At 45.7% G+C, this 288358-nt stretch overlaps 1 protein-coding gene across 1 annotated transcript; it reads right to left on the reverse strand.

Moving 5' to 3' along the window:
• Positions 1–86797: 86797 nt before the first annotated feature.
• Positions 86798–214853, reverse strand: Svil (supervillin). Its single transcript, XM_051205737.1, has 36 exons — positions 214736–214853; positions 161716–161773; positions 159491–159582; positions 153149–153206; positions 152883–153034; positions 150476–151073; positions 142662–142696; positions 142100–142161; positions 141327–141466; positions 139960–140055; positions 138097–138334; positions 137130–137706; positions 136128–136353; positions 129103–129223; positions 124995–125042; positions 118729–118876; positions 115384–115473; positions 115213–115299; positions 113953–114130; positions 112051–112223; positions 110297–110452; positions 108640–108776; positions 107953–108100; positions 107693–107838; positions 106159–106334; positions 104309–104453; positions 103496–103772; positions 100016–100167; positions 97710–97815; positions 96693–96900; positions 95096–95229; positions 92888–93043; positions 91427–91570; positions 90314–90438; positions 87851–88006; positions 86798–87757 (listed from the first exon to the last, which is right to left on the reverse strand). The coding sequence occupies exons 1-36, from the start codon at positions 214758–214760 to the stop codon at positions 87671–87673; spliced, it is 5655 nt and encodes a 1884-aa protein (XP_051061694.1). The 5' UTR covers positions 214761–214853; the 3' UTR covers positions 86798–87670.
• Between the last annotated feature and the right edge of the window lie 73505 nt (positions 214854–288358).

The following is a 288358-nucleotide window of genomic DNA, read 5'->3' on the forward strand; positions in this document are numbered from 1 at the left end:
TTGAACATCCAGGCCCTGCCCTGCTAGGAGTTTATTCTACAGCATCTGCTCCTTTTTTCCTCATATGGTTCAGCCGCAAATGAATAACTCCTTGAGCCCAAATCTTTCTAGATTTTTCTCTTGAAGTTCAGTAAATAGCATTCTTGAATGCTGTCTGAGTAATTAATAGTCAGCTGGGATTTTGTTGTTGTTTTTGGTTTGTTTTTTCTCATGAATCTGTCTTGTCAGGAGCCAGGCGGAATGCATTAGCACATCCTTTGTAGGTACTTTTGATGCTGTCCTCTGTCTCAGCGCAACCTGATGTTTGCCAGCAGGTGATTCAAACCAGAACACTACTTCTGTAGGACCCAGAGCTCCTCCAGACAATGGCCAGACTGGGGTCTTGACGGGATGCGCTATCTCACCATGCCTAAGCTGTGGTCTAATAACTTTCTAGAGTAACCTTTGACCCCAGCAATGTGTTCCCAACATAACCAGATATCGGAACGCCTAAGGCCTAAGCAGGAGGAAGCATGACAAGTCACCCACTCTAGAAAAGGGCAGGAGTCCAGAGAAGGAAGTCTTAGAGATTGAGAGTGCCAGGCCATACAGGACTCCTGACCCCTCCTGGCTGTGCTCTGGCTTAACATCTCCAGACTGCAGCATCTTGAAATAAGGGCTATCTCCAGCCCCCTGCTGCTGAAGGGCTCAGGTTGACCTCTTTAAGCCAGACACTGGTAATATGTCCCCAGCAGAGGTGGACAGAGGAGAAGAGGACTGAGTGTGGAAAGGAAGAAACAAAAGTACAGAGAGATCATGGGCCATGAGAGGGGCCGTTCTCCTCCGGAGGAGTTGATCCAGACAGGCCCCAGAGCCTGGTCCTACCCCTCCTTTGTCCAGGAAGAATCACAAAAGCAACTCTGCTGCCTCAGCAGCACTGGCTCCCACAATGAATGATGCTTGACCTAGCCCACATTCTCCATCTTGGTGTTTCAGAGAAATTTCCCATTACAACTTGTGAAGCCTGGTGGGATTTATGGCCGGCGAGGACTGTGTATGTGGGAATTGAGCTGTTTGGTATGCTGGCCTTGCCTCACTCCCCTACCCATCACCCAGCGACCAATGGCGGGGTTACTCTTAAAACCCCTGAGCTAGACTGAAATGTACTTTGCTCCAGACTAGGAGATAAAATGGGATTTAGAGGCGATGCATTTTCTGGCTGGTCCTTATCTAGATTGACTGCTCCATTTTTTTCAGCTGAGTGTGAATGCAAAGGATAATTACCATCATGTGTTACCTGAGATTACAGGGTTGTGTTCCAACTAATGACACCACAAGAACCAAGCAGTGGTTAATATTTAATCAGTCTCTTGCCTTAACAATTGGATAAATGAGGTGTGTAATTACACAATTATAAAAAGACATTTGAGATAGAAATGGTACTGTTATTAATACTGATGGCAAAAAGCTGATGGAAATACAGCACTAGGTCATTTCACAGATGTTGCCACAGAGGACTCTTGGTGAGGGCTCTGCTTCATGAAGTTTTAAGTGTGGGTTTCAGTATGAACACCAACTGTCTGACCAGATATCTCATTAGCGTTCTGGATTTTTCTGGGATCTTTTTTTTTCAGTTTTTTTTTTTTTTTTTTTTTTTTTGATATTTTTTGTTTGTTTAAATTTGAAACAAGCTTGTTTTACATGTCAATCCCAGCTCCCTCACCCTCCTGTCCTTCCCCTCCCTCCATGGCATCCCCCTTCCCATCCCCTTTCTGCTCTCCAGGGAGGGTGAGACCTTCCATGGGGAGTCTTCAAAGTCTGTCATATCATTTGGAACAAGACCTAGGCCCTCCCCCATGTGTCTAGGCTGAGAAAGTATCCCACTATGTGGAATGGGCTCCCAAAGTCCATTCGTATACTAGAGATAAATACTGATCCATTACCAGAGGACCCATAGATTGCCTAGTCCTCCTAGCTAATACCCACATTCACAGGGTCTGGGTCAGTCCTCAACTTTATATGGAAAAACAAAAGGCCCAGGATATCCAAAACAACCTGTACAATAAAGGAACTTCCAGGGGCATCACCATCCCTGACTTCAAACTCTATTATAGAACTGTAGTCCTGAAAACTGCTTGATATTGGCATAAAAATAGACAGGTAGACCAATGGAATTGAATTAAAAACCCTGATATTAATTCACACACCTACAAACACCTGATTTTTGACAAAGAAGCTAAATTTATACAATAGAAAAAAAAGAAACTATCTTCAACAAATGGTACTGGCATAACTGGATGTTGGTGGGTAGAAAATTGCAGATCCATATCTATCACCATGCACAAATGGATCTAAGACCTCAACATAAACCCAGCCACATTGAACCTCTTAGAAGAGAAAGTGGGAGGTACGCTTGAATGAATTGGTACAGGAGACCACTTCCTGAACATAACACCAGTAGCACAGACACTGAGAGTAACAATTAATGAATGGGACCTCCTGAAAATGAGAAGCTTCTGTAAGACAAAGGACACAGTCAACAAGATAAAATGGCAGCCCAAAGACTAGGAAAAGATATTCACCAACCCCATATCTGACAGAGGGCTGATTTCCAAAATATACAAAGAACTCAAGAAGCTAGTTACCAAAACACCAAATAATCCAATTAAAAAGTGAGGTACAAAACTAAATAGAGAATTCTCAATGGGGGACTCTAAAATGGCTAAAAGACACAAGAAAATGCTCAGCATCCTTAGCCATCAGGGAAATGTAAATCAAAACAACTCTGAGATACCATCTCTGGAGTCTTTAAATGAGGCAAGCTCCAGACTTTTCTTGCTTGTATGCTAAGGGTGAGTCATAGTTAGAAACACTCTGTGCTGGTAGATATTCAAAGAGTCATTTTTATTTCATTAGTTTTAGTACTGTCATTCCCTGTTGGCATTGGAGAGAGACTGAGCCACTGCCCAAGGCCCACTTTCTATAATTGGATCAGTACTTGTCACCACCCACCCATCCTCACCCCCTTGGACTGCTTGGATAGAACCACTGCTTGCACCCCTGGGTGGCATTTGCCTTCCAAGGGAACAGCACTGGTGGTCCCTTAAGCAGGATGCTCTTGGCCTTAATCCTGTGTTCTTCCATAGGTGTTCCTGCTTGTAGGTATGGAGAACTGAGCTCAGGTCCTCTGGAAGAGCAGCCAGTCAGCTAGTGTTCCTCTGTGACTCTACTTGGAAAACACACCCAAGAGCACATTCATTTCATTTATGTGTGTATGTACATGTATATTCAGGTGTGCTCACCTATGTGTATGCTGGTGGAGGCCAAAGGTCAACATGGGGTGTCTTTCTGTATTGTTTTCCACATTACTTTTTGAGACAGAGCCTCTCAATGAATCTGTATCTTGCTATTGAGGATAGGTTAACTGACTAGCAAGATCAACACCTCACACACTGGGGTTATGGTCTCATGCCATCACACCCAGCTTTTGCAAGGTTACTGGGGATCTACACTCAGTCCTCATGCTTTCTCGGTAAGCATTTTACCCACTGAGGCCCCTGAGAGCACATTAAAGCACTTGAATGTTTTCAAACTACACCTAGCAGTCATTGGCCAGGATCATGGCAGCTCTATGATTCCATCCAAGTGACATGTATAGAAATTTAGTTTTTTTTTTTAACGTGTGTGTGTGTGTGTGTGTGTGTGTGTGCGCGTGTGCGTGCGCGCGCACACGCGCGCGCGCATATACACGCAATCCACATGTATACAGGTGCCCTGGGGAACCAGAAGACAGTGCCCTGGAGCTGGAGTCACAGGAGACTGTGATGTCTCAGCCAGTCTAAGTGACTGATGGACCTATGGAAGAGCCTAAATCATGATAATGAGTGAAGGAGGCTCAAAGATAATACACATTGCAAGCATGTCTGTCCAGCACAGCAGGCCACACCAAAAAGTTCATGGCAACCATCACCTTGTTCCTTATGGTTTGCCTTCACTTCTGAAAAGAAGGACCTTAAAGGCTCTTTAGAAAACCAGGGCTCTTACCACATGTGCATTTGTAGATGAGATGCACTCAATCCTAGGAACCACTGTTTAACTGTTTGGGGAAATCCAGCAAAGAGAAGCTGCTACCACTGCTGCTGCTGGTGTCTCTCAGTGACGTCTGCTAATTATAAGGTGATTGCATCAAGTTCTTAAACCCAAAGCAAACCCAAGCTCACCCTGCCTCAATGAGAAACAGCACAAAGGCCTTTTTAATGTGTCCCTGCTGTCCTCAGTCTCAGCCTGGTCTTTCTCATTGGACAGTGTTGAAAAGCGGTTCTCAGCTAACTGGGATGTTGGTTTGAAGCTGGGACAGATCCTTTCTCTACCCAAATCCCTGCCAACACCCTGGGTTTGGCTAACCATTTGAAAGTGATGCGTCAGTGCTTTTCCGTGCCTGTAAAGGAATCATCCACTTAGGCAATGGCTGTCACCACCTGCAGACAGCTTCTCTACTTTTGGTGGACGGTCCCATCACACCTCTGAGTGGAAGAGGGTAGCCTCCACAGAGCCGCAGAGGTACAACGGCAGCTCTAGCTAGTGCCTAGCCTGGTGACGTGCTGATCGTATCGCCTGCTCTTTGCTCCCACTTTCCACCCAATGCTGCTTCCCAGAACACCAGTGAGTGGCAGGGCCCTCCTACCCAGCACCTGCACAACCTCGAGTGGACCCTGTTGCTCCCCTGGGAAGTGACCAACAGATCAAAGCAAGCCAAACACAGAAGTGTCAAATCTATATGAAGGTAAAAGTATGAATTGTGGTGGGGCATTTAAATCTCAACACTCAGGAGGCTTTGGCAGGCAGATATCTGTGAGCGTGAAGCCAGATACTCTATAGAGTGAGTTCCAGGACAGTCAGGGCACAAAGTGAAACTCTGTCAAAATAAAAGAAGAAGAAGAGGAGGAGGAGAAGAAGAAAGAAGAAACAAAACCTCTGGGCCGCAGGTGATGTATAGCTTAGGGGCAGAGGACGTGCCTAGTATCTAAGGCCCTTAGTTTATTTTGTCATTGAAATTTAAAAGAAGGGACCTCAGTCCCTGCTCCATGGCATCATTGGGAGGTGGAAGAGTGATGCATAGTGGGGGAGTCCTGGGTCACTGGAATAACCCCAAAGGGGACTATGGGACTTCAGCTTCATCTTCTTCCAACAGCCTCATTCTATCATGGCATGAGTGGCTTTTGCTGTGGTCCGCACTTGTCACCATGATGTGCTGCTCACCACGGGCTCCAAAGCCCACAAGTCTTCCCAAGCATGGACTGGTACCTCCAAAGCTGTGAGCCCACAAAAACCTTCCTACTTTATAAGTTTGTTTTTCTACAATACCAGGAAACTCACTAATACAATGTAGGAGCCCCATCTCAGGTAGAGTCCAGTTCATCTGCCTCACCCTATCTCCAGCCACACAGCTGGCCAAGCTTGTCACATGGCGTGCCAGACTGTAACCCTGCTTCTGGGTTTACCTCAGCTAGAAGAATCAAGGGGCATCTCCTGTCCCCTGTCTAGTCATTCACTGTGGGCATCACTGTTCCCTTTCCCTGGGAGAAAGTGGGTGAGTTGTACCTTCAGAGGAACGGGTGTCAACAAAACATGGGCAGGCTTCCCATGAGAGCCAGCGAGCCTCACTGAATTAGACCTAGGTCTTTTGCTTCCAAAACATAGACGGCTTCCAAAGAAGAGACCATGAGGATGAGGATTCCCTCCGAGGAGGCCCAGAACTTGACTAGCACTAAAACAGCTATGGGAGTGGGGGGGGGGGTACCATTAGTCACATGTGTTACTCAGTTGGATATTTCCCCTATGGCCTATTGGAGCTTGTTCTGAAAAAACAAACAAGCAAACAAACAAAAAACAAAACAAAACAAACAAACAAAAACCTACCCTATAATATATTTAGAGAGGCAAGTCCCTGAATCAAAAAGTTGACCCCCAAATTGCCTCTGCTGTTGAGAGGTGAAGGCCTGGCCAAGGCAGGAAGAAACATGGACTAAATTAGTAAAAATAAACCATTACTAACCCCATCTTATTTTAGGAAAAGCAGGAAGGAGAGCCCAAGCAGGCTTTAAAATGGCATTCTCCCAACATGACTCAGGGGTTGAGTTTCTCCTGCCAGCTTCTAATTTGTTTTTATAGATGGGAAGGTAGGCTCACACCATCAAGCTTATCTCAAAATGAGGGGCAAGCATATGTCTACAGCACATAAGCACGAAGCTCATGGGAGCGTGCTCCAGCATCAAGGGAAGGGAAATGCAGTCCAGTGGCCTCTCTGCAGTGTGTTTGGAGAAGTGTGGGGAGGGCATGCTGTGTAAATAGAGCCAGTTGGTCGGGAGACAGGGTCTAGAAGCCTGGGCTTCTCCTTAGGACCCTCTGATGTTGGAAGGTATGAGTTGCACGTGCTTAGCCGAACTTTTCATGTTGAACTCAGAGGAAAATTAGAAGCTGTGCGAATGATCCAACCAGGCCACAACTGGCCAGCAGATGTTGCAGCCTTGTGGCTGTGAGATTACATGCTCTGAAATGGCAACGTCCTATGTAACAAGCTTATTATCGAATGCAGAGCATCCGCAGCCGTGGAAGAGGGTGTGTGCAAATCAAAGCCAGGTCTTCTCTGAAAGCAGCACTTCCTACCAACCTGCTATTTCAGAGATCTGGATTTTTTTTTTCTTTCCTCAAGAATGAGGAGTTAATTTTACCCAAGTTCACAAAGCCAGAACCTGATGTTTTAAATAGCAACAAAGACCAATTCCATCTAGCCTCTTTACAACTTGGCAATTTTCTAGAGATACACGAGTTAGCTGGCTATCAAGCCAAGCAGAGCTGGGAGCCACTGGGAGTCTCTGGGATTCCAAGCTGGACACCATCCTCCTTGTGCCAAGACTGGAGAGGAGAATCTGATGAACCAGAAAGGGTGTCCCAGGCTGAGAAGAACCCTGGGCAGCACAGTTTTGGTCACCAGCAAAGGCCCAAGCCATGCCCTGGCTTCAGGTGTTAGCACTGAAGCCCCCGACACACACACACAGACACAGACACACACAAACACACACACAGACAGACAGACACACACACACACACAGACCCACACACCACACACAAACACAGACACACAGACAGACACACACACACACAGACCCACACACCACATACACAGACACACATAGACACACACACAAACAGACCCACACACCACATACACAGACACACATAGACAGACACACACACATACAGACACACACACACACAGACATACACACACACACAGACACACACACATACCACACACACACAGACACACAGATACACCACACACACACAGACAGACACACACAGACACACACTGAGACACACACACACACTGAGACACACACAGACCCCCACACACACCACACACACACACACACACACACACACACACACACACACACACACACACCTGCAGCTAGCAGGAGAAAGGAGACAAGAACCAAGCTAGGTGTTCCCCTGTCCGGGAGAGGAATTGGGTTCTCTTATGCAAGACTGAGCAGAGGAAAGGGGGACAAACCTGCTTTACATTGTTGACCCATACCAGTGCAGGGGGCTTGCTGGGATCCTGCATTTTTCTATTCATTCATTCATTCATTTATAGTGGGGACTGAGGGTGGTAGATTCCCCAGCACCTGTCGAGGTCAGAAAGCAACTCACGGGAGTTGGTTCACTCCTTCCCCCATGTGGTTCCCAGAGAGGGCACCTACAGCTCTCTCCCAAGCACCTGCAGGCTGCGGTTCTAACCCTAAAGTATGTCCGGGGGCTATTGCCGCGTTCAGCTAGCGGGCATGTAAGGAATGCTGCTGCAAGCCACAGTCTGAGTGGGACACTGACACTGAAGATGATGGTCAGGTCTGGCTCCGCCCTCAGGCTCACAGTGCACCTGGGAGGCCTCACATTGTGGGGTGCCTGTTTTGCCCTCTGCTTCTTGTCTACCCATCTGAGGGTGGCAAGTTCCAAACCTCTCCCTTCCCTGGACTCTTGGGGAAAGTGCCCCTTCCTGGGTGCTCCTGGCTTCCCAGGGTTGGCTAAGCCCCCAGTGAGAGGTGTCCCAGCTCAGACGTCCACAGTTGACGTCCTTCCCACTATGTGCAGCAGTGCTCAGCTGTGATTCCATGCTACCTGCAGAGGGGAGGACTCATCTGTGACAGTCCTAAGTGGAAGGTTGTTGAGAAGGAGTATTATGAAAAGGAAGAGGCGGGGCCATGGGCTAAGGTGTCATTTCCATCTGCAGCAAGAAGGCCTCACCTGGAACAGAAGGTAACTAGAATTTAGAGGTAAAGAAGCGAGCCCTGCAGCTCTCCTGGGGAAACACTGGTCCAGCACAGATACAGGGGTTCTGCAGCGGGAGCCTGCTGGGCCCACGCCTGTGAAATTGGCATAAAAACTGAAGTCAGCGTGACGGAACAGGTCTCCCAGTGAGAGGCAGAGTGGATGAGAGTGGTTAAGGGACCGGCCAGCAGCAGGGAGGGTGACAAGACACCCCCAAGTCACACCATCTTTCCATTGGCCTGGAACATCCTGGGCTGGTCCTCTTTCTTGCCCCTAACCCTAGGAACAAAGCTCTTGCTCCCCACCCCAGCTTCCTAGTCTTTCGTGGTTCTTACCTAAAACCATCCCTGCAGAACCCCCAGACTCCCACCTTATTCTAGAGGAGATACGTGGAACCCCATATACCTGGTGTTTCCCTTTTGAGCATAGGATCAGAGAGGATAGAGGCCCTGGACCTTAACCCTGGGGAGGTGGCACAATAATAGTTAAACACATCCCGTCTCTGCAAGTTAATGACTCTGTGATATTGAGCATAATCTAACCTCTCTGTGCCTTGCTCTTGTCATCTATAAAATGGGCATAAATAGCAGGCCTTGGTCCCCAGGATTCAGTGAGTTAACAGGCCCTAAGTTCTTAGAACAGTGCTTGACATGTCACAAGTCTCACTCACTTCCAGGAACTATTATTATCCCTTGGAGGAGAGTGACAAATGGATAAGCATCTGACTTGCACCAGTCTGGGAGCCATTGTCAGGAAATGGAGAGTGATACATTATTTAAGCCCAGCTACTCCCTTGTCACATTCACCTGCAGGGTGGAACAGGGTCCTATTTTGAGCTAAAGGAAGGAGCTGTCACCTGCATTTTAGTTTAAAAGTGTGATAATCCAATACAGCAGATGAAGTCCAATTCTTGAAACCCAAAGGGACAAGAAGCAGATGAATAAGCAGACATCCGAACATGTTCTGTTGTTACCACCTCACACCCAGACTTCCTTACAGGTCCTCGGTTCTGTCAGTCGGAGGACAGCCAGCCACATGTGCCTAGCTCCCTCCTGTGCCCACAGCCAACATTTCCAAGGCATCTCACTCTTCTCTGAGTCCACACTGTACCTGCAACCATTCTTACCAATTTGACTGTGTCCTGTGGATGGTTGGGAGCCAGGTCTGTGAGGAAAGAGCTGTCTTTCCCTGCATCTGCCTCCACAAGGCATGATGGGATGTGTCTATCCACACACTACTTTAAAGAAAAAATGCTCAAGGAAATACATAACAATTAAAAAAAATGTTTCCTCCAAGCCACTTCAAGCAGCTCCCACTAGAGTGATGGCATCGCATTTAGGACTAGCCATGCTACAGGCTGTGGCTGCCAGATGCAAAAGATCCCAAGGACATGGAGCTGCATCCCTGTTTGGGAACTCAGTAGACTGCTGCTCACACTCATGATGTCTGAGGAGAAAGGCCAGCTAGGCCTTGCACTAAGGACAGCTCCTACCAGGGCTTTTCCAGCCAACCTCCTTCTTTCTCTCCCAGGAACTCAAGACTTGCTCAGCCCCTCCCTGGTCTGAGAGCTCGTCCCTTTCTCCAAAGGGGTCATCTTCCTGCTTGTCCTCTCACATCTGTAGATGACTCTCCATAAATCCAAGAGTGTCACAGGGCTATAGAGAAGGTCCCTGTACATGGCCATCAAGCTAGATTTCTAGACCAGCCTATCTGGTTCATGGTGTTAACAGAAAGCTTTCTGGAACCTCAATTCCAAGGATAGAAGATCTTAGCATCTGCTCATTTTGGAGAACCAGCCCATATGTAAGGACGATATTTTCCCAAGTTTAAGGACGTAATTAGTTGTTTCACATCAGCCTATAAAGCTCCCAAGAATTGGGTTTCCTAAAGTTGAAGCGGCCTTTGAAATGTCCCGTGCAAAGCAAGTTCTGTTTGACCTTGGGAAGTCTGGGAAACATTGTCAACCATCATTGCCTTGTGGAGAGCTAGAGCCAAAATATAACAAACTCAAGGAAACGTCGTACGGGACTGGGAATGTAGCTCAGGGGTAGAACACTTGCCTGGCATGTGCAAGGCCCCAATCCCCTCCTCAGCAGCAAGGATAATAGTAACAGTCACAGTAATAATAATATTAATAGCAACGACAATGAAGAAAGAAGGAGAAAGTATCACACAGAGCAAGCAGACTTGCTGAGCACAGCAGTCCCCTCACATGTGACCACAGAGTCCCTTATAAACCACAGGGTTCAGGTCCTTCCCATCCAAGCTGCACTACTGTCTATGCTCTGGTCTGTGGTAAGCTCTCATTCAATGTCTGAGACAAATGTACTGATTTCCTGTGATGGTGACAATATTGTGATTGCCATCTTGTAAGCCCCTCACCACCCAGACTAAAACACAGAAGAGGAAAAATATGTTTCTGGCTTCAAGTGGAAGTAAACAGCTGGTGTTGATGAATTCCAGAATTCAGTGTCCTTTTTTCCCTCAGGGAGGGAGGGAGGGATGGGGGGAGAAGGAGAGGGAGGGAGGAGAGAGGGAGAGAGAGGAACGAACAGGGGCTGTGTAAATATAATTATTCTAAGTAGAGTTCCCTCAACATTTTTCCATTAGGTAGCAGGGAGGTCAGCCTGAGGCCAGCTGTCCAAATATGGCTGTCAGTTCTCTTGAGTCAGCAGAGTACACGAAGGAATTTCTCTTTGGGGACAGGAATTTCTTGCCACACAAGTAAACCTCTCCGTTTTATTTAGTGCTGTGGTTGTCTCAGAGCAGAAGGAAAATAGAGAAATCCTAGTCAAACCCTTTCTCACAGCTCCCAGGCCTGCCCCAAGGCATCTTGGGAACCTGACAGCATTTCTGAACAGGGTGGCCTGGGCCTATGGTTCAGTCCATGTGCTACAGCAGACCAGGGCTAGCCGGGGCAGACTCTGTGAGCCCAGCCCGCACTGGCAGCCCAGCCCCAGGGATTTGTAAACACATTAACATCAAAGAGGCATGGCTGGGAGCCCTGAGCTTGCTCCTGGGTCTGCTTTCCTCTCTTGGCTCATCCTAAATCCCTAGAGGCGATATCTTGAAAATCATTCTGGACATTTCAAGCTCCATCCCAGCTATGGCTCTTAGCAGGATATTGCAGCCAGTGGTGCCTGTGCTCAGACTCTCCTGTAAAATCCAGTCCCTGCCTGGTTTCTACCAGACCCAGCAGCAGGAGAAGTAAGGAATGCTGGGAAGGAGGCAGGATGCCATGTGACTGAAGTAGATATATGTGATCACACCACAGGGCTTGTGCCTAAATAGTACTTGCTCCCCTTTGGGTTACCCCAAGCAAGTGAGCTGTCTGCTCCTCCCCTTGCATCTGTAGTCATAGGGATAACTGTGACTGGGAGCTGAGAACCACATGGGTCAGTAGTAAGGGTACATACACTCGGGGCTCCTGTTGAAAGGACACAAGAAAACGTGTGTCTGTCAGACATACAACATGGAGGGAACCTAGGAGAGGCTGTGGCCTTCCTTCATTGGTCCAGCATGAGGGATTCAGTTCAGTGTAGACAGCATGAAGTGGAAGGCCCTGAGTTCCATCCCTAACAGCACGAGAATCCAATAACTCCATCCCTTATAGTTAGAGGGAAAGACCCAATGTAATATGTTTATGAACCTAGGAGTTACCTAGACCTCGGGTCAGCAAAATCTTTGTTTCTGTCATCTTCCTCCACTCAGCATGGAGGCCATCGGCTAGGTGAGCATAGCCTTTATCCCATTTCCATCCTAAGGGTATGGGGTGGCGTGTCAGTCCACAGGAAAAGTGGGGGCTTGTGGTGGGACTAGACACCTGCTCAAGGTCTACCCTGGACTTCCATCAGAGTGACAAGTGACCTCTGATCACAGCAGGGACTTACGTTGGAAGCAGAGTGCAAATCTAGACTGAATGGGGCAGGCAAAGAAAAGCAAGGTGAGCCTCAGGGTGTTGCTCAGTGCTAGAACCTGTGCATGGTGCACAGGTGTCAAGGTGGCGCAAAGCCAGGAAACTCCACCCTCCAGCTGTGCTCTGTCTCAGACATGGACAGCTGTAGGGCCTGGGGAATGGTGATTCAGATCTTTGAGAATGACAAGGACTCTTTCTCGGGCCAGGTGACTTGACCCAAAGGCTAAAGGCTAAGGTACTGGATAACCAGTAATCACCGAAAGTCAACCTGAGACACTGGCTCTCAGGTTCCTTGTCGTGCATCAATGATGGTGAAGGTTGTAGACAGCAGAGGTGGCAAAGTAAAAGCAGGCATTGTTAGAGAGAGAGAGAGAGAGAGAGAGAGAGAGAGAGAGAGAGAGAGAGAGAGAGAGAGAGAGAGCCATGAGACTCATGTGCTGGAGCAGACTGAACAACTTGTCTGGGGTTTGACTCTGTCTCTGTGTGCATTGTAGCCCAGGCTGATGGGAGCCCCATGCTCAGTGCATGTGCTTTTGTCCAACCAGAGAGATGATCACATGCTGCTCCCCCGATTAGGGAAGAGGTCAACCTGTTATAGCCACACTATTCACTCCTTCTTGACCTTGTCTTGATTTATCAACTCGGCCTTGGCTGGGTCTGTTAGCAGTTGGCCTTGGCAGGAACCACTAGCCCTAACCTTGCTTGAATAAGCTAGCCATTAATTTAACCACACTCATTTGTTTTCACCTTTGCATGGCTAGCTTGTAGTCATCATAGATCCTTCTTCTTATGCCTGCCAGGGAATTAACACCAAGCCCTGCTACCAGGATGTAGCCACTGCTTTCTCGGTTGCCCCATATCTGTATCCTTGTCTATAGGACTGTCAGCGCTGGTCTCATTCTGGGAATAGGTGGAGGCCATTTAGAACCGTCTTTCTTGGGGTTTCCTCTGTTGTGGTAGTTGTAAGAATACATGAAAGGGTGGTGTTGTCTTACTCCTACCTCAATGGGGGGCTTTGCTGGAGCAGCCAAAGCCTGGCTTTGTGTCTGCCCAGAGCTCTGACTTCTCTTGCTTGCTTGGCTTGGCTATCTCATAGGTAGCTGAGAGAGCCCGCTTCTACACCTCTTCAGTGGTACCAACCTTCCTATTATGCCCCTTACATTCCTTTCACTGCAGTCCCATTGAGGACATTCTTTGGATCAGAGAGGTCCTTGTTGAAGCTGGCTGGTCCCTTCACAGTTTAGCTTCCAGGTTTCTGGTCTACCAAAAGCTAGGTGTTTGCATGTCAACATACCACCTCACCTCTGTGAACGTCACTGGACTTCCGGTTCTTTGATCTTGATGCCAGCATCTATAAAGAGGAAGAATCAATCATTAAAATTTGTCTTGCTGACACAAGGAAATGGAGCCAGTGAGATGGCTCAGAGGGAACAGGTCCTTGTCACTGAGTTTGATCCATGGGACCCACATGGTAGAAGGAAAGAATTGACTCCTGTAAGTTGTATTCTGATATTCACATGTTCACACATGCATGCACAGCACACGCACGCGCACACGCATACACACACACACAAACTACATACATAATCAAAATACAATAAAAGTAAGAACAAAACGAGAGAGAGAGAGAGAAATCCACGGCAGCATTCCAGGTGTTTTGCAGAGCCTTTTTCTTCCCAGTCCATCTCTCAGTAAACAACTGTGCACCAAGGGAATACATTTGTACCTTGGAGCAGTGGGACACAGTTCACAGCATCAGTGAGAGTCAGGAAAAGAACAAGAGGAAAAGGCTCACTCATTGGCTATGGCCTCTTGCCCTGTGGGCAATGAGTCCAGAAGGGTGGCAGGAGAAGGAAGCATCCAGGCATCTGGGAACACAAGGCCTTTGGGTGAGACTGGATTTAATTGAAAGGGAAACAAAGGGGAAAAAACCCAAGGCTGTGAAATGAGCATTGTTCTGGGGTTAGCTTGAGGTCAGCCATTTAGCCTGTTTCCTCTCTGTAAAATGGGTGTAATTACATTTATCTATAATATGACAATAAAATGAGCATATTTTAGACCCATGAACTGTAGTGTTACCATGTAACATTTAGGCCTACAGTGGCCTGCACATATGCCAGTGGTCCAGTAGAACAATGGGAAGCAAAGTTCCTGCTGCCCATGGATGTAGCCTAGAGATGCTGATGCAGGCAACCCCCAGACCTTCCTTACCAATCCTATTATACTAGTATAGTGTACAACTGTGTGCAGTCTATGGTGTTTAATGGTACTGAACAAAGTACTGGGTTCTGTGTGTGTGTGTGTGTGTGTGTGTGTGTGTGTGTGTGTGTGCGTGCGCGCGCACACTTGCACTATATCTTTTATCACCTTGTGGTAGTGGTTTGGAATGGGGTTTTACTACTTAGCCCAGATTGGCCATGAGCTTGTAGTCTGCTTGTGTCAGGCCTCCAGGAGCTGACCTGATGGGTAGGCTCCACCATGCCTGGTTTAGCATCATTTGAGAGTGCTGTGTTCTTACACATCCACTGGTCTGCCAGGCTGCACTGGCAGTGGTCTTATATACCTCGTGCCATGTAACTTTCCAAACTGAGGCACTGCCTCCCGGAGGAAGGAGAGATGCTCACAAGCATCTCTTGGAATATCCAAGACTGAGGAAGCCATAAAATTTACAGAAAATTACAGGATTCACCAGGCCTCTCCCCAAAGTCATACAGCCAGTAAGCAATTGCTAGGAGAGAAGAAACAGTCTTCAGTAGAGCTTCCTGCAAGGTGAGAGCGAGGGGGGGCGGGGGGGAATGCTAGTGATGCATTTTACGATTTATCACACTAGGGTGAGATTTTCAATGATACAGTAGTCTTGGAGTCACCCCTGCTTCTGTAAATAAACGTGTCCCATGCTACTCTAAGTAACCCCAGTGAACCAAGCTGGTCTTGGGTGCTATTTTAGGTTCCGTCTCCTCAACGGCCTGTCTGGGGTGAACTGGCTCTTTGTCCACATAATACTCTTCAAAGTCAGCCTTTTGTCCTGCACTGGCAATGATAAGCCTGAGCTTCAGAAGTCTTTCCTGCTTCCAAAAACATCTTTCGATTTGATCAGCATATAGGTGGCACCAGACACTCCAAGTGACATTGATAAGACATGTGCAGTCCCTGCCTTGGTCCCCCTGTGTCCAAAGAGGAGACTGAAGACTCCCCCACGTCTGCGCTTAGCTTAGGGGGCAAGTTCCCCTGGGCCAGGTGACATTTCTTCAGTCATCCCTGAAGTGTTCACTGGGAGATTATTTCTTCCTAAGGTATTTTCCAAAGAAGCTCTTGTTCCTGTTTCTGGACATGGGAACCAGGAAGCCTCTTTTACCTACTCTTCTTCCCTCTGAGAAAGAAACTCCCTCACTTTTTGTCTGCTTGCCACCCTAAGTTCTCAGGATAGGATCTTCAGTGCACTCCAAGGGCTGGCTAATGCATCCAGGCCCCACCCCCCCCCCCCCCCCCAGGGCCCCCCCCCCCCCCCCCCCCGCCTCCTCACCCCCACCACCCCACCTCACAGGCCCCCACCCCCATGCACCTCCTCCCAAGGGCTCCGGCCTCCTCACCCCATCCACCTCCACCCCAGGCCCCCCCCCCCCCACCCCCAGCCGCCTCCTCACCCCATCCACCTCCATCCTCACAGGCCTCCTCACCCCATCCACCTCCATCCTCACAGGCCTCCTCACCCCCATCCACCTCCATCCTCACAGGCCTCCTCACCCCATCCACCTCCATCCTCACAGGCCTCCTCACCCCATCCACCTCCATCCTCACAGGCCTCCTCACCCCATCCACCTCCATCCTCACAGGCCTCCTCACCCCATCCACCTCCATCCTCACAGGTATCAGGAGTTGGGAGAAACTGCCTGGGCTGCAAGGGGAGGGCAATCACCTGAGATGGGAAACGGGCAGTTGGGGATGATGCAGGCAGTGTTCCCAGGTCCCAGAAAGAAGCTGGTATTTCTGTAACTGTCCATGTGACAGTACCAACTCTTCCTCTGCCTATAAGCCCAAGGTCCCAGGAAGTCTGGAAACAGAGCATCCAATGTGGGGAGTCCGTAGTCCTCTCATCTGAGTGTCAGTGACAGTGGAAGAGCGTGTCGCAGCTGCACCCATGGCTGTGTGCAGTGAAAGGTGACTTCAGATTTATTAAGGATCTTCTGAGTACGGGAGCATCATGGAGGGGGTGTTGTTTCCTCTGGAACATAAATAAGCTAGAAATCAAATGCCAGCCAACCCCAGAAGCCCAATGACACCAGCTCCTTGGGGGCAGTGCAATCTGGCAGCATCAGACACTCAGCATTTTATCCTGAGGCCGAGTGTAAATCTCTGTAAGTCTCCTGGGCATGTCTTATTTTCTTCAGAGGTGAAGATAGCCCCAGAGGACTGCTCTATGTCACCCCGTGTTTGCGTGTTTCTGCCCGTTCAGTCTTTTCTCAGATCTGCTACTGCTGCTCACGTGAATAGCACCTGAGTCTGAACTATGGCCTTGTGTCCCCACACTGATAGCAACAATTCTCATTTCTCACCTGTTGCTCATTTCACTGGACAGCCATATGCAGCCCAGGGGCTGCAGTTGAGAGTGGCCCAGCTACCAGGTTGCCACAATGACTGACACCAAGGGACCGGGACCAGCATTGTATCTCTTCACATTGCTGATTTTGTCCCATGATCCATACCAGCTGCCCACACCCCAAGAACTTGTATAAATCAAATGTGCAGCTTTGAATGAGGGTTCAAGACAGCTGGACATGCTCCACAATGATTTTGCTGTCCTCATGACAATCTCTGAGAGCCAGGGAAGTCAGGTAGTCCCCAGTCCTGTAACCCTAGCCTCAGCACCCTCCTCCTGGGAACTTTGGCCAGACTTCACTCACTGTCACCACCCTTGTCCCGTTTTTTCCCAACCCACTCACACAATCTTAACGATTGTTCAGGACCATGATCACCAGCATCTTGTTAGGATAGACAACCTTTTACTTCAAATTGACTTGAATTTTACTTAGATGACCATGCTAAACGGGAAAAGACACCCATTCGTCAGACCATAAAAAGGGCAAGATTGGAGCTGGGTAAAATGTTTGCTGCATGAGCCTGAGAACCTGAGTTTGGATCCCAACATCTATGTAAATTCTCAGTATATGCGGCATCCCACCAAAATCCCAACACATTGGGAGGCAGAGACAGGAGATCCCCGATGAAAGCTGGCTAGCTGGACCAGCTGAATGAGTGGCCTGTGGGGTCAAGTGAAAGACCCTGCCTCAGTACACTCAAGGACACCTGATGACAACTTCTGACCTCCACATTCAGATTCACACATGTACCTCACACAATATGAACATACACGTGCACCACACACATGTACACATGCAACAAAGGTGCAGGGAGAGTAAGTCTAGTGGTCTGCTGTATAGCACAGTCCCTGAACTCTGTACGTTGTGAACATAACTTGTCATGTGAAGTTCGTGTTAATGCTCTTGTTACAAAACCCCTTAAAATCCTGAACAATATACAGGAGCCTGGGTAGCACAGCAGTCATAAGGGCTACAGTTAATTACACTGAGCTATAGATTAGTTTTTTTGTTTTGTTTTGTTTTTGAGAGTAGATCTTTGGATCTTTTAACACAAGTGTACATATAAGAGCTATGTGCAGTGACTACTCTGATCATGAGCTTGGCAATAGAAATAGTTTGATTGTATATGTAATAAAACATCATGTATACTTTAAAATGTATAGCACAAAACTTTGTGAAAATAAAGAAAGGCATGGGAGACTATGGGGCATGATGGTTGCTTATTGCCTGTCATGGGATACTTCTAGGCTGGCATGGTCCAAGCTTGTCCCGTGGTATATACAACAAATATGTGCAGTTTGTGTGTATGTCAATTCTATTTCAATGAATCTTTAAAGTTATAAGGCAATGATGGGGCTTCAACAGTGGTGTGTGAGCCCTGTGTGCAAGTGTGACAAAACTAGGCTGTTAGAATGCCTGTAGCCCTCCATGGCCTTGCACTGCCACAATACCATGTAGTCTGGTAAAATTCAGTTCTAGAGCCTGATCTCTGCTGATCACATGAGTGGTGGGACACATTAGCCTGACACAGAGCCTTGACGTCACCAGTGGACTGGAAAAGAATTGCAGAGAAGGAAGCTTTTCATCAAGGACTTAGGATCCCTAGAGGGACATAGAACGGTGGAGACCCAGTCTGTCCTGGGACTTTGGTCCTCCCTGTTTTCCCAGGTCAGTGTGGCGCGGTTCCCACCCTCATGTGCCAGCATCTCCTGCTTTGCCCTTCTACCTCCTCCCAGCTACAGCCTCTCTCCCCTCAGAACGTCTCTTCAGTGGTTGCAAGCACTGATGGGTGGGTCAGAATCCGGAGGGCACCTGCAGAGATTTCCAGGTGCTTTTGTACTAGAACAAAGATCAGACCAGGAACAAACTACTAATGGCAGAATTAGAAACAGTTCATTAGAAGCTGATGGGTGCTCGGGTCGCATGTAGAGTTCTTAGACAGGGGAACAGCCAATCCCAGAACTGTCTGCTTAGCTTGGGAAATCATGCAGAGTTTCGAGGTGCTGCAGGATGCTCCTCTTGGTACTTTCCCAGCCTTGCAGCCAGCCCAACTCTGGGACCATGCAGCCCCTACGAGCAAGAAGCTGGATGGCAGGACACAGTCTCCAGGACCCTCAGAACAAATTGTGTCAGCTGGAACGTGGAGACTTGGGGAATGCCCAGCTCCAGCTGGCCCGACTTAGAGTCACAGAACTTCAACAAAGCAACCCTTTGACACAAAGCACACTAGAGCTTCCTTGGATCCGTTTCAATCCATCATGTTACCCTTTGGCCTTGGAGGTGTCACAGAGCTGCGATGGATGAGGTCCAGAGCCAGGTTTACAAGTGTCTTGCTTAGAAGTACAACTGTGTGTTGGCCCAGCCAATGCCTGAATCTTTGGGGGAAAGAAAAAGATTAAAGTGACTATAAAACCACAAAGTATGTACAAAATGTATTTAGGGCTTTAAGCCCCCCCCCCCTCCAACAGCTGCAGGCAGTGACTTCTAGGAGACTCTTTTGTTTGCATTTAAAGCCGCTCAGTGGAAATGCTTCCTTTCCTTTCAAAGGTTCAGGGGCTTCTGAAGCAGCTGGGAGTCCTGTGAGCCTTGAGAGGCAGTCATCCAGGTGACCCCAAGTAAACTTGGCTGAGGGTAGGGGGTCCCATCTGTGGAGAAAAGTCCTCCCCAGTGAGAGATGGCTGGTGGGCATATTAGGACAGCCAGAATTCGAATAGAGCAGCACACCCCTACCTCCTGGATTTCGCCTTAAGGAAATGGAGTCTGAAGTTCTTGCTTTTTCTTGAGTGGGTTTATCCTCAAAGCATTAGTGTGATTACTGTGCCCTTAAGTTCTGACTAAATCAAATGAACACTTCTGACCTTCCGAGTCTGCAGTTACTTAGAAGGTAGCTGTGAACACAGAACAGCTTGTCACAGGTTGCCTGTGGGTGGGAGAGTTTTCTATTGATGGTGCCCACCCCTCTGGTGCTGAATGGGTTTTTCTTCCCCTCTGTGGGAGGTGAAAGTCTCTATTGCTGTATGGTTGCTGCGCATTCTGGGATGTCTTTTCTCACCCAGGGAAGGGAAGCCCTGCAGCATCTTCTCTGTCTTTGTGTCATTCTAAATTCTAAGCAGACTCAGCATGCCATCTGGAGTGAGTTAAAAGTTCAAGACCCAACTTTCCTGCCTCAGACCTCTGGGCCTGGAGGAGGAATGCAGGAAGATAGGCCAAGGGCTTGGGCTAAAGGTGCTGGCCCCCAAGCCCACCATCTACTCTTCAATAAAAACTGTCCAAGTAGGATGCTCAAGTGCAACAAACAGGTCATTTTCCTTTTTGAGATAAAATCTCATGATATAACATGGGCTGGGCTTGAGTTCACAGTCTTCTTGCCCCTGTCTCCTGAATACTGGAATTACAGGCTGCACCACTACCATGACCATCATGGATCCTTTAATCCACAGTGTGTGGCCCCAGGTCCTGCCCTCACCAGGTCCATGCTCAGTCAGGACTCTCAGGACTTACTTCCACTCCTCTGTAGCCTAGAGATCAAGCCCCTTCCCTGCCAGTCCAAGCACCCAACACAACTCTACTGGGAGCTTGATTCTCCTCCAAACATGAAGATCATGAAGACATCCTTCAGAGGCCTGTGGGTTCACTCTCCCAAGGCTTTTCCGGAATACCGCTGAATTGCTCAGGCTGGGGATGGTTGGCCTAGAGCTAGCTTATGTGCTACCAGCTCTAGCTGGTACTCATATACCCTTGACGGTGCACATAAACCCAGGCCCAGCCAGCACACATTCATTGCTTCATAGTCCTAATTTCCCGGCATTGGGCTTCAACCGGGGTCTCAATAGAGCACTGGCTCCAAGTTTTCTCCCAGCTTTGGTGGCTGTGTCCATTTGGGGCTCATAAATACATCTTCCTGCCTCTGCCTTCTGTTTGCATGGTATACTCTCTGTGTGCACATCTGTGTTCCAACATAACCTTCTTAGAGGGAAACCAGTCACACCCGGCCAGTCATTTGGATTAGGCACATCCTAATGACCTCAGCTTAGCTCATTACATCTACAGGGACACTTTCCAAATAAGGTCATGTTTGAAGACCCAGAGCCTAGGACTGCAGCATATGAAGCCACATCCAGCCTATGATACCAGCATATCCCTGGGCCTTGGGTAAGTCTGAGCCTTGTTTTTCCACCTGTAACATCTCAGATCTTTATGACTCTCTCTGGTCTTGCGCATGTGATTCAACGTCTCTAGAGTATGCTGGTCTCTTTCCTTCACAAACAGTCTCTAAGCAACTCAATGACTACTCAACAATATTCAATGGATATTGTTTTTAAAGCACTCCATCTGGACTCTTAGCACAGGTCATTGTCTGCCTTTGACCAGAGTCACTTGCATGCCTTCTGGTCAGTACACCCAGATTCTAAACCTATAAGATGCCTCTGCTGTCCACAGTGGGGAGTGCATGGGATGGCTCTGGCTCATTCTCAGCCCTGGTTCCTCTGTGTTTGCCTTAGCAAATTCACTCTGAGTAAATTTTCTTTTTTACAAAAGAATGATTTCTCTAGATTTATTTATTTATGTATTAGTGCTGGAAACCAAGTCCAGGGCCTTGCCCACACTAAACTCAGAGCATATGCTCTACCCCCAGCTGTCCCCCAGCAATTTTGTTTTTCAACATTTAAAGGAAATATGTAGAAGGATAAGTCAGAGCAAACTACAATGCCATATGTATATGAAAGTGCCAGAGTGAAATCTATGGTTCTGTGTTTTAACCTGATAAATTAATTTAAAAGTTTAAAACTTACTCGGGGCTTGGGAAGTGGCTCAACCACAGAGCACTTACCTTGTGTGCATGTGGGCCTAGGGTTAAGATCCAGTGTTGTACAAATAAATAAATGAGTATTCGTTGTTGGAGAAGTTAAGGATAACTGTAAATGACCTGAAATCACTTCTGGGTGTTGGAAGTAGAGTGGATTGTATATGTTCTCCTGGAACTGTGAGTTTGCGGAGCCAGACTTCTGTGTCATGAAGAAATTGGTAAACATGTGGTTTTTATTTTTGTAGTAAATGCTAGTCTAAGAATGTGCCATTTCTATCTGTCTGTCTTCTGTCTGTTTTAACATTACAAACCCCATCTCTAATGTCATTACACTTGACCTTTGAGCACATTGCTTGCTTTCGAAGGTGATGCTCTTGTGTGTGAGGTTGTTGAGTGAACATCTCTAATGTATTTCTAATGTGTTCTAGTAACTCTTCCCCTAAAAAGCTGGGCATGGCCATTCACCAGCAGCATGAGAATCTCCTGTGCTCTCTGAGGGAGACTGGAGACAGTTTTCGATAGGCTGGGGTAATAATCTCTTTTTACCTCCCATCTTAAAAATAAGAACTTCAAACTTCTTAAAGCAAGGAGCTGTGCCTTGTTAACGTCTCTCACAACAGCGTGTTCTGTGGGCCCTGAGTAGTAAAATCCAACAGTTATCCAAAGGATGCAGAGAGATGACTTCAGCAATTCAGAGCTGCACTTTTGGTTAAAAGGATGTGAATAAATACCATAAAAGGGAGGAAAGTGAAGAGGGAAGGAAGGATATAGGGAGGGAGGGAAGGAGAGATGGAGGGAGGGAACAAGAAAAGGAAGGATGGAAGTGGGAAAGAAAATGGGGGGTTGGAGGGAGGAAGAAAGGAAAGGAAAGAACAATGAAGAAAGGAAAGACTAGAAGGAGAGCAAGAGGAAGAATGGGTGTTGTGTAGCAGCGTCCTCTGAGTTGAAGCATACCATCCTGGAGGGATGCTCATTGAAACCCAGGAAGTGACAAACAGAAGTTTGTTAAGACTTGGGAAATAAACAACTCATAAGTCTTAGGAAGTCCCTGAAATCAACCAGATATACAAGGCCCTTTTGTCCTCAGAGAAGTAACGACAGCGGAGGAGCCTGAAACTAGCAGAGCTACTGCAAGTATGTGAAGAGCTCCAGGGTTACAGCTTTCCTGAGCCATCATCCATATTAGGGTGGCTTCTGGTGATTCGACTACCTTGTAGTCATTCCTGCTTTTGTAAGTGACCTCCCACCCATACTATAAACTCTTTGGTCCACCAAGTTGGACTTCAGTAGCATCTTCACTTTGGTCTGCTGTAAGTCCCTATCTAGGGTGAATAGATGCTTCCTTGAATGTGCTCAGGAATAGTGTCATACTACAGAGGAAAGAAAAGGAAGGGATAGAGGGAAGAAGGAGGACTAGACATCATACAGGTACTGATGATGAGTGAACAGAGTGTAACTAGGTGCCACACAAGGGTCACTAAAGTCACTGTCATGGTGGTGTGTGTGTATGGGGGGGGTGATTTCACTGAGCTTTCAGGCGTGATTTGATTTTGTTTTAACCAGAGAAGGCCTTCTAGGCCCATATTAGAGAATGGGCATGTCACTAGGTTTAGACATGCCTAGAAAGCAGGCAGTCATTGCCACTTCATGCTAATGGGACTTTGCAGGCTGCACTGTTCCCAGGAGACTGCAGGGCTCCCAACAGACCAAGGGAGCTAGAAGTTAGGTAGCAGAGGCAGTTGTGTGGAGGGCAAAGAGAGCAACTGTTTACTTGTTCCTCAAGAAGGCTTCTGATGTCAGGGGTTCCATGATGGTGTCACCCTCAAAGGCTGCTCTGCAAACTGAGGGAGCTCAGCACATTCTAGCAGTATTGCCTCTGGCTGAACACCTAGTCATGGCTTTGTGGAAAGAGCCAGAAAGCCTCTTGTGGATACCTAACATCCAAGGCCCGTCCTGTCTCAAACATCATCCCCTTTTTTCTTACATAAAAAATAATTTGGGGCCAGTGAGATGACTCAGCAGATAAAGGTGCCTGATGACCTGAGTTCTATTCCTTAGAACCCACAAGATGGAAGGAGAGAACCAGCTCCCACAAGTTGTCCTCTGATCTCCACACTCGTGCATGCCATGTACACATGCCATGGGATGCATGCACTGCCCATCACATACAAGTTAAAATATGGTCATTTTTTAAATTCAATGTCTGATAGTTTCCTCTTGAGATAGTTTAAATGTCTGTACTCGAGAAATTAGAGTGAGCCTTGTTGCAGGTTTCCCTGTTTGATTTCTCCACATTCCAGGAGGAGAAAAGATAGTTATTTAAATGGAAATGATTGCCACCCAGCATACAGTAACCACTATGTTAAAGGAATGGGTAATGCCGCTTGGCCGGCTGTGGGAGGGCTTGGCACACCATGGAGTGAGCAGGAGTTATGCTGCTCCTAAGGACTCAGAACTCTGAGACATGCTGCTTTGGGGACATAATCAAACGTTTAATGAAGAGAGTTTTATATTTAAGCTTCAAAGAAAACTCTCTTTTTAGACGAGTGATTACAATGAGTGAATTGTGAATTAGACATTTTAAGCAACAGTGCATTGACCTTGGCCTCTGATGAATACTTCTAAAAGATTGTTAGGTCCGGAAAAAGAAAACCTGTTTTTATAGGAATCTTTAAAGTTTTCATTAGTCACCTTTCCCTCCAGCCCTCAGTGGCACAGCCCTCATGCTTGGCTCCCTTCCTCACCCCCAAGGGGGCTGAGAGATATTGACTATGTCCTGTGAGTGACTTTGATATGTGGCCACCGTGATCCTGCCTTGTTACAGGGCCCTCATACCTTGCCAGAAGGAAGGCCTTCACTGTAGTGTCTTAGGTCCCTTGCTTCTGAGCCCATCTTTCTTCCTATATCTTTTACGAGCTTTGTCTCAACTTTAAAAGTATTCACCCTGTCCTCTATGTCCCTAGCAGCAGCAGCATGGATGAAGAACAGGAAAGAGAGAGCAGGAGCCAAGGACTGTGTTTGGGTCAGTGGTTCTCCAGCCATGAAAACCTGCTCAAAATGATGCCTCTTGGTGACCTTCCAGCCCCATAAGGGGAAAAATGAGGAGGATGGGAAGAAGAGAAGAAGGGGGGGGTGGGGAGGAAGGAAAGAAAGAGGGGGATGAGGAAGGAGAGTGTTCTTATTAGAGCATGTTCAACTTATGGGGACATCAAGGGCACCCCTTCTTTTTATTTCTGAAGGACAGATAATTAGTCACTTTGTGTTCCCAGTTTCTAGGGACATAACACTTGTACTGTTGACTGTGGTCCCCGAGGGCAGGCACCCAACCTGTTCTGACTTCATGCTTCAAGCTCCTAGCAAAAACCTTAGACCCTGTGGCTATACAGAGAACTGCCAGGCAAGTCACAGAGGTCTTTCCTTCTGTGTCCCAGGGAGAGGCATGTGTGCTTGATATCACACATGAGCAGGGCATTCTGAACTGTGTCTCTCCTACTGTCCTCTATTAGCCCTCTACTAGCCAGGTGAGGAAACTCCAATCATCTGCATGCCATCACAATGCTGGGAATGCAAATGTCAAACATGCTGGTTCTCAGGGATGGGGGGAGGGGCTGGGGAGCTGGGGGGGGAGGGTGCGAGGGTGGGGGGGATCGAATAGTTCTTGGAAAGCCACAGTAAGAGAGGTGGTGTGCAGTATAGACTTTCCCCTCTGCACTATCGGAGTATTTGGCATTTGTCCCACTGATACATACATTAAAGAAATGCCCCTCACCTCCACCTGTCCCAGGCTTTGACTGAGGCCCTGTATGGGGCTTCTCGGGCTGGTCTGATGCCCAGGAGAGCAAGGAATGAGCAAGCACACCCCAAACCTAGTCCACATTCAGCCCTGCCTAGAAGGAAATGGAGCTTATTGGAACCTTAATAATAACAACACTAATGATATGAAGTAGAAATGAAAACTAAGTCAAGAGCCAGGTTCTCCATGGGTGACCGGGAAGTCACGGGTACTCTGTTTAAGCAGACCATCCATCCACTAGGTATACACGCTCACCAAGGTTAGATGGGACTCCCCGGATGCTGTGTGTGTTGGCTTAGTCCTCTCCATCTTCTGCCACTGTGAACCCAGTAGCAGTTTCTGGTTGGGGTCCTTCCATGAGATCGGCATCTGCTTTGCTATATGACCACCAGCACCAGAAAAGACAACCGTAGCCCGGCAGCTCATAGTCTGTTCAGAACCCTCTCCTTGGGCCTCCTGACTGCATGGGATTTGGCTGTCCTCTTGCCTGAAGCATCCAAGGACATAAGGACTCACTCTAAGCAATGATATCTTTGATGTCTTTGGATGAAGGTCCAGAACCCTCCATGTCTTATGCTGCACCCTCCACTTGTCACAGACTATGCAATCAGCTCTACCCATTAAATTGTCCCCTGATCTTTGTAAGCAAGGGTATGGTGAAACCACCACATTAGGCCACTCGGTTGGTGGAAAAAGGAAAAGTTTGTTAAAACTGCTAAGGTTATAGGCAGAGAAGCAAAACTGCAGAAGTCTCTCCAGGTGTATGGGACTCTGTTGTGGGGGAGATAGATGAGTTAGCTGGGATTAGCTTTGATCTGTTTGTCATTTCTGGAGAGTTGGGGTGGGGGCAGATAAGGGAAGTAAAGTTTTTCATGACAAACATGAGAAACCCACTTTCCAAGGTTTCTGATGAATGTTGACTTTAAGTAGCAATCCTGTTTACCTGTCATTTAGGTCATTGTCAGTAGCACTGCCATTTTGGGGGGTTGGAGGAACCTAACAGTCTTCCAGAGACACCGGGCCTATTGGGTCTCTTCAGAGAGTTGGGATGGGTCTATAATAATAGATAATGAATATATATCTGGGATTCACTAGAGTGGCTTATAGGCAGTGGTTCAACTATTCTAACAATGGTAGTCTCATGACAGAAAGTCCAAAAATCCAGTAGTTGTTTGTTCTGTGAGGCCAGATCTTCAGTGTGTGTCAGAATCCAGAAGTAGGCTCTGATACAGGGAAGGAATGGACTTGCCAGTGAGAGTGATGACAAGCAGACAAAGAGAGCAAGCTTCCTTCTTCCATGTCCTTTACAGAACTGGCCAGAAGAAGGAGCATCCTGAATTTGAGATGTGTCTTCCCACCTCAGATGATCCAATCCAGTAATATTCCTCCCAAGTGCACCTAGCAGCTTGGGTTTTAATTAATTGAGACGTGGTCAGGTCTCAAGAACAGCTATCACAGTCTGTGAGCCAACTCAGAGCAGAGATTTTGCAAGGGACTGTGACATTCCATTGCAGTTTCTGATCACATATTGCATGTCACCCCAGCTATCCACATAGCTGACTTTTCAGATCACCAAGATCTACCTGCCTGCCACTGTGGTCTCCTTGACCACCATTGTATCTACATTCACACTGTATTTACATCCATATTTTTAGAATCCTAGCAAGCCTGTTATCAGTAGGAATTCCAGATCCACAGGAATTTACAGCCCTCCGAGGAGCTCTATCAGAGGACTTCTCAAAAATGTCCATGTTTAAAGCTACCCAGATACTTCCTCGTTGCTCACATGTATGGGGTACTCACAGGGCCTTCCCTGAGCACACGAGCAAGTGAACAGTTCACTGACATTGCCTAGTAAACCCATTCTAATACTCCCACACCCCTGACCCTTCCAGCTTCTTCCTCAGTACCAAGAAAAGACCATTTAGGCAACTCTACCTCAATTACTGAAGTCCGCCATTACAAACTTCAGGCCCTGTCCTGGCACTGTGAGGGCTGGATCCACGTGTTACTAAGAATTGAATGTCAGACATGAACAGGACCTTTAATCCAATTAATTTGCCTCTCCTAAGGCATTTGCTCCGCCCATTCAGTCTATCTTCACCACAAGCTCCCTCAGCACCATTTGCCCCAGTTCCTCTGAGATTTTTCAAAATTTCTATGCTAAATAAGCTCTTTTTTTCATGATGCACAGGCAGCTGTCCCATTTGGGTGAAGCTGAGATATAGCCATAAGTAGTACCGAGAAAGAAAAGAAGGATTTTGAGGTGAATCTTTAAAAGGAAATGAAAGCTGTCCCCTTGCTAGTTACATTCCCCAGGTAAAGGCTTTGCAAGGTTTCCAGGTATCTAGAGGCTAGTCCACTCTAGTAAATGGGAACGTGAGAGAGTCAGAGTGGGTAATCAAGGTTTAAGACTTTGGGTCATTGTCCTAATCCCAGACCTTAAGGTCCTAGAATTTCCTTATCAAGACTCTGAATTTGGTGAGGGGTATCTTTCCAAGCTGTACATTCAATGTCCTGTGTGGTTTGACCAATCTCACAATTAGATCATGGGTCTAACTTTCAGCACATTCTGCTCTTTGCTATTTGCCAAGAGACAAAAGGGAAAAGGCTTTTATTCACTAATTTCTGTCCACATTTATTGCGAGTAGACCCAAAGTAATTAAGCATTCACATTTACAAGCAATAGAAAGTTACAGGCTGTACAGAGGACTGGCCAATGGCACAGAGCTGAGGTAGTTGTGTGTGTGTGTATGTGTGTGTGTGTGTGTGTGTGTGTGTGTGTGTGTGTGTGTGTGTGTATTTGAAAGCATGAGAAGTGACACACACAAAAATGGCCAAGATGGCCAAGATGCTGGCATGGAACTAAGTAAGCAGATCATCATGAAAGAGCATGAGAGAGAGAGAGATTGTGTTTGACTTGAGGCTACTTTGGCACTTCTCTTTTGTAAGTCCTGACCTGGCCTTTAAAATTATTTTTGGTTCAGAATAACATTAAATGGATGCTTGAGAGATAACAGTTAAGAGCATTTTCTGCTCTTTCAGAAGACCTTTGTTTGGTTCCTAGTACCCACATGGAGGCTCACAAGCATCCTTACCTCCAGTTACAAGGAACCTAATACCCTTTTCTGGCCTCTGTAGGCACATGTATGCATATGGTACAAAAAGCCACACACACACATACACATAAAATAAGCAATAAAAATAAATTTAAAAAAGAGTAACTAAATAAAATTCATTCTCTAATCGCAACCAGACAACCAAATTGGGGTTTAAGGAAACTTTAACCTGCCTGTGCATGTGTGTGTGTGCAGGCTAAAGGTCAATGTTGGGTAACATTTCTTAGGGACCAAACACATATTTTCTTGAAACTAGGTCTCTCACTGTGATCTGGGTCTCACTGATTAGATAGGGTTTGGCTAGCCAGTAAGTCCCAGGGATCTACCTACCTCCACCTCCCCAGTGCTGGGATTAAAAGCATAGCCACCATGCCAAGTTTTTTATACAAGGGCTAGGGACTGAGCTGTGGTCCTCAACCTTACATGGTAAACACCTTTCTTACTGAACTGCCTCCCCAGACCTATGACCTGCATTTTTACATGTCATGTGTGGAAAATTCATATATAATTCACCCATTAAACAGGTAAGAGGTAGTCTGCACCTAGATTACAGCAGTGTCTTATTTCCTTCTATTGAAACATGGGGAGGAAATGGTTTATTCAAGCTTACAAGTTACAGTCCATCATCAGAGGAGACCAAAGCAGGAACTCAGAGCAGAAACCTAGAGGCAGGAACTGAACGGAGGCTGTGGAGAAACACTGCTTGCTAGCTTGTTTCTTGTGGCTTTATACAACTCAGGACCACCTGCCCAAGCATAGCACCAACCACAGGGGGCTGAGCCTACTCACACCAATCATCAATGAAGAAAATGCCCAGTATGCTTGCTTACAAGCAAATCTGGTGGAGGCCTTTCCTCAGCTGAAGTTCCCTCTTTCCAGATAGATCTAAGTGTATGTCTAGATTGACAGAAACTAGCCAGAACAAGCAGTGGGAATAAAAAGAAAGACAAATTTTACCTAGTGGGTATTAAAGATGATTAAAAAAAAATGGAGCTGGGCCATGGCGGTACATGCCTTTAATCCTAGCACTTGGGAGGCAGAGGCAGACAGATCTATGTGAGTTCAAGGCCAGCCTGGACTACAAAGTGAGATCAAAACTGGAATGATGACTTAAAGTGGAAGACTAGGAAATGAGAGGTGCTGTAGAGGAATATGCGGGGATAAGAAGGCATGGAGGTGGCATAGGGAGGAGGGGCTGAATTGTGAGCATGACCTCAGGGGGCCTCCTGGGAAGGGGGTGTCAAGGAAAGACTGGGAAGGGAGACATGTACATGTCCAGATCCAGTGCCCAGGCACAGCGTGGAGTCCTAGAGAGGAGTACAGCTGCTTGGTAAAGTGGGGTCACCACCTGTATGGCACAGGAGAGTGGTCAAGGGCTGAAAAGGGCCACACTATGGAATATCTAAGAGGTATAGGGCTGTCTTTGATAGGACTGGGGAGGCAGGGGGCCACTAGCTTTGAACAGAGCTGAAGATGATGTTGGGGTGCAGTATGAATGCTCCTGGGTCCGGTGGATACAGCAGCTAACCTTAGGAGTCAGGGATGCAGTGCAGTGAGGCAATTTTGGTCTCCAGAGACGGGGCTGATTGTGGGGAAGTCAAGATGCGGGTGAGTTTCCAGACTGCAGATGGCCTAGGTGGAAAGAGCCAGGTGCTCTGGTGGGTACCCAGGGCAGCCATGGATGCCCTGGGTGTTAGGCTCACACATGGAGTCTGTCACCCATTCAGTGGCTCTGCTCTTTCTAGCAGAAGACACTTCCCATGTCCTGCAGTATGTCTCCAGGCTTCTTAACATGTGAACTCTACAGCATTGACAAGCAGGCCAATAAAATCTTATTGTTCCTGATGGCAGTGGTCTGTTTTTGTAACCTTTGGCTTCTGTCTTCCCTGGTACTTTTATACATCTGGTTCTGGTAAAGTAAAAAAAAAAAAAAGCACTGAGTTTATTGCTGTGCTTCTTGTCCAGCCCTGAGATCCCCCCTCAGGCCTGCTCTCTGCAGCTGAGGAGGAAGGGATACCGGCCTTTTTGCAGTCTCCTCCCCACAGGATGGGATGGTGCCTCATCATTGGCAGAAGGTCATCTAAGGTCACCTTCTTGAGCCTGGGCTAATAAATCTCCCAGAGGTCTCCATCCAAAAAAGGACCATTTAGGTTCCTAAGTTGTTTATGGACCCCTCCTTCAGGCTTTTGAGGACCTCGGACAGCATTAGTGATGCTAGAGTATCATCCTGGAGACACATATGTTCTGTGCTGTGTGGCTCTTGCCAGGTGTTCTTTGGCCTCCTCCACCCTTGCTGAAGCTCAGGCATACAGCGTGTTCATGGGCAAAGATACCTGCATATGCACCTTGAGGACACCAACGGGCAGAGAGCTGGAAGGGATCGGCACCCCTCCAGGACCATTGTGAGCACAACTCAATGAGAGAGGGAGCCTGTCTCTGGCAAGACCCCTAACTGTGAGGAAGACATTTGTCCCCTTGTCCTCTGAGAGTGCCCTATAAAGCAGAGGAACTTGTTCCATGGAAGCCAGACCCCAGCAGGAAGTGGGACTTAGCTGTCCAAAGGGCTCTAAGCCCCAGGTCACAGGAGCTGCAAATGTCCTGGGCATCAGGCTAGACACATGTCTCCTGGCCCCTATTGGCTTCTAGAACCCAAAGAGATTTGGTTGCCACAGTTCACAGAGGGAGAAACTCCCTAAGAAATAAAGCAATTTTCCTAAATTCCCATTGAGTTTCTTCACATACTCATGTACACACACACACACACACACACACACACACACACACACACACGCACGCACGCACGCACACGTGCACATGCGCAACCCCTAGTCCTCACATCTACATGGATAGCACACATACATTACATAGACAGAGCATAGATATTTACATTACATATACACATGTAGACTCCCTACAGGCATGTATAGAATCTCTCACATACATGCACACATGTACTATTCATACCACACATCTATATATACACTCAAACATATGAATTATACATATGTGTCAATATATTTCTTACATATATATGTACAAATACATCTCAGCAAGTACCACAGACACTTCATCACATGTGCACAGCATGCATTCCCCAAAGTATAACAGAAGAGAAAAAAAATGATTTTTAAAAATGTGTTCATATTTGCTGGAAGGACAGCTCCTTTGGCAAAGTGTTTGCCTTACATGCATGAAGTCCTACATTCAATCTCCTGAAGATGTGTAAAAACAATGGGTACATGTATGTAATCTCAGACCTGGGGAGGCAGAGACAAGAGGATCCCTGAGGCTTGCTGGTCAGCAAATCTAGCCAAATTGGTGAGTTTCGTGCCAATGGAAGACTGTCTCAAGAGGAAGATGGCTCTCATGAAGATGACATCTGAGAAATGTGCTCCATCCTCCTCGTGCATAGATGCACATGCACCCACATGCACACATTCACGTGTACACATTCATGCATGCACATGAAAGTGTAGTCAGACTTACAGGAGTCAGTACAATGGAAGTGGAATGTAAACTGAATTAGTCACGTGAATACAGTTGAGCAGCAGGGTGGATGGAAGCACGCGTGCTGGAGCGGGGCAACAGGCTGGGCTCTGTCCAGAGACGCGATGACAGTGCCTACCGGATAGAGGTGGCTGTGAGAATTCCATAGACTTAGAGCAACGCTTGTTGGGTGAACCAAGTCCATCCCAGTCACTCTTACCACCACCATTACATCGCTCTTATAACCGAAGTGTCACAGGAGGAGCAGGGGCCAGCTCACATGCTGTGGGTGGAGCGCTTCTTGGGAAGGAAACATGGAAGTATTTATATTAAAAAGTCCTTTGGTCTTTCCCTGACCCAGCAATCCTTTCCCCTGAGGACATGTACACATCCGGGTCTGTGCAGAAGGACACTTGCTACAACATTCTGATTAGCACAAAGAGGGAGAAAGATGGGGAAGGAAGCATTGAGTTCTAACCCAGAAACTTGGCACCAGACTGTCTGCCTGGCCTCTCAGCCTTGAAGCTTTCCCATGGCCCTTCTCTGACATCCCATAAACATGCAAATAGGCAAGCCCTGTGGTTTTCACCTTTCTCAGAAGCAGACCACTCTCTCCAATGAGGCTGGGGCACTGGCTGGCTGTCTTGTCTGTTGTCATGTCCTCAAAGCCATGACAGTGCCTGGCACACACCAGGTTCCCTTGCAAAGAAATGAACACAGAAAGGAGTATGCCATGTGTTTCTATGTACAACACACATGCACATGTGTGAGACCCTGGAACTGCACTTAGAGGTGATTGTGAGTTGCCTAATGTGGGTGCTGGGAACCTGGTGCAGGTCTCCAGAAGAACAGTAAGTGCTCTTAACCACTGAGCCATCTCTCCAGCCCCAGGATCCAGTCTTCAACAGTACTGTCCAAGAACCCATGTGGTGAAATGCTCACAACACAGTCTTAAATGAGAAAAGAGTCTGCAAAATTACAGGCACAGCATGACAGCAATATTCTTCCCCATCAGCACATGTGAAAAAGCCCAGATGAGAGGCACTAAATTGCTTGTGGGCTTAGTCATGGCTGCTTTTATTTTTTTCTTCCATGTATGAATATATTTTCCAAATATTTAAAAATAACCACCCATTTCCTTTATAATTGTGGAAAGTGAGTATGATAGATGCAGACAGCATGGGATCTGGCCTTCTGTAAGGAAATGTAACGTGAACCAAGGGTCCAGCTGGTTGAAGCATCCTGAGAAATAGCCCATTTGTACTTGGCCATGATGCATGTCTATTACAACCATTTCTTCCAGACCATCTCTGCGCAATCATCAGTGACCTAGCAATGGCTCTTCCCTCCTTTTAAGGACCCATTAGACTGAGTGCAGCTGAGATGACAGGTAGTAGTATCGAGGAGGAAAAAAAATCTACTACTTAACAGAAAAACAGAATAGATGAGTCCTCCCCACTCCCACCCCATACTCCCATATCCCAGGTAACATCTTGGAAGGTCTTTATAGGATGCTTGTCTCTGTCTCCTCTGGTATCTTTTATTTCCAGTAACAGTTGCAGTTCCTGCACTCGAGATCTGTGTGGCCCTGAAACTTGCACACAGGGAGGGGCCCTTGGATGGGCCTGGGGGCCTCATGGAAGCAGCACCCACAGCTCACAGGGTGTGTAGTCTTTGGTGTGTACTTTGGGTTTCTTTTATTGCCGGCTTCCTGAGTACCTCAGTTTTACCATCTGTCTTGGTGGAATGCTGCCAGACCCATCCGGATATTTTCAAGGGGCAGTGAAACCTACAGCCCTACCATTGGGGACATGCTATGGTGTGAATCTTGTGTTAAACCTCCCTTGGTGCCTTGCTTGAGGCTCTGAGGAGGTGGTAGAAAGAAACCTTGAGAGTTGGGATGGAGGGGTTGAGGTCATTTGGGGTGTGCCTTTTTACGGGGATATTAAGACCTTTATTTCTTCCTGTCTCCTTTGCTTTCTAGCCACCATGACCCACCACATTCTCCCTGCTGGGATATGCTGCCTGCCATTTAGTTCATAGCAACAACACCAACTGATCATGGGCTGGAGCCTCTGAAAATGAACTAAAACAAACCATTTCCATTTTCAAAGGGATTGTCTTGGGTATTTTGTTATAGCAACAGAAAGCTGACTAATATAGTACACACCCTTCTCCCTTGGGTTTGCTGGTCATTCAAGGGTGGAAAGAACCAGGGAAGACGGGATGAGGACAGATCAGTTGAATGTAAACATTGTCATGCACACAAAGGACAGATTTGTCTCAGTGTGTGTGTGTGTGTGTGTGTGTGTGTGTGTGTGTGTGTGTGTGATAGTCAAAGAATGAAAAAGTCAGCCAAAGGAAGGCTGCTTTATAAGGTCACTATTCTATGTGAGAATTGCAAGATGGCTGGCAGATCACAGCAGTGTTGGGCATTTGTTTTGTTGCGTTTGCAGTGCTGGAGTAGAACCCAGGCCTTGTGCATGCTAGATAGATAGATAGACACATGCTCTCCCCCAGAGTTACATCCCTAACCTGTTGTGTAACACAAATCATATAAACACAGAGACAGATATTGGGGTTCAAGCTGAAGATCAGAAAAGCAAAGCAGCCAAACCAGTAGCTCTTACCTCTGCCTCAGATTGAAATGGGTGATCCTGTCTGCAGGAATCCTCAGAATGCAATGCTCTCCCTGTCTGGAAACTAAATCTCAGATTGCAATCCTTTGCCTCTTCCTTTTATACCTCCCTAGTGCTGTGATTAAAGGCGTGAGCTCGGTTATTCTTTTTGGCTGATTCACTCACAGAGATCCATCTACCTCTGTCTCTTGAGTCCCAGGATTAAAGGTGTATATCACCACCGCCTGGTCTCTATGGCTAGCTAGTATGGCTGCTGGGATTAAAGGTGTGTCTGGCTTTGCTGATCCCCAGTGGCTTTATGAAATCACCACACCTCTAGGCAGCATTGGTAGGGGCACTGGTGTTAGGTTGGAGACAAAACCTCAGGGTCCCACCTGACAGTTTTTCCCACATACTTGACTCTTTTGGGTCTGTTTGTGATCCTTCCCCGTGACAGTTTATAGAGGTCCCAGCAGGGATGCTCGCCTCCAGGAATGGACACTGTCCATGCTTAGAGGTGCCGACTAGCCCCTTGTCATAGGAAAGGCTTGCAGTGTCAGCCCTCACACAGTAAAACCCAGAGCTCAGATGCCCAGCACTCATTAATTCCTGCACTTTGGGCATTTGCCAGGGAGCAGGTCTGGGGAACCTGGTGCCCAAGGCTGCTTCAGTTTGTAGGCAGGATTCCCAATGAGGCTTAAGGAGCACCCCTGGAAACAGAACCTCCACTCCACCACATGTGCTGTGACGCTCTGAGCTTCCTAAGGTCGCCTGAACCCACATAGAGCTGTTTTTCTTTTCTGCCTTGAGCATCCCCCAGCAAGAAGGCCTGTCTTGGGGCGGGGCACACATCTTTAATCCCAGCACTTTGGAGGCAGAGGCAAGTGGATCTCTGAGAACAGAGCAAGTTCCAGGACAGCTAGGGTGACAGAAAAACTGTGTCTTGTAAAAGGAATTAGGAGAGGAGGAGGAGTTTTTAGGTATGGCCCTGTGATTGCTTTCTAAGAGCAGGTGGTGAGAGTTGACACACAGGCTTCCAGGCTTGCTCCTTTAACTCTGGAGCAATCTTCTATGTTCTATGTTCCATCCGGTGTAGAGGACACAATGGAAGGCAGCCAGATCCCTGAAAGGAAGGCCCTAGGGGACAAAAACAGGAACTAAATGTCCCACTGTCCCAGGTGGCCCCACCTTTGTGATACCCTTGGGACATGCTGACTGGTGCACAATGACTGTCCCTTCTGGTCTATAACCAAGAGTGACTGCACTTTTGGAGACTCTGAAATCAGTATGTTATTCTCCTATGCAATTTATCACCCACAGGTGTGACATAGGCCATGGTTCCCTCAGGATTGGAGGCACAGGCCTTAATTTATCTCCCCTCCAAATGGAGAAGTAGGAGCGAGCCAGTGGCCCGTGTAGACAAGCCAGACTTCTCTAAACCGGGTGTTTCTGAAGCCCGAGAAACAGCTCTCTGCTGATTCTTGGTGCTCTGGTCACCCAGCAGGCCTCTGCTCCTCATTTTGTTTCCCTGTTTAACCTCCCCCTCCAACCATGAACCAGTCATGTGATCCCTGCCCTTCAGGACAATGTGAATTCAGCTGCAGATCAGGAGTTGAAAATGCCCCTGGATGTTGAAAGGCAGGCTTAGGACAGCAAGTTTGCACCATGTGATCAAACCTCCGGTTTCTGAGGGGCATTTTTAGGTGCTGATAACGTGGTGCATGAGGGTAGGTCTGGTAGCACATACTCATAGTGTAGCTCATGCCCGCTGGGAAACAGGCCTGTGAAGGGGGGAAGACAGCCTGTGAAGAAGGAAAGCAACATCCCTGAAGGTAAGAAAGGGTGAAGGCTGCCACGGGGACCCAGTTCTGGGGACCGAGTAGACCCTCCAGGTGCAAACGCATTTTCTCTAGCTCACTGAAGATCCGTTCAGTTTGCTTGTAAAACCTAGGGTGCGAAGACCTTAACTGATTACAGAAGAAGTAGGTATACTTCAGCACCCCTGGGAACTTCAGCACTGTTCAAGCTGTAGGGAACTGGAAACCTAAAAACACCGAGAACTCCTGAGATGGTGGAGGCTGGGCAGTCTGCTCCTGTGGTGTCTACAAGTGAAGGGGTTGAGAGCCTCTCTAACCCAACAGCTCACATTGTGTCAGAGCTAAGGTTTTGAGGGCAGAGAGGTGGGGCGACTTTCTCAGCATCATGCAGCCTGAGGGGCTGGGGTCTAGAACACTGATCTCCCAGAACCTCCCAGCTGCGAGGCTGAGCAAAACCTCTTTCGCTTAGTCAACCAAGCGCAGAAGTCAGGCGCAGCGATCAGGCTAAGTAAGCACGTGTTGCTAGGCTGGCAACAAATAACGCAGCTAATTCTTCTCGCCCGGCTGGTCCCTGCGCACAGGAACAGCCGCGGATCTGTGGCCCAGAAGCAGCTGCAGAGGCCAGGGCCGCCCGGGAAGACAAGGCGGGCCCCGGGCTAGGGGTCCCCGCCCGCCGCGCCTTTCAGAGTTAATTAGCCTTCATGAATATGGATGCCACCGCCGATTTAATACGGTTGAGAGGTCATAACCTGACCTCGGCGAGGCGTGCAGAAAGAAAAGAGGACTTTTCTCAGCTCGCCTTCTAATTGAAAGGCTGAGTTGTAGACTGCGCGCGGTGGGTGTGATCGCGCCACCGCCCAGGCTCTGCGCGTCTAGGGAACAGTGGCTGGGACCGCTACCCGCGGCCACCAGGCCGCCCAGGAGCAGGGCCTAAATTACCTACAGGTACGTGCAGGACGGCCCACCTAGCCTCCCACCTAAATGTCGCTGCGATGCTATTGCTCTGGGAATGGGTTCTGGACCCTTCCTTCTTCCACGATGGTTTTCATTTCCTGTAATTTGGAGCTGGAAGCGTTTATGGAACATCACATGGTCTTCGTTTACACAGGAAATCATCTGCAGTTGTGAGAAGATACTGACTCACTTTTTTGGTTTGTTTTTTAAAAAAAAAAACCCTTCCCTTCTGCCACCCCACCACACCCCCGAAAAAGAAGAAAAAAAGAGAAAAGATCGTCTTGGGGCATTTGCTTTTGAAATAGCTTTCTGTTTTGATCCCAAGTCACTGTTCTCCAAAGTGGGCTGTGATTACAAGGGAAACGTGGCTTATTTCTGACACGTGGTAATCTCTCCATGTGAAGCAAGCCCGGTGCCAATAGATACTTTTGCTTTTCTCGAGCAAAGGAGCCAACCTAGAAGGGCGGGGGGCGGTCCCGGCACGCAGCTGCTCCTTCTGGGGTGGGAACCATTTCCCGAGGCACGCAGGGGAAAGAGGCAGAAATACCCTGCCAGACTGAGTGCGAACCTTGGGAATTACTGCCAGCGTTGAGCCTTAAGATCGCTGCCCACACCCCGACTGTAGCAAAAGTCTTAGCCACTCAGTCACACGCCCCAAATCTGTTCTCAGCCTAGCCCCGAAACATCACCCCAGCAATCATCAGAGAACAGCCGGGCACTAACAAAGATTGAGAATGACGTGGAAGGAATTACGATATGGTTTTCGATTTGTGCCTTAGGGCTGCCACGAACTAGAAACGCTCCCCAACCCCCTGCCGGCTCCCAAGCTTTTCCTGGGGCTGTTGCAGCCCTCACCCTCCACCCCAGGGCTGTGGATAACCAGTGCGCCCTGTGCAACAGCGCCACCTTGTGGCCAGCACCCCTCCCCCAGCTCCTACTCAGAGCCCTTTTCTGGGACCTGGAGAAGCAAGGTAACCTTGACACATTAGTGGTGTCCACATCTGAATTCACCGCAGCAAAGGAGCCCCTTTCTTCCTGGAATGATCCGAAAACACGAAGAACTGTGGCTCTCCCTTCATTTCCTTCCCTAAAACACCCCACAATTACATATCTATTCCTTTTAGTTAGGGTTTGGCTCCCAGTTAAATGATTCGGGCACCTATTTTACAGTGAACTGGTTAATTATCTTTTCCCTAGTGTGACTGGGACTCCAGAGAGGGGAAAGAACAGAGATGGAGGGGACAGGAACACAGACAGGCAGTTTTAGTCTTTGAAGGGCAGTGCTACTCACTTCCGGGACCACAATGATCCTGCGGGGAAGGGTGGGGGAGTAGGGAGAGGTGTTCAGCAGGGAGGGCAGGACACGACTATAGAGTCCTGCACTCATTTCAGGGTTGGAGAAAAATGCCCAGTTTTCATTGGGTCTCCAGGACCTGTGTGGATCCTGATGGCCACTGTGTCCCCAGCAGCTAAGACCCATTTCCCTACAACTCAGGTTACTCTAGTCATCTTTCACCTTCTCCCCCAACCCATAAAATCAACAGCCATTTGCATGAACATGAATCTAGTTGGTGGTGGGCTCTCTACTAGGCCTGTGGACAAGTGGAGGACAAAGGCTCACTCCTGCGATCCTCTCAGCCCCGGAATAGCAAGTCTTGTAACAAGACCCAATCTTTGAAACCACATATTTGCAAGCTGCCCAGCTGGCCCCTGGCTACGGAATCTCTCCATCTAGCCAGTCAGTCATCTCTGCTGTGGAGGTTTTCTGGGCTTCTTGTGGGTCTGCAGGCAACAGTCCCCTCCAGGCACAGGCGGCTGCTCCTGTATTCACAGGAAGCTGAGTAAAGAATCTATCCCTTCCTGCAGATGGACTCTCTGGTCACTGTTCCCAGCCGTGGCGGGGCCAGTTTTCCTCCCAAGAAACTGCACGTGCCTTATTACTTAACTGATGGACTATATGAGTGGGCAGAGGGCTACTTGGCACTTCCTCAGCTTGGTGTCCGGGCATGAGAGTTTGTGGGGAATGTTTGGCTCCCTTGTGCCCACTGTGAGATGGGATGTTATGAAGGGCATGGTCTTGCTGCCACAGCCTCAGCCAGAAGCCCCCCTATTCTGCCTACCTTTCAGGAAATGCAAACTTTATTAGTCTCTGTGGAGTGGGGTGGGGGCATCATAGACTTAATGACAGTGTGGCCCACCTCTAGAACCTTTGATTTTGAGAAGGTAGGGCAGTTCCCAGGGAGCATGGGCACAGGCCCTCTCAGTCCTGTTCAGGGTCCTGGATCACCTGGAGAATGGGAGAGTTTTGTTTTGTTTTTTTTCAGAGAGTAGGAGTTCCAGGAAGAAAAGCACATGCTGAAGGATCTCTCCCCTGGAATGCACAGGCATCAGTGAAGGTCTGTGGCCAGGACATCCCTTAAGGGCCTGAGCTGGCAGCTGCCTGGGGCCTCACCCAGATGGCCTTTCCTTCTGCCACAGTGTGCTTTCTGGAAAAGGAGGCAATCCTGAGTTCCTGAACCGACAGTTTTACATCCTGGGCACAACTGTGCATAAATCCACCTTTTGATATGTATTTATTCCTGTTGCATTCACAGTAGGGGAAAAAAAGCATCGCTGGAAACAAGCCAGAACGAGATATATAATGATGTTGTTTAGCGGCAACTGTGTCTTTCAGTGTTGTTGACAGTAAAATAAATTAGCATAATAAACATAATTTGTTCAAAAAAAGGGCTTAGGAAAAGCAGATGGTTAGCACATTCCTGCAGGACCTGTTGGTCCAAGTTTGCACGGATGTTTAGCGGTTTATGCTGCCTGCGACAGATGCTCACCCGGGTTCCAGGTGCCTCCACGTGACCGGGTGGAAGTAGGCCCATCTCAGCAGGCTGTAGCTGCTCTGGGATCTGATGCCTAGAGAGCTCCCCCTTTCCACCCCCTACCCCTTATCCCCAGCACATAGGGTGAATGATAGGGCCGGCCCAGCCTGGGGAGAGTCAGGCAGCAGGCTGGCCTCCCTGCCGAGCAGAGCCAGGGCCTGCAAGCGCCCGTGGCCATTAGCATTCAGGGCCTGTCGCCTGCCCAGAGTCCATCTTTTGTGCACTGGGAACAAGGGAGCTTTCTTCCGGGGAGGATGGCGCCAAAACGCCCCAGCTTCTCCAGGCCAGCATCCAGAGGCTTCCGGGGCCAGTGGGCTTCAGCTCTCCTTCAAGGAGAAGAAAAAGTTGTTTTTGCCAAGGGCTGTGTTGCCTGGAGGCTTCCTTTTCCTCCTCCTGTTGGAAGAGAAAGGACCTAAGGGTCACTGCCATTGCAGGTCCCCTCATACCCTATTTGCACTGGGCAGAAGCTCATTAGCAATCTCCCATGAGGCTGCACGGCTCCTGAGAACAGAGAGGAAAGCTAAGCAGATAAGAGGCACTGGGGAACTGCTGAGAAATCCTCACTGTAAGAGGCGGCTGTGGGAGGCGGGGTGGGGGGATGGGGGCCTGCTGAGGGCTCACTGCTGGGATCTGCAGACTCCTGGTTGAAAGCGAGAACTAACTAGTCCCAGCTGCTGGGCACTCTGCTACCATCTAGGCTCTTCTGTGTCAAAGTCTAGTTGATGGAGAGTCTGAAGATGGGTTGAGAAGCTGTTTGGGGTGGGAAGGGATTAGAATAGAAGTGCTGGTGAGATTGAAAATAACTGGAAAGAGAACACCCTGTCCAAGCGCAGCTTTGCATTACACCAGAGCTAGCCAGAGTCGGGAAGCCCAGATGTAGGTGAGTTTTCCCCTGCAAAGCTGCTAGCTCAAGGCAGTGCAGCTTTGTTTCTTTGAAAGTGACATTCAAGAGGGTTTGTAGGACAGACGGTTTATTTCCATCCATGCATCCCAAAGGCTTTTCAAACAGAACATGGGGATCTGTCCCCAGATGTATCCCTCTCTGTGTCCTCTCTGTTCCCATCCACTTCTGAGGCTTAGGTAAAAGTTGGACGTCGGTTTTGGTTTTCTCTCCCCACCCTCACATCAAATCCTTCAAACACTTTATCAGCTGTACTTCCAGAGCCCACACCAAATCCATCTGCTCTCCTTTGTGGCTCTCGCCATTCTAGCCAAGTCCTCTCAGCAACTCTCCTCTCTGCAGACCGAGTTAGAACATGGTGCTCTTCCTCCTTAAAACCCGCTCTTGGGGGCCGGTTCTCTGGGAAGTAGGAGGCAAGGTGGCATTAAAGATGGAGTGCTGGGGTGAGTAAAGGAGAACGGAACAGCCAGGAGAGAAAGTGCAGGCCAGAATGCAAATGATGCCTCTTAGGGGAAGGCAGGAGCAAGATGGTAATGAGAGCCTTGCTCTGCAGTGCAGCCAAGAAACTATGGCCAGCCTGGGGCCATAGCTTTTCCAACCCTGCACAGTCCGCCTGGAGTCAAACGTTAGGGGTGAATTGCATTGGCACTGGGGCTGGAGACTGATGGCTCTTGTTGGGTTCTCTTTAGAAAGGAGGGCTGAGCAATGTACCTCATGGATCCACACTCACCAGGGGCCTGCCCTTACACTCCGGCTGCCACACCCTGGCTCACTAAGCTCTGCCTACCTTATTGTAATCACCGGACACCCAGTCACAGTGCTCCAATCCCTGGACCCTAACCAAGCTGAGCTTTTCCCAATGCTAGGACTTTTTGTCTCTCTAGAAAGTCTCTCCTCAACTTCCGAAGCCCTCTGCTTCTTGCAGTTCAGGTTGGTGCAGATGCCCAGAGTCGGGCCTTCGGATCCCGACCCTTACTACTCTCTTTCCGGACATTTCTCTTCAGTTTTGCACTCACATGTCCCTCCCCGTCACTGTTAGTTGTGCTTGTTTTCCCATGCCTTTTCCTGGCACCTTGCCCTCTCCCACATTCTTGCACCTAATGCAGCTGACCGCAAGAGAGCAAATGGCGAGGAAACCTGGCTTCTAAGAAAGCCGGCTTCTACCTGTTCCAGGAAGGAGACCACCCTGAGACAGCCCCACAGACAGGAAATTAGATGATGTAACCAAGGGAACTGCAGGTGCACCTCAGTAGTCGTGTCTCCAGACAGCTGGTTCGATGCCTCTTTACAGCTAGACACATTTGCCCACTCATGACTGAAGTAGAGGCTGCATCCTCAAAGACCTGGCATCATTCATTATACTATTAGTTTTGATAGCCCCACCCTTTTGTGGAGCTTGTGAAAGGAACTACCCCAGAGGGAAGGTCTGATCCACCATGATTTGGGAGAGAAAATAGGTCATTTTACTTCAAGAATATGCTACCCACCTCATAAATATTCCTAACTCTTCTTTAAAATCCACAACCTAGAACCCAGCATGCTGCTTGCTTACCACCTTGCCATAGCCTGCTGCCTGCTCTTGTGGAGTGCTACTTTTCCTTAAACTGCCTGAATTCCTTTGCTCAAGAAGAGGAGAGCCATGAGACCTTAACACCATCACACCTGCCACACTAGGCCCAGTCCACATAAGCTGCAGCCATGAATACAGGATCGGTAACAGCTCCAGCACAGTGGATGGAGTGTTCCGGGCATGCTCTGGCCACTTATCAGAACATAGATCATGAAGGACTAAGTCATGGTGCCTTAAGGAAGACTGACAGTCAAACTATTGTGGAAAGCTGAGGGGTCAAACAGATAGGTTGCTTATCCAAGCCACCTGGAGCTTTAAACATAACAGCTAGTGTGGTGAACTAGCCTGCTGATGGATTAGAGCCTCTCTCCCAAGTAGCTGTTGGGAGTCCTGTCCCAGTGTGGTGATGCACACCTGTAATCCCAGCTGCAAAATGCTCCCTCCTGAGCAAGACAGCCACTGCAATCATGAACTCATAGCAGCTGCAGATGTTAGCGCTGGTTCTGCACAAAGTGAGCCCAGCAATAGCCAGGCATGGATGGAAGAGGGGCTCATGGGACCCAGCCTTCATTCCTGAGCTCCTACTACTGACTGAAAGACTCAAGAAACTGGAGGGATTGCCTTCAAGTGTGAATTCCTATGAGCAGTCCTAATCCAATGGTCACACCAATGGCTCTGGTTAAATTAAATGGGTCACAGAACAGAACAAAAAGATGTGACTGATAGGGGAGACAGGGAGATGATAGGTATGGGAGGGAAATAAAGAAAGACAAGAAAAAAACTGAATTTTTAAAAATTGAAGCACAGAATGAGCCTTCTCCAGCTGCCAGTCTGCAGACCCTTAATCTTGGGCTTCCTTCCCTCTAGACATGCACAGTGAACTTTTCCATTGTTTATAACTGCTCAGTCCTCAGTATTTAGTCATAGCAACCCAACTGGATTAAGGCAACTGGTTTGTTCTGTGTCCTTGAGCAAGTCCTGAGTACTCCTGAGTTTCTTCTCCAGCAACAAATGTGGAGATATTTTTTATTCTATGTCCACAAGGGAAAGGCGGAATGTGTATGTAAATTTTAAGGGGTGAAGAGGTATCTTTTTTTTGTGGGGATTTTATTATGTAGTATTCTTCCTTTCTCAATGCCCCACAGCTGTGGCTGCCATTCTGCCACCCCCTCTAAACCCAGGGCAGTAACATTTATGGAGTGGATGGTGGAGATAAGGAACAACCCCTTCCGATACCCAGCTGAAGGGACCACAAGAAGGCACACTTTTCTAGAATGACGCTTAGGTGGTTTTGTGGGGGCAGCAGGAGGGGGAACCTATGCCCAGATCTTTGTGACATTTACAAATGTTTCCAGTTGATCCGCACATACCCCTAAACAAGAAATACTTCTCTCCTGGACCCACACCCAACAACTGCCTTAAACAGCCTGAAATTTCCAATTATCTCAAATCCTCTTGAGTAGCGGAACATGTACTGTATGTGCTGTGCTCACGAATCATCCCCAAACGATTGCAAAAATCTCAGCTGGGGCCCAGCAGCTGTCGCACAGATGTTCTGCATAGCAGCTGGGGCATTGTTTGGTATCCATAAACACCATCTCCGAGGCAGAAGAAGTAAGGGCCAAACTGGAAGCGGTGATAGGACAGCCACAAAGACCATTTGCAGGGAAGACAATAGGACCAGAGACTGGGAGTGGACCCTCCCTCCCAGCAGGTACTGATTGCTCTCACAGCCCTGCTATGACCAAGGCGCTGAGCATTAGCAGGACCCAGGCTCAGGTGTCTGTGCCATACGGCCAGTTTGCTACTGGAGAAGGCTGTTCAGGGGTCTGTGCTGAACCCCACCTCCCAGTCTGTGGTTCCCAAGGCCTGCATGCACCCCTTTGGCACATCCCTCAGAGGCATGAAAAGATTGATGAGCATGCTCACAAGGTGCTGTGCACAACTTCAGATGTGAGCTGTCTGCAGCTGGTTTTAAAAGAACTAGATCTGCCTCTCCAGGACATCCTGTTAGTGTTCTGTTTTCATTTCTGCCAGACAATAAAAACTGTCCCATTAACCAGCCATTGTTTGGAAGATGGACAAGCAGCTCATGTGCCCACCAGCAGGGAGCGTCGAAGGCAGTGCTATTGTGTTAGTGCTCCGTGGGACATACGCCTAGTTTAGCTCTAGTTTAGCTGGTGTGGAAGCAAGGATCTAAATAGTAACATATTCTGTGATGTCACTTGGCCAGGTAATTGGTAGCTAAAACAGGATTCCTAACACCAACATCTACTTCCTTAGTCTGCCTATAGTTTATGCCCATAGTCTAAATGAAAATCATTGTTTGCTGGTTAGAACATCAGTAATAAAGGACAAATTTTCAACCAATATCTGATATTAAGAATGAATCAGCCCGGCAGTGGTTACACACTTTTTTTTTTTAATCTCAGTACTCAGGAGGCAGAGGCAGGCAGATCTCTATGAGTTTGAGGCCAGCCTGGGCTGTTATACAGAGAAACCCTGTCTTGAAAAAGAAAACAAAAGGGGGAGTGGACCCACGCCTTGAGGGCTGTCGGAAGATGTGAGATGTGTGGCTACAGACCAAGCTCCAAAGCCATGTGTCCCTGGGAGGGACAAGTCCTCTCTAAAGGCTGAGGGTCCAGGTAGCTTTTGGATCTATGCTAATATACACCCAGATAAGCTGAGGCCATGTGTGAGTCTGGTTATCTTGTGTGTCTCTGAATGTTGGGGCTGTCTAAGGACCACCTGCTCAGAGGTCATCTGAGTAAGGGGTCAGGAATGGACTCGGGTCACCATGATAGTCTTCTTTGAGCCTGTTCTCCAGGAAAATAAGGAGATACACATGATGTTCCACCTTCTAACCTGGCACACAGATTGTCCCCTTACCTCAGGTACCAGTCACAGCACTGACCACAGCCTTGAAATGTGCTTGTCCCAGCCTGTCCTCATCTCATGTGGGAGCTTCTTTCTAAAGGCCATAACCAACATTTCACCTTCATCAAGCCCTTTGCCGGAGGACATTTTAGGCCCACACTGAAGAGACCAACATGGCCTCTTGCAGCTTCAGGTATCTCCCTCCAGGTGACCAGGGATAAGCAAAGCCTGCCTCTCAAGCTTCCGCTCACACCGAGGCAAGTTGCAGGAGCTTCACTTTGACACAATTCCATACCATTTTATGTGGAGACTCAACACATCTTTTAAGAATTACCTAGTTGGGGGGGGCGTCCTCTCCCACACTGAAGCTGAGTAGGACAGTAATCTCAACCTGCAAAGGCAGCTGGGGCACATGCGGATCATGGGTCAGTAGTCTCAGGATGAGGTGGTGGGCTTGGGGCCTGAAACACCATAGCTGGTTGGGCTGAGATGAGGCACATGGCAGGTGGGGCTGGGAGCATCTGTCGTCATTAACCTAACACTTATTGAGCACCTGCCAGATGCCACGCTGAGCTGAGTGCAAGGACCATAGGAACTGGGAGGCAGGCCATGGTGCTTGCCCTTGGCATGTGGAAGATGGAGGCTATTCCTGAGAGAAGCACAGTGCATCAGAAAATGCCTTATGCAGAGGAGGCATGCTGTGCTTTCTAAAGAACATGAGGGTCAGAGGAATAACTCAGCTAAGCAAAGTAAGAGCTGAGAAAGCTGGCCCCTCCTCTCCATCACCAGGAAGGTATGGGGGGATCAGGGGTGATGGTCTGTGCTCCTTCCCATATGGATGTTCCACCAAGTTATCATGTGTGCAATCTGCTTGTTCTTGTAGCACTAACTGAAATGCCCGTAGGCCAGAGAGGCCCAGGTTGTTGCCATCTGAGGTTTCAGATGACAGATTGGCACCAGGAGCCTTGTCTACTCCCTGGGCTGGTGTACCGAGGCAGGTACTCTAGAACATGTTCTAAAGAAGGTGTGTTGGGTCAAGTTAACCTCAGAAGGAATCCTGTGGCAGGTATTCTAGAACAAGTATGCTAGGGCAGGGATTCCTGGGCGGTGGTGCTAGGGCAGGTACGTGTGTTAGGGCAGATGGGGATCTGGGGCAGGTAAGCGGCACAGATGTGTTGAGAAATAATACTGGGACAGGTGTGCTGGGACAGGTGGTGTGCTGGGACAGCTGTGGCCTGGAAGTGGCCAAGTCCTCACTCTGTTTCCTTCTGGCTTGCCTCTCTGTAGCTGGTTGTAACAAGGACTAGCCTACACAGGTGAAGCACGTGTGGGCCAGGCCAAACTTTTCAGGTGTGCTGGAATAGATGCGGTGCAATCAGACCCAGAACCAAGGCTAAGCCAGAAGAGAAACAGTCTAGGTCTGGGTTTGTCGGGCATGGCTTTGCAGTCTGGGTCTGGGTTTGTCAGGCATGGCTTTGTGGTCTGGGTCTGGGTTTGTCGGGCATGGCTTTGCGGTCTGGGTCTGGCTTTGCTGTGGGGCCTTCTTCCAGTTCCTGTATGGTTCTTTGATGCCACATATGGGCTGGATCACAAGCAGGAGATGCAGAGCTCCCTTCTTTGTTCTTTGGGAAATGCCAGTCAGCCTTGGGCAGAACCTACCTGCTCCTCAGTGTGGGTCTTGAGGACAGTGGAGATACCATTCCCCAACAGTAGCTCCAAAGCCTTGTAGATTAATAACTCCATTCAGAAATAACTGGATCCTAGACTAACAAATGTCCTAGACTAACAAAAGCAGAAATAACCAGAAGTAATTTAGAATTCATATCAGAAATAACCCCTGCCAGATAATTCCTTTAATGGGGTCTGCCTGGTGTCTGCATAGCTTAGCATCAGATGCTAAGTTTGAGAAAATTCCCACCCAGGATCTTGTCCCTCTCAAGGCCATTTTTCTGATTTGTGGGTCAGTGGATGTGATGGCTGAGTATCCCACAAGCAGCTTCATGGAGCTGGAGACAGGGTACACTCTGGTTTTTCCCTCCTGCAGAAGCAAGGCTGAGTCTCATTTCTGTACTTTTTCTTCCTTTGTTGCTGATTATGGGACAAAATATGTGGGAACACAAATTCAAGCAACCTGGACACCGATCTCACCCCTAAGCCCAGAGATAAAGTCATCTGAAGGTTTTCGGGGCTATGGATGGGTCAGCAAGCTGGAATCTGGGTCCTGTCCTTTGGAAGTTTGTGAGAGAGTGGTTTAGGGGACTGGGAGAACTGGGAAGTCTAGTAAGTTGAGCAGCAAAGGGCCTGCCATGAAGGCAGGTGTGCCACAAAGGACTAGGAGAGGTAGCTGGTGGGCTGTGGCATGCCACAGAAGTGCATAAAAGCTGTGCAAATGTGGTTGACAGGCTGGGGGGGGTAGGAGTGGGCATGGCCCAGTTTTCAGGGAAAGCCCAGCTGCTGGAGGGTCTGTGACCTAATACTTTATAATCCTGAAAATCTGTCACAGAGCCATTGAGATTTGAGCTTTGTTCATGGAAGAATTTGAAAGGTGTGTGTGTGTGTGTGTGTGTGTGTGTGTTATGAAGTAAGGGCACGCATTCCATGGCAAAGCAGCCCCAAGGCTCTGGATTGACCTGCAAACAGTGTACAGAGAGGTGGAGAGAACACGGCCTTCAGAGATGGGTCAGGGCCTGGGTAGCTGCCCTAATCTGACAGAAGCTTTGGTTTGGTGATGACAGTGTGCATCTAGGCTTCTCACAGTGGAAGGCCTTCTATCATATGTAGGGCTTCAGGAATTCTGACTATGGGGCACAGGATGATGTAGAAGTTTAGAATGGCCCATCAATTCCCAGCTCTATGATAGCAGAAGTTACAGTGCCCTAAAGCTACTGTGAGGTATTAGGATGCAAGTGCCTTCAAATGTTTCCCTCTCATGCACTAAATTTTAGGGACTACCCAATGTCTCATAGTTGGAGATTTGTGACTTCTAACTTGTTCTTCTGCAGTGTATCTTTTATAGTCAACATGTTCTCATGACCCAAGACAGCTTGCAATTCCAGGCTTCATGCTGTCCCTTCAGGCAGGAAGAAGGAGGAGCTGGAATGGGAATGTGAACGACTAAAAATGTGTAAGTTTTCCCACTGAGAAACATGGCTCATGCCCCTTCCCTGAGTCTGTGACTATTCTGCTCTCTGGAAGATGACAGAAGGGATGTTATACAAGTTTCTAGACCAACTCTTGAGAAAATGCCAGCTTCCGCACTTGTTCAGAACAGACATTGAACCACGAGGGGTTCCTGCCTGTGCTGCCATACCAGAGGGGGCCATGTCAGGGACACTGGGTACCTTAGTTGATCCACGTCTTCCTGCCATTCCCCTAAGTGCTGTGTGTGTAAATGAAGCTACCACCTGAGAATCACCTGGTGCCACAGGAGAGGGAGCATGGTGTCACCCACTTGAACTCTCTGCCTTTCTTTTTCATCACTGTGATCAAAATACCCAACAGAAACCACTTCATGAGGCATTTGGCTCCCAGTTTCAGAGGATTTCAGTTCAGCATGGTGGTAGGCACGGCAGAATAACTTTGTCCTTGGCGGCTGGATGTAGTGGCAGGGACTCTGTGTGGTGGCAGACTAGGAAGGGGAAGTTAGACTGAAACCAGGGGCAGGTACATCTGTCAACCCCGCTGCCCAGTAGCCCACTTCCACCAGCCAGACCCCTCCTTCTGCACGTTCCTCAACCTTGAAGTAGTGCCACAAGCTGAGAGCCCAGAGTTTAAAACATTAGCCTGACACCAACATTTCAGACCCAGACCATAATGAGCTCTCTCCAAGTTTCTAGTTCACAATGTTGGAAAAGCAAGAAAAAATCGTTTTAGGCCACAATGTTCTGGAGCTCTAAACATGGTTTTCCAGCAGCAGGTGACCAGAGCAGAAGTCAGTGCTTGCTAGTGGCCAGCTGCCATGACACATCATACGTTAGCCTTGGCTTTGCACTGATGAATGGGCAATGCTAAAAGAACCTCAAGAGACTTTTTCATGGAAGCTGAAATGATCTACCAAGATACTATTGGCAGGAGCTACAGTGGGGCAGAAGGTACGACTGGGCTGTAGCAATGTGTCTGTCACATTTTCACCATTTAGCATCTTGGAAATTAGAAAGGTGGCTAGTGATCACACGAATTGGGCTGAGGATATCCAGGCAGGAGGCAAGGGGCACCATGATCTTCTCTAGGAGAGGGGAACACGGAGAGGATCTATGAGGGTCAGAGCCCTAAGGAATGAAGGGACTGGGTCTTTCCAGCAGCAGTAATGGATGCTTCTCATGCCCTCTGCCTGCAAAGGCAACACAGTAAGAAATGGCTGACAACAAAGGATGAACGTCTTATGGGTATGGCTATAAGACTTTCCCCACCTTTATGAGTACTAAATGCTGTGGACATGTTGGGGGCTTCTAGAGACTTAACAAGACATCTCATAGATCTGTTTGCCCAGACAGTAGGGCCGTTAATAATTTTGCACTAAGAGAGCTCAGTGAGCTAAGGTACTCTTCACTAAGCATGACAACCTGAATTTGATCTCTGAGACTCATGCTGGCTGTCCTCTGACCTGCACGCATGTCATGACATGCATGTCCACACACATACATAAACATACACACAACAAATAAATAAAAAGTATAATCAAAATATTGAAAAAATAAGCTGAGTGTTTAATTCCAGGACTTTGGAAGCTGAGACAGGAGGGATGTTGTATATTTGAGGCTAGTCTGAGCTACATAGTGAGTTCTTGTCAAGATTGAGGTACAATATGAAACCATGTTGAATAAAATAAGAACTTTAGGGCACTGAGTGTAACCCCTCACCAGTTTTCTAATAAGGAGAGAAATAAGATCCTAGGACAATTGACTTGACCATCCATTCATGGGTTCATGTATAACCTATTTATTTATTTATTTATTTATTTATTTATTTATTTATTATTTTTAGGTTCAGGTTTTTTGTTTTTTTTTATATATTTTTTAATTGAAAGTAGAACTTTTTTCATACAGTATATTTTGGTAACCATTTTTCCTTCCCCAACTCCTCCCAGATCCTCCCCACCTCTCCACCCACCCCAATCCATACCCTTTCTTTCTTTCTCTCATTAGAAAATAAGCAGGCATCTAAACAAAAAATAATAATAAAAACAAACAAATTAAAATAGGACAAAACAAAGGAATCATATCAGTTTGAACTAGGAAGGCAAATACATACATTGCAAAATGAAAGAAATTGGGTTTCTATATAATGGGATTGTTTGTGGGTGTTTTTATTTTAATGTGGTACATCATAATTTCACACACACATGCACACACACACACACACACACATCATCATCATCATCATCATCATCATCATCACCTCCACTACCAAACTCTAGTGGCAGATTCCTAAAGAAACCTGAAGAGAAGCTGGTAACAGCTAGGAAAAGAGATTCCTGTTATGACTATAGTAGTTGCTCCTAGGGGAAGGAGAGCATTGTGATGGAATCCACTGTGACCCTTGGGTAAGGAGGACATGCATGAGCAAGGACACACATGGTGATGGGGCTACACATTGGTAACAGGAAGCCAGAGATCTTGTGGTTTCCTGTTTCTTCCCTGAGTGGTTCCATGGGCTCCTGGGACAAACTCTACACGCTGGTTAGAAAGAGTGGCAGTTCCGCCTCCACTGGGCTTGTCTCGGAAATTACATATCCATAGGAGGAGGAACCATCATGTGAAGGTGTCCTCGGATGAGGAGGCCCTACTGCAGGCCCAGTGGACCAGCCCTATTGTTCCTCAGCATCACTTTGTATTTCTCTCGTAGCTCTCTGATTGTACCCAGACTAACCTGTGCATTTGTTCTAAAGATACACTGACCTCTTTCTCCAAAGGACAGCTTAGAACCGATGGTTAAACTAAGAACTGAAGACTGACCTAGGTCCTCTGCACATAAGTTACAGTTGTGTAGTTGGTCTTCTTGGGGGACTACTAATAGTGGGAGCCGTTTCTGACCCTGTGGTCTGCTTTTGGGACCCTGTTCCTAATACTGAGTTGCCTTGTCTAGTCTTAATAGAAGAGGAGGTGCCTAGTCTCACTGTAGCTTGTTATACCGTGTTATACCGTAGCTGGTTTATATCCATGGGAGGCCTGTGCTTTTCTGAAGAGAAACTGAGAAGTGGTGGATGGGGGATGGTGGGAGGGACTTGGAGGAGAGAAGGGAGGGGAAACTGTAGTTGGGATATAAAAATAAAGAAACAAGCCGGAAAACGAAATAACTAAAACCCTACAGTCAGGTTCTATGTGAATTTACTGTGTAGAAAGATGGTCACATGTGGACAAGAGTCCCTAAATGTGGTTTCACTTGACTTGGGGCATTCTGTGTCCCTGCTCTCACCCTCTGCCAGTTGGTGTCTCTTCTCCAACTCTTCCTTTAAGTAACTGCATTAAAATTATTATGTGTCACAATCATAACTGCTTTGAAGTAAATATGGAGGAGCTCTGCTCTTGTGCATTTCACCTACTGCAAAGTAAAGTAAAACACCAGGACCAGGAACTGAGGCTCCATTTTGGGAGCTATCAATCATGGCTGTGTGTCTCTATAACAGCAGAAACCTTCAGGGGCATACAGCGGAAGAAAGGGGGGGTGCCCTAGTGGGGGCCACAGGCACTAGGAGCTGGCCCGCGGTCTCGTTTTTACTTTCTCTTCATAACTTTTTCCTAAGTGAGCAAATGTCTTTCTATAGAAATTTCAAGTTTTTTCCAAGTGGTGTTCCAGACGGAGCCAGGCCTGTGTTTCTGAGAACACACTTACCCCAGTCTACAAGGGTAGATATCAGCACTGGGGAGTTTCCTGACATTAGTGAAGATGCAGGTGCCAAGTAGAACTATAGAGGGGATAGGATATAATCTACTACAGCCAGGAGACAACATTGTTTTCCTAAAGCAACCATCTTAGCTGATGAAGGAAGCCTGGGATGAAAGGTTAATATCCAAAACCGAGTATTTTTGCTTAAAATGAAGAGTGAACTCATATGAAGAGAGGGGCATTGATAACCCTGGGTAGCTGGTTCAGGACATTCTATACACAGAGCACTTGCTATTCTCACAAACCAGCATGGCCTCTTGCTTTTAGGGTCAGACAGTGTGTCTAGCAGTGGCTCATCTTCCAGGGCTAGAGCAGAGCGAGACTGCACCTGGACCCATGTGGGCTCTGGACCCGTGTGGGCTCTGGAACCATGGCTTCATTCAAGGGCTGACAGGTCACTGTAACAATGCATCGGCCAGAAAGTGTGTCCTACCTGCAGCAAGGGCAAATGGCGGGTCTCTAGGGAAGACATGCCTCTCCTCTCTCTATCTGTGGAACAGAAGCAGGGAAGCAGCATCACACATTTTGTTCATCAACAGAAAGGGCACAGCTTTGTCCTCCCCAGCTGCACTTCAGAAAAGGCTACAAAAGGTATAGTCTGTCACCCCAGTGCTCAGAATGTAGAGGCAAAAGTGACAGGGAGTTCACAGTTATCCTCAGCTGCACAGAGCATTATTCAAGCTAGACTGGGCTATAGGAGATCTTATCCTAAAAGAAAAAATAAAATAAAGGTACTTATAATAACGATTATGAATATTCATTTTTGGACTGGAGAAATGGCTCAGAGGTTAAGAGCACTGACTGCTCTTCCAGAGGTCTTGAGTTCAATTCCCAACAACCACCTGGTGGCTCACAACCATCTGTAATGATGGTGCCCTCTTCCAGCATGCATATATGCAAGTGGAACACTATATACATAATAAATAAATAAATCTTTAAAAATAAAGAAGAATATTTGGTTTCAAATTAAAGTGAGCTTCCTCTTGGCCATCAGGCCAAGTTTTGATGCCTTCATGTGTTCTGGATGTTTTCTCAGCATTCTCTGCAACTCTGTCCCAACGGTGTCCGTTTGTCTCTCTGGCTCGGTTGAGAGGATGTCTCCAGAAGACTTCAGCAGCAATGTGCTTTAACCACAGAGCGCATGAGCCCAGGCAGGCTGTCCTGTCTCTACACCATGCAGAACATCACAAGGAAGCCCCTCTCTGTGCCTTCCCCCCCACCTACAGGTGCACCAGGAGGGACTGTGGGATTGTACTTCTCTCTTCGGAAGCCAGACAACACTGTGGGGCAGCTTCTGTGAGGGGAAGCCCCAGTCTCATCCAGCTCTGGGGTGTCCCTCACCCTGTCCAGGCTGCCCACTTTGTCTAGCCTCGTCTTCTGAACATTGCCCTGGACCCAACTTTTGAATACACTGCATATTCAAGACCAGAGTACTTTACAATCTTTAAGGTCTCTCTGGTTGCATATTATATATTTTATATAATAGTTTTTTTTCCTGAAAAGTGATTTTCCAAGAAGGGTATTTGTAGTTGGAATGTTAGGAATCTTCAGATTCCATACTGCGGTGGTTTGAAAGGAAATGGCCCCCAAAGAGAGTAGCACTATTAGGAGGCATTGCCTTGTTGGAGGAAGTGTGTCACTGTGGGGCCAGGCTTTGGGGTCTCTTTTGCTCAAGCTTCCCTCAGTGTGACAGTCAACTTCTATTGCCTCTGAGTGAAGATGTAGGACTCTCAGCTCCAGAACCATGTCTCCCTGCAAGCCACCATGCTCTCCACCATGATGAAGATGGACTGAACCTCTGAAACTGCAAGTGAGCCACCCCAATTAAGTGTTTCCTTTATAAGAGTTGTCATGGTCATGGTGTCTCTTCACAGAAATAAAGACCCAAACTAAGACACATATACATGTGCACAGGCACACACATCATGTACTTTTACAATAATAGATTAAGAAATCTTTTTAAAGTTTTTAGTGATTCCCCTACCTGTGTTGTCCCTGGCTCATGAGCAATGATCATTACAGGTCGTACTGTATGGCCTTGGAACAACTTGCCAATACCATAATCATGTAGGTAACACTGAATAGTGAATCTGAAACTGCCCATTAGCATCTATGTGTTTAATACCAAGACCTTATTTGTGAGAGAGTTCATTCACAGGTTTGGGGAGTAAGTGGAGGGGAAAGTGTCCACCTGGCTTTGCCCTTAGCTGAGCACACCATGGCTCCCAGAAAACTCTGTGGTCACATCACTACACATTGTGTGTATGTAAGTATGTATGTGTGTCTGTGTATATAATTTGTGAATATGTGCATGTGTTTGTGTGTGTATGTATGTGTTTGTGTGTACTATACAATATGTGCATGTGTCTGTGTGTATGTATGTGTTTGTGTGTGTGTATATAATATGTGCATGTGTCTGTGTGTGCATGAATGTGCAAGTGTTTGTGTATATACAACGTGTATGTGTGTATATGTACATGTGTCTGTGTGTACATATGTGTGTGTGCATGCATTGTGTGAGGTTAGAGAACACCAGAGAACATGAGAGTCTGCTTTCACTCAAGTTGGTTTATGTTTCTTTTCCTTAGTAACCATTAAGAAACAAAGTAAAATCTCCTGTAGGCTTTTTGGACTCCTGGAAAACCCTTTGCTGAGGCTTGCTGAATCTGAGAAAGGTTTGAATAATCTGGAAACCACATTTCCAGAACTCTTTCTTTCCTAGGATGTGTTCAGGTGCTCATGTCTCCCCAAGATGCCTTGATCTAGCGGGATACCACCCCTGGGTAGTCAGCCAAATAAAATAACCCAGACTGGGTTTGTGTTGGCTGGCAGCTCAGTGAAACCCACAGATGGCACAGAAAAGGCTGTGTCACCCTGGAAAGGAATTCTCCTCATCTCTAATTACGAAGAAGGAAAAGTCACTGGGGAAAAAAATAACGAAACGCTTGAAATGTCTTAAAGTGAGGGTCACACAAAGACCAAAGCCATGGCCTCACCCTGAAGGCATTTCCAGCTGTAGCCCCATTCTGAGATTTCACATGCTTTCCTTGTGTACCATGCTCAGTGTCCTGCAGAGATGGAAGGAGCTTGATTCACACAGGTGAGGTGCTCTGGAAAGCAAGGCAGAGAGTCTACAAGTGTTGGTTTGATCAGGGCAGAAAAGTTCCCAGTGTTCCTGGATCTGCGCCCATTATTCATAGCAACTATAGAAGCCACCCAGCCACCCTTTTGGAGCTCCAATTCCAATGCCTTGGCTGATGCGTACAGAGCTAGACCGTCATGTAGGAGTCTTTCCCTCAGTTCTCTAGCTGTTTTTGGCTTCTGAGAAACATAAGAAAAGCTGTGACAATAGGACTATCATGGCCTCAAACTCCCCAGATGTTAGCTCCATACAGTCCCAGGCACGAAGGAGCTGAGCTCCACAGTCCTCTGTCTATGGTTGTCTCTACATTAATGAGGTTACATAGCCCTTAGAGGGCAGCAGGTAGTGCTGCCTGACAGCTGTGTGCATGACAGCAAGACCTTAGAGTCAATAAGAGTCAACTGTTACCACTGACCAGAGAGCCCAGGAATTCTCCTTCTCTGCCTCTCCAGCACTGGAATTACAAGTTCATGCCATTATAGCTGGCTTTTTCTTTCTTTCTTTTTTTTAAACATGGATTCTGGAACTAAACTCAGGTCTTTATACTTATAAGATGAACACTTCACAAGCAGAGCAATCTCCCAGGCCCAGGTGATTCAAATGGTCCTTTCTGCATCTTACCATGTCTATGACATCACAACAACCCTCTCCCCAACACTGCTCCTTCTGCTGTATCTCTTGTTTATTGTCCTGGCCACCTGCCAGCATCTGCCAGGGTTACTTATGTGCAAGAGGGATTTATTCCTCACAGTTATGGAGCTTGAAAAGTCCTAACAAAGGTTCTGGCAGATCTAATGTCCAGCAAAGGCCCATTCCCTGAGTTGTAGAGATGGCTAACATCTTCTTACCTGGTTCCCTCTCTGAGGTCTCTCTTACAAGGGCATCACATTTGGGGAATGATTGTCACCTGTGTTAGCCTCTGTCACCAAAACAAACACCTGAGGGTAAATGGTAAATATTGACTTTGCCTTGAAGTTTGGATGCTCCAGACATGATGGCTGGAGCGTATGGTTGGGTGAAACTGCTCACCTCATGTCCAAGGAACAGAAAAAAGAAAGGACTGAACACCCCATTCTGGGAGCCCCATCCCATAATCTAAAAACCTTTTAGGATTTGCCTCTGCAAAGCTCCACCAATAGCACTGCCGTATGGACCTTGAAGGTAGTGTTTGGTTCAAACAATCAGAGCCTATCTCCCAAATGCCCCACCTGCCAATTCAATCACCTTGGGAATTAGAATTTCTACATAAGACTTTGTGGTGGGGAAGTACAACCATTGCGCTATTTGGGGACAATGTCTTGTCCACATCTGTCATCCTGTTCCCAACTACCTCAGACCTGTGCTGCCTCTACAGTTTGAGAACAAGTGACAAATACACAATGAATTACACCCACCAGCCTCCAGAAAGTGGTCAAGGAGACTCCTAAGATATATAAAATATAGCCAGATGAGGGCAATTGTTTTCTGACTAAATGAATTCTGGTCCCTTAAGATCCAATGACCTAAGTGTTGATATGCCAGCAATCCCTTCCACATAAAAATCTATTCATAAAAAAACAGTCTTGAAAATTTACTCCCTGGGCTAGAAAATCTACAACCTGGCACTTTGTATTTAGTCACATGGAGACTCATGTGCATTTCGTTTTACACCCTGAGGTATTTGGCTGTTGGAGCGCGGTCCCCAGCAGTGTTTTCATTCACCAAAAGGCATGCATTACTAAACCAAGCCCACAGAAAATATGCAATATGGTATTGGCCTGCTCCACACCCAGCCCTGGAGATGGAAGTTACCCATGAAGGCTATGGAGTGGCATGAGGTCCTTGTGTTTCATTCCCATGGTGGGGACCAGTTGTCACATCCTCCCTTGCAAAGTCCTTTTGTATAGTGTTTAATTGTATACCCACTTTCTGTACCATGTAGGGATCGGATTTCAAGCTATTCTATGCTGGGTGAGCAGAGGAGGGATCCTGTGGGAAGATGTGAGGTAGTTCACTGAATCTATAAGAAGCACTGGGAACCAGACCCTCAAAATGGGCAGATGCAGGTGACTGAGCAGCAGTGTGACCCCCGTGGCGACAGTCCCAGGCACTGCTGCTGATGTCCCATCCATTCCTTGAGGAGCCAAGTTAGTGATTCCCTGGAAGCTTTCCTGCTGTGTTCTGCAGGGCTCCGTGAACTTAGACTGACTCCAGTGGTGAGGAAATGAAGGAGAGACAACACAGACACAGAGAAAAGCTGTGATCAGATGGACTGGGGTCTCTCATGGGACTGCAACCTCAGCCTCCTGGAAGCTCAGTGTGTGTTACATACAGTTCAACAGACAGATAGGTTATTGAAGAGCTGAACAAGGAGGCACGGTCATTACATACAGATAAACAGGGTGTCAGAGTGTCTGGCAGCTGGGCCAAGGAGATGGACTTACTAACCTCAATAGAAGTCTCTGTCGGAGAACATCAGGTCATTATCCAAGGGGATAATCTGTGGTGGACACTTTCTGTGCACACTCATACTCATACTTGTATTGGTGCAAAGTCACTGGCTGGTCGTTGTTGGGCAAGCAGTCTGCTGAGTATGTCAGATAAGTGTGTGAATGAATGATTTCAACACTGCTTGCTTAGTACAAGACTGTACTTAGGAATCTTTGCTGGTACTCTAAAACTCTCAAGGGCTAGAGAGATGGCTTCATGGATCCAGGCAATTGTTTTGCCAAGTCAGATATTCTGGGTCCAATCCCTGGGACCCACATGGTAGAAGAGATCTGAGTTCCTCAAGTTGCCCTCTGACCTTGACATGTGAACTGTGTCATGTGTAGATGCATGCTCTTATCAGGCTGGAACTCCCTGACATGGCCAGGCTGACTGGCCTGTGAGGCCAAGGGAGGGATCTTCCTGTCTCCACCTCCCAAACACATCTTACCACCTTTGGTTTACTTTTATGTGGCTGCTAGGAATTGAACCAGGCCCTCATACATGCAAGGTAAGCACTTTGCCTCCTGAGCTATGACCTAGCCCTAAGAAGAAAGCAAGACCTGGAGGAAGATGGATGGTTACCCTGACTCACTTCTTAGATTCGAAGAGTCTTGATACTAGTTGTGGCCCAGGGGGTTGAAAAGTTAGCCAGAGCCTCCTTGAAGCCTCCTTGAAGCTCGAGACAGGGCTAAGCACCTTCTGCTCCTGGATTCTCTCTTTCTGAGGAGATGCTTGATCTGGCAATATCTGCCTTCTGCAATGTGTTCATGCTGCCCCATAGGCTCCCTAGGCTCGCCTGGGCCCCTGGCCTGAAGTCAGATCTTCACATCTGGCCCTGATCCACCTGTTCTCTGGGCATGTTTTCCAAATGCCTGGGTGTGCAGAGGAGAGGCATTCTCCCACAGAGGGCAAGGGACAATCCTAGGCCTTAGGCAGCACAGCTGGAATCCATCGAGTGAGAGCCTGGGGCAAGTAGGAGTGGAAAGTTGTTCTCTGTCAAACTCCAGCCATCTGCCCCACACCTTTTTCACAGGAAGCATTCTCCTTGCTCCTTGGGAAAGTAACTTGATACTAGCCCATCCAACCCAAGGTGAGGAGTTGAAACTTTAGCAGAGGCCCATGGGGGAAGCTGGAACAAAAATTAAACAGCTCAAGATGCTATCCTGCTTGCCACTGCAGCCCCTAGCGTGCAAGCCACAGCTGGAATGTGGTGCACACCCTGCCACAGCTGGGATCTATATAGCGACCTCAGGTTAACCCATTGCCTCCACAAGCTGGGATTTCCTGAGCCCAAACTGCTTCTTTTTTCTTCTTCTTCTTCTTCACCTCTCCTCTCTGTCTTTTAAGGAAAGGCGGATTGGTGTAGACAGAAAGGCCAATTTGGTTAGCAGCCTTCCCAGAGCTCAGAAAAGCAAACACAGGACAGCACATGTGCTTATTGTTCCTGGCAGGTACACCAAGGCCTCTGTGTTCCAGTCCAGCACAGTGCCTTGGCCTCCAGCCTCTGGAAAGCAAACCCTGAATAGCCCTGACCCTCATCATTCCTCTCTGAATGGATGAAATAAACAAGGCAACCTTGGCCGGCAGAGATGAGGTTCGCCATCTCCCAGGAGGGGTGCTGGCTAGTCCTGGAGAAGGAAGCTTCCTTTGCAGCTGGGCCCAGCCAGGCTGAAGCAGAGGGGCCAGAGGCTGTGTGTACAGGCTGTGGTGGATCTCACATGGCAGTGGCCTCTGAGGCTGAGCATAGCAGCCAAACTTTAACCAGTGGTTGTGTGACTCTTGTCCCCCTCTCAGGAGTATGGGACCACATCCAAAAGCCAGCTGCTGGGAAGACTAAATGAGTCTATGGGAAAGTTTCACAATTAGGGGCCAGCAAGTGAAAGAGCTTGATCCCTGAACCCACATTGTGGAACCCACGTTGGGGAACCTACATGTTGTCCTCTGAACTCCAGATGCGGGTGCATATGCACATATGTGTATGTGCAACTGTAATAAAAAATATGTTTGTTGAGTTGTAAGTCAAATTTTCACCCTATCCAATTAACCCATTTCTCCATTTGCAAAATAGCTGCAGCATGCATAGCTCACAGGGACTGAGAGGGTTAAGTGCCAACACAGAGGAAAACTCCTAGCTGGATTAGGCACATGGGGGGGTTGGGGGATTACTAATCATAGTAGTAGTAGCTCCTGCTGCCTTCGTGGGTTCTTCTGCACCCACCAGAGGAAACTCCCCACTGTCAATCACCAGAAGGCATTTGCGTGCCTGTACTGGTGAGTGAGTGTTTCCAGTATTTTCCAATGAGTAGCACATGTTCAGAGCTCACAGGGCCCAGCCCTGTGTGACTTGCCCTGGTTTTACTATGTTGCCTTTTTTTTTTTTTTCTGCTGCTTCCTGCAGAACCTTGCTATATATCCCAGGCTGGCCTCAAACACATGATCCTCTTGCCTCAGTCCCCTGAAAGTTGGTATTTCAGCCTGTGCCACTACACCCAGATTTTCTGCCCATTTCTTCACCCTCTAACTCTTCTCTTGTGGAGCTTGGGGGCTATTCTCAGTAGGTCTGCTAGTGTATGTGTGTGTGTGTGTGTGGGGTTCCACTAGAGTACTAGGCACGTTCCTTCCCTTGCCCAAGAGGGTGGGGCGGGGGGCTGCCAGGACTAGAGAGAAGACAGCAGAGGCCGTGACCCTCACCTGTCACACAGGAGTTGGGATAAATTCTTGTGGGGAGGGGGTTCTCTGTGCAAACTGGCATCAGTGAGGAGGGAAGGCTGAGCAGAGGGAGCTGGGCAAGAGTAAAGAAGGAGGACTTCCAGCCAGGAGAAGCAGAGGAAGAAACTCAAGGGAAGGTGTGGATGCTCTCCCAGGTCCAGAGCAGGGAGGCCTCAGACACACTCCAAATGGTGTGACTGAAGGACCCAGGAAATGATCACAGATTGCTGCCCTGAATTCTAAGATACCTTTGTGCTAAAGCAGGTGGTCTTTCTTTCTGGCAAGGGCAGACTGTTTCAGTCTGAGACCTTATACAGGCCCCTTTGCTCTAGAACAGGGACTACTAGGGTGTTGATGAGTTAAGAAGGGGCTTGGGGAGTCTGTTGCCATATTGTACTTCATCTTGAGGCTTAGCAGAGTAACTAGCAAGGGAGCAGGGACTGACTGTAAGACAGAAATGGAGAGAGAGAGAGAGAGAGAGAGAGAGAGAGAGAGAACAGACATTTTCACTTAGCCCTGGCCTCCACTTGCCTGTAAGTGCACTAACAGCCTGGATTTATGGAGAGGCCTTGGGTACAAGAAGGGCAGGAGGCAGGTGGGGGGAAGGCAATATAGGAAGCTTATAAACGCTATGGAGAATTCTAGGCCAAAGGCAGCCTTAGACCTTGGGGAAGTTGAAGAGTGGGCTCTATGGAGCCTGAGATAACAGAAGAGATGCAAACATGCCAAATGCTAGCCACCCCAATGCCCAAATGCCTCAGATTAGACACCAGGCTTGCATTTCTCATAGTGGGTGCAGTACTAGGCTCCAGGAAGTCTCTGAACAGAGCCCCCAGGCTGCTACAAGAACTTCTCTGAGCCTTAGTAGAAAGAAGGAAGGGGAGAATACTGGATTCAAAATCCAGACTGTTCTGGGTGCTCCTCAGCCCAGCTTTTATCATCCATGGGCCATAGGCCATGTTATAACTAGCAAATACATGATTATATTTTTATATAATATTGTTTTAGTCAGAAAAGATACAGCCTCAGTAAGGTCCACCTTATGCCATGGTGGGAGGAGAAGCTATTTTGGGCTCAGCAATACTGTAGAGCTGACAAAGTCATAGCTTGGGTGTTTGTGAGCGGAGGCAGTCAGGGCCTGGGGGGGGGGGTGGCTTGGGTTTGGAAGATGGCCAAGGGGCAATGCTGCCCTGTGTGAAGAGGGGAGACTCTGCCTGTGTTTCCCACATTTGCCAAGGAGGATACAACTCCAGCTTGTTCTAAGGGAGAATGTACCAGAAGTGCTGCTTTGTCCTCAGAAGTCACCTGTTTGTCCTAAAGAAGGCAGGCCTCACTGATGGAATATATCCTTAGGACCGCCTGAAGGCCCAGGGCCACACTGTGCTGAGCTAGAATGATAGGGCTGCTTTTCTGTATGGTGGAGAGATGGGCAGGTGTCTTCCTACATGGCGGCTGTCAGAGTATATTCCTGTCCTTATATTCTTGGAAGCTTTGTCACTAGATCTCAGGGCAGAAGCTGCAGGCTGCCTGCTGGGGCCAGATAACACAGACTCCCTGTCACAGTCAGATGTAATTGTCTCCAGTTGTCACATCCCCCAAGCTCTGGAAGACTCTGAGCCAGTAGTTGTCAACCTTCCACACTACGACCCTTTAATACAGTTCCTCATGCTGTGGTGACCCCAGCCACCATAAAATTATTTTGTTACTACTTCATAACTGTAATTTTGCTATTGTTATGAATCGTAATGTAAATATCTGATTGTGACCACTACCCCCTAGGGGGGTGTGACCCACTGGTTGAGACGATAAGTCTGAGCCCTAATGAAAACCTCAGGCTTGCCCTTCATCTGCCCCTCTCAGTGTGGCAAATAGCTCCTGCCCTGGAACAGAACCGCCGAAGAGTTCAGGCTAAGGCTGCTTACCCCTACCTATTCAGTATGTGCTTTCATTCAGATTGCCAATGGGGCAGCCAGATAGAAAAAAGGCGGGGGCTTCCTGAGGCCCCTTGCGTACTCTGTCAACCTTGGCAGGCTTCAGCTTGGCTTGGACTATTAGGGAAAGGACTGCCCACTTGCCAGCCTGTGCTTGCTTCTTTTTGGTTGCTCTCTGTGGACATTGCCAGCAAGTTCCATCAGCTGTTAACAGGTGGTTCCTGGGGTTGAGTAGGGCTCAGGCCAAGGGCTTTCTGATCACCCCATCTAGAGTGCTGAGGCCTGGTGTGCGCTCTCTCTCTCTCTCTCTCTCTCTCTCTCTCTCTCTGTCTCTCTCTGTCTCTCTGTCTCTCTCTCTCTCTCTGTCTCTCTCTCTCTCTCTCTCTCTCTCTCTCTCTCTCTCTCTCTCTCTCTCTCTCTCTCAAGTTTCTTTTCTCCAGCTGGTGGCCTAGCTTCCTGACTGGGCCTGAAGCCCCCTCTGCTGGTAGCCTGCCTCTACTGCATCCTAGAAAGGCCCCCAATTGTGGTCACTGAACACTGCACCCATAGAAGGTTTTCTAGTTTTTTTTTCTGTAGTGCTCTAAAATGATGGCGATAGAAATTAAAAAAAAAAAAAAAAAAGCAAACAAACAAAAACAGTGAATTTACCAACCCAGCCTTTCTTACACTGATTTAAAAGAAAAACATCTTTTAAAGATAGATTGTCTCTAAATGGCCCAGGCTGGGCTTCTTCAGTCTCCTGAGCTCTGCCTTATAGACAAGGCCCACCTATATGAATTTGAATCAATTTAGCCATCTGGGTTTAGGAGGTGTTGTGGGATGGAGTGTGGTTATACAGTTCAGAAGCCAGTTAGCAATGCAGGACCCCCTGCTGTGTTCTGCTCAGTTCTGCTCCTGGGTTGGCTTTTTTTCTGTTTTTATCTTTCTGGGATCCAACGGGAGCCTAAGCTTAGGGTGCAGCCACTGCCCAGTGTTCCTGGGGGGAAATGGGATCACCTCAGCAAGTTCTTTCCCATCACCAAATAAAAGACCTGTCTGCTGTACTCTTGGAAAGCAGAAAGGGACACCCTCTCGCAGCCCCTGGGGAAAGGCAGCAGCTTCTTTCTACATCTGCTTAGCCTTGTTCCTTGTGACACTGCTAACCACCCATCAGAACTTCCAGGTTGGAGTCTGGCACACCCTCCCACACACAGGTGCTGCTGACATTCTCAGCAGGTAGGCTGTGGGGCAGGCATGTGACCACAGGGACACATTGTATCAAATAAGAATAACCAGTGACTTGTACATTGCAGTTTTTGGTTGTCTCTGGAGCCAGTTTTCCTGTGGCGTGGGAGTGTGAAAGCTCTGTGCAATTTTCCACTTGGCTGGGTGAGAACAGTGGCCTGTGCGGTAATTAGCCATCTTCAGGACACATTGTTACCTCAACTTCTAAGTGGAGGACTTAGAGCCTAGCCAGGGCTCCCTCCTTGGGGGGGGGGGTTTGCAGCTGTCCCTGTTCTCTTCATTCCAACTGGCTTTGTGTCCCTAGGACTACTCTTTGTGGACAGGCCTGACCCATTGTGACAGCTTTTTTTGCAGGCCAGTTGTCGGAAGTGCCTGTGGGAAGTCGGAGGGCCTTCCTTCCTGTTTCAGTTGAGTCCTGTTAGGGAGGTTCCTTTCCATCTCTGTGGGTGTGGCCCAGCCCTGATCAGCCCTCTGAGCCTGACTTTAGTGCCAGGTTCAAATCTACCCAGGGGCTCCCAGGGGCTGTGTGTCTCTCCCAGGTCTACAGAGTTACCCCACGAGGCATAGCCTGTGTCCCATCTTCCCTTTATGCTGTCCCCACCTCTCATACAGCTGCTCTGTTGTCCTTGCCTGTCCTGAAGCCCCCCACAAACACTGGTTTTTTATTGTCCTTGGTGTTTGTACATCAGGCAGAAGTTATAGGGTTTTCTGTCTCTGCATCTCTGGGTTACACCCTTTGAGGAGGAGGGGGATGAGGTAGGCTAGGGCACAAGACTGCTGCAGGTTTGGGGGCAGGGCCCTAATGACCTGGGCCTGGGCTCCCTGCTCCTACTGCTCTGGAAACAAGTCATTCCACCTTAGTGATTCTTTGCTGGGGACAGGGTTGCTGCTGAATATCCTGCAGTGACAGAGTGGCCCCATAACAAAGGGTCTCCTGACTCTAATGACACTATGAGAACCCTACTTTTTAAATTATCTTTTCTTTTATGTTTTATGTGTGTGGATATTTTGTCTGCATGTATGTCTCTGCACTACGTGCATGCAGGCTCGGTGAGAGCATTGGATCCCTTGGGGCTGAAATTAAAAACAAAATGAGCTGTCATGCTGGTGCTGGGAATTGAACTCTGGTCCTCTGGGAGAGAAACCAGTGTTCTTGAACAGTAAGCCATCTCTCCAGCCCTTCTGTCCTATTCCTTAAGCTTGTCTTCTATTAAAGAATGACTGTGAAACACCTAACGTGTTGAAAGGTAGGGGCTGTGAGTAGAAGCTGCCCTCACCCGAGCTATGTATGCTGCCCTGTGCTCTCTTACTCTGTTCCCAGTTGTCTGTGTCTGCCAGCCGCTTGGGTAACAGAAGGTGAAAGGTCTCTTTGCACCTTTCTCTGGATCCTAAAAGCTCAGCTGTGGTAGCCTGAGGAGACTCCTTCCTTCCAGAGGCTGAGTGTCAGCTAGGAGGAGGGAGCAGCATGGTCACTGTTCACTGAGAGATGCTTGAGTCTGGGGTGGCTCACCTCATATTTGAGTTGCTGGTCATTACCTTGAGATGATGTCTGGAACAGGTTTGGGCGTGTTGAAGCACGGCAGGAAGAGATGCAGCTCCTCCACTCTGTCTCTGTGGATCATCTGTGGTTCTACCACACAGTGCGGAGCTGGACATTCTGATGAGACTCAGTAAATTCCTGCACACTAACTAACAGTGAGTCACGAAGAGAGTCGAGGGGGACTGAAAATTCAAAGGCCGGGTGGCCTGAAAGCTGAAGCACCAGATTCTAGTTCTTGGAAAGCAGTAGGAAGAGGAAAGAGTCTTAGGGTTGCAAAGAAGCCTGGGACCTAGTGAGTAAGGGAGGCGTGGTGGCCTTTCCCAAACACTCGGATTGCTGGGATTGCTACCCTGTGCTTTACATGCAGGCCACCATGCACCCCCACAAGCAGCTGGCCAGGGAAGTCAGATTTAGGGCCTGGGCTAACCTGTGGCAGCAAGGCTTATGCCCAAGATGAGGGGTGAGGGGTGAGACTATGGGAGATGTCCCCAATGAAACCTTTTGCAGTAGGGCTGTGTCCTCTATGGAGGAAGTTGCTGCCCTCTGAGGAGAGGTTACCAAGTTCCCTGCTGGGGCCTGGGTCCACAGGGGGTCAGGCTCCTCTGTATTCTTTCTCCTGGTCTGTGTTCACCATCATCTCTGTTTCTCTGTACTCAAGTTATTGCAGCTTCTCTTTCCTCTTAAAACAATTTTATTGTTTTCTGTGTGTGCATACCCCCCCCCAGGGTGCACACACGTTTATGTGCCATAGCTTGCACTGAGGGTCAGAAGACAACTGGGAGTAGGGGTAGTTGGTTCTTTTCCTCTACCGTATGGATCCCAGGGATCAAACTCGGGTGTCAGTCTTTCATCTTTACCCTCTGAGTCATCTTGCTGACTCTGCAGCTGGCTTCTCTTGAATAGGCTTGCATTGTTGAACAAAGTCACCCACAACCCTGCATCATTTCCAGTTTGGTTTTCCCTGTGGGATAAAGATTAGATTGCACCTGAGAGGAGCTTGTTTTTCAAAGTGCTCCTCAAAAACAATCCTGGACTTGGGACAGGGGATTCCTACCCTTGGGACTTAGTTAAAGCCTTTGACCCACAAGCTTTGCACCATTCCCGGAGTGAGGAGTGAGGAGAAACAGACTCCTGATAGCATGAACCAGGTAGGAAAACCAGCATGCAATAAGGGAACACACTGGTGGTTCCCTGTCATAAAGCCCTATCAATTCCCTTCCTGCCTGTGAATGGCGACCAGTTCATCAAGTCCACACTGAATAATGGCTTTGCATGGGACAGCGGCTCTGTGGTAAAGTGCTTTTAGCTCTAGCTGTGTTATTTTAAACAGCATCATCTAATTTATGGAGTAAAGAAGCAGTAATGGGTCACCATGATCCAGATAGAGCCATACGATAGGTGTTCACGTAGTGCCTGGCTGCAAAAGTTAATTACCATCCCTGGAATGTGGTGCTGCTTGCAGGCCCAAGTTTGTAATTAGTTGTTCAATATGGTGGTTAGATTCTGAATCTGGTCCTTGCAGTAGCCAAGTGCTATAAATCCCATGGAGCTTTTCAGATGGAAGGAACTATTGGACATACTGAGGATTTGGGTGAATTCCAAATGAGACACTTCCCTGGCTCCCTAGAGGTCGATGAATCCCAGGGGTTTTCATGCATCTGCAGCCCAGGCTGTGTCTCAGCCTTGTTACTGAGGCAGAAGACACTTGGTACACCACAGATCCACAGTATTGCTCTCCCCTGCAGGTCTCCCACGGTACCCTTCTGCCTGCCCGTCTTGGGAAGCCGCACAGAGCATTGATTCTGGGACCTTAGATGAGAACAAGGAGACAAGAAACTGTGGTAAAGTTTGGAGTACTCCTGACAACATGACACTGCAGTGTGGAGCTGAAGGCTGATGGGGGATGTTCTTCTGTATGCGCTGCTTTTACTGGTTGATGAATAAAGCCATTTCTGTCAGTGGCCAGGCAGAGTAAAGCCAGGTGGGAAATCCAAACAAAGATAGAGAGGGAAAGAAGGCAGAGTAGAAGGAATGCCATGTATCCGCCAGGGAAGCAAGATGTGAGGTAACAAGCCACAAGCCTCATGGTAAAATATAAACTAATAGAAATGGCTTAATATAGAGTTAGAGCTAGCCAGTGAGAAACCTGAGCCATTGACCAAACAACTGTAATTGATAGTAAGCTTCTGGAACAGGCGGGCAGAGAAAAACTGGTACAGTGGGACCAGGCGGGAAGGAGAAAAGTCTCCATTTACAGAAGGCACCAGAAACTGTGAAAGTACTGATGACATCATCCTCAACAGCTTTTGAGCAGGACCACACTAGACACGGTCATTGACAAGGCGTCAAAACCTGACTCCCCCTTCAGTTTGTACTGAAATCTGTCTACTTGTCTCTTTGGTTATTTCAGAAACACTGCCCTTGTGTCTCTGCTAGCTCCTCAGATGGGCAATTGGCTTTCACTCTATGAGCTCTTTGCAGGCTGGAAGAGGAGAGCTGGATCTGGTAGTGTACGCCTGTGAACTCGGTTACTTAGGAATCTGAAACACGAGAATCAGAAGCTTAAGGCTTAGCCAGCCTGGACAACAAAGCCCTCCTGGTGTTAGTCAGGGTTCTGTAGAAGAAGAGAACCAGGAGAATGAATAAATATTACGAAGGGACATGTGGGTTGGGCTACATGAAATGGGCTGGGTAGGGCAACAATGGCCATCTGCATTGTAGAGAAAAGAACCCAGTAGTTGTTCAGTCCATGCGGCCACATGGCCCCAGCAGTCCCAATCTGGCACTGAAGGCCTTAGCAATTTATAGGAGCCACTTTAGGCCATATTGAAAGACCAAAGACTGGGTTTCCTGAGGACTTCCTCCCACACTTAATTCTTCCTGGAAATACTCAGAAGCAAGTCACTTAGGTGATTCAGGATATAATCAAGGTTGACTATCATGCTTACCTTAAAATAAGAAAGAAAAATAATTTAAAAGGGTCTGGGTGCATAGTTCTGATGGTAGAGTACTTGCCTAGTGTGTACAAGGCTTTGACTATTTACACTCCCACAATTCACTCATTGTTAAGGATCCAGGAGAGAAATGCTAAGTGTCTTAGGAAATTGACACTAGTCCAAGACTTTTATGAAGGGCACTTTTGATGAAACTTTGTCTATTTACAGAGACTTCAGCGGATTCTATAATTTGTAAATTCATCTGGACACAGTTCTGGAGGTCCGGGAGCACAGTGCCAACACCTGGTGAGGCCTTAGTGATGCGGACAGCATAGCCCAAGGAGAAAGCAGCATCAGAAATGGGGAGATAAGGCAAGAGTCAGCCTTCCATTAGGAACTCACTCTCCTGATAACCCCCTTCCTTGGCAATTAACCGACTCTGGCAATATGGTGATAATGGTACAAGGATCTTGTTGGGACATCCATGAAATGTAATGAGACACAGCTATCAAATAGCACCATGGGGCATGTCATAGATCTATGGCTCCAAGAGAAAGTCACTTAGAAAGCAAAATGAATCAGCGACCTGGAAGGAGCCCACAGTCCAGGCTGTCACAGATATCTGACTGCAAGCATGAAGCTGTTGTTACTCTTGTAAAGCAGTTATGATCTCAGGGCCAAGATTAAAACTAGTAGCTCAAGACAATGATTGCATTTCAGGACTCTCTCTCTCTCTCTCTCTCTCTCTCTCTCTCTCTCTCTCTCCCTCCCTCTCTCTCTCCCCACGTGGTGATACAGCAAGTTTCCCTTTTTCTCCTTTATGCTTTTCTAAACATCGTATAACAAGCTTATGCCTATTATGTTTGTTGTCAGAGGGAAAGAAGCAATACGATTATTCAAGAGTTTACCTAGTAAAGTTACCAGAATTATTTTAAAAAAGTAATTAGTTAGTTAATTTGCCAGGAGAGGGGTCATATAAATGCCACAGTGTGTCTGTGGAGGTCAGAGGACATCTTGCAGGAGTTGGTTCTCTCCCACTACCATGTGGGGCCCAGCTTCGAACTCAAGTCATTAGACTTGGTAGCACTGAGCCCAGAATTCTTAAACAAACAAACAAACAAACAAAACCTACAAAAAAAACACACATAGCCTGTTATACTATATTGTACTCCACAAGTGTATGATCAGGAGGGGTTGGGTAGTGAGTGGTATTTTGGATATCTGTATTTGCTTTGTGTTATATGGCAGATGAAGCCTTATTTATGGCTGAGTATAAATGGAATTGAGGAGAAGCAGTTAGAGTCCCACAATTCCCTCTAAGGGCATGTTCCCAATGATTAAAGATTTCCCATTAGTCACCCCCCCCATCTTGTCCACTATCTCCCAATGGTGCTGGCAGCTAAGCTCTGACTATGAAGACCTCTGGGAGATACTGCCATAATTAGTGTGGGTTGCTAACTTGACATGCCTGAGAAGAGAGAACCTCAATTGAGGAATTGCTTCCATTGGGTTGGCCTCCAGGCATGCCTGGGAGGAATTTTCTTAATTACTAACTAATATAGAAAGGCCCAGACCATGGGTGGTGCCATCCTCTGACAAGTGGCCCTGGGCTGTATGAGAAAGCTAGCTTACAGTGAGCCTGGAGGTGTACCAATAAGCAGTGATCTTCCATGGTCCTGGCTTCAGTTCCCACCTCCAGGTTCTTGCCCTAACTTTCCTCAGTGATTGAATGTAATCTGTAAGCCAAATAAACTCTTTGCTCTCCAAGTTGCTTTTTATAGGTGTTGAGTCACAATGTTTTAATCTCAGCAACCTAGGACTCACACAAACAGTAGCATTCCAGGAAAGCTAATCTTATACCTCAGATGGAAGCTATGGTAGAATTTGTATCTAGGTGCACCTGTGCATTCTAGCCATGACCTATTGTGTATATGCACATACACTTGCATACACATGATCCATCCATGTGTGGGAGGGGTACAAAGCCATGGTCTATCTGTGTATGGATACCAGTGCATACTAATTATTGTCTAGGTGTGTGTGTGTGTGTATGTGTGTGTGCGTGTGTGTGTACACATCAGTGCATGACAGTCATGGTATAGCTATGTGACTCCTGTTCATGTATCTATGTGTACTAGTGCATGCCAACCATGGTATATCCATGTGTGTACACCTGTATTTGGTCTGTGTACCATTTTGTCAGCCATTGTCTATGTGTCAGTCATATCCAGTCTGTGAGTGACTTGCTATATAGCAGGCTAGACAACTGTTTGTACTGTTTTGTCTTGTTCCCTGTCTTTCAAACAGTTACTTCTCTTCTTTATGTTGCCGATTCTCCAGTTCCTTAGGATCCTGGTGATTGTTTCTGGGCTCTGCAATGCATTATGCCTTCCTCTCACAAATTCTCACTGGAGGTAAGACTGGCATCAGAGCAGAGACAGTTCTTGCTACATGATGTTATTCTGGAACCTGAAATGTAGCCACATGTGTGTGTTTGGAATGCTCCATCCTCCATGGGTATATTTGGGTGCTCTAGAACCTTCTGGATGTGGGCCCCGATGGCCTTTGAAGGTTACATCTACCCCTGATTCTGTTTTAGTGTGCTCAGATTGCTGTCTATCACTTTAATGTCAACAACCCTGTGTGATTCTCCCACTACGGTGACCTTTGCCACCCTTTTCCTGCCATGATGGATGAAACTGCTGAAACTGGGAGGCCAAAGAATCCTTTCCTCCCCTGAGCTGATTTTGTCATAGTGGGAAGGGAAATAGTTGACACAGACTTGATCACCTAACACTGAAGTATTTGGTTTCGTTGAGCCTCTGGGTGAAGGTCAGAAAGAACCTTTTGATCCTGTGATAACCAACTGCCTCTCCCATTCTTCTGAAAAGGTCCGACCCCCACAGCCCAGGGCTGACTCTCAGCCTTTGTACTTCCCCCTGACAGTCACAGCATCTCCAGCTGTCCTGCCTGACTCCTCACGTCTGCGGGACAGCTTTCCCGTGTGCGTACTTCTAACACTCCGGCTCCCTGACAATTTGTCTTCCTCAATGTTTCCAACCTGTGCTCTTTACCAAGACTGTGATGTCATAAACCACAAAATATCAAAAGAAGAATCAAGGCCACAGTGTATTAACTTACTCATTTACTCATTCATTTACAGAATCAACATTTGTTAAGAAAGTCCTACTAATTGGGCAATGCGCTGGATGCTACAGTAGAATAATGAGCAGAGAAATCAATCAAGCAGTCTTGTTTGTATAATGCATCTTTGCAAAGCTGGATGCATGGTCCTGGGAAGGAACAGGTTAAACGTGTATGTTGTAAAGGAGCAGTCTAGACCGAGCTATCAAAAAAGGCTTTTAGCGAGATGACTCTAGAGCCAAGATCCAAGCACTGAATATCCTGGCTAGATAAAGGCATTTGTGGTGGCTTTTGATCATCTAGATGAAGAAACAGCAAAGTCCACTTAGGAGCCTCTAGAGTGTGCACGACTGAAAGGAGCCAGCATGGCAAAATACAGAGAACAAGGGCCATCCTGCCAGGGGCCTTGGGGGATGATTGGATAACTCGTATTTATTTTAGGCAATAAGCAGCCCTTGGAGAGCTTTAAATGGCACTGTGGGGATGAGATACTTACTCAGGAATGACCATCGCAGAGAGCATGTGAGGACCTCTTTGGAAGAGAATCCAACCCAGTCTAGGAGGACACTGCTGTAGGCCATCAAGAGGCAAGGAAAGCCTAGCTAAGACAGATGCAGTGGATGGTGAATGATGGCTGGATTTATGAACCTTTTAGGAGCTACTGTGGTTAATGCTTTGGTAATGAGTTGGTTGGGGTGGTGTGAATAAAGGCAGTGGTAATGATTATTCAGTTTTCCTACTTGACTGACCTCAAAAGACACATGTTGATGTAGAGACCCAGAGGCAGGCTGGCAGTGAGGGGTGGGGAAAAGCACACATTAACTGTTGGATACAGTGGCATCGAGGTTGGAATTGTCTGGGTGGGACAAGGGTTCAGATGGAGGAGACCAGAGAACACATTGCAATATCAGGCTGGCAAGTCTTTGAGAGCATCTGTGATCTGTCATGTTTTCATTTTTGTGATGGCTTTACCAGATGCTGGGGTGGTCTCCCAGTAAGGCAGCAGCAAGGGAGACAGAGTCACCCTGGCATGAGTAGAACACGAAGCAGGAAAAGCCCCTGTTTAAATACAGCCTCAAGGCTGGGGATGGAGGGAAGTTGGTAGAGTTGCTTGTCTAGAGTGACCGAAGCCAAAGCTGAGCATGGTGGCTCATGCCTTTAACCCCAGTCCTCTGGAAATAGAGGCAGGGGAGTCAGCAGTTCAATGTTACCCTCTGCTACAAAGAAAACTTGAGGCTAGCCACTCAATCTCAAAAATAAATGAATTTAAAAATAAATATATCCTCAAAATATGGTAAGAGTATGCTCTTTAGAAACCCCAGACAAAGGGCTGGAGAGATGGCTCAGAGGTTAAAAGCACTGGTTGCCCTTCCAGAGGTCCTGAGTTCAAATCCCAACAACCATATGGTGGCTCACAACCATCTGTAACGAGATTTGGTGCCCTCTTCCGGTCTATAAACAGACATGCAGGCAGAATACTGTATACATAATAAATAAGAAGTAGGAGGAGGAAAACAAACCCCAGACAATACATGCAACCCTATAGTGTTAGATAGTCTAGGGTTACTTAATGAACTAGTAATAAATGTTGGTGAACTGGGAATTAAATTCTTAAACCAAATACAGTGATACAAACCTATAGTCTCAGCTACTTGAGAGGCAGAAGCAGTAGTAGGGTTGCTTGGGCAACATAGTGAGATCTCCTCTAAAAAGCGAACAGAAGTTTTAGAGAAGGGATGAGGTACCAGCTGCCCTGTCTGTGAAGCAATGTTGAGCCTGGGACTACCTAATAGCAGGAAGAATGCCTGTGTGGTCTTCAGAGAGGTTCTAAAGAGCCTGTCCCTACAGCTTTTTGTGTCTTGCCTGGGGCCTTTTAGGAATCAGAATGGAATCATCCTAGAAGCCTGAAAAGTTGCTCTAGGTCTTAGAGGCATGACTTTAAGTTATTGTGACTTTCCCCCCTTCCCCACCCCTCCACCATGCTCTTACAGTGCTGGGATAGAACTTGGAGCCTGGCTTATGCTGGCCAGTACTCTATTACCGAGCAACACCCCTCCCCTCAAGTCCTCCTTGCTGCCTCCATGCTGTCTTCCATGTCTTTAGCTAATGATTGCTAAGGGAGGGGGACACAAATGGTCTCACTGGAACAACTGCCCCCTTATTCAAACCCACACGTGCTTCTCCCATTTGCTTAGGTACCATGATCTCTGCAAGCTGCCCTCCGCTCTCCACCGCCCCCCACTCCCCCATCTCTTCCCTGACTTCTTGGTTGCACCTTTTGCTTTTCTAAACACTTGCTGCTGAAGCCACTTGTGCCACCAACTTCTCAGCTCCTCTCTGCCCCTCCCCCCACTGCCTTTCTCAGAGTTTGTGGGCAGCGAGCGTCACAGATATTTACACATCTTAGGAAATAATGTGCACATGCCACTTTATGATCTCCCTTTAAAAACTTGTATTTCAGAGACACGTTTCCATCTATGGACATGGACAGCATGCCCGCCTGTTCCAACAGCTCTGCAGTGGTCTGGCATGGGAACAGCTCCGGACTTGCTTAGTCATTACAGGACTGCTGTGTTTGGGTGGCGTCCAGCACCTGCCTATCATAAATAGCACCACTGCCTCCTCTTGATGGCTTTTACATTCATCAGCAAGTCGCTTTGCTGGTCCGCAGTTTCCTCCTCTCCTCCCCAAAGGTAGGGATGGGATGCAGTTGGAGATTTTGTTTCCTTCTCACTTCCCCCGGGGGTGCTGAGTCCAATAAAGAGCTTTATAATGAAAACAGTCAGACGCTGACAGGGCAAGCTCTTCTATGAGGCAGGCACGAGGTAAGCACTCTGTCATCTCATGGCTGTACTGAGCCCAGCTGTCCAGTGCCAGCAGGGCCACAGTGCCTCAAGTAGGGAGGCTGAGGCTGGCCAGCTTCTGGAATGTAGCATGGTCAGAAACTCTCTTCTGAGGAGTCTGTTGCAAGATGGCATGCCTAAACTTTGTTTAGGTGCCCTCACTGCTATTTCGAGGTAGAAGGCCAGCTGCAGGAGCCTACACATCTTTCCTGAACTCGGTGTGCCTGAGACAGCCTGTCTGTTGCACTCGGCTCCCATGATCATACATTTCCCTCCAGGCTCCTGGGGTCCCAGATGGAATATTCAAAATAGGAGACAGGGTCTCCTTCTGACTCATGCCCAGTGAAGGGAGAGGGGAGGCAGGAAGGATGTGGAATTCTGCTCATGCGGCCCTCTACACTTGAAGCATTTTAGTGGAAGGGGCTGCAGATGTGACCCCACTAAAGGAGCTTTGAGAGGCAGCATCAAATGTCTCTGTGGTGACAAGAGCTGGCAGTGTGACAGCCGGAAAGAAGAAAGGACAAAGCTGGGGCTGGCTCTCTCCAGAGTTCCCACTGAGAGCTGGCTGGGCAGGCCTGCCTGGGCCCTGGGCAGCTGCAGCAGCTGAATTGGTCCTCTGTCATCACCTGCTCAGTTCCAGAGTAGAGAGCACACAGCCTCTATGCCTCCCACTCCCTCATCCAGCCGGGTTGAGCCCTAATCACCAATTTCCACACTGGCTGGGGAAGGAGACTGGGAGACGCCAGAGCTGAAAAGGCATTTCATGTGGCACCTGGTTCGACCACCTGGCTCCAGATGGTCCAGACCAGTGTAGCCATTTCCCAGGTGAGGGCTGCTGAGGTCACAGACGCTGCAAAGCAGCTTAGCGGTGAGCAAAAGGCCACACTTCTCATGAGTTGCTTGTCAGACATTCCCAGACACATAAACTGGGTGAGCTCTGCAAGAAAACCTACCCACTATCAATTGACTTGTAATACAGTGTCATTTTTCTTTCTGGGAAAGCAGTACATTCTCATTTTACACAAGAGTAAAAGGGCTATAGGAAGAATATGCGGGGAGGGAAATGAAAACATCTGTTATCTCCTCCTGGAAAGAACACAGAATCAACACTTTGGTTGATAATGTAATCTTCTTATGCACATACTTTTTACATAATTATGATCATTTACATAACATTTTGGTAGCCTACTTTTCTCACTAAACACAGCCAACAACACTTGCTCTAGTCATGCAGAGAGGTTTATAACTGTGTGTTTACATATAATTACATATATTTTGTTTATACCATACCCAACTTAGGAAAAAACTCATCTTTGGACCAAGGAGATTGCTCAGTCAGCAGACTGCCAGTTGTACAAGCATAAGAACCCTGAATCCCTAGCACCCACAGAAAAGCTGGGCTCAGTCATACACATCAGCAGCCGCAGCAATGGAGAAAACAGAGACCTAAGGATCACTGTACCTCACTGGCCAAACGGTCTAGTCAAATCCATGGAGAAAACCTTAAAAAATAAGGTGGAGAGTGATCAATTGTTGGCCTCTGACCTTCACACACATGTGAACACATATGCAAGGGCACCCGCATGGTACCTGTGCATATATCCACATGAACATACATCAACAGAACACACAGACACACACAGATACACACACACACACTATATATACATATATGTGCATATATATGTATAAATGTATGCATATATATAATTTTTATTTAAATTTGAAACAGGTTTGTTTTACAAGTCAATCCCAGTTCCCAAACCCTCCCATCCTCCCCTGTTCCCAATAGCAACCCCCATTCCATCCCCTTTCTGCTCCCAGGGAGGAGTCTTCCATGGGGAGTCTTCAAAGTCGGTCATATCATTTGGAGCAGGGCCTAGGCCCTCCCCCATGTGTGTAGGCTGAGGGAGTATCCCTGTATGTAGAATGGGCTCCCAAAGTCCATTCATATACTAGGGATAAATACTGATCCATTACCAGAGGCCCCATAGACTGCCCAGTCCTCCTAACTAACACCCACATTCAGGGAGTCTGGGTCAGTCCAATGCTGGTTTCTCAGCTATCAAGAACTCCCCCTTGTTCAGGTCAACAGTTTCTGTGGATTTCTACACCCTGGTCTTGACCCCTTTGCTCATCACTCCTCCTCCTCTGCAACTGGATTCCAGGAGTTCGGCTCAGTGCTTAGCTGCTTCCATCAGCTACTAGATGAAGGCTCTAGGATGGCACATAAGGTAATCATCTATCTCATTATCGGAAGGACATTAAAGGTAGACTCTTCCCTATTGCTTAGGTTGTTAGTTGGGGTCATCCTTGTAGATCTCTGGACATTTCCCTAGTGCCAGATTTCTCTTCAAACCTATAATGGCTCCCTCTATTATGGTATCTTTTTTCTTGCTCTCCTCTATTTCTTTCTCTGACTCAGTCTTCCTGCTCCCTTATGCCCACTTCTCCCCTCCTGTTCCTCCTAACTCCCTTTCCCCTCCCCCCATGCTCCCAATTTGCTCAGGAGATCCTGTCACTTTCCCCTTCTCAGGGAGACCTTGTATGTCTCTCTTAGTGTCCTCCTTGTTTCCTGGCTTTTCTGGCAGTGTGGATTGTAGGCTAGTAATCCTTTGCTCTGTGTCTAAACTCCATATATGAGTGAGTACATACTGTGTTTGTTTTTTTTTTTTTGTGACTGGGTTACCTCACTCAGGATGGTTTCTTCTAGTTCCACCCATTTCCCTGTGAATTTCAAGACATCCACCCCCCACCCCCGCTGCCCTGCTGAGTAGCACTTCATTGTGTAAATGTACCACATTTTCTCCATCCATTCTTCAGTTGAGGGGCATCTAGGTTGCTACCAGCTTCTGGCTATTACAAATAATGCTGCTATGAACACAGTTGTACAGATGCCCTTGTTGTATGAATGTGCATCTTTTGGGTATATGCCTAACAGTGGAATTACTGGATCTTGAGGTAGACTGATTCCTGTTTTCCTGAAGAACCTCCATACTGATTTCCAAAATGGCTGTATGAGTTTGCACTCCCACCAGCAGTGGAGGAGTGTGCCCTTTCTTCACATCCTCTCCAGCATAAACTGTCTTTGGTGTTTTTGATTTTAGCCATTCTTACTGGCAAGGCTACAATTACTCTCTGGTACTCAAGCCACACAAAGACCATGAATGAATGCAGAGACTTCTCTTTGCAGTTCCTTTTTTATTCTGATCCTCTGAAGTAGGTTCTGCTTATGTAATGGAGGCTGGTCAGGAGTTTGGGATCCTCCTGCTTCTGTCTCCTGATCACTGGGGTGAAAGGCATGAACCCCAAACTAGGCTTACCTCTGCAGTTGGTTAAAACCCTGCATGCCTTCACTCCTGGCCTTTTCCCAACATTCCCTTCTCCCCTTACGTCTCTTTCCCCCATGCTGTGGCTGCATAAACCTTTTATCAGTTTCAAGAAACTGTACCCTGTATCTACTGCCTACATTGCTCCTCCAGAGCCTCATGTGCTGGCTCATCTCCTATTTTCCTGCCATTTCCCTCCTCACTGGAGTGTAAGCTCCTTGAGAACCTCTGTGTGGTTCATCTGCAGCCTTGGGGTTACAGGAAAAGTGTGGCATGTAGTAGGTGCCCAGCACTTATTTACTGAATGAATGCAGGAGCTGAGTTTGCCCTGGTGCCAACTGACCTAGTAACAGCAGATGTGTGTCTGTGCCCCAGACTTTGACACCTGCTTTCTTCCTTGGTCTGAAACTGTTCTTTGTGTAACTGACCTATGATAATCCCAGTGAGCAGGAGGTAGATGGCCTTAGTGGAGAAACAGTCAGGGCATGTGACCTGTGGCCTGCTAGATTGCTCTCAGTCACCACACCAGTTTGACCTCCTACCTAGATTCCAACAAACTCATGATCTTTCTGTTTCACTCTAAGCTTGGATTCTTCTAGTTCATTTCTCATCTTTTCAGTTACAGAGGCCTTTACGTGTGTGTGTGTGTGTGTGTGTGTGTGTGTGTGTGTGTGTGTGTTACTTTTCCATTGTTGTGAGAAACTATCACCAAACCAACTTAAAGAAGAAAGAGTTTATGATTCCAGAGCATTGGAGATGGATGGCAGAACAAAGGCACGGTGGCAAGAGCAGGAAGCTGAGGGCTCACGTCTTAAACTATAAGCATGAAACAGAGTAAGTGAACATGCAATGGTGTGAGGCTCTGAAATCTCAAAGCCCAGTGACATACTTCCTCCAGCAACTGGGGAAAAGTGTTCAAATGCCAGAGTCTGTGGGAGACATCCATATTCAAACCACCACAGTGTGTGTGCATACATATTTGTTCTTTTGGCATATGATTTAGCCATGTTGCCCAGCCTGTTCTTGAAATCCCAGACTCACAGGGCTGGTGAGATGGCTCAGCAGGCAAATGCATATGCTGTTAAACCTGATGATCAGAGTTAAATCCCCAGGACCCACTGGGTGGAAAGAAGCAACTATTACAAATTGTCCTCTGACCTCCACTCCAGTGATGTGGCATGAGTGAATGTGTGTGAGTACATACACACATAAATAATAATAATAATAATAATAATAATAATAATAAGTCCCTGGATTGATGGATCTTTTCAACTCTGGGTTGGTTCACAAAAATTTTGATCTTATTTTTTTCATATCAAACATTAATAATTCCTTATTATGTCTTGTGTAAAAATCCAAATACTTGAGCATGGCTCTCTAGAGGGTTCAATCTTTCATCTGTTGTCCTTGGTAGGAAGCCCAGAGTTATTCCAGTCCCAAATCTGATCCTCTCTGTCCCCCTGCAATCAGCACTCCTCCAGGGGTCTAGGGAGACAGATACCTTTGTCCTGCTCACTTCTGCCCATTCTGCTCCTGGGATCCTTAGGGCAGCATTTGTCATACACTATTTTAAATAGTTATTTCCTATGTCTTTATCCCATAGAACATAAGCTTCCAAGAGGAGGGTTAGTTATCCAAAACTTGGAAATGTGGTCCAAAGATGACTAGGTCCCTGCTACCACAGCACACACACCGAGTAACTCATGTTCTAGGAAATATGGCCATGTCTGACTTACAGTTTACTAATGATTAGGCCCGGACTCTAAAATTATATCTGCCTCAGTGTGCTGTGCTCCATAGGCTCATGGATTTGGACATCCAATCCCTAGTTGGTGACACTGTTTGGGAGAGGCTTAAGAAGTGTGGCCTTGTTGGAGGAAGTATGTCTCTAGAGGCAGGCTTGGAGCATTAAAAAAACCTCTACGTCTTAGTTAGAGCTTCTATTGCTGTAAAGAGACAGCATGACCACAGCAACTTTTATAAAGGAAAACATTTCAATGAGGTGGTAGCACAGTTCAGAGGTTTAGTCCATTATCATCACAGTGGGAAACATGGTGGCATGTAGGCAGAAATGGTGCTGGAAAGGTAGCTGTGAGTGAGCTTTACATCTAGATCACAGGCAGTGAACAGAGAGAGAGAGGGAGAGAGAGAGAGGAAGGGAAGGAGGGGGAGGGAGGGAGGAAGGGAGCGAGGGAGACTGGGCCTGCCTTGAGCATTTGAAACCTCAAAGCCTACCCCTAGTGACACACTTCCTCCAACAGGGTCACACCTCCAATAATGCCATTCCCTATGAGCCTCTGGGGTCCATCTTCATTCAAACCACACAGGTTCATGCTGTGGCTCAAGGTGTGAGCTCTCGGCTTGCTGTTGCTCAGCCACCATGTCTGCCTGCTGCCATGCCTCCCGGGCTGTGGTGGTACTGAATTCTTAAGCCCCCTTAAGCCTAAATCAACACTTCCTTCCAGAAGTTGCCTTGGTCATGATGTTTTGTCACAGCAACAGGAAAGTAACTAATACATGTGAGGCAGGGCCTCACATGCCATGGCTTTATGACCTTGTAGGATGTTAATCAGTTTGAATGTAATTTTGCAATTTCAGTCTATCATCCTTTTTTCTCCCATTCTCTTTCCCCATATTTATCTATCTACATACATCCCCCCATGTGGTCTCTTCTAACTAACATTTTTATCCCTACAATTCCATCTTCAGCAATTCAATATCTAAGTTAAATTGTCATGAGGCAGGCATGGAAGCTAGCTGCTCGGCAACCCTGAGAGAGAGCCAGTCTGGGGCCTGGAGCCACCTAGCAGCTTCTGTGATGCTTTCTGGTCTTAAAAGAGTTACTGCTAAGATCTAGTATGTGGCCACTGCTCTCAGGCTCCCAGTGGGCAAGGCAGGCCTCCTGCGGCTCTTGGGCTGTCTCCAGTTAGCACTCCTCTTAATGGATGTCTTGCAGGCCCAGTCTCTGGTGCTGCTTGCCAAATGAGCAGAATGGCACAGATCTGTCTGTAGAAGAGCTAGCTCTTAACTTTTTGAATATTTTACTTTGCCAGCAAATCAAAGATAACAGTCTGTGCCAGTTTGGCATGCATATCTACCGTAGCATCTATGTCAATATGCTCAAAAATTATTCCAGAACTGATGGGTGGTGATGGACACACCCACTCTTCTGCTTGGAGGCCCACGTGCAGGTGCAACACTACCCTCCTGGTGTGAGGCAGCTGATGTGACTGACGTTTAGTGGCCACACTCGATGACTGTGCTTCTGACCAACTGGAAATGAGTCACCTCCAACTCTGAGCTGGTACGATTTTTGGTTGCAAAATGCCCATATTTCCCATTTTCTCCATGGAAGGTTTCAGAGTTGGGGCTCATGGGGGATACTGAGGGAGCTGGCTACTTGGGTAAAAGATTTATTAAAAGGATTATTAATGTCAGAGACAGATAGACAGACAGAAGCAGTGTGGGATCGTTTGTAACTTTCACAGGAAAATGTGTGGGAAGGATATTATGTGGGTCTGTGTTCATTGTTGTTAGGAGTCACCAGATACTGCTCAGTTAACGAATGCTAGGCAGTAGATAAATATCATTCCTGGTCAGCCGTGAAAGAGGTTTCTGGGGCAAGAAGACAAGAATGTAGAGAAACAAGTCACTGGACTTCTGGAGACCAAATTATTGCAGTATAACCAGAATGAAGGAATTGTGCAAAATGGTGGGGCCCAGGCTAACACCCAGTTCTTTGTCACTATCAGAGCAGGAGGAGTAGGAGTGAAGGCCACAGGAAGTTAGGGGAGCAGCTCAAGCCGGAGGGGGTCTGTGGGTTAGGAGGAAGTTTAGGCTGGGAAGCCTCTTCCTGTGATCCCACTTCCTGGAAGCTGCTGCTCTTTCTGCTGATCCCTAGGTCAGGCTGGGAGCTTGCAGTGAGCAGCAGAGGTTGGAAGCAACAGCTGGCTGGGAAGGGAACCTGTTCTGCAAAAACTTGCTGATAGTCTTGGCAGCTACACCATGCTGGAAAACGTGCATTTAAAATAGTTTATCTGATCCTGCCATGTCTTTTGCTTTGTTATTTTGAGTTAAATAGATGGTTTTGAATCATTATCATGGGAGGCTAATTAAATAGGTGATAAATAGAACTTGGGGATTTCATGCATGAAGCTTCCCCAACATTAACTAATTGAGTCTGGCAAGAGTATCACCTTCATCTTACGGATGCAAACTCGCTGAAGGGAAGCATGCTTGTGCATGCATGTGTGTCCATCAGAGCTGTGCTGCTATGGTTTTGGAGATGTTCCCCAGAGTCCCAGCAAGGAGGAATCCAAGGGGAGGCTGCAAGATTTGTTCAGTTTTGAATCTCCTTAGCGAGATTCAAGTTCCCTGTACTAGAAACAAATCATCTAGAGACACTGATGACAAGGGTCTTAGGAGGAAGGCCTTACCCCACCCTATTGCATAAGAGCTGGCATTTTCTTTGGAAACTGTGACTCAGGTTTGCACTGCAGGGACGCCTGGGCTTTTGCTGGCCAGCCACAGCGCCACCTGCTGGTCCTTAGCGCTGCTGACCCCAGGCTAAAAAGCCAACATTTTTCTCTGGTCTCTTCAGTATTTTTCACTTGCTGGCCCCAGCTGGGAACCCTCACTTCTCCAGAAGAACCACAGCTGATAGTGTGTGTGCACAAATCTGTTAGAGGGCTATTTCCACAAATATCTCATCCTATCCCCCCAACACACCCGGATTAAAATGAGGACTAATGAAATTTAAGCCTTGACTGATTGGCTGAGGGAGTGATAGGTCCACACCAGAATAAGCAGAGTCATTTCTATCTCAAAAGGCCTGGGTAGCTCTCTTCCTTGGGGAGAGAGGTATGTATCTGGAGGCTGCTTGCACAAACAGGCATTCAAGGCTCTTTCTTAGAGCCAGTGCTTTCTGGGGGTGGTTGAAGAAAAGAAGGGCTAGTAGAGATCTCAGGACAGGCACAGCCTCAGTGTTTATTATTATTGTTGTTGTTTCTGTGACAAAATTCCCGAGACAACAAGGTGGGAAAGAGTCACTCTGGCACATGCTTTCAGAGGTCCATAATCACGTGGCCCCATGGCTTGTGTGCCCATGGGTGGTGAGGAGGAATATCACGATAGAAAAGCATGGCTGAGGGAAACTGCTCACCCCACCCCACAGCAGCCAGGAAGCAGAAAGAGGGGAGAAGCGACAGGCAGGAACAAGACATCGAAAGTTTACTCCTTGTGACCCATTTTCTCCAATCAGACCCCACCTCCTAATGGCCTATTCAGTGAGAATGCCATGTTTTAACACGTTGATGATCCAATTACACTCAAGAGTGCTACTAGCTGGGGACAGCCTCAATGTATGAGCCTCTTTGGGAGATACTTCATATTTAAGCTGTAGCAGGGCTATGGGTTGGATGCCTTTTCAACCTTGTACTTCCTCCTAAGAACAGAGAGAGTTCTCTCGAATGGAAGAACTGAATTCCAATCCCCGCTGACAATTTCCAGCCAGGTCTGGGCAACAGGACTCAGCTCATCATGCTGTCCTTCTGCCCACTGAGAAGTCAAACAAGTGTCACTGGCAATGGATACTCTAAATGGCCCCTCTACAAGAAGGCAAGAACCCTTCTGCAGCTGGATGTCAGCTGAGTGCAGCATGCTCAGGGAATAGGTCTCAGGGAAGATTGATTCTGCGGCAGTTGGATGTCTGCAGTCCTGTAGAAGGGTCCCCCTGCCTCCCTCCACCTCACACATGGCAGGGCATCCTCTAGCAGAGCCAAGCTGTGACAGTGTCAGTGAAGTGCAGGGACAGTCCTGCAGGTGAGGCCAGTGGCAGACATCTGTGGAGAAACACACACAATGCCAGGTCACCAGCTGAGTTCCTACCAGCCAACTACTGCAAATTTCCTGCTGATGGAGTCCAGCGCCCAGCCTGAGTTCTTGGGAAAGTTGAATATGTGGGATGCTGAAGCATTAGTGGGCTCTTCACCTTCTCTTGTGACTAAATGGTCCAGTTTAAGTGGGCAAAGTATTTCCAAGATTATGTCCTCCTTACATTACTCAACAGCTACTGCATGCCAGTGCAGGTAAGGGTGGTTGCCATATGTGGTTTCACATCTGTATGTAGTGCAGGGACTAGTTTTTATGACCTTGTTGTAGATGTGAGTGACACAGAGGAGCAGAGGTGAATACTAGGATGACTACTCAGATGACAAAGCTGGATTTACTAATTCCATGACATTTAGTAGCATAATTGCAGATCATACAAGCCAGTCTACTACAGTCCACAAGAGACTTCCAGAAGCCTGTGATATCCAGTTTCAAGAATGCTTTATGCAACTCTGATGAGACTATGAGGGAATATCAAGGCTAGGGTGTGTTGGACACTGCCTTCCATGACTTGATATTGCATCCATTTTGGGTCCCCCAAATCAGGGTCTTACTATGTATCTTAGGTTGGCCTTGAACTCAAGATCATCCTGGCTCTGCTTCCTACACCACCAAATCTGGCTTTGGAAATTCCTTTTTAATCCTAGCAGTGTGCAGCTCAGGAGAACACCTTGGTTGATTATTAGATGTGAGGATGCTGGTCAGTTAGCCCTTCTTCTCAGTCATCCCCCAACAATGAGGCCGTGAGGTGAGTGGTGGCTCTTTCGAAGTCCAACAGGCACAGCACATCCATGGTGTGGTTATAGGAATACAGTGTTTCCAGTGATTTCCATCTCATTCTGACCTAATCCTCAGGCATATCTGAGACATGTAGTGTGACTGGCTGATAGCCAGCCTCTGATGGAGCAAGGATAAGCATGTGTGAAGCTGTGTGTTTACTTTTTACAAGTAGGAGGTTGGTATGGGGAGATGCCTCAGCCAGTAAGATGAGGCATCAGATCCCCAGCACCCATGTAAAAATAAGTGTTAAGAAGCACATGCCTGTGACCCCAGATCTGGGGAAGCAGACAAGAGGATCCCCAGAATTCACTAGCCTGCTAACCTGGTCTCCTTGGTGAACTCCTAAGCTGAGGGAGAGAACCAGTCTCAAAAATAAAGTGGAGAGTGACTGAGGAAGACACCTGATAGCCACCTCTCGCATATGCACGCGCACACGCACACACACACACACACACACACACGTAAAAGTAGGGTTTCTTTGGGTCAAATAGCAAAAAAAAAAAAAAAAAAAAAAAAAAAAAAGGCCCTCGGTATCCCCATTTCAAGCACAGGTCAAACAGATTCTGACACTTGGTTGAGCTCAGTGTGTACAAGTGCCTTAGGAGTTGTTATTCCCTAGATGATACAGGGCAATAGCTACTTACACAGCTCTTTCGTATCAGCCTTTGGTATCATAGCCATCTTGAGATGAAATAAAGTCAGTGGCAGCTATGAGAGGATCTGAAAGACACAGAGGCTCTCATTCTGGGAAGAGACAAACTGAGCTGGGATCCAGAGTGGAGCCCATTCAGAGGCCAGCATCAGGTTGACGGTGCATGACGGGGGGACGGTGTTCAATACAAGTGCAGACATAGAGTTTAGAGCCCTTTGGAACGACTTGGCTTTGAGGGATGTGCTGATGACAGAGACCTGTCGTCAGTAACCAGGTGGAGTGATATTAGCCTGGCTGAGCCTAACTTTGGATATGCATGTTTATAAAGGTGCTTTGTGAGCCTGAGCCCTGGATAGAGATGGCCCGGAGGAGAAGCAGTTAAATCAACTACACAAAGGTGAGTTCCTGCTCCTTTTCCAGCAGCAGGGATACTGTTCTTGTGCTCGGTGGACACCAGAATTCCAGGTCTGTGCCCTCTGGTGTCTAGGACTCACATGCAGTTCCCAGGATCTCAGGCCTTAGCCTTGAGCTGAGAGGGACATGCACTGGTTCCCCAAGTTTCTCAGGCTTGAACAGCTAAGTACTAGTTTCCCAGGGGCTCCACGTTGTACCATGGTCACATGGGTCTACTCCCCCAGTTTCCATCCACACATGCATGTATCATCTAGTTACTCTCAACACATAGATAGCGGGTTCTCTCTGGAGAAGCCCGACTGCAGCCCTGTGTCTATGATCCCAGCTGACTTCCTGAGCTGGCTGCAGATGGTGGCAAATCTGTCTATCCCTCTATGACACACTTCAGGTTGCTTTACTGGCTGCAGGAACCGCCCTCCTTTGCTGTTATCTGACCCCCACCCCACCCCACCCCTTTCCATCATGTCTGGGTACATGACGCCATCCTTTCACTTTAACTCTTGTGCTCTCCCATTTCAGCTCCCATCACGACAGCATCAACACCAGAAGGTCCACAGCACTGGACAATTTTCAAAGCCCGTTTCCTTCATTCCTGCCGAAAGCCTCAAGATGCTGGAGAAGGCCAGCGAGTGTGTCCTTTCTTAAGAAAAAGAAGGCAGGGATGTTTGGTGACTGGACAATATCACACAACCACAAAGCTGTGGTTCCAGCAGTACCTTACAGGCCTAGCCCTGGCACAGCCCTGGCACGGCAGAGGGCTCGGACGGTTAAGACAGACACGTGACCTACACTAAGCAGTGGTGAGGGAAAGAGCTGTAATAACTCATAGCCCATCTGTAGAACACACTCACAGTCATGGCTTTGTCATTTTTCAGTTTGTGGCAGCACTGGGCATTGAACCCAGGGCCTCACACATGCTAGGCAAGAACTCCACCATATCTTATATATATTTTAATGCCTTACATATCCATTTATATCTTAAGAAAAGGCACTCAGATCAGATCTTAAAAGTGAGTATAGACGTAACTGTAGAGTTAAGAATGTCTGCAACACTTAGAGCAAATTTATGGGTCAAATGTCTGCTCTGTCTATTTAATCTTACTCTTACACCCTAGTCTAAAATCCTTGCCCTTCGTGAAATCCAGAGTTGGTACCTAATGCATCATATTGGGAGCAGGTTTGGAATTCAATGTAAACTGATCAGTGATTGTGATTACTTTATTTTGGGGTCCTGTGTCACAGAATGGCATGTGTAATGTTCACAATGGGCATGAGAAATTGAGATGTTTTTATTTCTACTGTTTGAAAATAAAACCATAGATAATGTTCCAAACCAGCATCAAAAAAAGCAGAGCAAACTTTTCTGTATATAAACTGTACATAAAACAAGGCACTATACATTTCTGGGGGAGATATTAAGGTAGAAAGGTTGATTCACATAGATTTCTTCAGAGTCCACACTGGGAAGGAAGTTTTTTTCGCTTTAGCACCGGAAGCAGAACTCAACACAAGCCAAACCTAAGGCTGAAGGAGGCACTCCTGAGCATGGGGGAGGGGGAATATAGGGGTTGGGGGTGGGGGATGGGACGGATAACACACCAGACAACAGACTGGTAGCCGGCATAACTCAACAGAAGCGACTCTGTCTACCTTGTAATAATGTTTTGACACCAAAGGAAAAAACTTGAAAGTGAATGAATGCATATTGCTTTGTTAAATACATATTTGATTTATATGGTGTTTATATAAATATATATATATATTTAGAATCCACAAACTATCAAAATAACACTTTATAAAGAGAATTGCTTTAAAAAAGGTAATGCTGAGCTAGAACAGGAGGGCAGGGTTGCAGTGGCTGCTGAGGCAGCACTCGGCTGAGTGAACGGAAGAGATGCATTTCTCAGTTTACCTGAACCATGGAAAAGAACGACTCCTACACATTTACAAAATGCTCAACTCCTGGACAAACTGCAGAGTTAATAAGGTCAGGTTTGGAAAAAGTCTGATTCGAAAATACTTTCTTCTTTGACAGAAAAAAATACCAGTCCAAAAAAAAAAAAATAAAATAAAATAAAATAAATCCGTTTTCTGGTCTAGGGACATCAGAAGTGACCTCTTGGTGGCAACCTGCCATTTCACCCTCAGAATAGCCCCTTTGCTTTCTTCAGGTTCACTTGCTTCCAGGTGGGCAGTGCGTTGAATTCATCTCTGGTCATGTCGAGTGCAAACTGGAGGAAATGAAAGGGATGCCCAGTGAGTGGCTGAAAGAAAGGCTTCTCACACCAATGTGTCATCACCATCCCACCCAGGGGGCCACTCACCTCAAAGTCTTCATCTGTGAGATAAATCTCAAGCTTCAGAGGGTCTACCCCCTCTGGGAGTGGCCTGGCAAGCAGATCTGCCAGTGGATAGATGGTTTTACAGAGCTTGGCTAAGACATCTTCCACCAGGGTGATCTGGTTGGAAACTTCAGTATCCTGGAGAGTGTGCAGAGAACATGTGAGCAGATCATGTTACCTATGGAGAACTTGCAGACCCCACTCTGTCCCATACATGCATAGCCTGGTCAGGAGCATGGTGCCATTCCACTATGGAGAGGAGGCTCTGAATGTCCAGGAATTACCTCCTGACCTTCAGAGCTTTTGTCCTCCTGCCAAGCTCCAAATCAACTCGGTGTCTGAACTGTTTCTGAATGAATGATTGAATGAATGAATGAATGTTTAGGGACCCAGCTTACCTATGAGTGAACAGTGGAGAAAGATTACTGGATCTGAAATCAAAACATTAGATGCTTCCACAAAGTGGAATTTGTATTTTTAAAATAATTAACCTATAAAGAAATCATGCCCTCTCTCCTTCCCACAGGTTCCATTTCCTAATCCACAAAGAGATACTAATGTAAAGGTATAGTTCAGTGGTAGAGTACTGCCTAGAATGCACAAGACCCTGGGTTACGTGCATACACACACATGCACACACACAAAAATGCACACACACACACATGCACACACGGGTGGGTATTTAGGGAAAATCATCTTTATCTCCTATACTTGGTCTGAGAAGCGCTGCCCTCCCTTTGGACAGTTGGATGGTGAATGAATGAGTTCAGGTTACCACCAACTTCGACAATCTATGGTGCAGAATCTTGGGAGAGGTGGGTGCTATGCTTAGCCCACCTGCTTGTACCTATGGACCACTACTCAGTTGGTGACTCAGAGGTTTGAGGTAAGTGTTTTACGCCTCAGCTCTTACACTGGTAAAGTGGGGACAATAGTAAGATGAACACTAATATAGTGTCCTGGTAATTAAATGAGACATCAAATGTAACACGCTTAGTGTTGGGCCTCACCAGAGCAGCACAGGGTGAATCTTAATTACAAGCTGGCTCAACACTATGCAGCACCTCCCATCCCCCAAGCCTGATGAGCTGCAGTGAGTGCAGAAATACAAGGGCACCCCCTGCTTGGGCTTAGACATGAGGCAGCTGCAATACCCATAAGATGGACCTGTGGTAGGAAACAGAGTTTTTTTGGTAGATGCCCAGGAGTGGTATAGCTGGATCATGTAGTATGTCTATTTTATTTTATTTATTTATTTGAGAAACTTCCTACTGATTTCCATCATGTTATATTAATCTTCACTCCTACTAGCAGTGAATAAGGGTACCCCTTCTCCCTTGCCAACATTTGTGGTCAGATTCATTTCTCTCTCTCTCCATCTTTTCTTTCAAGAAGCTAAATAAGGGTTTTATTTATTCACTTAATTTAAAAATGGTTTTAGTTTTTTTCAGACTTTCATACAGTATATTTTGATCGTATTCTTTCTTGATGGTAGCCATTTTTGACTGGGGTTGGGTGGTATCTCAAAGTAGATTTAGTTTTCATCTCTCTGATGACTAAGATGCTGAACACTTTAAAAAATTGGTCATCTTTTAAAAAGTTACTGTCTGTTCATCCAGTAACCCAATTTGTTGATTGATAGTTTTGCTTCTTTAATATTTAATTTTCAAAGTTCTTTGTAAATTCTGGATATCATGCCTGCCCCCTACAAAGGCAGCTTCCTCTTACAAAGTAACAAAATTAAAAAGGAAAATTCCTACTTCCCACTAAACTAAAACAACCCTTGGAATTTCTATCCCTAGCAAAGTTAACTCTTAAATTAAGAAATTCTACACAGTCACACTAAGCCTCTGGATGGGGAACAAATGTATGTTTGCTAGGCAAACAGATGAGGACTGCCTCCTACAATGCTAAGTGATACTATGTAGTTGAGTGAACACCATGGGAGGGTCACAATGTGCAGTTTCCTGAGCACATTCCTGTATTGCAGTCTGTGTCTCTCCTACACGCACTTAACATGGGAGGACTTGGCTATGCATTGCACACACCTTGAGAAGCAGTGGGCTTGGTGCTAATAGAAAGAAGCTATAGCAGCTTTTATTTGTAGCCTTTGCTCATATTTAAAAATCTGAAAATCCTGTAGAAAATGATCAAAGTACTTCAATCGATTTCCTATTAGGGTTTTCCTTCTAAGCCAAGTCTATGCAGCAGAGGTAGCACGTTGCAACAGGAAAAAGTGTGTTCTCACTTTATTTGTAGGGTCTTGGAATATAGAGCAGGCTAGCCCAGAGCTTGCTATAAAACACAGGTTAGCCATAAAGTGCTAGGAGTGTAGGTGTGTGTAATCACACCCCAGAGTCTGTTCCCGCGGTCAGAGTCCAGTCCGAAGCGTCTCCCTCTGATGGTGCTGCCCAGTGCTGAGGGGAGTGGGGGTGGGGAACTCACCATTTCTGTGATCTCAGCGATGTCCTCTCTGTGCTCCCAGCTGGGAAACATGTTGGTGAACGTCAGGGGCTCTAGCCCAGCATGGATAAGGTAAGACTTGGGGGGTGGCCTTTTGAGATTCTTTCCTGTAGGGAGACAGAATGCACATGTCAGGGACCCAAGGAGCCTGTCCCCTCATCCCCTCACCCCCCTTTTCCTCAGGCTCATCCCATTTCCTTTAGAACTCTTGACTTTCACGTTTCAAATGTGGACTGAGAGTCACTCACAATCATGCGTGGGTGCAGCTTTGCCTGAAAGGTGACTCCTAGGCTTATCTCTTTAACACAGATGTGACATCAGCCTGACCCCCCCAGTTCCTGAACCTGACAGTGTTTCTGGATCCCCTAGGGGGACTGAAGGCTGTCCTGGGAACTCCCACCAGACATGTCTGCTTCCCTTTCATTTGCCTGTAAAGGTTTTCCCTGAAGCAGGACAAGCTTCAATAGCGCATGACAGCCAATGGCAGCATCTTCCAGGCGCAGGTGAGCATTTGGTGGTCTGTGAAAGGCTGTTCACAAAGGGCTTTCTGTGGAAGGAGTCGACTGCACACACTCAAGTGTGTTAAGCGAGCCAGTAAACTGTCGACATGCAGACAGGACATTGATTATTGGCCTCCTTTACATAAAAGGCCACTGATTTCATGTGGATGCTAGCTGAGAAACCAGGGATTTACTATGGATTTTTTCCCCTTTGTTCTGTGTTTATCATTGGAAACAATACCAAAAGAAAGGCTGTCATTGGCTTTTAACTGGTTTGAGCACATTCCTGTTCTCTAATGCAGGTGCTACCTGAAGAGAAAGGTAAGCTGTGAAGGCCACTCAGCTACTCACATCTACATACAGAGGGGGTGTCAATGCAGGCACCCCATGATACACCATGTGGGCAGCCTCATCTTGTGAAAGAGAAATATGGACTCTCCTTTGTTCTGGTAGCAGAGAGTGCATTGACCTTAATATTGACAAACTTCTATTGGTTAAAAGGGAGAGAGGTGGAGCCTTCTCAAGGCTGGGGGCATCTCAGAAGGGACATAGCTGGGCTTGTGATGGCTCTCCACCCCCTCCCTCTTGCCCTCACCTCGGCAATACTGCAGGACGGTCTCCATGGCGCTCTTCCGGTCTGAGGCCCAGCGAATGCGGGCAGAGCCAGTTATCTTGTTCTCAGTGGGCCACCAGCCTTGCCAGAGGTACACCTCATGGTGATTGTCAACAAGGAAGAGTGCTGGGAGGAAGGGCAGAACCAGACCATGAGGTATACTCCTTCACAGACCTTCTGGTACACACTGTCCCAGGAGGAGCCGTGCTGCTCTACCAGCTGCCCCACACCCCTCTCCCCGAAGTTCAGAGTGACGAGTCCACGGAGGTTCCTGTACACTCTGTCCTCCAACTCTGAAGGAGCCTAGCAGGACAAGGAGGTGACCCAAGAAAGGTCTCTTTGTGTCCTTCCTTCCCCAGCTCAACCACAGATTGCGGGTAGTGCTTTCAGATGTTGCGAGGGCTTTGCCCTTAGCTACTTCTGTTCTCTAATGAGCTCACATCCCACTTGCCCTCAACTCCCATGATGCTCTGAGCAGTGATGGTTCTTTTACAGGGAAGTGAATTTTAGACAGAATCTGCCTGCCTCTCCCTTCTTGTCTTCAAGCCTCTACCCGATTCTAACTCTATGTGGCAAGTGCCCTCCAACTACGGCACCAAAGTCCCTCCTGATGTACATTTTGTGATTGCTTTGAAAGCCAGTAGGTGTTGATGATCCATCCAGACCCCAGGAATACAAGGGCAGGAAGTAGCTTTCTCTTTTAGATATTCATGGCTGCTGCCTATAATATGACATATGTGTCTGCCAAGCTCTGAGCTACTGTAAAAAAGAGTCCCTGGGCTGCAGCTCCAGGCTATGGGCAAACTGTGAGCTCAGGGGTTGATTGGCAGGAAGTGGGAGGGTCTATAGAGCCCATTTCCTTTGTATAGGTGTGGGCATTAGGGCATGGGGGGAACTGGGAGATCCAGTCTGCAGTCTTGATTCTGCTGAGGGCTTTCCCATGTCCTTTTCCTTAGCCACTTGCTTTCCCAGACTCCTTGGAAGCTAGAGTGGCCACATGATATCCTCTGGCCAAGGGGATGGGATGAAGCAGAAATATTGGAGCTGGAGGGACATAATGAACTGCCCCTTTCCTGTTCCCCAGTTTCAAATACAAACATGAATGCTGGAACAAGGGAGCTCACAAGGAACCATGAAGCAGAAAGTTGAAGAGGAAGGCTGGGAGAATCGCGGGGATGACATGTGGTACTGTCAACTGGCTCTTTGAATGCAGGAAGTAACCTTAGCCCTAACCCTAACCTTAACCTTAACCCTGACCCTAAACTTAACCCATATACAATACTAAGTGGCTGACTTTATTTTCTTTTGCGGTGGGTGGATAAAAGGAGGTGTAGCAAGAAGGCTAGCACTGTACTTGACAGATAGGAACTGCTTAAAAGGAAAGGGAAAGAAAGGCTTCAAGGAGGGCACTTCACAAGCCACCATGCCCCCTGCAGGCCTCACCTGGCTGGGGCGCGCTGTATAGATCCTCTTGCAGGAAAGGCATGGAGCTGACGGCAGAGGGCGCTCGCGCAGGGTACACGAACTCTGTCGCCGAGAAGTCTCCAGAGGAGCTGCTGAGGATGAACAGGCGGGGCGCGAAGTTAAAACTCCCAGGATCTTCCAAAGAAAAGAGAACACAGCTAAGGACACCATATGAACCAGCTTCCAGGTGGACTGAAGGCATAACATGAAACAGCTCAAAGTACTGGTGGAAAATAAGCAGGATTTGGTTTCTATTGGCTTTCTGATTTTTTGTGGTCCCCCGACCCCCCTTCCTTTCGTTAATTTCTATTAGGAAAGAAAGTTGGCCCGATGTCTTGGAGGACACTGATTGATACAGGAGTCACCTGTCAATTTTCTTTAAGGATAAATTTAAATAATTATTTTAGGTGTATGCCAACTACACTACACTATTGTACAATAAAGAAAATATTGGACGTTACTCCCTAGATATGGAGGATTGCTAAGTAGAATGGAATGTATTACAATGCCCTAGCATCACTGAGGTCTCAGTGGCAGCAAGGTGGACACTGAGACAATAAAGGGAGAGGGTGGTTTACAGTCATCCAGATTGTCTCTTTATTGAGGAATGCATAGGAAGTACAGGAACACATGACTTCTGGTTATCTGTGACACGCGAGTTGCTGAACACTGGCTGCTCAGCAGAGATGATTAATAGAAGGAAGTTTGTTTTATAATTTGTATATTATAATAATGTATACTTTAGGGAAATTCGGGAAGGCATGTGTTCACACCCCTTAACTTCACTCTGGTGAACAGGGACAGCTATTCTGAAGTCAATGCATGAAACACAGGAATCTTGTATTTAGATTTGGGTCACATCCCAAACATATCACAAACTTACAAAGGTCAGAAAATCTTCCATCTTCTGGACTGGGTTTTCTCCCACCTTGCACTCACACACTCTGCCAGCCACTCTGACCTCTAGTGCACTCCAAGTCTCCCCGTATTTGCCGCCTTCTCCCCTCTTGATCTCTGACAGCCCACTGCTCTAGCCCTGTGTCTTGTGTGTTCTCTCTTTGCCTACTGCCTTGGAAATGACAAGAAATGCTTATGAACTAGTTCCTAGGCCAGGCACATCAAATCCCTAAATCATGACTACATTGTACACACATATTTTACGCTGTCCCTTACAAGGGCTGTGTCCCTAAAAGGCTAAAATCTACTGAATGAAGGACGTGGACCCCACAACTCTTCCTCCTTCTGCCTGTCTCCTTTGGGCAGACTTAAGGTCATGGCATTCAACGATGGCCTCTCCTAGCCATCCTTGAATTTCAGGTTCCAAGTTCATAAGCTTCTGGTAATCATCACATGCTCATGTCTCATAAAACATCTCCCAGTAGGCATTGGGCATCACCATTGCCTGTGAAGCAATGACTGCTGAGAACTCACTGTCTCTATATGGCCTAAGGCTTGCTGGTCAAGACTCTCCTGATCTGGTGGAGACGATTGTCTCATTGGGTTCTCACTGCTTGCTTCAGCATGGGTTCAGGCCAAACCCAACAGCTTGTCTTGTTACTGTGCATCTAGCTCCTCAGCCTTTCCTTCTCTTCTGGTTGGGTCATACCAGCCTCGGAGGCACTGTGCAAACACCATCTTCCCATGGGGCTGTGTACCACTTTCCCTGGTGGGAAAAATCCTGTGTCTTTCTCATGCTCACACTCTTTTAAGACACATAACTTTGTTTGCATGAAAATGAGTCACATACAATGTGTGGCTTAGCTTTCTTTATGAGTGTTGTTCACAGCATATTCACAGTAGATTTTTATAGATGTGTGTGTGGTGTACATGTATATGTGAATGCATGTATGTGGAATCTAAGCACTATCGTGTCTCATCCCGAGGAAAGACATCCACTGCTTTTGAGACAAGGCCTGTCCTTGGCTGAGAGCTCATCAATTATGCTGGCTATCAAGGCCCAGGGCCCTTCTGTTTTTCTCCCCTAGCTGTAGGATTTTAAGGGCACACCACTGTATCCTACAATTTTACATGTGTTTTGGTGATAAAACTTGGGTCTTTATGCTTGTTGGGCAAGTGCTTTGCTGGTGGAGCCATCCCTCTAGACCTTAATAAGTCTCTAGTGAGAAAAATCAGTGAGTGAATTGAGGAAAAGAAAGATGCTGTGGATGCTACGGACCGTGCCATTACCTTGAAGCATGCAGTCATATGCCTTTCTGTCCCTCCTTCCCAAAGCGTCCCAGAATCCCAGGGGCTCGGATCCTTCGTCACACTCATGTATTGTCACATTGCTGCTGCTGTGCAATCCTGCTTCCAGGGGACATCTGTATGGGAGACATGCCGGGAGGCTCATATAGGTCTGGGAAGTGCCCGCTGTACGAAATTACCCAAGATCAAATCCACACATCTCTTTGCTCATTCTAACTAAGAGCAATTCTCACTGATAAATGAAAAAAAAAATTCTATAAAAATTCCATCAGTGTCTGTGCCGGAAGAAGTTTGCTCTGGGAAGAATGTACAGATATACATAATATGTCATGATGACAATGCAAATGTTTATATCTAACACAACATTTTTCTGTTTATTGTCCTCTTCTGCTAGAACACAAACTTCATTAAGAGAAAGAGGAGTTTATTCACTGCCGACTGCCTGGTGCCTTGTTTAGCACCAAGTAAGTGCTCAGTAAGCATTTGCCAAATGAATAAGTGAACAAATTTGTCATCATTTTGCATTGTTCTTAGTGGTCCCAGTGAAAAGCCTCTTGGGGTGTGGATGCTATCGGACCCCTCATGCAACATCTTCCAACTCCCCCACTTCCACTAGCCATGGAAGGATGTTCTGAGAGTCCAGTTTCGCCTGTCTGTCTGCTAGAAGGTTGTCTTCCTTTTCTCTGCCCTTACTTCCTAGCACTGACCTTCAGAGAAGCCTGGAGGAAGGCAAACAGGTCTCATTGTCCATGTCAGTGCCCACAGAACGGGCTGTCAGCATGTGGTGGAACACTCCAGTTTTAGGAAAGAACCCAATTGTTCTCAAGGAATTGAGACTGCCCAGGATGTCAGTTAGAGCAGAGACACAGTGACCGGTCTCCTCTGGCTATGGTGATCCTCCTGAGGACATTAACCATCAAGAAACCCCCAGAAGAGAACCCCAGCAGTGCTATGCCCCAGGGCTGCTGGCCTGGGGGTCTGAGACCTCACTGCCAGCTGCTGCCGCACAGCTGGAGCCCCCTGCTTTCTAAAGAAGGGCCATGTTATAGCCCCCCCTCCCCAATTCTTCTTTAGCTTTGCCAAGTCTGCTATTCCAGTAAAGCACATACTCAGACCCCTGCAAGGCACCAGCAGAGGCTGCAAGCTGAATGTTCCAGAGGGAGTGGCACCTATGGGAAGAAGTCTTAAGTGTGACTGTGCTTGCTGGGGACATCTGCCTTGCTGTCTTTTGTTTGTTTGTTTCCGATGATATCTCACTATATAACCCAGGCTGGCCCTAAAGTCTTGGGCTAGCCTGCCTCTCCTACCCCAGCCTTCAAGGAACACAGTACGTGGCTCATGGTTGCCTTTTATGGAAGTAGGCATGTCCTTAGAAAGCAGGAGAAGCCTGCAGATTGGGGGGTTTCTGTGGAGATGTGTGTCCCTGGACTTATGTCAGATCCCTGGCTGTAGTTCCAAAGATTCCTTGCTGGAGTCACTTTAAGCACATGGGACATCCCTTATGTCCCTTATGCCTTAGCCTGCCTGCATCTCTCCAGGAGTCCCCTCAGTGCAGAGCCGGTCAGATGACAATACTCACTGTTCCTTGATTTTGTTCGCAGCGGTTCTTCCAACCTCCTTCGTGTGGCCCTGAGCTTTGCATCCATGCCACAAGTAAATGAGGGCCTTGTTTATGTTCAGAACTACCATGGAAGTCCTGGACCTCAGGCTGCTGCAATGACAGGCCACCTCCAGCAAGTTCCCTTCCATGGGCACCTCTCCTCGAACACAATACAGCCTCCATTCACCTGCAGGGGGCAGCAGTGGCATGGGGTTATGAGGAGCTGGTGCTGGAAGAGTGGCCCTTCAGGCTCCCTGTGTGCTGTCAAAGACATGCATTGTAGAGACTGCAGGACCTGTGGCTGAGGACATGCCAAGCAAGGACAGCTGCAGGTCTTCCAGAATTAGATAGGTTGCCCAAAGTTCACAAAGCAGAAAAACAAATCCAAGATTTACATAAAATGCTAAAACTCTAAAGATGGAAATATTAAGGATTTAGTGGTAGGGTGCTGGCCAATGAAAAGATTACAAGAGAAAATCTACTGGTTTTTAATCTCCATTAAAAGTAGGGATGGTTACTGAGAATGAAGTTCAAGACAACTCTTCCTAGCCTCCTGCGCAAAAATGCAGATGGAAGGAAAGTTCTATGCAGAGTAGCATCCCCACAATGCAGTACTAGGCCAGGGTTAGGCATCTTTCAGTGGGAAAGACACAGCTGTATGAGGTCAGACTTACTTTAAGATTTTAATTTTAAAAAAAAAGAACAAACCGTTGTGTTTTTGTGTGTGTACATGCACACACGCATGAGTGCAGTGCTCATGAATGCCAGAAGGGGGCATCAGATCACCGATCACCCTGGAACTAAAGTTATGAGTGGTTGTGAACTGCCTGATTACTGTGGGTATTGGGAAGTGAATGTGGGTCCTTGGCAAGAGTACTGTGCATTCTTAACCACTGAGCCATCTCTCCAGCCCCTAGACTTCCCTTAAAGCCATCCTATCAAAATACCTTCAGGGAGAAAGACAAAAACTGAATTCTAACATTGAAAGTGACTTACTTTGCACATTTTCTTCTTCCTCTTCCCTTCGTCCAGAGTGCACCACCATACCTCCCTGGAAACACTGAAGGAAACAGGGAGGCTCCTTTCCCTGCAGGACCTGGACCTTCAAATTCAAACATGGGAAAATAGGTCAGAGGAAGAGGCCATTAGGGTTGTGGAAACAACAATTTTCTCTTTCAGGGAGTCTGGACAACACTATCAGGACACACAGAAGTCAACATCCCCATGGCCATCTGAAGGCAGGCAGTATTAAAAGTGTACTACATAGCCTTTCTTTCAAATTATTTTCAAGTATGGTGTTTTCCTGTAATATGAAAACAGGAATGCTATTCCCTGCTGCCTATATACTTTCTTTCATCCCTCACTGTTTTTTCTGTCATGGACTATTCTTTACAGATATGATCACTGGCATTTTCATGGTACTTTTATGTAGGGCTGATTTAAATGTTTTTGACAAGGTCTACCTCTCAGTAATGAGGAGGGTGAGTTTCTGCCCTAGTGAGTCTGGAGGATGCCCCTCCTGTAGTACTGGTCATAGTTCAGGTCTTAAAAGCCCCTCAGGGCCACGTCTTCAAGGTTCAGCTCCCCAGGACATACACTGGGAGGCTGAGGTACCTAAAAGGTAGGCGAGGTCTAGTGCCAAGTCGTTAGGTCACTGGGGGTATACAATTGAAGGGGGTTTTGGGACCCTGGCTCCTTCCCCTTCATCGCTTTTACTTTTAAAAATGAGCCATGTGGTTTCACGCTAACCTATGTTTCTGCCCTGCCATGGTGCCTCCTCACAAGCCCCGAAAACAGCATGGCCAACCAACTGTGGCACTGAAATAAAGGAAACATGTATCTTTTGAAGTTAAATACCTGGGGAGTTTACCATAATGATGGGAAGTTCACAATGTATCCTAGTGGTCTCTTCTGGGGTGACCTGGCCCTCCCTGACTTCTCTGGTCCTATCAGGACATGGTAGCACACCACTTGCTGTCACTTGGGCAGACTCTGTCACTTACAGGAGAAGAGTTCTTTGAGCCCGGGAATCCTGGGCATCCGGATACCCAGAAAGGTAGATGCATTTTGCACCATAAGTTGCCTCACCAAGCTCAGGTCTGCTCAGCACAGGCAAGGGCCACTTTGTGGCAGCAGTTCACTTGCCTGTGATGATTTTCTATGTGTCGGATTGGAAAGTGAAATGCTCAGACTCTAGGTGTGCACTGAACACAGGGTTAAAACATAATCCTTTAGAAAACGGGCTGCTGAAACCACCTACTGTTCAGAATAAGTCACAATGGCATTGTCGCTGAGGTCCCACTTCTGAAATATGATCTTTAGTGGGAAATATTCATTCTGCCTTAAAATTATTTTTAGGGAATGTAATTAGTTCCGAGAACTGCAGAAAGCTGACTGAGCATGGCTCTATTTCTAGAGAAAATTTCTCTTTTCTCATTCTTCATGCTCTTGCCAATTGATCATTCATCCAAGATGGCAAAAATGGCCTATAGTGTCACGCTTTCCCCAAACTCCAGAGCCAGCTCTCAAGTAGTGGCATTAATGGATGCAACACAGTGCACAGATCATTCAAACTTTAAAAAGACATGTTTGGAGCCAGGCTAGAGGTGCAGCTCTGTAGGCTTAAAGCACCTGCCTAACTACACATAGTGCCCTGAGTTTGATCCCCAGTGCCAGAAGACCCCACACCCGAAAACAAAACAAATCGCTTCTAAGTCGTAAAGTCCTTGTATTGGGGTAGTAGCACCTGCCGGGCACCATACAGGCTCTGAGGCCACACAACTGACAATTTAGGTGTCTTTCTTGGTCACTGGGAAAAATAATAATAAAAATTGGCTGTGTGATTTTTTTTTTTTTTTTTTTTTTAGCTGTGGAAACACAGAAGGCATAGTAATAGTAAAATGGCCGAGTAAAGGGAGAAGGGAGTGAGGCTTGCATAACAGAAGGTGACATCTGAGCAGAAACTTGGTTGCTGGGTTTTCAGGCCCACACTGTTCCCCAGCCTGGCTGCACCCCACCCCCACACCAAGGGAGCATAGGAATGCTAGCCAGTGTTGGACCTGCTCCCTTTGCTTTGGGGGAACTCCTGTTTTAGGGTCAGGAGGAGGCCTTTCAGCATACCAGCCCTTACTCTTGCACCAGGTTCAGCATCCTTTCATTGCAGAGGGGGCTGCAGAGGGGTAGGATGAAGGGTGGGGTTTGGAGTCTGCAGAAGAACCAGGGCACCAGGGCTTTGGAGGATCCTGGCCTCAGGGGCCAGGTGTGCATCATGGCAGGCCTTGAGCAATGCCCCCCCAGCTTACCTGGGCCCCCCTTTCTTCATCCAGCTCCACCGTCATCAGAGCAGATGTTCCCTTCTCACTCACAGTTGAGTGGCGGCCTTGCCAGAAGAAATACACGCATTTCTCTTTGCCAGCCACTCGCGCCGGGTGCTCTCCCTTCTGTCGGCTTCCCACTGCGGACACAATGGCAGGGGGTGAGGTGAGCTGGGACACCAGAGGGGCAGCAAACGAGCCTGGCCCTCTTCCCCACAGTCTGTGGTCAAGTCAAACGGGTACCATCTTTTTCTCAGCTGGCGGAAGGATCTTCTGGAACCCCAAAGAGAACTGTGTGTCATCCCAGGCGGAGGCAGATTCCCTCTGACACCTAGTGTGTGACGGGAGACTTGGTGATGGAGAGCAGGAACAAGCTCACACAGACACTTTTCCTACCACCCTGAGCAGATCAGCTGATGGGGGAATAATGACAGCAACAGCTGTAGGAGCTTCAAGCGCAAAGGAGACAACAGACTGCTAAGTGGAATGGTGGGGCCTGGCCTCCCTCTTTGATGTCCCAGTTATGAGGCTTGGTGAGCAGAGTGCATATCTGGGACTGCAAGGCTGGGAGCATTCTCTGCCCTGAAGCACTGTGTAGTCACAGCTCAGAGCAGCACAGCTGGAGGTCAAGAACTAGAACCTCCTAAAATAAACCCTTTGTCTTTGCGGGGAACTGACTTACAAAGGGTCAACAATGAGAGAATGCAGTTGCAGGTAACACAAATGTATTTAGAATTTACTGCTAAAGCGGGGAGGGAGTGGAATGCGCATCTGTAATGCCAGGGCTGGTGTGTGGGGAACAGGCAGATCCTTGGATGCTCCTTGGCCAGTGAGTGCAGCTGGATTTATGAGCTCAGGGTCAGTCAGGGACTTTGTCTCAAAAAAACAGGGTGGAGAGTGATCAAGAGTGATGGAGTGATTAATATACACTCTCACACAGGCACAAATGTGTATGGCCACCGGCATAGACACATCTCACCGGAACACATAAACACATTACCCCCAATGTGTACAATGCACACATGTAATAGTTGAAATAAAAATAATTATTGATAACTAGGGGGTTTTCAATGAAGTATGGTGGTATTCATAAATCACACCATTAAAGAACTGTCAAGAACAAGTTTGTTCTTGGGCTGTGGAGATAGCCCTGAACTCCATTCTTAGAACTAAGGAAAAAAAAATGTCATGTACAGTGATGTGCTCTGATCTGGAGAGATGGAGACAGGTGGATCCTTGGAGCTTGCTGACTGGCCAGCCTCCCCTTAGGTGAGTGAGGGACCCTGTCCTAAAAACCAAAATGGTAGATGGTACTGAGGACAAGGTGAGGTTGCGCTCTGGCTCACAGGGCTATACACACAGACACACAGACACACAGACACACAGACACACAGACACACAGACACACACACACACACACACACACACACACACACACACACACACACACACACCACCTGGAAGCCTGGAAAAGCCTGGAAGGAAAGGCCAGTGCTATCAGGCCCTGGAGATCCATTTCTGCTTATTCTTGTTTAGAAGGCCCCAGAAGTGTAGAGGGCATTGGGGTCCAACCCCGAATCAGCCCTGCTGTACCCTATATCCCATCCCATCCCAGGGTCAGGTCCAACCCTGTCCTCAGGGTGAATGGCACAGTGGGATCATGCCACAGTTGGTTCTAAAGAGCCCAGGTCAAACTTCAGTCTGTGGCTTTGCTCTGTTCTGGCTGGGGGACTCCAGGTGGTCCTGGTCCTGTTCTTCGTCTCTTTAATAGCTGCTGTGAGGGGCAGGGGGAAAAACCCAGCATCTTGCCTGGGGAGGTATCTGTGGGAAGTTCCACAGAATGAAATCTAGCATTGCCCACCACACAATCAGTCCTCACAGCCACCCTACCCAACAATCATGTGTTGGCTGCCCAGGTTTGACTTCTCTTTGATGGCAGGTCCAAGGTCATGGGAATCAGCTTCCCATACACCAAGACACCCTGTTGCTTTCCCTGCACTTGCTTTACTCATTCTTGCCACACACTTCCTGGAGGAGCTGTTAAAGAGCCCTTCAAAAAGTAGCCTTCACGGGGCAGGTGGTCATGAAGAATCACCATTGGTAGCAGACTGTCTCTCATGCATGAGGGAAGGAATCAAAAGTCCACAAGATCTGTGCTCACCATAGTCCTGTGGTCAAGCCATATCTAGGTCCCAGGGAGTTGGAAGAACCCAGAAAACTGTCTTGGGAAGTGAATCTTAAAGTCAGAGCTGTGATGCAAGCCTTCTAATTGAAGGGCAGAGCACTGTGGACAATGATTACTGCTTTGCAAAGAATTAGAATTAACCTCCGAGCTCACAGCTCGCCCTGCTCAGTCTCTAGTATGAGGCGTTCAGTTGAACACTTTGCTGCAGAGTGTTTCACCAGTTGGAGCCCAAAAGGCTCTAGTGGAGTTTGCTGTCACACACCTGGAACCTCAGTATCTAGGAGGCTGAGCAGGGAGATTGAGCTAGCCTGGGCACAGAGTGAGAGCCTGTCTTCAAAACCAATCCAAACCAAAAATAAATAAATAAAACAATAAAATCTCATAAATAGAAAATTTAAAGATGAGTCCAGATAATAGTTATTATTCCAGATCCACAGAATAGTTAGTACCCCTACCTTTGCGGGGGGTGGGGGGGAGGAGAGACATAGAGAGACAGAGACAGAGAGTGATACAGACAGACAGAGAATAAGTATGCCAAGAGGTCAGAAGCAGAGAGAGTCTGGTGTGTTTGTCATTCTCTACCTTACTTAGCTCATGTCTCTCACTGAACCCAGAGCTCACAGAATAGATGTACTGAGTGACCAGTGAGATCTGCCCATTTCTGACTCCCTGGTGCGAGGATACAGTCACCATGCCCAGCTTTATTGTGGATGCTGGGGATTCTCACACTTGTGTGGTGGGAACTTTACCCACTGAGCTATCTCTGCAGTCCCAGGAGCTTAGTTTTACCTAAACCAGAACCTTGAGTAAGCTAAGGAAAATGTTCTACCACTGAGCTCCATCCCAGCGCCTCTACTTAAAAAGAAAACAACGAGCACACATCTTTTGCTGTGCACTTATTACCAAGCTGAAGCCCCCTTTCCCTTCAGTTCAAACCACTCTCATGCTGCACTCAATGCCGTCTTCAAACAGCACACAGGCTGGCCACGTGTCAATACCACGTGGAAGACAATCATGACTTTTCCAGAAACCTTTTAAAGACAGCGCAAGAGTGAGGGACAGGCGTGCTCAGCATGTGTTTGTAACTGAAAGTGAACGTTCATGTCCTGGCCATCCAGGCTGCCAGGAATTCACTGTCCTTCTTTCTGTGTCATTACCCGCTCATGGTTAGATTGTCTCAGGGCTCTGAAGTAGCTCAGGGCATCCAACGTGGTGCAGGGCACCCCGCTCCAGGCTTTGCATTCCAGCCCTTCTGAACTGAGAAAACACCCATGCTCACTCACCTGCTGTGCTCGCCATGTACTTCCATTTGACTACATAGGCATCCCCCTCGTGAAACTGCCCAATGCTCTGCCTGGGGAGCCGGCTGTAGTCGAATTCCAGAATGTGCCACACATCTACAGAGACGGTGGCGATCTCAATCTGTCTCCTGTCATCTCCTTCCACCAGGCCATAGCCACGGCCAACGTTCACCCCATCTAGGATGGTGCTGGCTGTCACCTGGGGCGTTGCCACCATTCGTGTTACATCATAGGGTTTGATGTCAGCCCTAGGATCATCCTACAGTGGAACAGAGTTGTTCAGCTGTCTCTTTGCCACAGATACCTTTTGCCACACCCCATGCAGCTAGGATTGCTTTTCTTTCTTTTCGTCTTTCTTTCTTCATTCCTTTCTTTCTTTCTTTCTCCCTCCCTCCCTTCCTTCCTTCCTTCCTTCCTTCCTTCCTTCCTTCCTTCCTTCCTTCCTTTCTTCCTTTCTTAATCTTTTTGTGGTGCTGCAGGTGGAGCCCAGGGCTTGGTTGCCAGGCAGCCAATTGCTCACAACAGAACTATATCCCCAGCCCCATTTTAGCTGTTAAGGGGACAGGGCAGAAATACATCTTTCATGGTGTCTCAGGGTGTCTGACTGCACATAGGAGAAGGTTATGTTTAGGGGAAGGAATGGGGGTCCTGCATACCCACTGCCACACAGTGAAGGTGAGAACGGAATTAGAAATCACTTTGTGGTATCACTAATGTACCCCAGAGGGCTTTTTGCCATCAGTCATTTTTGCTGGTCTCCCCATTGGGCCTGAACACAGGGATTGACTATTGTACCTTCTGCTGGACAACTTCCCCAGAATTCTTCTCGGTAGGTCTCTTCAGTTCTGTCCAGTCGAGGAATTTCTCTTTGAACAGAATAGTCTCATTGTGCTCCGTAACTCTCCCAAATATGGCCCAGTCAGGTCGTCCTTGCCCTTTCCTGCAGGGTGAGAGCAGATAAGAAAAGGGCCCACATCCAGCCATGGCAATTGTTGGAACAACAACCACAATATGGCAGGTGTCTGTATCCTAGGTTCACACCCCTCACTAAGCTTCAGAGAAAAACTGAGTGTCTGTTGTAAACCTTCCTCTGCAGGCTCGCTGTGACTACTGTAGAAGCAGACTCTTTGTCTCAGCTGTGAAAATCTTACATGTTGTGAGATGAAGTAGAGATGGTAGCTTTGTGGTGAAGGGTGTGGCCCTGGGAGCTGGGTCATGGCCTCTTTATCTACTTCCCCTTATAATTGGCATGCTGGTCAGAGCCCAATCATTTTAACTCAGTGGTGTCAGCTGCTTATGTGTTAAAAGGGGCTGCACGCACAATCTTAGCTGTATCTTAGAGACCCCAGGGAGATTTTAAGACAGTTGTTTTTAACCTGTGGGTGTCGACCTTTTGGGGGTTGAACAACCCTATCATAGGGGTCAGCTAAGACCATTGGAAAACAGATATTTATATTATGATTCATAACAGTTGCAAAATTACAGTTATGAAGTAGCAACAAAATTAGTTTTATGGTTGAGGGTCACTACAACTTGAGGAACTGTATTAAAGGGTCACAGCATTAGGAAGGTTGAGCACCACTGTTTTAAGACATGCTGCTACATAAGCCATCCTGTTCCAGCTGCAGTCCCCGAGACTGGACCTGGCAGGCACATGTTTTCAGAGCTCCCCCAATGATTCTGTGGCACAGATGTGAAGCCGTGGGCCAGGTGCTCTCTCTCCCACCCATGCAGGCCATGGCATCGTGTCTATGCTCCAGCATTATTCTATTCTACTAAATAAGTGCTCCAGGCTTTGTTTCAGCCCTTCAAAATCCCAGCTCTTATAGTACTATGAGTACTTGCTTGAAGATTTAATGTTTTTCAATACATAGATATAATACTTAATTTTTGTTGTTTTCTTGCTTCCCCCCTCCCCCACACAGGGTCTTTCTCACTCTGTAACTCAAGCTGGCCTAGGACTCATGTAGCCCAGGATAGCCTCAATCTCATGAGTGATCCTTGTGCTTCAGTTTCTTGAATGTTGGGATTACAGGTTTGGATTTTTAAATGTATTAGCAAAACCATTACTGGATTTTAAATGGAGAAACTATGTAGGACACTCGAAATCTGCACACTGTCCTATGCTGTTTCATGTCATGTCATGCCTGTTTCTTATTACATGACACACATAGTTTTAAAGCATTATGGAGGGTCTGGTAGTTAAAAATCAGTAATGTAGGAATATGTTTTTTTATTCACAATCATATTTTTTCAGAGTTTGTACCTGCTCTAATGATTTCCCCAAATAGTTTTTAAAAGTCTAGTACAGTGGTGAAAATTAAAATCACAACCATTCTTTCAATACAGTATCCTTCTGCCTCCCTCCACCACAGAAGACATACGGCAGCAGAACGAAGTGTCCAGGGCTCAGGGTAGGAAGATGGAAACCCTAGGAAGTTCTTAATTATCACAACAGCACCTGAGATGCTGGGCTGGGGTGGAGGTCCTTCCTAAAACTACAGCCTCCATGTTCTGTTAGTAGGTGAGAACCGAGGGAAGGTTTGTCCTGCGACCTTCCGTGGTCCACAGCATGTAAGCATTTTCTAAGTGCACTGCCTCTGTGTGAGGAGGAACAACGGGCGCCTATGGGAAGAGCAGGGCACCTGGGAATGAGCGGGTTGCACTCTCCAGGGTCCAGTGGGTTGATGTCACAATTCTCATAGTCAAAGGTTCCATTCCACAAGTGCTTGGCCAGCTGGAATGCTATTTTCCGTTGTGCTAACGTGACTTCCTTCCCATGCCACACGTAAACTTCACTTCCAAAGTCAAACACCAGGACCTGGGAAGAGCACAGACAGGATGTGTGAGCTTCAAGGGCAGATTCCAGGGCTCAGTCCCTGCTGACGAGTTCACACCCGTGACCACTCACACCACTGGGAGCTTTAAATCAAGGGTCAGTAAGTATTTCCATCTTTGTTCCAGCCTCTCTTCCTTGCTTCTCCCTCCCTCCTCTCCTCCCTCCCTCTATCCCTCATTCATTCATTCATTCATTCAACACACAGCTTATCATACACATGGCAGGTGTTGAGGAGCCAATGCTGTTTCTTCTGTGTACATTTCTAAGACCCCCTAGGGGCAGAGGTCATACCATTCTTAAAATTACATTTATTTTGTGTATGTTTGTGAAATGTAAATGAATAAGTTCTCTAATCAAAGAACAGAGTGGCTGGAAGTGTCAAGAAAAGAGAATGGGGCTGGATAGGTGGTTCTGTGGTGCAGAGCATTTGCTGCTCTTCTAGAGGACCCAGGTTCAGTTCCCAGCACCGCATGATGGCTCACAGTGGTTGATAACTCCAATGCCAGAGGATCTGATGCCCTCTCCTGGCCTCTGTGGGCACTGCATGCAAGTGGTATACAGACATGCATGTAAGCAACACAACCATACAAATAAAAACACAATTAAAAACAAAATCGTGCAACTTCTAAAAAGAACAGTGTTATGTATTTGTTGTGTATTCATGTGCACATATAAGGAAGTTTCTTATTACATGACACACATAGTTTTAAAGCATTATGGAGGGTCTGGTAGTTAAAAATCAGTAATGTAGGAATACGTTTTTTTATTCACAATCAGATAACTCAAGGGAGTTGGTTCTCTCTGTCTACCATGTTGGACCTGGGAACTGAACACATCTTCAGGCTTGGCAGCAAGTGCCCTTACTCACTAAGTCACTGTGCTGGCCCTGAATTCTTTCTACTGAGTGGAGTTTAAAGGCCTTGTGTGTCTTCCCCTTACCTACTTAATGATGCTCAAAATATAGGTAGCTAGTAAATACTTACTGTGGAGCATGAAAAAATACTTAACAAACCTATAAATTATATTAACTCTGTAAATTATATGTAACTATATATACTCACACTAATTATTCCTGAAACGTTAGGACTAATTAAAATTTACTTTCATCTGTATATACCTCAAGACATGGGGATAATATTTATATTTTATGTAAAATATAAAAGTCTCCAGCGATCCGTGACACTTCTGGGCTTTGTTAGTATTGTAGATAGCAGAAATGGTTTGAAGTAGCAATTAAGCATCCTTTACCAAGAGCCATGTTTAATAGTCAGTACAGAACCAGCTAGAACTCTCTGACAAGGTCAGCTCTGAGCACAGTGCTGTGTCTTTGGAGCTGGTACCTCTTTGGACTGCAGAAGGGAGCACTTCGGAATCTTTCCCCAGTAGTCATCATCAGGGACAAGTTTGTCGTCTGTCAGGCGGTAGACACAGTTTGTTTCTATGATGGCTGTCTCATACAGTTCATCTTCTTTTGGGTCCCCGGCAGCTTTGGGATAAGACAGGACATTAGAAAGTGGTTGGCTTAAAGGACCAGTTAAGGGAGGGGTCCGGGAGACAGGATACTCAAGTCTCCTCACGCTGAAATATGGCAAGCTCTTACACTGGTAACTGGTCTGGCCACCCAGGAGCTTCCAGAAGTCTTTGGCTGCATGGGTATGTGTGTTAATTCCTTCCTCAATTGTCTGGATATATGTAGCTCTACAACCAAGCTCCCTCTTTGTCTGAATTAATGTTGCAAGTTCAGATGCCTGTAAAAGAGAGGGACACAATGAGTTAGGAAGCAAAACCAGTGTGGTCTGCACAAAGGGACATACTCGGCCATCAGAGGAGAATGAATGCATGGCAAAGGGTTGGACATAGGGCGGTAGAGGTTGGTTGTCTAAGCTGAGAAAGTGGAATTGTAGAAGACATATAAAGTCTTTAGATCAATAACACTCAGAGTATGACACTCAATTGATATTTCAGGGGCTTTGGATACTATTCCTAGTCTGAGGCTGTCTCCATGGGGTATTTATGAGAGACACAGTGGCACTTCACAGATCTGTTGGTCACCCAGGAGTCAGCTCAGACCCAGGGCTTTCAAACTTGAGACACAGGTCACAGACCTTCACTTCAGTGCCCCATGAAAGCTCCTTCAGAGATGTTGACAAAGGACACACTACCTGCCCCTTCCTGTTTGAATGAAACACAAGGTATCGGAGAAGCTTGGTGTGGACCGGCTAGTAGAACACCTCATTGTTGTATAAAGAGCATAGTAATACCAGCATCTTATCGTTTAGATACCCACCTTTGCCTTCTCGATGACATTTGAGAACTCTCCTACCCACAGGAAGCAGTACTGGGGAGAGAGCAGAAGGAAGCAGTCCCCACTGTTGAGTGACGAGGCTCGAGGTTCCACCAGCCTTGTCTGCACGTGTCTTCTACCTGTGGACAAGCCCGAGCACACTTTTTCCACCATGCAGACATCCATGACGGACACATCTCTGATACAGACCTCCCACTCTAAAGACTCTATCAGTCTGATTTCCCAGGACCAGCAGGACATGGACGTTAAAATGGGCCACATGATAGCAACCTAGGTAGATGTTGCTGGTGAGTGCTTCCCCTAGGTCTCCACGCTTCTCAGGAGTGGCCTCCAAGCCTTGGGTTTTAGCATTCTGTGGATGTAGTGAGGCCCTCCCATCTTGGGTGAGTGGTAGGGACACCTTGATCCCCTCTTTCACATCCATGCTGTCTTTTCTCCATACAGCCTACTTCCTGTGCTTCACACCTAGCTATGCTGCAGGATAAGGCATGCCTCCTTGCAGGGCCTCCTTCCACAGGCACTACCCTGTAGCTCCCAGAGCAACTGGATGGCATCACATAGGAGGGGAGCACTATTTTGTCCCACTTTCAACCCCTTCTGAGTGATTCAATGAGTTGGAGCACTCTGATTGCATACCTAGTGCAATCTCCACACCAGAGCCCCCCCCCCCTGTCTTTTGTATGTGTTGGTGCCTATATCCATGCACGGATATGTAGGGACCAGGAGGACTCTAGTCATTTTCTTCCCTTGAGACTGAACCTGAACTTGCCATTTTACCTAGACTGGCCCAGCCATTAAGCTCTGGGGATCTGCCTTTCTCTGCCCCACAATGCTCGGGTTACAGATGCACACACCCATGCCTGGTTTTCATGTGAGCGTCAGAAATTCAAACATGGTTTCTCATGCTTGTATAAGACTCTTACCCACTGAGCCATATGCTCACTCTTCACTCATCTTTTAAATACATCAAAAATGAAATGGGTTTATAGAAAATACATCAGAATCGTTGGTAGAGGCAGAAACTACTCTTCATCCTTCTCTTAATCGAGCTACAGAGAGAAGCTGTCCTCCCTCCTTACAGCCCTAGCTTCCTGCTGCTCTTCCAAGTCTCATGTGTTGTAGACAGAAAGGGCAGGAGAGTGGACCCTGGGGATGCATGAGGCTCACTTGGTCCTGCATTCCCTTGACTCCTTCTCCAGGGAAGCGCTTCCTTACTCTGGCTGGCATGGATCATGGCTTATCCGAGTAGGAAGAACCAAGAAAGCTGCACAGACCCATGCTGGAGATTGCAAACACATATGGTAAAGTGCATGGCAGTGTTGGAGTCAGAGCTATTAGGTCAGAAGCAGAAGCAAAACCTGAGGCTCTGGAAGGGCAAAGAACTGAGTCCAACTCTGGGTCTCCTACTCAGCAGCTCCGTGTCCACATTCTCAAACTCTCAGAGCTCCAGTGGACGGAATAGCCCCGGCCTCATGGAGTCTGTGACGTCTGTGAAGGAATCAGCGTAGCACCTAGCAAGGGAGACTCAGGGTGCCTGCCTTCCCCTCACAGACAACAATGGATACACTCAGGAGTCCTATGATCAGACAGAAACCACAGGCTGCCTGCCACAGTTCTTCTGGACCACTAGGAAGAATACCTTTAATCTGCAACAGCATGAGCTTCTTGTAGGGCACGGCACTGTTGTTGGAGTTCTGCTCCATTAGGTTGACACTGCGCAGGTTGATGCTGCTGAAGTTCTCCCTACTGGCTAGGCCTGCCAGAGTCACTTCTGAGAAGTTGGAATTGGATGACACTGTGAAGGGGGTTGGGGGAGAATGCTCAGTTGAACGCCAAGGTTCACAACATAGGTGACTAACCAACAGGACTCAAGTCTGAAGGGTTGTACCATTTGATGCTTAATTACTGTGTACAGCATTCAATGCAGTATGGAAAGCATCAACTGCTGTTGTCAAGGGTCACAGCACTTGACACCCTGCAGGAGGCTGAGTCAGTGATCTAGAACCACCTATCCAGCTGAAAACTAGATGCTAGACTCACTCCATCCAATTCAACCAACAGCACTCAGAATTCCTAACCCCTTAGAGATGCTGGGACTGATTCCCCCAGTAGACATTTCTCACCAAGTCTCCACAGGTATAAAGGTGACAGCCTGTAGGGATGATTTAGTTCATTTTGTGATCAGTGTGATCAATTACATGGTATCTTTTAGTTCTTTGCCATCAGACCTAAGGCTGTAGTCACAAGATGCTGGGTTGCTGGGTTTCCAGTGTGGACCCTAAGCCAGCACAAGCCCGAGACCCACAAAAGTGGAGGTGGTGGAGACATGTGAAAATTGTGTCAATAAACCTTTATTCTTCCTAACTCATGGGTTTTTAAAATGTTACTATTGGGGCAAAAGTCAGTCAGTGATTTCAACAAAGGATGAGACTCTTAACACTGAGAATTGAAAACTAATGCTATTTGGTATTTCAGACAGCCCAGGCATTTTGGGGAGCATTTCTTAGTCAGTCAGGATGCAAAGAGAACTATTTTACCTAAATTCTCCCTCTTTCTCCTCCTCCAGTCTTTTCTTCCCTCTCTTTCCCTCCATTTCTCTCCCCCCCTCTTCCTCCCTTCCATCTTCCTTCATTATTTTTGGAGCTAGGATTTAATATGTAGTTGAGACTAGACTGGTACTTGGGAGTTCTCCCTGAGTGCCGGGATTGCAAGCATGCACCACAACTAAATACTCTTAAAAAATAACACTAAAAACTTTAGCAAATTGGTTTATGAATGCTACAGGAAAACAAAGATTACAGCAAAAACTATTTTAAGTACGAGATGATGGATGCTATAACTGCCATGAAAATCACTGTTTACAGTAATGAGACCCACCTTCTGGGCCAGATGAAAGCAGAGATGTGTAGCTCAGGGTCATGTACAGTCAGAGACCAACCTCATTCTCTATTCCAGAGTCCATTCCAAGTCCCCCACCCTAGCCCCTCTAACTCAACTCCAAGCAGCCCCAGGACCTCTTCCAACAATCTGAAAGTGCTGGTTTAATATGCTGGAGTGAGGAAAGGAGTGAATTTGGATATGCACATTAGCTCTCCTAAGACACCCTCCAATAAGGTTAAATGGAGAATTGTGGGTGGGTGGGTTTTCTGGAACTGAAAAGTGGAGGAATTCTAAAATCAAGAAACACACATCTCCTTCCATCTCAAGACCCAATTCAGTAACACAGCATCATTTAAAAAGCACTTTAGTGAGAAACCTTTAAACTCCAGGCAGGCGTACACATGTATGTGTGAATTCAGTTTTGCTAATGAATGCTCTCTGAACACCCACTGGCCCTGAGAGGCAGATCGAAAGGAAATAACAGCTAAGCAGGCGGTAGCTCCTGGCACTCACTCTTTTCCACTTTCATCCGCTTGGACTCCATGAAGGCAACGTTTAGCCTTTGCTCCGTGTATTCCTGAAGGAGATCATCTCTTGCTGCCAGCAATTTGAGAGGGTTCTTAGAAGCCTGGACCCGGCGCTTAGGCCTAACGGAGCGCTTGTGCTCTGCCACAGAAGATGTCAACCTGTGGGGAGAGCAGATGTGGTGGCTCAGGCTGTTGTCACCTTACCTTGTAGGTCTTGGACCTGGGACAATACACCTGGGACAATTTTACCTCCCGGTTTCATCCCACTACTTCTGCCCTGATGTAGAGGCACATCTTGGAGGTAAAGGGAGAATTGAGCCTACTAGTTGTTAATTCTTCTGGTTCTGGAAGCCTTGTCCACTTGTGCCCTGAGTCTCTGCCTGGAGAGTGTCCAGTGTTATTGGACAGCTCATTCCACTGTTGGCTAGGCTTTCTGGTTAGGGAACCCAAGACTGTACACACTGCAACTACCACTGTGACCAGCAAGTTCCCAGAGCCTTGCTAGATGGCACTGTACCTCCATTGAATCCTCTTTGCCCCATACTAAATGTTTTCTTCACACACACAGCTTTTCCATTCCCTCTGCAGCTAGTATTAATTCAACCTTCCAGCTCCCTGGAGAAAGTAACCACACTTGTGAAGAATATACCAGAATAAAACAGGCCTTCAAAATCATCTCTGGTCCTTGAGACTGTCCCAAGTGTGAGTAGACCAGCATGGGGAGGTAGTGTGTCAGTGACATGGTCTCCCAACAGACTCCTGGGGTGACATGAAACTATCAACTGCATACATCTCTGCCAGGAAGCATTCTTTGTATATCACTACTGTGCATGTGAGCACAGATACACATTTGTTTAGATTATTATATATCACAACTGTATATAACAATCTCAGCAATGACTGTTGCATGGGGAGAATGTGAATTGAACAGACTGAAATATCCAAAGCAGTACATCCCCTGAAGAATAGTTTAGGGAAACTTTTACCGAGAGTAAACACACCCTTGGAAGGCACAGTTGCTCTGATCATTGCACAGGGAAAAGCAGTGGGTGGCTGGGTGCAATTTGCTTACCACGAGTGTCCCTACTTCTGGTCATGCTGTTTGGGGCTTCCTCCGGGTGCCCACTTACCCCTGGTTATTAGGCATCATCTGTCCTCTTGACTACATAGATGATTTTAGGGATAAACTTAGGATTCAAACTGGAAGTGAAGGCCAAACCTGGACTTTGAGGATCTACTGGGAAGTGAATCTGGCTGAGCTGTGTTGCTGGAGTAGCTGGCTCATTTGTTGCTAGAGGTGGACACTTCGAGAAGCCAACATAGGGAAAGTCGGCCTTGACTTGAGTTTGAATTAAATTCCTCCCTAATGGCTTTTTTGTTTTGTTTTGTTTTCTGATCTCAGTTCAACACATGTATTTCTGGCATCTACCAGGGATGGAATCCTAACACATGATCACTTTTTACAATGATCCACTGGATATCTTTGCATGCCTCTGAGAAAACCCACGGACATACTAATTTTATATATCACTAGAAGCAAAGGAACCTTGGCTCCTAATTTTCTAATAGCTGTGCCAACCTGAGCTCATATCATCCAAATATCCAGTTATGAGTAAGTTCAGTGGTGTCCATTGGGACAGTTGTGGGCATCTGCTAAGTGGCGATACTATAACACCCAATGTTTCAGTGGTGAAACCCAGCCATACCCTTTGAGACTGCACAAACACCCAGGGCATGCCTAGTAGACCTGTAAGTACAGCAGGGCAACCACATGTGCTTTCTCTGTCTTGAGGAAATGAGCACCTGATTCTAGAGTAAATATCCACGGCAGAAGTTTCTGGTGACAGGAACTAGGGGAGCATGTGAAGGAAGCCATTCTCATACTCACTTGGGAGCATAAGGATCAAAAATGACATCAAAGTCCTCCTCCAGCTCCACAGGACTTCTAGGCATATTGTGATCCATGCTGCGGTAGAATTTGGCAAAGGTCTCATCATCATCCAACTTCATCACCTCCTTGACAGATTTCCCAGTAACTGTGAGAACTGTCTCCTGCATCCCAGCAACTACCAATAATAGAGCAAAGACAACACGAGCTTTAGAGAAACAACTACCAACAACAGAGAGAAGACACCATGAGCTTATCAATAACAGAACAAAGATGCCATGAGTTTTAGAGAAACAACTACCAACAACAGAGAGAAGACACCATGAACTCTAGAGAAACATTTGCTGTGAATTTTCCTTGCAGTGCTTTTAAAATTGTTTCCCTCTAAGTTCCCAGAGTGTGTAAAAATCCTTTCTCTGCCTTCCCTGCCCCTGCCCACCAGTTCCCAGCTCGCTCTATTTCTCATGTAATGATATCCCACCTGCTCAGTGATGGTCAGGACAGGAAGCAGGCTAACCTTGCCTACATAAGCATGTGAGCATTTCTGATCCTGACCCATTTCTACTAGTGGAGAAACTAACTTTAGCCTTGTTCCATATTAGGGACAGTTCTGCAAACTTTTTCTGCAAAGGACTAGGAAGCATTTGGGACTTTTGGCAGGGGAGACTACATAGCTTATGATGCAATTCCTCAATCCTACTGTTACAATGCAAACGTGGTTATAGGCAGCAGGTCAATGATAGGACATAGCTGTGTTCCAATAAAACTTTATTTCCAAGAGCAGGTGGAAGGCTGGGGAGCTCCATGACCACTGCCTGTTGACCATGGGATAGATCACTGCTATTCCATTATGTTGGCTACTTTTATGCCAACTTTCTAGAGGCTACAGTCATTTTGGAGAGGAGAATATCATCTGAGAAGATGTTCCCACTAGATTGGCCTATGGGCAAACCTGAAGGACATTTTCTTGATTTGTGATTGATATGGGAGGCTCCAGCCCATTATGGGTGGTGCTGCCTCCAGGCAGGTGGTCCTGGGTGCTATGAGAAAGCAAGCTGAAGAAGCCATGAAGAGCATGACAGAAAACAGCTTCTCCATGACCTTCACAGTCAGGTTCTGGTTCTTATTCTGTTTCCCTGGATGATGGACTATAAGTGTTTTGTTTGTTTGTTTCAGGTTTTCTTTGTCATTCATGGGAAATGGAGACCATGTGTGCTATAGTATTAAACCTGAAGCTGCCCTCTGCCTTCTGGCGCTCACCTTTGTTGTTCAGCCTCCTTAGAAAGGTCTCCAGCCTGTCCAACTTCAGGTCCGATTCCAGCTGCATGTCTGGTCTAGCTTCAATATCTAAACAAGTAGAAAGCACCAGTGAGCGAGGCCCCGTAGCTTCCCTGTGCCGATACTCACATCACTGTGGGCAGGGTGACGTACCTTCCAGGGGCTTAGAAACTGGGGTGGTGCCCCTTGATTTGCTGCAGAGAGGGGATGAGACTGGAGTTATGGCTGTGGGTGATGCCAGGCCTACAGAACACACAGGGGGACAGATTAGCATTTTGAAGATTCATTGTGGAAATTCACAGAACCCAGTGAATATGCATGTCCCTACAGTGTGAGCATAGACACAAAAACGCACAGTTTAGCCACCATGGCTGTGCAGGCCAAATGCAGTCGTGCCTGTTCCTATGAACGATGCAGCTGCCAAACTCTGTCAAACTGGTATTCCTAAATGGACAGGGAAGGCATGGGGAAGCATAGCCTCAGCATGGAGTGAGAGTGCACATACATGGCTTCCAGGACACACTGGAACAAGTGAAGTTTGAAAGCCTTTTGGAGTGGCAGGGGCCATAGAGGAAAAAGCAAATTTGTACCATCTCCCACAGAGGAAGTTAGAGGTAAGCTGGCTTGTCCTAGGTGCAAGTGGCCCGAGCACCAGGATCCTCATCCAGTCTGGGGGAGGCAGTGACAATGTGGGCACTGGATGGAGAAAAGCCCAGAGGTCTGACCTTTCAGAGGAGAAGCAGGCAAATGCACATCAGACCCATCTGGGGCTGTGGGAGGGTCACACTCAGCCACAGGGTGGGAAGAGCTTACTGGGTCAAAGGCTGAGGGGCATATGAAAGGAAAGAAGGGGGGTGGGGAGTGGTGGTTAGCACAGAGTGGGCACCCAGTTGAAATATGAAGACACAGTTTAGAGCTACTGACCCCCATCCAAGTAGAAGAGACTGGGGAGGGAAATAAGTGCAGTGTTTGGAAAGAACTGAATAAGCCGCTGCTGTTCTCTGCATCCTTTCAGTGTGTGTGTGTGTGTGTGTGTGTGTGTGTTTGACACAACCCTGCTCTCCTAGGACAGCCAGAGAACATGTAAGTCACTCACTCTCATCTGTAAGGAAAGACAAATGGTTCACTCCATTCCTTCTCCTACAAGCTGGAGAGAGGCAAATAGAGCATAAAATGCAGGAAAAATGCAACAACTGGTAAGTGGCGTAAAACTTAAGTTCTGAGTGACAGGCTAGAAACTTCTCGGTGTTCCTTCGCATATATTCTTGCAGATATGCATGCTTACATTCTAAACTCTTTTATTTTGTCAAGCATACAAAAAGCTCAGTGTCCATGAGAAATAAGTTTTCATGTAAGTAAATCTGGTGTCACAGAATAGGGCAGGCATCAGGTCATTACCTACTAAAGGGGCGCTTGAGAGTTATCAGATGATTCCATTGGATCTGAAGCTAATAAACTAGACTGACCCTACAGGCTGATAGTCCCAAAGCAAGGGGCAAAATCTGCCCTTCTACATGGACACCAGGCAAATCCCACTGCTGTAGCACCCCCTGCTGCCAGTGAGGGCACAGTGCACGCAAGGGTTCTTAGAAGTGGGATATTGCCTTCCCAGCCAGGGACAGGGATTTCTTCATAACACTACAGGGGGCATAGGGTGAACTTTCAAAGTATTAAAATAACCGAAGCTCTCCCCACAGCTCTTTTCAGTGAATTCTAGAAGCAATAAACAAGGACCGCCTCTCTGGGAATAGTTTCACATCTTTTATTCACAGCATGATCTGAGTGCTTTTCCTCCACTCTAGGATACGAGCAAGATTTTGTTACCCAGGGTGTAAGAATATAAAAAGGAGAGAATGTCCAAAGGAAACCAGGAGAGCTCGGAGCTTCCTGGGGAGAAAGAATGAAACCCCGCACCGCACCTGGCTGAATGCGCCACTGGGACTGTGAGACAAGAATGTCTATAGCTGTAGGGTTCCACGGCTTGTGCAGGGAAACAGGAATGAAAACTTTCACTGTGCGATAAACCACTCCGGATCCAAACCAGCAAATGTGTGTCCCCTGATGTCAGTGTGGGCCAAGGCACAAGGCCAAGGCTACAGTGGGAAGAGTCCAGTTAGGGCTCTTTAGATGACATGGCAAAATAACATAACATAAAACTAAGCAAATTACCATCAGGACACAAGTTGGAGCCAGAAGCTGAAGGTTTGGGCCCTGGTTCACTTTCAATTCCAACTGCTTTTCATGGATTTGAGCCCAGACCCCTGCTTCTTGTTAATGCTGGGAGGGGTAGGTAGGTAGGTAGGTAGGTGTGTGTGTGTGTGTGTGTGTGTGTGTGTGTGTGTGTATGTGTGTGTGTAGGGGGTTGGGCTCAAGATTACACCTGACTAAACATTTCCATGTTCACATGAAGAAAAGCCAGGTCCTGCCTCATCCTGTGAGAGTAAATGATTTTCTGCTGCCCTTTGAGGATTCCAAGGTCAACACATTTATTTCAAAAGCTTCTTCTGATAAGATTCAAGGAAATTACCCTCCAGGGTTCCCCCGGCCCATTCTGCAAATATCTGTTGAATGCATGCTGTGATAGAGTTAGGCTCTATTCAGAAGCGAAGGTTTGAGGAGAAGAAACACTAAACTTATAGAGTAGATGGCAGAAGCCAAAGATTAAGTGTATGTGATTACTTTTACTGTTATCCAGAAAGTTTGCTTTGGATAATGGCTTGAGAAATAAAGGCACATGCAAATAGATGATGGAGGGACCCTAACACTTAACCATGTCTCATAGAACATAAATTAAAGCCCCCCCAAGCCCCCAAAACTCTCTGGAGACTATTAATGAATGTGGTATGTGACTCATTACTCAGTTTCTTGTGCCTCTGGGTCCAGCCTCGCACAGTTCTAACATCCCTGGTGTACTAAGGGATCTCGGGGCATCCCTCTTCCCTGGAATTCAGAGTATCTTTTAGATACAGCTTATAAAGCTAGAGCCAAAGGGACATAAGAAGTGACCTGCAAGGGACAAGAGGGCTCCTTCATACTACAACACCTTTATCGCCAAAGGTTTACTTGTTGGTGGTAGGATGGTGGGAGGCATGCCTAGATGTATGTCAGGCCATAAGAAGATGGAAACAATGTAAAAGGAGCTGGGGAAAATAATTGGTTAAAATTACTGCTATCTTTCTTTTCCTTTCTTGGCAGAGCTGCAATTGCTTCTGAAACCTACAGCTGCACTCAATTACTAAACAGGTAAGTTCTGAAGGAGTGACAGATTGAACGAGGCTTCCGATCCTGAAGAGGGCGGCAAAGGCTGCAGCAGAAATACGCCACACAACCAGCAAACCCATTTACTCAAGACCAGTGCGGTGTGAGATGTAAAGACCAGGGCTTTCTCCCCTTTCTACTGAGTTGTCTCGTGCCCTTCTACCTCCATGGATAATGTGTGCACGGATGTGTGCACACACATGTGCATGCACTGACATGCTCATACACATGGGCTCTGACCTTTCTTCACCATTCTTCCTGCCACGGTGAACTGCGTGGAGTCATTGGCAGCACCTCTGCCCTTCGTCTTCCACGCTTCCTCTCGCACGGTGATGAGGTGTTTCCTCTCCTCAATCGTCATCTGGCTCTCTCGACTTTCTGTGACCCTCTGTGTACAAAATGCACAGAAAGGAAAATAAGAGGAGAAGTGATGGAGGTGTGAACTTTAGCCTGGCAGCATTTCTCAAGTGAAAAGAACCGGAAAGAAGGGAAGCTGCCATGTTTTACCTGTCTCCTGAGGCTTGGATGACTTCATAAGGAAGGTTTCCATGTATGCGCTCACAAAGAACATGGTTAGTCTAGAACATCTCACCTAAGCCAGCTCCCCAAGAGTATCAGTGATGATGAAGTAAGGAAGCTGGTTAGAAGGAATGTGAATTATAAGATTCCCCAGGGCTGGGTGGGCCGTGTTGTCCAGTAGTGATGTCACCTGGGAGTTAAGTAGCCAGGGGAGCCCAGGAGAGGCTCTCGAAAATAACAGATCTAACACCAAGGATTTACTTAGTGGTAGATATAACCTAAACAGAGAACAACAGTTCTCAGCATTTGAGTCTCTAACATGGGTGATTTCAGTGACAAATGGCAGCTTCCCCATCATCTAATCTATGAATCTTCCTTGCATATGATTCTCTAGCACACCTTCATGGTTGGAAGTTATTCTGACACACCTAGTAATTCAGATGAGGTAGAGATTTGTCCCAGTGGATGACAGCTAAATGCAGTGCACAACCCTGGTATGGGTTTTGGGGTGGGCTTAGTAAGGATATTATTGGGGGAAATTGACACAATTCAAATACAGATGTGGGTTTGGTAAACATGATGCCAATGTCAGGTCTCTTGTCTTGATCATAGCATCACTATGTCGTGGTCATGGGGGAAAACACCCTTGCCTTTAGGAAGTACATAAGAACTACTAAATGGAGCAGGTCTCCCTATTACTCAAACTTGTTGTGCTTGGTTTGGGAAGGAAAGATAAAATTAGACACACACAGTCAAACACATCCATATACATAGCCACATACACAGATACACGTAACATACACATTCATACACAGTCATACACACACACAAACACAATCACAGTCACACACACACACACACACACACACTCATACATACAGCCATACAGACTGACAAACAGATGAGGACAGTCACGGAGACACAGGCACATGCTCACACAGTCATACATGGAATGGGAGAGGGGACTAGGAGAGAGGTAGACAGAAGAGTGAATATCAGAAATCAGTGGGTCAGGAAAGGGTATAGCAGAGTACCCTGCCTATTATGGAAACGTTTCTAAAGTTTTACCTATTGCCGATATGAAATATATTAAGAATTAAAAACAAAGGCAAAAACATTTAAAATCTTTTCACTCGGGACTGACAAGATGACCCTAATTTCAAAGAGTGCTTGAGCTATGTAATTTTACTAAATAAACTGTGAGGTTGTCTTGGCAGAAAGATGCAATGACACTTGAGAGAATAAGTTTGCTTGAAAAGGAAGTGTCCAGAGTAAAGTTTAATTAAACCAGTAGTGCAGTTGGCTAAAAGTATTTCTAAAAACATCCAGAATGCCTTTAACATTGGTTCTTTTCTCTACGGTGAGCTCACAGTTTCTCCAAAGAGAAAGGTGGGTAATTTGCTTCAGTTAATGACCGAGAAAATGCTCAGATCAGCAACAGCTTAACTCTCCTCAAAACACCTAAAATGTCTTTATGGTAGAAGAAAGTTCTGAGCTCGAGATGAAGCAACTCAGTCCAAAGCTTCCAGAAGCAACATTTTCTTATTTCCGTATGCGAGTATTAAATATAGAAGTTTTTCTTTTGCTGGAAATTTCTACATAACTTGACTAGTTGGCATGGTTGGCTTGGGAAACTCTAGTCCATGCCCCTTGACCTTACAAGGCTCTAGAAGGAGTAATGAATATGCAGTTGTGTATTCCCCGAGAAGCCTATAAAATCCACCCTAAGGTGTGAAACGCTCAAAGTATGAAAAACATCCCAACTACTTTTGTCTCTTTCTTTTTTCCGTTTGAAACATCATTAATTATTATCTACATTTTTCTTTTCTTGTTTGATTCTGTTGAATTCTGTGTCTTGTTCCTGGGTTAGCAGTCGGGTGCTTAGGAGCCTGGAATAGTGTGAGAGAGGCAGAATACGGGCAGAAGGACCTACCTCATCTATAAGTCAGTCTTTCAAATACAGATACCATCAATATGGGATCGAAGCAGAGGGAATGAGAACGAGGATGCGGGAGGAGGGTGAAGGAGAAAGTGAAACAGGGAAGAAAGGATGCACAGACACACAAGGAGCGTCAGTTTCCAGGTTACCAGGATGCTGCGGATCAGTTTGTTTTTCTCCAAGCTCTTGGGAAATCACAGCAAGTCCCCACATTTCACCCACAGGGATGAGACAAGACAGCAGAGCACAGCTCAGGTACCATTATGGCTAGCAGCAAATTAAAAGGCAAACTTCCTACACAGTTAGTGAGTTTCATAGGAAGAGCTATTGTAATCTGGCTTTTAAGTCTTTATCTTACATTGAATAAATGTAAGGTAAAATAGCAGAAATGATAGAAGAATATGCTAAGTAATAGAGATAGGGTCAAACCACAGAATTCTGTGCAATGGTAAAGAATTTAGCTTTGCCTTCCCCAACAAAGCTTTTGACACATGTTCGCATACAGTGTCACATGATCTCAAATTGGAGACGATGAAGAATCCCAGAGTCTATAATTTAAAGTGATTTTAGTCTGGTCCTATAGCCGGCTGGGGGCTTCTGAAGGATAGAACAGCACCTTACTCTTGACAGCCTTGGTGTAGGCAAGGAAGCCAGGGATCCACAATGCCTCACAGAAACTGTTCAGACACACTGTTTCCTTCTCTTTCTCTTGTATCAGGGGACATGAAGACAGTGCCACCACTGGCGCCAAGTAAGGGACTTCCCTGATCACTAGGACCACTGATAAACCATAACCAAGTTAACACATGTTTAGCTGGGTAAACTGTTAAGAAGTTAAAATGTGTTGTTTTAGATGTTCTAAAGTTTGAGGTCATAAAACATAAAATGCTTTTGGTAAATGTTAGTTTTCTTTGAACGTAAAAAATTCATGGGAGATATCCCATGTTTGTAGATAGATGTTCAGCTCAGTTCTCACCAATTTGATGATCTATAAATCCAATGCAGTCCCAGTAAAAATCTCAGTAGGATCTTTTAAAAATGGGCAAACTTATCCTGACCTTGAATTTATATGGAGAAGCAAAAGCTTTAGGCCAGGCCACAGAAACTGAAGAAGAATGAAGGTGGAAAACTCGACTTTAAGATTCGTGAAGCTATAGTGATCGGGACAGGATGATGTCAACAGAAGAGGATAGGAAGCCCAGAACCAACCCCACATGCCCACACCTGACTGAACTTTGAGAAAGAAAGGAGTAAAGGCAATACAATGGACAACAGAGGTGTTGTTGTTGTTGTTTTGGTTTTTTTGAGATAAGGTTTCTCTGTATTATTTGAGCCTGTCCTGGAACTCGCTCTGTAGACCAGGCTGGCTTTGAACTCACAAAGATTCTCCTGACTCTGCCTCACGAGTGCTAGGATTAAAGGCATGTGCCACCAACGCCCAGCTAGAATAGAGTATTCTTAAGAAGCCATGTACTGGAATATTTGCATATTTGCTTATATGCAAAACAAAAATAAACCTAGGTTAGATCATTCATAATTCCCCCAAACTAACTCCAAGTGGTTCATAGAAATGTGCAACTATAAAACTCTCAGAAGATAATAGGAGAACATCTAGACAGGAACTTAATCACACACATAACCCTACGCTGCCCTGTCTCACCTCACTACTGAGATCAAACCTATGTCCTTATGTGTACTAGTTCCCAGCCTGGATATAATTATTTTTCAGGTAGAATACCAAAGGCATGTTTCATGAAATAACTAGCTGGCAGTCTGGTTTTACTGAGATTAATAAACTGTTCCATGAAAGATCCTGTCAGGAGAATGAGAAGACAAAACACAGGGTGGGAGGGAATATTTGTAAAGCGTGTACCATAGGACTGTCATCCAAGATACACAAAGGGTTTTAAAAACTGAACGATTGGGAAACAAATGGGACAACCATCTATATAGATAAACTACCAAAGAAGATATATGGGTAGAAAATAAGCATATGACAATATATTCAATGTGAAAGACTGTAAGAAACTTACATACTAAAATGAGACCCTATGATATATTTTTTGGAATGGCCAAAATCTAAGACAATAACATTAGATGTTGGTATAGACATTGAGCAACAGAAATCTCCATTGGAAGTTGGAGGAATGTGAAATGATATAGCCACTGTGAAATAGCTGGAAGTTTCCTATGAAATCAAGTATGCTCTTACTGTAGGATTCTTCAATCGCATCCTTTAATACCTAAATACTAAAGTTTGTGTCTTAAGACAGGCTGCATGTGAACTTTTGTTATAGTTGCTTTACTCACAACTGAGATGCCAACGAGTAGGCAAATGCCTAAATAGGCTTAGTCCATGCAGACACATGTAACACTGAAGAGAAATGATCTATCAAGGTACAAAAAGGCCCAGGGCCAAGTGAAACTGCCTGTTTCCAGCTCTATAGAAACATTAAGATCAGCAGTTATCAAAATCAGGGGGTTGAAAATGATGGTCAGGGAGGCCCAAACGATGTTCAGGGAGGGACACCACCATCCTGTAGCCAGTGTAGCGGTAGGCATCATGGATCAGCCCGAGTACTTGCTGCCAACAGTGAGCTTGGCAAGAAAGCACCGCACAAGCTTGAACCATAGTTACTCTGGTGTTTTCTGGGCATCTGCCTTAGGACTGAAATGTTAAAAGATAAAAAAAGTGAACCTTTTCCTTATACCAGTTTTATGACCTTGAAAGGAATTCATCCTATTGAATCCACCTAAAATTTTGGAATGAAGGATGCAGTATGGATTGAGCCACTTTGAAAAATATGAAAAAGTTAAACATACACATGAACACACAGAGATACACACAATCTCCCCTCTTTTCTCCACAGACAAATGAAATGCCACAGAAGAGTTGCTTCTTTCACAAATGAAGCCTTCCCTACCACTCAGAAATTGCAATGAGGCATAACATGTGTAGGCTTTTCCTCACCTGATTAACAGAAACAAAAGACAGGTATTTATGGGCAGAAGGCATAGCAGGAAAATAAGTAGAAGCAAATACAGGTTCCTATAGGGCAAAGCAAGAGGATTAGAGGTAAAAGTGGAAGATGGACTGGAGTATGGGAGCGGGGAGTGAGTTGGGGAGAAGAGATGCAAATAACGGATTGTCTAACAGTTAATTTTCTCATTGCAATTTTGGCTCTTTCTAAGAACACTCTTCCTTTGAGTGCGTCAATGCTGAATAGCATACATCCTTCACAGCCCAGCGCATGCACCTGAGCCAGGGTTGTTTGGTAATTGATAAGCTAATGGCAGATTGCTGTAATACACAAATACATTTATGTATTAACTACTAAAACATTTAATACATAAATGATTCCTTTCTTTATGGCATTTTCATAATATGGCTTAAAAATCATTTATGAACACAGGATCAGCTTCCTGACTGGATGAAAGCTGTATGTTGCCTAGGAATACAAAGAAACAAAACCAAAACAAACAGAGAAGGCACGGGGCACCATGGGTGCTATGACATTAGAAGACATGTTAGCTGCCGTAGGGACAGTCAGTCGCCTATGCTTGGGTGGGCAGAGTGAGCCTCTGCCCCTCTAAGTGATTGTGATGCATCACTCCTTCAAAGACATTTGTTTGTTTGCTTGCTTGTTTGTTTGTTTGTTTATTATGTTTCAGATAAGGTTTCCAGAGAACTTCACAAGGGACCAGACAAAATTATAGTCACTGTGAGACTGTTCAGATGACCTGCACTTAACTGAGATGCTCCCATGCTATTAAAAAATACAATGCTACATAGGACTACTAAGCATGCTCAGGGTGCTCAGGAATGCATCAGCACACAAATATACATATAAATATTTGAGTTTTCCCAATAAAAGTCATGGGCTTTCCCTTTCTAACCCATGGCTCTGAGGGCTCTCTGTAGTGCTCTCCAGGTAGAATCCCCTCTCTTTGCTCTTCTGTCTCCTGGCTGTGTATCTACATTTTGCACCCACCTGGGGAACCATTATGTTCAGTTACAGAAGGATACCTGCATTAGAATCAGGCTTACCCAAAGCAGATTAGAAATGGCATTATCATCTGTAAATCCTCCTTCTTCCTACAGGTTAAAACAAATGGGAGACATTGTAGAGGACCAAAAGGAGCAGCCTGCTGGGGTGTCACCATCACTCTGTGCCTGGGTTCAGTCAGTCAAAAGCATGCATGTGCTCACATTCCAGTGCAATGAACAGCAAGCAATCTCATTCCTCAGGGGCAGGATGACAACCCGTGAGCAGACATCCAGTAGCTTGCTTTCCCTACTGTTCTTCCCCATCAAGCTGTTTCCTCCTTAGCTATGGCAGACAAGTCCAGCAGGGGTCCCTTCCTTGAGTCTTCAGGACCTTTTCTGGTGACATCTGAGATCTCAGTCTTAACTGACCTCACCAGAGCAGGAGCAGAAAGAGCGCCTTCCCCATCGCCCCCTAGGACTCACACACAGATATAGACCTGAAAACAGCCAGATCTACAGTGGGTTTTATTTCATGGAGAAAGTCTCAGAAACTGGATGACTGCCTTTAAAAGGACATGGGAGTCACTTTACCTGCAGCAATGTTGACTGACCCAAGTTGAGCTGGGATTTAGTTAGTTGGTGACAATAAAGAACTATAATTTGCTAGAAAGAAAATACCTGGAAGGCCATGTCCTTAAGACCTTGTTTTGTTTTCCTTTCTCCTGATGGACATGAAACCGGTCCTGCTTAAGTGCACATGTCCCTCCAGGTGTGGACCTAGTTCGTGCCACCACCTAATGCTTCCGGACCCTTATCACTAGGTACATGTACCGTATCCTGAAGCCCAGATGTTTGTCTGCTTGCCTTGACCTGCACTAACTCAAGTACAGAGGGCAGGCATGGATGGTGGGGGACAGGAGGAGAAGGAAGGGACCTGAGTGATTTCCCTGGGAAGTGAGGGTAGCTGGGAATAATCAGTGCTAAGAGTCAATTCATTAATCTTGATATTTGAGGAGCATAATTAGAAAAGGAACAACTGCTCCCTGGGGCTGGAATCTGAGAACAGAAAGGAAAATTCTTACTTCTTTCAAAGCTATTTAGATAGTTGTGAGCCCTCACATGGGTGCTGGGAATTGAATATGAATTTTCTGGAACAGTCAGTGCTCTTAACCACTAAGCCATCTCTCCAGCCCTGCTAGTTATATTATCTAAGGTCTTACTCAAATTTTTAAATTATCAATATGGCATTAATAGAAATAGTTTAGTTTGTTTTTGTGGTGTGTGTGTGTGTGTGTGTGTGTGTGTGTGTGTGTGTGTATGTGTGTGTGGGGGCACATACAGAGGTCAATGTTGGGTGTCTTTCTCCAGTGTCTTTTTTACCTTTATTTTGAGACAGTGTCAGTCACTGAACCTGGAGCTTGATGATTTGCTAGACTTGATGGCCAGCAAGTGTGACGGGATGATAAGCACTCAGCAGATGTGGCTTTTATGTGAGCACTGAGGACTGTGCCAACTCTCTGGCCTCTATTTTTCTTATTTATACTCACTCTGTAATCACTCACTCTGAAACTCACTATGTAGCTTAGATTGGTCTTGAACTCAAAGCAGACCTCCTGTCCCAGAACTAGAGTGGAATGCTGGGACTGCCGGTGTGTGCCACCATTCTGGGACATTTAAATTCCTGACATGCTTCCTGGCCAGGACTGTATGGATCTTCATGGGAGAGATGACTTAATGAGACCTCCCTCAAGCTTGTTTCTTCTGTGTCCTCACAGCTGCAACCCTTGTCTGTGTACCAAATACCATGCCTAGAAAATGTTTGGTAACACAAATGTGTGCTATTTGGAGGATTCAGAAGCTGGGGTGTGATTGACATCCAGCTGTTTTGTGCCTGGGTGTAAAAATAGATGGTGGTGGTACCTACTGTCCTGCAGCCACCCATGAACAAGTCTAATCTAGTGTAGGCAACAGGCTCTTGTCTGCTTGTGCTGTCACCAACATCTTCTTCCCTTCTCCATGGTGGCATTCAGACAGGCCCTTGAAGTAACTTTTCAAGCATACCTAGGTGGGCATCTCAAGAATCACCAGATTTAAGGCACTGTGCCTACCTCATCTGAGCACAGTGAAATGGTGTGGTTAAGTACACTGGCAGTCCTTGTGAGGAAATGAACTCCTGTGTTGTCAGAGGCATCTGAAAACCACTTGACCTTCTCAGAACTTGAGATTTCCCCACGTGAGGGACAAGAGCCTGAAATAGACTTGCTTATTTTAACTTCAAAGAGCTTATTGTCTGGGCCAAAGTGAACCAGGCCACTGAGAGCCTGAGAACGGGGAGTTCACCATGGCTGCAGATGTAGAAGTTGAGCGTGCCCAAGGTGGTTCTATACATGCAGGTGCAGGCTGAGCCTAGAGCCCTGCTCTTTCCAGCACTGCGGTTTCTATTCCAAAAGTGAGTGCAGGGGTAGCCTGGGTCCCTGTAGGAACATTAGCCAAGTGTCCAGGCAGTCCAGACCCTTCCTCTAGCCACATGTTCTGGGAATAACATGAGCCCTCACTCTCCTAAGTAGACGATGCACTTCTGCATGGTCCCTGGAAATCCATCAAACGTGGAGCTTCATTTTTGCTTTCGCCTAACTGTAGGTGATAATTTTCCAAACGACTGTACTGGGAAGTGACATCATGTACAGTTAATAGCTCCGCTACTCAGGTATACACTGAAGTCATTTTTGGACCAATCATTTCAAGGTTCTCTTTTTGTTGTGTTTGGGGTGGAATGCAAGGCCTAGTATATCCTACGCCAAGCACTTGACCACTAAGCTACATGCCAGCCCTTAGATTCTTTGAAATAAAGTTGTAGGCCAGGGAATAAAGTATTTGGGGGACTTATGTTTTTTCTTTCATCTTGAAATCTCAATTTTACATATATATTTAATATCTAGGTATAGTTAAAACCATTAAAAATGTCTGAGAAATGTTTTCTTTGGGATTGTCTTCAACACTATGTACGTCTCAGGCTAAATTAATGCAAATATATTTTACACCTTAGAACACACATGATTAGGAACCACATGTCCACAGTCATTACCTTTAACAATAATTTAGATGTCTCAAAACAGAAAACTCAAATTGCCATTCCAGTACTGCCTGTGTGGACACAGAAGTCCTGTGTTGTATGTTCTGGGACCCTCACCTCACTGTCCTGTGGCCACACTCATTTTCATGTATGTTTTTAATATGCAAAGGTCATCTTCAGAATTTTTCTCTCTGCTACTCTTTTTATTGCTATTATTTTGTATTTTCCAGATTATCTTTTACTATGTTGCCTGGGCTACTCTCAAATTTCTGGGGTCCAAGTGATCCATCTGACTTGGCCTCTGAAATCACTGGACAGGCACGTGCCTGTCCTGGCTCAGACAGCTCTTTTAGAAGTCTCTGTGATCCACTAGCTGGACCTTAGTATACATGTGTGTGTTTTCTACCTGAACACTTTGGAAGATTCTAGAAGTTGGATAGTTGGGTGTGGTTCAGGTGTGCCATTCTGCCTCAACCAGCAAGTGCACTTATATTCACAGAGTCAGTGGGCAAAGACATCATGGCTGAAGTAAGAAATACCTGGCCAAGACTGATGATCATTACATTTGTGGTTCAAAAAGTCATCGATACGCCCACATATGAAATGCCTGCACACGAAACTTCATTTAGTTGAAATTCATATAATAAATAAAAGCCATACCTCATCACCATGAAACAGGCTTACGATTAGGCAGAAAGTTCTCATGGGTTGCAGTTAGGCCCTTAGTTTTTATACTTAGGTCTTAAATCGCCACATAAGAAATTTAAGCCCATGTCTGACATGTAGCTTATAAACTGTGGTGAGCTGCTGTCTCATTTGAAAGACTTTAATCACATTCTAACACCAGACTTCATTAAGATTTAACTGGGAACACATTTGGGAACTGAGGCACTTGCTTGCTGAAGCAAATGTGTGGTGCTGGTACCAATCCTCGGCCTCAAGCCTTGACATCATGGCCAGTTTTAGCAGCTTTGTGACAAACTGTGTCTCCTATGGGCAAGGAAGCACCAGTGTTCTACAAAGCAGGGGTCGTTAGGCCACATACACTTGATCCCAAGACATACAAGTGTGACGTTAGTGAGGTGGATACGGTACCTTCCTCAGGGACTGCTCTACCTCCTGGATGTGCAGGCCGCTGGTGGCTTTGCCATACTCCTGCTTCCGAATCAATCTGTTCTTCCAGTCTTCCTCGCCACTCTTCTTCAACAGCGCCAGCCTGGAAGGAAGACACAACAACGGAGAGTTCAGCACCACGCTCTAGGGACTTACAAGAACCTCTTTTCTAAGACGGTCCCAAAGATGTTTAGTTGGTTGGAAAGAAAAGTTGAAAATCGACTTGTCAGATAAAAGATGCTCCATCACCCCAGTAAAGGAGGATACAACTCTTGTTTTCCTCTTGCCCTGATGCTGAGAGATAGGGAAGAGAAAAAAAAGGAACTCTCCCCAGTGAAATGTCTTCTAGTGACCCCTTCTGGCCACTGGGTGAAATAACAATTGAAGATGAAAGCAGAAAACACTGAGGAAAAAGGGCTTAAAAACATAAAGAACAGGCATGCTTAATAGCAGAGGTAATTCCCAACAAAGTGACTTACACTTATGTCTGGAAATTTCATAATGGAACCCTGCTTCGTACAATAAATATACACTAATAAAAACAGTAATGGCATCTTGGTATCATACCACAACTCAAGGCAAACTATGATATCATCACTCTCTTCGATTCTTAGCCCTGGTCTTTCCCTGCTTAGATTAGCCCTGTCTTTGCAGTGTGTCCTTACACAAAAACACTACCTTATAAAAACCCATTTAAAAATTATTAGTTCAACTTTCTCCAAGGGAAAAAATATACCAAAAAAAGAATCTCATTAACAGAGACTGTTAGGAGCACACTTTAGCTCAGGCACCGCAGGAGTTTATCTAAAGCTGCTTGAACATTTGGTTCTCTCTGAAAAGTCATTTCCCAGAACAAGGGGCTATTTCAGACAGATATGCTATCATGAAGGAAAACGCCTCAGCCATGTGAGTTTGACAGAGAGGGACAGAAAAAAGGGCAAATAGGGCCTATGAGACTCACAGAGGATGGTGTTCAAACCATCAAAGATTGGGGGCAACGAAGAAAAGAGGCGACGAGGCTCCATTCCCTGTGCTTTCTGACCAGATATGCCTTTGACCACAATACATGACCCACAACAGTGGCTGCCAGGGCGTAGCGTGGGTGTGGCCATTGTTGTGGCTTGGACATGGAATGCCCTCACAGGCTCATGCATTTGAACTCTTGCTCCTCAGCTTTTACTGCTGTTTGGGGGGCTGTGGAACCTTTTGGATCTGAAGCAGAGCTGTAGGGATGGGGCTTGAGGTTTATAGACTGACCTCAGTACTGGCTTAAGCTCCCTGCTTCTTCTAAAGTATGAGCAAGCTATGCCCCAAGCTCTTGCTGCCATGGATGGCGGCTCCCTTTGCCCTGTCTTCCTCACCATGGTGAACTATATGCCCTGCTCTGCCCAGTTGCTTCTTGTCAGGGGTTCGGTCCCACCAATGACAACAGTGGTTAGCATAGCCATTATCACATTCACCCAGGCATACCATTCTCCTTGCCTTGTTTGTCATGCATTAGCTGAACATGGGGCTCTCCAAGGCCCCAAGTACTAAATTTCCTGATTCTATTCAATATCTGTATTGGAGGTTGGACGCCTTACACTCTGTGCTAAAAGCTTATTCACTCATTGGATGGTGCTTCTTGGATAGAATCCAAGCATGCTAGGCAAATGCTCTACTGGTGAGCCGAATATGATAAAAGAGTTTTTTGCTAAGCAAATAAGGAACTGAATTCTATATTAAACAAGGATTCATTATTTTTACAAATGCATGCATAATCATCTTTTATACTTTCTATCCCTCTATGAAATATGTAAACAAGCTCCGAAGAACTTCCTAAAGGATGCAGAGCTTTGAACTTCGGGTCTAGCCCCTCTTCAATCTCTCCCTTCTTTTCTAATCTCTCTGTGGCAGAAGATAAGACCACAAAAGGGCCAGTTCTATAATCTCATATGAGTTGTCTTATCAATCTAATGCAGGCTCACACAGCTCACACAAGGTGCCATTAAGACTCAACTTCTATAGTTCTACAATGCTAACATGGCTACTTCATGTATTAGAACACAAAATCTGAATTTCTTCATATGTTTTCATTTCAGTTCATATTAGGTAATGACTATTATTTATCCTGTCCCAATTATTTTCAATGTGCCCATTTATTGCAATAAGAAAGAGAATTTCAAAAAAATCAAATTATTAAAAAGAAATAATCATGCCTGTAAGATCTGAAAACATCAGAGAATAAGACTTCCAGCTAGTGAGCATGCCAGGCCCTTGCTCTGTCAAAGAGGGGCATTTCTGAGCCATCATCTGAAGAAGGCATCCACATATCACTTACCCTGGAAACTGTCCCAGAACCAGTTATTTATTCTCTTGCTTTCCCTCTGACCCAGAGCACGCATTCTTGGCCTTCACCTCAATCAGACTGGATTCTAAATGACATACAGAAGGCAAACCCTCACCTCAGAAGCAGAGACTGTTATAGACGATGTTGCCAGCAAGCAGCCTCTCTACAAAAGCATGGTTCCCCTTAGGGCTGCTCTGAGGGACAGGAGACTAATTCAGAAAAAGCAAACTGTGGAATTTCAAATCACTGTCATCTTCCTTATGCTCTTCTGACATGCACAGATGTTTTCAAGAACCTGCATCTTTTGTTCTCATCATACGGCGCAGGAATCCAGGGGCAGACAGTTGAAGTTTCTCTGAGCGAGGGCCTCTGGCATTTTGGTGGGAGAGGAGGTATAATTCTAAATCTTGTCTCTCTGAGTCCCAGTCATTTCCTTCCATGAGAAGTGGGTCTAAGCAGACACACAGTGCCTTTCTCTGCCAGGAAGAGCAAAGCTTTCCAGTTTTTTTTTTTGTGATGTTCTCCCAGTCCTTTGCAGGATGCTTTCTTTCCACAGAGCTATTCCATTCTAAGGCCCTGAAAACTTGCTTCTCCATATGCTGGCTCCTTTAACTTCCAAAGACTCCAGAATAACCAAAATAATATGGGAGAAACTGCTTCAGTTGAACCCACGTGGTACTTGGCCCAGCCCTTACTTCCACAGTACAAACGATGAATAACTTCATAATAGCCCACAGTGAATCTGAGTGCATTATCCCGTCCCTTCCGATTTCCTATTTGGTGTTCGACAAGCTGTGGAGGGTGGCGGATCTTTCTAGTCTTGTTCTCTACTCCGACAGTCTCATAGCCCTTCATCACCATTGCAAAGGGCTAAGGTCTGGGTCAACACATGACATAAATCCCCCCTGTGCAGTGCCAACAATTGTCAGCACTTTTAACATCTGCCAAGTCTGAGGGCTATTTGTGGGCTGTGATGTGGAGAGCTGGGGCATCTGAAGCTCCATACCCAGTGAGTGGCATAGTATTAGCCTGCTAAAATATTGGCCTGGCCCGGGGCCAACGGGACATGTGCTTACCAGGCCTCCGTGGGAGTGTCTATGACTCTTGCCACAGCCCACGCTCTTCAACAGGAATTCTGGCTGGAGAGCCTGCTGGACGAGGACAAGTTTTTCCAGGCTCACAACAGGGATAGGTCAAGCAAGGGTCAGGCAGACCACAAGCCCCTCATGTCAACTAAGGTATTTGTAATTCCTCTTTAGATGTTTACCTTATTTTCAGAAAAATAAAGGCACCCTTGAACTTCAGCTGAACTGAGCAGCGCTGATGAGTAATTGCATTAGATCCTGGCCTTAGCTAACGAGAAACTAGGCTCTTAGAAGATGGAGTCAGAAGTGCTGCCTGAGCCCAGGGATTGTGATCTTGCCAAGTGTAGTTAACATGCAGTTCTGAGTTAACTATTAGAAATAATAAGCTTGTCTGCATTTGGCTTTTATCAGTGCTGAAGACTGAACCCGGGACCTTGTACATCCAAACAAGAGCTCCACACAGAGCCCTGGCTCTATCCCCTTGTTAGGTTTCCTTTTTCTTTTCTTTCACATCTCTTTCTTTTCTCCTGATGTCATGTCGTGTGCAGGTGAGCCTGGGGTCTGCCTACCTTGTGAGCACTGGGGTGACTGACATGTGCCCCTGATCCCAGCGTCTACATTCATGCCAGGGACTCAAACTCAGTTCCTTAGACATGAGCAACAAGACTTCACCTGCTGAGCCATCTACCCAACCACTTGCTTTTTACTTATTTGAGCTTCTCTGGTGCTGAAGACTGGGGGCCTGGAACCTTGTAAATGCTAACCAAGCACTCTACAGCCAGCTGGACCTCCAGCCCTTCTCATCTATTAAGTGGAAGGTAGCTGTAGTTTGGGTACAGTGTGCCTCTTCTGTCATCATGGCAGTATCCTGAGCAGACCTTCAGTGGGTGAAGAGATACTCAAAGGGATTAATCCTTTTTTCCTGGGAGTGAGTTTATGCCCTGCACGCTGGATCAGTTACAAACGAGCTACCTGCAAAGCATGGCCACCTCGCAGTTTTGCTGCTCTGTGCATAGGTGTTCCCTTCTGTAAGCAGATACCATGTGTCCTTCAAAAGACCAATTAACAGTGGGAGTCAATCATTGAAAGTTGGTAGGACCACTAGGGGTCAGCCTCCCTCAACGCATCAAGGACTCCCTTGGTGGATTCAGGATTTAATGGCATTTTTTGGGGGTGGTAGATATTTCGGGGGGGGAGAGCTTCTAGTGAGCAAAAGTAGTCACTGGCAGTGTTCCCAGGGACAGTGTTTTGTCTCCATGCCCTTCCTGCTGGCTCTGTGCCTCTGGGTGTGCAGGAGCATCAGGGCTAGCCAACATAAATCTCTTCTCCTTCAAACTGGGTTTCCCAGGTTGTTGTCACAGAAAGGAAAGGTCTGACTGACTCAGCCCGACCTTCCTCCATGTTCTAAGGTGTCATGAGGCCCCTTTCCCTGGTGTGGCTGCCAAAGTTAGCCTTTAATTTTCCCAGAACTGTGAGCCAAAGTATATTGTTTTGCTTTTCAAATTACTCAACTGTAGATATTCCTTGCAGCATCAGACCTGAGAGGCTGAGTCAGGGACAGATAAATGGAGATGGGACCTCTCTATCTTACAGCAATCCGAGGGCTCACTGATACCTGAAATCTCCCAGCTCAAAGTCTGAACCCGGAGTTTGTTGTGGGGGGGCATGGATATAGGCTGCGTGGGGTGCGGAGGACCAATGGTTGGGCACTCAGAGCACAGAACTTGACATAGCCCAGTCCTTAGTACATGAGCGACCCAAGCAGTGAGCAGGACTCATGACAAAGTCTCTGCTCCTCACTGCAGACTCTCGAATCTGAAGGGGAAAGTGTAATTTGAAGCAAATCAAGTAAAGAATGTGTGAGCAGAACTGGGCATAATGACACAGTGACTCTAAGTTCCAGGCTCTTAGAAGATGGAGTCAGGAGTGCTGCCTGAGCCCAGGGATTGTGATCTTGCCAAGTGTAGTTAACATGCAGTTCTGAGGGTGCTGGAACTAAGTCCCTCCTGTGGTAAGTCAAGGCAGGCAGAATAGCTGGGTTAAGTAAGGTTTGAAAGATCTAGAATTTTATATGTCACCCCAGGAAAGAAAAGCAATGTCCAAATAAATGTTTGAACAACACCTATTGTCTTACATTTTTGGTTGTGAGCCTAGTCTTTAACGGCTAAGCCATCTCTCCAGCCCTATGCCCCTATTCTCAATAGGTCAAGCTTCACATTTAACAAAGAGAAGGATCAGAGCCCTCACTCTGGGGACCGTCTCATGTGAATGGTAAAGGCAGACACGTAGGTATATTCAGGGATGCACACACAAAAGTACCATCAAGGCACAGGAGAGATAGTTCCTATAGATGGGTGAGACATATCATATAGATATAGTTTATGATAGCAAACGTAATTGCTAAATTAAGGGACATTGACCTTTAAAAAAGCATATGTTAACAATGAAATGAAGGCGCTGAACATTTAGCAAGCATTCCTGACAGGATTTTGAACAGGAACCTCTCTGAGAGATTTTGGCTCTGCCTAGGTGATAGGTGCATGCTACCTTTACCCCACATGTGGACTCATTCCAGACAGTTCACTGAAGCCCCACAGGTATCTTTTAACTTCACCACAAGGCCCGGTTAAAAGGCTGTGCTCCACAGTCGTTCAGCTTTAAACAGAGCAGTGTGCCCTCAGGGTAAAACTCAGAGAAAGAGACAGATGAAACAGGACTCACTGAAAACAAGCAGGTGAATCAAGAAACCCCACAGCTAAAGCCTATAAAATTTCAGGGCTGGAGTTGCAGCTCAGTGGTAACATGCTTGCCTAGTGGGTACAAGACCCTGGGTGAGATCTCTGCATGGGAGTGAGGGAAGGAAGGAGGATGCAGGGACGGGAGGAAGGAGAGGAGAGAGGGTGAGAAGGAAGGAAGGGAGGGAGGGAGGGAGAGAGGGAGGGAGGAAGGAAAAAGTTTCTAAATGTTGCCTGATGGAATGGCTTAGCCAGTAAAGGTGCCTGGTGTCAAGCCCAGCAACCTGAGCTCAATCCCAGAACCTACATAATGGAAGGGAAGAAGTGATTTCTGCAAGTTGTCCACTGACTTCCATGCATAATCTGTGGCACACATGTAAGTACACACACACACACAGACACATACACACACATGCAAACACACACACAAGTAAATATAAGAAAAAAATTAGAAAAAAAGTAATTCATCTTATTTCCTGTAAAACATACCAAACTTAGATTCTAATCTCAAAGATCTCCTATGTGAATCTATTTTGTCCTTTATTTATTTAACCTAGGCAGTCAGAGGATGATTGGATCTGCAGTTTGAAACTGTGTTTCTGTAGGAGAAACAGGAGAGATCTAAGCTCCCAGAGAACTGGATATGAAATAAGAAACAGGGACCACAGACAAATGATGTATCCCTGTTCATTCTCCTCCCAAGTCTGGACTGGACATCTCTCAACTTTGCTAAATTAGGTGTCACTCATGTACATATGCCTTGGCTTCCTGGGGTTGTCCTAGCATCCTGCATCCTGGTGCAGCAAGTCTGTATCCCTCCCCAATACTGCCTGTCAATCACCAGAGGGGCTTACTTACCTTTCTTTGATTGACATGGTTTTGCTGGGTGAATCCAGGAAAGTCTCTCCCACTGGCACTTTGACCTCTCCTGTAGCAAACATGGCACAGGGGTTCTTGAAGAGCTTCTCTGCTAGCTGTTCAGAGGAATCCTGCTGCTTCCAGGACCCTGAGGTTGCCGTCTGAATAGATGCTTTCCCAGAAGCCAGCTCTGTCTGCTCAGAAGAAGGCTCTCCAAACTCTGCTGCTGGAGAAGAGAGTGAGCACAGTCAGCATCACTCCCCCAGCAAGCACCTTCCCAGCTGTTCACGGCCCCACAGTGCAGCAGCACCCGAGTCAGTATCACTCCCCCAGAAAGCATCTTTCCAGCTGCACACCCAAATCAGACTGTGGGTTCATGGCAGGCTACCCAGGCCATTGAGGTTCATGAAGATTTGTAGTGCAACTTGCTGAGAGAAACAGCTAGCTTGTGTAAGCTGTGTTGCACAATGGAATTGACCTCTCTTATACAGTACTCCTCATTTCTAGTGCATTGCACTTACAACCCAAGCCCATCTCAGCATACATGCTATCAAGGTGTGTGAATGGAAGCTGCCTGGTCTACACCAGGCACCAAACTGTATGGTCAGAATGCATGCAGAGTCTGGAAAGCATACTGGTTCAAGTCCTTAATCCCTGTGCTGCCTGGGTGCAGGATTTTTGTGCCATCAACTTAATAAAAGGGGCCAGCCAGCTAAGGAGCTCAGAAGGCTACTGTGTGAGTTAATGTCACCGGTTACCCGAAACCCTTATCAAGGGCTCTTAAGAGCTGCAGCCAATTTGCTGTTGTAGACTGTCAGTTCACTGACTGCATCAGGTTCAAGGAGAAGAGAGGTCTGGGGAGAGGAGGATGACTCACTGAACTTCGATCCATTCTAGTGATAAACCCTCTCTTGGTGTAGTGAACAGGAACCAACAGGACCACACACAGCAAGTCCATCAGACCACAGAACCCTTAGGAAGCCAGAAGCCGCATGACCTTACCTTTGAGTGAGAACTTTCTCATGACAGTCTCCACATCTACGTCCTCCTCTGAGGTCTGCTTGTCCTTCAGGTCTAGATTCTCTTGCAAACTGCTTTTAGCAGTGGAAGATTCCTTCAGCTCATCGTCAAGGTGACAGACAGGAGGATTACCTAGTTCTAAGCTTCCCCTCCTTAGAATGGCGTGCTTAGGCTCCTTCTGGCCATCGCTCTCTCTGACTTTGCCAAGGATGGGGTAGGAGGGCTCGGCTTCCTCCTCAAAGGCTCTGTATGATTGAACAGCACTGTCTACCGCAGTCAGAGTGCTCTTGCTTTCTGTCTCTCCAGACTCCCCCAGCATTCCTTTGCTCCCACTGGGCTCTGCCAAAGGCCGCCAGGCTTGTGGTTTCAGAATGCTTTTTACTGGAGAGTCTGCATTTTCCACGGGAGAAGGAAACTTATAGTCAGTGGTACTCGCACCATCGTCAGCAGACGGCTTCGTCCGAAGGTCCCCTGCATATGTTGGAGCAACTGCAGAGGCCATGGTAGAAACAGATGTGTTCACAGTGGGGGAGAAAGAGATGAGCTTCCCACTCTGCACCTGGAAGGATACAGTTTAGGGGCATCATCATCTGGGAACTGGCACGGGTGGGCATAATACACCTGTAGCACAGCTTCCCAATTCATCTTACTGGAAAACCTAATCACAAACAAACCTTCCGGGGAAGCAGCTTGCCCCTTCCAAAATGGACTCATTCCAAGCAAGTTATGAAAACAACAAGAAAAGCAAACTTGGGTATGGTTCTTCCCTAGGGATAAGAAGGTAAAGTCACGTATAAGTTCACCTATTGACCCTGTCCCAAAAGCAGTACTGTGGTGCTGTATTCAGATAACACACACACACACACACACACACACACACACACACACACACACACACACACACACACACACACACACCTCACACTAGAGTTGGATCTCACACACTCACCTGTTCCACCTCTCCAAGTGTGACCGGCTGAGTTTGATACCTTGCGTTCATCCTTCTCTGTCGCACATCTATTCTGTTTCTGGTGGAAATGGCTTTGGAGACTGGCTGGGACAATTTGTTAAACAAGGCCAATTTCTCTGCTAAGCTCAGAGTGGAGGAATCAGGTTCGCCTGGTTCAGCAGACTCTCTGCCCTCATTTGCCTGGCCCCTGGCTAAAGCCTTTTGGTGAGCCTGTAACCTAGAGGGAGGGAAGGAAAATTCAGTCATCTAGACAAAAGCAGACAAAAGCCCACTATAATTCATTTGTTAACTGTCCTAAGAATGTCACTTATTTTTTGGAAAGGGTTGGTTTTCCCTATATGGAATTGGGAGAGGGGCAGGCAACTGTTTAGCTAGTAAACAAGACAGTGAGAAGCAAGCAGGGTCAGCTTGGAATACCAGCACCACCAGTTCTAGGACAGGCAGACCTTTAGCTCTGAATCATTTCTATAAAGGAAATTTCCTGTTGAAGGAACCAATGTCAGCCTGGATCTAGCTTCCTACAGAGAAATCTCAGATGGTTCCTATCATAGGGACTAAAGGTAAAGACAGAAAGTCATTACCTGGGTCAAACATCCTCTACAGATGCAGCTGGGGAGGTGGTACCCTCATTTTGAATGGTTAGGAACAATATGGTCTCCTGACCGAGACATACTCTGCAAAGTAGGGGTTTGTTTGCCAAATGTGTGGTTTTTAAATATACTTCTCTCCAAGGTTTCTACCAATTTCAGAAGTTACTTACATTTAATTTCAAGTTATTAAACATCCCCCAAACCCTGACTGGGACTACAGAGGCAGAGCAGTGGTAGTAAAGCTCCTGCTTAGCTTGTGCAAAGCCCTGGGTTCAATACTCAGTCCCACAAAACAACAACAACAATAGTAGTAACAATAGCTTCCACTCATTAGGGAGAGGAGGCTTCCAGCCCAGGAGATCAGCCCGAATCCCAGAAGGTCTCCAAGACAATATTGACTCTGCCTCGGCAACACTCCCTTCTACTAAGGGTACTCAGCCTTTACTCCATTAATCACTGACCCCAGGCAGTCCTAGACCAGAGGCCAGTCTCTGTCTCCAGATATATCATGAGGGCAGTGAACGAGAGGGTGAGCGAGCGAGGTTGCCTGAGGACTGGAACCTTCCAGGGATTCAAGAGTACAAACTGAGAGGGCCAAAAAAAAATCTTTCTCAAGACAGCCCTGCTTTTGGATTACGCCAGTTTACTTTAGCTCTGTTATGTTACATCTCTGAGTCTTACTTTTAGCTTGTGTGTTTTGGCTCATCACAGTTAAGACAAAGGGGATATTTATGTGGTTTAAGAACATAATTTTTAAAAACACCACAATTTAAAGCTGAATCCCATTGTGTCTACAACCAGTCCTTAAATCTAATGGCACTGCCTCTCCTGTCTTCAAATTAGTAAAAAGGAGTATTTGGTTTTAGTATGGATTTATGAGTATACATATTCAAAAATAATTAGATCTTATCAACATTTCAATATCCATGTTAATGCTCCATTTTTAAATTAGTCTTTAACTGTAAGTGTTTTAGAAGAAAACTAAAGATTTTATGTTAAAAAAGATGCATAAGTGAGTTAGTATGATCCTAGTATCAACACAGGAAGCAGGCAGATGGACTTCAAGTTTCTCACACAGTCATGAAATTAACGGTACCTCGCACTATGACAGGACAAAACATCAAACATTTCAGGGACACTCACTGCACTGACTTGTTTGTCAAACAAATGAAAGGCATTCAAGGCTTCCAGATGCATCTGCTGCCCAGCACCTTGGCGCTGGGTGCTACATGCAGCTATGTGTGTCCGGTACCTGGCAGGCTGCACAGTGCTTCTAGCTACAGTGGGGCTAGGAAGTCTCGCCATTACAGGGTGGGTGACCCCAGAACACGAAGCAGGGATAGGTTCACTTTAAAAGCAATGGCCAAAGGAGGAGCATTCATGAGGAGAGAGAAGAAAAGAGGCATTAAGGAAGGCATAGCTGCAAATCCAGAAATGCAAAAACCAAATATTTTACCAAAAATATTTGCTAAACACTTTGAGGGCAAACACATCACAAAAGGACTTGGGAAAGCAATACAGACAGAGGGAACAAGAGGCAGAGGCTGTCCAGAGTAAATGGGACAAGCAGAGGCGTAGGACTGAAAAGGAGTCAACTTAGAACAAACAGCCTCATTTAACGAAGTCATTTCAAAAGCTAGTGTCAACCACAGCCAGTCAGGGGATTCCAGCCACAGTTTAGAATGGTCTTCTCAGTATAGTTTTTAGAAGCACCGGTGGCCCTGTCAATCAATAAACTCATCAAAGTAGACCCACTGAGCCATGCCAGCCCATTACTTCCCCCTCCCTGATTGCTTTGCTTCCACACGGATGGCTGTTTCACAGTGTTTACCAGCCAGTCCAAGAAATTACTTTTTAAACCAATGGATATGCCAGTAGATAGATGTGCCTGTCTATGAACATATCGAGAAAACAACGAGCCTAGGAGAAAACAACGAGCCTAGGCTGGGATGTAGCTGGGTGGTAGAGCACTTGTCCAGCATGCACAGAGGGTGTGAACCCCAGGATTGTTACAATCAAAGTGAAGGCTGGCAACCTCACAGCAGGTTCCAATAGCAAGCCTGCAGACAGAGGTTCTTGGGGATGTCAACACCCCACAGAAATGTTTTTTCAAAACAAATAAGTAGTCTCAGTTGTCTGGAGCTGTTAACTTTGTATGAACCAGTCAAGGCAATTTGAGCACACCTGAGCAAACTGCCCAAATGCAGGCCTCCTGTGGTTTGCAAAGTGTTCAACTGCCAATTAGTTTTTAGACACTTTGGTGATGGTTTAAAAAACAACACAAATGCTTATCTCTTAGAGGTATGCACTAAAATATTTAAGGCTGAAATGTCTGGGATGTGGTTGAAGATAATGCATTTGGAGACAGACTACCTAGGGGCTGATAGCCATGAAGCTGGGGTTCACTATAGTTCACCCCCTTTCATGTTTTATATTTTCGTTGTGCAAGATCAAACACAAGGGCATAAATGCTTCAGAGGTAACCCCAGGAACTACATCCCATTACTGCTAAACAGCAGAAAAATCAAAACAAAAAATAAGTATAAAACATGTTCCTCTCTACGGCTCCCTTTAAATATGTCAGCACAGGCCAGGCTAAGAACTTCCCCAGAGACGCACGTGGCTGCGATGACCACTTCCTCCGTGGTGATGGGCTGGGTGTGAGAGCGGTCCTGTAGGCGGCGCAGCCTTTGCTCCACAGCCGAGTTTCTGGAACGTCTCTTTGGGACGTTGTGTTCATCAAATGATTTCTCCATTTCCTGCAGTTAGAAAACATCGTAGAATCCCCGTGAATTCAAAGAAACAACAACAACAAGGTGATTGCTGCTCTTCTGAAGGCTCCATAGGAGGGACACCAAGGAGAGGACCCTGCCTGCCATCAGAGTGAACACTCCGGCCTGGAGCAGCTGGGTGGCCAAACCTGTCAAAGCAGACCCTGAAGCCTGGTTCTAGATGGTCTGTGTTAAAGCCTTAGTCCCCAGCTTGTTACTGGTGGAGCAGAAGAGGCGGGGCTGAGAGGAAGGCCACCCCCACCCCCAAAGATCCCAGAATCCTGCCACTTCCTCTCTTTTACGTTCTTGCCAGCAGGTGATGAGCAGCTTCCTCCACCATCTGACACCCCTGTGAGAGAGCACTGCCTCATCACAGGACCAAAGCAGGCGGGCCGGCTATCGTAGAGCAGAACCTCTGAAGTACTGTGCCAAGATAAACTTTTCCTTTTTAGAAGATGTGATAGTCTCAGCTATTCTGTTCCAGTAAAGGGACACTGACTAACTAGGCACAGGAAGAGAGCAACAGGTATGAAAGACAGGAGGACACTGAAGCTCCCAGGAGTGTGTGAAGTTCCTCGGCAGGAATTAGGGTTTCTAAGCAAACCATCTGGCACACCTTACCCTGAAAAGCAGTCTCTTGGCAGCGACACTCAGCTTGGCCCGTTCATCTACCTTTTCTTCATCTGTAAAAAACCACCAGAGAAAAATTGACCATCATTTGAAAGCACAGGCATCCTCTTTAAAATGCTTTTCAAGACTGACCTGGCAATCCCTCGAATCCAAGAGGAGGTGAACTGACTTCACAAATGAGAAGTCTCACCTCACGAGGAGCTCATGCTTTCTCATCGCAATTCAAACCAAAATGTGTCCAGACGATGATGTTTTTTGTAAGAGTCTGACTAAGAGGATGTAAGAAGGGACCTTAGGAACAGACTGCCTTGCAGTCACCAGTGAAATCCTCTTCTGTAATCACAGTGGCTATTTCCTATTGCTCACTGAACAAGCCTCTTGATTTCTAGTGGAAGGCTAATCTGAAATTTTCACCTAGGGTTCACAGCAAGGCATTTTGGAAGAAAACAAGAACCTGATAGGCTCTGGTTTCATCTCCTGAAAATCCCAAATCTTAGGTCTTAAATCTAATCTGGACAAGTTGTGGAGGAATAACATGAAAAGAGATACTTGCCCTCAACCATTGGCACCTCTGAACCCGAAGGGTACCTAGGAGAGACAGGAACAGATAATGACGATGATTAGTGGTAGGCACACCAGCTACACTTGAAACACGCTACAAGTGAACTATCTTAAAGACTTGGCTGGGACCACAGACAGTTGTTAGCTGACACTGTGGAGCATGTACACACAACCCAGCCTGGTGCACACTGTGTGAAGAAAAAGTACTGACAAGAAGTTATTACGTGGGACTAAGGGCACATTTCTGGTGAACCTTATGATTTCTATACATTAGCATATGATGGCATCATACAAAGATATCATGGAAATATAAAGCATGAGCTGTTTATAAGATGAATATAAAATCCCTTATGCCCAATGGCGGATGCTCAATTCAGAGCCTGGTTTAATGAAAGTACTGACTGAAGAAAAGTGTTTCTCCTCACCTGATCTGTGGGCAGTTCAACACTGTAGAGGATATCAGGTAGAAACAAGTGACATTCTTTGGAAATACATTTCCATAAATAAAACAAGTATCCTTACGGCTGAGATGGAATAATCCTGGAATCCTATGCAAAGAGCATCAGGCCCAGCAGGGTAGTGAGAACCCCAGTGCTTGAGTTGCTGCAAGTATACACACATGCCTACCTATCCGACTCCTTTCGCTCTGCTGAAGTTATAGGTTGAGTTCTAAATCGCTCAGAAGTTTTCCTATTTTCACCAGGAGAAAGATAGCGCCTTGGTTTCCGGGACCCTCTCTCCCGTTCGGTGGGCAAGCCAATTCCTTCAGCTGATCTCTCAACCCGGGATTGGCTTTTAGGACCACAAAACATCGAGTGCAAAACAGGGAGAAGAAGAGAAAAGGGGAGAGGGAGAGGGACAGGGAGAGGGAGAGACACAGAGAGAGAGAGAGAGAGAGAGAGAACAGAGGAAAGGCTTATGCATCTCAGTGAAAGACACAGTGCTAGGTTCTACATGCTGCTACCATGCGCATCACATCTGCAGGTGGAACATTCCAGAGGCCCAACCCTCCAGATCCCAATTAGTAGGCAGAAGCAGAATGGTAGTGTATGAGCCATTTCCTGTACACTCTGCCCTGCACACACTTGTGAGCTAAGCTAACAGGACACACCACGGGTGGAGAAGTGAATTGTCTGCCAAAGACGTGCAAGTGACATATCGGAAGGATGTTGGGAACATCACCTACAGTTCAGGTTTCTTGCTGGCTCTGGCTGACTCCAGAAACACACTTCGGAGCTGGGTGACGGAGACTCTGGTGTCCAGCATGCTAGCTTCTGCACCAGGCCCTTCTGCCCTGGAACTCTGCAGCTCCAGCTCCTGGTTTAGGGCTGCATCCTTGTGTCTGGGGGCTTGGAGCTGGGGGGGACCCGTATAATCCGACAGGGAGCGGGCCAGGACTTTGCGCTTTTTTGGAGAGGCCTCTTTTGTGTGACTGGTCAATGTGGCATCTTGGTATACAGGACCACTCTGAACATAAAGAACCATTTCACTCCGGCCAGTTCTCTGAGTGGGCTGGTGTTGAATTCGCCGTTCCCTTGTAGGTTCTGCAGCGATGGAGCGAACAGTGGACTCATCTAAATCTTCATTATCAGGGGGGTCTTCGTGGCTTCTCACCAGCCTGTCATCTTGCAAGGCCAAGAGTGGTTTGGGGCTCCTCTCCAAAGTTTCAGGGGCTTTTGATTCACAAATACTCAGCCCTGGAGCATCCCTTGACCCACCTTCTAGAATCTTCAAGGTAGTAGATTTTATGACACTTGGGGTGGTTGAATCTACCCAATCGCATTCAGATGTGCTTTCTGGCGTGTCCACGGTCACCAGCTTTACGGCATGAACAGGGTCAGCTGGCAGGACACAGCTTCGGCTTGGCCGTAGTGAGCTCACTACCTTGCTGGTGACCCTATCGAAGGCGGAGCTTTCTGAATGGATAGACAGGAAATGCGCAGGTCCTGGCGGCTGCCTCCTCTGAGTTAAGGACTCTGAGGTGAGTTCAGGGCTGCTGCGCGCACTTTCCTCTTTCACCAATTTTTCTCTAACTTTAACTCTTAAGAAAAAAATAGGATTTATGTTGTGATGTGTAAATCACCGAAGGGGAAGGAAGCATGCACAGACCATGGATGGCCTTGGAGCCAATGCAGAGAGCACAATGTGTGGAAATGCATTTGGGCATTGAACACAGACACCTAGTGCTTGCCAGTTAAATGGAGTGAAATCTCCAAATTTGCATTCATATTCTAGTGTGGGCCAAAAGTCTCCCTGCCCAGTTAAGTTGAGAGTCACATGCTGTTTGTTCTGAGAGAAAATGGGCTCATTCTAATGAACTATCTAGCACCCCAGAACGCTGCATTCATACATACCACTGTAAGCATTAGTGTACAGGAGGCAATGCCTAGGTCAGGACTCTGTACCAGTCCAGACCCAGGTGTGGTCTGGCGGGGGGGCTGGGAAGGCTGGCTGCGACAAGGGAAACACATACTTTAGGAGGAGACACAGCCACTTACTGCCCACTGGATATGTGGGCATTTGTGATTACTTCCGCTTCCAACTGAGCTACATTACTTAGTTACTTCTTGAAGCACTATGTACATACTCCCAGGCTTTGGCTGCTAAGCTGACTATGTCATCTGAACCCAAGACACGGCCAGGCCAGTTTGGATGTCATTACTCACAAGCACACCACCACAGGAATGTTAGGAAGAAGGCATTTGTTAAGCGAATTGTGAGCCTTTAGCTCCCTCCCATTGATGCTGCTCTTTCAGTAAAAACTAACTTAAGGAAGGATTGGTTTTTTTTTTTGTTTGTTTGTTTCTGATTTTTAAATCTTTGACAGCAAAACTGAAAAAGATGTCAAAAGTTACTGACAGTCCCCATCTCTACAGAAGCCAGCTAACCAAGAACCCTGGCTGGGGGACCTTACCTGCCCTTCCCAGACCTCAGTGCTCTCTGCCTTTAAAATGAAAACTGGGCTGGGTAGGGAGTCAGGATGCTGCCTTGAATGTGTGAATTTGGTCCCCACCACAGAGGAAGAAAAGACTAGTGACATAAGGTAAGGAGGTTTTTGTAGAACACATGCCTTCCTACTTAGCAAAGATGACACTCGACAGCATAAGCACCCATTATGCGACATTTTGAAAGACCGCTTGGTGTAGTGCAAATGGGAAACCATTGACCTGAGATGGATTGCTGACCAGGTCCAACTCTCAGAAAGTACACACAGCTTTGGGGATAGGAGGAGGGATTCCTTGGGAAAAATGTAAAAGTCTCATTTCACTTAGGTGAGTGAGCAAAAGTGACTGCTTCTCATATACACATTATAGAATGCTTAGGCTCTATCCAATTCATACAATATGCTTTGTTTTCAAAGAGCCACCAGCACACCTCCTTGAGGAAACACCAGACACACATAAAGGTAGTTACTGTGGGTGTTTGGAAAAAGCACTCAGAGCTGTTGCTTCTCTGAGACGAGGCGGCAGGGGAGGACACTGCTCGAAGACTGAGCTGCAGTCAGACTCCGCTGTGCTATGCATGCTCCTTATCTGAAGCCATCTCAAGAGAACAACATCTCAGTCAGAAACTCAATACATGGGACCTTTGTCTGGCCAGTGACTTGCTCATTCTTAATTTTTCCGCCTCTTCTATCATGAAATGATGGAAGTATCTGCTATTAGGCCACATGCCCTACATTTAATCATTGAAAACTAGTGATTTAGAAACAAGCAAACTGAAGCCGGTGCAGAAAAGGGATGTGGGCAGGGTAGGATGGCCTGGAGGAGGTGCTCATTACTGCCCCCTGTTGGCCAGTTCTGAAGTGAGTTGGCGAGACAGTGAGCAAGCAAGCAAGGTAGTGTGTGAAGACAGAGACAAGTGAACCAGGAAGGAGAAAAAGTGTCAATGTGGACAGGGCAACCTGGAGACACGCATGACAAGGAAGCAGCTTATTTTTGAAAGCATGGTTTTCAGAGGCATTGCAAAGAGGGAGAGGAGCACGAGCGTCAGTTAAGTGTGGCAGAGCAAGGAGAGGTGACGGGAGTAGGAAGACATTCACCATGCATCAGCCACACACTTCCAACCTGGGATGTACCTGGAAGGCCAGTTGATAAGTGAAGGTGTATCCCCTTCGGCATCTTTTTGCAGAAACCACTCATGGGTGGCCTTCCCTGTACTACCATGCACAAGAAACAAAACTTCAGGACATTGCAATTAAAATGCTGATGCCCACGCCCACATCATTTTACTATAAGCAAAACCCAAAGGTTGCTTTTAGTTAAGATGCTCAAGCTGGCTATTGAAAAGACATACTGTACAAGGTGCCTTTAGAGTTTACATTTCTTGGAATTTTTTGGTCATTTGGCTCACCATGGAAAACAAGAAGTGAAAAATAAATAAATCTAAGGTCACTAGAGAAAATGGGTTTTAGTCACTGACATGAGTCTGTTGTAGTCATACTCTACACTTATGAGAAGTTGGAATTAACATACAAGGCAACTTAACTTCCGTAAGTTTCACTGAGGCACACAGGCAAACAGACAAATGTAAAAAGTGTCCATGCAAACAGATACACACCAAACGAAGGAATAAAAGAAACTTGGTGAGAGTGACTCTTACACATTTCCCTTGTTACAATGTCAATTTGTAACCCGGGTCAACAATCAGACAAATGTTTATTTAACTCCTATTAGGTATAAAGTACAGCATTAAAGACTATGAGAGGTAAAACAGGCAACAGAGCGAAAAGGGCTTCATCCTAATCATGAAAATTCTTGTATACCATTAAGATAGCATACCACCACAACAGACAAAGTTATTAACCCATTAGGTATAAAGACAGCATTAAAGCAGAGAGGAAAACAGGGAAAAGAGGGAAAGGGGCTCCAATCCTACTGACGAACCAATAAGATAGCATCCAACTACACAATCAGACAAATGTTTATTTAACTCCTATTAGGTATAAAGTACAGCATTAAAGACTATGAGAGGTAAAACAGGCAACAGAGTGAAAAGGGCTTCATCCTAATCATGAAAATTCTTGTATCCCATTAAGATAGCATCCAACTTACACATTTGCCCCTTAACACCCAGATACAATGCAAGGCAAAATATATCAGAGTCATTACGAACAAGCTGAGATACTTTTGATAAAAACTATAGGCATGGAAAGCCTGCTAATTTAAAGTAGCTACAGGAAGAATAACCATACCACAGACTGTGTCTTCTTACGATTTAAAAAGAAAACACGGAAAGCCTCCCCTGAATTCATGCAATAGCCATGGATGAACTTGAATGGCTGTTACTCTTTCCTCAACCTTCCCAGTCCAGGGATTACAGGCATGAACCACCACTGCACAAACCACTTCATGCTGTGCTGGGGATTGAACCCAGGCTTTATGTGCACTAGACAAGCACTCTACCAACTGAGCTTCATTCTCCAGACTTAAATTTTATTTGGGGGACTTTGGGAGACTCTGTCTTGCAGAGGCCACCTCCACTGGGAAAGGACTGTGGAGTCACTGGGGGCAGAACAAGGAAGCAGTAACTCTGGATCAATGGATTAGCCTTTGAATGTGGTTGGCCAGTGGAGATCTGTATGCCCAGGAAGAACTTCCCATCTGTAGCCAGCCAGAGCTACCCAGTGAGACACTGTTTCAAAAGTAAAAGAAAATAAACAAAACCTTGGTGACAGCAAAGGCTCACCAGCTCTGATTATAGAAGGGTGGCCGGATTCTGTCACATCGTTCAGTTTAGTCAACTGATGAGTCACCTATGTGAGAGACTGCTGCTTTGCACACAAGTGTGGGTACAGCAATGGTCAGAACCCAAAGCTAGATTAGCTCTGAGAAGTAACATAGATGAGGCAGGCCATCAAACACTGGCACTGTAGCAGGTAAGAAAGATATGTATGGCTGTAGCCCCAGCCCTCCGGAGGCCAAAATAGGTAGGTCTCTACAAGGTCTCAAGGTCAGCCTGATCTACACAGGGACTGTTACCCTGTCTCGGGGCAAGGGGTATGATTTACTTGTGCCCAGGTACCCAAGGCCAGCCCTGTTCAGACTATAAGTCACCAAAGGTTAACTCTTCTAAGGTCAAGTTTCAGCTCTGCTCTCCACGACATGTCCACTTCTGGGTTCAAGCCACTAAGGACATAATCTGGGAGACAAAGTGCTGGAGAGGGACTGGGGAGCTGTGGTGAGGAGGTAATGAACAAAACTCTCCCAGAGTGTCAGCTCTGAGAATAGGTTGTCAAGTTGAATTTCCTTCTCCTTTTTAGTTACACAACACACATAGGTGACAGCTGATGCTCAGGCACATGGCCTCTGGGGACCCCAGGATGGGAGCGTCTGCATTTCCCCTCATAGAAAGATAAGCATGCACTTCTTTCCGTCTGCCTGTCTGTCTGTCAATAAGAAAATAAGTGCTGCATAAAGGATTAAACAAGAGTTTGGGATTTAGGACTTTGTTAGGAGCAGGAGTCCGTATTTCTTAAGGCTGAGCAATCCACAGGATTATCTACCACACTGATAATAATATTTCTGGTTAAAGGTATTGGCACTTTTGTTTCCAAACTCACCCTTGCCAAATTCACAAGCAATAGATTATCTTGGGAATAGCCTTCTTCAGATGATGTAAAACTTAAAATTCCAAGGGTTTGGAAAGATCTGAACAGTGAGGCTGGGCCTCAATTCCCAAGCACGGGATGAGATGAGCTAAGGACCCTACAACATCCATCCCTCTATCCAACATTTAATTAGAAAACCTTCTCAATCATTTTAAGGAATACTAACAACTTCTAAAACAAATATATATTGCCCCAAACTGTTATTTCATTAGTAATATTTCACATTGTTCCCACACAAGGAAATAACATTAAACAGTTGTCATAAGAAAATCTGAGATTAGGTTCTTCATTTTCTTGGATGGACCTATTTTTTATTCTAGGTCAGCACATGCTGAGTTTCTTTGTTCTGCACACGAATCATGTGAAGAGGGTCAGCTGGCAAAGCAGCTAGGTAGGTAACGGTATTTGCCACCAAGCTTGACCTGAGTTTAATCACCAGGTCCCACATGGTAGGAGAGAACAGACTCCTGCAAGTTGTCCTTTGACCTTTCACAAGCACAACACACTGCGCTACAAATGCACACATTCACACATATGCATACACAATAAAAAATTAAATGTAATAGTAAAAAATATGTACATGATTTCCTTTTATATAATTAGCTAAACAGAACACAGCACCCCTATTAAATGAAATGTGCACTTCTAGGCAAGACACCCCTCTTTAAAATATGAGGGGATGGGTTACTCTCTTTCTCAGCATCAAGTACTTTGGTTCTAAGGCTGAACAAATGGCTTCAAAAGATCTCCTTATGGAATCTAATTATCTCAGAGGCTGGTATCTAAGCATCTGGGTCCACATGACAGGCTTGGGGCTTCTAAAATGTTAGCACCTGAAATGTTTGCCGTGGTTGCATCATTACCAGGTAAGAGGGAGTAGATGTTTACTACTATATTCCAGTGAACGTAACAAAAGATGCTCCCAACATGTACTTAAAAACAATAAGTACATGTTCATATATGTGTGTATACATATATCCATGTGTCACACACAACTGTTTCCCCTGAGTAAATTTACGTGACTCCAGGTTCCCAGCCTTTCTGAACACTCATAAAGCTGTTGCTTGTTTGAATTGAAGAGGGTGGCCAGCTTCTAGCTCTGTGTAGAACTTGTTGGGATACTGTATAAATTACAGTGAGTGGGGAAGGTGGAGACCTCTGAGATAGCCAAGGCAGAACAAACAGTCAGGGCTTACCTGGCACGGGCCTCCGTGGGCACTGGCAGGTCACTGGGGGCTGGCTGTTGCAGTGGTGAGTTGTACATCTGCTTTGGGGACCTTGGCACTTCAGGGAAGGAGGTGCCTCGTTCAGAAAAGAAGGCAGGGGAACCATCTTCTGCAACTGGGGGCTCTTGGACTCGCCGCTGGTTCTCCAAGTTGAGTAGTAGCTCCTGGTCAGACATGTTGCTCCCCAGAGAGGCGCGGTCCTGGGACTCTATCAAGCTGGTCCTGGGACCTGGCTCTGCCCTGGAGTGCAAAGAACTGATATCCTTGCTCGGTTCTTCCTGCTTGTCACCTTTTCCTCGTCTCTCACCTGCATCTGGGTCCTTCCGAGACTTGGAATATCGAGACAAGTATTCCGAGTCAGCTTCAGGGTCCAGGGTCAGCCCATACTTTTCTGCCAGCTGTCGCCTCCTCTCTGCTTTGTACCTTGCGATCCTTTCTGCTTTGGACTCCAGACTGTGGGTATCCATGGAGCTTGAACTATGGATGCCCGAGGTTTCTGAACAGTACTTAGATGGAGTTTGTTTTTCTAAGGAAGACCCAGGAGTGTCTTCCTCTTCATTAGAGCGCCCTACAAGAAGACCGCAGGATAAAACATAGCAGGCTAAGCACAGTCCACCGTGTAACATGCAGAGCCCTCCACACTGCCCAGCGCTCACAGAGCTCCCAGTCTGAAGGTCTCATCTCACCTAGGCTGGCTGATGGAAGGAGCCTGGTATTTTCCAGGAAAAGTGGGAAAGCAGAGAGCCACATGGCATCTGATCCCCACACTCTCCCAGGGCCCTCTAGCCTCAAATTTATTTCCCCTTTATTTATTTTTATGTTTCGTTTCTGAGTTTAATACTTCATATGAGGCCAAAGGGCAAGTTCAGATTCTTCTAGAAAAGACAGTAGACACAAGAACATTTATTGAGTTAACAAGAGATGGGCTGTGGTTTCACAATATCAGAGTGGTATCTGCACTTAAAGATGTTGTTTTTCTCAGTGCCCACACACATGCAAACACATACACACACACACACACACATCAAAATGTTGAATTATTTATGAAAGAATTTGAGACCTTTCAGTCACTTGCTAGGCTGTGAAATCAATTTCTACGTTGCTCGAAGTAATACTGACTCATTCATCATTTGGAGATTTCTTTATCTGTTTTTTAAGTTCACTTGAATGAAACACGTGCCTATATTTTCAAGTTTCCAATGACTTCTTTTGAATTAGAACAAGATTAACCAGAATTTACTTTGGGGTTGGTATGAAATGGAAAGAGGAGTATGTCTTTTACTCTCCTCTTGGCTAGCTTGATTCCTAATACCTTAATAAATAATTCTTTCTTGGTTATGCATGCCTATAACACCAGCACATGGTTGAAATAGGATGACAGTGAGTTTAAGCCAGTGTAGGCTACACAACTTATGTCTAAAGACAAACCTTAATTCCCTCACTGTATTTGATGGTTAAATTAAATGCTATATGGGTGAAGACATTATGTACGCAAGGGTTTCTTTCTGGGTGTGGATTCTGGGTATAGATTCTTGGCTTTTCATGTAGTTCCCGATCAGAAGCCACCAATACCAGCAACCTGTGGCATTATGCTTTGAGACCAGGAGCCCCCTCTGAAGAGGAAATGGGAAAACAATAGCTAGGAAAAGCAGCACTTCAGAGCCTGGGTCCAGGCTGGGAAGCTCAGTCCTGATTGTATTGTTCCCTCTGGGGTCAGGCCAGGTGATTAACATCCATAACAGTGACTAAGTCCAGTCACGCTCAGCGTGTTGCAAATCAATATGCAATATATTTACACACATGAAAATAGAAGGCCTGTCTCACGAATCCTGAGAGTAGTAACAAGTATTTTACTAATAGTCCTTGACAGCAGATTCTGAGCTGAGACACGAGAGTATGGAGAAATGGCCACCGTGTGTGCCTCTGATGGGCCCCTATGTAAAGGGGCCTGGTAAACTTAAGAAACCACACAATGACTGCTGTTGGTTGTGATGCTTAACATGCATTGTCAACTAGACTAGATTTGGAGTATTTTTTTAGAGGTTTGACTGAGAAGGGAACATTTTCCCTGACGTGTGCGGGTGCGGTACCACTTCACTGAATTTAAAAAAAAAAAAAAAGGTGAAAAATAAACAAGTGAGGGGAGCAGCTGACTGTGGGTGAATGTGACCAGTTGCTTCTGACTCCCCTTGCCACGCCTTCCCTGTCATGATGGACTGTCACCTCAAACTGAGTCAAAGTCAGCTTTTCCTCCCTTTAGCTGCTTTGGTTGGCCTCTTTATTTTGGTGTCAGGCATTTCATTCTCCAGTGCCACAGGATCAGGCAGGTGAAGGTGTGACATGACAAGCACCCCATCTAGCATGTTCACATACTCACCAGTGTGAGGGCTGGCAGGGTCTGTGGCGCGCATGTATCTGGGTGTGTCTTCCTCCAGCAGTCGGTGAGTCACTAGCCCTGTGCAGCTCTGCAACAGGATGGGCTGGGGGTCATTTTCTATTCCTTCTAAGCGCCTGGCAATTCTTTCTTTTCTGCAAAGTCGGCCAAAGAAAAACACAGTGAGTGTGGAAAATGATACTAAGGGACAAATTAATCACTGCTGTGATAAATGTCTTTACCCACCAGTGGAGTGACACAAGTATTACCTTTTCATCTCTAAAAAGTCTTTTCTCTTTGGCTCGAAGATTTTTCTTAATTCCGCAACTACAACAGAGCAGAAAAGAACAAAAAACGGTGTGGCGTTTGGTGGTTTTGTGCTTGTTTCATTCACTGATGCAGCACATTAGAGAAGACTCAAATGCACACAACCCTGCCAGCTTCCGGCTCCCTTGAAGTTAGTTTTCAGGTAGGAAGGGAGACACTAAATAAGTAAGTGTGTGCACACCGCCCCCTGCACACGCATCACAATTTAGGCTAACAAGTAAACTTATGCAGGCTAAGACTGGGTCACAGGAGGCTTAACCGACAAGGCCTCTTTAGTAAGGTTGTTTTTTGTTTGTTTGTTTTGCTTATCAGGGCTCCCAGTGTCCATCTTATCTTAAATTTTGTTATGTTTATTGATGCATCTGAAGCTTTTATCTTGAAAAACTTTTGCAAAGTACATTCCATCAGCCCCCGTAGTGTCATCTGCAAGCTCCTAGCATGCATACACAGCCACTCTTACTTCACCCTGTCATTTAATCTGTAAGCATCTGTCAGTACATGACTATGCTTCCTTTAACCACAGCTGAAATCAGGTCCCAAGACTCTGCTAGAGCTTTGCTGGAAGGAAGTGGTAACATTTGCTTCCACCCTATAATCTAGGAGGATGGTGTGATTCTCCTAGACTCACTGGGAAGCCAGGAAAAATGCTTTGCTGTGGCTGAAGGTTCTAGCAGGACATTAACTACAGGGCAGACCGAGATGACAAGCAATTGCTTCTTTGGAGAGGTGGCCAAAGTTGGCAGAGAACGGCTCTTAATCTGTCTCTATCTTCACTATATCAATTCTTAAGAGGGCTTAAAGGCAAGGAGTTAGCAGAAAAAAGAGGGAAGGGCCAACGGACCACCAGGACAGAAGGAGAATCTATCAGGACTTGGGGAGGAGCTAGCAGGAAAGGCTGACTCATAGGAGAAATGCAATGAAGGGGCAATTAAGACATGGTATCTAATTAATTAGTAACTATTGTTGAAGTCGGGTATGTACTTTTTAATGACTATCTGTCTTAAAACTTTTGCTGTGGGGGTAGAGGTATGGCTCAGCTGTTAAGAGACCTAAGTTCTATTCCCAGCACCCACATGGAGGCTCACAACCATCTGTAACTCCAGTTTCTGCAGTAAATGATGCCTTCTTCTGACCTTTGCAAGCATAAGGCACACATGTGGTGCACATACGTACATAAAGAAAAAACACTCAAGGTACACATGAAAAAAAACTAGACACACATATGATGTACATACATATATGCAGGAAAAAAACTAACATTAATCCTAACCCTAACCCTTTAAACTCTTATATTTTTGGTTGTGAACCTAGCCTTTAATGGCTGAGCCATCTCTCCAGCACTCTTTAAACTCTTTCAACAATTTTCATGTGATTTCAGACTTAGAAGCTCTGCAAAGCACCATTTGTGATATGCTAACATTTTACTATGTTGTTTTACTTCTTTTTCCCTTTCCGTGGATACTTTCATTATACTCTCAAGCCACTTAAGAGCAAGCTGCAGTCTATCTCTTTATCCTAAGATCCTCCAATATGAATTCCCTATAATAATGTTTCCTAAAGTTAGAGTCAATTGACTGAATGTTGTGCCCTAACTGAAATTCCTAAATGGCACAGGTTCCATATACTAGTCAACACAGTCCAGCTATTAGCAACCATAGGCGGTCTAATTTCCATAGAAGGAAAATTTTTATCTATATGTTTACAAATGCATTGATTTTGATTAAACAAAATTATCCATTTTACAGCTACTGTCATGGGCTCTTTTGAGTAATTCTGAATGGTCCTTCTGCATCCATGAGTCTTTTGCCATTTCTAATAAGAGTTCATGGGTCAATTTTCACTTATGGCCTTTAAGGGAACTGGAGAGAGGGTTCTCCCATTCATGTGCCTATTTGCCAGACATTCTTTGTAAGAAGAATATGACCACCAGTATTCAGGATAATTTGGCCTTCCAAGGGTTTGTCTTGGGAAATAGAATTAGTTCTTCACCCACTCTGAGAGACTAGAGATTTTTGGTAAAGACAGCGCTTAACTTAGTTTGTCTCAAACTCAAGTATGGCAGGAGCTTGGATAGAAAAGTCAGTGGTAGTGTACTGCCAAGACCTGCTTCCTCCCTGTCCTGGGATAGCCTGAGAGCATAGTCCTGACTGGGGTGATTTAAACACTGCTGTGACTGCATACGAGGGTGCCAATAGAAGGAAGGAAGTAACCACCAAACGAGAGGACTCAGGGAAGGGTGATGGTTCAAGGGTATGAGGTTTCTTCTGGAATAGTGAAGACGCTGTAATATTGATTACAGTGATGGGCACACAATTGTGTGAAAGTGTCAGGAGCCAATGACACATGCTGTTTACATGGATAAACTGTGTGCTGGCTGCATGCTCTATATTTTAATGATAATGTTAGAGACATGATGTTCCTCTACTTCTTAATTTTAAAATGGAATGTCTACTTAATATTATGTTTACATAGGCCAAGACTTATTTTTATCTAAGTATACATTTATCATGTGTGTTTGTCTGTGTGTTTGTAGGTTCACATGTGCCATGGTTTCTGTGTATGGGGCCAGAGGACAGCTTTGGGGGCCAGTTCTCTCCTTCTCCAGATTTGGTGGCAGGAGTTGAAGTATCTCAGTGGCCTTTCTGTTCCCTTCATCAACAAGAATGTTGATGATATGATGAGTCCAAGAGAGAAAAGAGACAGCCATCTTAATGTTCCCTTTTACAGAAGCAGAAACCTTTCATTAAGTGAACAAAGTGGCATCCTCAAACTTAAAAACACACATAACATTCTATGTTGTTGAAATAAAATAGTGCTGGAATACAGCTAGTGCAGTGCTTGTCTGAAAGCCCAAGTACAAGACAATGAACAAACAACACAAAAACAAGGCCCAGATTAGTAATCTATTCCTTTGTCAGCATTATACTGCTAAGAGCCAACAGGCAGAATATTGACAGATCCTGCTGAGAATGGCAGTGTTTTCTAATACACCGTCCCCAAATCAAGGACATCAGAATGAAGGCATGAAGAAGCCTGGGGTCTGGGTATGACCGAGGTGGGGCTTGGGAATTTTTTTTGAGGTGCTGTAGAGTGTTGGGGGATATTTTGATTGCACTGTGACACTTGGAGATTATTAAATAAATAACAGTTAAATAAAGTTTACCTTGAATCAGAGGGAGGGGACAGAGCCAGCAACTAGTTGAGGGCATCAATTTGGATAGAGAAGACACATAGGCAGGGACTAGAGCTTGAGCTGACATTTGGTTTGGGGACAAGGGAAGAGACTCATCTCTTATGGTGTCTCCAGCCAAAAAAAGTTAGCTAGTTGCTAGTGAACCTCTCGGAGCTAGCAGGTTTTCATCCTTCAGCCTTTGACTCCTGAGTCTAAAACCCAGCTTTTGATTCCTGAGTCTTACTGATAAATAGAATGATAGAGATTTAGTTTAAACCTATGTACTGTGCCTGCAGCAAAGCCAGGGAGCAGGACTAGAAGCCCCACCAGGTTACAGCCTGAGTAGCTGGTGAGATGCTGACTACAGGGCCATAGGGCCACAGACAATAATAAAATCTCAGTAGATTAATATGCAGCCACTAAGCTGACAGCAAGACATCAGTAGAAGACAAAAACCTTATGAGTTTAGGAACACGAATTTACTTAGTACATATGGTTAAACACTTGGGTTTGGAAAAGCTACTTATTTTCATAATCAGCTGTATGAAATTTTGGAAAGAACTGGTCAATAACCTTTTATGTTTTCAATATGTTTTGATAGTTGAAATTACAGGTTTTAGGAACCGACAACTCTCCCTGTCTCCTGACCATACCGTTGCCCAGAGGAATTGGGGCAGAGAAGTCGGAAGAGGGAGGCTTCCACTGGCAAGGAATGACCTGTGTTTTCCAAGTAGATCTGTGCCTTATCAGGCAACATTTGTCAGTTACAGCAGAACCAAACTTTTCACTTTTACACTTAGTTTTGATCATAATCCTAGACGTTAAACACACCTTTATCTCAGATGAAACTGGGCACCTTTGTCCTTTACAAAGACCCTGAACAGCTTGAAGGAGTATTTCATCCCATGCCAGAGCATATAGCCACCCAGGGATAAATCCTTTACAGCATAACCCTGCCATGAACACATGGAGCCATTTGCCTTCCTGAACAATCAAGGAGAATGTGAGTTTGCGCTTCCCGAGGAAGCAGTACCGCGATAGCCAGCCGGGTTTTCCACAGTGTCAGGCTCTTGTTCTCAAACTATGGGCACAGCCTCCAGTCTTTCGGAGTTAGGCTCCACATTCACGTAACTCTCAGTGTGGCATACTGGTCATCTTTTGCTGTGATCATACGTATACACACACACAGAAAAGAAAGTGGCAGGCTGAGTGTCAGCACTGACCCAGTTTCAGATGCCTACTGGAAATCTTGGGGCACATTTCCCCCAGATGGGGGCAATGGTGCTACAATTCTAGCCACTCTTCATATGAAATCTTATCTATAGCCTCGTAACTCTCCATACTATTCCTTCGGTGCAATACACAATAAAATATGCATTTCACCTGATACGGAAAAACTGAATCATGCTTTGTTAAGTTCTGCTCTTAGGCCATGCCTTGGAACTTTTTCAAGTGCCCATCCTTAGAAGACTCTGAGGCATATCATCTGCTTAGCATCTTGGGATACATTCCAGGTCGTCCCTGTGCCTTTGAAACTGGATTTGCTTTCTATTAAAAGAAAATGTCTTCTGATCTAATTTCTCTTAAACCCCTTTCCCCTTTCAGAGCATGGCAGGGGAGGGGACCACAAAAAAAACAAAAAAACAAAACAAACAAACAAACAAAAAAAACAAAAACAAAACAAAACAAAACCAAAAAACCAAAAAACCTGTTCTTCCCTTAACTCGATCATTCTAAAGGGTTCCATTGCTCTGTTTGGATACAGATATTTTGGATCCAAGTGATCATTCCTCATGCTACAGTTATTGTTGGGAAGTAATGAACAGGCCATGTTCAAGTCCTGTCAGAGGCAAAAGCAGAGTGGGCCAGTTTAGAGCAGGTGCAGGTAGCTTACTTAACACATGTGTACCTGTTACCAGTGGAAAGCATAACACAAAACAGACGACCGTTGAGGCCACTCGGATGGCCCAGTGGTCAGAGCTCAATCCTCAGGACCCACATGCAGGAAGAACTAAGTTCACCTCCATAGGGTTGTCCCTTTATTTCCAAATGCATTATCTGGAACACACACACTGATACACACACAAATGAATAAGTGTAATAAGATACTTAAAACTTCAAAAGATGTCTGAAAGTATCCAGCAGTTAGCTCTGTTGCCTACAAGAAAGCCAGACCACTGATAACTTTAGTCCTAGTACTTGGGAGGCAAAGATAGGTGGAACCCTATGAGTTCAAGGACAGCCAGGCTATATAGTGAGATCCTAGTTCAGAAAAATAAATAAATAAAAGGCTACAAGCTTCTGAGCATAAATCCCATATAGTGGGAAGAAGCAGGGAGGAAAAGTGAACAGCACTGGGGGGGGGAATGGGGGGTATATAGAGAAGGATGGGAACCTAGGAGACCAGCTGACCAAATGCCTTTTAGAGAAAGTTAGCTTGATTTTTTTAAATTCAATTTTATATTTTTAATTAACATTTTTCATATATTTTGATCATTTTCCTTCTGCCAACTCTTCCCAGATTCCCCCCCACTTCCCTACCCACCCAACTTTCTCTCTCTCTTTTTCTAAAAGCATATGAATATTTTGCCAGCATGTATGTTTGTGCACCATGATGATGCCTGGTGCCTACATAGGTCAGAAGAGGGTACTAGATCCCCAGGACCTGGAGCTACATACAGTTGTGAGCCAACACAAGGGTGCTGGGAAGCAAACCCAAGTCCTCTGCCAGAACAAGCGCTCTCAACCACTGCTGAGTCATGTCTCCAGCTCCCTAACAATCTTTCCCCTGGAGACAGAGTTGTACTTGTTGCCCAGGTGCCACCCAACCTGGATTATGTGGTGCTGGGGATCAAAGCCAGGTTTCCTGCATGCTAGGCAAATACTCTACCAACTGAACTACATTCCAAGCCCCCTCAGGAAGGCTAAAGGCCAAAGAGAGAATGGGGTCTCTGTGCTCTTTCTCCTCCTCTTCATTCTGCCTTCAGCAGCAACTGGTGGGAAGAATAAACCCCAGGAAGATGGGGGTGCAAAATTCAGGAAAGGAGTAAGCTAATGAGAATCCTTCAGTGCAAGTGTCATGGAGAGTTGTGCCATTTAGAGAAGGTCTTACCTTTAGGGAGTGCAGCTAGACACTTGGCATCAAGGCCTCTCCTGTGGTTGGCAGGCTCTTCTTTATCATCAAAGCAAAGCTCTTTCTGAAAGCTAAAAGTTATTCCATTAATACAGCATTAAATCAAGATGCAAAATAGGAAAAACACTAATGATAAAAACCATGCTGTCATTCAAACATAAGTACACATTTTATACTGGTGAATTTCTCCATTTATTTATATTTACGTTAATATGATAATGTGTGTATATATGTTCAACTATGTGATTACACTGGTATTCGTGGCTGCTAGGTGTGTGTGGTGGAAAAAAATATAGCCAGACCTGTGCATTGTATCTTTCTATTCAGACTGGTAACACCCTTTTGATCCCAGAACAACTGAGTATGTTAGGTTTACACACCCAACCTTCTTGGGCTACAACCTCTGCCTCAGAAGGCCAGTATCTTACGGAGGAAGTCTGGATGCTTTTTCCAGTGATAAATTATAGTAATATGACATGTGCTTTCAAACTACTTAATAGCAGCATGGGCAAAAGGGAGAAAAGGCCTGTGAAAACTTGTAAGTGAAAGGGGAGACTAGTAAAGGAATGGAGTGTGTCCTATCTCTTCCCTGTATACTAACCCTAACTCCAGCTACAATCCCCACAACTCCACAAGACTCCAGGTCTGCACAACTTGGAAGAGTCTAAATGCCTGATCAATGCCCACCTGCTTTGTATTTGTTGCTGCAGTTTGAATATTTCTACCAGGGATGGTTTCTTGCTAATTACCATAAGGTAAATTAGAAGACAAGGAAGGCAAAACCCTGCTGCCTCATAATTTAGTATTTTTTTTTTCTTTTTGCTGTATTTCTTGTATGCTACAGACCCTTCAGCCACTGGCACATTTTACATTTGGTGTCCTGCCAGGAAGGCTACTGTAGTCAGTTTACATGGAATGATAGCAATGGCTTATTTAACTCCAATGTCCCATTGAGTCAAGGTCACCAAAGTGTTTGACTTCCAATTTATACTTTTCTTACCCTTGGATAAAAAGTGCCTCCTTCCTCTCTCCTTATCTTTATTTTTCTTATTTATTACCTTTATTACAGTTAAGATAACCTGCGAGGGGAAGGTTAGGGAATGAGCCCAAGGTGCCATTAAACCATGCCATAGACACGAACCACGGGCAACTCAAACAATACATTTGAGTATTACTACACTTGTTAACTGTTATCCTGAGTCATGGTTCTAATTCACTTTATACTTAGATGACCAGAGATTTTCCTGTATAGTGTGTTTATAAGATCCACTCTGCAATTTTGAATGCAGATTCAAGTTCTTTGGAGCAAAGTGTCAGAGCCACGATAGATTAGGGACAAGAGCATCTGAGGGGAAGTTGGGCTGGCATGGGGGTTGGCTCCTCCTAGCACAATGATGTACAGGTTTCGACCCAAGCCTGAGTGCATGAGGGATGGCTGTGCACCTGTGCTTAGTATTGTCTGACTGTGTGTGGACAGTGGCCTACACGGAAGGACCCAATGCAGCTACCTTGTGTGGCACACTCCATCACGGTTGCACTATCTTACATCAGCAATGTGCTACAGGGTCTGAGCACAGCAGGTAAATCAGATGGGCACCCATAAGGCTCCAAGGACAAGGAAATTGTCACCAAGAACTCACAAGGACAGGTGGGTGGATGCAGAGATGGAAGTGAGAAAAATGACAGGAGGAATAAGGCTAAGCTTTTTCTTAAAAAGCCAAAAGCTCCCTGATAAACAGATTCAAAAGCTTAGAGGTAAATGAGAGGAAAAGAAAGCAACTCCCAGGAACAGCGTGGTGTAGAGAGGAGTCACTATTGCCTGGGAATACTGTTCAGTAAGCTTGCTTTATACAGAAAGACACACAGACAGATGCATGCACATACACCTTTTGGAAATGAACCTGGTACTTTGCACAAGCTAGGTAGAAGCTGTACCACTGAGTCATGCCACCAGCTCTTGCTATAACTAAATAACATCCTGGGCAAAAACATACTGCCAAGCAAACTCGTGGGTTAGAAATGTAAGAGCCCAGGGGCTGCCGTGCATGAAGTTCACTGGGAAGCGTTTGCCTAGCATGTGTGAGGGCCTGGGTTCTTTCTATTCCCAGGTCTTCAGAAGGAAACAAGGAGGGATCTAAGGGATTATCTTAAAAGCCACCATGTATCTCCAAAGCATAAGAGTTCTTGAACGCAGGCCACATTACCTTTCAGCTTTTCTTTGATGTGGGAATCCAATGAAGCCTAAGTTTTTCTTGTTGAAATCTAAGGGAAAAGAAATAACACAAAGTGAATATAGTTACAGTCACTTAAGAACATTCAGACTGGAAGATGCCCTTAAATTCCCCTTGAATTTGTAATTTAATTAAAAAGGACATTATTAACAAAATAACAAAACTGATGTCTTCTGAGAGTCAAACTCAACAAAACCCTGGTTTGCTTCCTTCCCTTCTGAAGAAGCCTCTGTATAGCTCACAGGTTAAACAAATATTATGACATCCTTTAAAGCCATCTCAACTTATTACAGAAAAAAAAAAAACCGTGAAACAGTTAAATATCAAGTAACAGTTATATACTGAGGAGGGGGAAAGAGAAATAATTAAGTGATTTGGGTCAAGATAACCAGAGATAATGAGGTAACGTGCCAGGGAGATTGGAGATCCCATTAGAGCTGGTGGAGAGGTGAAAGGGATGTTCAAGAGGAATGGATACTTTTGCTGCTTTTGTTAAGATCTAGACAACACTGTGCATGGTGTGCAGGTATGTGTGTGGATACATGTGCATGTATGTGTGTGGGTACCTGTGTGGGTACGTGTGTGGGTACATGTGCGGGTATGTATGTGTGCGGGCACGTGTGTACATGTGTGTGTCTCTCTCTCTCTGTGTGTGTGTGTGTGTGTTGGAGGACAACCTACAGGAATCACTTCTTTCTTTCTACCATGTTCATCCTCAGAATCAAACTCAAGTCATCGAACTTGGCCACAAGTGCTGCCTGCTAAGCAATCCCACTGGACAGACTCATTTATTTTTGAAGATAGGATATATGATGTAAAGACAGCTGGTAACAATTCCATACAGGAAAATCACACATCCAGGGTGAACGTGTTAATGAAAACCAGGCGGAGACAGGATTTATGATGGTCTCACAGCCAGCAACCCGGTTTACAGCTTCAGGCACAGTGACCAAACACAAACAGACCCGGAACAGAAACTCCTTCCCCCAAGGAAGTACTTTTATGGTTTACTATTTAGAATCAGAACCCAAGGGGCAGGGTAAAGGTATAAGACATAGCAGATGCCAACACTTCTTTATCCATCAAAACACATCTCAAGTCCTTGAAACTGGAAATTAGGGCCAACAGGGAGGCACAGTGAAATGAAGAGTAAAAAGCCATTTACACATCCAGGTTTTATTCCAAGCACACACATGCATCCTGTCATAACTATCTGAAGAAAGAGAACTCTGATTTAAAGAAAAGCTAACAAATGTTTTAAAAGAAGTTTCTGAATGGTTCTAGTCTAGTCCCAGCAGAGCACTTGTGCTATGAAATATTCTGGGAAGATAATGGCTGGGTTTCAAATCGGCATTTAAATACCCACAGCGCCTCACTTTTGTCCCAGCTCCACGTATGTAACAACACTTCAGCAATAAGACGAGAAGCACTTCTTTCTCTGGGCTAGAAAAGAAGTCACTGGAAAGACAGTATTTTCTCAAAACTGTCTCACATGAAGAATTAAAAAAGAGAGACTTGCCCACCATTGCCTGCTGGAAAGAAGCTTGCACGTAAGACATGTGGTTTCAGAGGATATTTTAGGTACAGTGCAGCATATCCAGAATTTGATCCAAAGCTTTGAATTTAATTAGCAATGTTGCTATATAAAAGCTTTTGCGGTTTAGCAATAGAAAGAGAAAAGACATTTCCAGCAATTACAAGCGTAGTTAGGGACTCAATAGTTAAAGCATCCTTCCCAATAGTCAGCTGGATGACTAGCAGGATGCTGGAGAATACGGAAGTTCACACAAAGACATTAGAAAATAAACACAGAAATGCATTTTCCATATTTCCCATCTTACCTTGTTTCTCGGAAAATCTGAAGGCTCCCAGGTAGCTAGAAAGCGCTGGGTTTCTGAACATGATTGCACACAGAACACTGGGGCACCGCCAGCCTGATTTGACAGCTAATTCCTAACCAGCAATGCCCTTGGGCCGGTCTAAGCAAAATTGGGTTGCAAATTTCCAGAGTGCAGGGCTAGAGTGAGCAACCAGGCACGTGTGCCTTGGAGCTTACAGTGAACACAGAGCAAAAGGCTGCAACAAATCAAACCCCTTCTTCAGATTACAAGCAGAAATTAGAGCTGGAGATGCTGCTGCAGACAGGGTTCCAGAGAGAGGGCATTTTGGAGTATGTCACAGCAAGGCCTTGGGGAATCATAGAGAATGCTTTGCCCAAGAAGACAAGGCTGAGACTAACTATCCTGTCAGCACTGAAAAGAACTCCCCCGCTTTCCCTAGAACCAAATCGCCCCAAGGAAGAAAACCCCACACAGGGACTCAATGTGTTGGGGTGCGGTGAGGTGCCTAAGTGTTCCCAGGCTGCCCCAAGCTTGGCTTTGGTTGAGCTCAATAAAATATTTCACTTAACCAGGAGCCAAAAACTCATACTTAAGAGTTAAGATTTATAAGCAACATATGAGCAAAACTGTGGAAATAGAAAAGGCAGATATTACCAGGAGAGTCAACCATTTTAATTTGAGACAGAAGCTGTTAAGCTTTAGCTATAAGGCTGCTGCCTGCTTGTTCCAACTGCAGTCTGTCACTGGAGGGCTCAAATCCGGAAAACGAATTTGGAAGAACAATTGACAATAATTAGAGATGGATTGTTTCCTCCCTACAGAGGGACAATAAAGAAACCCACAGGAAACAGACTCCATTACAGACAGTGTAAGGAAACAAGGCTAAGAAGGTAACTTGATTCCAGGAGACAATTGGTAGGTACAGAGCCATGGGATCAACTGGGAGGTGGGTCAAGATCATTATTTGCCCAAACTCTATGCAGTGGCAGGGACTCAGAGCTTGTCTGCCTTTGTATCTTTGGTCCTGAACATTTATTTGTATCTAACTGGCATATAGTAGTCTGCAGTAAATGTTCGCAGAATGACAATATGAAGTAATGGAAGAGTCTTTTCTTAAAGCCATGAAGATACTTTGGACTTTAGGGCCTAGCATCAAAATGGATCAGCTTAAATGAAGAAGCAATGGGTGGACGGATGAATGGACAGATGAGTGTGTTACTCTTTGAAACTAAAAGATACTCTACACTTTCAGATATAGGAACACTTGGTTGTTAACTTGCTGGAACTACTGCTAAAACTATGTGGGGAGGCTATGGAATATTTGAGTGGGGAGCAGGGCTGGCAGAGCTGGGTCCCTGTCCAAGCTCTCTGCAATGTATCCCACCGAGATGAACCATGCGCTCTTAAGCCCAGAGCCGATTTAAATCCTTGTCCTTGTTGTTTCTGTCAGGTGTCTTACCATAGTGCCAAGAGGGACTAAGCCAGTGTAAGACTGTAGGACAGTGGCAGTCAGGGGCCTTTTGGTGTTCACATTCTCAGTTACCTCTTTTAGCCCAGGAAGAATATGGTAGATACAGTTGTTAAAAATTAAACAAACCATGGAGGAACAATAGGTACTGTGGATAGAGTTCACTATGGGGGAAACTGCTGAACACTCATCTTCTGGGCAGGGGATGGATGTCACACGAACTCTGTAGAGTGTGGGAAATGATGCCTGGGAACAAAGACAGAAGAAGGGGATTGGAAGAATTTCCAGAATTGTTGGCCTGGGCTAATAGCTTCGACGCAGGACACAAAACAGACATCACAGAAGAAAGAAAAAAGTTCTTTATGAAACAATGGGTATAAAATTTAATCTACTCCTAAACGATCTATCTGCAGGGAGTCAAGTGAGATCAAAGAAACCTATATTTCATGTCACTAGAAAGTACCCATGAGGGACTGGAGAGATGGTTCATTGGGTAAGAATATTTGCTGTGATATATGATAAAGGGCAGAGGGGTTAGCTTCAAGGGACAGCACAATATAGATCACTGCTGGAGCTCAGACTCCAGGGGTCCTTGCGATACAAGAGACAGCTGTCCTTGCAGAGGTCCCTCTTGTAAAGGAGCCTATGGAAACAAGGGCAACCAGGAAGGAAACCACCAGCGACCTGACTGGTAAACAGACATCCCGTTTGCAATAATAGTAAGGCCTGCAGCCTTCGTGTTCTCACCTCCACGCTTACTGCCTGCTGGTGCTGGAGCCACTGTGTGCTCCCAGCCTGCCAGGGAGAGGCTGCTGTGACTCCCTTGCAGATGAGAAAGCTGAGGCGGGCATTTCCTGGGCAGATATAAAGTCTGCTCAGCACAGCTAGTGAGGGCATGGGCAGATCAAAGAGATTTCCTCCAAGTCCGCCTGGGTGCACAGATCAGTGAGTTAACTGGGGTCCTGTACGGGGAGCACGAGTGACGCATGGGACACGGGACATGGGTGACACCCAGGTAGCTACAGTACTTCGAAGCTCCCTGGACAATTCAAGGGGTATCGACCAAAGAATCTCCCGGTTAATGGTTCACCTGTCACATGGCCCAGAGAGGGGCCGTGTGAGGGTCTTTGTAAGGAAATGTGTACCCACATGGTCTCTGAAAAATCTCCTGTTGGGGAATCATAGCTGCTCCGATTCAAGATGGCAGTGGTCATGTCCAAACCAGAGGAAATAAGAGCATAACAGATATAGTGTGCTCCTTCAATTTTATCTTCTTCAGTTCATCCCACCCTGTCTTCTTTCCTCCCTTCCTCCCCTCTGAGCCAGCATCCCACACAAGGATGTCTCGTCTATGCAATGCTGGGGGTTGACCCCAGGGCTTCATGCATGCTAGACAATTGTACTGCCAACTGAGATACATCCCTGGTTCAGTCAATTATATTTCTAAAGGCAAAACAGCATTCTCTGGCTGGCCTGAAGAAAGCAAGAGAGGGAAAGGACAGTGAGGTCAGGGTTAGGTGAGAATATATGTGGCCTCACTCTCAATTGCAAGTGCATCACTGACCCCTACGTGGTAATGATATATATTGTGGACAGTTGGTGCACATTTGCTTCTGTGACAGCCTTGTGATGCCACACTGTACCTCCCAATGAAGGCAAAAACACTCCCACCTTGGAAAACTGAGCTGAATGGCATGGAACAACTATCCAGATATACACTATTGTGAGCTAGTGACACTTCCAAAAATCAAAATGTGCCACAGAAACTGTTTTACCCAAAGCTCTCCACAGTCTAAAGATGGTGGCCAGCCTGAAATTCCAATGTAGTGGGATATTCACTTTGTCTCCTTCTGTGGCACTGACCACGCCCATTGGGTGGTGGAGCCAGGGGTGGAAGTATCAGTGGAACTAGGTCTGAGGAGGAGCCAGGGAACACTCTCTTGTGGCGGGACGCTGAGAAGAGAGCATCTGGTGGAACTTGCTGGTGTTCATCTATCTAGGTTGTAAGTTATTTCTCCCTGAATAAACATCTATTCAGCCTATCTGTTTATCCTGATCCTTATTAAACCACAATATTCCAAGGCTGAAGATCTGGTTTCATTGCCTCACAAGGCAGTCTGTTGTATGCCAGAACAATCATAAATAGTATTCCCAGGTCTTTGGTGGGTTTTATTTATGTGCTTAATCTGAGGGAGAATGGTTTGACTTGTGGTTCCAGCAGTGGGAGTCCATTTGGGCTCTCTCAATCCCCCTTTATCACACATGAGTTCTTCATGCATTTCCCCATCCTCTCCCCTGCACTGTGTACAGCTTCCTGAAATGCTCTGTGGATCCTGCTTCATGGTAATATTTTGGAAAAGTCTGCAAATAAAATTTTACCTTCCATCATGATGTAAGATAATTTAAAACAGGCTGGGTGTGCAGGGATGAAAAGCGCAGAAAAACTTTCAACAATAAGATATATTACAACTCACAGCTACTTCTTTATCAGATGTGTTGAAAGAAAACCATGCCTTTCTATATGGCAGAATTCCCTTTTTGAGGTAAAGGCTTACTGAAATCTTCTTAAAGGGTCATTAGTGTCTTTGAATACAACTTAAAATAAAAAGTGACAACAGTTGTCATGAAAAAATTGATCATAAAGATTTCAAGTTGAATTAGGGTCTCTTGCTAATGATTTTTGGGAAAAAAGTTGAGGTTCCCTAAGCAAATGGGCCAGAGATTTCCAGAGTAACAACAGAAGACCAAAGGGAGACTCATGTTTAAAAAGTGCACTGGGATGAGGGTGTGGCTCACCAACGCATGTACTTGCCCAGAATACACAAGGCCCTGGGTAGGCTTGACTACCACTATCACAACATAAACAGACCAGCAAAGAAGTAAAATGAACACTGAAACAGGCATACAATGGAACATTATCTAGCCTTCAAAGGAATGATGTTCCCACACATGCTACATGCGGGAAACCAAAGCTAGTATACTAGATGAAATGAACCAGCCAAATATTGCATGGCTCCAATTAGTTGAGGTCCCCACAATAGTCAAATACAGAGTCAGGGATGGAAGAGTTCCAGGAAGAGGAGATGATGTTTCAGGTGTGTCCAGAGTCTAGGGAGTGGCACTAAGAACGTGTGTAGCCTGTGTGAAGCATCAACCCACCATCATTCTGCAACAGGACTTGGCCAATAAAGTCACAGCATTTACTGTACACAATATGCAACACCTTCGGAAATACTGTGAGGGTGGCATATAGCAGCTTCACTGAGAATGTATGCTCATGCAGAAGGAAGCCAACACTATCTCAGTCACCAAGGGAGGTGGAGGCAGGCTTCTCCCAACCCTGCCCCTCCATACTCACGGCTCGATGGTTTTTATATGGACAGATGCAAGGAAACACCATTTGCTAGGAGGGTTTTTATGAGTCTTCCAGTCCATGTGGTGACACGATACCTGATGTCTCACATGTGTTCTAGAACTACATAAGAATGACTAGAAGGAGCTTTGACTGTCCATGGGACCCTTGAAGGGCATCTTAAGAATAACAGTGGCAATGATCATCATCCTGCCATCCAGAAATGCTGCCAATGCTTTGCACTGGTGTCATTAATTGATACCCAATATGCACTTCAAGCTCTCAGAGAAGACTCCCAGGGCATTTGCTAACTAGTGGAGGAATACAAGTGAGAGATGAATGCTCCTTAAACCTCCTTTGCTCAGGTATTACTCGCACCAGGAAGCAAATTGCATTCCCAAGAGAAGATTGTACAGGAAAATGGAATACATAGTCCTTAATGGGTTGAAATGGCTAGATAACGTTTATACAAACAAGTACGTTCGATGCCTCATATATACAGCAAATGATGTCAAGTTTGAGTGGGCCTCCAATCACATACTTGTTAAGCATAAAAGTCTCCCCAACCTCATGGGATTATAGCAGGGTCCAAAGCTGACACACCAGTGTAAATCACAATAAAAGCCATTTGATGTTCAACTAGAAGACATGGGGTTAGATGGGGAACTCTTCCTGGAGAGAGAGCTGGTGAGTGAGCTTATCTAGGAGGGAGGTAATAGCTGTGGGTAGATGGGGAACAGGAGCTAGGTGAACCAAGCACTCAGGCTGGGAGGAGAACTTGGGAGAAAAGGTGTAAATGGACCCTGTAAGACCACTAGGACATGGAAGGGAGGCTATGGACAGTCTCGTAAGTTCTGGTGCCACCTCTGAAGTTCAGCAGGAGAAAAAACAGTGAAGTCAGATTCTCATCATATGTTGACACTGAGCTAAAATATATCATGCTGTATTTTCAGACAGGGAGAAAATACCTAGGAATAGAGATGTTGTAACCCAGCTTTTTTTTTTTTTTTTTTTTTTTTTTTTTTTTTAATGTGGCTTTGGTGTCTATAGACAGTAGGATGGAAAGGCATATAAAAAGATATATTATCTGTCTGGTTGTCCAACCATTTATCCATCCATCATCTATCCTCCCTCTTCTTCCTTTCATTTCTTTCTTTCTCCCCTCATCAATCATATGTCCATATTCTCTCTGTCTCTGTCTCTCTGTCTCTCTCTCTCTCTCTCTCTCTCTCTCTCTCTCTCTATTTCTCTCATTGTAATCCTCCACAGATATTCACAATCTGGCCTATGTCTTGGTTTCCATCACCACACATAACCCAGTAGCCACCATAACTGGCCGTCTGAGGTGTGTGCAGCAAAAGGTTTCCCAGAGGATTTAGTGTTGTGAGTTATGGTGTGAACTGGAACTGGTGTCCCATTTCCTGCACAACTTTTCCAATTCAGTGAGCATCTCATCCCAGCTGGGATGCAGCTCAGTGGGAGAGAGGATGCTTAGCACGCATGAGGAGTGGTTCCAATCCCCAGCACCACTTTATTGTTATCCCAATGACTTTTCCTGACTTCTGCAGTACACACAGTCAGTTCCCCATGTTCTCAGACCCAAAATGTAGTCAAATCTATGGCAACATCTGTGCTGAATACCTACAGATGTTTCTGTCATTACTACTTGTGCTAGCTAATCTTATGTCACCTTGATACAACTAGAGTCATCTCAAAGGAGGGGGCCTCAATTGATAAAATATGTCCATAAGGTCCAGCTGTAAGGCAACTTCTTAATTATTGATTGATGGAGAGGGCCCAGCCCATTGTGGGTGGTGCTGTCTCTGGGCTGGCAGTCCTAGGTTCTATAAGAAAGCAGGCTGAGAAGCCAGGGGAAGGGAGCCAGTAAACAGCATCCCTCCATGGCCTCAGTATCAGCTCCTGACTCCAGGATCCTGACCTGTTTGAGTTCCTGTGCTGACTTCCTTCAGTGATGAACAGCGTGGAAATGTGAGACAAATAAACCCTTTCCTTTCCAACTTGTTTGTTGGTCATGGAGTTTCATCACAGCTATAGAAACTGTAACTAAGGGTCTACCTAAACAGTACAGTGTAAAAGCTGCTATAGCTAGAGACGATTTAAAGGAGGGTGTGTTTAAATTACATTTGGATACCATGGGATGCTGTACAGAGTATTTTGGCATCCTTGTGCTTGAGAGTCTCCTCTGGAAGTCCTAGAAACCAATGCCTGAAGGACATGGAACACTCACGTGACCAATGAGTTTCTTCCTTTAGTGAAGTTCCAGACTATAGAAAAGACATCACCTATCAAGCTAAGGACACATTTTTAAACAAAGTACTCAGGCCCCCCAAACCCTGGCTATCCACTGATTGTTTTGAATTTCTCTCTTGCTTCCTCTGGGCCAATTATGTACCTATTCCACCCTATCCATGAGCAGTTCTCTCTAGGTAGAATGAGAGGCAGGTCCTTGGAACCTTAGCCCCACTCAGAGCCACATTCAAAGAAAAACTGCCTTTGCTCCTGGGTGATTGTGAGGACCAAAATCCTGATAGAGAAGCAGCTAGAATAATGCATGTCAGAGTCTGTAACCTGTGCCATCCCAGACAGATGCATTTTTAATCTTGCCATTGTTCCAGTGTAGCTTGTGATTTCCCAGTAGTCAAGATGGTTAAACACCCTAATGAAGCAGCAGAATATACCGAGTCAGTAACTGGCTTTCTTGCCTTCGAAATGCAAACATGAGCTGGGGTGGAGCTCACTGGAACCTTGAAATTCCATCCCCAGCACCCAAACAAAAGCAAGACAAAAAGCAAAACAAGTAAATATACTCCAGAGAGTGGTTACTCCTTTAACATCAAACCTTTTCTTCTAAAATGACTTTAATTTCCCTCCTCCATTAAAGTTTATTTATTATTATTACTCCTGTATGTATATGTGTGTGTGTGTGAATTTGTGTGTGTGAGAGTGTGAATGGTATGTGTGTGTGGTGTGTGTGTGTGTGTGTGTGTGTGTGTGTGTGAGCTCAAGCATGAAGACAAACTGAGCAGAGGTCAGAAGACAACTTTGTTGAGTCAGTGGTCTCCATCCACCTTTATGGGAGTATCAAGAGTAGAACTCAGAGCCCCAGGCTGGCACTGCAAGTGACTAACTACCCACTGAGTCACCTCCTCAGCCCATCAATTTGTCTTTCATCGTTGACTATATGTAAGGACTCGCATATTATGCTGGCCTGCCCCTGTCACCTGGCAGAATGCGCTCAGGCAGTATCCCAGTCAGCCTAGGGTTCTATGACTACTAGTCTGTAGGCAGGCACAAAGGACCTCATTAAAAGAAAGATCCCTACCTACTTATGCTCTCTTTTCCACTGTCCCCATGGGGCAGATAGGACTTTTCCTGTCTCCTCTTCTCTTCTGTCTTCTCTCTGTTTCTGTATCTCTTTATATCTTTTCTTACCTCCCCCTCAATAAAATTTCATCACCTGCAGCAGGACTGCAATCCTCCCTCGTGGTCCCAGTCCGGGACAGGGGTCCTGCCACCTGCAGTCCCAACCCATGTTGCATTTTTCATAACACTATATAGATGGGGTATTTGCCTAGCATGCCTGAGGTCCTAGGTTTTATAGCTACCCCACCCCAAAAGGGAAACAAATATTTCTGATGAAGCCCATACTTTATAGAGTGAATCAGTACATGCTACACAATAGAAAGATTCCCATGAAAACAAGATAAGCCACTTAATCTTATGAGAATCATCCCCTACTACAGACTCCTTCTTTTCTAACCATATATGCCAAACAGCCCACATATTCCCGTCATTGTAGAGCGCTATAATTAACTGACCGGTACTAGGCCATGCCTCCAGGGTGTGCACTCTCCTGCTCCTCACAGAAGAGTCCACTGCAGCAGGCCCTGCCACTTTGTCCTGAGACACCAGCCTCCTGGGGCTGCCTAATAAGGTCATCTGCAAGTTGACTGGCTGGCTTGTAGGTCACCCACTGTTTACCCTGCAAACTGGCTAGCAGGCAAAGCAGGACCTGCCTTTGGCAGACAAAGGGTTAACTATTGCCAACACCTCAACACCTCTAAAAGAGCTACAATGAGACCATTAATGCAATAATAGAAACTCCTCCTAGCAGAGCATAGACTCCTGGGATGGGGTCTACCAACTTTACCTGGTAAAAGTAAGGGTCCCTTCCACATGGCCTGGAGCTATTAAAAGGCAGTTTCGTTTTCTCTCTGACTTCTCCCAGCCTTTTGAAGGTTTATCAGAGAACTCTCAAAGGCAGTCTTTAGAAGAGGCATGCACATTTCTCTAGGTAGTTCCCTATCTTCAAAATAGCAACCTATGGTGGCAAGCACACCCATGCATGTCCTGGATGCTAAGGAGTGACTCCCTAGGTCAGGTGCAGTCAACAAGCTACAGCATTCCAGAAAATAAGCATACACCCATAGAAAATACATTTCCGTATTTTTAGAGAAGGAAGCTGGGTGCTGATCACAGACTACTTAGATACAAGCATTCATCCTTGTGATTCTATTAAGACTCAGCTCAGAGACTGTCAGGCCCTTACACTTCTATATAAGGAGAGGCAGCAGGATGCACCCAGCACCACTTCTCCCTGTGCACAAATCGCTGGTTTCCAGACTTCTGTCCCTTTGTCATTCAGCAGGCATTCCGCTCCAGAAGGCATACATCCCCAAAGTTTTAAAGAGCAGCTTCTAAACTTCCAACAGGGTCTCCTAAGAGGTTCAGAACTGGGGCAAAATTGGGAAGGGCAGATCAAGGAGATAGGAATATATTCAGGGACAGAATTCGCGGGAACTTTAATTCAGAGTCCCACGGGTCAAATGTGTGGCCACCCTCCCCCAACAGCTCCGTAGTCCCCCTCTTCTTTCCATTTCTGTTGTGTCCAGTCTGAAGAGTTGGCATTCACATATCATTTCTGTATAATTTCTTAGCGACTCAATAGTTTACACACAGCAGACAGTCTTTGTTTCTCTGGGGAGCAGAGTTTGTGGGGCTTGAGACAAGAACTATGAAAAACAGAGGTCTTTCACAAGCTAATGTGTTAGGGGTGTAAATATCAGGTCAACTTTTAATTTTCTTTCATCTAAGTCAAATAGTTCCCAAGGGATTCTGTAGTGGAGGTTACTGGAAATTCCTGTCTAGGGACATCAACAGCATGAGCTCCCTCACTGAGCACTGCAGACAGCGGTGTCCTGTCCCAAAGCATGGCTGCCAAAAGTGAAAGGTCACTCACAGTCAACACTCCTTTCACTCCCAACCTGGATCCTGGAGGAGTCTGCTTTGGCTTTTCTAAATCGGGCAAACTAGGTAATAACCACATCTTCCAACAACAGATGTGCTGTGGTTTTCTTACAGGCACTATCAGCCTGGTTAATGAACCCCTGTACCCTGGTAATGCTAGGAAAGTAAACATCAGCTTTGATACCCCTTAGGGTTTCAATTCTCCTATCAAAAGATGGAGACATCTGGGTTTTGTTGGGGCCCATTCAGAGAAAGCTACTTCCTCCTGGTCAGAAGAATAGAATCTATATTCTACCTGACTTTCTAAACTACCCAAACCATTACACACTTTGCCTCCTCCCCTTAAGAGTAGATCCAGCTGGGTCTGCCAATCACCTAGCCAGGTGACTGCCCTCCCCTACCCTATCTCATCCCATCCCTGCATCCAGGAAAATGAACTCACTTAAAGTGTGCTGGGGAGACTGGAGGAATAGTTATCCCTTTTCTAAGACGGTCTTCACACAGAAGCTCACAGAGCTTCTACCATGTAGCACTATGGCCTGCACACTTAGTGGAACTTTTTCTTTTCTTTCAGATACCAGCCAAAGTCTGGGTATGCCTTTCCTGGCACACTGGATTTTTTTGTTGGTTCTTTAAAGTTCCCTGCCTGCATGCAGCCCACCTCCCACCATGCAACTCCATTGCTGAGCCTGCTTGCTTTCTCTGACTTTTTACTCAAAAGGCATGCTTTACGCTTTCTCTTCCTCATCTCCTTCCTTCCTCCCAGGAACTATAGGGTTTATAGCTTAGTTATCCACCCCCCCCCCAAACTAATAAAACTCTCCTTGGGCTTCCTTTTGAATCTTCTTGTAAATTATTTTATCCTCGAGAACCCAAAAAAGAGACTCTAATTTCCCTGGTGACAGTCTGGGGGGGGTGGGGGGTGGAGTGATGCAGATGGAGTTGTTCAAAGGTCACTGCAACACCCAGAAACTATTGGTTGGCTTCTGTGATTGCTTGAATCCCAGGAGGTAATTCTTCAAGGAGGAATCAGCATGGAAGCATTGAGTGCCCCTCTTTTCCCCCAGAGGCCAGCTCTGTTAGATTCCTAACCAGCACTTCCACCAGGTGCCAGAGAAACAGTTTACTTATTGGCTTTGGATTTTGGGCCCAAGCTCTGTCAGTCAAGACACCACAGAGACAACTGGGGCTGCAGTATGACCAGGGTCTAGTCAACCATCCACGCATGGTCCAACATCAGAACTCAGCATCTTAAAGAAAAGGCAGCAGCAAAGAACACAAGGATGTCTGGCAGACATTGCAGCCCTTCCATCCCAGATCTTCAGGAGTCCGAGGCTCCTTCAGGACTGCAAGGACTGCTCACTTATAGGTGGAGTTCAAGGCCAACCTGGGAAACTTATCTCAAAATAAAAAGTGTGTGTGTGTGTGTGTGTGTGTGTGTGTGTGTGTGATATAGTATAGCTCAGTAGCTCCATGTTGCAAAAATGTGAGAACTTGAGTCTGGGTCCCAGCACCAATGTCAAATGCCATACACCAGAACCCAGTGTTGTGAGGAACTGATGCAGGAGGATTGCTGGGGTTTTGGGGCAGCAGCCTAGCTGGTAAACAGTGAACTCCAGATTCAGTGAGGAGGCCTGTCTGAACAGAATAAAGCGCAGCTGGACAGAGCAGGACACCCATCTCTCTGGCCTCTGCATATGTGTATACCCGTGCCCCCACACACGTATGTACATATGCCATATACACACAGCCACATACCACATACACACTACACATGCTAAATAAAGCCATCAGCAATGTGTACAAAACTATTACCTATTTTATTCTAACTGGTTATAACAATGTGAAAGAAAAATCCTTTCTTGAAATCTCTGTGCCTCTGTCCTTAACAATGAAGACACTGTCAGCCTGTTGTCCCGCAGACATGAGGCACCCAGATAGGCTCCCAGCCGCCAGCCATTCACACACCTGGCTGTGCTAGGCTGGTGCTGGAGTTGGAGGTGTGGAGTAGTCACTGTCTGTGGTCTCTGCAGCAGGATGCTAGCACATGGCCCCACACTGCAACCACACCAACCACACAGACAGGACAAGGGGCTTTGTCAGGACCTTTCCTGGTCTTTCGGGTAAAGGGTGTGTCTCCATGGTAACATGTACATTTCTCTTGACTTTACATCAAGTATGCTGTTTAACAGTTGGTAGGAAATGTTCTTAAAAATCATTAAAGACTAAATCAGGCCTCATTGTACACTTCCCTAGCACGTGCAGAGTTCTGGGCTTGATCCTCAGTACTACAAAAAAAAAAAAAAAAAAAAAAAAAAAAAAGGCCAACTCATTGTTTGTTGTCTATTTATAAGACCTTATTTTTAAACACATTATCAAGCTATTTTCATGGGTGTATTTTTAACTCAGACACATGCTCATCCTGTGCTAAGTTTAAAATATATTGATGCAGTTCTAAGATTTCTCTTGCAGTACTAAGCTTACTGAGTCCTTTTAGCTATGACCAAGAAGCAGTTGAGAGCTGAAAGTACTAGCTTTTGTAAAGAATTCCTTAAAAACTCATCCCTTTACTGCACTATATCGACCCCTAGTGGTGAAAAGAATTTAGTGCTTTTTTTTTTTTTTTTTTTTTTGCATTTTTCTACAATCAGTTTTGTAAGTCATAACAAATCTGCAGGAGAAAACATCATTGTTTAAAACAGCTTGGTTAGCTCCAAGATATGTATGAAGTGAAAAGTTAGAGAATCTGCTCAGTTTTTTATTCAACAAATGTTTCCAGGGCCCTCTTACATGTCTTGGGCTGGGGACACGGGGACCCTGGTTCCAGCAATAGGCTCACATATCAAATGTCTAATATGATGCCCAGCATGCCTGTGGTTCTTGTGTTCACATATATGGGCAATGAACTTCATGTCTGGGGAACATCAAACACCCAAACTGCTGCGATTTCATGCCGCTGGTTTCTTCCTTCAACACCCCACCCCCACGGTCTCTCACCCAGCCTCATCTAGTATCCTCTGTGCTGAGGGATACAACTGTAACCCTCACCAAGAGGTTCCTTCATCAGCCAAATAAAAGGCATTGCCATTTTAACTGTCCATATCATAAACTAAAATATTTACAGTTATAAAAGTGAGGCAGACTCATAAAAAAGTAATAGGTCTTGTCATAAAAACTGACGTGTGTGCGGCAGTAAATGTTTTGTATGCAAACATTACAACCGTGTAAACACTGTATTCACAGTCTCATGTCTCACACAGAGGGAAGCATGATGCTCAGACTACAGGACATTGACTTTGCCTCACTGCTCAGAACCTTGACATTTTGGTTTTTAATGGGAGTATGAGACCAAGCCTAAGTGTGTGTCCTCACGGTATAGATGTATTAGCCGTTACATGGGACAGCAGAGCAGGCTCTTACACCAGCTTGGAGAACTAGACAAGGTCAAGTCTCCAGAGTGCTCTGGCTGTGTGTGTGAACCCACAGTCTCTGGTGATTGCTGACACCCATTCTGAGTGCCAGAATGGAACGGGGAGCAGCTGGCTTGACTGTTCCTGGTCATGTATACCGCCGAACCTAGGAGCTCCTTATATGTTCATGGCATATTAAAAGATGCCTCTGAAAGGACTGTCAATCCAGTTTTTACATGCTTATGCGTAATATGCACATTCCATTTGTCAACATAATACCTATTTTCAAAGAAAATAAAGTCATCTTGATTTATGACAAGGGAATCAGCCTCGTAAGAGCTGAATATGGCCAGGCATGGTGGCATAGGCCTTTAATCCCAGCCTTTGGGAGGCAGAAGCATATGGATCTCTGCAAGTTTTAGGCCAGCTGGGTCTACATAGTCAAAGTGCTAAGCCGGCGCCTGCCAAAAACAAATCAAAAAGCTGAATATGTGTAAGTTGACATTTCTGTCCAAAACACCACCTCATCTTGTTACTAAGACCCTTCGGCTGACAGTGGAGGCCCCATAACATCAATTCAACTGGCAAGTGGCCAACAGTGAAGAATTCTCATAGCCATGGAGGAAAGAGTGAGCAATTCTGCAAGACCTAATATGATCCTCAACAAGTACCAGGAGAAATGGTCACAATGAACAGCCCATGCTAAAACATGTTAGCTAAAGTCTCCCCAGAGAGTGGGGGCAGGAATAGACCTTCAAGCAAAACCTGTGCAATTATGTTCTACATTTCAATGAAGGTCAAATTATTAATCTAAATATTCCTTCCCACCAAGGCCTAATTCACATTTCACTGATTCCAAGCTACTTAATTTTTGGGGGCTAAAGAAGAGATGGTGGAGACAGGTTCAAATTCAATTCACTTTCTAAATTTAAGGGAAGGAAATTCTCGGGTTCTAATTTACCAATCTATGTAACAGTTTTACACAGAAATAAGGCTCAGGCCATTCAAGGTCACACGTTAAAAGATATCAAACATGGGGATCTAGGTGTGGGCATTGCCAAGACCATAGACCTGATTTCAGGACTGCACTTAACACTTTTTGATAGCAGCCACATTGGTGTTTAAACAGTTAGAGGCCACTTGCTAAAACAACTTCTATAATCACATATGGAATTACATTAAAAGTTTTTGCACATTTAAAGGAGCATGCTAGGGCTAGAATTGAGACTCACCAGGACACTCTCAAACCAGTTTGGCTCTGCTGAGGGAGAGTCCTGGCAGGGACAGGAAGGTGAGGAGGGGCACTCATCCAGGATGGCTGCTGGATATCTGCCCCAGACTGTACCAGCAGAGATATATTTAACATGACAGAAAGGCATGAACACACAGGCAATCACTGCCAAAACCACTCAGTGCACCACCCAGTGTCATGACGGAGAAAGAACAATGACAAATGCAAAATCAAGACAAACATACTTGGGAAATCAAGTACTTTTAAAATCCTCTTTTCAGGTGACAATACACATTACACAGAGCATGACTGCTCTTTCCAGCCCTCGGAGGGGCACAGGAGGCACCCTTTGGCACCTGACAGCTCTCCGTCCTTGTGTTGTATCTTTAGTTCTTCACCCCAGAGTGACAGTAATTAAGTGAATGTTTGTAGGGGTGCTCTCTGTACTTCACATTTACCATTCAGTTTCTTCCTTTGCTTTTTAACTGAGGTGGGTGTTACTGTGTCCTGGGAGCCTCAGACATCCCATGCCCTCGACTATGCTGCAAGAGCTCTTCACTCCCAGGATGCACTGTTCCCAGTAGACACGCTCAGGAGCCAGGCCCCAGACCCCCTCTTCTGTAGCATTAACCAGATCATTTTTATGACTGCAGTCACATGGTAAAGGCCAACTATGTGCATGCCAGCAGGTGTCACAGGTGAGACAAGACAGGCCACAAGCCCCTCTCTTTCCATGGATGTTATTCCTCGGGGAGTGCTCCCTCATGCCCAGCGGCCTCTGCAGCAGAGTGCCCACCTACATCCTGACTTCCTAAAGTTGTTTTCTCTGAGTGCACAGATCCTGGGGAAGCCACGTTAGAGCAGTGACAGTGCTGGGAAGATGTAGAAGGAAGGGTGATGCTATCTAGGGATACCATGTGCAATTCCTGGAGAGGAGGCCTGAGGAGAATTCCAATCCTGTCCTCCACCATCCTTCTCATGATGGAAATGAAAATTCTCAGTGCCTGTTCTGTGCCTTCTACAGGGTTCTGGCCAGGTAGACATCAATTAAAACATAGCCGCATGCACAAATGCAACATACAATGTGCTTGCAATTGCTTACTTCATTTCATGCTATAAAAACAGACACCAGAAAATTTTCACAATTTGCAAAGTGCTTGGTCAACATGAATGGCTTCCTGCATTCCTGCAGGCCAGAAGTTCAGTGCTACCATGGTCCCACATCCTAGAGCAGTGACAGAGACTACTTCTGGGTCAGGGAGTCTGGAAATGTAGGTGGGGCCAAGCAAAGCAAGAGCCACCATGCTGTGTGAGTTGCCTGGTTGCTTTGATTCCGAACTGCTACTCTCAAACCTTGGCAGTAGAGATGCTAGATTCAGATAGGAGAGAAGGCTAGAGAGATGGCTCGGTGGATAGGAGCACTTGTAGAGGATGCGAGTTCAGATCCTAGCAGCCACACTGGGTAGCAGCTCACAGCTGTCTGTAACTCCAGATTTGGGGTTCTGACACCGTCTCCCGGTCTCTGTGGGTACCCACAGTCTTATCATGCACATACACATAATAAAATACACTCTCATATATAAATACAAGTACAATAAATCTTAAAGAAGAAAAAAGGGGGTGGGTATGAGTGAAAAAAAAAGAGATTCTCCCTGCATTCTTCTGGTGATAAATTTGGAACACAAGCTCAGGCACTCAGGAGCCCAGCCAAAGTTTAACAGGAACAGTGTTATGCACAGCTGCCTCGGGCATATTTCTCAGGACAAAACAGCCTCTCACCAATGCTTCCCAGCAGCAGCTCTGTAGATTTTTAATGGAGGTGAGGGTTTGGGTGAGCCTTGCCAGCTAGCATGTCATTTTGTTTAGCATTAGAAATATTTGATTGTGATGATTTGGCAAATGAAATAGGTTTTCTAGCGCAGGAGTGCTTCATCTCTGCAGAAACTCGCCTGAGCAAGTCAGACAGAGGATGGAGAGGATGGGTCTCTGCAGACACTCAGACAACATACAAGTCCTACACTTGCCCATGACATTCCCCTGAACACACAGAAAATAGCCTGGAGCACAGGGCAAGCTCTGAAGCATGGCTTTCCCTCCAGGGAATGCTAGGGTAGAGAATCTACCACTGGGTGGCATCCCCACCCAAAGGAACTTTGTTGTCCTCTATGTGCTCTTCCTTGTTGATTCATCTGTATTTGTTTGTTTGTTGTTGTTTCCAAACCTGTTGTACTCCTGTAAGCAGAAATCCAATTCCCCAGAAGCTAACAGTCAAGATTTGGGTACCCAACAGGTGGAGGTACTGCAGTTCTGGTAAATGTAGGGAAAGCTGGTCCATCACACATTAAGTGAGATTATCATGCTTGGTCCTAAAAAGTTCCTGTTACTTCTAACAGAAGTTGGTGAGTGTTGCACGTCTAGAAATTAGACCCAATGCCAAGTATGTATGTATGTGTGTCAGTTAAGAGAGAGACCTGCAGAAGTCACGACTCTTCTTCCATCACGTAGGGCCTGGGGAGGAACTCAGGTGGTCAGGCCTGGCAGCAGGCTGGTTCATGTGCCCAGGCCCCTCGTGTCCATGTGCTCTTTCTTTACAATCAGTCTTCCTGGCCCTAATTCCTCCCCATCACTGATGCATATATAGCTCGTGTGCTAACTTGAAAGGCTCGCATTTCTGTTGTGGTTTTCATCCTCTGCATCTCAAAAACATGTTACAACAATTGAAGGGACTTTGCCTTCCAAGAAAAACAGCTAACAATAGCAGCATAAAACATGTTCTCCCACAAAGGCAGGCCAAACACGCTTCCTACCCGCCACAGTGCATTTGTGCACAGCATTTTCCAAACTGCTATGTGCCAGGTTTCATCTGAACCGATGAGCACATCAGGTTTACCAAACCCAAAACTGGAGCTAAAAGCAAAAGCACAAAGATGAAAGTATTGCTGCCGACTGCCAGGAGGACACTGTTGAGCTGTTAGGGAGCTCAGTGCATGGGGTGGCGTCATCTTGATCCTGGAAACATGTTTCAGCTGAGCCATCCCTTCTCTTACTCTATCTCCTCCGGCCCTCTACTCTAGGGGAGCCATATGCTTGGACTGTAGTTACACTAGGTGGTTCTTGCCACAGGCCCATTGCAAGACAGAGCCGTGACATTCACCCTAATGGAAACATTCAGACACTTAGGTGATATTAATGGAATGGGTTTTCTGGTTGAGGTGTAGCTCACGGAAGAACATTAGGCCCTGAGTTCCCTCCCTCCTCAGCAATAAAGCAGGAGGAAAGGCAATAACAACAACAACAGCAACACACACACACACACACACAACACATCAGTCCAGGTGATAGAATCATGGAGTCTTAGGACAGATGTGAGTCCAATCTCAGCTTCAGAGCATTCCAGCTGTGGCTCTCAGGCCAGCTTGTAATGAAAACATTGACATCTGTAACAGAGTGCTGAGCTTAACTATGGACTTGGGCCTGGGTGGCTTCAGTCACTGCCTGCTCTTTCCCCCATCCCTTCTCATTCCTGCTACAGTGGTGGCCACATGCACACCCAGCCTTTCTAAGTTATCAGGGCACATATACACCTGATTGTTGCCAGTTCTTCCTATTGCCAGTCCAACATTTGTTGGTTTTGTTATAAATTTAATTTACCAAAACTTAGAAATAGCAGATAGCATTGGGATGTCTGTGGTAGATCTTTCAAATCCTGAAACCCTGGTCATTACATCATACTGCAGTCTATTTTTCCTTACCAATGTAATACCATAAATGCCATCGAGTACCAAGAGTTTAGATTAGGTCATGATAATTTAAAAACAAGGAGAACATTTCTAGATGCCTCATTATGTGTTTTCTGCACAGGAAGCAGCTTCCAGCATGCCTGGAAGCCAGACTCCCCGGCACAGATGGCCACAGCACTCCACAAAGAACCAGTGAACAAAGTGCTCACCACTGGGGTGATTCGGGGAAGACAGGAGGTAAGTTTCCAGCCATGGATACCAGAGCTTGAGAGGTCAGCACTTCCAAGGAAGCCTTTAACTGTGCTTAGAAACATCAGCTGTCAAGTTGCTTTAAAAACAGAGCTTAATATGTTGATATGAGAATGGTCAGATCTAGAATAAGACTAGACAGTTTCTAAAGAACGATGGTGTCAGAACTGGGGAGATGGCTTGCTCAGTGGAGAAGGTGCCTGCTGCGTAAGCATGAGGACTTGAGTTCAGAGCCCCAAAATACACACACACACACACACACCACATACACACAATCACACACATACACACATACACACTCATACATACACACATGCATACACACATACACACACATACATGCACACACAATCACACACATACGAACACACAAACACACACCAATGAAAAAGGCAATCATTAAAAGCTTTTCATTTCTATTGAGATTTTTCATGCAGGACTTCTTAGTCTCCAATTAGAATCTTTGAATAGTACTTAAGTGCGCTGGCCATGCATGGCTTTAGAAACCAGATTTAATATATATATGTATATGTATATGTATATGATAAAGGTAACACTGAGCCCCCAAACTCTGCCCTCCTCCCTCTGCCTCTTAGAATATGCAAATACATTGTCTTCTTCCTTATAAAAAGGGGAAAGACAGTGGGCAGCAAGAGAATCTCCTAATTTTGTTCCTTAGAAGACTAAAAAGCTTTGTGTTTCCAAACAAGAGTTTGGGGTCAGGGCCCAATGTGAAGTAAGAAGGGTGGGAGGGTGTGCAAATACACATTTTTAAAAACAAAAATGGAAAAGCATTCAGCACGCAGCTGCTCGAACTTAAGCCCAAGCGCTGGCTCCAGGCTACAAAACTCTCCGAAGAGCTATGATATAATTTATGGGCAGACAGTTCATCTGATTTCTTCTCCAGTTGGTTAAAGCATGCTTGGTGCTCATATTTAATAGAGCAGCTGGCGGGATCGGGAGGGAGGTGATGAAACATCGCAGGAATGGGCAGGGCGCTTTCTCTCCCAGCAGCCACAATATCTGACTTAATCGAAGGGCCCATCCTGGGTTGGCAGAACACACTCTGCACCGAATACATACTGAGGCAAACATTTCATGGGCACCTACCACATATATTTTCTAATGACCTAACTGTTATTTTTGGAATTTTACCCAGCTTCATATAAAAGTAGACCATTAATGGATGTCACATAAAGCCAGGGCTCAACCTGCAAAGATGCCTTCATGGACCTGAAGGTTCCCATGGACTTCTCCAGTCCTTGCTCACTTCCCTTGCACGTATGAGTTTCCTCTGTGTCTTTACATAGTTTCTCTACACAAATTAATTAAGACACTCACTTTTCATCTCATACACAAGTATGGAGTACAGAGGTCCACCCAAACAGGTACGCAGGTGTCTTCTCTTCTTCTATTCCCAGACCTGCACAGTATTCCACTCGTGCAGTTTGCTAGGTCACCTCTTTAAAGGAGACGAAGGATTCCAATCTTGTCCAGTGTCTAACCGAGATGCAGTGTGCAAGCCCGACTGTGATCGCATCTGAAAAGCTGCCAAATTGTTCTTCCTCGGCAATGCGCTGTCTTGCACTCCCATCAGCTGAAGTTTCCCCACAGCCTCACCAATCTTAGTGTCTGATCTGCTGCTAGAGGTTTGCTGGTCTGAGGCGGCCCAGCAACTGCCCATTGTCCCTCACAAATGAGGCTGTTTCAGCACACTTGAATGTCTTTCCCTTGGGAGCTAATTGTTCAGATCCTTTGCATACTTATAAGGATTTCTAGATGTTTCTATGTTAGTATATTAGCCAATGATCTGTGACACAGTTGCAAATAATCTATTTTTATCTTTGGCGATTTTTTTGCATAAAAGAAAAGCACTGTAAAAACCATACTTTTAGCTGTCTTTTGTGGATTTTTGGATTTGAAAGCAATAGGAAAGTCCTGCCAAATCCATAGCTGTGAGGAATTTCCCATGTTGACTCATGTTACCTAGCTGTTGTTTTAATTTTGAACAAAAGAAAGTCTATGCAAAGTACAGACAATGTTACAACGAAACCCTGAATATCCAACTGCCCAGCTCATCAATTACCCAGGGCATCTTTACTGCCCACTTCCCTGGCTTTTAGGGCAAATCTAAGACAGCATGTTGTTTTCAGCTTGCTGTCCTTCAACAGGACTTCAAATATTACAGACATTTCCTTCCAAAGCTATTCCTATGTGCAACAAAATTTAAAATATTATTGGTATATAAACTTGACTGCCATTCAATTTTCTCCAGTGTCTTAGTTAGGGATACCATTGTGATAAAACATCGTGACTAAGAGCAAGTTGGGGAGGGAAGGTTTCATTCAGCTTGTACTTGCACACCAGTGTTCATCACCAAAGCACAAATTGTCCCAGTAAAACAAAGGTTTTACTTTAGTGGTTCTGGGCTCTTGTTGATCACAGTCGATCCCTCAGCTCCAGCTGACCAGGCACCACAGATTCTTCACACAAATGGCCCGGGAGTGTCTTCACTTCCCTCCAAAACTTCACAAGCCAGGCCTCCATCCTCTGCACTGCTCTCAACATTCTCATCTTCCAAGCGCCTACAGAACAGCCCACTGAGCTCTCAACACTCCATGGCTTTTCTAACCCAAAGTTCCAAAGTCTTTCCACAATCCTCCCCAAAGTAACATGGTCAGGCCTGCCACAGCAATACCCCACTATCCTTGTACAAATTTGTCTTAGTTAGGGTTTCTACTGCTGTGATGACACACCCAGACCAAAGCAACTTGGGGAGGAAAGTGTTTATTTGGCTTATACTTCTATGTTATTGTTTATCATCAAAGGAAGTCAGGAAAGAAACTCAACAGAGTAGGAACCTGGAGGCAGGAGTTGAAGCAGAAGCCATGGAGGGGTGCTACTTACTGGCTTGTTCCCCCATGGCTTGCTCAGCCTATTTTCTTATAGAACTCAGGACCACCAGTCCAGTGATGGCCCCACCAACAAGGGTCTGAGCCCTCTCTTATCAATTGCAAATTAAGAAAATGCCCTACAGACTTGCTCACAGATATTTTTATGGAGACATTCTCAACTGAGGTTCCCACTCTTCAAATGACTTTAGCTTGTGTGGAGTTTACACAAAACTATCCAGCATATCCAGAAACCTCAAGAATGTCTTTTCCACTTGGCTTATCCATGCAACCGTGCATGCATGCCTTCTTTTCTTCCAACACTTAGCCATTTACTTATTTGATCTATCAGAAATGTATTCTGGAAATAAAAACCACTATTACATCATACACAGGATTCTTGTCCCACCTCCTCCCTTGTAACAAAGGGGCTGTCATTTTGGTTGGTTTATCATCCAACACTCCCATCGTTCAGGCACTACAAGCATTCTTCACAGATGTTCCTCAGTGTCTTCTCATGAGCGCCTTCTCCTTCCTGTACAAGTGCTGTGAAGGATGCCTTTCTCATCTTCATCACCAGATATACTGGGCACTAGTCCTGACTCTCCAACCTGCCCAACAGCCCTGTTTCTGCAGTGCCAGTACTGCACTATTTCAATCCAAGAGCCTGTGTAACTTGCTAAAAGACAACAGCTCCTGCTTATCTGACCATATGAATTTTAGGTTCCACTTCTGTTGTTAACTCTTAGTGACTGACATTTACTTGTAATGCATTCAATTTAATAAAGTAACCCAAGAAACATGATATAGTATCTTGAATTTTTCTGTATTAGAACATGATTTTTTGAAGATTTTTTTTGGTGTTCAACTTATTCTTTCATATAGTATATTGTATAAGGTATATATGCATGCCTGCATGTGTATACAGAGGCTGATGCTGGGTGTCTTCCTCAGTTGATCTCCACTTTATCTTTTGACACAGGGTCTCTTGCTGAACCCAGAGCTCACTGATAGACTGACTGAGCCAGTGAACTCTGGGGATGTGCCAGTCTCCTCACGTCCAATGCCAGGGTCACAGACTGTATGACCATATATTGATTTTTACATTGGTGCTGGGGATCTGGACTCAGGTCCTCACTCTTAGGTTCTTTATGACTGAGCCACCTCCCTAGCCTTCTTCTGTATTCTTTAGAAATGCCTGCTCACCTGTGCTATGTCAAACTTGGCACACTCCTGATACCACTAGTAGCAGGGAGAGATAGGCCCAGACCTTCCTGACTCCCATCCCATTCATGATCAAGGCCAGAAGAGCTTGGAATCTGGGGCCAACTCCAAGAAAAAGCATGCTATCCACTGTGAGAATCCATCTTTTCTCCCAAGCCCCTAAGAAAGTGGACCTCCCTCTAATATACAGCACTTGGCTGTTTGATTAAGCAAGCACACTGTGAAACATGTATCTACTGGAGAGTTCTGTTGAATAAGGTTTTACAAAGACGATGGTGTGGCTGCAGGCACAGTGATGCACGTGGCCACCGTTCTGAGTCTGAGCAGTAAACTTCCATCTGCCTCCTTGCACCTACAGCTTCTTTCATTGTGTTTCCTGTCACTCAGGACCTCCCACCAAACTGCAGTAACGTCAGGAAGAATCTATCTTGTTACTGGAGTTTATTTCCAGCTTGGTTCCACTCTAATTGAGTCCCAAATAAATACATAGACACTATATTGATTATTGAATCCCTTTTAAAACTTCTGACAAGTTTTATGTGGAAATTCATGCAACCTATGTTGCTGGCACCATTTTGTTGCTGGAGTTTCTTTCCAGCTTGGTCCCACTGGGGTCACTAGCTGGGTGCAGTGGCACACGCTTGTAGTCCCAGCTACTTGGGAGGCTGAGACAGGAGGATTGCTTGAGTCCAGGAGTTCTGGGCTGTAGTGTGCTATGCCAATCCGGTGTCCACACTAAGCTTGGCATCACTTTGCTCTGTGACAAGAACATCATGGCAATGCAAATAGGCTGGCCACAACTTCCCTGCTGCCCTTGATCTGCCATCATCAGGCTGGACTGGTGAAGACCATACAAGCAGATTGATGAGGTTGGGGTGTGGTGGAGGTGGGGGTCCTCATCCTTTCTTCATTTCTTTTAAATTGTGTTTTAGATTTATTCATTTATTTATAATGTATTTGGGTGTTTTGAATGCACATATGTCCATCACATGCCTACTTGGTACCTATAGAGGTCAGAAGAGAGTATCAAAACCTCTGCAACCAGAGCTGCAGAAGGATGTGAATTTCCATGTAGGTGCTGGGAGCTGAACCCAGGTCCTCTGGAAGACCTGTTTAAACCACCTGAATTCTTAAAACTCCAGTGGTGCACTGGTTAATCCATTTCCACACCAATTTGCAGCTCTTCCGCCCTCTTTCCTCATTTGTGTTCCGTGTCAACATAGATGTGTATGATCTGCCACACTCATCTCTTCAGTTGTTACAGATCTCTATATCCAGCCCCTCCCTCACGCTGTGCAGTTCTCCCTCAGCCTTCTTGGGTCCCTTCCTGTCTTGTGCTGCTACCATCATCCTAGTTCAAGACTTGAACAATCATATGGCATCCCTGCTACCTCCAGGCACCTCTGGATCCATGCTACCCTAAAAGATTTTTTTCATCATTTCACGAGCATGCTGTGAGAAGGAAGGCTACTGTACCCATGCATCAGCGCTCTTGATCACCACAGCAGCCCTGTGTGTGTATCCTGTGTTACTATCATCTCCATTTTCCAGATGAGGAAATCAGAGCAGAGGTTAAGTTACTAGCTCATGCTCCTACAAGCAGTGTCCAAAGGCGGTGCAGTTTGAACAATGCATGCCAGATTCCAGGTAAGCCTGAAGCCAGCCAGAAGGCTAGAGAACCTTGTAAAGTAAATGACAGCATTGATGGGGAATCAGAGGCGACAGTGGCAAAATGGAAAGCTGTAATCCCCATGTAGGGACCAAGCACACCCACTCTGTTTTACTATCAATCAAACACACGGTTTTCTAGACATCTGCCAGCCTGCCTGTGAACCTGAATATTTGCCACCTGTTTAAATTACCGGAACTTTCCTAGCTAGTTCTTCAGATTCAATAGTCAGTCCATTTCCCATCAATTCATAAGCACAGCCCTGGATTCAGCAGCAGCTTGATTTCAGCTTCATTAGCAACAACTTCTGTGTTTAATTACTCATTCTGTTAACAGCTAAATGGGCTGGCCATGCTGTGTTCGTCATCTGCAGTGTAAGGATAGAACTGTGTAAAACAAAAACATTTCCTTTCTTTCCTGCTGGAGAATTTTGAATGAATCAGGAGTGTTACAAAGCACTTCAGTAACTTAGTTTATTTAGTTTTAGTTGATAAAACAAAAACAAAAACAAAAAAACCTCAAGCAGGCATTCAGCATTTATACTTTCTGCTCACTCATTCATGTCCTATTCACTAATTTCTTCATTCCACAAGTACTTGCTATGTATCAAGCACTGAGTAGCAACAGGTATCTTCTACAGTAGACGTATGAAAAGCATGCGATAGTAAAACGTTTTTTGTGGTGCTGGGAATTGAATTCAGGGCTTCACAGGAGAGACAATATGCCCATCCCTAAGAACATTAAGCTCTGTGTAGATCTGCTTGAAGATAGACATCTATCTAAATATCCTATTTGTAGAACATCTGAAAGTTCACCAGACTTCAAAGAATGTCCACCCTGACCTCCTCACAGTCTTCACAGCCCAGCCAATTGAAACAGGAATCGCTGCTTTTCCTATGCAACTTGCAAAACATGTGACACCCTGAATCTCAACACTGTGCTTCTAAATAAGAGCAAATTCAGTTTCAAGTAATATTTTTTTTTTGAGACAAGATTCCTCAGTAATGCTTTGGAGGTTGTCCTGGTACTTGCTCCGTAAACCAGGCTGGCCTCGAACTCACAGAGATCCACCTGCCTCTGCCTCCCGAGTGCTGGGATTAAAGGCATCGTCACCAACACCTGGCCTTCAAGTAACTATTTATCAACGTGGTTGTTTCAGAATATAGCAGGTGGCCTAGTCAACAAACCTCTACCAATGTGAGAAAACTGTATCTATGACTTTAAGACAAACTATTCTATAACATCAGGGTTGATCAGTTAATAGTTAAAATCAACCAAATCATAAAACAAACTGATATGTAAAACAGATTACAGAAAAATGAAACCTCACATTAAAAACTTTATGGTATTAGATTATGTCTCACTATACTGTACTAATTTTTGAAAATAGGGGAGGTGGTGTGTGTGTGTGTATGTGACTTATGTGGTATATATACATGTTAATTGTGTGAAAATGCACATGTATGTGTGCTGGTGTGTGTGAAGTACAGAGGTTAACACCATGTCTTTCTTCAGTCATTCTTCACCCTTATTTGCTGACACAGTGTCTTCCATTGAACCTGAAGCTCATCGATTCTGCTAGACTGACTTGCCAACCACCTCTCCACATATGTCCTATCATGGTGTCACAGTCTATCATCTCATGAAGCCCAAACTCTTCTTCGAGCTTTGCTGCTTTTCTATGAATCCTCTGCACATAGAATATTAGTAAAATTTATAACCTCTTCTCTTGTTAATCTGACTTATGTCAATTATATTTGCATGTCCCCCTTCACATATCCATGAGGGTAAAGAATTCTTCATTCCTGGCAAGTACACAGTGGGTCATGTCTCTGTCTTAAAAGCAGCAGGTTTTACTTTAAATTCCAAATAATACATAATTCAAGACCTTTGCTCAATCCTAAATGCTAGAATATAGAATATACTGAAGTAATGGGCTGCTGCTCTGTCTGCCAGACTTACACAGAAGCTAAGTCACTAGCTGGCTCTAAAATATTCTCTAATGTCAAGGCCCTCCATGGGGTGATGCCTGGCTGTTTAGACTGAAGTCAATCAGAGACATGGGCAGTTCATATTAAAAACAAAAACAAACAAAACAAAAAACTTTTGGACAGATGTAATGGCACTTGCCTTTAATCCCAGCACTTGGGAGGCAGAGGCAGGTGGGTCTCTGTGAGTTCAAGACTAGCCTGGGCTAGGTATGCTCTGTATTTTCACAAGGGGTTAGGTTTTGCACACGTTCATTTCTTTGTGGCTCCCTACAGTACTGGCAGGAAAGCCTGGACAAGTGGAGCCCAATTTGCCAGCAAATTGTATTTAGAAATTGCTGCCTGTATGGAGAGTTTAAAATGTGTCTAAAACACGAGTCCTAAAACACTACCTGTCAATACCAGGCCATGCATAAATGTCCTGCTACCCTCAGAGCAGTGACAAAAATGGTCACAGATGCACAAAGCTGCTTCTGAGTGCTCGCTCCCTTTAACAAAAGGCAGAGAGGAATGTCCTCGCCCTGCTGGCTAAGCCATGCCTCTTCAGGATGGGAGAATGCTTACTGCATTTGCCTCTCCTCAGCACTTTATAAGGAGCCAACAAGCCCGGCAGCTGCACACAACTCAAAGGAGGAATCAAGACCTCGACTCATAATTCTTGGGGAAGGGATTTATGATAGTTTGCCTCACTCAGGTTTGACTTAGTGTCACACAGAGTTGGGAAGGAAAACAGTCTTCTATGACTACATCAGGCTGTTTGTGGCTCCCTGGCAGCTGGAGACCCTATTGAAGAGACAGGCACAGCCTCGGGGCCTCAGGCAGGATTCCTTTTTTCTTTTTTCTGTGGCTTTTTTTTTTTTTTTTTTTTTTTTTCTGGATTAGAGACACAAAGAACAAGTCACAGTGAGGTCAGACTGGAACTTTCCTCAGCTCAGCCTCTCACAGAATCACAATGGTCAGCCCAGGCAGGACCCTCTTTAGCAAATCCCAGATGCCTTCTGGCTACTCATCTGTCATTCATCTGGAGAGACAGAACTGTTGGGCCTTTTCACAAACATTAGGTTTTGCCCAAACCCTGCCCTGCCCCTCTCCTTCTGGGTTACAGGTTAGACTCAGTGGCCCTTCACAGTGCTGGGGGTGGGAACTAGGGCTTCGTGGGTGATAATCAACAGCTCCCTCTATTCCACCACTGAGCTATACCCTTATCCACCAGTGAGCTCTGGCACATTATAGACACTTGCATGCCAGGAACAAGGGTGATCCTACATGCTTTGAAGTTCCAGAGCACAATAGAGGGGGCTTTACCTTAAATGTGGCAACTCAACACCCTGGTGGCTTTGCCACCACCGACATGGCCCAGAATATGTCCTTATGTTTGAACAGCAAACATGGTCGGTCACCCACAGAGCCATCTCCCAAAGCCCCTTAATCTGGAAACTCTTCAATTAATGACCCTCAGGGGACCGACAGAAGACATTATACATATTTACACATGGCTCATGCTTTTTAAGCCATGTTTATACACCTCATTTGTTTAAGAATACATGTTTCAGGGCACTTCCAGCATCACAGAAGAAATGTTTCCAGTGACTCATAAGTCACAGGCGATGCCTATGTGAAAAAAAAATGAGGGATGTAAAGTTCAGGATTTTGTGTAATTTGTTGGGTTGTCAAACTTTAACGACTCTCTTGCCAAAATGATTTTGTTCAGTTAAAAGCTAAACTAACCAGATGTATGGCAAATATTTACAGTCTGGGTCAAGAGTGTTTACTCTTTGGCCGTTAGCTTTTTAAAACAAAAGAGCTTTGACCAAAGATGAACTGAAGGCAGCCGCAGCTGGTATCCAGCACTCTTGGGAGAGCAGAGAACTCAAAGCCCTTGTTTGATAAGCTGCCACTTCACCTCTGCAGCAACTGGCCAGGAACAAAGGTGATGCAGCTTAGTTCTCTATGATGAGATCTATTTTTAAAGGCCAGCGTGCACACACAATCAATATGCTATGGCTTCCCTCAGAAAGTCTGAACTGAAAATTATTACCAGGTTTCTAATTTTAAGTTAATGAATACCAAAGAACCTGAGGTTTGATTTTAAATTTTGCTCTACTAAAATTAAACTAGAATGTCACATAGTCTTTTCTTCTTAGCATCAAGAACAAACTACAGTATTTCAAAAATGTCAGCACATACATTTCTGGTTAATATTCAACGGTATGCACACATGTATGAAATGTACACACACACACACACACACACACACACACCAGAGATTACCCAATTACGTTAAAAAAAAAAAAGTAACCTCTCGCCACAAAACAGGTTGATGCCTAGAAACCAGATGCCCTGTTTCAGCACCTAAGGTTTTCTAACTGATCATATTCAGAATTAACTATTAGATCTGCAGGTGTGTCCAACCTTTGACACCACAATGATGAAATATTGCCATCTATAAAGTCCACACTGGAGAACCATTAAGTCAGGTTAACAACAACAACCAAAGAGGAAAATATTCATAATATTTCCTATGTCTATAGTTTGTGTTGGACCACATTCATGGATATCCTGTGGTCCATGAATGTGCCACAGGGAAGACATGGCTGAAAGGTAAGCTTTGACATTTATCTGTGTCTTAAAAACTTATCTTGGCATCCATGGAAACCAGAAGGACTTACAGATATCCATGGCTGTGTGGCTATGTCTTGACCTGCTAGCTGCAGAAGAGAATATGAGAACACAAGAAAAACAGGAAGAAATGGAAAGGGAGGAAAACAAAAGAGAAGGAAGAGCAGGAAAAGAGGAGAGGAAGGAGAAGAGAAGGAGCGCGACAAAGAAGAAGGCTCCCCTTACATTGTCCCTAAATATTCACCACCCTTTCGACAAACCAAATAAGGCCAAGTGGCAACTGCGTTGGTTATTTTAAAAACTCCATCAGCTCAACAGCTGGGCTGGAACATTTGTGATACGCAGTCTCTAATCCATTTAGGTTCCTGTATTCATTGTCTCGGGATGCAAGGGTTAAACTTGAGGAAGCAGGAATTATCTCTACCTTCTCTCTCTCTTTTTTTTTCCACTTAATAACTTAATAACAGATCACGGTGTTCTTTCGTCTTAATAAACAGGAAAGTCCTGTATCTGGGGAAACACAATCTGATCTAGTTTGATTTCAGTCAAAAAGAATGGCAGCTGAAACTTATCTTAGGCCCTGTGTTATTCTACATCAAAAGCATGCTGGACTGATCAGGGGAATCGCCTACAGAAGGCAATTCCAAAGCTCTGGGTGGGTTAAGAGGAAGGGGCATTTTAGACTGAGGACTATGGGCATAGCTCAGTGGCAGAGACCCTGTCTTGCATGGAGGCCCTTCCTTAGAACTGCAAAGCAAAACAAAGGAGTAGAAGGAGGGTCATAGCACTCAGACTGGAAGCTGCCACTAAGGTCCACACCCAGTGAAGGAAGCGGCTGCTTGCAAGAGAGCACACGCCAAGACAGCAGAGAAGAAAAACTACCAACTTATCAGTTTGGTCTAATAAGAAATAACAGCTGCTTCTCACAAAAATATGAGGCCTAGAAATTGGATGTCCATTTGGCTTCCAAAGGACACCATGACAGCCCCTGGGTTATATCCTCTGACAGGTTTGACAGTCACATCCTTGTAATTTGGCTACCTTTCTGGATCCTAATCAGCCCTCAGCCCGACATTCCTCTATTATTCAGGAGTAGTTCTGTCCTTCTCTGTGGTGGGTTCACTTTAATAATGAAGGTCATGAGTAAAAGCTAAACTCTGTCCACCTGTCCATCGGTCCGTCTGTCCATCCATCTGTCCCTCCCTCCCTCCATCCTTCCTTCCCTCTCTCCACCCCTCCCTCTCCCACCCCTCTGCCTCCCCTCTCCTGGAAAGTAGCAAAGTGGCTAACAGCTGATGTGAGCCTGATTACCTCATTACCAGCTGTGCAAACTCTGAGCCACAAAGCATCTGCACAGGTCTGCAGCGCAAAGTCAGCTTTTTCCCACCAGGCCTTCTGACTCCGAATACATCTGCCAGGTTTGTGAGCTGTATATATTTGCAGGAAAATATGCACAACCACCTTTCTGGTGGCAATACCCAGCCATCTCCAGCAAGCCAGGCTTGCTCTCCCACCACAGTATTCCATCCATCCCTAGCCTATCACATGACACCTCTAGGGACCACAGCTGTGTAAGAATATGATGCTAGAATCCAGCTGCTGCTCAGGCCACAAAACCAGCAGCAACCTTCCCTTGGCATGGATATCAACAGGCAACCAACTAGCTAACAGACTTCCAGCGTTCTTACCTGGAGAAGTGTATTTACATCAAAGGGAATACTGGTGGCCACACCTTCTCTGCCTCCTGTGAGGGAATCGGAGAATATGGATCATAGGGTTATACTGTGAGACCACCCCATCCTTTAAAAGGCATAAGAAGAGATCCCACTTCTGGTACATGTGCTTGATTCTTCTCTTCAGAAATCCTACCATGATGCCTGTCTCTGGTGCTGGGTCCTAAACTCTCTTCAGAGCATCCATCACACTGTTCAGCTGTCTGTACATGGTGTTATTAATTCTTCTAATGAATTTCTTTCCTCCATGCACCCTTCTCAGAATCCCCTTCAACTTGAACCTGAGACTTTCCACGGCTGCACTTCCAAATAGCTGGACTGAGTGACTAAGAGAGGAATACTTGGCACAGTTGCCTTAGGCTGCCAACAACACGGAGGAGCGCCTCAGCCCAGCTTTCCCTGGACACCCTCAGCTTATAACCACCCTAAGCTTTAAAAAGTTAGAGGCAAATACACTCCGACGACCATTTCAACCAGTTTTCCCCACAACCAAACAAGAAATTACACAAAGCACACGCCGTGGACAACTTAAGAGACTGCAGCTCCCTCATCTCCACATCCTTGAAGTCAGCGTGTTCCAGCCATGCTGCTCAAGGAGGAGCGCCACCCTGTGAAGGTGGCTTGAAGGCTTCAACTCAGATGTCATCTGTGGTAATGAGACTGAAGAGAAGACCTTTGCATGCATAATTCAGACTGTGGAAATGAACATTTAATGTGATCAGGGCCTCAAATACCTACTGAACCGTCTTCATGTCCGTGTGGGGAATCCCCCCAAATGTCCCTCTGATATCTTCAATTTCTCTTGAAAACACACTAGTTTAGATAGTTCCTCTATAAACCCAGCATCATTAACTACACAGGTCCACAAATGGTGCTTTCAGTTATATAGAGACAGCTAATACACAGTGCAACTTTCTTTCACCCCATTGACAGCCTCTGCAGCCAAGGTTGGCCTTGAATACAAATCTTGTCTAATACCCTCCCCTTCAATGGCTGGGATTACACCTGGCTGCAGTTGCCACATGTGCAAGTACCAGACAACCATCTATGGACAGGAGCCACAGGCGGGAACAACATCAATTAGCTATTACTATCAGATTAGTTCCGCTGAACATGGCTGACCCAGACCCATGGGGCCCTAATCTTGGCCAGGTTGTTAGGTGTGCCCTGTGCCCTGGAAAGAGCTGAGAGGTGCAGGTGGAAGGGTCTCACTTCTGTGCAGATAATCAGCTGCTCTGAGTCAAACAGTCCCTTCAGAGCGATAAAAACAATGGGTGCCCCCCCCCCACTGGTTACATGAGCTTTAGGAAAAAGAAAGACTTTGGACAGTCTGTGGAGTATTTTAAGTTTCCACAGTCTCTTCATGAGCTGAACACATTACCTGAAAACATCTACTCAAAAAAAAAAAAAAAACCAAACCCCACCACTTACAGTGGTCATCTGAGACATGGCTACCCTGCCCCAGGAGACCTAGCAGTCTCTTCTTTTGTTTAAAAAGTTGATCTCATGCATCATAGATACCACCTGTGAAGATTTCTCCTGCCAGCCAGTTAGATGCTGTGTGCATGGAAACCGACTCAGAAAACACTCATTAAAATACCAAGGAAATTTGTTCTCAGATCTTAGAACATCCATTCATCTGAGTGCCTAAATAAATTGTAATTTACTTTTAATGAAGTAATTATCTGGTGAAGGACAAATGATGAAATGTTTATAACCCCATGAGCCACGAGCCAAGCAAGCTCTTTCAAGGTGCACAAAATTAAAAGGAGTCTGAGAATAACGTAGGTAGGCAGAGAGAGATGCACACATTTGTATAAAACCTGTGACAGAGGTTACCAGAAGAACTGCCTTAAAAAAAAAAAAATGTGAAGAAAGCCTGTAGACCCGAAGTTTCAGCTGTAAACTGGATTTGCTGACTCTACCATGGACACACAGCCATTTATCCCACGTGGCCGGGCTCCTAAAATCACTTCAAAATCCTTAGGCAAGCCTGGCTTTCAAGCATACCTGTAATCCCAGTTTCCTGAGAAATCTGGGGAGGAGAATCACAAGCTCAAGGCTTGCCAAAGCTCTAAAGTAAGTGCAAGACCAGCCTCGGCAATAGAAACAAACAAAACAACAACAAAACATTACACTTATTTATTCTGTGGGTGGGGGTGGAGGGGAGTGGAATGCCACAGCACACACGTGCAGATCAGACAACAACTTTGGGAAGTCAATTCTCTTCCACCACGTAGGCCTGAGGGACTGAACCCCAGTCATCAGGCCTGGTGACAAGTACCTTAGCCTCTGAGTCATTTCTCTAGCCTAAACCTGGGCAATTTAAAATGAAAAAAGCAAAAGAGGGATCTGGGGGTGTGGCTTTGTGGTAGGACATTAGCCTCTCATTCACAAGGAGTAAAGTGCAATCCCCAGGATTGCAACAAGTAAATAATAAGAGTAAAATCTTCAGGCAGAGCTATTTTCACTTTTAATTTTGGGGACTTTAATAAAGCTTTGGGACAAAGTCAATGACTTATTTCTGTCACACCCTGGTTGGATGAGACTGTTATCAACCTTTGCTCAGAGGTGAAGCAGTAATTATGGACAGAACTTTATGGCAGCAGAGAGAACACAGATTAAAATCAAGTCAGAAAGGGCCATCTGACTTGCTCTTGCCTACATAAACCGCATTTTACAAAAGCTAATGAGCACCGTCAGTTAAGGTAGAAAACTGAATTACAGAAGACAGAAGATGCAAGCGCAGGGGCATGCAGTGCAGCTGGGTGACACAATGCTTTGGTGTAGAAGTCACAGAAACGGAGTAGGGGACATGGGAGATGCAAATCAGAAGTGCAAACTGCAGTTCCAAGATGAGTCAGCTCCACATTGAGCAGACCTAACGTGGGCCAAGGTGAAGAAGGCCAACAGGTGTGTGAGCACACCCCCAGGAAACAGTCAGCAGGTGTGTGAGCACTGACACCCCCCAAACAGTCAGCAGGTGTGTGAGCACTGACCCCCTAGGAAACAGTCAGCAGGTGTGTGAGCACTGACCCCCCCAGGAAACAGTCAGCAGGTGTGTGAGCACTGACACCCCTCCCCTAGGAAACAGTCAGCAGGTGTGTGAGCACTGACCCCCAGGAAACAGTCAGCAGGTGTGTGAGCACTGACCCCCTAGGAAACAGTCAGCAGGTGTGTGAGCACTGACCCCCCCAGGAAACAGTCAGCAGGTGTGTGAGCACTGACCCCCCCCCCAGGAAACAGTCAGCAGGTATAAGAGCACATGCCCTAGGAAACAGTCAGCTGTGTGGACCAGCCCTCATACTCTGAAGTAAGGGTTGGTGAAGAGTGGCCCCAGGCTCTGAGCTACTAAGCCTAAAGGGCAGAGGCAGCAGGGCTGCCATCCATGCTCAGAATAGTTCCGCCTGTCCCTGCCGTCCCTGCTGGGCTAGATTTCACAGAAGAATAAATAACACAAGTCCTAAGGACAGGAGAATAAGGCGGGGATTAGAGGAAAGAAAATTTGAGTATTTAAATGTACATAAAAGCAGTGATAAGGTCTAAATCTAAAAAGAGGAAGCAGGGTTTCCAACATAAGGCCCTGAAGAGGAAAGAGTGACCACGATAGACCAGGAATGGGGTGTGCTGAAGCAGACACAGCTCAGGACAGGAAGACCTAGCAAAAGCCTCCTTCCAGCCATGTCTCACTCTGGCCCACATCCTTTCCTGAACCACTGCATTGGCGTTTCATCCCAGGAGAAACCAAGTATTTCCAGTCTCTGAAAGTTCTATATTACAGGACACAAATATGTGGAAGGGACCTTTAAAATCTTCTTGTGTGACCCTCATTCACCAGAAACATTCCACTGGGGCCCAAAGGACAAAGAACCTACTAAGGTCACATGGTTCCCTCTACTCCAGCCATGACTCTAGGCAGTCCTGAAGGTCAAACATCTCCAATTTCAGACAAACTTGACTTTCTCTGCAGTGAGCAGGAGAACTCACTTCTTGGGGGTGGTGAAGGAGCCTCCTTGGCCTCTTCAACACTTGCTCCCCACCCACCCTCTCCCCAGCAAGGTCCTTCTGGACATTTAAGAGGAGTCAGCTGCTAGAAAGCTCCAGGAAACCTCTGGGGAAGAAGTAAGTGATGAATCCAAATACAGCAGCTTTGCCATTGAGAGTCTGCTTGGAAGTAATAAAAACATAACAACAAAAACTCCAAGATGGAGGCACCAAGGCCCATCTCAAATGAGAGCCTCCTCCGTAGGTAAAACCGTCCCACAGCATTCAGTGGTCCCCATCTCCAGCACCACATTTCCAATCTAACCAAGGGATTTGTAAATATTCATCACTTTCAATAAAACATGTACGAAGCCAGAAAGCCACTGGATGTGCTTATTGGCTAGAGTGAACGTCTGGTAGAAATGAAGCCTACAAGCATGATTAGGAGAGAATTTTGAATTTTGTTTGTCATTTTTATTTCTTTGGGGTTTGTTTGTTTGTTTGTTTGTTTTGTTTTTTGCAACCCTGGGATGAAATCCAGGGTCTTCCCCTTTCTCATGCAGGCTGCCGAGTGGGGCTGCACTGAGTGTGGGGCTGCAGTGGGTGTTCTGCAGAGGTGACCCCTGCACTGGGGAGGTGACCCCTGTACTAAGGAGGTGACCCCTGCACTGGGGAGGTGACCCCTGCACTGGGGAGGTGACCCCTGCACTGTGGAGGTGACCCCTGCACTGTGGAGGTGACCCCTGCTCTGGGGAGGTGACCCCTGCTCTGGGGAGGTGACCCCTGCTCTGGGGAGGTCACCTCTGCTCTGGGAGGTCACCCCTGTTCTGTGGAGGTGACCCGTGCTCTGTGGAGGTGACCCCTGCTCTGGGGAGGTGACCCCTGCTCTGGGGAGGTGACCCCTGCACTGGGGAGGTCACCCCTGCACTAGAGAGATAGACACAGGTGATGGGAGATGTCATTCTGTATATGTTTCTCATACTGGTTAATAATAAAGCACTGTTGGCCAATAGGAAAGGAAGATAGGAGGGACTAGGAGACAAGGAGGAAAGAGGAAGTAGTAAGGAGGAGTCAGTATGGAGAGTCTGGAGAGAGTAGTACGTGGCAGCCGGCTCTGGGTAAGAAGACCACATGGAAATACATAGATTAACACAAATGGGTTAATACTTAAGACAGAGCTAGCAGATAAGAAAGTAGTAACTGGCCAACAGTATAATATCAAATACAGAGTCTCTGTACATTATTTGGGGCTGGCGGTGTGGCGGCGGGACAAGACCAGGCGGCGGGCGGGAAAAACCATACTCGTTACACACAGGTGCATCTCTGGAGTTCACTGGCCAGTGAGTGTGGGGTGACCGTGACTCAAAACCTAAGGTGGAGAGCAACTGAGAAAGGACTATGTTTGACTTATGGTGGAGCCACACACACACACACACACACACACACACACGCACATCATAGAATACAACATGTATACTAGCTGTCTGATGATTATTCAGAATCTGACTTTTCATGTTTTATGCATAACCTTACAGATATTAGATATGTAGACTACATATGTTTATACAACTAATCAGAATACGCTGTTTAATCACAAGCGAAAAGCTAAAAATCACAAGTGAACACATCTCACCTAACATGGACAGGTCCTGGAGTGCAGCAAGTGATAAACAATATGTGTCTCATGTCCTAAGTGGACTTTCAGAAAGGACAGCCAGACAAGTGCAGAAACGAAGAAGAAAAGGCTGAGGTTGTATCTACTACAGACTGCGAAGCAGCGGAAAGGGGAGGCTGGTGTGGCCGCTCTGTGTGCACACATGGCACTAGCACACAGAAGCCCTTAACACGGCATGAGTTCAAAATTTAAAACACAGAAACACACAGAATAAGAATGCTAAGGTCCATGGCAGAGGTTAGGAGAACACAGAGTTGGGCTAAGATGGGCTCCCTTCAGAGCCGTCAATTGGACAGGTCGGGACACTTGGGGGCCTCACAAGGCTGGACAAGAGGCAGAAGGGCTTGAGTGGGCACTGAGTGACTGACAGGGAAAAAAGGGAGTATGGGCCGGAGGTCAAAGGAGCTTTATTTAGTCTGGAAGAAACCTGAGTATGTTTTCCACACAAACAGAGGGAGCCAGGAAGGAGACAGAAGTTCAAAGTCAGAGGAGTGTGGGGGGAAGAGGGGAAGGGCGCTAAAGATAAGACTGGAGCTCTGGCTGAAGTAGGAAGTGAACCAGTGGGAAGCCTTGTCCCATGGCAGCCCACCAGATGGTTTCCATTTCACTGTCCATCCTGGGCCGCACACTGGAAGGCAAAGAAACCTGTGAAGCCCTTCCTTCCTTCCTTCCTTCCTTCCTTCCTTCCTTCCTTCCTTCCTTCCTTCCTTCCTTTCTTCCTTCCTTCATTTTTTTCCTTATTTCCTTCCCTCCCCTGTCTCTTCCCTCTTCCTCCCTTCTTCCTTCCTTCCTTCCTTCCTTCCTTCCTTCCTTCCTTCCTTCATTTTTTCCTTATTTCTTTCCCTCCCCTCTCTCTTCCCTCTTTCTTCTTTTGTAACAGTGGTGCGTGACTCTGGTACCATGCACACAATGAATCTATCCCTCAAGCTTCATTTGCTGAAAACAGAATCCCCAAACCACATTTTAATGGCGATTGGAGGTGGGGCCATTGGGGGGCAATTGGGCCACATAGGCCCCCATGTGTGGATGTGTTAATGGGATAACCAAGGGCTGCTCTGTCATAGGAGGACATGCTCTGTGCACATAGCTCTCTCACCACGTGAGGCTCCAGAGGTCCCAACAATGGCACTCCTTACTTGATGTAGCCTTCAACTTGGACTGTGAGAAATATTCTTTTATTGTATATAAATTACTGACTGCCAGAATGTGGATTAAGACTGCTGATAATTACTACTACAGTTTGAGCTACACTGGTATTCAGGAGATAGGAGATTTGAGGTTACAGCACATAGGTCTGGGTTCAAACCCAGCCACTCCCTCCCCAATTTCACGGCTTATGTCCCTGGGCAAGGCTGGCTGAGCCTCAGGTCTTTCCTTGGTAGAATGGACACACTGAGAGTAACATGCTGTAACATGGAAGGAAAGGGCCCTCATGCAGTGTTCAGTTTTCACACAGCAACACTGGATGGCACATGCCTGTGCACATTTATTTTGATTGATTACTTCTAGCATGACAGGCACAGGGACTCCATTTCTTTCGTCTTGAGCCTTTGCAGGGAATGCATCTTACAGCATGGAATCCAGAGCTCTGAACAGAGGAAATACCCGGGGAGCTGGAGATAGGAGCAAACCTATGCCAGGGGTGGGAAAATCACTGATCCCCAGGCAAAGAGCAGAACTATGCCCTTTACTGTATTTTCACAAAACCCAGCAAGGTCTGCGTTAGAAACCTGTTTGGGATTAGTGGATCAACTTTCAGAAGAGGGTAAGCAAACTATGAGCAAAATACATGCTTCCTTCAAAACCACCCACCAAAGGGAGTGTCTCTAAGGGGCAGAGAACTTTCTAAACCACATCAAGGCATTGACCCTGGGTCAACAGTCCACGTCCCTCCCAAGATGTGCTACTTGAGAGGATGCCCAGCCCTTGGGAAAAGTACCCAAGTCAAGTACCCATGTGATTTTTGTCATCCCAGGCAAGGCTCCAATACTGAAAAGGCTGTCTTTGCCAAATGCACCTCAATTTCCTGTGTTGGCCAAAGCATGCATCCAGAAACCCCATCAGACTTGTAACAGGAAGGCATCTTTCTGTGTATTTGGATTTGAGAAAGAAAAAAAAATAATAAAAACATCCATATATTAGAGACTACCAGCCTCCACAGTGGAGTGGATACCCCAGAAGGAAGATCAGAGCTTCAAACAGAACACAGCTGAATTATGACTTGACAAAGCCACACACTGCTACAACTCGACAACTTGATCCAATCCAAACAACTCACATTGGTGGAGTGGCTACTGGGTAAGATGAGATCAAAGATACTGAGACCCAATGCCTATTGAGTGCCCCACCTCCCTTGTAGACAGAGGACACCAAGATGTGTGTGGAACCAGTAGCCCTACAGTACAGGCCGGAGTCAAGGCCCACAGCCAGAGACAGACAGTAAGAAGACACTCTGGCCCATGCCATGTGATATCTCCCAGGCAGGCAGGTATGGACACAGAACATTTGAAGAGGATGCCAGCAAAGGCCTGGTAGGAGGAGAGACCCTGAGAATGAGGCTCAGGGCTCTGAGCTATGGCACAGAGCATGAAGGAACTTGAAGAATCCACTTATGAGGAGTAACACGGTCAGAGTTTGTTTACAAAAACCATTCTGACATTAGACTGGACATAGGAGCACCTGAGAGCCAAGGGACCCACTAAGGACAAAACAGTAGCACAGGCTAGAGACGAGGTTGGCAAGGAGGTGGCAGGTCACACCAGACACAGACACAGAGGCTTGGGGAACCTGTATCAAGAGTAGTTAAGGGTAACCAGTCAAGGGCAGCATGGTTTCTATTCAGTGACCAGCAAAGATTCCCAGAACTTCCAGGAAATTCTAGATTTTTGGGAGATAGTCCTCATCCTGGCAAGACACTCCGGCCACTCCTGCTTTAACACAATTACACGGATCATCATAAGAGGTCCAGACAGCCAGACCCTGGGGACATGACTTCCTCCTGTTCATCAAGCCAGGTTCTAACAATCGAGGTGGCTTCCACTGACTAAGTGCCCATGGCCTGTGATTCTGACTGCTGCAGCTCTGGAGCATCCTTGCAAATTGCAAAGGCTCTTGCCTGTGCCTGTAAGTGTTCTGTAGCATAGCATCAGCGTCTCCAGGTGTGCTCAAAGGTGTGCCTTAGGGACTAGAACCCAAAGTCTTCCAGATGTCTCAGAAGTACAGGCAAAGGTAAACAAGCATCTGTTGGATGACAGGGGGATGTTCACGGAGGGTCAGGGTCAGGACTTTACCAAACTGTAGACTATCCTCGTCAGTAATAAGCCATTTCTCCTCGGCATCTACGTCACAGCTACTCACCTTCAGAGGGTGACACGGGGTCCTATTTCTAGAAGGACATTCAACGGCTAGGCTTATCTGAGAGTTCTCCTGACTTAGGGAGAATAGGCAACCCCAGTCCTGTTCACCCCCACTCCCACTCTGGTGTATGTGTGTGTGTACACGTGTGTGCATGCACTCACGCATGCATGCACGCACGCCCCCATTCACAATTCATACTACAGTTCTTCTCAGTTGGGGATACTATTCTTGGCCATAGTGACATTATAATCATCTACATACAGCACATAACTGATCCTCACACACCAGCAGTGGGTACATGTTGTAGAAATCTATGTCACCAGTGGCACAGCTTCCAGTGGAGAAGCACCCTGGATTGCCCAGTGGCGTTTCTCACTATAAATATTCTATTTACTACCTGATAAAAATAATTACTATGCATACTTGTTCATGTGATATGTTACTTAAAAAATAATCTTTTTTTCCCTTCAGTGGCACATGTCAAATCCCCTGTGTTCTACACCTTGCCACTACTTTCCAGCCCCAAATCACCAAATTAAAGCACACAGTGCCGAGCTTTCTCCTCAAAGCTTAAAAAGGCACTGGAGAATTTTATAATGAACTACAATTCAAAACTTAGACACTCAGGTGAAAGTTTTCAAGATTCTGGACCAAAGCTGTCCTAGGTATCAAACATAAAGAATCTAAGCATCATTCCCAGAGTCCTGAAAGCAAAGAGTAGGCACAATGTTCATAGGCAATTTGCAGTTTCATATGAACTGGAGTATAGCCCAGTGCTAGAACACATGCTGAGCATGCCTGAGGCCCTGGGGTTTGGTACCACAGTGGATGAGAGAATAGATAGCTAGATGATAGTTAGATAGACAGATAGACGGATAGATAGATAGATGGATAGAGATATATTAGTAGATAGATAGATGGATAGAGATATATTAATGATAGATAGATAGATGTGAAATAAAGCAATGCTCTGTACTGAGAAAATCCTATAATTTCAATTCCAAATTTAAATGCTAAATTGTAGACAGGATGTACTTACTAAGTTACATTAAGAAAACTGAAAACTGACAGCTATCAACCTCTCTGTGTCATAAGGTAAGTCCTTTTGTTTTTAAGGAAATCCAGTCTTTCCATACACCTAAACTGCAACCCAGGGTAGCCACTGGCAAGTACTGGCAGGAAACTGGGAAACTTCATATCAACAGCTCCCCAGGAAGCATGCTCACAGAGAGGCTCTTCCAGAAACACAGCTGCATTTAGAGACATAGAAAGATCTTCACTTACTTCAGTTTCTGTGTAATCCTTGTTCCGTTAAGTGAAAGGGACTGGGATCACACTGCAATTCCTTATTGATTGTTTTAATAAGAAAACGAACAAACAAAAAAAGCAAAACACAACAACAAAACAGCTATATCCCCTAATCCAGCTTTGGGTATTCTTGAGTAGAGTCTCTTCAATGAAAACTACCTCTAAAGTCTAAACAAAAAGGAAAATCTCCCAGTTGCGCTGCATAAGATCATCGGTCAGCAAACAAGTTAACTGCCACTATCAGTGAGATGATTCACAGAGGGTATATTTAGAACGGTGCTTTCCAGAGGGCGTCGAGATGCCAGATTCGGGAAATAGGTAAGGGCTACATCCCAAAGATCTCTCTGAAGAAAGAACACCAAAATATTAACAAAAAGAGTCTTCTCTTGGAAGTTCCCAAACCACTGGTGTCTTCGAGGCTGTGTTTGCCCAGTCTGGTCTTGGCCGAGTCATCCATTACTGGGTAAATCCACATGAAATCTGAGGACGCTTCAGTGGAGGACAGTCGGAGGCAATGTGGCAACTCCACATGGGACCAGCCTTTTATGGCCTGAACTACAGAGACCTGATAGCAGCTAATGGACCAGAAATAGCTCTTGACACCAAGAGAGCCCATCAGCTGTTGCAACAGGCCTGGCCAGCAGCCACTTCGAATGCAGCTCAACTGGCTGCATTCTCTCTAGCTTGTTTTATAGAGAAATTAAGAAGGCAACAGCAGGCTGCTGGACAGGTGACAACATAGAATCAGACAAGCAAACATGCTCCCAGGGCTAGGATTTAGACTAAAAGAAAGAACAAAGTCTCATGGATAAAATCCGGATCCTAAACACCACACAAAGAAACAGACATACGACTGGTATACAAGTGACACAGCACACACAATAGCACAGATCTTTACACACTGGTAACTGTGTAGCCCTCTCTACACTGCTTAGTACAGCCATGCAAAGAAAATGGCATTATCGGAAGGACTTGCTATAAAGCAACATGAATAATTTGCTTACAAGCCAGGTTTACCCTCCCAGCCAACAAGACTTGGCTATAGTGATTGGTTTCCCTTCAAAGCCAGATAGACTTTAACCACTGAAAACAAAGAAAACAAAACAAAAAAAAATGCAACCACTTCTTACATGGCCACTTGCATTATTTAAACACTGAAACTAACTATTACAACTCCGCTTACAAAAGTACTTACGAGGGCAAGCGTCCCGCTGTTACAAGGGGAAGGGTGAGTCTTAATTGTCTGCAATAGCGTCAGTGTGAATCGGTGAAGCACACTAGGTTCAGGGCCGAGCACAAAGCTGTGTGCTGTGTGGGGCCTCTGGCTGGTATGCCTCTGAGTGTCACGTTCCCAGACCACCAGCTGCATCACTCAGGAGTAGGGCGGGCTGACAACAAGGGTCTAAATTCCTGCCACTAATTAACCCTGCAGGACAATATCTACTTGTAAAAAAAATTAGCCCATGGCCAGGTGGAAAGATGACAATGCTGTGCTGTGTGGTTCAAAACACTGAAGGAATGCTGTAGCCAGGAAGAAAGGGAAATGTCTGGTGAAGCTAAGTTTTGTAACTCCATCCTTGAACGAAAAACGCCTTACAACTGTACATGGTTCTTGTATGTTGATTTTAAAAATAGGTGGCAGATACCATGGAGAGCTATGACAACTGGCCACTACTTTCACACTACTTTGTTCAAGGGTTAGAACATTTTGTCAAGTCAATGGCAATCATACTAAATTTTCCAGTGCAACTCTGGCATCTAATATGAGTTGCAATCCCCATCTTACTGTCTCTCTTACAAATTTAGTGTTTCCCTCATCTTTAGGTTTATCTTATCTTGTTTAAGTGCTCATTAGTGTTGTGTGTGTGGCATATGCCTGTGTGTGCACAGATATGTATGTCCATTTGCACACATGGAGGCCAGTGGAGGACATTGGGTGCCTTCCTGTATGGCTTTCCACCTTATTCCATGAGGCAGCCAGGTTCTCACTAAACTGGAAGCTTACACTGTTTCGGGTCAGTTGCCTGTCTGTCCAGTGATGTCCCAGGGTCTGTCTGTCTCCACTCTCTCAATACTGGGATTAGGGGAACACAAGGTGTTTACATGCTGAAGATTCTGTGGTCCTCCTGCTTACAGCAAGTGCTATTCCCACTGAGCTACCTCCTGACCCTGTCTTTTGTTTGTTCCCTTTGGTTTCCTGAGATACTATTTCTCTGTGTTGCCCTGGCTGTCCCAGAATTCACTCTGTAGATGAAGCCGGTGGGTGTCAAACTCAGAGATCTGCCTGCCTCTGCCTCCCAAGAGCTAGGAAGTGATGAGCACAAGTCAAGGGTGCAGTAAGCAGGCTACAGAAGGAAACAATTCATCTACTCACTGTGCCAATAAAAGTGTCCTGGTTAGAATACTGTTCCATAGTTTTTCCCACAGGGACATTAGGTAAGGGGATATGATCTCATTATAGGACATTCCCACTGGGGACATTCACAAGGTGAGGAGATATGATATCTTTGTATTAATTACTTTTTATTTTTTATTTAGTCTATGTGTACTTACACGTGTGTGTGTGTGTGAGTGTGTGAGTGTGTGTGTGTGTGTGTGTGTATTGCCGCTTGTGTGCACCCTGAGCACAGGCAGAGATCAGAGAAGGACTTTGAGTGTCCTCCCCTACCACCCTCCACATGTTAAGTGAGAGACCCTGCCTCAAGGGAATAAGGTGGAGGGTGGTAGGAGAGGACATGGTACTACGGGCAGAAAACGAAAGTGAGAATGGATGTCTACCAGGTCCACTGCCGGAACCCTTCCACCTCTTTAGTGGCTTGCCACATGACTACCACCCCATCAAGTCATCCACACACAACCATGAGAAGCCACACAGGTCACATTGCTGAAGTAAGGTGCTCTTGTCTCCTGTGAAGGCCTTTCTCTCATTCTCACTTAGGAAAGTCCTCCCCATCCTTAAAATTCCACTAAACTCTCCCTGATTCTGAAAGGGCAGGGAACTTGAGATCCTTAGTACCTGTGAGTCACTTAGCAACTCCATCCACGGAATAAATGTTTGTAATGTGAAGCCCTAACACCAGCATCAAAAGAACTGTGGGTAGATTCATTCATTCATTCATTCATTCATTCATTCATTCATTCATTCATTCTTCCTTTCTTCCTTCCTTCCTTTCTTTTTCTTCTCTCTCTCTTTCTCTCTCTCTCTTCCCTCACTCACTTGCTCTCTCCCTCCCTCCTTGATCCTTTTCCTTATGTTCTTTTGTGTTATGTGTGGTTGTATGTACACTTTTGTGTGTGCACATGCATGTGGTAGCCAGAAGTCAACCTTGGGTGTCATCCCTCATGAGGTGTCATCCAGCTTGGATTTTGTTTTTCTCCTTGAGTCCCAGGACTGCTAATTAAACACAGCTGACTGTCCAGTGAACTCCAGGGATGCTCTTGGCTCCTCCTTCCCAATGCTGGTTTTTTTTAAGGTCATGCTGCCTCACTCAGCTTCTTTGTCCAGGTTCTGAGGATAGCATATTCCCAAGCCCCTAGATGTTTTAATGCAACCACAAGATACTCTGCTTTTTCTCAGGGTCATCAATCAATGCATAATGCAGAGAATGAACCAGGTAGAGCTGCCCAAGTGATTCTGGGTAGCAGTGTTGGTCTCATTCTGTCCCTTCTTGTTATAAAATAACAGTGACATCAGAGCCTGACCAGGACAGGGAAAACAAGGCCATACTACTCTAAGCCTTGTGCCTTCTGAAGAGACCTGCTTTTTGATGGCAATGAGCTTGAGCAATTACTGGAAGTCTTTTTAAAACTGCTCATTTCCAGGGGATGAAAGGCTACACAGCCAGACTAACATCTCTGCCCATGCATCAGTGTGGGTCTAACACTGTGGCCATCGATACCATACTCATTTTGCTTGTGAGTAGCTTTATTTAAAAGACAAATGTCTTCTTCAGTAGTGATGGTTTCCAGTCAATCTGTTCTTCCACTCATTCAGTCAATCTGTAGAGTCTGTCAGTCTGTCTGTGCTATCATCTGAAAGCTTCTGACAAACTTAACTGGCCTCAGATGAAGATCTTTTGAGCTCCGGGGTCATTTGTAAGTCAGTGGGTTGAGCAAATGATGCAGCTCATACTCCCAAGCGGCAGCTCTAGAGCAATGGCTGTGCTACAAGTCTCGGTCCAGACAGTGTTGGCCTCATGATCAAAATGAAACGGGAGTTTGCCAAGGGTGAGCCTGGCCCAGGCTCCAGGGACACAGCCTCACTTTCAGCTGGACCAACATTGCATTCCTGGACACCAGGGTAAGAGTCTGACAAGTAACCAGAGATGTACGAAGTATGACATGCTCCAGTTAGGCTGTTAGATATCTAAAAATAGGGACTTTCTGTCTCTCTGAAGCAGCAGACATGGCACAGCAGAACCACTGAGGCTCTTCTCAAATGAGGCAGAGCTGACAGACATGCCCAGATGAGTGAGGATTTCCTGCACTAGTAAAGATCTGTCAGGCCTTCTCCTTTCCACATAGCTACCGACATCACCAGGCACAGCATGATGGTGATTTCCTTTGCTGGGCCTAGACATCAACATGAGTGAAGAGCATGATGGACCTGTTCTTCCCAAGGACTGCCAGAAAAAGGGAGGCTCTTGTGCTGTGGCCTAGGATACCAGTAGCATTATACACACTGGATACAGGGCGAGTGAGGTAGTCTTTGAAGAACATGCTCTCAGAGATGTGCACTACCCAAATGGTAGCACAGGGCATATTCTGCTACCCAGGAGGGGCCCAGCCTCACCCTGTCCAGAAACAAGTGATGGATGTATCATGGCAATTCAAGAGCCCAGTAAACGTAAAATGGGGGGAACCAACAACATGGTTAAGTCCATAGAGCTAGACCCTCAATAGTATACTAAATCCACAGCACTTGACACTCTATGGTACAGTAATCCTACAGCACTGTTCCCACCACAATAGTCATTCCATAGCATTGGACCATGCATGTCATAGTCATTCTACGTTGCTGGACTTTCCACAGTACAGTCATTCTATAGCACTGGACATTCTACGATACTCTTATTCTACAGCACTGGACCTTGCATGGAATTCTCATTCTACAAAACTAGATCCTGTATGGTAGAGTCATCCAACAACACTGAACATGCACAACACAGGACATGCATGCTAGAGTTACTTAACAACACTGGACACTCGATGTATAATAATTTTACATCAAGGAACCTACAGAGGAAAATCACTGGACAACACATGCCATGGTACAGTGATTCTGTATCATAATAATCATCCACAGTAAGGTAAGCCTACAACTCTGACTTCTCCACAGTACAGTCATTCTACAGCAGTGAACACTCCAAATTACAGTCATCATAAAGTGATAGATGCCCCCACAAAAATCCTAGAGACATATACAGTACAACAGTTCTACAGTGGTGGATGCTACATAGTAGAATTAGTCTACAGTGCTGGATCCTGAACAGTAAAGTCATTCTATAGCACTGAGCCATGCACAGTACAGTCATTCTACAGAGGTGGATACTCCAAAGTACAGTCGTTCTATGGTACTGGACACTGCACAATACACTTATGCTAGAGTACTGGATGCTTCATAGTACAGTCATTCTATAGTATAGAGTACAATACTCTTATAGCAGTGGACCCTCCTTCATAGTACAATCATTCTGTTGTGTAGAGCACTGGACCATGCATAGTTTAGCCATTCTATACTCCTGGACCTTTGACAGTACAGTCATTCTACAGAATGAGGCCCTCCTCAGAACCACCCACCATTCCACAGAGCTGGACTCTCCACAGTACAGTTAATTTACAGAACTGGACTTTCCATGGTACAGTCATCCTACAGCGCTGAACACTCAGCAATACAGTAACATGGGAATGCTGCATCTTGCAAGGTACAGTATTCTCTATAGCACTGGACACAGAGTGGTACAGTCAGTCTACAGCACTGGACTCTATACAGTATAGTTAACAGTGCTAGACTCTCCACCGGACAGTCATTTTGAAGTTCTGAACCTTCAGCACTACTGTGAAGTCTCCACAACATAGTCACTCCACAGTCCTGAACTCAACTCTGCAATCATTCTACAAAGCTGGACCCTGAACAGTGTGTTCATTCTCCTGAGTAGATCCTATATGATACATTCATTCTAAATTTCTAGATACTCTGTGATATAGTCATTCTACATCCTTGGAACATCTAAGATACAATCTTTCTATAATGCTAGATCCTCCATTATATAGCCATCCAATGGTCTTGGATACTCCACAGTACAATCATTCTACAACAGTGGACACTCCATAATACAGTAATTCTGCAGTCTCAGCTTTCTATGATAGTGTAAGCTAAGTGCCCTCTATTGTACAGTAATCCTACAGCACTGGGTATTCTACAGAACAGTAATTCTACATAATTCTACATCACTGCACACTCCATAGTATAGTAATCCTATAGTGTTGGACCCTCCCCAGTGCAGTCACTCTGCAGTGCTGGACTTCTGCAGTAAAGTCATTCTAGAGAGCTGTACCCACCACGGTACAGTATTCTACAGTTTAGGACCTCCCATGGTACAGTCATTCTATAGTACTGGGATCTCCACTATACAATCTACACCGTAACTGTACTCACCATCATTTAAGTCATTCTACAGCCCTAGGCCCTCCATGGTACAGTCATTCCATAGCACTGGACTCTTCACCATATAGTAAACATACAGTGATGAACATTTCATAGACAACAAGCATATGGTGCTAGACATGACAAGTATAGTCATTCCATGATGCTCACTCCCTCTGCAGCATAATAATCCTGCTAGAACAGTACAGTACGCTACAGCACTTAACCCTCCACTGTATACTTTCTATGGCACTGTATTGTCACACCTTGCATGTGTCTGTGGTTTCAAGTGGGCATTGGGAACACAGGACCCCTACAATATAAGTTGAGGGAAAATAAGCAATGAGAAGATATAGAAGTCAGCTGAGATTTAGTTTCATCAAACATGCACTTCTGTTTCTTAGAGTTCTCATTTCCCTGCCATTAGGGAAAGTTTGGTTTATGTCCAGGCACTGAAAAGCATTGGCCTGGATGAAGCTGCCTTCTGTGGCTGCAGTCAGTTCTACAAGAACCAAGATTCTGTCATTCCCAGGCAAAGCACCATCTCAAATTCCCCAAAACAGAACCACGACAGCTTCTAGGGGGTAGGAGTGAGGGAAGAGAAGGGACCCAGAAAGGAAGGGTTCACAAGGGAGTGGGGTCCATGCATCAAGTGGGAAGGAGACTCAACAGACAGGAAAACAAAACAAAAATAGAAAGAAAAGAACAAGACACACTTGATCTTCCCTCTCCGGTGTGGCAGACCAGCCCTTCAAAGATCTGGAGTTACCAGCTGAGTCCTGCCAGGTGAACTACCCATGTCTATGCACAAAGAGCAGAGGATTACCTCAAAAGCACACATGGCCCATGTCACAGTATGAGAGAAAGCAAGATCCACTGTGTGGGAAGAAGGGAGGAAGTCAATATATTTGTATGACCACAGTCACTACAGAGTTCCTCCCTATGACTCTCTTTCCACCCATGCATCTGCTCACGGCTCCACTGAGGCACGAGCTCATGAAACATGACATAAGCGAGGGCAGACATTTCTGTTCACTTTGTGGCCTGCTGTCTGTCTCCAGAGACTAGGCTCAATAAATGCTGTTGAAAAACTACAATGGTATAAGTTCTAGGGTTGGGGAGAGGGCACAGTTGGTAAAGTGCTTGCTACACAAGCATGAGGACCTGGGTTTGATCCCCAGAACCCACATAAAAGATGGGCCCAGACAGCTTGTAACTCCAACACTAGACAGGCAGAGTCAGGGGGACCACTGGACCTCACCAGCTGGTCAGTCTAACCTAATAGGTGAGATCAAGGTTCAATGAGGAAGTTTATTTCAAGAACTAAAATGGAGAGTGACTGAGGAAGACACCTTATACATACACCTGTGGTCTACATACACACACACACACACACACACATCCCATAGAAAAAAATACCAAATTTAGGCATGTTTTGAAGGCAGACTTGCCCCCCTGTGGTGCTTTTGCCTCCCATCTTGTGATCACACAGATGATCCCACATGGCTGAATTAGTCTGCCCCCTTCCAAAGCACCTCTTTGGGGAAGAGTTCTCTCATTAAACAGTCTTATGTCAGCCCGGAGTTCCCTGGCTCTCTCCATGCATTCTTATCCCACAGGCCTGGCATCACTTAAGTAAATCCACCTCCCAGGGACCATACTCATGAGAGGCACGGCATCCTTCATGGACAGCTATCTGATATGGTGAGTCCTCAAGGCAGGATCGCTTTTCAGAGAGGCCTTGCCTAATGTGTTCAGATGATGGCCAAGCAGGCAAGTTTACTCCTTTCTCCCCAGAAACATGAGACTGCTTCCTGTACCAACGAATATTAATTGAAATCCCTAGTGGGCCATCCAGGATATGAAAATTACAGTAATCTAATCTTGTAGAGGAAGAAGTACAAATCATAGTTACACGCTCTGACAAAGAGAAGTGATTAATGCCAGGCTGCCACAAGGTTAGGGCCCATGGTGACTGCTCCTTGGGAACCACAGCCCAAATAGAGGGATCCAACAGGCAAACGTCAGGATGGACATCCTGGTTTTCATACTTGGACTGAGATTGTGGGAGGGGGAATGCCTTGTTCTCAGGACCACCTTCATACTTTTCATACTGGGCATCGAAGCTTCATGGCCACAGGAGCAGAGGGGAACTGCTTGTGTTCTTCTGACCGGGAGGTGAAGGTGGGGGGTTGCGTTAAGGCTCTGAGGTTACTTGACTAGGGCCTGTAAGTCCTGTGCAATCATGATGTCTCACAAAATGACCTAGAAACCCCAATCCTCTGCAGGGAGGACCACAGCCTGAGCAGAGGGCAATCAAGAAGAGAGCTGCTTGCACCCCGCCCAGCAACAGCACAGCCCTCTGGAAGTGCTGGCCCTCCTCTGAAGCAGCACCCTGTCTCCCATCTCCAAGGAAGCACAGCCCGAGTGCCCTGGGAAAGTTGGTCAGGATGCCTGTAGCCCGGAACCAGCATTCTGTTTTTTTTTTTTTTTTTTTTTTTTTTTCTTTTTTCTTTTTTCTTTTTTTCTTTCTTTCTTCTGCACAGCTGTCTTCAATTTTCTGTCCTTGGGGTTTTAAAGGAACATTTATTCCAGGGCCAGGATTCTCAAGTTTTATGGTTATACAACTCCCTCCCAGGGCCAAAGAATGTTTGAAAAGTCTTAAGCCCAGCGAAAGAGAATTAGTGAAACAATCCAAAGAAATTGCAATGAGAAACACTAAGACCTGTTCCCATTTAGAGTCAACCTCTTACTTTACTGCAGTGCACATTCTGTTTGCCCTTCAGAGCTCATGCAACCTATTTTTCATACAATTATAGGTAGGGGACAAGGTCCAGTGAGTGTGCAGGGTGGAGAGACTGAGACAGGGAGAGAGGCATTCAGAAGCACAAAAGTGTGTCACAACTGTCCACGGTTCCTCCTTCCCATCCCAAGGTGAAGTCTATTATAAATTAGACCTAGAGATTAATTAGATTTAATAAGAGATTTTAAAAGAGTGATCCCTTTAGAAGGGCCATATTCTGGCTGACTTTGCCTGTTAGAGAGTTGGATACCCTTGGTATTTTTGGTAGTTGACAGCAGAGGGAAGGAGGGATGAAGGGAAAGGATGGGGGAGAGGAGAGAAAGAAGTCAGGAGGGAAGACAGATGTACAATTTTACTTAGAATTTTAGTGGCTTGTTTAACTGACTGTCCTGAAGCCAATTGCATCATCAACGACTAGCCATCCCTGACAGGATAAGAATGGGTGACAACCAAAGGCCTCCCACAGCCCATGGAGCACCAAGCAGCTGTCCAAACACAGCTCCACGGCACTGCACAGGAAAGCTCCAAGTTCCTTACCTGGCCTCTTCTGATGTCCTTTCATGTCACCAGCTCACCCCACCTCAGCCATCTATCCACACAAGCGAGAGCACATTCCTTCACTCTACCCTGAAGTCCCCCACAAGCTCTGGCTGGCTTCACACAAAGGTCTGAGCTGACAGCAAGGCAAGGCCTGGACTCTAGGGCCTGAGGTTTACGACACAGCACACACCACCCACATTAGAGGCCTGGCTACTGCCCAAGACAAATAAGATGTTTCTGAGAAACAAAGCGATTTGCACAGATCCACCCTAAGCAGATGGAATCGGAACTCCTCCATCAAAGCAGATGCATGTTAACAGCACCTGCTACGCACAGCGGCCTGAGAACTGGAAAACAAGCACACTAACCTGGCCTGGCCCTGGCCATGATGAGGCCTGCTGCAGCCTGGCTCCAGGGTTTGGTCCCCAGCAGAGACTTCTTAACCCTTCGTCTCTGTAGCACTTTCTCTTACTCTTGAAATATCAAGCAATCGAAAGTATCCTTTAGCACAGCCCTGGTAGGGTCGAAGGTCAAAAAAATCCCTCCTAGATAACCACTTAATTTTCCTGTGATTGCAAGTTGATAGACATTAAAGTCCTAAACCAACTGAAAACAAAATTCAAAAACGAAACAAAACAACGAAACACACCCAAGATTTAAAGTCATTTAAAGTCAGGGAGTCTGTGAAGACAGCATATAACATCTCATTAAGTAGCTCACAACACTAATAATATTTCTATAGCTTTTCATTACATTTTAAAATTTTATTTACATGGGTGCATCTATGTGCAGGCACCTGTGTGCCTTGGTATGCATGTGGAGATTAGGGGGGGCAGCTTGTGGGAGTCAGTTCTCTCCTTCTACCATGTAGGTCCAAGGGATTGAACTCGGTCATCAGCCCAGCTCAGCAGTAGGCTCCTTTATCTGCTGAGCCATCTTGTTCACTTCAATGTTTCCAAAATAATAAATTTTAAAACCCTGTGAACCTGTGTTCCAGATAGTTAAGAGACCTCTTCTGGAATAGCCACATTTAATACTGGAAACAGAAATTTTTTTTTCTCAAAACCCCCAAGACATATGTCCTATGTCCTATAATAAAATATAACCAAGCAACTCTCAGCTCATGGGTCAAAAATAAGCAACACATACACACATATACAACTGCTTATACCAGGAGGTATTAACTGAGGCTAATGAAAAGAGAGCATTCTCTAGCGCCATGCTAACTTAGTCAGAGAAAACAAGGGATTTTACGTTTTCACTGTGACAGATTGTCTATATTCCAAAAAAGAAAAGGTTGAATGTTTTAGCTAGTGACACTCAACTATAACTTTAAAACTCTGACTCACCATTGGAGGCCAACCTGGTCTACAAACTGAATTCCAGGCTAGCCAGGGCTACATAGTGAGAAAACTCTGACTCAACAAATAATGTGTTCACATCTGCACACACACATATATGCACACACACATACACATGCACACACACACACACACACACACACACACACACACACACACACACACCTTGTACGAGGAAAAGCAAATATTGCTAGATTCATCCAAATAAGCCCCTGTGCTTGGGCTCAAACCACAATATTTTCTCAAAACATATTAATAAGACTTTCCAGTCTGAGGAGCAGCCTGTTCCCCCAGAAACAGTTTCCCAACAGGAGGGAAGACTGGGTTGTCACTTGAAGGAACATGTGTCTCAAAAGCAATTTTCAATCATCTAAATTATTAAAGAAGCCTGGGAATTGAGGGGGTATGCTAATGGAGGTGGAAAGAACCACAGTCAGCATCTTTCTCTCTCGCTCTCTCTCTTTCCCTCTCTCTCTCTCTTTGTGTGGTATGGGTTGTTATAAGTATAAGCAGGCGCATATACCAGAGAGTGTCCATTTTCTTTCTCTATTACTCTCTGCCTTGTATCTTTTTGGAGGCTGGGTCTCTTGCTGAATTTGGACCTTGCATTCTCAGCTAAGCTGGCAGCCAGAATGCCCTGGAGATCCTTCTATCTCTGTGCCCTCTGGGATTACAAGCATGTGCAGGACCATATTAGCTTTTTTTTTTTTTTTTTTCCATAGTGGGTGCTGGGATCCAAGCGCAGGTCCTCGTGATTGCATGGCAGGAGTTTTGACCTCCGAGCAGCCAGCATCTCCAGCCCTTTCACTTTCTTGCTCCTGCATCTTATAAATCTTATAAATGGAGGCTTTTAATCTTAATAAGGGTCACTTCATCCATTTCTCTCTTGTCATTTGTGCATTCGATGTTGTTAAAAACCACCCCATCAACAATTCTTAAATGTATGTTTTCTTCTAGTTTCTTGTGAGTTTTCGATCACTTAACCATGCAGCTCCTACATTTAAGCTTTGATCCATCTTGAAATAATTCTTGTGACACAGTGTGAGGTAGAGACTCTAGTCTCCTCTTTCTGCATGTGGACAGCCTCTGTTCTTGTCACACACAGGGCCCTGTTCTAGTGATACCACTCTTCCTCCTTGGAATTGTTTTTGCTAAACTGGCAAACATCAATTGACCACAAATGTATGGATTTATTTCTAGACCCTCAATTATATCCCATGTGTCTTCATTTCTAACCTGATTCCTGGTCCTGACTACTGTAGTAGTTTTAAATGAGAAGGCTGACCCTTCTGCTTGGTTCTCTTTCAGCCTGTTGTGGCTGTCCTGGTTCCATTGATTTTCCATATCAGTGGTAGTATTAACTGCAAAGGATCCCACTGAAGCTTCATAAAGACTGAATCACATTTATGGATAAATTGGACAAGTAATGATTTTTTTTCCATTATGAGGCAGGGCTTAGATATGTGTCCCAGCCTGGCTTCAAACTCACCACTCTTTGTATCTTCACCTTTTGCATGCTGAGTTCACAGGCATGTGCCATTATGCCCTGCTAGAAGTACTGAGTGGGATGTTTTCACAATTATTTGTTTTTTTAAATTTATTTCAATGATATTCCATAGTGAAGAGTATTCCCTTTGACACGTGCTAAATTTATTCCTATTCTTGTAGTGCTGCTACATGAAAGAAAAAAAAAACTTCATTTTACATTATTCATTTAAAGTTTAAAAAATACAACTGATATTTTTGCATTGGTTTTATATCCTACAACCTTGCAAATTTGTTCATTATCTCTCATGCTCTAATGGATTCTTAATAATTTTCTTTATATAAAATGCCATCTGCACACAGAGATGGTCCTGGTTTTTTTTTTTTTTTTTTTTTCCTTTCTAATCTGAAAGTCTCAGATTTCATCTCCTTGCATAACTGCCCTGGCTATAACCTCTAGCACATACTGTACTATCTTTCTAATCTCATTAGTTTTGAGAAAGAGTTTGCAGGTTTACCAGAGATGGAACCAAGAAGATGGACAAACCAAATAATGAACAGATGGACAGATGGACAAATGGATGGATGGATGGATGAGTAGATAAATGGGTGGATGGATGGATGGACAGATGGGTGAATGGATGGGTAGACAGATGGATGGGTTAAAGATGAGTTATTAGGGGTTATGGATCTTGTGACAATGAGGACTAAGTCCACAATGGGTTGCCTGTAGGTTGGAGAAACCCAAGGATGCCCTGATGCATGGCTCAGGTCAAATCCAAAGCCCTCAGAACTGAGAATGTAGTGCTAGACCTGTCAGTCCAATTGAGCAGAAAGCCTGATAACTCCCAAGCTATGGTGTAAGACCTCCAACATCCTTAGAATATTTGCCAATGTCCAATGATTGAAGGTAAGGGTATCCCATACCTTTGCTTACTTTTCCTTGTATTCTCTGCCTACCTCATGCTTAGCTTGCTATTTCTCACATACATGAAATTTCTACTATAAGGCATTCCATCTCTCCTCAGTTAGTCACCATATATATATGAACCTTCAACTTGAATCACAAGATTTGGCTATTTTCATAGTCTGAACAAATCTGATGGCATCTGAATATAGTCTAGTCCTGCAGGCACTCATAATTCCTGTCTTTGTCACAACCATTCCTATGAGGCAGATATGATTGCCACTGCTCTGTAGGAAAGGAGCATGAAGGACAGAGGCTACATGCCCTTCGACCATCAGAAAGATACAAAAGTCATACCCACCCAGTATTAAAGTCAGACCATGTGGCTCTACGGGTCATTCTCTTAAGCCCTTGTGGCTTAGCAATTCCTTTTGTTCACTTGTACTTACATTCTACATATAAGCATTGCCAATCCCATTTATAACTATATCCTTAATGTCTAGCATCCCTTGTGGCTGATATTCAGAAAATGTCAAAATTCACAAGTGGAATGCTAGTCACAAGCCACAATTTGCACAGGACCATGGCAAGCACTGCTGACCACACACAGCCATGGAGGCTTGCAAGGTCCATTAGTTCTCAGATAGACCATTTAGTCAATCAATGTCATGTTCCTCAGTCACTTGACCACACCACCAGTGCCCACTGCACGAACAGTCCAAACGCTGTGTTCTAGGAAACACTCTGAGAAATACCACCCTGAGGCAAGCCGACAAGAGTCCCCAGAAGTATGCCTCTGCCTGGTTTCTGCACTGGCTCTGTTCCTTTATTAAAGTCTAAAGAGAGCTGAGCATGACGGCATGTGTCTGTGATCCCAGCACTCAAGAGACTGAGGCAGTTTGGCTTGTACAGTGATCTCTGTGTATATGTAGTTTCACTGTGAAATTAGCTTACGTGGAAAGACTAGACTGAATACTTTGTAAAGGCCATGAAGGTGATCGCTAAAAATGAGTGACAAATCAGGAGTGTGGAAATGATGTCAAAGGCTTGAGTAAGAATCCTGTAAAAACCAAGTGTGTATCCACCTCTTCACAAGAATCCTTAAAGCCCCAGTAAACTTTGAAGAAAATCTAAGCTGTAAATTTAGTTTATGCATGAAGAAATTGACCACTTTTCATGAAAACACCCCGAGAATGTATAAATGAATGGGAAAATACACACACACATACACAGAGCAGGGAGGGAGGAGAAAGGAAGACAGAAAGAAGGAAGAAAGGGAAGGAATGGGAAGGGGAGGGGAGAGGAGAGGAGGGAAGAGGAGGGGAGGGGAGGGGAAGGAAGAAGAGACTGAGGCAGGAGGATCATGAGTTTGGGGTCAGCCTGAACTACATAATGGGAGTTTGTCTAAAACCCCAGAAAGTTTACTTTAGAGACAGTCAGAGCTCTTTCAGGACCACAACTCAGCTCAGAAAGAAATGCTCGCATTACCTTTAACCTCCCTTTCCTGGCAGTCCCCACTGGAACAGCAGGATACAGGACTGCTGAGAACTCCGTGTCCCTGTAAGTTGGGGACACAAGCTCACCCCAGGAGTGGTTCACACTTCTCAGACCTGTTTGGTTTTTTGTTAATGCCTTCATCTGTTCTTAGAAACAAACCAGCCCTGAACTGTGCTACCCTCAAAAATGTGTGTGTCCTCCCCACAAAGACCCACCTTAATGGTTAAATAATGGCTTCAGATGTGGGCGCCCGCATTATTGGCTGTTCAGCTTTCTTGTCTTCCAAGTTATCCTCTTGAACTCTCTGGGAAAGAGAGAGAAAACAAAGTTCTTACTTTGAGGTCTAAGAAAGACAACAGCAAATGATATAAAACACTGCCCAACCCTTGGCTGCAGTCACAAGGCTCAAGCCCAAGAGTAAAAGCAGCCCACCACAGTCCACAGACTTTCTCTTAAACACACCAAGACCTGAAAGCAACAGGCAGATGCTTGGGAGTTAAATGTCAAATCCAAGAGGCACTGACAATCCTGGATTCCGTAGAGAAAGAGAGGTGCTGGGTACACAGAGGTTAGAGCAGGACACCTAAGGCATCCAGAGTGGGCGATTTAGTGACTTGTCTTAGCATTGAGTCCAGGGTGGGACAATCTTGAACACATACTTTCGTCAAAGGTTAGAGAATATGGGTACAACACACCTGCACTAGAAGGTACTGGAGTAGAGTGACTGTCAACATATATGCCTCCACGTATCCCGTGTAACAAGGTGTCATGTGCAATGCAAGGTTGAACTGGGAGAATCATTGCTCACATTTGAAATGGCAGAGTGACTATGTGGCATTCTGATGGCTCAGCTGGGAAGGGAGAGGTGCTCTCACAGCAAGGCTCCTGCCCCAAGATGCAGAGGAAAGCAAAGCGTCGCAGGCCCACAGTGCTTGGGGTCAATCTCGTTGTCGTCTCCTAAGCTATTTCTACCTATTTCACGACAAGTCTCCCCATCACTTTGTTGTATCATCTTTTGAAATCCTTAGGAAGGAGTTCACTTGAGCACCGAGTGTCCTGCAGTGGGTGGAAGGCTGGAGATGTCCCCCTCACTGTGGGGGCCAGAGCTAGTTCCAACTCATGGTAGAAGTGTGCTCTAGCTGGTCTCCAGAGAATGGGGCTCATTTCCAGAACCAGAGGCAAGACACAACATCTGAAGGAGCCACCCTGTGTTTGGTGAAGGGGTGACAGTTAATCGACTCATGTGCAGTTTCCACAAGGCAAAATAGTTAATCACCACCACGTGGTGAAATTCAGACAGCCATTAACTCATCACCCAGAGCCACAAAGATGGCTGTCGCGTTTATGAACTCCAGAGTTAAACAGACCGTTCTTTGTATGTATATATATTTATGAAATCACATTTTCTCTTTCCCTACAAATCTGGTTATTACTAAAATGTTTGGGAGGCCTTACAAAGTGGGCTAGACCAATTAGAGACTGCCATTCCCCCTGGGACTCCTCCCCAGTACCCTTAACTATGGAGGAATGTGGCTGCTTCAGAAGAGGAGTGCCAGAGATGGGAAAGACCAAGAGAGGCATAAGATTGAAGAGAAAGGGAAGAGAAGCCACAGGCAGGAGAGAGGGACTGTCATCTCTGCCCAGATGCCACATCAGTATCTGGCCACCTCCCTCCAGAGCCTTGAGAACAAGACACCTGGAGCTGTGTAAGTGCAGGCTGAGGTAGAATAATTTCCTCAGTGGAGCCAGAGTACCAGGAAGGAGTCTGAAAGCTGACAAGCTCAAGGAATGCAGTTTGCTCAGAGTCAAAAGGCAGATCTGGTCACTGGACAAAGAAACTTCCTCAGCACCTACAGCACCTTCATGGGGGCAGGGCAGTGGGGGGGAGGTCAGCTCCCTGCAATCAAGATAATCTGGGAGAAAGAAAAGAGCAGATTCAAGTTCAATGACGGGTTGAAACTGAAAAATCTACTCAAAGAGATATAAAAATGTGTGTGGGTGAGTGGGGCGGGGATCTAGAAAAAGGAAACAAAACAAAATGGAGCTCTGAACAGTGAATGTCCAGTGTGGCTAATTCAAAAAGCAAGGGGAGGGGCTGGAGAGCTGGCTCAGAGAGCGTTCTGTTCTTGAAGACCACTAGGGTTCCCTTCCCATCACCTTATCAGGTGGCTCACAGGCACCCATAACTCCAATTCCAGGGGATCTGACATCTGGGCTCTGGGGGTACCAACCACACAATGCAGTGCACATACCTGCATGCAGGTACTCATGTAATAAAATAAAAATAAGAGACAGAGTTGAAAGTCGGGGGCAGGGGGAAGCTCTCGTCTGCCTCCAGGGTGCTCATTCTTTCTCAGGGTTCCCCCACTTTCACTTGGCCTCAGTCTCTGTGCAGAGGCCCTGACCTGCTTGGAGGCCTATTCCACACTAAGTGCACCTATGGCGCGAGAGGCTCAGCTCTAGGACAGGGCTTCTAAAGGCTTGTTGAATTGACAGAATGAGTTGCTCATAGCTTATGCATGGTTCCAGTATGTTTATTCTCGTACTACTGAATTACCCCAGTGGCAGCTACCTCTCATAAGCTGAGTCTGGGCCCCTTTGGTCAGGCATCTGATGGTTCCTGTCCTAGAGATGAGGAATGTTCCCTGTCATGGGACCTGGCTCTAAACTCTGGGTATTTCTCAATCTCCTCCCAGGATGCCTAGAAGCAAGGAAAGCAGGCTTTTGGTTCCACAGAGCCGTGGGCACTTCCTCCAGACTCCCAGACAATTCTAAGATGCCTTTCAGGCTTCTTCTCAGGGAGACTTTGCCAGACTGCCTTGCTTCCTCCTCAGGGACCTCTCTCCTGAATTCATACATTGAAAAAGGACAGTGACAGTGGGATCATCCATAGGAGATTGGTTCCAGGCTCCCCATGAATACCCAAGTGCACAGCCACTCAAGTCCGTTGAGCAGTACAATGGAGTATTTGAATAACCTGGCCACAGCCACCCCAGAACTGCCCATCATCTCCAGATGACATGTAATACTTAACAAGCAAGGCCCATGGAAATCATTGTTACACTGCACTGTTTTCGGAATACCATGAGCAGAGGCTGTACATGCTCAGTGCAAGGATTTTCTTGCATGATATGTATCTTATTAAAAGTGCAGCCACCAGCACGTGGTTCCTCGTAGTTGAAGCTCTTGAGAATTAATTACCTTGGTAAGATGGTACCAAGGAATCTTACTTAAATGATGGGAGGAAAAAGGTGAAGGTCATCTGAATTCATTCAGTCAGGATCTTTCATCTCCCCATTATACTCTCTGGAGGTATAGCTTGCCTTATATTTCTAAGTCATAATCCAAAGTGAATGTGCGTTTGTGGGCATTATATACAACCTACAGACAATGCTTAGCACAACAAAAATTCCTTGAATTGAGAGAGAAAGAGAGAGAGAGGGAGGGAGGGAGACAGAGACCCAGGTTGCATCAGTGACCGTGTAGGCCTGTGAATAGAACCTGGACAGCCCAGTTCTTAGTGGACGGGTGGGCATGGGTGGAGCCCACTTGTTGTTTGTGTGTATGCTCACTGTTCCCTAAGATCAAACTTAAGCTCATGACAAGGAGGTCCAAAACAAACAAGGCCAAGTCTGTTTGTTGACAAATGGTCACTTACACTAGTTTCTACGTGACCAAGAACAGTGGGTGTCAAAACTACAGATAGTGCTAAATTCGAACAACCCAGATAAGCAACTAACAGGAAGGTAACATATATAGCCTTGGATACCCTAGGCAAAAGGATGATTCACATTAACATGGCATGCAATATAAAATATCACTTATTTCTGGAAAGTCCTATTTCATATTTCTGGATTACATTAGCCATGGGTTCCTTTAACCATGAAAAGTGGAGCTGTGTACTGCTTTATGAGGAAATGTCAAAAATAAAGTTGCAATGCAGTGCTCAAAGAAACAATTTTGGAATGGAAAAGCAATAAAAAAGAAAAAACATTCAAAAATATTTTTGTCAAAACTTCCAAGCAGAGTGTGTAGTAGGGGTCCTGCTTTTAGTGGCAGGAGCAAGAAGATCTTAAGTTCAAAGCCAGCCCCGGCTAGTCAGTGTGAAAGCTAGTCAAACATAAAACAACATAAATGTAGCTCTAGCATTTCGTCAAACTTGTAACTCAACCCTTCTAATGGAGGAAACTGGCTGAGAAAAGAGAAGGCATCACAGAAACCACAGCTTCCTCCTGCACCTCCGTGAGTCTAAGAACTAAGTATGCTACACCAGAGACACAATGGGCTTTAAAAACATGTGACCTGAGTCAATGGATAGAAATATAACACACTCCTCTGAGGGTGCTGGCCACCCGAGGTTAGCCTACGAGTTATCAGTTGTCAAATGAACAAGAATCATTCCTATTTTGAACAGGTTCCTACCCATGATCTTAAAGGGCAGAGAAGGAAACAAACAGGTGTCCAGCTCCCACACCAGAGTGTGACAAACCCGAGAAACAGGTTTTTAGATGCACTGTTAACAATGACCACAGCAGCTGCTCCAGACACTGTATGAAATAACAGCTCTAGCTCCAATTATCAACCCCCCTCTCTACAGAGGAAGAAAAGGAGACATAGGTTTAAACAGAAAGGAGGACAAGGGATTTTTAGCAGACAGATACCATGTGTGGATTATGTGGTGGTCACACAACTGTATACACTTAGAACACAGCTGCACATTAAACAGGGGGCAATTTTTCTACATCTAAATTAGGCAGCAATGACTGACATTTAAAAGCAACTCAACAATCACACCAACAAACTATCATCTTCAGGACCCTACACACAGGAAACTCATTTGTTTAGATGACTTGTGCTCCCATTTTCTTCCCTCCGTAGTTACAGATTACTGGTGGGGATGCTACACTTGGAGGGAATGAACATTTCATCATATGATATGCACTAACGGACCCCTGGAGTGTTAGACAGCCCTGGATATAGGGCCCCTCCTATTCTCAGTTCTGCCTTAACTGGATAATTCCAGAACCAATTTCTTAGGTTGTAAAGCCTTAGGCTATACAGTAGTGTATATAGGTTATATAGTCTTAGGTTATACAGCATGGTGTATATACAGAGTGCTGTAGATAGGTCACATGGTCTTAGGTTATACAGAATGGTGTATATAGGTAATATAGTCTTAGGTTATACAGAGTGGTGGATATAGCTTATATAGTCTTAGGTTATACAGCGTGGTGTATGTAAGTTATATATTAGGTTATACAGAGTGGTATATATAGGTTATATATTAGGTTAAACAGAGTGGTGGATATAGGTTATAAAATCTTAGGATACAGAGTGGTGTATATAGGTTATATAGTCTTAGGTTATACAGAATGAGCAGTGTGAGGACACCCAATCTGGCTCACTCCCTCGTCCAGGGTTTCCACATTCTGTGTAGCACCCACCTAACTTGTAGTCACTTCAACAGATAAACTATCAAAGTGTCCCCAGTGCTTGTGTTCAAATGACCCTTATTTTCCTTAATTGTGGCCCCAACCACAGTAGTATTCATGTTGGTAGTGTGCTAGAAAGTGAAATAAAAAATATAAACACTCAAAGGGACAATCTTATAACATGAGAACCCCACCCAAACAAGGAAGAACTTTGTCATAACTGGTCTCTTTTATTATTAGCTACTACTGTACAAATTTATAATTTAAACTTATCATAACTAGGTATGTATAGGGAAAACACTATTGTTTGTATAGAGTTTGCTAATAGCCATAGTTTGATGAGAGCCATGGGTTCAGACTCCCTGCAGGGCATCTTGGAAGCTTTACCCACACCTAAGTGGGAACCTGTGTATTACAAATGGATGAGAATGTCTCTTTCTTCTTATGCTAAATATGTGCTTGGTAACCAAGGCCCTTATGCTAAATATGTGCTTGGTAACCAAGGCCGAAGGACTGGAAGCGAGTGTACAACAGACCTGTCTGTCAGCACAGGCCTTCACTGTGGACCTGCTGGTTTACTGCTGCCTCCCTGTGTTGTCACCTCAATGAAAAGTGACCACTGAAGTCTTTCCCACAGACATAAAACAAGATAAATCTTGGGTGTGGAATGGCAAGCCTTGGGTGATACAGAAAATAGTTTTTTAAAGAAAACTCACAGCACTATTGAAAAAACTTAACTGCACTATAATTTGGCTTGGCGACTCAGGCTCAAAACAATGTTCCAATCTGTCTCTTCCTTTGATTCAATACCCGACAGTCCTGCTGGTCCATTTGAGTTCAGTAACACAGATCAAGTGATCCACCAAAGCCCTTATTCTGAAAGTAACTAAACTAAGTAAGAAATATATGGACAAATGAAATACATGAATGGACAAGTGGAATATATGAATGAACAAATGAACTGACTGATCCATACACACCCAATGTGTAAGAAAAGCACAGTGGAGAATCACAGTAGGCGTGAAGGCTTCTATTTCAGAAACCATCATGCTCAGGTGTCTATGAGCAGACAACACTGGAGTGGAGGCCTGGGGGAGGCTGAGAAAGGGCTGCACACATCAATAATGAGCACGCTCAGGTGAGGGAGAAAGAAGGCCTGAGGTGGGAAAGGGAGACAGGTGTGAAAGGGACATGTGGCCAGTCTGGCTGGAACAGAGGGTAGGAAGGGAAGAAAACTCAGAGAGCCATGAGGACAGGGTGGCTGGAAACAGCAGAGTGCAGATACCGCTCACAGATTTGTAACAGTAAGGACAGAAGTTTATTAGTTTTAAAAACTCAATCTAGTTACTCCAAAGAAAATAAAGTTTGGAGAGGTAGGTACAGAGGTGAGGAAGAGGAAGCAGAAGTTTGGCAGCAGGACCAAATAGTCATGACGGGACTCTAATGGTGGTCCTTTGGGTGTGGTGATGGTGGGAACTGGGCAGATTAGGAACATGGTGAGTGAGGGACGATAGATGTGGTAGGCTTGGTACATAGTCAACAGCAACTATCTGAGTATACTGGTATCAAGAGTTAATGGTCAGATTTAAGATAAAGAATTGTTAAAGAATTGTTAAAGACTAAGAGCTTTACTGTGAAAATAGTTTACTTAAGACCAATTTAGATACTGGTTTGCCCTTGCTATTCTATCTCCCCCAGACTAGGCTATCATCTACACAAGGTAAGAAAGAGATTTTGGGTGCAGCAGAGATGGCTCTGTGGGGAAAGTGCTTGCCTCACAAGCTTAAGGACCTGAGTTCAGATCCAAAGCAATGCCAAAAAGAAATGAGCATGTCAACAGGCACTTGCAAATCCGAGCACTGGGGATGCAGAGACAGGAGGATTCCTGGACTTGATGAGGCCAGCAGTTTAGTTGAATCAATGAATTGGTTAGCTCTGGGCTCAGTAAGAGACCCTTGTCAAAATAAGGTAGAGATTGAAGAAGGCACCCGACACCAACCTTTTGGCCTATGTATGCCCACATACATATATGTACATACATATACATACATGGGAGGAGAGGTGGAGAGAGAGAGTTCTATAAGAAACTATGCATTTCCTGCCATGGTTTGGTTAAGTGTATCCTAAAGGTATTCTAAGGATACAGGCTTGTTCTTTGCCTGTGGTGACAGTAGGAGGTGGCCGTACCTTATAAGAGATAGGACCTAGTGGGTGTTGTTCAGGTTATTGGCAAAGTACCCTCAAAGGGATTGGGGGACTTCAGTATCTTCTTCTTTTGTTTCTGTCTTTAAGTGGTGCTGTCTATCACATGCTTCAGTACTAACACTCCACAGACCCAAAGCAATGGGGCCACCGGTTCTTCTGAAACTATGAGCCAAAATTATACACTCTATCTCTTTAGAAGTTATCTCGGGTATGTGTCATAGTGATGGAAAATAACACCCCATTAGAGAACTTTCCAGAAAATAAATATTTCTGGTGAAGCTAGGAAAAGCGTCAAAGCTTAATGAAACACACGATGTTTTTGAAGACTTCTAGACTTAAGTCTGGGGGAAGCAGAAGAGCACTAAGAAGATGATAGAGTATGGCTGCCCCTCACCACATTCCCTGTATTAGAAAGCTTTGTCCAGTGGGAAAAAGAACTCCACCCACAGCCATGTTCACTTGGTTTAAATGTCTTTTGGGTAAACACCCACACTAAGGATTATTCCTTCAGTAGCTCGAAATTTTTTACAAAGTTTTGAGTTTTGTGAAGCTGTAGCTAACCTTAAAGAGGCGAGAACCAATCCACAAGTGTGTGTGGAGCAGATCTGCTTGGTCGCTTCAAGACTGAGAGTCGATGACTGGTAGGCCAGTGTGGCTCAGGTGCCACATGACAGGACATGGAGCCTGTCCCCCAGAGCACATGTTCCATCTAAGACAAAGTCCTTATCCAGGACCCTAAACCCAAGACAAGGCTTCAACTATTTTTGCTTAGAATAACTGTAGCCTCCTACTATGGCTTCTTCCTGGAAGCCATCAACTGTCACATTTCCATATTTCCCTCTATTCCACCCCTAAAAGCAACAGCCCAGAGCCTGATGGGAAGTTAGATCAAATAAATCGCACAGTGCCGGGCCAGGCTTCACTTTTCATCTGTTCCTAGAGAAAATGGTTCAGGCCACTCAGAGCCATCTGACACTTCAGCTGCTTCTCATTTTTCAAGTTTTACTCAAAAAAAAAAAAAAAAAAAAAAGTTTTCCAAAGTCATTCTCTTCACACCTCCCTTATCAGCCAAGAGATAGACATAAGGCCAGCAGAGGTGACTCGGATGACTTCCCCATGTTTTCCTGGCATAGTATTTTTGCAGTCCTACCACACTGTAGATTTTAGAATGAGCTCTTGGAAGACCCATCTTTTACAGACTGTACTGTTTTGTTCTGAGTGATTTCTCAAACCTCTGAATGTAGTGACTTTTCCCACAGAATCTGCTATTAAAGACAGATTTTCCTGGCTTACTGCTTTAAGATGTCAAGATACATTCTTTTCCCTAATCTGCACTTGGGACTCCCTTTCACACAGCCTTCGTTTTATACTAACCAGCTGTTCCTGGCTTCTCGTGATCTAGGTTTCCAACAGGCTGCCCGTTCAGACATTCACCACGCTCCTTCCCAACAGCTCCAAACCAATCCTCTCCATTCCTGCTTTTCAAAAACCTTAGAGTTAAAGCACACATACTCACTCAGTGTCAAGCCCTCTGCTGAGACTGGATTAGTCTGGTTTTCGTGTTGGATTCCTGTGCTATAATGACCTAAAGATGGATTAGATCTGGAATCTCAGAGGTCTGTTAAATATTAACCAAGATGTGAAATGCTGAACAATTGAGTCAATATGAGTTCCCATTACAAATCCAGACTGTTATCATTTCTTTCTGGGGTTCTAGAAGACTCTTGGGAATTTAAATAACTCTCAGGTATTACTGGCTCAACTTGAGAAGCCACTGAAAGGTCACTCTGGGGAAAACTCCACCAATGATGCTTACACTAGCTATCTAGAACAGGGCTCAGCAAGCTGCAGCTGGAGGGCCAGACCCAGTGGCTTCTCCCTTTTGTCAATAAAGTTTTATTGGGACAAAACTATGTTTAATCATTTGCATATTGTCTATACATTGTCCCGTCCCCCCTTCCCCCATGCTACAATGGCAGAACTGGATAAGAATAACAGATACAGCCCTTAAAACATGAAACATTCACTCTCTGGTCCTTCATGAAAAAGTATGCTATGGAGCTTTAAAACCAGTGATGTCTAAGCCATTGCACGTACAAGTTCGTAAACTAGAATAGCGGTTTCCACAGAAGAAAAATTAATGGTAAAGTTACCAAAAAGTGGCCCACAGAAACAGGATCCCAAGCCCAGTTCTTGGTATCTATTTGTCAACATCCCTTAGTGTCACAAAGGGCCCCTTTCCTATGCAGCATGCTCCCTGGGAAGCTGACAGGGGCTCCTCTCACAACCAAATCATCTCAACACCAGCTGCTTCGTGTTCACCCCACCTGCTCCCTTGCCTGTCTTCCCACCTAGGATGTAGGCTCCCCCCCATGGAAGGTCAGTTCCTTTCGTCTCTCAGAACCAGGTGCATACAGGTATTTCAGCACAGATGACGAGTGGAGAAATAGATCAACACTAGATATAGCCTTGCTTCTAGAAGATGCTATGCCAACCACTTTAGGAATTTATTAGCAAATAACACCATGATTTCCCAAACCACGTTACATCAAAAAAAAAAAAAAAAGACTATTTTTGTTTATCTTGGATATTAATGAGTCTTAATGAGGCAAGCATAGTGACTCACACTGTTAATGCTTGTATGGAAGACAGAGACAGGTAGATCTCTGGGAGTTCAAAGCCAGCTTGGCCTACACACAGTGTTTCAGGCCATTAAGGGTTATACAAGAGGAGGAGGAAGGAAAAGAAAAAGTATAGCAAAGTCAGGCAGACTGTCTTGAAATGAGCTTTGGCAGGCAGGCCAAGGGCAGGTTAACATGTTGACTACATGTAGCTACTGACAAGTTTCAGTGGCACAAAACACAGGAATGGATGATCCCTTACCAAAAGCTCTGGGGATGCTTTCAAATGATGGGTATGATTCAGATTCAGGGATCCCTTTATGCACACACTAAGGTGCCTCCGGGTTGCAACCCACAGCTAAACACAAATCCCATGCCACATCCCAGGTCTGAAGGGAACTTCATCATCTTAGTCTACTGCCTATGTTTTGACTGCCACACCATCACAGGAGGACAGATGGGCAACTTTCCACCTGTGATACCGGAGACTCACCCCTGCCCTTCCTCCAGCAAAACTGCCTTATAAAAATTCCAGAACTGATTTTCACAGGATTTTTCAAGTTATTTATATATTGGGGAATTTGCATGTTTCAGATTAGGGTTTAAATCATGGTTTTTGTTTCATCTCAACCTAAATTCTAACCAAGACTCTCATTTCCAAAAGAAAATGCAAGGTTTGGGTGTTCTGTGCAATCCAGTAAGGGTGACATGCTTACACTGCCTCTTCACAGGGCACATGCCTCTGCTCTCCCTCCTTCCTAGAGCAAGTGCTGTTTCTTGCCGTTTCCTCATCCTCAAACTGTTCTAAGTGGAAAGATCATTTCTCCTCGATATCTACCCTCCAAACGGAAAATCCAGTCCCTTTTCATTCTATTCTGTTGGATCTCTTAATCAAGGATTACATACCCATCCATTTGTGTGTGTTTCCATGTCTCTGTTACCAAAGCATCCTTGAGGTCATTCAATCCCCTCTTCTTAAGTTCAAGGGATAAGGGTGTGTGTGCACATGACATAAATTCCTCGATAGTGAACGCTGGCTTTTTATATGTGTGTGTGCTTTGTTTTGGTTTTGTCTTCTAGTGTTGAAGAGTCAACCCAGAGATTCACTCATGCTAAGTATGTGATTTTCCACTGAGCCACACCATCAGCACCAAGAGCAACATCTGTTTAACCTGCTCCACACCTTACTTGGTAACTACAATGCAGAGAGCACATTCAGTGGTCTTTGGCCATGAAGATAAAGCAAGTCACATTCTGGGACTATGCACAGGGAAGAGATTTCCTCTGGTTGAAGGTAAGCAGAGACACCTGCAAGGCTCTGGCTGTCCCAGCAGGCAGGGCAGCAGAGGTCATTCTGGCCCTGAGGTATCACCTCAAGGGGCCCCAACAGCTGGCTCTTTGAGCACTGGGCTGGATTTTGGTTATGGGAAATTGGAGCCAGGCTTTCTGTTTTTGACAACAGCTTGTGGACACACTAGGGCAGCATTTCAGCTGGCACTGGCCTGGGATGCAACTCCTTCCCATTTGGCCATACGGAAAGGATTTTCCAGCTCTCTGTTTCTGCTGGAATGTTTTCATGACCCTCAGGCTTGGAAGCATCTATTGGCAACTAGACCTCATAAGGAAAGTTCCTCTCAGGTCACTAGAACCTACCCAGGCCAGGAGTCACTTACCTTAGAGACACTTAAAAATTAAGGTGAATGAAGCACTGTGCTCAACCATTTACTAGTTGAAGAGATGGCTCAGTGAGTAAGAGCACCTGCTGAGCAAGAATGAGGACCCAAGTTCCAATCCCACCACCCACATATACAGCTGCTGGGCATGGTCATGTGCACACACATATAACTCCAGTACTGTAGTGCTATGAGTGGTGGAGACAAGGTGCTTACAGGCTGTCAGCCTAGCTCCAGGTTCAGGAGGAGAGAGACATTGTATCAAGGGAATAAGAAGAGCTATAGAGAAAGGACACCTGATCTCTCCCTCTGTGCACAACTCTACACAGCCTTGCACAGGTGTTAGCTATCGATACATACTCATGTGCACATATACCACATGTGCACATATTCACACATGCACACACTTAGGAGAGAGAGAGAGAGAGAGAGAGAGAGAGAGAGAGAGAGAGAGCGCTGTGGTAACATTAAAAATTAGAACTGGAAAGATATAAACTTAAGGAAAGAGAAACCTTCAGCCCTGATTCCATCCTCATCTCAGGGTCCCAGACACCGGATGCCTTTTCTGTACATTGTCCTGTAGATGGGTCCTCAGTGTTCCCTCCATCCTATACTTGGGAACTCAAATGTCATTTGCTTCCCACCCCAGGTAATGCCCTCAGGCAAGCACTGGGGAAGCTTTCCATTCATCCTGCTCATTCATCTAGCTGGGCTTTGGGGAGATCCCCAAGCCAAAGAAAAATGTTATCAGGAGCATCAGGTCTGGCCAAGCCCTCAGAGTTTGCCAGGACCATGGCCAGCTTTTCCTTCGGCCTCTCAGTAATGCAGGGAAAGGGGCAGAGCATCCCCTTTCCTGGAATACTGTTATTCACCATATCATGCAAACCACAAAAGGCTTCATGTTAGATACTGTCATCACAGCTTGAGGTCCCACCTTCAGCTTAGAGAGCCCAAGTGCTCAAGCAAGAAGACTCCCTGTAGGCCATGATGCACAGGCACCCTCATCTAAACACTGTCCTAGACAGTTTCATGGCAACTGGACACATTCTAGAGTCATCTGAAATCAGGGAACCTCAATTGAGAAAAATGACCTCATAAGATCAGCTGTAGGGCACAGTCTTAATTAGTGATCAGTCACTAATCGGAAGGGCCCAGCCCATTGTGGGCAGTGCTATCCCTGGGCTGGTGGTCCTGGGCTCTAGAAGAAAGCAGGCCAAGCCAGCCAGAAGGAACAGGACTGTAAGCAGCACTCCTCCATGGTCTTTGTATCAGCTCCTGCTCTCAGATGCCCTGCTTGAGTTCCTGTCCTGAATTCTTTCAATGATGGACTAAGACATAGAAGTGTAAGCCAAATCAACCCCTTTGTCACAGCGAGAAAAACCCTACCTAAGACAGACACCAAGCAGAAGTTGAGGCCTACTTGGTCTGGAGAATGATTGGGCCTAGAATCTCACTAGAATCCTGCATTTGTGAAGAGTAGCTCCACAAGAAGTCTAGAGATCATCACCTGGAGGAGTTCAGGTCATCACAGGCATCTCCTGGCAGCCTTCTTCATATACTGAACGTGATCTGGGCTGCTTGCCTGCTTGCCTGGCCATCCTGTCATTGTTTTTCTTATATCAGCTCATATATAAAATTTTGAACACCCAAGAGCATGGCTATGTGTATGCAGTGGAGGAATAAGTCCCTCCAGTGACTCCAACATGTACACATGTCTGCATGTGTGCTTGTTGGTACACACGCACATGAGTGCCTCTGCACGTGAAGGCCAGAGTTGTTGGGAATCTTCCCAATAGCTCTCTACCTTATATTTTGAAACAGACTTGGAGTTCATTCTTTCAGCTAGGCTGCCTGGCCTAGGAGCTCCAGGGATCTGCCTGTCTCTGAGCACCCCAGGACTGGTGGTATGAATGAGTGTCGCTGTGCTTAGCTACTCCCACCCCCACCCCCACCCCCCAAGGAGACAGGGCTTCCCTGTGTAGTTTTGAAGCCTGGCCTGGAACCCCCTCTGTAGACCAGCTGGCCTTGAACTCACAGAGATTCACGTGCTTTTTTCTCCCAAGGGCTGGAATTAAAGGCGTGTGTCACCACTGTCCTGCAGCTCTTTTAGGTGAGTGCTGGAGATGTGAACTCAGTTCCTTGCCCTTTACTAACTGCACCATCTCCTAGCCCTAGTATTTCTTATTATATATTTTGTTCGCCAAGCAACTGCCTGGAACAGAAAGCAATGAGTCTGGATTTGAAGATCTAGCAATGAAAGCTGAAAATGCCAGCCATTTACGAGACGCCTGTACGTCTACATAGAGGCTGATGGGAGAGATCCAGCCCCGTCTTTAGAGAAGTTCTTGGCTGAAGGGAGCCTCTAAAGCATTCCTCGTGGGATGAACTCTAAGTTCTGCCCACTCTCCCCATCCCTGCCTGATTCAGCTAACTTTCTGGAAGAGGCAAAGGAACGGCACCTTTAGTGGCCACCAGAATTAGCAAGTTGAGAAGGAAGAGGATAGACGTTCTAGCTAGAAGAGGCATGTGTGAAGCCACACAGTTCTGAGCCTGGTGTGAAGCCACACAGTTGAGATTGAGCCTGGTACTTGCAGTGAGTAAGTCAACTCAGGGCACTGAGTATTGGAGAGAATGAGGTGAGTCTTTCTATGGTGGACTAGAGAATCAGTCCAGAGGTGCTTCTCTTCAAGTGGCCTCTGATTGGGGGCTACAGGGACACTGGGAAGGGGATTTTCTCCATGGAGGGTGAGATTGGGAGTCCTTAGAAGAGGGCAAGGGACTACAATGGGACACTGATCAGAGCAGGAGAGAGGGAGGACGCAGCCTAAGAAAAGCTAGTGAATGCCGATGAAGGGACTCAAATAGGGCACAGGGGCTTCTAACACTGGGGCTGCGGGGGTGGAGAGAAAGGAGAGGCAAGGAACTTCACAGATTTGTTACCATAACATCCTCCTGAATGTCTCAATGCCATTTACCAGTCAACAGGAAGGCAACTAGCAGCCTTAAAGTCCTCTTACCTACAATTTCCTTCTGAGCAGATGCCTGGAGCATGGAGGCCATGGAAAAGCTTGCCTCCTACCCTTCTCCCAGCCACCTGGGAAGGAAAAGGAAGCCAGAGGCAAAACCAGAAGGGATTGCTAGATCATCACACCTACTCTGGCCTCCTCCACCAGCTGCGTTTCTTAACACAGAAACCTGTGTCATTCCTGCATTGCAGCCAGGTACTGCGGCTTAGACACACAGGGAAGAGAAATGGAAGGTCCACCAGAGACAGACATTTCACCTCCCTGTGACTGCTGCAGGCACCCATCAGACCAAGCCCAGGGGAATTTCAGTGGTGACAACCAGCCCACGCACTTCCTGCTCTCCCCTCTCTCAGCCTGCAGCCCACCAGACCTTTTCCTGGGAAGCGCTGGCCAACAGCCTCTAAAGGGGCCCAGTGGGGACACAGTCACTAGCTCTTGCTTCTGCTTCTCTTCCATCCTGATCCATGAATAATCAACTTTATAGCCACCAAAAGGAGCAACACAACTCCCTTCCAGACACACTACCACATGTAACGGTGTCACATCCCACAGCTGAAAAGGGAAATTACCTACTACCACCACACCCCCAACTCCTGTCAAAGGATTTCTGACTTAATCAGATAGCCTTAGCTCATATAAAAGCTTACAGATCATATGCTATGGTGTGAAACACAGGGGAGAAAGAACCCTTTCCTGGTGGAGCTTGGAGTCCAGTGGCCAATAGGAGACACTATGAGTAAAAAGACACAAGGTCAGCAGGAATCTAGAAGCCTGAATCTTAAAGGCCCCTGATGCCCCAGACTTAAGCTCTGGACCACAGACAGATTTACAATGTGAAAGCATGGAGTGGGTAATGAAGGGAGGCGTTCAATGCCAATCCAGAGTAGCCAAGAATGGGAGCAAGATGGGGAGTGGCAGTAACCAGAGTATATGGGTGCTACCAGTAGGGTTGGCCTTGGGGACAGAAGAAGGTAAGTCAGTCCAGGCAGGGTATAGGTGAGAAGGAGGAGGTGCGGCCATTCAAACCGTTGAGAAACAAAAACTCATGTTCAATGACTACTCTGCTGTTCCAACAGAATGGGAACGGGGAGCGCGGTGGTGGGAAGGAAGCAAGTGGTAGCAGTTCACCGGCAGAGTAAGTGGCTTCAAAAGTCATGGTAAGACCCTCCAAACAGTCCTGTTTACAATCAAGTCTTAGCTGTGGTCTCCCAAGCCTGCACACACTTTGCAGAGACACTTCTGTCACTTTCCCCTCTTGGGGAAGCTCCTCATGGTCACCTATCTGTACTCACTTGGACTCTAGAAACCAGCACAGCATACCCTCTCCCTGTGCCCAGGCCCCTGCTCGCCAGGGACTCTGCCTCACTGCCTTGAGGAAAAGTAGAGCACAACAGAGACTACCCCTAGGAGGACCTTGAGCAGCTAGCTCTCCACCAGGGATGGACCTCAGGAGCACAGGGCCATCCTCTACCTTCCTGAAAGCTGACAAGACACCCACAGAGGAGAGTTTGGAGAACACTATCTCAAAGCACCACGTAGGCCCTACACATCACAAGCACAGTATCAGGCCAGCATTTTATGAGTGATTTGTCAAGTGTGTAAAACAAAACCCAAAAATGTTTGCTTTCTTTTAGCCACCAACCAACAATTGCTAGACTTCCTTTCTAATTGGAGTGGACAGACGAATCATTTGGTTTGACCATCTCCCGTTTCAACCAGGTCCATCTGCTGCAGCATCCCCATCACAGCCACAGAGGTATTTCCATCAGTGCATAGTCTCCATCAGGCCAGGCAGCCTTGTCAACAAACTACCTGGCATCTCAGAAATTCCAACACCCAGCAGGCTAAGGCAGGAGGATCACAGCCTGAGATCAGCCAGGTCTATATAGCATCTCAAAACAAAAACACAAAAATCTCCTTGGGATAAATTCAAGTGTGTGTGTGTGTGTGTGTGTGTGTGTGTGTGTGTGTGTGTACATGCACGCACACACACGGCCATGGAGTGTGTGTTATTGTGGGTGTCTATGGAGTCCAGAGACTGGATATAGGCAGCTCAGACATCCAGCATGGGTGCTAAGAATTAACTCAAGTTCCCTGGAAAGATAATACATGATCTTAACCACTGAACAATCTATCCATCTCCACGTTTGTTTGCTTTGTACACATACTATCCATTGACCCTCAGAGCAATGTGCTAAATAAATAGAAGAATATGAATTTAAATGAGTTCCCTTAGCTATATATGAGCCATTAGGCAGAGCAATTGGAAGTGGGGCATAGATTGACACAGAGATGTAGGGCAGGAACTGGTATTGTCCCACATAATAAAATAGTGTGCACATATAGAAAGACAATCTTTTGGGGGTGTGGTAAGTGAGCTTTAGTTGCAAACTCTGAGAAATATGTGACATGCAGGGTTCAGGGAAGAAATTCCAGCCTGAAAAAACACAGCCAGTTTTCTGGGGAGGTGGCAGGAAGTGGGAGCGGCACAGAGACAGGAGGACCAGTCATGTTGAGTTCCCACCATCAGTTTCTAGGCACTCATAAGCTAGGACTGTAGGTGGAGAGAGTGGGTAATCATTAAGTTTTATGAACATATGTGAGATGACTGGCTCCGGGGTGCAGGGCTTGCCTAGCGCGCAGAATCTAGAGTTTGATCCCGAACACTGAAAAAAAAAAAATTAATTCTGTGAGATTACAATGAGTCCTTGTGCTTTGCCAGGCTTTAATGTAGAAATTCTCCCAGGCTCTCTAGATGTAAGAGGACACACAGCAGATGTGTAGGGGCAGGCCTAGGGATGCTCATACAATGAGTCAGGAGCTGGAAGTATAACCCCACAGGAAGATGAAACCCTAGGTCCTGTCCCCCGGCCTGGAAGGGTGAGAGATGACAGTGACAGACAGATACTCAGGCAGGTAGTACTTTAATCCCCAGGTACACTTACCTAGCTGAAAAGACATATTTGAGAAGAGTATGTAGGTAGTGACAAAACTCAGTAATCCCGCCCCCCCTACTCTCCCTACCCACACCTCATATAACTAAATTTTGATGGTGCCAGCTGACCGCGCAATGAACAGAGCCATTTTCTGTGAGAGAGAACGGCCCCAGTGCTCAGAGTTCTATGTGCCACTGTTGCAGCGGCACAGCAGACTGATGAGCTGTGCCCTACATGGGCAACCACTGTGAAGCCATAGTCAGGCAAGACTCAAAGAGAATTCACCATCGTCTCCTTTTGTTTCAGGAAGCAACCGTCTCCAGTGTTCAAATATAAGAGGAAAAGAGTGGGGAGGGAAGGGATTCAACAAAGTCTAAAGCTAGAGGATCCATCTGTGAGGTGAGGCCAGGGGGTCTGGACTTACGCTGCAATTTCAGAGGATCTCCTGCTTTAACGATGTCCTTCCATACCCTTTGACCTACCACAGAACTGACACAGAATTTCTAGAATTCTCTAGGGATTTTCCTTCCATGTGGTTGTTTGTTTGTTTGGCTATCGTGCTGGGGATTGAACCCAGGGCCTTCAGCATGTTGAGCATTGGGAACTGTACTCTCCCACTGTTCTACGTCTCTGCCCCTAACAGGTAATTTCTACCATGACTGAACTTGCCTTGATCAGCATGCTGTAAGCCAACCTCATTTGAAACATTTGGGAAGCTGCTATTGCAAACAACTAAGCTGTCCCAATTTCTGCAATTATAGTTCCCTTTCTTGCTGTGGCAGGCTATGTGCAACCTGTATTGGCAATAACTCACCCACACATGCCAAGGAAGCAAGGACACCCAGAAACTGCAGTAGATGTCACTCAGTAAGAAGGCAAAGTGTCAATTAGCCTTTGTTCATCTGGATAATAGAGAGCAGATGACCAGTTCCCCCATGGGTGCAGGAAATGTTCAAGATATGGGAGAAAAGGAAAAAGTGCAAGGCGTCAAGATGGCTCGGTGGGTAAAGGAGCTTGCCATCAAGCCTGACGATAACTCAAGGTCCATCCCTGGGACCCACGTGTAGAAAGGAGAAAACACTTTCTCAAAGGCTAACCTCTGATCGCCACAACAGCCAAGATAAACGTTCACTGTCTGGGGTATGCACGTGCACATGTGTACATGTACACACAACACACACACACCTTCAAAATGTAAATATATAAATAAAAGTGTTGGCTGATTCAGGTGTGGCTGTTGCACCTCTGTGAGCCCACCTAATCTAGGGATAATTGATTGCTTTGTTCTTGGGACAGGGCTGTGGCTCTGACATGTGGCTGCAGAAGCCAAAGGTCACAACCAAAGGTGATCAAATTCAAGGTGTAGCCCTGCAGAATGGCCAAATACCTGGGATGCCATCCAGAGTCCTTCTGGGGTTTCTGTCTTGTTCCTTGGTACCCTGGACAGCCCACAATCTCCATCTCCGTTGCCTTGACTGGTAGCCACATTGCCAATCCTCCTGCTGTTGTCTTTAGTTCTTCCTTCTGCTTCCTGTTACTGGGAGCTTACCTTAGCTTGCTTTCCCGTTTACAGCAACAACGAATGGTGCTGATGGGCTGATATGAGCATGGAATTGTAATACAAGTCTGAGATGCACTTTGGGAAACATTACTTCCTCATGGCAGAACAGAGGATAATCAGCTCTGTCCACTCATGGGCCTCCGGTTTCCTAATGCTCTGCAACTGACTCACACAAAATTCAGGGCTCCTTCTTAGTTTTCCATAATTCAAATCCTTGCAGTAGGAGCTGCTGGGAGATGCACACCTTCTAAACATTCAGTTGCTGCCTAATGACCAATCATCTCATGACTAACTCTCTATTCAGAAATCTGGCTATCTGCACCAGCTCCTGTCTGATAGTTAGAGGCCTGCACCTTTACTGCAAACAATACCACAACCCTTGCTGCCAATGCAGCGTTGCATGAGGTTAACGGGAGAACACTAGCAAATCTTCCCAGCAGGCACAACAGTGGCACATGAAGACTGAGCAGTGTGGTAGTCATGGAAAATAACAGCATAAAGCAGAGACAAAATGAGGCATTTAGGAATGATTTTAACATTAAAGAATCTAAAAGATTCCAAAGAAAAATGACAGAAGCTTTCACTGGCCATCTTTAAGACATGGTGGTCATATCAGATGTGATGGAAAAAGGACTGGAAAGCCAAGTGTGATGGTGCACACCTGCCATCTCAACTCTTGGAAACTCAATGCAAAAAAAAGAAAGAAAAAAAAATAGCCCTAGGTTAGAAACCAACCTGTGTTAACATAGCAAGAGATTGTCTCAACAGACATGTAATAACAGCCACACAAAAAGGAAACAAACAAACAAAAAGCACTACAATGTAATGGCTGCACTGAGAGTTAAAGAAAACTATACTTAAATTCATATTGATTTACTATTTTAGCAAAGTTGATCCTAAGGCCAATAGGTAGAGAGGATTTTTTTTTTTTTTTTAATGGAACTGGACAGATGTCTCAGCAAGTTAAGTATATGTTTTGCAAGCTTGAGGATCAGGGTTCAATTCCCTAGAATCCATGTAAACAGATGCCCACAGGCATGATGGCCTGCCTGTAATCTGGGCAGGGAAAGAGGAGCTCTGGAAAAACTGGCTTGTTAGATTAGTCAAATGAGGGACCTCCAGGTACAAGTAAGATACCTGTCTCAACACATAAGGCAACAAGGGAGACTCCCAGTGTCAACTTCTGTCCTCCATAAACACCTACACATGTGAATACACATGCAAGTACATAAATGCATGCACACACATACATAACACAGAAGAAAAGCACATTTGAATTTAGCATGTTAGGTCTAGAAGACGAGACAAATAGTTGAGGCGTATCCCTCAGTCCCTATCTGGTACTGGTATGGCTGGCATATCCTGCCCCCTACCCTAAACTTCTCCAGCCCATGAATTGAGCTGAGCGTCCATTCCCCAGCTGCCCTTCCCTAAATAATCCAACCATTTTTGCTTACCTGGTCTTTGTTCATCTACTCTTTATCCTCCTGGTCTCTTGGTCTGGCTTACCCCTCCGCACCTCTCCTTAGATGCTTCAAGGTCATGCCTGCCCTGGACTCTCCCAGATGTCCCTGTCTCTGGCTGTGCTCTCCCTTTTGTCTACAGTAAACTCTCTCCTCCACCATACCTAGGAGCAGTCATGTCCTTTCCTCTTTGATTTCTTTTTTTCATTCATATCATAGGGAAGTTTTGGGGAGGGGTTAGGGGGTGTTCTGCATGTTAGTTTTTGTTTTATTTTGTTTTGTTTTCATGGCAGGGTTTCACTGTGCAGCCCTGGCTGTTCTGGAACTCACCTTGTAGACCAGGCTGTCCTCAGATTGAGATTGACCTGCTTCTGCCTCTCAAGTGATGGGATTAAAGGCGTGTGCCACCACCACCCAGTAGGAAGTTTTAAAAGTGTCCAAACATTTGATAATTGCACTGATCACTCAGAGAACGGGTTATGGTTTCCTTCCACTGCCCACTCTCCAGACTTAGGTCTGCAAATGTAATAATGATTGCCTAAATTTTGTTAAATATAAACTAAAAGGTAATTATTTTCAAATTTTTCAGTTTAGTTTTTCAAGACAACACCTAAAGTGCTTTTCCCCTTCCGACATATTGTGAAATCTCCGTCCCCGTTTAAGTGGGTCACGGGTGGCCCCTTTCTGGTTTTAATTATCATCAGATAACAAGGACATGCTGTAGAGGCCCTAGGAAGAATTTTTTAAAGTATAAATCAGTACTTTGGACTGTATTTATGTCATTTTGAGCCAAGTACACATTTTAGAAACAGGAGCATCTCCTAAGTACAAAGAACACCATGTTTTACTTTGTCCCTGACATCAGAAATAATGTGTTTGAATTGATACACAATAAAAATAAAAGTAACAATACAAATGATTATTTGTTCAATTCTTCACCAAGGTGTCAAAGTATGAAGTGTTTACACAATTTTGAGTTCTCAGCTCTGACATCTACTTGTATCTGAATGAAGCTCTGAGACATTTCTTGTTTGTTAATAGTTCCTGGTTTAAGCTCTGGGGCCTTCCCTGTGTGCTAATAGTTTCTCATCATCTAAGCTCTGGGACCTTCTCTGTGTGTTAATAGTTCCTGATTTAAGCTCTACCACTTTCCCTGTGTGTTAATAGTCATTCATTTAAGCTCTGGGACCTTCCCTGTGTGTTAATAATAATTAATAATCATAGTATCTTCTTTGAGCTCTGGGACCTCCTTATTTGTTAGTAGTTACTTAAGCACTGAGCCATCTCGTGTGTGTAACAGCCTCTAGTTCAGGCTCTGAGACCTTCCTTTGTAGTTAATAGTCCCTGGCGTAAGGTTGAGTGAGACCTTCATGTGTGTTAACACTCTCGTGTTTGCATATCATCCTTAGCTTCAGCACCTGAGTCCGTGTGTTTCTGGTCTGAACTTCATATGGAAATAATAAATTTCACTGAGTTTTCCTATGTATAAAATATTTATTATACAGAAATAGTTAATATCTGGGACTATGCAGAAGTCATTTGAATAGTGAAAGCTATTCCCAAATCATAAATGCCAAGGCTTCATTTTAGAAGCATCAGTTACTCAGGGGACATTTCCTTCCAGAAAGGAAGGAGTCAGAGAATAGTTTTCCCATTAAATAAAACTGCAGCATTCCACAGCAAAGAGGTAACTTCTTGTACATTTCAACATGCACCAGAATTAAGAGTCTAAGTGACTAACCATGAAAAATTCACCTTGAAGGGAACAGCAAATAATATCTAAAGATTCATCTGGCATAGATTCTCCAGATCTTCTGTGATCAAAATAATAAATAAGTTTTGACTTAACTGCTGATATGCCCATTTCGGAGATCAAGACCAGAGTAATTCAGTCTTCCTGTCAAACCTACTCTCTCAGTGAGTGTAAATTCAATGTTGGAGAGCAAGACATGGCTGATACCTCCTTCCAGATTTCATAGGACAGACAAGCTCCCCATGCCCCCAGGCCAGGAAGAGCAATACTGAGATTCCTACCATGTTCTACTGTAGGCATGCACTTTCACTATCCCCACACCATGTCCATGAACAGGAAGAAAAACAAGCTCTAAACTCCCCTTGCGCAGACTGGAGACTTTATAGGTAAGCCATCCTGCTCAGCTTCCCTCCCCAGGATGCCAGCTGCAGACAGGATGTGAACCAGCAACTCAGGGACCAGGGGTCCTTGTTCAGCTCACTCACTGGCTGCATCCCCCACCAACCTCGGTAGGAAACTGAGTACTAGGAATGCCAGAACATGCCCACAATCAGTTCTTGAGAGACAGAAACAGGAAAATTACAAGTTAGAGGCAGCTTGAGCCATATAAAAGGTATTTCCAAGCCAGGTACCTTCAGAAAACATAGGAAACATTCCTCATTTGGGCAAAGTGATTTACAAGCAGTCACACTGAAACCACTTCTAAATAGTGATACATCCCCTCAAGTTATCACACCACCACAGATCATGTGGCACAGTGGGCTGATTCCCCTGCCTATTCTGGGCAGTGGCCATGTGCCACAGAGGAGGCAGGGTATACCACAGACACTGTCACTTCCTACCTGAAAAAATTTTCAATCCCTCTCCAAACCCTTTTTCTCTTCAATGAAGCAGGTATATGAGCAAATTCACAGGTTCTTTCCTGTGTTTTTATGAGCATGTGCTAATCATACATAATAATTTCATTGTGACACTCTCATGCATGTATATGGCATATTTCAATTGAATTCACCTCCATTACCTTCTCTTAACCCCCTCCTAATCCACTGATCCCTTCCTAATCAGCCCTTCTTCTATTCCCTCAGCCTTTTGTGTGGGTGTGACCCAGCAAGTTTCATTAGGGTTGCTTTGGAAGCATGGGTTAGAGGCTATTCACAGGAGCACAGGGATCTCTCCACCCCTCAACCACTAAGAACCATGAACTGCTTATAAATCCTCAGGGAGATGAAGGGCCACCAGAGGCTACCACCCCTCCATGCCTCCCACCCACTGCCATTTACTGCCTATAACTCCTTGGGGACAGAACAGTCTCGTGAGCTTTTCCTCTCCATCTCTGAATGTTGATGGGCCCATGCTGCGCAGGTATCACAACAAGTAACGCAGCTGCTGTGTGTTCATGTACACTTATACCCAGACACACAGGCACACACACTAGGAGCAGCAGCAGCAGCAGAAGCAAGGAAGAGAGAATGTCCCCAGAGCCCATGTACTGAAGTCTTGGTCTCCAGACTTGTGGCACTGCTGGGAGGGAGCAAAGCTTCTGGGACATAGCGCTCAGCAGGAAGAAATGAGGTCAGTGTGGGGTACACCCCTGAAGCAACACCGGGACTCCAGACACTCTTCTTGCATCGTTTCCCAGCAGCCATGAGGAATGGAGGCTCCCCTGCCGCATTCTCTCTGTGTGATATCCTGTGCTGCCACAGGCCCAAGGCAATGAAACCCATGCCTCCGAAAGCATGCGCCAAAAGTAGCCTTTCCTCTTTATAAGCAGCTTGTCTCGTGTATTTTGTCACAGTTAACCCAATCACCAAATAGATTTTCAGTGGCTCGTTCACCTGGAGATAGCTGGAGAAAGAGGAAAGTGGAGACAGCTGAGCACAGGATAGGATTCACGCAGAAATGCAAAGATAGGCAAGGGAAGCTGCCGCTGGGAGCAGCATGGTGTGCCAGATGTAACCCAGAACCTGCTGCTGTGGATCACAACCTCATAAGCACATCTGTGAGCTCCTCTGTCCCTGCCAAAACATTAGTTTTAACTAGTAATGCCTTGTAGTATATGAGAAGCCAAGGTACTGGAGCTAACTGCCCATAGAATACACAGTACATGGTCTATGAAAGCCCATTACCAATACTAACCAAACTTTCATTCACCATTCAGTAGTCACCCTTATTTTAAGTTGAAACTAAGAGACTGAGTATTTTGTGCCAAGTCAAGGGGTAGCTGGGATGGGTGGGTGGATGGATGGAGGAATAGACAGACAGATGGACGGACAGACATATCACACAACTGAAGTTTCACTGTCTAGACTATGAAGCTAAGGTGTCCCTGAGGTTTCTAAGGAAAGCTAGCAGCATCACACCCCCACCCCATGGTGAGTCCTCTCAGAACTGTGCTATGTGACAACTGCACCCTGTAAGATAAACGAAGATGAACACCCAAAACAGACAGAGGCAGAGTGAGCCTGCTCCACCATGGATAGCCCCAGAACTTGATGTTCCATTAGCAAAACCAAAGCAGAAAGAGAAAGAAAAATTTGGAATTTGAAGATCTCGGGACAAGAAATGAATAGCAATTCTACAACTGCAATAAGCCACAGAGCCTGATGGGCAGAGTCTCAAGGAAACTGCTGTGCCTGTTACAGATCCGCCTACACACACACACACACACACACACACACTCCCCTTCTGCATACACCACACAATTCCTGGCACCTCTCAGAGCAGAAGCTGAGATTCCTTGAGAAAGCAGTTCTCCAGGAGCAGAGAGAGTAATCTTTCTGTAGGTCAAGAGAGACGGGGGAGCCACAGCCATGGAGACAGTCTAGGAATGAGGACAGCACTGCAATGAAGGGCTCCAGCAGCCTAAAGCCACACTAGTGTGGCGACACACACACTACAGAGCTTAAGTATGGAGAGACACCCTGCAATTCCAGTACTTGGAGGTTGAAGTTTTGCAAGACCAGCTTGGGCTACAAAGCGAGATCATGTCTCAAAGGCAACAAATGTGAACGTCCACTCACTAAAGTATGAATTTGAAGTTCTGGAAGCTGAATGACCTACGTATCTCCTAAGAGGAAACTACTGGTTAAATGATCTCACTGGGATGGAGGGGAGTGAAGTTTGAAAGACAACGGGTCAGTTATTTCTTATTTACAAAGTGTAGGTGGTGAGCCGTACCAGCACGATGGGAAAGGACATACCCACCAACAGGTCTGCTGAACTTCTCAGTCCTGCCTCTGAAAGCACTCACTCCACACCAGGCAGTGAGACAGCGAGACAAAGTTAAGACAGCCCAGCTGTAGGCAAATGCACTCGGCAGATCACATAAAGCAAGCAAACAAAACCCCTGTGGATTTTACTGTGCTGTAGACACTCTGAATGAACACTGGATGGGCTGCACCTGGCCAAATCTCTTGTTTCTTTAAGAGCTAAATAAAAGAATAGATTTTAATATTTGAACAATTGCTGTTGGGTCATTTTTGATTTTACGGCTAGCTCAAGATACGCTGAAGCCAGCTAACTGATTTGGGTAATGTGCTGGTCATTTGATGACGGGGTGTTGGCCAAGAACCAGATGAGGCTGAAACTCCAGACAAAAGAGCACAAATTGGACTGAGCCCATCCAGATCTCAGCCACTCAAAGACCTCAGCCTCCCTGCACAGCCCTGGGTAGTTCTTGCTAGGCTTCCTAGGACTGTGAAAATGGTTAACTACGATGAAATCAATCCAACATAGGAGAGGATGGCTTGCATTTCCTACTTCCCCTTCTGATGACATCATGAAGGTAGAAGAATTTAAAAGCTCTGATGGGTCTGACCTTCCAGATCCAGGCTGCATTCCTTGTCTTTAGAAAATAACGCAGAGGTGAAGCCACAGGTCAAGGATGCAGCCAAAACTGAGCACGCTTGGCCAAACCTCGTCCACTGCACAATTAGAACTCTGGTTGGGTGAACGTGTTCATGTGGTTACAATTAAACATAGTGTGAATTCATAAATAATGTCACCAGCCACACTCTTCATTGGGCGAGTCATGTGTTACTTATCGGTGGGGTACTCTCTTTCAAATCCAACCTCAGCCCATAGTTGCCATTTCAGGAACATCAGAAATCACATTTATGCCAACTAAGATGGCCACAATGTCACTAAGCAATACCCTGTTATGGACCACTATCAAATTATGCTATTTTCTTGTGTGTTGTTGTATAGCACAAGATGCATTTCCACACACATGCTCTAAACTACCCCGTGATCCAGGAGCACCATACCCTCTCACCATGAAGATGCAATTAGCAAATACTGTCATAGGAGAGTCTGGGTGCCTTCAGTGAATGCCTTTCCATGACTTACAAAGCTCTGAAGAAATGCTTTTAGGTCCTACTCTCCATGTGAGACAGCACTGAGCTACTTGTCCCCACCTACAAATCACAAGTTCATTCTGCCACCCTATCTGAGTACTTAGCTTGTTTGCATTTGAGAAGCGCACTACTTGAACCCGGAAGTTCAAGGCTCCCCACACTGACTGGAAGGAGGGAGGACACAAGTTGCAGACACTGCTGTCTCTGGCTCTTCCTCTCCTTTGTAGTCTAATCTTGCAGCCAATTTCACTGAGGCAGGGCTTCAGTAAGCATGGATTCATGGATCACCTCTGTCTCCAAGGGACACATGCCATGTCTGTTGGCTTTGTACTTCTTTTCATTTGGGGACCCTTCCTCTCTCTGTCAGACTGCCCTACCCAACCCTGTCTTCCATCCACAGCAATGCTCATGTGAACCAGACTGAAGAAAGCCCTTCCTCAAGACTTAACTTCCCAGAAGAAAGAGAAGGGTCCTTCCTTCCTTCCTTCCTTCCTTTCGCCAAGAGAAGCATAAATAACACCCCTAGTTCCAACCACTTTTAGTTATGTGCTTTTCGTTGCCTCTAAGTCTCTAATTTGGGGTCAGGAAGCTGAGCACATAATTATCAGTCACCCACCAGCAGTGCTCTGGCTCACACTCCTGACATGTGCGTCCCAGTGATAATGGTTGCCTAGGTTACTTTCTAGACACTTGAAGCCCTCTTTTGTTGAAGCCACTGATTCTTCATTTAGCCATCTCTGCAGGTGCTGAAATGAGTGACCTCCTGAGACCAGAGAGCCCAAACTTTCCTCTTCTCTCATGAACACCACAGTTTACATGTCTATGGAGAAGAGTCCTGAAGCAGAGACATCAGATTACCCCAACCTCTGACCACTGCACCTCCAACTACCTTTCCCCAGGCCTTAATCCATCCAGCTTTTCTGTCCCACAAACATGGTTAACCCCTACCCTCAGAGACACAAGACTGAACCTATTACCCCTGTGCCTATGACACAGCTTCCTACTGGATGAGCTCTTGCTCTTCAGTTAAATCATCATTCCCTGTGGCATGCATGCTGGAAGGAGGCAAACTCACCCTGGCTCCCGGGCAAAAGCTGGCACAGGCCTGCAATTGCAGCAACTCTGGACACCAAGGTACAATTATAGACCTTTTAAAGCCAACCTAGGCTAACGAGTGAGTTCAGGGTCAGCCTTGATAACAGTGAGACCTTTTCACTAAGCAAAAAACAGGTTGGGAAAGATGGAGATTGGGAATAGAGTGTTTGTCTAGTGTATGAGGTCCTGGGTTCAATCTCTGGTGAAGGGAGAGGAAGAGGAGGAGGAAGGCCCAAGAGCTGCTGATGGCCATCCTTCAGGTCATCCAATGCATTGAAGAGTGAGTCTAAACTCAGGGAGCACCTGATTCCTAACTACAGCTGGCTTCATTCTCGGGTTTTCTCCTCAGCTCTGTCAACCAACTCCATGCTTTCCTTAAGGTAGTATGACTCTGGGAGGTGAAAGATGTACAGAGGTCAAGCTTCCCCAACCATGCGTGTTCTCTCTCTCTCTCTCTCTCTCTCTCTCTCTCTCTCTCTCTCTCTCTCTCTCTTTCTTCTCTCCCCTGATAAACCAAAAAAGTATCTAATTAATAATATATATTTCTTATGAAAAACACCTCCTCATTTATACAGAAAATAATTCAGCAAAAGTACATTTATAAAACAGTTATATTTTCCAGAAATCATTCTAACTTGATATTAACTATTATAGGTATTGTTGTTGCTATTATTATCAAATGTCTTAATTACAAGTCTCCATGTTACCTGCTATGGCTGACATTCTAAAGAGAAAAAAAAAAGTAGAAAATGAATTAAAAATGCTTCTTTGTTTGAGACAGAGCCTTGCTATGTGGCTTAGACTAGCTATGGCCCTCCTGCTTTGGCTTCTTGAATGACAGGATTAAAGGCATGTGTCCATGCACCTGGAAAATCAAGTATTTCTTTAATGGCTGGTCTGATATCAAGCAAGATAGAATAGCCTGTTGAGAAAGGCAGAGAACAAATATGGTCCCAACAAACAGCTTCATGCTAATACCTCACATGTTTACAGAGCATAACATGTTTTTGAGTAAATGTTCCATCAAAATAAGAAAAACTGGGGACATTGAACAGTGATAGAGTACTTGCCTGGCATGTGCAAAGCCCTAGGTTACTACTACAAATGAAACAAAACAAAATGAAGAGGGGAAAAAACTCTGTACCCCGGAGAACAACCAGAAGTCTCTTCATACTGCTTATCATGCCCACAGAATCCCAAGGAACCCTGAAGCTGACCTGACTGCTAAAGAAACCACCAGCAGGTTCAATGCAGAGCCATGCAGTCCAGTTTCACTCCCCGAATTCAGTTGCTGGGTACTGACAAGATAGCCCTGTGATTGGAACATTAGCTCACAGCATGGTTGATGGGGCTTTTCAGATGGGGCTGAAGTTCTCAGTAAAGTTGTCCCATGTCAGAACTCAGGCAAGGCTCTGTGCCTGAGCTGTCTTTGCATCTGTCACATCAAAACTTACCATGGGGCTGGGAGATGGCTTGATCCATAAAATGCTTGTTGTGCAAGCACAAGGACCTGCGTTCAGATCTCAGCACCCACATTAAACACCCAGGTGTGATCACACAGCATCAGTAATGCAGACAGCCTGGCCATTAGGGGCCTCCAGGTTCAGTGAGAGACCACCTTGGGAACTAAGGTGGGGAATGACAAAGGAAGATACCCACCATCAATCCTAGGCTGGGCAAACACACAGACCACACAGAGAGAAAGAAACACTTTTTATTATGGCCACACTCTTAGCAATGATCCCATAGCCTTTGCCCTTAGGTGGCTTTGGACTACCTGCTCCCAAGCAGGTTGCCCCTCCCTCACAGCTGCTCTCTGAGCTTCAGATGGCAACACTGGCCCATGGGTGAGTGGTACTTGTACTTATTTCCACAGGTCTGCTTTCTGTGATAGGCTGTAAATCTCAGGAGGGGGTCTAGTCCCAGGCCCCTTACCTGGTCTATGTTCAAATGTAATGGGACAGGCTGTTTAGCAAGTATATGTTCATTAAAGGAATGAATAAAAAGCCCACTTGTATTTCAGTAAACTATATCAGCATTTATGATGGTACTGGAAGCCTGAAGTAGGTTTAAGTGACCTATAAAACAACCCAGGCACTTACTTCCAATACACAAAAAAACAGAAATATTAGTTTTGTAGCAGTAAATACAAAACCAACCAAACAAAAAAGCCTGAAGTTTGAGACAGGCTCGAGGTTGTTCCCTCAGGTGTGGCCTGCACAGTGGCATAGACCTGTGATCCTAGCACTGTAGATGTAAGGACAGGAAGATTTCGAGTTAGAGGCCAACCAAGGACTGCAAAGCAAGTTCCAAGACCCTTAGCAAGACTCTGCCACAAACAGCAGTTTTTAAAGATTACTTCCCCTTTGTCACAGTTGTCCACTGCTCTTTACAATTTCTCTTAATTCAGCCATTCCCTCTTTGCCCTGCCTTGGAGGGAAGCTTGGTCAGCTTTGGGTCAATGCCAAGTACTAGGCTGGTGTGTGTATCAGCTGGGATGCTGGCATCAGCCCGCCATCGCCTCTACCTAAGGCCAGAAGACTTTGCCCTAAAGACTATCTTCACCCCCAGTGCACGGCCCCTCCCGGAGGGCCAGGGCCCTGTTCATTCACCACAACTGAAGCAGAGCGGACAGAAGCAAGAACACAGGCCCCTCTGTCAGCCAATAAGGCACTTAGACAGCCTCGGGGCTCCCTGCCCTGAACAAAGGGCTCACATGAAGCCAGTGAGCAGAGACACATGAAATTAGCCAGTGACCTCTGCTAAGGGTCTAGACACCAGTGGCCTCAAAAAGGCATGGGTGGGAGTGGGTAGTGGGGGGATTATCAGAAAATCCTGGCTCTGGCTGTAGAAGCAGTACCCCTAAGACTGGAGCATTTCTCAGCCTATGTAGAATTCTTAGGTGACCAAGAAACTGCCCAAAGCAAAGTGGTAGCAACAGTAAAGACTCCCCTCTAAGGCAGCTGTCTGGTGGGTTCTGAACGGCCCATGCATGACTGCTTAGGTGCACTGATAATTCCTGTACCTCCAGGAGAGGCTCCCGGCCTAGAAAGCTCACAATGGTTCTTCTAACAGCCAGATCTGTATCATCCAAGTCTGAAGCAGTGCACAGGCCTCTCCCTGGGACCATAGAAGTTTACAGGAGGAGGCAGAGCTTACTAGTAAGTAAGCTCACAAGAAATCACAACACACAATGTTATTTTCACAAAGAAACAATAAATGCACATGGTGGTGAGTATCAATTAGCCTGATTTGATCATTATACCTTGCATATGTATGCAAATATCATGCTGTACCTCCAGAAAGATGTATGACTACACATGTCAATTAAAAATGTAAAGATTTTACACGGTTTTACAGTAATTCTGAAATGTTTATTCTGTCTCTCACCAGCAAGGCTTTTCTCCTCTCTCTCCCCAACCCTTTTCTAAGGAGAACATCTAACTTAACATAGATTTAAAGACTTGCCTCAAGTAAATCATTTACTGCCCCAACTGAAACTTAAATTCTACTCCCTCCTATTTGACAGAAGATGGGAAGGGTTTATTACGGAACACAGACCCCTAAAATAAGGATATCATGATTAAAAATATGCAGCCACTTACTAATATTCCTCTGGGGATTTAATGATTCACCACAAAATATATTTTGGCCCTGAAGAGCCTCAGATGGCAGGCATGGTACACTCTAGTCAGCACCAGGGCAGTAGAGGCAAGCATGGGCTCTTACGTAAGTGGCTGGTGCCACCCACCAGGGGTGCTCTCTTAACTCCCATTGACAGGGTGCATCTTCTAAGAAGCCTGCCCCAAGCACCAGGCTACAGGGCTCTTCACAGCCCCTATTCTCATCATTGGTCCCAGCATGCCACAGGGTGTAATTGTGTTTCCTGGCCTATCATCCACGCCTGCTCCCTTTCTAGACCAAAGCTCCCTGAAGACAGGGCCGGGCTGGCTCTCTGCATCCCTTGCACCCCACACATGGCAGGCTGTGTGTGTGAGCACGCAAACACTGTATAAACACTTGGCATGGCCAATCCCACCACCATAATGAAAGGAGGAGGGCATCCAAAGAGCTGCCCTAGGAGGTGTACTAGGACAGAGGAACTTCATGAGACACATGATCACCCACAGGGACAGAGAAGTAGATCTGAGGGGTTCGCCTTTGTCTTCTGCTCCCATTTACTCAAAGTAGGTGTAACTGCTCCTCCCCCACAGCACTGCTGTGAAAGCATGTCTCAGGCACCCAGTGCAGAGTGTGCTAGAACAATTCTGTCCATTCTCCCAGGAGAGAAAGAGAGAGAGAATATATAAAATCCCCAATAACACAATTTAATGGAGCCCCCCCCCCAGTAGGGACTGGACCTGAAAGGAGGCAGGAAAGTAAAGATGAAGGAGATGATACTGAGGTAGGAGTTCTCGGGGCAGGCTGACTGGGAACTACTACACTGTATTCCCTATTGAACCCTGTACTGGTTTAGGTACCTACATCTCTTCACCGCTCCTTCTGTCATCCCTTCACCAGCAAGGATAACTCAAAACACCCCAGGACCTAACCTCCCACACCAAAAGGCGTGGGCAGACAGTTCTCAGAGGTCCTGGGCTGGAGAGGAACACTGGCTTTTAATACAGTTAAACTGTTTCACAAGATCACCCTTGCTTACACACTAGATCAAAATACTCCCGGCAGAGCTGCTTAAACTATACAAAGTGTGTGCCAGCCTCAAGTGGGTTATTTGTAACAGGACAGACCAAGTGGAATGAGAGCTGTGTAATGATGTATTGATGAACATATGCACTATAAATCATAAGGTGGAAGTTCTCCAGTTTTGAATATTGGTGAATAAATGGAACTTTAAGGGAATATTTCCCTATCTGCACCTTTCCTAAGGTGTGTGTGTGTGTGTGTGTGTGTGTGTGTGTGTGTGTGTTAGGGACTAAACCAAGGCATGCACATGCTAGGCAAAGGCAGTACTACTGAGCTAAATCTTCAGCCCCTCTGGAAATCTTTCCATACAGCCAAAATTAAGGTAAGCTACATATATATTCACAGTCTGAAAGAAAGGATCTTTGTGGCTTGCTGAGTAATGGTGCAGTTTGTGCAAGCCTTGACTGGCAGCTCTGTGGCAAAGACACTGCAGGCTGCAGGTGTTTGTGGGTTTGAGCTGGAAGATAATCCTGGATTATGACAGCGAACCCCACTTAACCCCCAGGGTCCTCCCCAGGGGTATGACTATACACTGTTATTCCTACTTTCCTATGCCTTTACACATTGTCAAGCTCTCTGAAATTTCCAGAAAAATTCCAAAGGAAGAAATGAGAAATGTCTCTAAATCATATGCCATTAATTTTGCTTTAAACTAACCCACTAGTCCCTATAACTGCTTGTTTGAAGGTCCCTAGGGTAATGCTAACAACAATGATGACAGTAACAGCAGAAATTAGAACCCCCAAATACACTACTTGATAAATTAGAAGAGCTGTCAAAGTAATAACCAAATGAGACAGTGTGCTATTGCCTGGAACTCTAACCCTCAGGAAGCTAAGGCCACAGCAGGAAAATGGTGAGTTTCAGCCCACTCTGAGCCACATAGATCCTATTTCAAAAAGAAGCAGAGAAATAACTAAATGCACTATCATCAATTTTTAAGATCGTGTGTGTATGTATGTGTGTGTGTCTGCACATGTGTGCGCAAGAGCTCACATATAGTGCACATGTGTATCTACACCCCACATATTACAACAGTCAAACAGAAAGCACGGAACAGTAAGATCAGAATCTGATGATCTGCCTCTGGGTTGAGACCACTGCTTTCTGATGGGTGAATCTTTTTGCGACTGTCTTCATGAATCTCATTGAAGATGGTAATCAGGGGTCAGTCCACTTTTACAATTGCCCAAATGCTGACTGTTTTAGGCATTGTGCGCCATGGGGCTGCTGCAGTTTTCCAACTCTGCCACTGTAGCTTGAACAGGTAAATGAATGGGTGAGGCCGTGTGCCAACAAAACTTTGTTTGCATAAACAGATATGCCAGATTTGGCATGCAAGCTAGTCCAGCACACTCCCCAACTGCAAAGGACAGAATATTCTAACACATTAAAGTGTTTTCTTCAGAATTTAGGTGTCTTCATCTTCAAATAGTTTAGAGAAGTTGGACTTAACAATGCCAGGCAGAATTCTTTACTTCATGGTCCCTTTACACAGTTAATGTGCTTATGAGCTTCTATAGTCAAAATGACCAAGGTATATGATGCACAGACAGCCTGAACGCACGGGGGGGGGGGGGGGGGGACTCAACTAGTAATATATCAATTTGGGGAGGTCAATAGGGCAATAGTGTTACAAAGGAAATCCTACACTGAAGAATAGGTAAAGACCATAGATAGCAAAGTTACTCACCCAAGGCTGCTCAGTGGTATCAGAAGGACCAAGAGAGTAGGAACTAGAAGATCCAGTACCTCCCAGCATTGCAGCAGTGTACTCCCTCCCCTCAGCCAGCCCTTCCTGAGGGCTTTCAGGGAAACACTTGCACATAATCCGAAATGATAAACAGACTGGGGGGGGGTGGCTATATTTTGTTCTTTTCTTCAGAAAACAGGTTACATTTGATTGACTGGATATCACCCCCTTTTGTCTATTCCAAATTCCTAAAGCAGGAATAGGGGTTGGGGTGGAGAAATGATTTTCCCAAGTCTTTAGGACTACTGAGGGGACTAAGCAGACTCTTATTCTATGAAAGTTTAGCTCTGCCTGAGCAAACATCAGCACACAGAGCATGGGGCAGGCAGCTGGGAAACAAAGGAGCATGGATGGGGAGGACTCTGTGGGCAAAGGGCTTGCTGTACCAGAATGAGGACCAGAGTTCAGATCCCACCACTTACCCAGCAAAAGCTGGGTATGGTGACCTCTGCCCATAACCCAAGCACTTGGGGTGGAGTGATGCAGCAACAGGAGGGTCCCAGAGTTCACCGGCCAGAGTATGGCTGAACGAGAGAGCTCTCGGTGGACGAAACAGGGTGACGAACAACCAAGGAAGACACTTGTCCTTGACCTCTGCTTCCCCCACACATATGTTCACACAGAAACACATGTATGTATACACACATACCACCACACACCACACACACACAAACACACTGAAGAGGATAACGGACAAAATAAGAAATAAGAGAGCAGCCCCCAGTTCAGGGAAAATGTGCTCTTTAAAATATGAAGCAAAGCAATATATTTCCAAATAAATACATTTTCTAATATGAAGTGAAATTTTGAGCTGAGAAAGAGAGGGGGTTTAGTGGGGGAAGGTCCAGAAAAGATGAAATGGAACAGAATCCATTTACCGATGCTGAATACAGCAACCTGGTCATAAGGTGGTTTGGGAATTTTAGAATAGCCCGCTGCATCATTTTCTTTTCCACTTAATAGACTATCCATTTCCCCCACTTACAGGTGTGTTTCATAGCCTGTAATTACTAATACAAGTGAAAATCTGAAAGCTCCCATAGCCAGAGGCAGGCTCCTGCCTCTGAGTAGATACAAATGGACAAGAAGGAAACAGCTTCAGGACCAGAGATGTGAGAAGCTGTCTAGGTACTGGCAGAGGTCCCAGAGGTTGAGATGCAAAGCCTTGGCTTGATCTGTTGGGCACAGTTTCCACATGTATCTACTGGAAGTGTGGCGAGCAAGGGGCTGAATGATATCCTTTAGTCAATATGAATTTACTTTATTTCAAAACTGTGACATCATGGGATATTTTTCCTTTAAGTGTGAACTTGCTATTCTGGGAGGAGTATGCACTGCCACCATGAGCATATCTAGAGCAGAGGTCAGCTCTCCACCATATCTGCCTGAATAATCAGTCCCAGCAAAGACTAAGCCAACCCAGCAGCAGCAATGTTCTCTCCTCTCCTTGGCCTCCTGAGCCTGGCTTCTCAACAAGCAGAAGGCTGTGGTCTGTTTAGGGTGAGAACTAACTAGCTTCCAGCAGCTGTTGCCTTGGGGCCCATGGTGGATTAGCACAGAAAGGAAAGGAAGGTAGACAGCTTTGTAGTCAACTTTTGTTTGTTTGCTTTTTTGAAACAGGAATTCTCTATGTACCCCTGGCTGTCCTGGAACTTGCTCTGGAGACCAGTCTGGCCTTGAACTCACAGAGATCCTTCTGCCTCTGCCTCCCTAGTGCTGGGATTAAAGGCTTGTGCCATCACCACCCAGCTTTGTAGTCAGCTTTGAAGTGAGGAAAACATAATATCAGAAATAATCATAAATGCTTTCATTTCTTTCTTTTTCTTTTTTTTTTCCTTTTCTTTCTTTCTTTCTTTCTTTCTTTCTTTTTTTTTTTTTAAGTGCCCTAGGAAAAACCTAAAACTTGCTACAAGCACAATCAAAACTGGAGAGAACAAAGCAGTGCCCAGAGTCAGAAGGCCTTGTCCCAGGCTGGGCCCTGACACTTGCTTGGTAATTTTGCATTCAGCACTTTTATTCCTGAACCATACTTTCCTTGTATTTTAAGGTTTAAGAGAGAGAGAGAGAGAGAGAGAGAGAGAGAGAGAGAGAGAGAGAGAGAGAGGAAGGAGGGAGGGAGGGAGAAAACAATAACAAATAAATAAATAAATTCAACAAGCTATATGGGAAAGCACAATGCATACCAAAGTACAACAGGGCACCCTTTGGAATGATTAAGGCCAGTGCTTCTGTTAACAGACTATCGGGGTATTGGGGTATAATAAACTGTCAGGAGATATTGGGAGGGTTAAATTATCAACCGAGCATTTTGTAGATTTATGTTTCTCATACTGTGACAGCAAGTATAAAGGCAAATAAAGTGATATTTCCCAAGTTACTGCTAAATATTTTCTGTCGATCTAATAATGATGACGACGATAAAGTATAGTAGCAAGAAAAAGTTGAAATAATTTATACAAGACCATCACATAGAGTCTTGGAAATTTATAAAAAAAAAAAAAAAACTGAATTACTATCTGACCTACACTTTCTGCATAGAAATCTGTCCAGAATCTAGAAGGTTAAGAAGACAGCACCAATACCACCCTTCAATGCAATGTGGAAGCATAAAGGAGAAAAAGAAGGAAGACAGGGATGTGGGAGAGAGTACACACAGTGAAGACGTAATCTCCCACCACTCTTCCTGCTACCCACAGGCCATTCTGACCAGACATTCTACCTCTGAAGGCCTTCGTACTGTTCATCTGTGATAGAAGAATATCTATCTTGGTTACTTTTCTGTGGTTTTAATAAAACACCACAACCAAGGCAACTTATAGAAGGAAGGGTTTATTTTGTGCTTATGGTCCCAGAGGATTAGTGTCCACAACAGCTAAGGGAGGCAGTGGATGGTGGACCTGGGAGACAGAGCTGAGAGCTGAGGGCTCACATCTCAGATCACAAACAGGAAGCAAAGAGGACACACTAGAAACGACACAAGCCTTTAAACTCTCAAAGTGAGCCTCCTCATGTGCCTCAAACAGTGCCACCAAATGGGGACCAAGTCTTCAAATGCCAGACACTAAGGGGGACAGTTATCAAGCCACCACCACACTAGCACTAAATATATCACAAGAGGACTATGAAAAATGCCAGCAGAATTCCTTGTACATAAAAAAATATGAAAGTATTTTACATACATAAAAATTTTTAAGATACATAAAAGTATCCTGTCACTAAAAGTAAATTTCAAAAGGCATCTCATATTTAAACTTGATTATTTCAAAAAGGAAGGAGGGGAACAAAGTCTCTACACACAAAACTGATCATCTTTTGTGTGGTCCTGGCCCTTTCTACCTATGCCGAAATTTTATAAAACACTGAGTCTACAGACATGCTCATTCTCACATTTACTTGGTGATGGTAACTGACTCACCAAGCCTAACTGCAATGGGGTGGACAGTGCCTGCTGCCACATCTCATTAATGTGTTCATTTGTCCCCAGAATCCAAAACAATGAGAAAACCATTCTGAAAAGATGAAACAGAGCAGCCACTGTTGGGTAAGCTAAGCAATCCATGTGCATTTGGCAACCAAAAAGGATTTTAAAAAGCCTGGGAGGAGAGCCAGAGAGATGACTCAGTGGGTAAAGACACTTGCCTCTAGGCCTGACAACCTGAGTTCCTTCTCTGGAGCACACGTGGTAAAAGACGAACGCCAGTTCCCACCAGCTGCCCTTTGACGTCTACACAGGCTCTGTGGCACCTGTGTAACTCCCCACCCAATAAATAAATAAACTGTTTTTTTTAAAATATCCCCTTTTAAGGGAAGAGAGATTGAGTAAAGATTATGCAAGCACAGCACTACTCTTGGTCAAGTCCTCGTCATCTAGCTCAGTGGTTCCCAACCTTCCTAACGCTGCAGTTCCTCACGATGCGGGGACCCCTAATCATAAAATTATTTCATGACTACTTTATAACTATAATTTTGCTACTGTTATGAATCATAATATAATTTAGCTACTGTTATGAATCATAATGAAAATATCTGATATGTGGGATAGCTGATATGCAATCCCAAAGGGGTTGAGACCCACAGGCTGAGAACCACACTATTCTAGCTGAACTGGAAAGTGGAGAAGAAACTGCATTGTAGCCCAAGGGTCTGGAGCAAGCAAAATCTGGGAGTGCTGCTGCCTGGCCTGAGACTGGTATCTATGCTCAAAAGTCAAAGGGAGCTTTCCTCAGGAAGTTTACAGAACTTTTTCAAAGTGTGTGTGTGTGTGTGTGTGTGTGTGTAGGTGCTCACATGCAAAGCAGGGGCGGGGGTGATTACTTTTCTGTTGCTGTGATAAAATACTATGACCAAAGAGAATTATAGAAGAAAGAGTTTATTTTGACCTGTGGTTCTAGAAAGATAACAGTCGACAATGACAGGGATGCACAGCAGCAAGCTACAGGTGTGTTGGTAGAAACTGAGATATTAAATTTTCAACTCTAAACACGAAGCAAAGAGCTGACCGGAAGTGGGCAAGGCAGTGAGTTCTCAAAGCCCATCCTCAATGACGCTCTTCCTCCAGCAAAGCCCCACCTCCTAAGCCTCTCCAAACACTACTACCAAGTGGATACCAAGGATACAAACTTGTGAGCCTGTGGGGAACATCTCTCATTTAAATCACACTAGATGAAGGCCTTGTTTTTTAGAGGCCTACTTAAGATGGGAACAGTTTTCACATGGAGGAAAATAAAGTGCTTCCTCTGGTACTCTAGGAATCAAGAACATGAAAAGCTCCATGTGAGGAAAGTTTTTAGTTTAAAAAAAAAATGAGGAGGACGTTTTGCTACTTTTTTAACACAGAGATGTTAGGTTTACACAAATAGTCAACTAAAACATTTACAACCATGCAATTTTCTTGTCAAGCATATGCTTTTCTTTTTCCTGGAAACTCAATGTCACAAGTATATTGTGATGACTGGTTTTCAAAAGATGATTAAATAATTCTGGGTCCAGTATGGAGCGTGTGGGCAAGAGGTGGGGGTAAGTTCAGTTTAAAAGTCTCCCACCAATTTTGTTTTCAGGAACAGAATAGAAACAGTCTACCGCTGCTTGAAGAATGTTTCCTCTAAATTTGTTCTTTGCTCTCCTGCTCAGATAGATCACTTTTTTCTCCAGGAATATTTAGCCCTTCGTTCTACATGCATAAATCTCAGACTTGAAATCCATGAAGTTTGAGAACTATAGTCTTTGCAGGAAAAAAAAAAAAGTCACATTAACCTCCAAACTTTCAACTGTGGCTTTCCCTCACTAGAACCCACCCCTACCTACACCCTGACAAGAGCTAACAGCACAGGACAGGACAGCCTATACTGTTCTGGCAGCAAGGTCCAGACATCCACATACCTTTGTTAGTGTGCATCCAATACTTGTGTGCACATGTGCTCTGCAGAGGTGTGTATACATGCAAGTATTGCACTGGTATGCACATGTGCCTGAATTGTTAAGCATATATGTCCTATACCTGTGTGCATTTGGGCATCCTGTACTAGTACAGGATGTGTCCTGTATTGGCATGTCCTGATAATTATGTTCTGTTCAGCAACGGGCCCATTTGAACAGCAGAGACAGAAACTAGAGACACCCTGAAGAGGCAAAGAGGTGTGAGCTTCCCTCTGTCCTAGAAGGCAGGAAGGCTGGCAGCATGTTCCTGCAACACTCAGCAAAGAGAAAAGCAAGTCACTTTACAAACACAATTGGCAGAAAACTGAATTCAGAGAACAATCCGAGGACATGTGTAATTACACTAGGTCAGACATCCCCATGATGTGTCCCTTACACAGCAAAGAGGGGCTTTTTAAGTCACCACTGAATATCCTTTATGCAAATGGATCCAGACTTAGATGGCCCTTCACTACAAATGGCTTTGAGGAAAGGGGTTCAAAATGAGACAAGTACACACAAGATACAGCCCATAATTTATTGCAAAAGGTTCATAACCTTGGATCTGGGTTCAAACCAAAATTATTTTCTTATTTCATCTCTTCAGAGGCACGGACTGGACCATAGAGGCTTGTGCTCAGAGACAGAATGTGTAAGCACTCCATCAGGCCTCAGGCAGCTACAGCACCCCACCTATTATCCCCTGGAATAGACAGCACCTACACTGCTTCTGTACAGGAGCCCTGCCCAAAAGCTCTGTGTGGGCAGGATTCACAAGGAGCTGCATTCTCAGCCAGAGAAGTACACACACACACACACACACACACACACACACACACACACAGAGAGAGAGAGAGAGAGCATGCACATGAGAGAGCGTGCTTCATCCATACATGTTCATAAAAGAACACTCCTAATACAAAGATTCCTTGGTCTAGGTGTGGTACACTGTATACTAAAACATGGTCTCTTATTCCAGCATTGTCAACAGAATCCCATGTCTATGTGTAAGAAAACTGTACTCTGTTTTAATTAAAATGTTAAGGAATCAAACCCAATGTGGACTTGAACAAATTAAAGCAAGGAGGGATTTCAATTAACCGTGCACACATACAACACACACACACACACACACAGAGAGAGAGAGAGAGAGAGAGAATTTCAGAAAGAGTAGTTTCTGGCTAGTGACAAGGCATCAGTAGAACCCTCTGCAGCACATAACCACAGAGCAGGGCAAGGACATCCAACAGACAGGGGTACCGTTCCCAAGACACAACTTCAGCAGGATCAGTTTGATAAGGATTTCCTAAGATCCTCTCTGCAGCATAGGATCCCGGCCTCTCACCCTCAGAACTCAGAAAAATCTGAGAAGCCTACTGAACAAAAGGCCCCACGACAGCCATATAAGACCAATCTTCTGAGGCGTACACACACACATCCCAGACAGGCAATGAAGCACAAACTGCCTCTGAAGATTCTCCAGCAATATAATTTGAAAGGGGTGATGGATGGAGAACAAATTAATTCTGCCCTGCATGTACAATTTCCATCTGCAAAAAGTAAGAGCTAGCAAGTGTACATTTCAATTACTCTCAGGTGCTGCCACATGGAAGGAAAGCCAAGATAAATTTCAAACAATCTTCCCCAAAGTTCAAACCTTTAGACAGCCTGACCTGACCAATTTCATAACTGATATTTCCATACTTTAATTCCAAAGAACCTTTTCTAAAAGGCAAGAGTTGTCTGGAAACAAAAGCTTTGATGGCATACTCAAAGTAACCACTAGGCTAGAGTGAAGGGACAGGCAAACAGAGCTAACTCAGAACAAAGGGATACATTTGCAGATTGTTGAAAAGACAACGGGAAAAGAATTAAGAAGCCCTGTCCAAAATGGGTAAGGGAGAAAGAAGGTAGAGCAAAGCTGCCTGAGCAACATGAAGCCCTGTTCCTGAAAACCCAGGAAGCCCAGGGATGATGCTGGGGTCAGGGTGATGGGGACTTACCCCAAGTCAGAGCAGGCTGGGTAGTGGGGGATGCAATTAAACACCAATGACAGGTGGCAGAAGGGCATCCAAGGCAAGCCTTCCCTAAGACACTTGAAACCCTGAGCTGCCAGGAGGTGGCCAGTCGGGCGACAGCAGCAGACCAGAACAGGATGGGCAGGATGACAGTGAGAAAAGGGAAAGCTACTCTTCTTTGAGGGTGGGAAGGGAAAGTGTTAGGGTGTGTGGAAACAGCAAGACCCAGGCTGCTGGGGAAGTAGTGAGCCAAAGGGGGCCCTCTGTGGCTACTCCTCAAGGTGTACCTTCTACCTTCTACAAGGCGGTCACCTTCTACCTACAGAAAAAGAAGTGGGTGTTGTTTCCAACCCCTGAGCAGCATGAGGTAGAAGGGAGGAAATGTCACCCCCAGGGAGAAACAGGCTACCTCCCAAGGATCCTTCTGTGGGAAGGATTGGCCAGATTACTTCTGTTGTTGCTGCTATTGTTTTTAACTATATGTAGGGGTGTGTGTGTGTGTGTGTGTGTGTGTGTGTGTGTGTGTGTGTGTGTGCGCGCGTGCATTTAAGTGTAAGTTCCCTCAGAAGCCAGGGCACTGGATTCTCAAGAGCTGGAATTAGACAGTTGTGAACTGCCATGTGGGTGCCAGAACCAAACGCAGGTCCCCTGGAAGGGCAGCAAGTGCTCTTAACCACTGAGCCATCTCTCTAGCATAGGCCAGGTCAATTTTGGCCTCCCACCTACAGCTAACATCATCAGAAAACCTGCAGCATCCTAACCATTGGAAGAAATAAACCACTTTATGCTATAAATGTGGAGCCCTCTCTGAAAGGTGTTGGGCTAGCTGAGAAAGGAAAATGGGTCCAGTAGCCATAATGGGTCTCTGTGAGCACATAGGGGTGTGTGCACGCAGGCATACATGCACACGCAACAGAAAGGAGGGGCTGCGTGAATTAGAAAGCAATGCTTGTGGATAGTTCTTTTTTGGTCAAGACACTAAGAGAGCAAAAGTAATACAAAAGGTATAATAAAAAGATCTACCCCAAGGAAGGTGTTAAGGGGTAGAACTGGGCAGGGCCATTGTCATTAGGACAAGCACAAGAAGACTCAGTGCAGAAACCAGATTAAAGCTGGTCTGTGGGGTTGACCCTTCCAACTAGGGAGGTTGTGCAGTCCTAGCCCAGCTGGTTTGCAGATGTGGATGCCTCAGTTTCTTCTGTGACAAGAGATCCATGCTCATCAGTCCCAAGAACTAGGCTGGGCATCCTTGATAGCCCCAAGTGAAAAAATAACAAGAAAACCAACCAAAAATGGAAGTAGTGTTAAAAACCCACAAACTCTGTTCAAGCAGATGAAGTGAAAGTGTGTGTGAATATGCTAAGGAGGCCGTGGATGGATGGATAGAAGAAGAATGGATAGAAGAGTTAAGGATAGAGGGATGGATAGAAGAACTGAGAACTGCGGTGTCTAACTGCGGTGACAATAGACAAGAGCCCCTAGGTGTGTGATCAGAGTCAGAGGGCTTGAGGTGCATCCAGTTTATAGCTTCTCACAGAGCAAAGGAGATGGAGGTCAACCGAAGTCCAAGAGAGGGCTTTAATTTACACTGTGGCTATTGAAGGGCCATTAACTTGCAGTTCACATTAATGAAGATGGATGTTTCAGAGCCCTGGGCAAGAGCTGGCAGGCAGAGAGGTTGAGATGGTGACAACTGTCTCCCCATCAACAAACATTCCCTTCTTAGTACAGACTTTTTTTAATCAAATATAATAGTTCTATTAATTCTTTGAGAACTACATACACTGTGTGTTAATCATACCCTCCTCTCTCACCCCTCCCTCTAAAGCAGTGCTCTCAACCTGTGGTCATGAACCCTTTGAGGGTCAAATGATGCTTTCACAGGGGTCACATATCAGCCTGCATTTCAAATATGTACATTACAATTCAGAACAGAAGCAAAATTAGTTATGAAGTTGCAATGAAATAATTTCATGGTTGGGGGTCACCACATCATGAGGAACAGTATTAAAGGGTCGAAGCTTTGGCACTACACTAAAACAATGTGTATGGTTAAGTCAGATTCATGTGGCAAGGCTTTTAAAAACATGTCATTGGATTGCTAGATCTAACACTTAGTCAATGAAACACAAAGCAGACTATGTTTTAAGTATGAAAAAACTGTACCTATTGGTTATCCTTTAAAAGTAACTTCAGGGGATGGAGAGATAGATGGTCCAGCATATAGGAGTATAAACTGCTTTGAGAGGACACCAGTTTGGTTCCCAGCACTCATGTTGGGAGCTCACAATCACCTGTAACTCTAGCTCTGGGAGATCTCATAACCTCTTTTGACCTCTGGGAGCACCTACATGCCCATATACAGACATACACATATATACATAATTGAAAAATAAAATAAAAAGTATTTCAAAAAGTTACTAGAAAAAAAAAAAAGTTGTAACATTTACTTTCAGGATTTATCCTGACAAACTCCAGGGGATCCAACACCCTCTTCTGAAGTCCTTGGGCTCCTGAGCTCAAGTGTGCGTACAAATACAGCATGTACACACACACACACACACACACACACACACACACACACACCACATGCGCAAGCACACAATTAAAAAATAAAATCTTTGAAGAAAAAAGGTGTGGCATTTGCTTTTAAGTCTTGTCCTAACAAACTCTAACTCTATCTGGAATGCCACTGCCCTTACAGAAACAAGTGAAGCTGTTTAAAAGGCTGCATGTTAACAACGGTTCCTGGATTTTAACCTCCCCGTTACTGGACAAAAGCAGTACATGGAACTTCAGTGGCCCAGCAGCTGCCAAGTTCTCTCCCCTATGCAAAGACATGGTGGAACAGCTGGGGAATGCAAGGCGCTTTTGAACAGGCTGCTATGTGATCCAAAATAACACTGCCTGTTCATTGTCCCCACAAAGGAAGCAACAGCCCAGTATGGGCCTGGCACATGCCCTGCAGCTGCTTCGAGCTTCACACTGGGCACAACGGAGTAGCTACAAATGGAGCTAGAGGCACAAAGCTAGAGGGAGGAAGCACCTTGTTCCTAACCTATGCATCTGTCAACCAGTTACAGGGTCAGCTCATTTCCCAGTGTGGGAGAGACTTAAATTTCATGTCCAAACGTGGAACCTGCACAGCAACATGCCTTCTCTGTCTCCCACACCATGACTGTGAACTGCTTGACAGAGTCTCCTAGGTTTTAACCTTTAAGTGTTTGAAAGATATAGGGGCAAAATCCAGCACAGAAGGCAGGAAAGGGGAGAGCGGGACAGAATAGCTCTCCATCTAGGTTTATGAAGCTGAGAACTTTGCCAGTGTTTTCTCATGTGAAATGGACACCCTGGCTGATCTGTGTTTGTTCAGCTTTACCCCTACATGCTTCCTTCCAGCAGCTTCTAAAAGCACAGCAATTTTCAGGTCATACAGTCTACCACACTTGAGAAAATATGGCTGAAAGGAGAGTTCAGGCTCCCCTTCCTCCCCATCAACAAGAACCAGAAAACATTCCCATTTTCCAAACAAAATGGCTCCTCTTTCCAAGGTTGGGACGGCACAATGTTCTCCAAAGCAAATCCTTTTTTCTTTAGTATTGTGGATGGCTCATTAATTGGACAGAAAAAAAAATTACTTCCTTTTTTCAGTTCAGTTTTAAGTTTTTTTTTTCTTTTTTTGGTGGTAATTTGCATACTGGCTTTAAATCTAAAGGAAAGGGAAATGACTGGAAAGCTAGCCACAAAATTACACAGTGCTGCAGCCAAAAGGAAAGCCTCATAGTTCCGGAGGCCCTTGCAAATTCCTCCTGCAAGTAGACAAAGTTTCCATCACCAACAACCTTCCCCGCCTCAGCTTGCTGACAAAGAAGATAAATCCCTCAGTGCACAAGAATTGACAAAAGGAGGTAGGGTGAGGTTGAGCAAGCTATCAGCTCTCACCTTCTTTACCTGACTGCATGTCATATCGAAGGGAAGAAAGTAGAATGCTGTTCTCAGACCTCATTGGTTGGTTGAGCAGCTACTATGTGCTGGGCACTGTGCCAGGTATCTTATATACATTATCTAATTTTATCCCTGTAGCTGGAAATCAGGCTAGACTACTACTATCCTAATCTTAAAGGAAGAAAATGAAGCTCAGAGAGATTGAGCAATTGGAGAAGGTAGCATTGGTGGTGGCTGAAGCCACTTTGACTCCACAGGTTTGACCTTCACTCATTACTCCCAGGTGTCCCCACGGCTGGTACCACACTAAGACATTCTGAGCCCCAGAGTGTCATTCTAGAGTCACATGCCTCTCTCTTGAAAGCCACACATTTCAAGGAGCATTCGGGGTCATAGCAAAGTTCCTTATCTGAAACGTGAGTTTAATGTTATTAGAACAATGTGGACAGTATATTCTTAGGTGAAAGAAACTGGGAGTAGGGGCAGTTATTAACAATTAGTCAGGAAAAGGAACTTCCAAAGACGCTCTCACTTAATTTAACACATACTTTCAGCCCCGTGGCCATGTCACAGGGTGGGGCATGATGGTCCTGGGCTGGGGAGAATTCCTGGCCCCAGGTCCACCTGGTGAGACAGTGCATGAATCAGTGACTCCTCTTATGGGGCTGTCCTGTAGTTCTACAGTTTCTTTTAAAAATTTAATTTTTTCACATTCCTTAATGATGTCATTAATGGAAGACATCTAAGGTCCAACAAGATTAGATGTGCCCAGGATTACAGCAGGAACTCAACAATCTACAAAAACGGGCATGCCTGAAACCCCAGGAGGCTGAGACAGAGGCATGCCATGAGTTCCACCAACCTGAGCTACAGCCTGAAACCCTGTCTCAAAATAACAAAACAAGAACAAGCAGAATGTCTCCAGAAATGGGCAGCCTTTTCTGCAACAGCAAACACTCAGCACCACTTCTAAAGCAGGAGTGACTCCGGGAGCCTTGAGGCCTCTAACCTTTAGTTTCCAGAACCTACCCTCTGAAGGAAGCGGTGAGGGTCAAGGCAGAATCTGAGGGATTTTTCTAAGTACCAAGCACGTCATCAAAGCCAACCAGCCCCGCCCTTACAGCAGCAGGCTGTTGTAAGGCTGGACTGAGAGATGTGAAAAGGCAACTTATGTCCTGACCCTGGGGCTGAGGGCACCTGCCAGCAGTGTGCCTGTCTGACTTTCTTTTAAGCAACACTTCCTTCCCTCAGGTCCTGGTCCTGAGACCCATAGGGAAGCCTCCCCTGACATCCATTGGCACGGCAATAAGTGTGCCTGTGCTAGGCTCTGCACTGCAACAACTTGAGATGGAGATGGAGTGGTAGAAACCAAGTGGCCTCTTTCCTTCCACAATACAGCAACTGCAATAAGCTGACTTCAACAGGTCTGCAAGTCCCACACAGCAGGCCCCTTTAACCCTGCACCGGACCCAGACTGTGGGCTGGGACTCTCTCCTCCAGATGCTCACAGTAATGCAATTAACACTTTTTGGAGCTCCACTTTCTAGGTGCGGGGGCTGCTGGCTGTCACCCGGGCTAAACCCCGCCCTTTGGAGCCGGCACACGCGCAGACACCACGGGGAGGGGCATGAGCAGACGCAGTCAGGACGCGCCCAGCGCCCAGTTCAAACCCGAGCAAGTCTTGCCGAAGCGCGGCCCAGGGCGCAAAAGCCCAGGCAATCATTGGCGGCTGGGGAAAGGGAAGACACCACGAAATTGGAATTGTGTTCGCTCGTGTACCCTGGCCTGGGAGTCCTCTTCTCCGTCCCTCCTCTCACCTAACTTCCACAAACTAAATCCAAAATCTAAATACTGCCGGACCTCCCCGCAGTGGCAGGGGGACGGGAAGTGGATGGAAGCGGCAGCAGCACAGTGCCTTTGTTACCGCCTGGGACCCCGAGAGCTAAAACAGCCCCTGGTAGTAGCGGCCTGTGGACCCACGGCCCATCCCCGCTAGTGCCTTCCGGGTTCCAGCCTCGCCCCCGCAGGAAAGCCAGAAGCCGTGAAAGGGACCCCATACCCCGCCTTTGGGAGGTGCACAGCGGCATCCCAAGGTCCGCCGAGCACCCGACCACTCCTCACCTTGCCTACTTTCTACCCGCGACTCCTAGACAGGATCACAGCCTCCCGCGCAGCAGCAGCAGCCCCACAGTCCCGACTGGCGGCTCCCTGGCTACTCGCTGCCTCTTTGCAACTGTGCCCAGATCACCCACCCCACCCTCGCGGCTGGATGATTCACTACGCTCCATACCTGGAGGCTCGCAAATCCCCTCCCTTCCACTGGCCCGGGCGAGGACCAGGAGCTGGCGCCCTCTGCCGAGCCACCAGAAGGAGCCGCGCAGAAGAGGGGAGAGTCTCAGAGCAGGGACACCCCTTCCTGAGCAGGAGCCAGAGTGCGGGACCGTTTGGGCCAGATCCTAAAAGCTGTGCCTGCGCCCAAAACAGGCACAAGAGACCAGAGTTGCCCCCCCCCCACACACACACACACTTTGCGGGCCAAACGGCCCAGTCCTGCCATCAATCCCCGCCCTCCCCCCGTGCCCCGAAAAAAAAAAAAAAAAAAAAAAAACAAAAAACAAAAAACACGATGCATCCACAATACGCACGTGCAGTTTTAAAGCACTGGAAGAGCAGCGTTTGCAGTGTTCAAACTAAGTTTGTGCCCTAAGTCTCAATGCCTCTCCTCTGCCTGGATCGAAGATACAGAAGGAAAGAGCGGGAGTCTGTCACACCCAGGACCTCCCTGCAGGAAGAGGCTCCTGAGGCTCCAGGTGTGGTGGCAGCCCCCGGGCTGGGGGTGCTGGGTCAGGTCGCAGCTAAAAGCCAGGCTGGGGGAGTGACTAGGAGCTGCCTTGCTCTCTCGGCGGGGTAAACACACTTCAGCAGCTTAGCTCTCAGTCTGGATCCTGCAGGTACACCATGAAACGTAGGGGTCCGGTGGAGAAAATATCTCAGCGCGAAGGCCTGTTCTAGACCAAGAGAACGTCCTCCGGGACCCCCACTTCCTGACCCTACTCACCTTCTCCGTGCTTCTGCGCAGCTACCTTCGCCCACCTGCCGCTCCGGCGCCTGCAACAAGGTCCCGGTGACCCGGGAACCACACAATCGCGCTGGACCTCAGGGTCCGCTGTACAGTCCTCAGCCCGGGCTCGCTCTCCAGGAGTGCGCGGGTAGAGTCTGCACGGCTCCCGATGGTCGCAGCGTCTGGAATAAAGCGATCTGCGAGCTCAGAACTGACCTAGCGCCTCCTTCCCGGACAGCCGGTGCGCGAATCCCCGAGCGGCGGGCAGGAGCCGGGTATTAATTGTGGGGCCCCCGGGTGTCCTCCGCCTGGCGCTCTGAGTGGCTCGGATGGCGCGCCAGGCCAGCGGAGCCCGTGCGACCCACCCCCTCGGCGCGCTCCCGCCCAGGCCGGGACCGGGGACGCGCCCCGCGCACGCGCCCCGCGGCTCCTAGGCTCTTTGGCCCTGGGCTCTATTTACCCAAAGCTTCCGGGAACTAGAGACACTGCTCACCTCCGAGTGGCCCAGTGGCTGGCGTGAGCTTCCAGTGGTTCTAGGGATAAGACCTGACAACCCAAGAGAACGTTGCAGCCTGTAGCGCTCCCGGCTGGTTGCCAAGGAGACCGACCTTGCTAGGACACTCACATCTGTGCAAAGTTGAGTCACACCACTGCCACCACCACCACCACTGATTCCAGGGGAACTTACCCACCTCCTTGGTGGAACTCTCAAACCGGTTAACGTAATAACACAAGACTGAAACCTTCAACCCCCAACGTCGAGTTGCTGGTTCTCGTCTTCAGGTGGGACCAGCCAATTTGCATTTCTCACAAGTTTCTAGGTGATGCTGAGTTAAAGTTTGTGAAAACGTTGTGTGAAAAGCAGAGCAACAGATAAATTTATATGTGGAAAATATGTTACATTTCTGTTTGAGCAGAGAGATTTAGAATTGAACTTCCTTTCAGTCCTGGCTCGCTCGCTTCCTCTGGGTGTTATGTTCTCTCCCCACCCCCTCTGCCACTCCGGAGTTTGATCCTAGCTCACATTGAACAGGCCGCATAAGGAGAAAGGAAAGTAAGTGTGTGTGTTTGCTTAGTGCTGACTAGAAATCACAAACTCGGGGCTTTACGGATTGTTTATTTCCCTGCAGTTCTGGAGTTCACGTGTCTAAGATCAAGATGTTGGACAGTTTGGCACTTCTCCTGATGTCCCTCTTCCTTGTGCCTTCACGTGGTCTTCCTCGATTCTGTCGGTATTCAAATCTCTTATGGAAACACTTTATTATTAATTATCCACTTTAAAGACATTGTTGCAAATGCAGTAACATTCTGAGGAGTTTAGGATTAGGATCTTCAACCAAATGAATAGGACATAGTCCATAGCTGTGAACTTCAGTGCTAATATATTAGAGAAGAAACTGAGGGTTTTCTTTCCAAATCCCCCACTCCATCCCTCTTCCCTCCACCTTTGCTGACCTGTGGACTTGACACACACACACACACACACACACACACACACACACACACACACACACACACCAAAGTGATGGGAAGACTAAAAATCTAGTAAAGTAATAGCCTGTTCAGGTCCTTACTCTTGCAGAGTACTCTGAAATGAACCTGAGAATCTACCAAGGATGGGGGCACCCACCTTGCCCAATAAACAGTTCAGAATGGGCCCTTTCAACACTTCCTTACATACACATAGATACATATGCATACAGAGAGAGGGAGAGAGACAGACAGAGGCCAGAGCCAGGGCCACCCTACCCTCTGCCTTGGCTTCATGCAATTGTGCCCTCTGCCTGGAACCTGTGTCACCCACAGCAGGCCCTGGCTGTGTTGAATTAAGCATAGCCAAACTTCTGTCCTGCTTGGATCTGAGAGTGCCTGTGAATCTGCAGCTGGTGCAGACAGGAGGAGCAGGGGGTGTTTGTGCCCACGACAAGCTGAGGAGAGGCTCATCTTCAGCAGAGGATGTTACTCCTTTCTATGTGAGCCCTTCTAAAGGGCCCGGCCCCTATACTCAACTGCACCTCTGCATACCTTTCTTTGTGGGTTCATCTAACCCTTTCTTCTTCAAGCGAGGCTCCTCCTCATATTTCAGGCCTGTGCTGGCTAGTTTCATGTCGACTTGATACAAGCTAAAGTCTTGTTCTCAACTGAGAAAAATGCCTCCATATGTTCAGACTGTAGGACATTTTCTTAATCAGTAATTGACGTGGGAGGACCCAGCCCATAGTGGGTGGCCTGGTGGTCCTGGGTCCTACAAGAATGTAGTCTTCAATGATAGACTAAGATGTGGAAGTGTAAGCAAAAGCAGAAAATCCTTTCCTCCCTAACTTATTTTGTCATTGTGTTTCATCATAGCAATAGTAACCCTAACTAAGACAAGGTCACAGGAATCTCAGATCACACTGCCACTCTAAACTCAGTAATCAAAGTCCACTTCCCCTGAGTGTGACCCAAACTCTGACATTGCCTGCTGGGAACAGGAGAGTAATCCTGGGGATAAACTTTGCAATTTGCTGACTTCAGGCCACCAGCTACTCAATCCTTGACACCTCTGGTAAGCTCCTTTCCTGTGCCCCCTCCTCCCTTGTTGCCATTCACACTGTTTCTCCTCTGGCTTTTAGCTCAGTCTCCTAGCAGGACCCCCCCTGCCTCACCTGGCTTTCCAGTCAGTGTTCTCCCACTCTGCCTTAACTGATGTTGCAAACAGACCCTGATGTCCTCAGGAGGGTCATCTGCATCTTAGCCTGTTCTGTCTGCCTTGGCTTCCTTTCTTGGGGACCATTCACATGTGACTCCTTGTATGTCCAAGGTTAGTACCATGTTCCTAAGCTCCAGAACAGCCACGCTGTACCTTTCTAGACCATGAAAGAAGACATCGTTCCCCTTCCTGTCACTTCCTGGAGTCACCATGTGCAGGAGACCACCACACACACACACACACACACACACACACTCTCTCTCTCTCTCTCTCTCTCTCTCTCTCTCTCTCTCTCTCTCTCTCTTCCCACTAGCTCCTACAGCTCTGTACATGAGCCCTAGTCACAATCTTTAGGACACTGGCCTGTGTCTGCCCATCATTATTCCATGCATTCCACTAACTTTACTGTGAAAATCCAGAGAACAAGGACCTCATCCCACTTTGGGAATTTTGAAGCCTAAACTGGACTTAATGCTCCAACAATATTTAAAATGCATATATATAAGCATACAAATATATTATAAATTTATACATGTGAGATAAACACACATTAAAGAACTAATTAAATCCTAGATATCAAATTACCTATTTGGAACAGTCCCCATTTTTGTAATAATGTTTTGTGAAAATTCTTCCCTAGCTCACCTTCTACCTATAGGCTCTTTTGGCCCTCTTTTGCTACTGTGGCCTTGAGACAAAGTTTTCAATCTACTGGTCCCAAAGTCTCTTTTTATGTCCAAATACCACCTTCTTTTTCTATTTTAGTTTTTTTTCTTTTAAATTTTTATTACGTTTATTTATTTATTTATCTGAAGAAAGACACATGTTGCTCACTGCACTTGTAGGTCAGAGGACAACTCAGTGCATCTGTTCACTCCCTCCCCCAAGAGGGTCCTGGAGGTGGAACTCAGGTTGTCAGGTTTGGCAGTGGATAACTGTACCTGCTGCTGTACCTGCACCCCGCATTTCTAGCTAAAGATAATTCCTGATTCTCCTGAGTTGACCTCCTGAGTGCTGGGATTACAGGCATGTGCACTTGACCTGTCTTATTTCCTATGAAGCAAAATTAAAAATAAAAAGATTAAAGTACATCCTGAATAGAGAATTTGAGTTTACTATATTTTCAAGGGGTGTGACTGGATATGCATGAATGTGTGTTGGTGATGGTGGGTGTTTGTAGGCCTGTGTCATAAAATGTGTTTTTTCCTATAGGTCATGATTAAAAAGCCCAAGCATCTCTGCCCTGATTAACTAGAGAGCGTGCATCAAAGAACACCCAGATCAGAGAAGGGGTACGGTTAAGCAGAGAACATTCTCTGGAAAGAGATGGTCTGGGGCTAACTTTTAATCAAGGAATGGCCGAGTAGACACTAAAACATGGTGTTCCCTTGTGATGCTTCTGTGGATTGAAGACATACGCAAATGTGCGAGATGGGAGTGAGCCTGTTGAGTGAGAAGATATAACACCAGTGATTAAGAAAAGTAGAGAGAGAGGCCCAGTTCACTGCAAGAAGGAATTAATACTGACTGAGAAGTACAGTGAGTTGGGGTTTCCTAACCTAGTTTGTATCAAGTCCAAGGTTGCGAGAGTGTTATTGAGCTATGTTTTGTAGAAATAAAAGAAGTGCTTGTTCTGTTGGAGCAGGTGTAAAAGCCCAGAGCCATCTGTAGTGCTCAGGGTGATATATTCAGTGTCTGAACTCTGATAATGCCTAGGCTGGAAGGCCAGAAACAGAAGCAGAATGAGATAGGATTATGTAACAAGGGAACATAACAAGTAGACCTTGGAAACTACAACCTTGGTACTTATGCCAAGTATTTCCATCATCTTAGATGCCTTTAAATGGGGAAGCAAGACCCAGCCTACAAGCATTCAGAAGGCAATGTTCTCCCTCCCTAGCCTGAAGTTCAGAGTCTGTTGAAAAACGTTGCCATGTAAATACAGGTTACATATTATTGCTATAATAGTTTTTCATTGCATTGGTTATTCTGGTCTGGACAGATCAGAAGAATTGTAACTTGGACCCTAGATGAAAAATTTTTAAAGGAAAACAAATAAGGTGAGCTGAAAACAGCCAAAATTATAAAAGAAAGATCTTTAAAAGACAGCCCTGATAGTCCTGCTTCTCAATAGAAATGAACATGATGGTCATGAATGCCATTATGCCATTATGTTTTGTTTTTGTAAGAGAGGCAGAATCTGAAAGAAATCAAGCTGGGACAAGGATGGGTTTTAACAAAACTTAAAAATGCATTCCAGACTCCTTTTCTTCTTCATATTTGGGGGAGGAATCTGGAGGAGTTGGGGAAAATCAAATGTGGTTGTGAAAACTTCCTGTAGTCTGCACTCTTCTTTGATGGTAGTCTTTGCACTGGGCCTGTCTCAGCCATTGAAACTAAGCTAGGTAACGCCAGGTTGGTTTTCTTTCTTATCCCAAAATGAAAAGAAGACTCCTCAGCTCTATTTAATTTTCCACTCTCTGTTGTAACTATCATCAACAGTACTCGGAAAATAAGCAGGGATATACATGTGTGTTAGCTTGAAAAGAAAGGGTCTCACTGTGCAATCCATATTGTCCTGGAAATCCTGACCTCCAGTGACCTTCCGACCTCAGCCCCCTCAGTAGCTGGGATCCAGGTGCATACAGCACAGTGCTTGCCTTTAATCAAAGGTTATTAAGGTTGATAATAGACTCTCACCCTCTGTGCTCTGTCCACAGGAGCATGCCATGTTTGGTCAGAGTGCTGTGAAAAGTATATGCCCGGCTACCTTATACTCTTCAGGCATTTGAAGTAGTCAAACAGCCCACAATTAGGGGTTTAGCTACTAAACTCCACAGTGTATAAACTACTCCAGGAAGTGACATTTAACTACTGTGTCCCCATCACTTCCTCTTTCCAGCTTCATGTTGCCTGCCATCTCTTTTCTAATTCACCTTATAGCTTGCAATCTTTTGAAAGTGACAGAGGCAGGTGGCATGTGTTCTAAGCTATATTACTCTTGATAAGTGATGTAACTGCTCTACTGGCCAGTGTCCATATCTGTAACCTGGGGACAGTAATGCCCACTTCTCAGGGCAGTTGTGGGGAACTAAAGATACTGACTCAACTTAGAGTGCTACCTCAAGCATAGCAACTAGATAACATTTACTGCCAAAGTTCTTAATCAATTTCAGTTAAACTTCAGCCCTCCGTCCCTCAGGAAATCATATATTTGATGGTAGCCATATTTGGGTTGCATTCAACGTTGTCGTCCATATATGTGGAAACTGGGACTGGACCTTCAATTTTCATCAAACACATTTCACTTCTCTGCTATAACACATTCTTCCTGAGTTCTTTAGGACGTATGCACAATGCTGGAAAGAAGGACTTGGCTCAGCAGCTCTGTATTTGAGCTAATAAGGCAAATAGACATTCCTCATATTCACTGGCAGGTGACATTTGGGGATGTCCTGTTTTGTGTTTTGTGATCTGAAACAGAGTCTCATTATGTGACCTGGGTTGGCTTGGAACTCAATGCTTCTCCTTCCTCTTCCTGCTGAGTGCTAGGGCCGCAGATATGTGCTATGGTGTTTAGGCTGAGCTTTTCCCAGCATATTGTGCGGTCCTTTGGCAGCTGCTCTGACTGAAAGTCATTCTCTGTACCTGGGATTTCCTTCCTAAAAATGCCCAGGATCTCCAAGTTTGTTACATGACATCCTGCCACTAGCTATTTGTGAAGCACTTTAAGGATACCCTCAAAGTGATCACTACAGCATGTGCAGGTACAAAGGGACAAGGGGCTCAGATGTGATAAAGGAGTAGAAGTGATTCTGTAATGAGGGATGGTGGAAAGAAAGCTCCCAGGAAAGATACTTCTGTGTTCTGAAAGTCCATTTGTCTTTTCCTTCAGATAGTAGGTGGGAAGTGTGTGTGTGTGTGTGGGGGGGGGATATGTGCACATGTGTGTAGCATATGTACAGGTGAGAGTACATAGAGTGAGTGGGTCAGAAAAGGACACAGCATCTTTGCCTTAGATTTGCCTTAGCTTTCTAAGTAAAAGCCATGGCAACAATAAAACTATTTGAATCTGAGCTCTCCCTGCAAGAAAGCAGACAGCTGGTACCCAGGGTAACTATGCTTCTTGTGGCTGAGGACCTTCATGCCTCTGTCCATCATGGAGCTACTGCAGATAAGAGACTTTTCGGCCCACCCTGCTTAACAAAAACAGCTGTTTCATCCTCCTTGGAAAACTCCCCTAATTATAAGCCAGGATTTTAGTCATTTTTGTGCAAAAAAAAAAAAAAAAAAAAAAAAAAAAAACATTGTCCTTTTAGGTATTACCTTTAGGTATTACGAGAAAAACCCAGAAAATAAATAGCTAGTACAGTCACAGGTCTGCAGATCTGCAGATCTTCCTCTCTACCCCTAACTTGATAATCCTCAGAGGCAGAAGCCAACAGGCTTGTTTAGCTGCTACACTACGAATATGTATGAAAATCCATCCCACCATCCCAGGGGATCATCCATTCTGATGGTACAGCAAGGCTCTCTGGTCCTGCCTGGACATGGTCTTTGGGCAGTAGCTGTGTTGGTGCAACCAGGAGGCTTGTGGTAAAGTTGTAGAAATATATCAAGTCATTGTTGAACAGTTGAACCCCATAGGAGCATCCCTCCAGAATGCTTAAAGGGAACCAGCAGGAAATCTGTGCTAGAGATCAAAATCTGCAGCTAATTACCACTGCCAGCAACAGGGCTTTCTTTCAGACAGTGTAAAGATCCTTCGTGAGAGACAGGGCTTCCACCAGCTAAGAGTCCATGTGCCAGGGCTCAAGGCTCAAGGTTTCTGTGTGGGGATGAGAGGTGAATATGGTTACTGGTGTGCCTTAGGGCACCATGAAGACTTCCTGATTGTTGGTCCTGCTGGGTTCTTACAACGTGTGAGACAATTGTCCCAACTCTGCCTTTCCTTCACTCCACATTGCCAGTTTTTGCTAAGGTCATCAGGAAATGTGATTACTATTAGTTAGGCCACTTTCAGCTAATGTAACAAAATCTTCTTCATTTTTGGCTTTAAGAGTGAATGTTAATGATGGGAAGTCTAGGGGGTTGTATTAGTCAAGTTGTCTAGAGGGCCAGAACTTAAAAAAATGAAACACACATGTGCAAATCTCCTATATTTGTGAGTGTGTGTGTGTATACAGATATATATATATATATAGATATATATATATATATATATGCATGTATATGTATGTTTAGTAGATTTATTAAAATGGCTTTCAAGTCATGGTCCAGCTAGTCCAACAATGGCTATCTACCAATGGATGATCCAAGAATCCAGTAGTTGTTCAGTACATAAGGTTGGATGTCTCAACTGGTCTTCAATATATGCTGGAATCCCAAAGAAGTAGTCTCCAATGCCTGTGAAAGAATGGGCTTGCTAGCAAAAGGGAGAGCATGCAGGCAAAAAGAGAGCGAACGTCTTTCTTCTATATCCTGTATATAGGCTGCCAGCAGAAGGTGTGGTCCAGATTAAAGGTGAATCTTCCCACTTCAAAGATCAAGATTAGAAGAGGGTCTTGCTGCCACTTCAAAGGTGCTACACACCTTTAATCCCATCATTTAGGAGGCAGGTCTTTGTGAGTTTGAAACCAGCCTGGTCTACAGAGCAAGTTCCAGGACAGCCAAGGCTACACAGAGAAGCTCTGTCTTGGAAAGAAAGAAAGAAAGAAAGAAAGAAAGAAAGAAAGAAAGAAAGAAAGAAAGAAAGAGGGAGGGAGGGAAGGAAGGAAGGAAGGAAGGAAGAAGAGGGGAGGGATGGAGGAAAGAAAGAGGAAGGGAGAGATAGAGGGGGAGGGAGGGAAGGAGGGGGGGAGAGAGAGACAAGAATCCTTTACAGGTGTGCCTAGTCCTTTGGGTTTTAGTTAATCCCAGATGTAGTCAAGTTGATAACCAAGAGTAGCCATCACAGGGGTAGTGGTTAACATTGCCTTGGTCTGGTGACTCTGTTTCTCAGTAGGCTCCTTGTGTAAGTGTCATTCAGTGGCAAGAATGCTGCATCTGGTTCCAGGCTCTGTGTCTGCACTGGACAGTGTCTACAACAAGAAAGAAAAGTTATCTTTGCCAGTTCTTTGGAGAGAGAGTCATAAATTATTGTTAAGCCCCCAGGAGCTTCAAGAGCCTTCTTTGCAAGCCACAGTCCTGTAATACATGTGTTTATCTCTGAGCCAGACCAGCAGGGAGATGGCAGGGCCCCTGACCACTCAGGCCTAGGCAAGACCACACAAAAGATGCTGATCATGCTTCCCTGGGGGTTGGCAACTAGGTGTAGGGTAAACCCTCCACAAAACTGAAGTTTCATTACCAGAAAAAGAAGAGGAAGGAAGAGGGAGGTAAGGAGGAAGAGTAGGTGAAAAGATTGCTGAAGAAACAGGGTAATATCCTCTAACAGTGGATATGTTCATTATAATTTTAACAATTATTGTTAAAGCTATGGCCATCATGCTGACCCCATCTCTCTGCCTTTGGGGCACATGGTACCATTGTACTTTTGGCTCCTGCTCCTGGTTTGTAGGGGAGATGAGGCATTTGTGACTGCTGGCTGGAGTGTTTATGGCCAGGGATAGTTTTTACAAAGTGTTCTTTGCCTTAATCATGAGGACATTGAATTCTTCAACAATGTCCACCTATCAGCCTCATCCCCAGATCCTCCAGGCCACTAGCAATGATGACACATGGTGACATAAAGGAGAGGGGAGAAAATCACACTTGTATATAGAGACAATTTGCAACTGCCAGGAAAGCCTGTTTATTTTGACTGGCACAATAGTTCACATCTACTGAATGTCTGCTTTGTTCTAGGTGTGTGGTGACACATTATTCCTAGTCACTACAAGAGTGAGAAATCAAAAGTGACACAGACTCCTCCCACCAGCCCACAGATCCCCCAGATGACTTCAGCCTAGGTATGTGTTCTTGTTTGCTTTCTTTCCTGTGATAAAAACCACTAACCAAAAACAACTTGGGAAGGAACAGGTTTATAGTCCATTACCAAGGACGCCTGCTCAAGCAGGAACCACAGAAGGATGCAGTTTACCAGCTTATTTTCCTTGGCCTGCTCAGCTACCTTCTTATGCAAATCAGGACCCTCCCACATCAATCATTAACTAAGAAAATATCCCACAGATATGCCTACAGACAGTCTGATGGAGGCAATTCCTCAGTAGGTTCCCTCTTTACAGGGTGACTCTCATGTGTGTATGCCAACTAGACAAAAGCTAATCCATGTGAGGATGTGTCCCAATAGGCAGCCAGAGGATGTGTTTGTGTAGGTTGCCTGGCTGAGCAACGTTTTGAAAGAAGTAGAGGCTAAGTGAGTTTTGTGCTCTTGTGTACAGGAGTCTTCAGAAACGGGGCATTGATATAGGAGTCATCCAAAGGAGGAACTGTGATGTAAGCACAGAACAGCCTTGATATGAAAGGAGGGGAAACACCATGGGGATAACCCCCACCTCCTCCCTTTCTGTTTCTGCATGTCTGTGCCCAGCTGCCTTTTATTTTAAACTGTCTTTTCCAAGACACTTGTACAATGGAGAGCCTCAGAAGATAGAATGTGATCCCTCTAAACTCTAAAGTCCAAAGAGGAACAGGTTTGCTTCCACTTTGGAAAGAGGAGATGAATCCTCCTCAAAACCAAAGCAGGATCTATTTTCTGACCAGTATGACAAAGGTAACGTGTCTTGCAGAGCACAGTAGGCAGCTTGGTGCCCATTACAAAAGGTTTGAGTTCCTCATTGAGCACAAGTTTCCCCTCTCACAGGTCACTGGGTGTGTCCAGCCATCTCTGTGGGAACAGATACTTATGATGCAAACATTCAGATACTCTGCTACTGCTGTAACTACAGGACTTTCCAGCTCCTGCCCTCACTCATGAAGCTCCCTATCAGGCAAGCAGAGCAAATGCTCAGAGACTCATCGTTCCTGACATAACTCATGTTTCTTAGGCGGATAACATTCCAGATAAAGTTGACAGGAAACTTGATTATCTCTCAAGTTTTTACAGAGAGATATATCTTTTGAAATCAATATTCCTATATTTTTTCTCACCTCTGGCCAACTCAGATGAGTCTAAGTCTTCCATGGCCTCAGCTGTTCTTACCTCATGGAGAATGATCCTCTGGAATGATGACATCCACCTGAGAACTGGACAAGTAGTCTGAAAAAGACAATCTGAGCATGCCACACAGGATGCAGTTTTCCAGCCCATTGCAAGTCTGTCTCCCTTAAGAGTTTTTGCTTTCTGTCCTCCATGGTAGAAAAGCTTGGTACTCAGTTTCCAATTAGAAAGTAAAATGTACCCAGTGAGAATCCAATTTGAACAGAGTGCGGAATTGATTCTGGTGGTCGAATATATAAACTTTAACATCTAACCTCTAAATTAGCCATTGCCACATTCTGAGTGAGATCATGGAAGATATTCGGGGCTCAGGAAAATGGAGTTTGCATTCCTTGTCAACATGTGTGTTCCCTCTCCGTTCAGTAGCAGAAGTTTAAATTACCTGTTATAAGACACTGTGGAGCTACAAGAGATCACAATTAGATGTCGATGGAACTATATTGACTAAATATATATAAAACAAAGACAGATTGTTAAGTATCCCACATGGAATTGGGGTTATCTGACAAAGAACTGTTAGGGCAGTCTAAGTCACTCAGTAAGAACTCTGTGAATTTGAAGTGAATCTTCAGCATGGGAAACTGTCAAGCTCTCCTCATCTGAATCTATGAGATGCTGGGGAAGCCTTTTTCCACAGTGAAAGTGAACTATTGTCATTGCTCTGCAAAGATCTCACCCATTGATGTCATGTGTTAAACCCATTCATTCAATTACTCTAAGCAAATTATTAAAGCTTCATGAATATGCTAGTCTAAATCAGATAGAGCCCCTTCTTTCCCTCAGAAACGTCCAGGAAGACTCATTTCAAAATGTGCTGGGTGCGATGATGAAGAAAACATGGACAGCAGTCACCTTGGGGGACATGGCCACTTTGTGGACTGAGGGTGGCTGAAAATCTCCCCTGAGATTTGATACAGGGGCCGAACTTTTCAATGCTGCAAAGGGATTTTTCTCCCCAATGAAACCAGTATGGAAGAAGAGGGCTGGGGGAGAATAAAAGACTATTCCAGGAAGAAGAGGGCTGGGGAAGACTAAGACTATTCCAGGTTCCCAAAGGACATCATGTTCAAAGGCCCGGTGGCAGATTGATTTTAAGGGCAATGAAAAAAAGCAAGACTAAAATATGTAGACAACATTTGTATGGCAGAAATAGATAACTTATGGGCTTCAATAGTACCAGTGCTATCAGAAGGGTGACTAAATATGAAGGAAACAGATCAGTGTCAATTGAATTTGAATGAATAACTAGGGACTGAGTGATAGAAATAGAAAACCAACATTTGGCAAGTACCACAGTGATGATTATTGCATGAGAAGATTATTAATTATTGCTAAAATTAGTTCCGTGTATAATGAGAAAAAGAATGATTGTAAAGACCCGAAATATCTCTCTTCCACCAAAAGAGGGGGAAGTGTTGGCAGGGTGGTCTAGAGCAGTGGCTCAATGGGAGCATCACCAGTGGCAGCAGAAGTGGGTAGCTGCTCCTCCTGATAACAGTGTTCTTGAACACATCCCTACTAAGATCTCCTTGCCAAAATATATAACCTGGATTCCAACGTAAGAAAATACCAGATTAAACTCAGGCTAAAAACTGTGCCATTAGATAATTCCCTGTATTCATCCAGGCTGCCATGGTCACAAGCAGTGAAAAGTTCAAGGGCACACAGGGCTGGGGAAGATGGGGGTGGGGGGATGGGTCCTAAAACAACAAGTAGAATCCAGTGATGTCTGCAGATGAGTGAGTCTTAGTGTACCTTAGTGTTAACTTCCTGGTTTCGATGGTTGCACCATGCTTATGTAAGATGCTTACACTTGGGGAAGTTGGGCAAAGGGCATATAGGAAACCTTTGTATCATTTTTGCAACTTTTTTGTATGTCTGAAATTATTTCAAAATAAAACTTTGGTTTTTGCTGGTTTTGTTTGCTTGTTTTTTAAAGAGGAAAAAGAAGAGGGGCCAGTATGGCTGGAAAGTAGAAAATAAGGAGAACAGGCCGGTGAGACAGGCATCTGGTGTCCGCACAATGGGTGCAGCAGATATTAAAGATTGGGACCTTTATTCCAAAAGTAAAGAAAGACTTTGGTTTTGAGTGTGTGTGTGTGTGTGTGTGTGTGTGTGTGTGTGTGTGTTATGTGTATATAGGCAGGTCATGGCCCCTGCTGGTTGCAGAGGGTAAGGGAATGGGTAAGAGATAAACTAGAATGCATATGGGGGAGGTAAGTGAAGGATGCCATAAGCATGCTCTGGGGAATGACAGCTGGAATCGATGAACACTGGGAACTTCTAGAAACGAAGGAAGTTAATTCGTTGAGTGACATGGGCGTGGAGAATGGCAGTGATGTGGGTGTAAGGATGACTGTGCACTTCTGGCTTTTTGCAAATCCAGCAGCGGGGAGTGGATTCGCCTGGATAAAGTAGATACCAAAAAAAGCATGAGAGGTTATGAGCTCATCCCGGGCAACTTTGAGGCTGAGGTTCTTTGGGAGATCCAAATAGTGATGGCAGAAAAGGCAGCTTGATTTTAGAAGCTCAGAGGCAAAGTCAAACAGGGAATTAGAAATTGGTAAGTGAAGTAAATCGCCCTCAGAAAAGCAGGAGAAGGAGGAAATGTGGAACATGTTATGATTTACCATAGACAGCCCAAATACTAAACTATAACAAAGTTCTTCATAAACAGGGAAGGGGAAGAACTATAAGCATGTGTGAGGATGGATCTCACAGAGGAAACACTACTGTTGATGAGCAGAGGCTCATGGGTGAGAATTTGACAGACTAACCTGGATGTGCATGGAGGATACCACGTATGTTGGCTAGTTTTTGTCAACTTACCACAAGCCTAGACCTATCTAGGAAGAGGGAATCTCAACTGAGGAATTTCCTCCATCACATTGGCCTGTAGGCAAGTCTGTGAGGCATTTTCTTGATTAACAATTGATGGGAAAAGGTCTAGCTCACACAGGGTGGGGTTTGCTTTAGGTAGGTGTCCCTGAGTTGTATAAGAAAGCAGGCTGGGCAAGCCAAAAGGAATAATCCAGTAAGCAGTGTTCCCCAATGGTTTCTTCCTCAGTCTTGCCTCTGGGTTCCTGCCTTGAATTCCTGATTTGATTTCTTTTCATGATGAGCTATAAGTCCAAAGGTGAAATAAACTCTTTCCTCATTAAGTTGCTTTTAGCCATGGTGTTTATCACAGCAGCAAAATGCAAAGTAGATAGATGGAACGGCAGGTCCAGCCTCAGGTCCAGCTGAGACGTGGTAGTGGCTCTTAGTCAGCTGTCTGGACTCTGAGTCACCTAGATCAGTGACAGTGAGTGGAGAGGAAGCAGCAAGCTGCACTTCTCCAGGTGGTTCTGTTTTGCCCTTGTTGTTATCAGGTATACTCTGAACTTCACCAGAGGTGCAGGCTGCTCCAGAGCCTGTCCCATCCATCCTCCCTCTTCTCAGCCTCTTCATCAAAAGTCCCAAGCAACAGCCAGAGGCTATAGACTGTTCTTATGGTTCTTCTGAACATTTTCTTGTTGGCTCATGTTAATCATTTCATGGTCACTTAGCACTAGCTCTGAGCATTTCAACTTTGATGAGAGACTGACTTATTCCCGTGGAAGCATTTTAAAATTATAGAACATTCTCTTTGTGACAGCAACTCCAGCTTCATAGTGACTTGTCTTCAGGGCTCTATGCTAAGGTCCTAACCAATGTCCCATCTTCTAAGTGGCACCAAGTCATTCAGAGCCATTTTCTACCCCCCACACTGGAAGATGCACTGTCCTCCCAACCATAAGTGACACTTGTTACTGAAGCAGGAATGGGGAACAAGAAATGCTACACTATTACACATCATGCATTATTGATCAAAGATGTGTGTGTGTGTGTGTGTGTGTGTGTGTGTGTGTGAGAGAGAGAGAGAGAGAGAGAGAGAGAGAGAGAGAGAGAGAGAGAGGGCAGGGGGAGCTTCTCTATCTTGGCCAAGCTCAATTTGAGGACTTCCTATGAAGTAAATTATTTCTTACATACAGCTAAGCTTCCTTGCATGAATTCTCCAGGAAGTTTAAAGTCTACTTTTGGATAATACATGCTCTTTACCCAATACTATTGTGACTTACTAAAAAAAAGGGGGGGAGGGGAAGAAAAATGGGACAAAGTCATTAAGAAATCATGGAAGCTGGGAATTATAATAAACTACAATATATAAAAAAACAAAATATTATTACCACATTTAACAAGTTAATGTGGAACCTGAACAATGAAGATCCTAAAATGATGTAGGGAAACAATTTTAAACTGGAAAAGGTACAGATCTATACTAAAACCGAATATCAAGGCTGACTATAAAAATAATAAGACATGGTGCTGGCATAGAAATATACAGATCAAAGAAACAAAAAGCCCAGAAAGAGGCCACGCATGTAAAGATAACTGACCTTTGACAAGGACATTGAGAAAATTAGGGACATGGTGGTCACTTTGTGATGTGTTTACAACAGAGATTCAATGGACTTATGTCCAGAATACTTGAGATACTTATTATTAACCTTGGATGTTAATAATAAGAAACAGTCCAATAAAAGTTGATCAAAATATCTGAGCAGACTCTTTGTATAAAATGTTAGGTGAATGACCAATTAACACAAAAAATACTTCATGTTATTTCTCATTAAATAGCTGTAAAGTAGATATTCAAAGAAAATGACTATACACCCATTAGAATGTTTGAAATCAGGGCATATAAACTCCAGTGCCAGCTCTGGCAAGGATGTAAAACAATGGAAGCTTTATAGATTGCTGGTAGGAAACAAAATTGTGCAACCCACTATGGAAAATGGCTTGACAGTTTCCTTATAAACCTGAAGCTACACATTAAAGGATGCCCAGGAATCCCCCTCCTATTATTTATCCAGGAGAAATGGAACCATATGTTCATAGATTTGTGGGCATGTGTTCACAGAAACTTAATTCACAATAGGCCAATGTGGGATGGACCATAATCCTGCTAAAGGGTGAATAAATAAACTGAGGTATGTTCACACAGCCAACTGCTAGCCAGCCATAAATACAAGATGAACTAACTAGTCCTAGTAATATACACAATGGACGGGTAGATCTCAAAAATGTGGTACTGAATAGAAGAAGCCAAACACATCAAAGAATATATCCTGTGTCCCTTCATGTATGTGAAATTCCAGAAAAGACACAGCTAATCTGTGCTGACAGAAAGCAGCTTAAGAGGCTGCCCAGAGCAGGAGGGGGTGGACGGCTGAGTGGGAAGCAGCCCAAGGGAGTCCATCACAGTGGTGGCCTAATTGGGTGTGTGAACCTGTCAAAACTCATCAGAACATACATTTGAAATAAGCAGGTTTTATTACATTAAAATTATACCTCAACAAAGTTGATTAAAAAATGAATGAGTAGAAAATATTATGCTATAAAAACATCACATTATGAGTAGACTACATAAAGAAACCTATGAATTTAGGACACCAGGCTTGAGTCCCTGGAGTTGTCCCATAGACTTGAATTTAGGCAGACTTTGACTGGAAGCTGTCTCTCCACCATCTTGAGACCCCAGCGTTTGTGCCGAGTCATGGGATGTGGAGCTAGGAATTCTGCCTAGCTCAGTTAAGGGAGTCTGTGTTTGCCAACATTTCTCAATGCTGGGTGTTTTCACAGTTCCCAGGAAAATAGACTTTAACAACTGGCCCTCCTTTGCACTTTTCTCCGTACTATTTTTCCTGCTGGAACCCTACATGGCATCTTGTGACTGTCACAAACTCCTAAAATCTTTCTGCTTACTGGGTTCTTTGTTCCTGCCCCCAGACTCTGTGCCCCAACATTGACCTTCATGGAACAGGGTCTGAGAAGATTCAACAGGTCTCAGAATAATGGCAAGGAAGCCTGTAGCCACTGGGGAATCAACGTCTCTGCAATGAACCTTTTCAGTAAAACCTTCCTTTGAGAAACAGCAAGTGGCCGTTTGCCCCTGATTAATCAATTGGATAGAATTTATAATGAATTTACTTTCCTTTTATTTCTACAGGATAAAGTTCAAAATCTTTAAACTAGACCATTACTATCCATTGCTGTCTAGGGTGTGTGAGGGGGCACTCTGTCTTACCACGTAGTTTAGTTTGGCCCCCAAATTCAAGAGCCTCCTGCTTCAAGGCTCCTTCCCAAGTGTCAGGAACAATCTGGTCTTGGCCTGTGACTGGAAACGGCTTTCACTTACAAGTCTGGGAACCTGGCACAGTTGTATTTCAAGCCTTCTTGGGCTTGAGCTCCCACAGGAGAGAGCCTGCCTTGGTCCTCCAGCTCTGTACCTGTCTGGCCCACAGTAGTGATTCACTTGCCATCCCCTGTCCTCTCCGGATGCTCAGTTTATGGAGGACACGGGGCATGGCTATCAATGTTTATAACCCTCATGACTAGTATTGATCCTAGCCTCTTGTAAGCACTCAAATATTTATTGCTGGATGTGGCGGTGGCAGTTCAGGGTTGCCATAGACGCAGGTGCTGAGTCCTTCGTTTCTGACTTATGGACACATGTATAAATACAACCTGCTGAGTCCACTCAGTGTTGCTCATATGCACGTATGTCTATGGCTAACCACTTGGGACTGGAAAACTTAGGAAGGTTCATCACTGGGGAAGAGGACTCTCTCTCCTTCCACCACCATTAATTGGCTGAAGCTCTTCACCTGGGGTGGGGCCTTGTGAGAGCTCCCCATTCACAGTGGCATGCCAGCTGTTTTTGTCACTATGCTGGACTTCCTAAGGTGATTGTAGTTGGGAAATTTCCCGTGTGCAGCTTCTCCTGTTTGCTTCGTTTCCCCTCCTCTTCCCCCTGCTCCTCTCCTTTTTTTGGTTGCTGGGATGTGTCCTTTAAAGGTTGATGCTATATAAGCTTCACGACAGCTATTTTCATATCAGTCTAGAATTCTATCAGAGACATGTATTACATTGCTTGTTACTGACCTGTAACCTAAAAAAATTCACATTATAAATCATTAGGATGGGGTTTTCTCCACGTTAGATTTTTCACTTAAGGCTTATATATGGAATGGAATTAGTTCATTAGTGAACATTTTAATAATGCATTTGTTATATTACTTTTTATGGGGAGTTTATTAATATGTTAATTGTAGAAAATGAGAGTTACTAGAACAGCTTCATACATGTACATAACATATTTTGATCATATCCTCCTGCCATTATTCCTCTTTTGTTTCCCACTCTCTGATCCCCTTCTTCCCAGCTAGTCTCCCTCCCTAAAAGCGACTTTCATCAGGAGTGCTCCCAGGAGGACAGTGAATGGCTGTGTCTAGGAGCCAGGGTACCAGTATCACTAAAGAAAATGTCTTCTCATCTTTTCCTTTTCCAGTATTCCACCATCTTCTTAAGGGGACACTAGTGATTGGATTTAGATTACACCTGAATTCAATATAACATCTGGGCTAATTTCATCTGCTAAGACTAGGTTTCAAGTAAGGAGGCACCAAGGAGATGGCTCAGAGGGCAGAGCACTTGTCACACAAGCATGAGGACCTAAGTTCAGATCCCAGCACCTATAGCTGGGCATGGCCATACATGCCCCTAACCTCAGCACAGGATGAGGGAGATAGGAGGGTCACTAAGGTTTGTGGCTGCAGTCTAGCTCGAGCTTTAGTGAGACACCCTGTGTCATAGAAATAAGGCAGATAGTGATAGAGGACTTGTGGCATCCTACCCTGGCCTCCAGTTACTTATGCATAGGACCAAGTACCCTCCTCCACACATGTGGATCAACCACACATACACATATATGCACATACACACACACACAAAAGAAATACATTGATAAACTAAAAGATAGATTTTTCTGAGGTTCTAGATGAACATAATATTGAGAAGACACTAAACCACCAAATATGCATGATGTCATTTAATTCTCACTGCTACTGTGGGAACTGGTGTTAAGATAACTCCAATTTTATACATGAAGAAATGAAGTATAGAGGACTTACATGGCTGCCCAAGATAACATACCAGGAAGTGCCAGGAATTCAGGCATTTCAATGGATAATTCACTGTGCTCTATCCATCTCCCCTTAAAGCTCCATCATTTATTTAGAACAGTTTTGGAAATTAATGATATGCTTACAGACTAGTAACAACCTGAACATCTTTGCTTATTGCCCTCCTTAAGCAGAGCCCCGTTGCTATCTCAGCCCTGCAATTCTGCTTCATTCTCTTCCTGCATGGCTGGGAAGACTGTGTTGAAACTTCTTCCTTATTGCAGTGGAAGCAAAAGGTGAAGACGGTAAGGGATTGATTCATTCACAAGAATCTACTTCTCATTGATGGCCCAGTGCAGATAACTAGCTAGGTACCTCTTCCCACCCACACACAATGCTGGCCTTCTCTAGAGGACAGGAGAACAAGGCACAATCTTGGATGCAGGGATGATGGACCCTTACCTGACACTAAATATGCTGGTGCCTTGACCTTGCACTTCTCAGCTTACAAAGGGG

The sequence above is a fragment of the Phodopus roborovskii genome, unplaced genomic scaffold (genome assembly GCF_943737965.1).
Source record: "Phodopus roborovskii unplaced genomic scaffold, PHOROB, whole genome shotgun sequence".
Classification (NCBI taxonomy): Eukaryota; Metazoa; Chordata; class Mammalia; order Rodentia; family Cricetidae; genus Phodopus; species Phodopus roborovskii.

Excerpts from the sequence above, each read along its gene's own strand:
- Svil (XM_051205737.1), bottom strand. The coding sequence starts at position 214,760 with ATGAAAGGACATCAGAAGAGGCCAG. Across the intron at positions 140,056-141,326 it reads GAAGTGGTCATCGCAGCCAC|TGAACCTATCCCTGCTTCGT; the intron begins GTGCGTCTCTGG and ends TTGCTTTTAAAG. Across the intron at positions 138,335-139,959 it reads AGCACTGTGCAGCCTGCCAG|GTTACAGGCTCACCAAAAGG; the intron begins GTACCGGACACA and ends CCCTCCCTCTAG.